Source organism: Stomoxys calcitrans, chromosome 5 (assembly GCF_963082655.1).
Source record: "Stomoxys calcitrans chromosome 5, idStoCalc2.1, whole genome shotgun sequence".
NCBI lineage: Eukaryota > Metazoa > Arthropoda > Insecta > Diptera > Muscidae > Stomoxys > Stomoxys calcitrans.
This window is the reverse complement of record NC_081556.1, coordinates 155,782,125-156,070,482: the sequence shown is the minus strand read 5'-3', so window position 1 is coordinate 156,070,482 and position 288,358 is coordinate 155,782,125. Positions and strand designations below refer to the sequence as shown.

The 288,358-nt window shown below is 37.3% G+C and overlaps 8 protein-coding genes and 2 long non-coding RNA genes across 24 annotated transcripts in view; 4 read left to right on the top strand and 6 right to left on the bottom strand.

The window, feature by feature from the left end:
* Positions 1–77,007: 77,007 nt before the first annotated feature.
* LOC106081948 (protein vestigial) lies at positions 77,008–131,351 on the bottom strand. Its single transcript, XM_013244226.2, has 8 exons — positions 130,875–131,351; positions 123,955–124,945; positions 100,745–101,183; positions 97,918–98,187; positions 80,950–81,041; positions 80,690–80,877; positions 80,484–80,557; positions 77,008–77,181 (listed from the first exon to the last, which is right to left on the bottom strand). Exons 2-8 carry the CDS (start codon positions 124,048–124,050, stop codon positions 77,132–77,134), a joined length of 1,209 nt encoding a protein of 402 aa, XP_013099680.2. The 5' UTR covers positions 124,051–124,945; positions 130,875–131,351; the 3' UTR covers positions 77,008–77,131.
* A 14,144-nt stretch (positions 131,352–145,495) lies between these two features.
* Positions 145,496–148,455, bottom strand: LOC106081950 (aspartate--tRNA ligase, cytoplasmic). The gene is made up of 6 exons (XM_013244232.2): positions 148,340–148,455; positions 147,708–147,841; positions 147,322–147,644; positions 146,846–147,252; positions 146,161–146,778; positions 145,496–146,102 (listed from the first exon to the last, which is right to left on the bottom strand). Exons 2-6 carry the CDS (start codon positions 147,819–147,821, stop codon positions 145,939–145,941), a joined length of 1,626 nt encoding a protein of 541 aa, XP_013099686.2. The 5' UTR covers positions 147,822–147,841; positions 148,340–148,455; the 3' UTR covers positions 145,496–145,938.
* A 1,596-nt stretch (positions 148,456–150,051) lies between these two features.
* Positions 150,052–166,374, top strand: LOC106081941 (protein lifeguard 1). Of its 4 annotated transcripts, XM_013244216.2 has the most exons (6): positions 150,057–150,158; positions 150,962–151,034; positions 161,327–161,607; positions 162,049–162,383; positions 162,456–162,704; positions 164,803–166,374. In XM_013244216.2, the coding sequence occupies exons 3-6, from the start codon at positions 161,586–161,588 to the stop codon at positions 165,160–165,162; spliced, it is 966 nt and encodes a 321-aa protein (XP_013099670.1). In that variant the 5' UTR covers positions 150,057–150,158; positions 150,962–151,034; positions 161,327–161,585; the 3' UTR covers positions 165,163–166,374. The 4 variants fall into 4 exon arrangements, with proteins under 4 accessions (XP_013099669.1, XP_013099670.1, XP_013099672.1 ...); XM_013244215.2 differs by lacking the exons at positions 150,962–151,034; positions 161,327–161,607 and adding an exon at positions 151,093–151,197 and having other exon boundaries at positions 150,052–150,158; XM_013244218.2 differs by lacking the exon at positions 161,327–161,607.
* Positions 166,375–169,339: 2,965 nt separating this feature from the next.
* On the bottom strand, positions 169,340–173,959 carry LOC106081951 (beta-alanine transporter). Of its 2 annotated transcripts, none has more exons than XM_013244233.2 (4): positions 173,682–173,959; positions 173,294–173,600; positions 170,534–170,792; positions 169,340–170,463 (listed from the first exon to the last, which is right to left on the bottom strand). In XM_013244233.2, the coding sequence occupies exons 1-4, from the start codon at positions 173,792–173,794 to the stop codon at positions 169,379–169,381; spliced, it is 1,764 nt and encodes a 587-aa protein (XP_013099687.2). In that variant the 5' UTR covers positions 173,795–173,959; the 3' UTR covers positions 169,340–169,378. The 2 variants fall into 2 exon arrangements, with proteins under 2 accessions (XP_013099687.2, XP_013099688.2); XM_013244234.2 differs by having other exon boundaries at positions 173,294–173,605; positions 173,682–173,770.
* Positions 173,960–174,247: 288 nt separating this feature from the next.
* LOC106096131 (uncharacterized) lies at positions 174,248–184,351 on the top strand. Its single transcript, XM_059369328.1, has 3 exons — positions 174,248–174,438; positions 182,561–183,021; positions 183,119–184,351. Exons 2-3 carry the CDS (start codon positions 182,774–182,776, stop codon positions 184,161–184,163), a joined length of 1,293 nt encoding a protein of 430 aa, XP_059225311.1. The 5' UTR covers positions 174,248–174,438; positions 182,561–182,773; the 3' UTR covers positions 184,164–184,351.
* On the bottom strand, positions 184,347–186,154 carry LOC106096132 (NSFL1 cofactor p47). The gene is made up of 6 exons (XM_013263721.2): positions 185,924–186,154; positions 185,701–185,849; positions 185,223–185,642; positions 185,023–185,154; positions 184,748–184,957; positions 184,347–184,689 (listed from the first exon to the last, which is right to left on the bottom strand). The coding sequence occupies exons 1-6, from the start codon at positions 186,020–186,022 to the stop codon at positions 184,557–184,559; spliced, it is 1,143 nt and encodes a 380-aa protein (XP_013119175.2). The 5' UTR covers positions 186,023–186,154; the 3' UTR covers positions 184,347–184,556.
* Positions 186,155–191,227: 5,073 nt separating this feature from the next.
* LOC106096105 (aldehyde dehydrogenase, dimeric NADP-preferring) lies at positions 191,228–272,923 on the bottom strand. 10 transcript variants are annotated; one of them, XM_059368733.1, is made up of 12 exons: positions 253,082–253,170; positions 252,911–253,003; positions 247,162–247,230; positions 229,909–229,946; positions 229,446–229,504; positions 206,194–206,596; positions 205,740–206,134; positions 204,769–204,966; positions 199,250–199,365; positions 192,265–192,400; positions 192,035–192,185; positions 191,228–191,469 (listed from the first exon to the last, which is right to left on the bottom strand). In XM_059368733.1, the coding sequence occupies exons 1-12, from the start codon at positions 253,098–253,100 to the stop codon at positions 191,455–191,457; spliced, it is 1,692 nt and encodes a 563-aa protein (XP_059224716.1). In that variant the 5' UTR covers positions 253,101–253,170; the 3' UTR covers positions 191,228–191,454. The 10 variants fall into 10 exon arrangements, with proteins under 10 accessions (XP_059224716.1, XP_059224715.1, XP_059224714.1 ...); XM_059368732.1 differs by lacking the exons at positions 191,228–191,469; positions 199,250–199,365 and adding exons at positions 191,476–191,962; positions 201,820–201,935 and having other exon boundaries at positions 253,082–253,171; XM_059368731.1 differs by lacking the exons at positions 191,228–191,469; positions 199,250–199,365 and adding exons at positions 191,476–191,962; positions 198,887–199,002 and having other exon boundaries at positions 253,082–253,171.
* LOC106095510 (uncharacterized) lies at positions 209,637–210,271 on the top strand. The gene is made up of 3 exons (XR_001222748.2): positions 209,637–209,718; positions 209,791–209,874; positions 209,932–210,271. It is a non-coding gene; the product is annotated as an uncharacterized LOC106095510 (long non-coding RNA).
* LOC106096100 (uncharacterized) lies at positions 266,157–266,869 on the top strand. Its single transcript, XR_001222852.2, has 3 exons — positions 266,157–266,346; positions 266,408–266,481; positions 266,655–266,869. It is a non-coding gene; the product is annotated as an uncharacterized LOC106096100 (long non-coding RNA).
* Positions 272,924–283,959: 11,036 nt separating the features above from the next.
* The window catches only part of LOC106096133 (protein wech), a 15,840-nt gene continuing 11,441 nt past the window's right edge, over positions 283,960–288,358 (bottom strand). Inside the window, exons 2-5 of one of the 2 annotated variants that reach the window (XM_013263722.2) lie at positions 287,519–287,783; positions 285,543–287,427; positions 284,840–284,992; positions 283,960–284,744 (exon numbers count right to left, since the gene is read on the bottom strand). In XM_013263722.2, the coding sequence (XP_013119176.1) occupies positions 284,574–284,744; positions 284,840–284,992; positions 285,543–287,427; positions 287,519–287,706 (2,397 nt within the window). In that variant the 5' untranslated portion in view covers positions 287,707–287,783 and the 3' untranslated portion in view covers positions 283,960–284,573. The remainder of the gene's footprint in view (positions 284,745–284,839; positions 284,993–285,542; positions 287,428–287,518; positions 287,784–288,358) is intronic. The other variant, XM_013263723.2, reaches the window with a different exon arrangement.

Below are 288,358 nucleotides of genomic sequence, written 5' to 3'. Positions count from 1 at the left end.
TTGATTCAATAATTTTAATTTAATTGAAACTAAACTTTTTTCAATTACGATCGTGATTGAAAAATTTTACAATTTCAATTAAAAAATTAATTGTTTCAATAATTTTTTTAATTGAATCTGAATTTTTCTTCAATTGCGATCGTGATTGAAATTTTTAAAATTTTCAAATAAAAAATTAATTGATTCAATAATTTTTTTAATCTATTCTTAAAAAATTTTATATATAAAATGTGATTGAAAATTATATTTTTTTAATTAAACATATCTCATGAAAACAGCTGATTTTACAGGAGGAAACAGCTGTTTTCTTTGAGTTGGCGAACGAATCGAGAGAAAAAAAAATGTTAGTGGCCTAGGCAATAAGTTTTGTCAATAGTTTTTTAATGGAATCGGAAAGCTTTTAGAGCCGACAGCATTGTTAACACTGTCCGTTTTTGAAAAAGTCTTGCCGCTGAAAATTTTGATGAATACTATTTATAAATAGAAAATAAAACTCCCTACCAAACAGTTTTTTGATGACCTTTTTATACCCTCCACCATAGGATGGGGGTATACAAATTTCGTCATTCCGTTTATAACACCCCGAAATATGAGTCTAAGACCTCATAAAGTTTATATATTCTTGATCGTCATGACATTTTAAGTCCATCGAGCCATGTCCGTCCGTCCGTCCGTTTGTCTATCGAAAGCACGCTAACATTTAAAGGAGTAAAGCTAGGCGCTTGAAATTTTGCACAAATACTTCTTACTAGTGTAGGTCAGTTGGGATTGTAAAGGGGCCAAATCGGTTTATGTTTTGATATAGCTGCCATATAAACCGATCTTAGGTCTTGACTTCTTGAGCCCCTAGAGGGCGCAATTCTTATCCGATTTAACTGAAATTTTGCACGTGGTGTTTTGGTATTACTTCCAACAGCTGCGCCAAATATGGTTAAAATCGTTCCATGTTTTGATATAGCAGCCATATAAACCGATATTGGGTCTTGAATTCTTGAACCTCTAGAGGGCGCAATTCTCGTCTGATTTCACTGAAATTTTGGACGTGGTGTTTTAGTATCACTTCCAATAACTGCGTTAAGTATGATATGGTATAGCTGTCATATAAACCGACTTCTTGAGGCTCTATGGGCTCAAGAAGTCAAGATCCAAGATCGCAATTTTCATCGGTTTGGGCTGAAATTTTGCAAGAGGTGTTTTGTTATGACTTTCAATAAATCAAATCGGTACATTACCTGATATAGCTGCCACATAAACCGATCTGGGATCCTGACTTCTTGAGCCTCTAGAGGGCGCAATTCTCATCCGATTTAACTGAAATTTTGTACAACGTCTTCTCTCATGACCTTCAAAATACGTGTCTAATATGGTCTGATTCGATGAATAGCTTGATACAACTCCCATATAAACCGATCTCCCGATTTTTCTTCTTGATCCCCTACAAGGCGCAATTCTTATCCGAATGAACTGAAATACTACACAATGTTCAGCATTCATTTATGGTCCGAATCGGACTATAACTTGATAAAGCTCCAATAGCTTAACAGTTCTTATTCAATATTCTTTGTTTGCCTAAAAAGAGATACTGCGCATAGAACTCGACAAATACGATCCATGGCGGAGGGTATATAAGATTAGGCCACCTGAACTTAGCACGCTCTCGCTTGTTTATTCTCTGTTATTATCCACTCTATTAAATTTAAAATTTTTCGCAAGAAGGGACTTAAAATTAAATTATTTTATATAAATATTCGTTTCCATAACAATTTGCACTTAGATTTTATTTGCCTAGCTTTAATGAAGGAAATAAACCCCTTTATTTGGGTATCCTTTGGCCGAATAGTGGTTCAATGGAAGGTGGTTGGATAAGACGTTTATTAGAAGGAACGAAAGCTTTCTTTTGATGTCTTTCAGTTGAGTGAGTGTATAAACCATAGAATTTTATTTTGCCGTAATAAACATTCCAATGGGTCCACCAACTTAATTTCTTTTCCTTTCCGGTCTGAGAACCCGTTTTCTTTTTTTATGTCCTTTTCATTAAGAGGTCTTAGACGTTAATTTTGTTTGTTTTACTAGTAGAAGGTTTGTTTCTTTTTTTTCCCGAAGTAATGGAAATGGAAGGGCAAGTGTGAGTGAGTGTGTGTAAGAGAATAACATTTTAGTTTTGGTCCTTATGCTTATCCTTATTTGTATAGTACAATAGTGACTTAAGTTCCTTACAAGTGCAGTTAAACGTGCCAGGCCGTCTTTAAATTTAACAAAGTCCTGAACCTGGCAGTAGAGGAGCAGAGCACACAAACAATGTATGCAATCAAGATAAAAATGTCCTGTGGTATGTTTATTACACCGAAAGGGGTATTAAACCCAAAGGCAGACGGTGTGGGCAAGGTAGAATTCATTCAGTTTTTATACCTTAGTTAGATTTTTTGGTGGTGTTGAAGTTGTATGGTGTCCTTTTTGAATGTGGTTGCATGCTAAGTGTGGACATGCCATTTGTGAAACTCGTATTCCCAAGGTGTAGAGGCGAGTGTGTGTGTGCGAGAGAGGGAGAGAGTGTAAGATGCAGATAAAACCCCTTTACAGTTTGTTCTCATGTAAACGCTCTAAAGGACTTGTAATCTTATCTTGCGCTAAACATCACTGGTTTTAACTCCCTAGAATATGATTTATTGTCAAGTCTGTGACATAAAGCCATACTCTTGTCATCGAGCCAAGAGTTAGCCCTTTTTTTGACCATTTAATTATCAAAGTGTGCGGTTATCTAACATTCATTTGACCATCTGATAGATGTCATCGCTAATTAAAATGTTTTATGATAAGAGGCGAAGAGTGGAATAAATACCAATTTCGTAGGTTATTAATAAAAATGTTATGTTCATATCGTAAATATGTTTGACATCTAATGCATATTTTTCCACAAGATAAAGTGGGTACTCCATAAGTTTACAACACTTGGCATTCTTTAGGCTTATAGGGTAGCAGATGCCTTTCTCTTAAGAATTTCATTGGCACCTTCGTATATTTCCATTCAATGAAGTTTGACATTGATCCTTTCGATTCTACTAAGAATTTACACATATTCAATTTTTTTCGATCACTTTGAAGAAATCATTTTCGACGAGTTCTAATTTCGAATGAAATTTAATGAGGGATTGAGTTTATATAGGAGTTATATCTATGTATGGACTTTTGATTTGGTTTGGGTTTGGCATTTAGCCTTGCCAAATGATCGAGATTATCCCGACTTTTTGTGGCTGTCCCGACTCTCGACTATTGGAGAACAAGTAGAAGAGTGCTAAGTTCGGCCGGGCCGAATCTTGGGAACCCACCACCATGGATTCTGATAAAAATTTATACAAAATCTCATTTTTCAAGTTCTTTGCCTGTTAGGGCAAGATCATTAAATTTTACAATTTTTGTTTGTTTCTCTTTTGAGACGAGCTCAATGAACGGAGAGACAAATGGAAAAGGAAAGCCAAAGATGGGACGCGTTTCGTCATTGGTTAGAAGATTTTTCAACCATATTAGGTGTGATGGCTTCAAGGGCCGTGCGTTGGTATGTTGTATTTGAATCGTAATAATAGCGAAAACGTATCTATGACACAATTACCACATTAACCATGCTCCACAACCCTGCTTATTAGCTGTACTTTTCCCAATGCATGTATTTTTGTGTAATGACAGACATTGTGTCTGCGGCAAATTACACTTCTTCCGTACTACACATGATTTTGTTCATCTGTTGGAAATTGTATTGATGGCTTCGAACGCTAAGACAACGGCAATAGTTCTCGCTGTTGCTCCTTGAGCCCAGGTTCGAATTTATACAAAATAAATCTAGTTGAAGGACATTTTTTATTCTACATACCAAACTTCTGTCAAACCAGCAAAAATTAAAGCTACTAGAAACCGAATAAGCATGATCCGGAGACCGGTTTATATGGGAGCTATATCAGGTTATAAACCAATTAGGACTGCACTTGACACAGTTTTAGGAAGTCATAACAGAACACTACATGCAAAATTTCAGCCAAATCGGACGAAAATTGGGGCTTCCAAGGGCTCAAGAATTCAAATCGGGAGATCGGTGCATATGGGAGCTATATCAGGCTATAGACCGATTTGAATCGTACTTGACACAGTTATTGGAAGTTATAACAGACCACTTAATGCTAAATTTCAGCCAAATCGGACAAAAATTGCGACTTGTAAGGGCTCAAGAAGTCAAATCGGTAGATCGGTTTATATGGGAGCTATATCAGGTTATAGACCAATTTGAACCGTACTATGCACAGTTATTGGAAGTTAAACCAAACCATTACATGCAAAATTTCAACCAAATCGGACAAAAATTGCGGCTTGTAAGGGCTCAAGAAGTCATGTCGAGAGATCGGTTTATATGGGAGCTATATCAGGTAATAGACCGATTTGGACTGTACTAGGCACAGTTTTTGGAAGTCATAACAAACCACTACATGCAAAATTTCAGCCAAATCGGACAAAAATTGGGGCTTCCAAGGCCTCAAGAATTCAAATCGGGAGATCGGTTCATATGGGAGCTATATCAGGCTATAGACCGATTTGAACCGTACTTGACACAGTTATTGGAAGTTATAACACTAAATGCAAAATTTCAGCCAAATCGGACAAAAATTGCTGCTTCCAGGGGCTTAAGAAGTCAAATCGGGAGATCGGTTTATATGGGAGCTACAGCTAAATCTGAACCGATATTGCCCATTTGTAATACCCAATGATCTACATCAATATTAAGTATCTGTGCAAAACTTAAAGCGGCTAGCTCTACGCGTTCGACCTCTATCATGATTTCGACTGACAGACGGACGGACGGCCATGGCTAAATCCACTCAGAACGTCGAGAGGATCAATAATATATACTCTATGGGGTCTTTGATGAATATTTCGAGGTGTTACAAACGGAAGGACTAGATTAGTATACTCCCATCCTATGGTATTAAGTATAAAAATATGGGAAAATCCCGACTTTTGCAGTCCACATAAATATGTTGGCGCATTCTTATTCATAGTTGTACAATAAATTATAAAAATTTAAAGCAGTCAAATAAGATTCATCTGTCCATCCATATGTCTATCTGCTATCCTTCCGTCTTCCTGTCTGTTTGCTCTTAGGACACTACTTGTTCCACAAATAATGCTATCCAATAATGAAGTTTAAAATGATGAGTTGTATTAGCTGCTTCTACATCAGTGCCATGTATGGGACACATAGGATCAACTTTCGATATTATCCTCATATATACGATTCCTCCGAGGTTACCCCATCAGAGCACAAAGGCAAATATACTGTCTCCGTTTTGAGTAGACATAGGTTCAGTCCATTAGCGACGACAACCCAGCTTTTTGGGGGGAGCTAAACCTCTTTGAATAGAAGAAATAAAAGAAGAAATTTTTGTAAAAATTCTGGAGGAGGGGGGGGGGGGGGGGGGGGCGGGTTTAAAAATTTTCTGGGTTGTGCTTAGCCTACCCTTTTGTCTATGGTCAATGGTCTAAGACCTGTAAAGTATATATATTCATAATAGTAATGGTATATTAAGTGGATTTAGAGATGCCTGTCCGTCCGTCTGTTTGTCGAAAGCGTGCTAACTTTAGGAGTAAGGCTAGGCACTTGAAATTCTGCACAAATGTAAGTCGGTTTGGATTTTAAATGACCCAAATTTGTTCATTTTAGATATGGTTCCATATTAACCGATCTTCTTATTAGACTTTTTAAGCTGGAAGAGAGCGCAATAAATACCTGATTGAATGACATTTTTATACCCTCCACCATAAGATGGGGGGTATACTAATTTCGTCATTCTGTTTGTAACTACTCGAAATATTCGTCTGAGACCCCATAAAGTATATATATTCTTGATCGTCGTGAAATTTTATGTCGATCTAGCCATGTCCGTCCGTCTGTCCGTCCGTCCGTCCGTCCGTCTGTCTGTCGAAAGCACGCTAACTTCCGAAGGAGTAAAGCCAGGCGCTTGAAATTTTGCACAAATACTTCTTATTAGTGTAGGTCGGTTGGTATTGTAAATGGGCCATATCGGTCCATGTTTTGATATAGCTGCCATATAAACCGATCTTGGGTCTTGACTTCTTGAGCCTCTAGAGAGCGCAATTCTTATCCGATTGGGATGAAATTTTGCACGACGTGTTTTTTTATGACATCCACCAACTGTGATAAGTATGGTTCAAATCGGTCCATAACCTGATATAGCTGCCATATAAACCGATCTTGGGTCTTGACTTCTTGAGCCTCTAGAGTGCGCAATTCTTATCCGATTGGAATGAAATTTTGCACGACTTGTTTTGTTATGACATCCAACAACTGTGCCAAATATGGTTCAAATCGGTCCATAACCTGATATAGCTGTCATATAAACCGACCTTGGGTCTTGACTTCTTGAGCCTCTAGAGGGCGCAATTCTTATCCAATTTGAATGAATTTTGGCACGTAGTATTTTGTTATGATATCCAACAACTGTGCCAAATATGGTTCAAATCGGTTCATAACCTGATATAGCTGCCATATAAACCGATCTGGGATCTTGACCTCTTGAGCCTCTAGAGGTCGCAATTATTATCCGATTTGCCTGAAATTTTGGACGACGGATTCTTTCATGACCATTAACATACGTGTTTATTATGGTCTGAATCGGTTTATAGCCTGATATAGCTCCCATATAAATCGATCTCTCTATTTAACTTCTTGAGCCCACAAAGGGCGCAATTCTTATTCGAATTGGCTGACATTTTACACAGGTCTCCAACATATAATTTAATTGTGGTCCAAACCGGACCATATCTTGATATCGCTCTAATAGCAGAGCAAATCTTTTCTTATATCCTTTTTTTGCCTAAGAAGAGATGCCGGGAAAAGAACTCGACATATGCGATCCATGGTGGAGGGTATATAAGATTCGGCCCGGCCGAACTTAGCACGCTTTTACTTGTTCACATTGTTTTTATACCCTCCACCATAGGATGGGGTTATACTAATTTCGTCATTTTGTTTGTAACTCCTCGAAATATTCATCTCCGACCCCATAAAGAATATATATTCTTGATCGTCGTGACATTTTAGGTCGACCTAGCCATGTCCGTCCGTCCGTCCTTCCGTCTGTCTGTCTGTCGAAAGCACGCTAACTTTTCGAAGGAATAAAGTTTGCCGCTTGAAATTTTGCACAAGTGGGTTATATCGGTCCATGTTTTGATGACTTTTGAAGTTTTATTATGACTTTTAACAACTGTGTCGAGCAGGAAGTTTACAAAGCAAAACCAACAAATTTGAATGAACTAAAGCAATCCATTCGAGCAACAATTGCGGCTATTCCTGTCTCAACTCTCCAAGCAGTAATGAATAACTTTTTGCTAAGATGCCGCACATGCATCAACGAGCAGGGGGGGCATTTAAATTCCATTATTTTTAAAACAAATTAAACTATATTTAATAAAATTGAACGAGCTTTAACATGAATAAAAGAAATATGTATTCCATACACCGAAAAAAAATTATTTGAGTTTCTTAATGTAGCAATATTCATCAGCCACCCTGTATAACCAATATGTAATCAACTAATTTGCTTACGACAATTTGTTTAAAGAACTTGTCGAAAAAATACGATCCATGGAGAAAGGAATATAAGATTCGGCCAGGCTGAAATTTACACGTTCTTTCTTTTTTTCGTTAATAAAAACCGAATTTTGATTCGGTTTTGCTTCTGTAGTTGTTTTTTTTTGTTTTGTTTTGAGAATCCCGACTAATTCCGACTTATAAGATTGAGTTTCCCGGCTTCCTGCTCTGAGGAAGGGCAAGCCTAATAGCATTTGGTATGAATGTATGTATGTAAAGTCACATTTTGAGGCTTTCAGGCATATAAAACTGTTTTATGAAGACATTATCAGTGAAATGCCGGCATAGGAAATGGAAGGGTATGCTAATCGCGTTATTCCGTGTCCGATTGTTTTGCCATTATAAGCCAACATTACACAAACGCTCATTAAAATCCGGATAGCGTTCTTGCAAATAAAGTTGTCCGTGATAAGGCTCTACTTATAGATGACCGTTGTACAGAAGTTTAGCTTTGTGGAAGGGTATCGTGTTTATGTTCTCTTCGAGGTCTTAAAACAGGCCGTGCCATGTGCTAGTGGGCTTTGTGAACCAAAACAATTATAATTTTGACATTTTCTGTAAACCAGGTCACAGATGCGCTTTGAATGCAAATCTACAAAAAAAAACCTACAATAGCTGCCATTAAAATTCCCAACATTCTTGGAGAGTCTTTGCAATTGATTTTGTCATAATTCAAACAAGTCTTTGCTGAAACATACATATGTATGTACATATACATATACACGAATAATCCCGTATGTGTGTGTATATGTTTGCACAGGAATATCTTGAAGTATGTGAGTGTATTTTCAGAGTATCCATGAAGTCACTAAAATGTAGTTAACATTTTCTATGCCATATATGATGATGATGCATCCGATCTATTTGCACCCTCCCTCTACCCCCTACACACAAGCTACCGCCCCACAAAACCCATCGTGGAAATGACAAAAAAGTCAGCCATTTAACAGCAGCAGCAGCTCAAACAATGAGACGACATACAGCCTGCCATTGCAACCGACTCAAAGGCATTGCCATACTTTCGACGAAGCTGAGCAGAGCAGTGCAAAGCCGAGATATTTACAAACTTCTTTTAGAAGACAACAGCAACTAGAACAACAACAACAAAGCGACCACAAAAAAAAAAGAAAAATGAAGTGTGGAAAACCATTTCAAAAAATTATGCTCCAAAGTAGCGGCATTACAAAGAAAATGCCTCTAGCACAGCCATCTATGGGGGGCTGTGGTAAAAAAAAGTGAAAAAAGGAAGAGAGAAAAAATTTGCTCAAAGAGTTTTATTTTGTTTTTTTTTTTGCCATGGAATGACAACAAGGCGAAGGAGGTGTAATTGGCAAGAGATGGCAAGAAAAAGTAAGGCGGTATAGGCACTTACAATATACTCGTAGTTTATTCAAAAAAAGTTATAAGGCAACCAATTGGAACTTTGACTTTGAGTGGGTTATGTAAAAAGAAGGAAAAGAGTTTTACAAATGTTGCGCTACATCCCTGTAACGTTTCGATTACGCAACTATTTACCGAAATATTTGTGTTTTTTGTTTACCGTTGAGCATTGTACAGTTAAGAGATAGAATCATTAGCACTACCACAAAAATCTACTTCCAAACGAAACTTCCATGATTGGCAAATGTCATAATGTCAAATGTCAAAATGGTTTTAGAAATAAATAAACTTTGTTTTACATCATAATATAAACGTTTCAAATGTGTTTTACGTTCATCATTATAACACTGTTTTTTTTTTTTTTTGGTTATGTGTGGACCATCGGATCAAATTAAACATCGTTTCAAGATTTTACAGCTGAGTTAACAAGCATTTGACATTTAGAGTTATTGTAAAATCAAAACAAAAATGAAAAATTTGTACTCAGCTGTTAACATGACCTCACCTTATAAGTGTATCCTATACTATTAGGGAGTAGCCACTTCAACAGCCCAGTACCATGGCATAACCACCAGGCAGTGTACTGTAAACAGCTGAGTATAATTTTTTTCTCGCGAAGTGCACTATCTGTCAACGAGTTTTAGTTGTGTGTGTGTATTATAGTTAAGAACCAAAACACACATAAACAACGAAAAATGGTGCGAACTAGTTACATACACAAAATCAGAGTTGCACCCATCACAGATCTTGGCAGATAATGCAATCAATATTTTGTTGTTAGGCAACTGTCACTACCAGTGAATAAATATATCTTGCCCAGTACAGCAATTCTGTAACTTATAACGAACATAATTTTGGTAAATATGTTGCAAAAAAATCGTTTGCACTAACGCTTATGTTAAACCCCGTATACACTGTTCTTTAAATCCGGACTTAAAGGCTCGATCATCTGTTTTCCCTTTATAAAATCAGCTGACGAGAGCCTTAAATCCAGATTTAATGAGCAGTGTAAACGGGGTTTTATTCTCGGATTCCTCGTTAGCAGAAATCGTTATCTATTTTGTTTTTCCGGCAACTCTGCCAAAAAAAAACTAAAAATACAAAGAGGTAATCGACAAAAATTATAAAAAATTCTTCTTTTAGCCTGAAATTCGTTTTTTATTCATTGAAAAACATCACAACTTTAATTAAAACGTACACAATCATTTAGGAAAAGTGCTATCAATACCAATTTATTCGCATAAAACTTTTGCGGACTTTTTTATATTAAGAAACACACGCGAAATGTTTAAAGAATAAACAAGAGAAAAATACTATAAAGACATCTAAAATATGTATCTTCATTTATTTCGTTAAATAAACACCAATTATTGTCCGTCGCTTAGTTAACGAATTTCTATTCGAAAATCAGCTGATTTTAACGATGTCGATTATAAGAGTGACAACTGAATTAAAGCTGACAAACTATCGATATTCGCAACATTCGATATTTTCGATACCATCGCCTATAATTCAAACGAAAATGAGAAGTAAAAATCAGGAGATCGATTTATACAGAAGCAATATCAATACGCAGACCAAATACAACCAAGGTTCATAAAGTCAGTTGGAAGTCATAAGGGAAATCATTGTACAAAATGCCTAATCGGATGAAAATTGCGCCCTCTTTAGGGCCAATGTATCTAAAAGGATACATTCAGTGTCGGATTGCCCACTTTTGTTTAGTTTTGCAAAAAATGTAACTTTTGCGATAGTATTCATCGGAAAAATATCAATCGATAATCAGTTAAAAAATTAAATATCGATAGTGCCATCGATATTTTGCCAGCTCAATACTGAATACCAAATTCGTTTACTTTTCTGTTATTGCAATTTAAATAAACAATTTTCGTTTAAGCACTCTACTGAATTCCACTACAGGTGACAAAAAAATCCAATTTCAGAGTTGTATTCCGAACGTCCAATGGTATGTTTAGATTTCAAAGTTTGTTCACATTTTGTTTCTTTGTCACATTTTTAAATCAAATTTGAAATAGGGGCTCAAGAAGCCTATTCGGGAGATCGGGTTTTATGGGAGCCGTATCAGGCTATAGATCGATTAAGACCATATTGGACACGTTTGTTGAATGTCATGGGAGAAGCTGTTGTACAAAATTTCAGCCAAATCGGATAAGAATTGCGCCCTCTAGAAGTAAAGACCCCAGATCGGTTTATAAGACAGCTATATCAGGTTATGTATCGATTTGAACCACATTTATCGCAGTTATTAAAAGTTATTTCAAAATACTTCATGCTAAATTTAAGCCAAATCGGATAAGAATTGCGCTCTCCAGGGGTTCAAGAAGTCAAGATCCAAAATAGGTTTAAATGGCAGCTATATCAGATTAGGAACCGATTGTTGGAAGTCATAACAACCAACTTCATGTAAAATTTTAGCCAAATCGGATGAGAAATGCGCCCTCTATTGGCCCAAGAAATCAAGATCCAAGATCAGTATATATGGCGGCTATATCAGGATATGGACCGATTTCAACCATACTTAGCACAGTTGGTCAAAATCATAACAAAACACTTCATGCAAAATTTCAGGCAAATCTAGTGGCTCAAGAAGTCAAGACCCAAGATCAGTTTATAAAGCTGCTGTACCAGGTTATGAACCAATTTCAACCATACATAGCACAGTTGTTGGAAGTGATACCATACGGTTTATATGGCAGCTATATCAAAACATGGACCGATTTGGCCCATTTACAATCCCAACCGACCTACACTAATAAGAAGTATTTATGAAAAATTTCAAGCGAAAGTTAGCGTGCTTTCGACAGACAGACGGACGGACGGACATTGCTATTTCGACTTAAAATGTTACGACGATCAAGAATATATATTTTTTATGGGGTCTTAGACGCATATTTCGAGTTGTTACAAACTGAATGAATCCTATGGTGAAGAGTATAAAAATTATATTATATTATTAAAAATTATAATTATATTTTAATTCATGCGCCTATCAGAACCGCATTACTTATGGAGATTTTTTGGCCTTATTTGTACACTTCGGACCAAAGTTTAGCGAAATCGAACAAAAATTGAGGCTTCAAGGACTCAATAAGTCAAATCGGAGGATCGGTTTATATGGGGGCTTTTTCTATTTATGGACACGTCTTGGTAATAGATGTTTTTTTTTTTATTTCCCAGAGTGTCCAATGCACTGCTCTTGGCCCTCTTCCCCGCCAGGACAAAGCCTGGGATGATCATCAATTCTGTCTAAATCCCATAGTCCCCAAGGCTTATGAAGCAGTGAGCACAAAAGTGTGAAACTTCTCACATCCACCACTGTAGGATGCTACCAATTCGTTGGGTCTATCTCAAGAATTCCTGGGACTCCTTTTTTGTGGTGAGTCCTCGCATCGAATCGCATTGCATGGCATCTCAAATACAAGTTCTCTTAATATAGACTTAATAGTTAAATTCACACACTCGCATAATGGCGAATGGCAATTTCCACATGGAGTCCATTTCAAAGGAATTACAGCTTTAGAATTCGGTGCTGTGGTGAGTGATAGTTGCAAATGCAACTTAAACCACTTGCAGTTTATGGACAATGGAACTGCCACAGCCACGGTGAAGTAGTAACAACTGGCAGAGAGAACAATAAATGCATGGCAATGCCTATGGAAGAATGAAGTTGCTGCGAACTGCAGACGGATGGATGCATGGGTACGGGAATGGAGTGGAAGATGCCTGCATGCTGGTATGCATGCATTTCTATTGCCATAGCTGAGGCAACTTTTTCTGGTAGCTGTGCTATTGTCAACTAATGAGGTGAGTATTGCTGGTAGGTCGATTGAATGCCACCCAAAATTACCACCAAAGATCACCTTCAGCTGGAGTGGAGAAAGAAACTGAGGGCTTTTGGTGAGACATTATTGCGATATGACAAAAACTTTTTTTTTTGTTTTGGTTCGAATTTAAATTTTGAGTGGCGGCAAGTGTGTTCACTGTTCTCTTTTTGCCACAAAATATGTGGCCACGTTTAGTTGAAGATTCGTTTCCAATTTGAGTCACCATTGCCAGACCATGCATCAAGGCTTGCTAATGGGGCCGTTGCTTCAGCTGGGACTTTAGCCAAGAAAACAAAAAAAAACATCTTGTCTGGTTTTACATTGAGGATGCATTTCGAAAATTCAAAGCAGGCCAGTAGCAATTAAGATAAGACATTAACACGCTGATTGTGTCCTGTCCACAAATCGTCGATTGACGCATTTAAAGATTTTCTCTCAGGTGGTCATCCATCGTTGCTCTTAGTGTCTTAGTAGCCATTGCCTTTCCTTTTTTCGCTTCATTTGTGTGTTTATGCTGCTGCTGCTGCTGCTGCTGGTTCATCTTTTCCACAATTTATGGGAATTTTTTGGTTTAAGCCATCATCCCAGCCATCCACTCGTGGCCGGCATTAAAAAGAAACCGACAACGACTACGACGACAGGTGACTTTAACCATTTTAGTCAAGTATTTTAAAATATGGAACACACACTCCGCAATTATTCAATTATGTATTTCAAATTGCTGCAGCTAGGGGATAGCATCGCATCGTGCACTTCCAATGACTTTTCTATGCGGCGAACTAAATTCATTTAATTTTAATTCAATTTTCCACATTCGCTTAATCAACCAGCTAACCAACGAACCGACAACTCATTAATTTTCCCAAATTAAAGTCACCGTTTTAAAAGCGACAGCGCCATGTTTGAAGTGCCAAGCATAAGTCATATCGTGTAGCTAGTATTGGGAATACTAACGGGGCGTCCATACGCTCCACCATTGTCCATGTGCGGTAGGTGTGTGTTTGTTTTATGGTCTAAATAAAACTATTTAAGCCAAACTCTCAAAGTGTAGTAACCATTCAATATCTGCAAGTCCATGGATTATGACAGTGTTTTGAGTACTCCTAAATTAAGGTTAAACTTGAGTTGCACAGTTAACATTTGTCTGAATTTGATTGTTTTGTAAAATCTGAACGACATATGATTTAAAGGTAAAATGTCGCCGAAATTAGATATTCCTAAAACAAGTAAAAGCGGGCTAAGTTCGGCCGGGCCGAATCTTGGGAACCCACCACCATGTATTCTGTAAAAAAAATTTATACAAAATAAATTTAGTTGAAGGGCATATTTTTATTCTGCATAACAAACTTTTGTCAAACCAGCAGAAATTAAAGCTTCTAGGAACCGAACAAGGATGATCGAGAGACCGGTTTACATGGGAGCTATATCAGGTTGTGGACTTATTTGGACCGTATTTGGCACAGTTGTTGGAAATCGTAACAGAACGCTGCATGCAAATTTTCAGCAAATTAGGACAAACATTGCGTCTTGTAAGGCCTCAAGAAGTCAAATCGGGCGATCGGTTTATATGATGGCTAAATCAGGTTATTGACCAATTTGAACCGTAGTAGGCAAAGATGTTGGAGGTCATAACAAAACACTACTTACTCAATTTTAGCCAAATCGGACAAAAATTGTGGCTTGTAGGGGTTCAAGGAGTCAAATCGGGAGATCGGTTTATATGGGAGCTATATCAGGTTATAGACCGATTTAGACTGTACTAGACACAGTTAATAGAAGTCATAACAGAGCACCACATGCAAAATTTCAGCCGAATCGGACAAAAATTGTTTCGAGGGGCTTAGGGAGTCAAATTGGAAGATTGGTTTTTATGGGAGCTATACTAAATCAGAGGAGGCCACCGTAGCGCAGAGGTTAGCATGTCCGTCTATAACGCTGAACGCCTGGATTCGAATCCAGGCGAGACCATCAGAAAAAAATTTCAGCGGTGGTTTCCCCTCCTAATGCTGGCAACATTAGTGAGGTACTATGCCATGTAAAACTTTTCTCCAAGAAGATGACCCCTTATCATTGAGCTTAAAAACTTGAATCGGACTGCACTCATTGATATGTAAGAAGTTTGCCCCTGTTCCTTAGTGGAATGTTCATGGGCAAAATTTGCATTTGCATACTAAATCTGAACCGAGATGGCCCATTTGCAATCCCCAACGACCTACATCGATATTAAGTATCTGTGCAAAATTTCAAGCGGCTAGCTTTGCGAGTTCGACCGCTATCGTGATTTAGAAAGACGGACGGACATGGCTAGATCAACTCAGAGCGTCGAGACGATCAAGAATATATATTTTTTATGGGGTCTTAGACGAATATGGTGGTGAGTATAAAAACATGTATAGATTAGTTTTTCATTGAATATTTCAATTAAATCTGATTTAAAAAGATTTTTGAAAGATTCGTCACAATTTAATTTTTATTGAAGATTTTGTCGAAATTGGATTTAGCTCTGAAACTTTTTTATCTTAGTTAAAAAATTTCCAACTTTTTGAGGAAAAACTTCCTTTGGTGAAAGATATTTTACTTGATATTAAGGATTTTTTTATCTTAATTGGTAGTTTAATAGATACTTAACTTTGTGCCTCTTTATTAGAGACACAAATCATGTAGTGAAGGTTAGTTAATAGAGTAAGGGGAATGGTTATGTTGTATCTGAGTAGAAGACACAGAATTGCCTTCCAAATAGGATCGTCTTTTAATGTTAAAGAAAAGATTTTTTCAAAAAATAGTAATTGGACACTCACCTGTGAAGTAAAATGATAATCAATGAACGATTGAAATTCGTAATGGATGGTTTTGTCTGTAAGTATATAGCAGCTTAAATTTTAAGATAGTATCTTTTATTTTGAGGCAATTTTTTTTCTGTGCAGGAATATACAGGGTGCTGACAAGAAGTGTTACCAATTCAACCGACCTCATTTTTCTGTATGCAATTATTTTTAGTGAACCAAAAATGTGTGAAAGTGATATTTATTTCAGAATCCATTTACTTTTGCTCGATATGATCACCTTTTGCCTTGACTATTGCTCTGAATCAGATTACATAGTTATATTATGTAATCTGCCGCTATTTTGGCCTATTCCAGTGCAGTCACTTTCTTCAGTACATCTATATTATCATATTTACTCCTTACCTTTCACTTTAAAATGCCCTAAAAAGTCAATCGGATTGGCTCGTGATGAACATGAACTTTAGCCACTCTTGGCATACACGTGCTTTATGTGACGGTGGCGAGCCTTTTTGGTACGACCATGGTCTACGAACGTAATATTTCCGTAAACACGATAGTATTGGGAGGTAACGAATTGTACAGTAGGGAAAGTTTTCTCACGTTGTTCGGAAATTCGTCAGCATCGTGATAACGCTGCAACTTCTTTACCCTATCGAGTCTAACTTTTGCTTTTATGTTAAATGGTGTAGGGCTTTACCTGGAACTCGTTTTTTTACCCTCCACCATAGGATAGGGGTATACTAATTTCGTCATTCTGTTTGTAACTCTTTGAAATATTTGTCTCAGATCCTGTAAAGTATATATATTCTTGATCGTCATGACATTTTATATCGACATGGCTAGGTCCGTCCGTCCGTCGGTCCATCTGTCTGTCGAAAGCACGCTAATTTTCGAAGAAGTAAAGCTAGCCGCTTAAAATTTTGCACAAATACTTCTTATAGGTGTTGGTAGGTTGGGATTGTAAATGGACCATATCGGTCCATGTTTTGATATAGCTGCCATATAAACCGATTTGGGGTCTTGACTTCTTCAGCCTCTAGAGGACGCAATTCCGATCCCAATCGGCTGAAATTTTGCACGACGTGTTTCGTCATGACTTCCAATAACTGTACCAAGTATGGTTGAAATCGATCCATAACCTGATATAGCTGGCATATAAACCGATCTTGAATCTTGACTTCTTAAGCCACTAAAGAGCGAAATTCTTATGCGATTTGGCTGAAATTTTGCAAGAAGTGTTTTGTTATGACTTCCAACAACTGTGCCAAATATGATTTGAATTGGTCCATAACCTGATATATTTGAGCTTCATAACAATTTTGTTGAAAATTATATGACCAAAGACTAAAGACCAAACACTGTGGCCAAACTCATTCGCTTTATAATTTTTTTTTTCATATGTGTGGCAGGCACATCCTAAAAACGTTGAAAAAGTTCAATTTTTTTCCTCAAATGTTTTTGTTGTTTTCATGTGGCTTTGGGTAGATTCAGCAGCTAATGGTGAAGTAAGTTCTTTGCCGGCAAAGGCAAGTGAATGGATGGATGACTAAATGGCTGTCTGTATGTTTGGTTCATTGGTTGGCTTGATGGTCGCTCGGCCGGTCGGTTGGGTGAATCGAAGACCACTATATGCTGCTGCTGTTTTGTTGCAGCAAAACAGAAGCATTTGTGGAATGTAAAAACTTGGTTCCCATGACTCTACAGCCATTCGAAAATGTTCAAAAGACACCGAACCGATCCAAAACGATCTGCACTTTGTAGTGTTTTGATGTTGTTATATTGTTGTTGTTATTGTTGCTAGTGTTGTAGTTTTTGATTCTGTTCTCCTTAACTCCCCTCCCCCAGGCAACCTCTTTGGTCCACATTGGTGGGTTTTCATTTTGCTTTTGGGATATTACTCTGTTGTTGTTGTTGTTTCTGTTACTGCGATTATTGGGAGTTGTTGGCGATTCTTGGACAAAAAGTTGTTGATGTTTTGTTGTTGGGCCTTTAAAGAGCGAGTGAGCGCTGTTGTAGTTGTTGTTGCCTTTCGCAAGTTGTCTCTTAACTACGACGAGTCTGAATGAGGCAAGTGGGGTTGTGTGTTTCAAGTTGCGCCTTGCTTTGAGGAGGAAGCCTCCACTTGGTGGAGCTTTGTGGTGTGTTTAGGTTCCGCGATATCTCCTGCAATGAAATGTATTGGGCGAATTTTCTGTTTGTTCTGTTTTTTGTTTTTATTGTTTTTCATCGTTTTATCAGCGATTCAAAGCATCTACGTGCACAAATGTAGTTGGCTTTTTTTGGTAAGTAAGGGCGGCTCGGCTTATTTGCCGATGTTGTGCGATGGCGATGTCGATGACGACGCCGATGACGTCGATACAGCCGATGATGATGATGGGGATGTGGATGCTGGGAGTTGTTGTCGTGTCTGCCTGTCTACCCGTTTGTGTTGTTTTGTTCCTTTGCCGGCGTAAATGAAGCTCAATCGGATCCGATAGATGATAAACAGAACAACAATAACAATAATGCCAAACAAAATAAGTTTCTTTTGAATATTCGCATGTTTTCCCCTCTCGATTCGGCGTTTTTTACATTTGTGGGTTTTGCCAACTATTCGCAATGTGGTTTAATTGTCAAACTTCATTTTATTGGTAAAATTATTAAAAACAAATTGTTATTTTTGTAGATTATATGGGTTTTGTATAATGGTTGGTACTATATTCGACTTTTCACGTGAACAACTGTCAAACAAGTAAAACGTGCTAAGTTTGGCCGGGCCGAATCTTCGGAACCCACCACCATGGATTCTGCTAAAATATGGGAGCTATATCTGGTTATAGACAAATTTGGACCGTACTTGGCGCAGTTGTTGAGAGTCATAACAAAATACTATGTGCAAAGTTTCAGCCAAATCCGAATAAAATTGAGGCTTCCATGGGCTCAAGAAGTCAAATCGGGAGATCGGTTTATATGGGAGCTATATTCGGTTCTTGAACGATTTGAACCGTAGTTAGCACAGTTATTGGAAGTCATAATGGAACACTATGCGCAAACATTTAGCAAAATCGGATGACAATTGTGGCTTCCGGGGGCTCAGTAAGTCAAATCGGGAGATCGGTTTATATGGGAGCTATATCAGGTTCTTGGCCGATTTGAACCGTACTTTGCACAGTTATTGAAAATCATAACAGAACACTATGTGCAAAACTTTAGCCAAATCGGACAAAAACTGAGGCTCCCAGGAGCTCAAGAAGTCAAATCGGGAGATCAGTTTATATGGGAGCTATATCTAAATCTGAACTGATATGGCCCATTAGCAATCCCCAACGACCTACATCAATATAAATATCTGTGCAAAATTTCTAGCGACTAGCTTCACGCTTTCGACCGCTATCGTGATTTCGGCAGACGGACGGACGGACATGGCTAGATCGACTCAGGATGTTGAGACGAACAAGAATATATATACTATGTGGGGTCCTAGATCAATATTCGAGGTATTACAAACGGAACTGCTAGACTACTACTATAACAATTAAACTACATGGTTATAAATAAAATTACTTTACAGAGTTGTACTTCAAGGTATACACACTTATGTCTATCCCGACGAAGGTATGAGAGATCTAATCACTATACCCTGTACAAAAAATCCCATCCTGTCAGTGTAATTGAGTTTAACCCTAAGAGGTTCATTTGCAAGGTCAATCATATCTTAGAGGATCACTGAATTCCGATTAACTTGGTCATAATTGTTATGTCAGAACACTCTGCTTAAAGAAGTTGACATTCGTGCGGCATTACGTGATCTTCAAGCAGACCTATCTTTCGATATTCATAAGTACTAGTCTCATATGTCAACTTGGTCTTAAAATGGCTGCACTCAACCAAATTTGTTATTCAAAACAGCAAAAAGATTTGATAAAACAGCAGTCTTTGTGTGCTGGGAAAGCAGATATTGATGCTCTTTCAGTCAGCTAAAGTTCAGTGGTGATAATTAACATCTATTGAAACACACATTTACAGTACTTTATTTTTTCTTCTAACATTCCCTTCATAATTAAGCAGCAATCATTTTCGGCAAACAACAGACTTTTCAGCAGTAAGCCTGCTGCTCTGAAATTGCATAACTACTGCTGTAAGAGCAGAACTACTGCTACAATAGCAACAAAATAAACTACAAATATTCAGCTCAAAGTGTTTGCTATTTTCAACAAATTTTTTGCTATGAGTGCAGCTTGCTACTAATTTTTTGTCAATTAAATTAATAAAAAATATGTTTCACCCAAAAAAACTCAGAAAATGGTAGCAATTGGCAACCCCTATTTTCTATCAGACCTGTTCCAATTTCCATGAAAAATTGCAAATACAAATCGTAATAAATTCGTGCGATGCATAGGTTGATTCTCCGGTTTTCATGTGATTTTCATTTCATTTACCATAGCAGAAATAAGTCAAATGTTTTGCCTAATTGCATACGCCATGCGTATATGTGTGTCAATTACTTTTCGGACTCGGCTGTAAAAAGGTGGTCCAATATCATTAATCTTAAAATTGAATCGGACAGCACTCAGTGATTTGTGAAAAATTTGCCCCAGTTCCATAATGGAATGTTCATGGGCAAATTTGCATTTACTATAATGTGATATGCAGCAAGTCATCGTAGAAAACAATTTTAACAAGTAAAAAGGCGTTAAGTTCGGCCGGGCAGAACTTTGGATACCCACTACCTTGCGTATTTATGTAAACCACCTTTTGTCACAATCCGGTGAAAAATTCATAGCTTATGCCCCATAGCGGCTATATCGAAAAATCTTCTGATTTGGACCAAATACTAATAAGTACAAATCATTGTTCAATTGTGTATAACAAAACAATGATGTTTTTAGTAGATATATCTAAAAATAAACTGATCGAAACCATATACGAACGGATGTCGAAAAGCCTTACATAAGTCACTGTGTCAAATTTCAGTGAAATCGGATTATAAATGCGCCTTTTATGGGCTCAAGACCCTTAATCGAAATATCGGTCTATATAGCAGCTATATCCAAATCTGGACCGATTTGAGCCAAGTTGCAGAAATATGCCGAAGAGCCTAACACAACTCACTGTCCTAAATTTTGTCGAAATCGGACAATAAATGCGCCTTTTATGGGTTCAAGACCCTACATCGAGATATCGGTCTATAGACTAGCTATATCCAAATCCGGACCGATTTGAGCCAAGTTGCAGAAATATGTCGAAGAGCCTAACACAACTCACTGTCCCAAATTTCGGCGACATCGGACAATAAATGCGCCTTTAATGGGCTCAAAACCTTAAATCGAGAAATCGGTCTATAGACTAGCTATATCCAAATCCGGACCGATCAGTGCCATATTGCAGAAGTATATCGAGGGGCTTAACTTAACTCACTGTCCCAAATTTCGGCGAACTCGGACAATAAATGCGCCTTTTATGGGCCCAAAAACTCAAATAGAGAGATCGGTCTATATGACAGCTATATGCAAATCTTGATCGATTGCAGAAGTATGTCGAGGAGCTTAACTTAACTCACTGCCCCAAATTTCGGTGACATCGGACAATAAATTCGCCTTTTATGGGCCAAAACCTAAAATCAAGAGATCGGTCTATAGGCTAGCTATATCCAAATCTGGACCGATCTTGGCCAAATTAAGGAAAGATGTCGAGTGGCCCAACACAACTCACTGTGCCAAATTTCAGCAAAATCGGACAATAAATTCACCTTTTAAGGGTCCAAAGCCTTAAATCGAGAGATCGGTCTATATGGCAGCTATATCCAAATCTAGACCAATCTCCGCCAAATTAAAGAAAGATGTCGAGTTGCCTAACACAACTCACTGTGCCAAATTTCTGCAAAATCGGATAACAAATGTGGCTTTTATGGGCTTAAGACCCTAAATCGGCGGATCGGTCTATACGAGCGTTATATCAAGATATAGTCCGATATAGACCATTTTCGAACTTAACCTGCTTATAGACAAAAAAGAATCTGTGCCAAGTTTCAGCTCAATATCTCTATTTTTAAAGACCATAGCATGATTTTAATAGACAGATGGACGGACATGGCTAGATCGTCTCAGATGTTTACTTTATAGGGTCGGAAATGGATATTTCGATGTGTTGCAAACGAAATGAACAAAAGGAATACACCCCCATCTATCGGTGGTGGGTATAAAAAGGATTTCATGATCATAATGAAATCAGTGCCTTTATACTCAATTCACAGAGGCAACTCTGATCGATTTGAAACAGTGAAATTTTTGCAATTTCCGATTACCGGAATATGAATTTGAGTTGAATTTCTTGAGATTGCGGTTATCGGTAGCTGTATAATTTTTTGTGACCTTTTGAAACTTCTTAAAAGAATTGTGTTAAACACAATTCTTACTTATTTAATTTGTCTTATTTTCAAGGGATTTTGGTTTCTCCATTCAATAGAACCATTTTCAAACCACTGTATTTGTGCGGTTGTGTGTGTGTGAATGCAAAAGTTTTTAAAAGATGATGTTCGAAAAGATGTTGTTTTGTACCTGAGAAATTCTAAAAAATAGCGACTTGTTTCGCGCCTTTCAACAATTTTTCCACCAAATCAAGGGATCAACACAAATTCACACAAACACAGGCGCATCCTCCAACTTAAAGGTACTTAACTGTCTACCTTTAAGTCGTCGTAAACAAAATGGAACGCACCATTCAACAGCAATTCTCCCAAGAGTTGCTTTGCCCAAAGTCAGCCTCCTGTTGAAAGGAGTTTATCTTGTTTTTAAGATTCTTGTAAACATTTTTCCTTTGAGTGTGTCTTTATTTTCGTTGGTCTCATGCTCCCCATCCTCTCCCCCTCCTTTTCGCATACAAATGAAGAACGGAAAATGTTTTTATTGGGAAAATAATTTTTATGAAAATTTGATAATTTACATAGCTTTTGGGTTTTGTTCAAAGCATTACTATCGGTCCCTTCCACAATTCACCTTTCTTCGAAGGGGGCGGGGAGGTGGGGTAACGCATATTTGTCCTCATCGTTAACATATTTTCCTGTTTCCGGTTTCCTTTCTAAGGCCAAGGTGCGGAGGAAAATATTGTTTGATGCGAATTTTCCTTGCCTATGGCCTCCATCGCCATTGCCATAGTCTAGGTTTCCGTGGCATTTGCCATTTTGAAGTACGTACCACGTAGTATTTGGAAATCATTTTCATTATTGCAATTTGTCGCCCCCGTCGTTTATTGTTTGGCTGCTGTTTTTTTTATCGTTTTCACATTCAATTTCCAGAAGGCTGACTTCTTGCTGATGAGTTCTTCCTTCTTCTTCATCTTTAGCTTTGAGTGCTGTAAGTAATAAAGAAGCCCGCTGCAAGTGTGGTAGAGTGCTTTCCACAGCTGGCAGCCAATACCAAACACCATTGCTTGGTGTTTGTCTTCGTTATGATTTGTTTGGAGCAACTTGGAGTTTCAGAGTCTGGCAGGCATCATCCTTTTGTTTAAATGTCTGCTGCCATATTTTTCCACTTTTGCTTTTAAGTGGTTAAGTTGGTTTTCAATGGCTCCATGGCGTGCCTTGTGCTTCCTGCCTGCTACTGTCTAGCTGACTGACTTCCTTTCATGCTTGGCTTGAATGGGGATGTGGTACTCCATTGGTTGTTGGTGGTGGTTACCAAGGAAGCGGGCATTGTGTCAATATTGTTATAATGAATTTGTTAATAAAAAATATTTTTCTTGGAAAATTATGTGGAAATTCAGTGAATGGAAAACAATAAGGTCGTGTCTGCGAGACTTCTTCGTGTGCGTTTGTGAGTTCCTGCTAAGGAAAGTGATTGGGTCTTTGAAAGGTTCATTTATCTCTTTGAATCTTTTCTTTTCGACTCCATTCAAGGAGTTAATTGTATGAGCTTTGGAAAAGAGGAAAATCTTCAATTTGAAGGCTCTTTTGAATGCATTCAATTAAATTTAGTTTCTTACTTAAAATAGTTCCATGTTATCGACGGGTTGTTCTTTGTGGATACTTTATTGTTGCAGGCTATAATGGAGTTTTTTTGAAAATGTTTTCTGTAAAGTTTTTTTGAGTGGTTACTTTTTACTAAAATAATGGTAATGGAAGTATATTTGCCAAAAGTCGCTCCCAATTCAGTATGGATACAGAAAATTTGCTTACACAAAGGTAATTAAAGCTTCGGTTAATTTTATCATAGGATTAATGAAGCCCTACAGTGAAATGAAGCAAAGAAAGTATTTGTGGCAACACGGATTTAGATGTTTGTCATGAGACTAAAAGCGTTCCGAAATTTATTCCAATTCGCCTTTCTTTTGTTTAGCTGACCCCTTTCATTAACATGTGAACTTTAACATAGCTGGTGAGGGCGCATTAGCATCACTATCCACAATGAGGTTCTTCGTCCCTGCATAAGTGGCTTCCACCCAGAACTGGCTGCTACTATAACATCAGCGTTAAGCGACGGATAAAGATAAATACTTGTATTACTCCTTGCTAGATTGCAGTAGTAAAATAGTTTAAATCCAGAAATTCTTAGTCCACAGACGACGCCTCTATTCTCCTTTGCTTCCTAGATAAGATCAATGTCAAATCCTGCGCCATCAGGAGGACTTTCTGAGGCGCCAAAGCGGCTTTACAATGGCGGAGATTTATCTGTAGAAACCTGACCATGGTAATTGTTCAAATTCTCCACTGTTGTTGCATCAACCTCATCGTCTGTGTCCCACTATTGTCATGATAAAGTTCTGGCGCATCCAGGTGGCGTTAGGAAAGCAGTGTACCACTCTTTCTCAGGTCGCTGGACACTTGGAGTGTGGCCGAGTCGAGCTTGGATGCTTCCCCAGCATCCGCTCAAATTCTCCACCATTGTTACATCAATCTTATCGCCTGAGTCCGACTATAGTCATGATAAACTTCTGGCGCATCCAGGTGGCGTTAAGATAGCAGTGACACCACTCTTTCTCAGGGCCCTTCGGTTTCCCTACTTTACCGCTAGTGTGCATCTTGGTCAAGCTGAATGCCCCATCCATACAGTGTCGGAACTTTATTGAGGGATTTCCCGTCTCCGACAGGCCATAAGCGATACGGATAATAGTTCCTCATACAATCCCATCGCTTCTATACCCTATAGCCTCATCATATACAATCCATAGCACACAACTCCCTTAGACTAGGTATGGTCTTCGACTCTTCCGGAGTTTAGTACGAATACATGTCTCCGGATGCCACCGTAGCGCAGAGGTTAGCTTGTCTGTCTATGACGCTGAACGCCTGGGTTCGAACCCTGGCGAGACCATTAGAAAAAAATTTTCAGTGGTGGTTTTCCCCTCCTAATGCTGGCAACATTTGTAAGGTCCTATGTCATGTAAAACTTCTCTTCAAAGAAGTGTCGCACTGCGGCACGCCGTTCGGACTCGGCTATAAAAAGGAGACCTCTTATCATTGAGCTTAAACTTGAATTGGACTGCACTCATTGATATGCGAGAAGTTTCCCTCTGTTCCTTAGTGGAATGTTCATGGGCAAAATTTGCATTTTGCATTTACATGTCTCCGGTTCCCATTAGCCTTATCCAAAGTGTTCTAGAGGCAACGGTATATATTGGCTGAGCATTGACCTTGAAAAGATATTAGTTTACATCAGCCCCTTTACCAGCCTGCATCGTCACAATCTGGAGGAGTTACTGTTAATTCTATAAGAACGTCAGAGTATATTGATGGCAGTCCATCGACTATCACATTTCACATATTCATAGGTATGCAGCCCACTTCATTTCCCTTTTAGAATCATGCTGTCCAATGCGACATAAGCTATGGTACTTGGATCTACAATAGTATTGTTCACTTTAGTCCTCCTGGGGATGGGATGTTCATCAGGTGTCCGCAGTATATTAACTGACTGCTGCATATGTATAGAAATTATCAAGGACGGTGTTATCAAATTGTTAACCAGCAGATGAATCACAAATGTTCGTAAATCAACAACATTTTTTTGTGAATGAAACGTTTTGTACTGTTCACAGCCGTTCAAATTCTGACAACGTCTATCCATCCCATGGCTATGTAAACGCCTTAACACATTTTGCCCTTCCTTACTGGTTTTTTTTTTATCAGTGTTGCAAATTTGCCCATGAACATTGCATTAAGGAACAGTAGTAGAAAACTTCTCACATATTAATAAGTGCAGTCCGATTCAAGTTTAAGCTCTATGCTCTGTGGGGAGAAGTTTTAACATGGCTGCTAGTACCTTACTGGGGAGGCATGCTTCTCACGTATCAATGAAAGCTTACCGATTCAAATTTAAGTTCAATGATAGGGGGCCTCCTTTCTATAGCCGAGTCCAAACAGCGTACCGCAGATCGACACCTCTTTGTTGAGAAGTTTTTTTTTTGCCCCTGTTCTCTAATGAAATGTTCCTGGGGAAATTTGCATTTGCATTGCTAGTACCTCACAAATACCGCTCATGTAAGGAGGGGATAACCACCACTAGCAAATTTTTCCAACGTCATAAAGTCAAATGTGGACATGCTTACTGGCCGGTGACCCCTTACCTAACAGTGTAAGGTTGCGGAATTAAGTTGTGGACCATCCTGTTCAGCCTGTTCAGCTTCTATTCCCTGAGCTCAGTTAATCAAGAATCCGAGCCTCTCAATAAATTTGAGAGCAAGTCGCCTTTATGTTTTTCACCTCTTCGAGCGACCTTCGAGCGAAGACGATATTAGACCGGTCTTGATCTCAATACATGGACCAGATGTCTTTGTTACAGACCTATGCAGATCAGACACATGTCGGTTAGTGAAGCCTGGTGCAATCACTCTGGTCTAGGTTTCAGTAGCAGACAACAGGCTACGGCGTGATATCACCACCGAAGCTGTAGGGTCTTTGAAATCCATTATAAGTCTACTCGCAGGTTTTCGATCCGCCCACAGGAAACAGACACACACCTCCAACTGTTTTGTAGATGATACCGATGTAGCTAACCTGAGCGTCTTTAAAATTTCCGTGTAAAATAAAAACCTATTTAGAGGTGTTAGATCTACTTTCCAATATAGTCCCAGAAAAGAGCAATTTTACTTCTTAAGATCAAGGAATGCCCACGGATAGTGGATACTTTAATACAGCTGTCGTCTAAACCAATCCCCGACTTGATTTCAGCATAATTTTCGCGGAAGTTCAAGCCAGCTGTGTTCATTTGCACAGCTTTTATTGCCGTTAAATTTTAAAGCTTAAAACCTAAATAAGGTTGATTACTTTGTTCTCTATTAAATCTGCTACTATAGGATCCTTGTCATTTTTATACCACAAGACAACCTCTCAGCATAAGTAGCTATAGTTCTAATTGTTTAAGGCATATGTTATGCCATCTCTTAGGATTAGTGGACCTTTATAAATATGCAACACAGATTTTAATCCAAATTCATGCTAGAGATCCACAATACAGATTCGCAGAAATTACTCCTGGTATGGATGAGTTCCAGCTTGATCTCAAAAAAAAAAAAATAAAAAAAAACAAGCGGATATGCGTGAGTTTATTTGCTTAACGATCTCATTGTTGTTGCGAGGCAACATGTATTTAAAATAATTTAAGTATCAATAGACAGATGGACGGACAGGATGACAGACAGACAGACGGTTAGTGTTTTTTTTTTAATCGATTAATGTTCGGTTTCATTTGTGCACAATTATTATGTTGAGCATATGTACAACAAATGTGTAAGTAATACAAGTTACTACAAATATGCACCAATAGTAGTACACTGAGCAAAATTGTTTGTTTAGCTCATTGTAAGAAGAAGTCTAGATATTGTGTATGCTGTTTACTTGAAATCATTAAAAGCGTTTTACTCCTATACTTTTAAGTATTGTACATAGCGTAGAACAAATTTAATTATTTTGTGAATTACTATGCATTATCTTGTTTTGCTATTATTTAGCACTAATTTGTACTATTTTGCAGACTATTGCGAATTATTAGGTATAAGGTTTCAGTAATAAATCTCATTTAATTTGTTCTTATTCTTCAAATTTCGTTTACTCAACAACTGCAGGCAAGAATAGCATACAACTCCATATCCTCTATTTCAATACTCCTCATATAAACCGAAACTTACCATTTTTTTATTTCCCTTCTCCTTTTTGAGCTACCTCCATTCTCACCGCTCTTCTTATTCCTTTGTGTATAAAGAATAATAAGCTGCTAACCCCGCTTTATAAAGTCCACAAATCCACACAGGGAATTCCACCTTTGACGTCACTCATGCTTACATCGCCAACACTCAATCCACTCACCCACGATCTACTCCTAGGAGGAATCGCCCTATCTTGCAGGCAACTATAGGAAGTATTTATGAAATTTTCAGGCTACCTTCTACTGTTTACCTTCTGATAACATCAGAAAATGTCTGCTGTTTTAGCAAAAAATAAATTTTTTCGCATTTTCATCAGATTTTCTTTTACATCAAACATTTTTGCTGTTTCTACTAAATCTCTGGGTGTAAGTTAGCATGTCTGCAGTAACGCTAAACGTTGGGATTTTAATCCTGGTTATCACCCTACTAACACCACAAAGAGTTGTCGCCTTAAAGCACGCCGTTCGGACTGTCTCTTAAAAATTAGATCCCTCTGTAGTGAGCAATAACTTGAATCGAACTACACTCAGTGAAACATGATAAGTCTTCTTGGCCATTACGGATAATAAGAAATGGGATTCTACCGGGTAAATTTCCAATGCGTGGGTATTTATCGGACATTTACCAAATAAATACCGTCTTTGGGTATTTATAAATTTTCACATATTTTAGTAACTGAAAACATTTTGCACCATTTTTTGTAATTTCTTTTTCTGTATATAAAACTAACTTTCTGATTTCATAAAATCGGATTATCTTCTATATATAAAAGAGCTCCGTGACTAACTGACTGATCAACGCCCAGCCCAAACGACTAAAGATAATATTATGAAACTTGGCACGAATGTGGGTTTTGGGTCATAGGCGCGTGATAAGACGAGGTTTTGTGATATTTGTACTTTAGTACGAAGTGGTGAATGATTGTCCACCGCGTACAGGAATGGCTAGGGGGGTTAACTGGGGATCAAATAAAAGAGCGTGTCGAAAAAAAGGTTTGGTGAAAACAATTTACCAAAATGGTCCCAGAAGTAGGGGAAATAGTACGATTAGTGCCGCAATTGGTACCATTTGTAGCCTTCTTTAGGGATTGAGCTAGAGGTACACTATGGCAATCTAAGTCAGGTGACAAAATGCGTTTTTTGAAAATGCTACATTTAGGTACCAAAAAAAGTACCAAATATGTACGCAATGAGTGAACATTGAGTAGGGCTAACGGATAGAGCTAGAATTTTGAAATTCTGCTTAAAGAATCATGCTGCGTAAAAATGGGATTGTGGGATGTGGAGAGTTGTTTTCGAAACGACAGAAAACGTACGTTCAGTACCGCATTTGAAACAATTTGGTACTTTCTTTGCGGATAGAACAAGGGTGACTAAATTATTTATTAAAAAAATCGTACATGTAGGTACCACAAAGGGCGAAAAAGTACGAAATAGCTTATCTTCGTCCACAGCAAGCGACCATAGCTAGAAATTATGATCGAGATCTTGGAAAAATTTAATATTCGGTAACAAATCGTACCAGAAGTGAAAGAGAACATACTATAGTGCTGTAATTGGTTCAATCTTTACTGATTGAGCTAAAGCTGTCATAATGAGGACACAGTTACATCTTGACAGTATATATTGAGCAACTAGGAGGTTTTCTTGAAATTCGTCTATTTAGGTACTAAAACGTACAAAATTGTACTTTCTATACGAACTGAGCTAGAGCTTTGAAATTTGGGATACAGGTACACCTTGAGTGTGTATTCGGCCGACTTGAAAACCGTTTTGAAATTCATTGAAGTACATAAAAGAATAAAATTGTACTTTCTTTACAGATTAAGCTACAGCTTAAAATCGGGATGCAGTTACTCCTTGGCAGTATATATTAGGGAATAAGGAGATTTTTTTTAATTCTAACATTTAGATACTTAAACTAACAAATTTATACCTTCTTTACGGATTCGGAAGAAGATCTGAAATTTGGAATGCAGGCACAACTTGGCTTTATATATCGGGCGACTAGCATATTTTTTTGATATGTACTTAACATTTAGGTACCAAAATGGTACTTTCTTAAAGGATTAAGCTAGAAGTCTGAAATTTTCAATACAACTACACATTGAGAGTTTAAACCGAGCGACTAGACAACTTTTTTGAAATTAGTTCCTCTAGGTTGCTGCATATTGGGCACTGGACGTGTTTTCTAAAACTCGTACCTTTAGGTAATAGATAGTACAAAATAGGACATTATATTGGGTTGCCGAAAAAGTAATTGCGGATTTTTTAAAAGAAAGTAAATGCATTTTTAATAAAACTTAGAATGAACTTTAATCAAATATACTTTTTTTACACTTTTTACTAAAGCAAGCTAAAAGTAACAGCTGATAACTGACAGAAGAAAGAATGCAATTACAGAGTCACTAACTATGAAAAAATTTGTCAACGCCGACTATATGGAAGTCCGCAATTATTTTTTGGGCAACCAATAATTTATCAATGGCACAAGAGTTTTCTAAAATGCGTACCTTTAGGTAATAAATAATACGAAATAAGACATAATTTATCTTATTCCACAATGACACACATGGCATCTTAAACAAAAGAGTAGAAAAAGACGTACGGAAAAAGGTACATTTTGTACGACTTAAAGTACTATTGGGTACGGATTGAGCTAGAGCCTGCAAATTTGAAATACGGAATGGGCGACTAGAAAGTTTTTTCGTACATTCAGGTAATAAAACCTACAAAATGGTACTTTATTTGCCGACAGTTACACCTTGACAGTAGATATTGGGCGACTTATGGTTTTCTTGAAATTCATAAATTTGGGCACTAAAATTTAAAAAATTTTACTTGCTTTACGGATTAGGCTAAAGCTCTTAAAATTGCGATACAGTTACACCTTGACATTGGCCGTACCATCCGGTCAGCGAAGCGATCGGGCGTATACTAGTAGTTCTATATAGATGCTATATAGACCGATTTCCCGACTTAAACTGTTAAGGCAATAAATTGCTAATTTTTCTTCCGATTTCGCTAAAATATACCACAGTGAGTTCTGGTAGACCCTTACCCACTCGTATGAGATGTGGTCCAGATCGGACTATACTTAGATATAGCTGCAATATAGACCGAACGCCTTATCTCCCTGTTTAGAGTATTAAGGCCATAAAATTCCATTTATTATCCTATTTCGATTTGACAAAGAGAGTTCTGGAAAACCCCTTCCCATTCCTGTCATATATGGTCCAGATGGGCTCATATTTGGATATAGCTGTCGTATAGACCGATCTACCCATATAGAGTGTTGAGGCTGTAAAATGAGCATTTTTCATACGATTTCGATGAAATTTGGAGCAGTAAGTTTTAGATGACCTCTAAACCTTGTTGTTGATTTTTTTCAGATCGGACCATATTTGAATATATCTGCCATATAGATCGATCTCCTAATATAGTGTATTGAGCCCTTAAGAGGAGAATTTTTATTCGATTTCGATTAAGTTTGGCACAGTGAATTTTGGTAGACCCCTACCCATTCCCGTGAGATGTGGTACAGATATGACCATTTTTGGCTTAATTTGCCATATGGACCGATCTCTCGATATAGGGTTTTAAGGCCATAAAATATCTATTTCGATGAGATTTGCAGCAGTGAGTTCTGACCCTTACCATTTTCTTTCCTTTCAAATGTGGTCCAGATTAAACCACATTTGGTTACAGCGGCCTTATAAACCGATCTCCCGATGTAGAGTGTTTAGCCCATAAAAGGAGCATTTTTCATTCGATTTCGATGAAATCTGGCACAGTGATTTTTGTGTGGATGAAAAATGACCAATTTATTGCCTCAGGGCTTAAAGTCAAGAGATCGCTCTATATAGAAGCTATGTATAACTATAGTCCGATTTTATGAAATCAGAAAGATTAGGTTTACATACAAAGAATACGAAATCCTCAAAAATTGTTAATAAATTGCAAAATTTTAAATACTCAGCTTTTGGGTATGGAAATGCAAATTTGCCCATGAATATTCCATTAAGGAACAGGGGCAAACTTCTCACATATCAATGAGTGCAGTCCGATTCAAGTTTAAGCTCAATTTTTGTTTGTTTCTCTTTCGAGACGAGCTCAATGATCGGAGATGCAAATGGAAAAGGAAAGCCAAAGATAGCAACACACACCAACCACTATGGGAAGGGTTTCGTCTTTGGTTAGAAGACTTTTCAACCATATTAGGTGTGATGGCTTCAAGGGCCGTGCGTTGGTATGTTGATACAATTACCACATGAACCACACTCGACAACCCTGTCCATTAGCTGTACTTTTCCTAATGCATGTATTTTTGTGTAAAGACAGACATTCTTTCTGTGACAAATTACACTTCTTCCATACTACACATGATTTTGTGCGTCTGTTCAATGATAAGGGACCTCCTTTTTATAGCCGAGTATGGACGGCGTGCCGCAGTGCGACACCTCTTTTGAGGAGAAGTTTTTACATGGCATAGTACTTTACGAATGTCGCCAGCATTAGGAGGGGATAACCACCGCTGAAAATTTTATGATGGTCTCGCCAGGATTTGAACCCAGGCGCTCAGTGTCATGGGCGGACATGCTAACCTCTGCGCTATGGTGGCCTCCGAGGATCGGATAACAAATGACCATAATATTCCCGTTTGACTCTACTTTGACATCTTTACAACAAAGTCAAAGATTAGCGATTTTCCTAATCTGGCCCAGACATGGAGGCGATCGCACTTTCTTCAAAAGCCAGACAAAGCAGATTTTGTCAAAGAATTGCTGGTAATCCTGATGACTCATTTAATGTTTTAAGTGTCATGAAATGAAAAAGTAGAATTCAAATTGTAAGTATTGTTAATGAATAATTTTTAAATTTTTTTCAGTGCATTTCATTTTCTCTCTCGTCTGCTTACATTGAATTTAAATAATAACCAAACTGGAGGTAAATTTTGTTTACAGAACACGTACTCCAGTGGAGACACAATGTTCTCGTTGGCAAACGTGGTTTTTTTAACATGGGCGTTGTACGCCAAAGAGTCTTTAATGAAGTTCAGTTTATCTAGGCCCAATGTGGCAAGGGGAGGCAAGCAAGGTGGAAAGAGCCGGAGCACCAAACAAGCTGGTGGCTATATGAGAGACTGCATTGCATATAGCCTTGAAACTTGTTGCAACTCCATGTTTTCAATATGTAGTGCTAGAGCGGCTGGTTGTGCTGCTGATGCAACTGCTGCAGTTGTCGATGTCGTCGATATTGGTATGGCCATAACATCTGCTGTGGCATCTTCATTCAACCATTTACAAGGTATTTAGATTGTGTTCCGAGTTAACCGAAACTGAAACCAGTTGAGGCTGAAGAGGACATTTAAACTGGGTCTGGGTTTGCCGTTTAGCCAAAGCCGTTGCTGGTCTTTTGGCAGTGTTGCTTCAGCTACACCATTTGGGGTTGTCTTCTTCAGCCAGCCAGCCAGCCATCCAATCCATTGTGGTGGTTATGAGCCACTCTGGCGATAATTTGAACGTTTGTACGTTTGTCATTTTCCATCCATGCCGATGTCAGGAGTAGATCAATCAAAAGTTTCCCTACCTCACAAAAGCATTTAAGTGAAGCTCAAAGAAAGTCCACCAAATCAAGAGACCAGCAACGACAACGGCCACTTTCAAAGATGACGATGACGAATTAAAAGCAAGCGGCTTCTAGCTTTTTGGATATTTTCTCCTTTTTTTCTTCCTTTTTGTGCTCCTTTGTAGGCAGACAAATCGTTAGGCTTTTTGAGCAAATCAAGGAAGAAAAACAAACAAAAACTGGCAACAATAAAACCAAGAAACGCCGCCAAACACCACATTGCAGTTTGAAGGCAATAATGACCAATCGGAAGAATCTTAAATGCATCTTTACGTTTGAGCACGTTCATCCGGTCTAAAGATTTGAGCAAAGGCAAAACACAAAAGACAAGAAACAAAACGGCCACAGAAGGGACTTACGCACTAAAAGTAAAGCTGCCTGGTCGGTGAATGCAAAAACTCAGTTTTAGTCTCATTTTCACCTCTTCTGCTTCTGCTCTTTTGCAAAAAAGAAAAGAAGCAACACCAGAATGCACCAGGCCTCGCTGTGTTGATGTCTGATGCTACTAGGACGGCGACAATTCATTGCAGTTTGAGGCCTAAATGAAAGAGTTTTCCCAATGAGCAACCACAACGGCGGAGGCAACGATAAGAAAAACTGAAATTAATTTGAAAATATTTCTTGTTCGGCATTTGGTGGGGTTTTGTTTGTTGTGATGGCCCAGAGCCGCCTTTGAGAGGCCAAAACACCGCTAAGATGTCGTCAGGTAGACAGGCAGGCCAGCCAGCGACCAGTCTTTTCAATGTCCATAAGAATTTTGTCTACTGCTCGTTGGCCAAATTGTGCGACCTGGCACTGGCAGTGGCACAACCAATGCCACTGCCATTTGCCATTGCAGCTGACTGAATGACTGTCTGACTGATGTGTGTTGAAGGCTTTTGGAACGAAGGCTGGCCACCATCCTCGAAAGATGAAGAACAATCATCAACACCGATTCCCCTACTTCTGCTCAAGCGAAAAAAAAAAAAAAAAATGTTGACATGTGATTCACCATATTTTACGCTTTTCTTCCAATCAGCAGCCAACGAGCGAGTGGGCTCGTAAAACTATGATGATTATAATGGGAACTTTGACTTAAGCCATGCTAGCGATTCCCCAGCTCTTCTCATAGGCATCCTTTCTAATTGTCCGCAAGTACTTACCAATGGCTGGGCTTCCCTAGAGGCAGGGGCAGGGTAAAAGTGCAATCGCTAATCAGCGGTAAACTTAAAAGTCCATGGAGAACATGAGGTTAAATGTTTCTTCTTCATTTTCCTTCGCGTATGTCAGAGTAGCAGTAGAGAAGCACTGCAAAGCGCAGCATTGTGATGTTGTCGATCGTGATCTGTGAGAAAATACATAAAAATATGTTTTCCGCACTGTGCATCCCGCAGCAATTGTACACGAACACACTGGCACATAATGCAAGGCCAAAGTGGAAAGTGCAACAAGCATAGGCATAGGCATAGGTATTTCTTTGCCAGTAGTCAAAGCAGGAATGGAAGTCCAAGTAGTTCCTTGGAATCATTGAAGACTTGGCAATGGGGATAGCCCATCTCCATTTTGTGAGCATCATTAGGAGTGGCATATGAGGCTAGAGTGGTGTGTAGTGATCCAGTAAGTAGGCAAAATGGCTGGATTGAAATCTCGACGAGTGCATCACAAAATATTTTCCTTGATCGAAGGATTCCGGCAGGAATTTCGAGTCAATGAAGCAAGACTTCAAAACAAGGACATTAAATTTCAGTTGCCATATATTAAAGGATACAACTTGAAAACATGCTACCCATGCCATACCTAAAACACCACGTCGAGTGCGACTGGATTCTTCCTAGAGCCACTAATACTGGAATAGCGTTTACTGAAAAATATTTTGTCCTAATTTTAAGATTCGAGCCAAAGTTTGGCAAACTTAATTTGAAGATCGGTGCGGCAAGTGATAGCATTTGTAGGGCATGGCGGGAAGATGATGAGACGTTGGAGCATTTCCTATGTCATTGCCCGGATTTCGCTGCTAACAGATACCGGCACATAGGTGGTTACACAATAACAGACGTGAACCAACTTAGGGGCGTGGCAATGAAAACAATTAAGGATTTTGTAAGTAGCACTGAATTCCTAACTTAGAATTTCTTTTTCGAGGCTACATTTTTAGTATTTAGAGCGCACAACAAGCGTATTACGGGCTTATATGTATGTTCATAGTGGCATGGGGCGGATGAATATCCGAACTCTCTTTATAGCCTATAGACCCAATGATAAGTATACCGATCGACTCAGAATCACTTTCTGATTCGATTTAGCTCTGTCGTCTGTCTGTCTGTCCGACCGTCTGTCTGTCCGTCTGTCCATGTTAATTTGTGTACAAAGTACAAGTCGCAGTTTTCATCCGACAGACATGTTTTTCGGCCTAGAGAAAAAGTCTATTGAAATTGGAAAAAATCGGTTCAGATCTGGATATAGCTCCCACATATATATGTTCGTCCGATTTTCAGTAATAATGCAATAAAATGGTCATTTGTTAACCGATTTTTTCGAAATTTGGCAGAAAGGATTTTTTTGACGACTGTCGACATTACTGGTGAATTTCATGGAAATCGGTTCAGATTTAGATATAGTTGCCATATGTATATATCGCCCGATTTTCACTACTAGAGCCACTGCAAACATATTTATTGACCAATCTAGCCAAAAACATTTCACAACGCTTTTCTCGATGACTACCACAATATACGTAGCGTTTGGTCAAAATCGGTTCAGATTTTGATATAGCTCCCATATATATGTTCGTCCGATTTCCAGTAATATTGCAATAAAATTGTCTTTTGTTTACCGATTTTCTCGATATTCGGCAGAAGGGATTTTCTCTTGACTCTCAATATCACTGGTGAATTTCATGGAAATCGGTTCAGATTTAGATACAGCTCTGATATATATATTGTATATATAGCCCGATTTTAACTTCTAGAGTCACAGCAAGAGCATTTATTGTTCCATCTTGCCAACAATTTGCAAAACGCTTTCCTCGACTATTGCCACAGTATCTGAGGAGTTTGCTCGAAATCGGTTCAGATTTAGATATAGCTCTCATATATCTCTCTCATATATATGTTCGTCTGATTTTGAGAAATATTGCAAAAAAGTAATCATTTGTTATCCGATTCTGTCGAAATTCAGCAGGAAGGATTTTCTTATGACTCTCAATATTACTCGTGAATTTCATAGAAATCGGCCCAGATTTAGATATAGCTGTCATATATGTATATCGCCCGATTTTCACTTTAAAAGCCACTGCAAGAGAATCTATTGACAAATCTTGCCAAAATTTTACACAACGCTTTCCTCGACTTCTACCTCATTATCTAAGAAGTTTACTCGGAATCGGTTCAGAATTAGATATAGCTCCCATATGGATATAGCTGACTTTCGTCAGATTTTGGGTAATTTGCCATAATGTTGTCCTTTGTCAACCGTAGTTTTTACAGTTTGAACATATTTGCTCGCCGAATCCATCAAAATTGGTCCAGAATTGGATATAGCCCATTCTGTACTTATAGGGTAGGTGTAGGGTATTATACAGTCGGCACCGCCCTACTTTTGCCTTTCCTTACAGGTTTTAGGTTAAGATGCTAAGTTTAAAAAAGGATTTTTCAAAAAAAAATGTAATTGGAAAGTCAACTATGAAGTAAAATAAGAATCAATCAGCGATCAAAATTTGAACCGTATGGCCATGTCTGTTAGTAAATTGGAAATTAAATTTAAAGATAGCATCTTTATTTTAAAGTTTTGGTTCTTTGGCTCGTTTTCGTTGCTAAAATCCTAGGAATAAGAAAAAATCTTAAATATTGGGCCAAATTTTTTTTTCAGTGTAGTTTTGCCACTTATCTTATAGGTGACTCTGTGGTCAGTGTCAGTGCCCAGAAGAAGGCAATAGTTCGTTATCAGCATCACTGCATGACGGGACACTGAATCTAGGAACGACGTGGTTCATCGAAGGCTCGTCATTACGGACTTTATGGTAAAGGAAGTCTTGAGGTGCTTCCAGTTATTTCTGTCTAGAATATTTTCGGTGTTACCACTCTGTCTGCTATATTCACGGCGTGCCTAGGATTTGCTTATACTCTGAAATCCTGACAGGAGGCAAGGGTGGTGGGTATACTCAAGCCCGGAAAAGCAGGCTATGTGACCCCAAAGGCCTATAGACCCTTATGTACTTTCTACTCAAAACCATGTAGCGTATAGTGGGTACCATGACAAAGAGTAGAACATCCGGCGGATTATTCAGATACAAACAGCATTTCGGTGCACACGGTCTTGCCAAGATGTACACTTTGTGGGTGTGCATTAGCATCGAAGGACTTTTAGTAATGCGAGGGCCCACACATTCATCCAATCCTTTGACCCGTACCGGGTTGACCTGGTCATCAGGGACTGAATAAACTACAAGCTAATGAGTTGGTGGATAAGTTGTAGCACTCATGACAGAGGTATAAGGGACAAAGTAGCACAACTAGATGCGCCATAGGGGGCCACCTATGGGTGACCACCATAAATAGTCTACTACGGATCCTGACTGTTACACAGATGATATTATAGTGCTTCTAAGGCAATTTTGGAGCCATTTTTAGAGGCCACCGAGGCGCTGAGGTTAGCATGTCCGTCTATGATACTGAACGCCCGGGTTTGAATCCTGGCGAGAACATCTAGAAAACACTGAATCAGCTAAAGGGTCTGGGAGATAGCAATCGACCGGACTAGCCCTAGAGGTCTGAATGTAAACACTGAGAAGACTGAGATCTGCTTGTTTACATGGAAGACGAAGGTAGCCCAATTTGAGGTTCCATGTTTCCTCCAAAGAACGACTTCGATATTCAACAAGGGTAATGCGAATCATCCAGAATTTTTTAATAAATTTCTATTTTAACGAGTTTTCATGATTTATTTTTCGGACATAAACGACTCCAAAAATGACAAACCATCACTTGTTAGAAAGACGCTCTTCTCACGTGTAAACATATGCAGATTTACTCTATAATGTAAAACCGTTGCCATTACATTGTTACAAAGCTGTAAAAACTCAAGACCAGTGGGATTTGGGTTAAATACTTGGTATTGATCTTGGACAGGAAATTGAACTGAAAGTGCTGCAACCAGGAGCATACTGAGAGGGCTCACAAATATGTGGCACTATGAAAGCGAACCGTAAGTTTGAACTAGGGGCTGAACTTGATGGTTGTTCACTGACTCTATAGGAGCGTGAATAGACCAATACTAACTTAGGCCTCAGTTGTTAGGTGGACGGCGATGGACAAAAAATGGAATATAAGAATATTAAAACGGGTTCAGAGATTATGGAGCAATGGAACTACTTTAGATATCCGATCTATAGGCATATAGATTATGTGTGAGGTAGCCAACTCGGCTACGAGACTTAAGGCGAGGTGGCATTGGATAGAGAATAGATATACCTTCGTGGTATAATTTAGTCAATGGGAAAACTGGACGAAATGAAAGGGGGTTTCGGATCGGATATCTGAGACAACATATGAGGTATAGTGCAAGGCACTGCTGCAAGTGGGCAAGACTTTGAGTGACAGAACCCAGGTATTGACACCTGGGAGTTCATGCTGTATGGAAGGGCCAAAGCTGGAGGGTAGAGGAGGCCTGGGGGTAACGAAGATCCGTTTCCGACTATCTGACCTTTGTACGTCCTGCAGGCAGAGACTCAGACCATCAAGTAATGCGTCAGATGGTATGGACGATAAGCTCACGAACAGTCTACTAAACTAAATTTCCCACGAACATTTCATTAAGGAACATGGAATACTTCTCTCATATCAATGAGTGCAGCCCGATTAATTTTTAAGCTCAATGATAAGGGGCCTCCATTTTTATGCCGAGTCCGAAGGGTGTACCGCATAGCAACACCACTTGGTAGAGAAGTTTTAACATGGCAGTATACCTCATATGGCTGGATACCACACTTGGCAGGATACCTCACATGGCAGCATAGCCAGCGTTGGTAAGGGGATAACTGAAACGCTGAAAAATTTTCTAATGCTTGCGTTGTGTATGAACCCACGCGCTCGGCGTCATGCGCGGACGTGCTAACCTTTGAGCCACAGTGGTTATAAATAGTCTTGGAGCGTATAAATGAGATTAAGGTTTGTCTAACACGCCAAAGCGGAGTAAGGGTGAATGAAAGGTCAGACGCATTTGCCATAGTGCTTAAAGGACTGCAATTAATATTCTTGCAGAATATGAAGTCTTTCGAGGCGACACAGTCCTAGTTAAGGGCATGAGCAAAGTACATGAGCAAAGCACATTAGAAAATTGAAACGGTTAATAGGAGGACAAAGTCCCCTATCGGGAGACCCGGATCGTAAGGCGTTTCCTCAGGCTATTATTGAGAGTAAGCAGGAAGGAGTTATGTAAGTATGGCTTTCCGTATCATTACGGGTAACATAGAAATACGGGCGGCCTTATGCAGAATAGGTGCGGTAAGTGACAGCGTGTGTAGGACATGTGGGGAAGATGATGAGTCGTTGGAACATTTTCCATGTCAATGCTTTGCTTTCGCAGCAAACACACTTCGGAACTTAGGTGGTAAAACAATACCAGACTTGACTTATGCGGCATTGAATGGAGAACAATTGGGGATTTTGTAAGATGCATTCCTGACGTAGATTTCTTAGGGGATACGTCTAAGAGCGCTTAACAAGCCGATTACTAACTATATCTTAATCTAAACCGATTTTGACGAAATTTAGCAGAGGCTTTCAGATGGGTAAATAAACACTCTATACCTAATTTCATGCGAATTTGTTAAAAAAAATTAGTGTCTGCGTCCTTATAAATGTACATCAGGCCAAGTATTTATAACAGACAAGTGTCTGTTATATATACTTGGCCGAACGTACGTAACTCGCAAAATTTGAAAATAACGGTTTTTTTATTCAGATCTCGATATGAATCTTGAGCGACTTTTACTAAAATTCTTACAATTAGTCGGCCCAAAGCGTCTTACATATGGCATATGACTGGGCAAGACCCAGAGGTCTCAATGTTAACCCAGAGAAAACTGAAATATACCTGTTTACGAGGAAGACGAAGCTGGGCCAATTTAACGCAACACGTTTCCTCAATAAGACGATTTCGATATCTGACAAGGTCAAATACTTAGGTGTGATCTTGGACAGGAAACTGAATTGGAAGTGTCACATTCAGGAGCGTACTGAGAAGGCTCACAAATGTCGGGCACTATGTAGGCGGGCCTGAATCCGAGGATAGTCCACTGGCTCTACAGGAGCGTGATTATATCAATATTTACTTACGCCTCATTAGTTTGGTGGACTGCTATGGAAAAAAAGTGCAACATAAGGACCATACAACGGGTTCAGAGAAAATGTTGTCTTGGCATAGGCGGAGCGATGGGGACCACGCCCACTAGAGCACTGGAGACTATTCTAGATATCCGACCCATTGACATACAGAAATCTGTATGATCGATGATTTGTACACTGAACAAAAGTAAAAATTTGCTATTTTTGTTTAAAACTTTATCACGGTCTATGCAAATTTTCTTGTTTTATGAAAATTTGCTGGACAAAAGAAGTAACTCATAAGAAATGTCGTCGGACATTGCAAATACAATGCAAATTTTGCCCAGGAATATTCCACTGAGGAACAGGGGCAAACTTCTCACATATCAATGAGTGCAGTCTGATTCAAGTTTAAGCTCAATGATAAGGGGCCTTCTTGTTATAAACGACTCCGAACGGCGCGGCACCTCTTTGGAGAGAAGTTTGACATGGCATAGTACCTCACAAATGTTGCCATCATAAGAAGAGGAAAACCACCGTTGGAAACCACCGCGAGAATTCGAACCCAGGCGTTCAGCGTTATAGGCGGACATGCCAACCTCTGCGCTAGGGAGGGTTCCAACAGGATTACTATAGCAACAACTTCCTGATTCCATTTAGTATTTTTCGTACCTCTGTTTTTCTTCCTATTGATATATTTTTGTGATTAAGGTACAAATCGTTGTGTCGTCCGATTTGGCCCATGGGCGAATAAACGGTTCAGATTAAGATATAACTTTCATATATGCAATTTTAGTCAGACCTTTATAAAATTAAGCATCAGGTGTTTGGTTCGAAGTACCCATCTCTCTTTGCCTGTCCATATATTTGTGTGATTAGTGTACAGGTAGTTGTTAGCATTTCCAACTTACATTTGTTTTTGGTACAGCTACAGCTAGGTAGAAAAGTAGGCTTCCTAGGATCCCGTTCATTTTTTTTTCTACTAAGGTATGAAAATATCTTCAAACTGTATCGTCTAATTAAGATTCTTATAATACATTCCCAAATTCATTATATTAAATTGACCTTCTTCCAATTATCTTGACTGAAGTTAACGTTAAGTCCTTTGCCCTTCGATTAAAATAAATTAAAATTCTCTTTCGATTAATTAAAATTCAAAGTAAATTTTGATCCCAACATATACTCGTAGAAACATACATACATATACAATAATTTCAGTATCAAATATTAAAGATTATTGTGTGCGTGTGCCACCCTTGTCGCATGTCCTTTAGGCATTATTTAACAACATCGTGGCCAACTTTAATACACACTTACACATACATACACACATAAATGTCCTTCGTTGTAGTTGCAATAAAGAAAAGCAAGGAATTTTTATGACAACTCCAAGTAGACGGCCATTTAATTATGATAAAACTTTAATGATAACCATGTCAGACAAGGCAACTGTTCACCGCAATCGAGAAGGTGGGGGTGGTAGTGGTTGTCTGTAACGTCAACCCGCCTATGCCACTAGGGCAAGGTAACCTTTGCGATTTTCAGTTTTTTTTTTGTTTTGGTAATAAAGCCACGGTTGTAGAACACACAATGGTCATGCCAGGGTATTAAATTTATTGCCTCATGGAGCAGGGCCATACGAAAAGGGTGAATGCCTATGTAAAAGCTGTTAGTAACGATTCACGACCGCAAGTAGGGTGCACTCAATTGTATGCTTTTGACCACCAGTATTCGGGGGGATGTTTGTTTGTTGCTAAAGAAAGGCTTTCGCCGTCGTATTTACGTCATACGAGTGGCCATTGCCAAATTTACTTTACTCGTCCGCAAGAAGAGGAAGGATAGATGGATGAATGATAACAACAACGTTTTCAATTAAAACTGTTTACAACAAAGACAATGCTGTTGATGGCAACGATGTTAGGAAAATGACTGACTCTTCTGTCGATGCGGTCTGACCAGGTGAAAATGAATTCAAGATTTGCTGCAAGTCCAACCCTTGCAAAAAGATGTCCGCTTTCTTGTTGGGGCCAAAATGCTGTTGGACTCAACTGCCTGAGATATTGTTGAACCGGTTTGTGTTGTTCGTGCTTTGCTGCTGCTTCAGCTGTGGCAATAAACAATCGTACACCACAACAAAACAAGTCCAGTTTATTTAAGTCAAAAGGGCGGAGACTGCAACTCAAACAAGAAAGCATGCGGACAGGTTCACACAGCATTGCTCTCGCATACCCCCTCTGGCAAACACATACTCTCACTACTCATATTTGTGTTGAGTAGCTCTTACTCTTACAGAGCTATTTGGTGTGTAGTATGGCTGTCTCTTTTGCTCTTAGGTGGGTGGTGTAAATGTAATCTTACCACCATTACTCACACTCTCTCACTCTCACTCTTGCTCATTCTACATTTAGTCTTTAGGGGGTTGTGTGGAGGAAATTTAACTCCAGGACTTTTGTTGCTTTTTGTTGTTATTGTTTGTGGTGGTAAGTTTTTGATAAGTTGTTGGTAATGAAGGCAGCTCAGCTTGGGTTGCGTAGTATTGTCGTTATCGGTATCCCCCTGTTTGCAGACATGAGTAGTGCAATTGTTTGTTGTCCAATTCATTCATACACACTTACATATCATGATTTGATAGGAAAAAGTGTGATTTTATACCTTTTTTGTTCCTCCATGAAAATGTCTGAGCATTATTTTGTTGCTTTTATGGCCATTGTATAGAGGCAGTCACAATACTCCTCCCTATCCTCAATCAATTCAAGTTGACCAGCCATCTAGACAGGTTGCAAGTTAATAGTGCTGAAGCATTTGAGAATAAAGTTGAAAGGGCCCTCTGGAAAACTAAAGAGCGGGAATATTTGCAATTTTTCGGAATTTACCTTAAAGAATTTTAGATTAATTAATTATTTTTAATAGCTATATCTATATTCCCTGTTTACCTGTTATCACGTGACGATATTTAGACATGATTTTAAGTTTTACGGTGATAAATAACCACACTAAAACAAAATATCGAAAATTCAAAATGTCAATTTTTCCATGAACATTGATATTAAGGACTGTTTCAAGACAAAGCTCAATGGTTAGAATCCCGATTTTTATAGCTAAGTTCGAACGACACGCCACAGTGCGATACCTCTTTGGAGAGTAGTTTTTAAATGGCATAGTATTCGCAAATGTAGCCAGAATTAGGAGGCGATACCCACTGTTGAAAAAATGTTTCCTACTTTTTGGTCAGGATTCGAACCCAGGCTTTCAGCGTCATAGGCTGCGCTACGGTGGCTATTATCGCGAAATAAAATTGATTATCCATAAAGTAAAATCGGAAGTGCGGCATATATGAATGGTTAATAGGGCAATCCCAAAAACCTACCAGACTTGACATATAGATGGTGATGGGAGTTTGAAACGATACTACGTTCAAAGTTGAATATAGAACTTCTAATGAAACCAGTTCAAGATGTTAGATCCTAGCCCGAAATACGTAAGCAAATTACATATTTAAATGGAATTTATAGTTGAAACATCCAGATCCACGTATAGAATTTTCCCGATTTTCGCTTATAATGTAGTAGTTATTACAATTTTCAACCGATTTTCACAAAATTTGGTATGGAATGTTTTAATACCCATCTGAAAGCTTATATGGGCAGCACAACAATAAGGTGATGTTAGTTCTGGGCATTAATTGAGTACAAAAGAAGCATGTATGTGTATTACAGGAGAAACATTGAGCAGCAACCACAAGAATCTCATAAAAATGTTTTAATACCCATCTGAAAGCTCTGAAAGCTTTACATGGGCAGCACAACAATAAGGCCACTGTAGCGCAGAGGTTAGCATGTCTGCCTATGAGGCTGAACGCCTGGGTTCGAATCCTGGTAGGGACATGAGAAAATTTTTCAGCGGTAGTTATTCCTTCCTTATGCTGGCGACATTAGTGGGGTAGTTTGCTATGTAAAAACTTTTTTCCAAAAAGGTGTCGCTCTGCGGTACGCCGATCGGACTCGGCTATAAAAAGGAGGTCCCTTATCATTGAGCTTAAAATTGAATCGGACAGCACTCATTGATTTGTGAGAAGTTTGCCCCTGTTCCTTAATGGAATGTTCATGGGCAAATTTGCATTTTAATTGCACAATAATAAGGTGAGGTTAGTTCTGGGCATTGTGATAAGAGGAATTAAAAGAGTACAAAGGATGCATGTATATTTATTACAGGAGGAGCATTGAGTAGCACCCACAAGGATGTCATATATATATATATGTATCAATAATCCTGAAAACCCACATACGATTTAGATTCGAATGCATTATGCTGCGGGATTCATCCCGCCCTGACGATGTATTTAAGGAAACTTTTTAAGAGGTACATATGTAAGATCTGCCACATCCTAGATGAACTGCGGCACTAAGACGAGACAACAAAGCAGATCCCTTCTGATCTTAATATCAGCAGGTTTGTTCTCGGCTTTTTAGATCTGTAGATCGCACATCGCAATCTGAAGATCACAAAATTATTGATGCTTTTGCTCATAATCAAGACGATAGTGGTTATAGGAGCTACATTGCAGTTTTTATACCCTCCACCATAGGCTGGGGGTATACTAATTTCGTCATTTTGTTTGTAACTCCTCGAAATATTTGTCTAACTCCCCATAAAGTATATATATTCTTGATCGTCATTATATTTTAAGTCGATCAAACCATGACCGTCCGTTCGTCTGTCTGTCCGTCAGTCTGTCTGTCGAAAGCACGCTAACTTTCGAAAGAGTAAAGCTATCTGCTTAAAATTTTGCACAAATACTTCTTACAAGTGTAAGTCGGTTGGGATTGTAAATGGGCCATATTGGACCATGTTTTGATATAGCTGCCATATATACCCATCTGGGATCTTGAATTCTTGAGCCACAGAAGGACGCAATTCTTATCCGATTTGGCTGACATTTTGCATGAGATTTTTTGTTATAGTTTCTAACAACTGTGTCAATTATGGTTCAAATAGGTCCTTAACCTGACATAGCAGGGGTCTTGACTTCTTGAGCCTCTAGAGGGCGCAAATCCTATCAGATTTGGCTGAAATATTGCATGACGTGTTTTGTTACAACTTCCATCAACTGTCGTATTCAAATTGGTACATAACCTGATATAGTTGCCATATAAACCGATCTGGGGTCTTGATTTCTTGAGCCACTAGAGGGCACAATTCTTGTCCGATTTGGCTGAAATTTTGCAAGTGGTGTTTTATTATCATTTGCAGCAACTGTGTTGAGTATGGCTGAAATCGGTCCATAACCTGATATAGCTGCCATATAAACTTCTTGAGCCACTAGAGGGCACAATTCTTGTCCGATTTGGCTGACTTTTTGCAAGTGGTGTTTTATTATCATTTGCAGCAACTGTGTTGAGTATGGTTGAAAACGGTCCATAATCTGAAATAACTGTCATATAAACCGATCTGTGATCTTAACTTCTTGAGCCTCCAGAGGGCATAATTATTATCCGACTTGGTTCAAATTTTGTACAACGGCTTCTCCCACGACCTTAAACATACGTATCATATATAAACCGATCTCCCTATTTTACATCTTGAGCCCTTAAAGGGTGGAGGTTATATAAGATTCGGTCCGGCCGAACTTGGTACGATTTTACTTGTTACCAAAATTCATAGCATATAAAAGAGATATGTGAAAAATTTCACAATTATTGATTAACAAATACGATCTCTACTTCAATTGCAGAAAACGACAAACAGACAATCAGTACAGAGAGGATATGCGGACAGACGGACATGGCTAAACCGAATCAAGAAGAAATGCTGAGTCGAACCGGGCACTGCTTCACATCCGTAGTAGTGGTATCGTTTCCGCATTTGCAAAAAAAATCTCCTTTATAGCGTGGGACAGTCTACTGCCTTAATTTCGGTTAGTTCTTTTTTGTTTGCGCCGCATACAACTAAAGAGAAGTTCGATGTTTGTCTACACCGAAATTGGCTTTATTGGAATTGGCTGCCGTAGAGCGAAGGCGTACTCGGGTTATTTTTTGTAAAGATCTTCTCATTCTTTCTTTGTCCTAATGCTCCTCAACAGAGATAAGTTGTGATTAATTTTAAGGCCAAATCTTTCGATATGATTTCAACATACTTACTAGTTAAGAAAGTCCGGCCCTGTCTTTGTGTCTAGTAGTTCCATTGTTGTTGTTGTCATCGCAATCACAATAGCCGCCATCATTATGAGGTCCAAAAAAAATGAATGTGTTCGAGATTGCAGCAGTAGCTGTGTTCTCTGCTCTATCAGGCTGTCTGTCTGGCGGTTTATGTTTGCCTTCAATACACAGAAATCTCTTTCATTCGTTGCAACTGATCACTCATTGGCAATGAATGTTTTTCGTAGGGGCAAGAAGAAGAAGGTAGCGGGAAGAGAATGCCGGCCGGTATCTTCATCTGAAATTCACACATTTTCAACTGCATTCCAATATTCATTTCATATTTATAGAGGAGAGTTCGTTCGTTCGTTCGTTTATTTGTTCGTACACTTGATTTTGTAATTGGCACTTTATATTATTTTAATTAAATATCATTCGTTCAATACAAGTATGAGTGTGTGTGTGTGTGTGTGTTTCTACCGCCTTGCGAACATAAGCCCGAGTTATGCCACCAACATCAGAATGTTGTATGTAAGATAGAGCGTGTGTGTGTGTGTGTGTTTGCACTGTGGCCGTAGTTAGTCTACTCTATTTATTACACATATCTCTCATATCGCATATCACACATCACATATCCCACATTGCAACCGATGCCGATGACAAGGTAGACCTCCTGCCTGTGGCTTATGCTGCTCCTCTATAACATGGTGTTATTGCAGTTGTTCTTGTTGTTGTTATTGTCATCATATCCACCATATGAGCATTGCGTTGAAATGGAATGAATGAACGAATGAATGAAGTTTGGGCTGAAACATTTGCACAGCATTCCTCAATGAAGGAAATACATTTGTAAAAATTATTATTAATTTGAATAATGAAATACCTTGTATCTTGTATTTTATATATGGCAGTTCATTTGTGTATGCCTCTTTGTGTGTGTGTGTGTGTGTGTGTATGTGTATAGTATGTAGCAAAAGAGAGAGTTGTTTATGTTTTTTTTCTTTGCAATTTTACTTAATTTATCATTTTTATCATGTGTGACAAGTGACAACACTTAAGAATGCCAATCGATTGTTCATATGACACTTTGAAATGTTATATGCAGGTCAATAGTAAATGGTTGTATTTTTGCTGGATATTCAGCATTTATTTTACACAAATTCAGTGAAAATGTATGTACATCAGCTTTTGATATTTAAAGGTTTATAGAATTTGAGATTTGAAATAATTAGTGATAAGTAACGACCCTGATAGGGTTTACATTGACAAAAACAATCTCTGATATAAACGAATGCAAACTTTTCCAGGGAGTGGGATGAAATAAGGCTTAGACTATCAAAGAAGAATTAGTAGAAAAATAGTAAAAAATAAAATTTTTCCGAGTGAAAAAAGAGTTTGTTGTTGTTGTAGCCACATTTTCATATCTGTAGGTAGCAATCCTCATCAAGCTCCGCAGGTGAGCAAGCTCGTTCCGGTCCATAGGACCTATCGCCTCGGCAACATTAAGGCCATTTGTTATTTAAAGGCACCAATATCTGGCCTTGTCATATCGAGTATCATAGGCAAGCTGTATTAAAGCGAAAGCCGTACCGTTCGGACTCTCACTGAGACTCTTCATGGCTGCAGTATTTCCCGATTTTTCGGCGGAGATGGAGGGTATATAAGATTCGGCCCGGCCGAACTTAGCACCCTTCTTATTATCATAAAGAGGCGTTGTTGAAAATATTGACAGCATGCAGAGATGATTTTGGGAACATGCGTTGTCATTTTGGCGTAATGACCATTATGATTATCCTCTCTACAAAGTATGGATACCATACCAAACATAATTTTAAATGACTCTTTAAACATTGTTTGTGCATAGGCGTCTATGGTGCAATGTGGCAAGGTGTTTTATAGGATAGGAGCATATCCAAACTGGCCTATATGTTTGTGCATAAAAATTTAAATTTGCCCATGACCATTCCATTAAAGAACAAGGGCCAACTACCCAAATATCAATGAGTGTTGCCGATTAAAGTTTTAACCTCAACGATAAAGGGTCTCCTTTTCATAGCCGAGTCCGAACGGTGTGCCGCAGTGTAAAAACTTTTTGGGGAGAAGTTTTTACATGGCTGTCATATAATTTTTATACCCTCCACCATAGGATGGGGGGTATACTAATTTCGTCATTCTGTTTGTAACTACTCGAAATATTCGTCTGAGATCCCATAAAGTATATATATTCTTGATCGTCGCGACATTTTATGTCGATCTAGCCAAGTCCGTCCGTCCGTCCGTCCGTCTGTCTGTCGAAAACACGCTAACTTCCAAAGGAGTAAAGCTAGCCGCTTGAAATTTTGCACAAATACTTCTTATTAGTGTAGGTCGGTTGGTATTGTAAATGGGCCATATCGGTCCATGTTTTGATATAGCTGCCATATAAACCGATCTTGGATCTTGGCTTCTTGAGCCTCTAGAGTGCGCAATTCTTATCCGATTGGAATGAAATTTTGCACGACGAGTTTTGTTATGATATACAACAATTGTGCCAAGTATGTTTCAAATCGGTTAATAACCTGATATAGCTGTCATATAAACAGATCTGGGGATTTGACTTCTTGAGCTTCTAGAGGGCGCAATTCCTATCCGATTTGGCTGAAATTTTGCATGACGTATTTTATTCTTACTTTCAACAACTGTGTCAAATAAGGTTCAAATCGGTTCATAACCTGATATAGCTGCCATATAAACCGATCAGGGATCTTGTTTCAATTGGCATAGTTCCTTAAAAATGTCACTGACATTTTTTTTTGATGTTCACGCCAGGATTCGAACCTAGGCGTTCAGCGTCAAAGGCGGACATGATGACCTCTACGCTACGGCGGTTTGTACATACACCTAAAAAAAATTGATACCGTATGGTACCAACGGTATTGATGGTAAAGCAACACCGTCAATTAATACCAAAACAATACCGTATGGTATTTATAACGCTTCATATCATTCACACCATACGGCATTGTTCCGGTAATCATTAATACCGTTGGTATCAAATTTTCGCTCGGTGTACCGGAAGAGCATTGAACAGCACCTATATAAGTGTACTCCATATTTAAGTGTATGCCAATAACACTGTGCGCCTTGCGTCGATATGTAGAAGCTTATGCTGTCGCCAGTGGCAACGATCACGTTCTGTGTATCAATCGGAGAAGAACACCCAAATGAGAAAAATCGTCTATTTCTTATCAAAAAACTTGCTGTAGTAAATGTGCCCAGCACAGCGCCAAATTATGACTCCCGTTAGAGTATTCAGAGATCTCTTGACGAAAGCAAACATTTTATCTATTCTTTTCCGATTAAAACCAGGCCAGACATCCGGTATCCATTTATAAATATTCAGACGACCTCGCTTTCGCACTGGCTCTGCATTCTATTAGGTTGAGGATTTCGACAAGTGGAATGCATGAGAAGTTGACTACCAGTCCACACCCCATGTCCAAGTATCTTTTAAGATATTGCTCCATTTTATCACTTATCAAGAAATGTACTCTGGAACTTTAAGCTGTATTATGTCATGAGCATATAGTTTATTTAGGGATTATACGTCCACATAACACAGAGTTTAATATGTCTTATATTGAATCTTGGCGAGAACATCAGAAAAAAATGTCAGTGGTGGTTATCACTTTACAAATGCTGGTGATATTTGTAAAATGTTCAGTCGTGTAAAAATTCGCTCTGCGGCGAGTTGTTGAGCTAAAAATTTAAATCAGACGGCACTGATTAATAGAAACATTATCTCCGCTGGTTCTTAATTCTTAAATTCCTTATTGGAATTCAAGGATCCCAGCGCCGCCATATTGTCCACATAAATCCTGGGTACAGAGTATTATTACTTTGTGCATTGATTTGGAGCGCCAACATTGCATTGGAAGAGCATGGCCCATTGTTAAGTATACCGATCGGATTGGATTTTTTTATACCCTACACTACTACTGTGGTACAGGGTATTATAACTTAGTGCATTTGTTTGTAACACCAAGAAGGATGAGAGATAGACCCATTGATAAGTATACCGATCGACTTAGAATCACTTTCTGATTCGATTTGGCCATGTCCGTCTGTCTGTCTATCTGTGTGTCCGTCTGTCCATGTTAACTTGTGTACAAAGTACAGGTTGCGATTTTCATCCGATCATCTTTTAATTTGGCCCAAGCAATGTCTTGGGCCTAGAGACGAAGCGTTTTGAAATTGGAAAAAATCGGATCAGATTTGGATAAATCTCCCTTATATATGTTCGTCCGATTTGCAGTAATAATGCAATAAAATGGTTATTTGTTAACCGATTCTCATGAAGTTTGGCAGGAAAGATTTTATCTGACTCTCGAAATTTTTGGTCAATTTCATGGAAATCGGTTCAGATTTAGATATAGCTCTCATATATATATATCGCCCGATTTTAACCTCTAGAGTCACAGCAAGCGTATTAATTGACCAATGTTGCCAAAATTTTGCACAACGCTTTCCGTGATGACTACCACAATATCTGAGAAGTTTGCTCTAAATCGATTCAGATTTAGATATAGCTCCCATATATATGTTCTCCCGATTTTGAGAAAAATTGCAATAAAGGCCTTCTTTGTTAACCGATTCTCTCGTAATTTGGCAGGAGGGATTTTCTTAACACTTCCTACATTACTGGTAATTTCATAGAAATCGGTTTAGATTTAGATATAGCTGCCATATAAGTATATCGCCCGATATTCACTTCTAGAGCCACTGCAAACACATTTATGGACCAATCTTGCAAAAGTTTTGTATAAAGATTTCCTTGTCAACTACCACAATATTTGAGAAATTTGCCCGAAATCGATTTAGATTTAGATATAGCTTCCATATATATGTTCGTCCGATTTTGAAAAAAATTGCAATAAAATGTTCATTTGTTAACCGATTCTCTCGTAATTTGGTAGGAGGGATTTTCTTACCACTTACGACATTACTGGTGAATGTCATAGATCGGTTCATCGGTTCAGATTTAGATATATCTCTCATATATATGTTCGTACGATTTTGAGAAATATTGAAAAAAAGTGCTCATTTGATAACTCATTCTCTCGAAATTTGACAGGAAGGGTTTTCTTACGACTCCTAATGTTACTGGTCAATTTCCTGGAAATCGGTCTAGATTAAGATATATCTGGCACGATTTTCACTTCTAGAACCACTACAAGCGCATTTAGTGACCAATCTTGCACAACGCTTCCCTCAACGACAATATCTGAGAAGTTTGCTCGAAATCTGTTCAGATTTTGATATAGCTCCCATGTATATGTTCGTCAGATTTTGGGTAATTTGCAATAATGTTATCATTTGTCAAGCGTAGTAATTACAGTTTGATCATATTTGCTCGAAATTTTATACGGATTGTTTAATAACCCATTTGAAAACATCTGCTGCGATCCATCAAGATTGGTTTAGAATTGGATGTAGCTCCCATATTGTACTTAAAGGGTAGGTGTAGGGTATTATACAGTCGGCACCGCACCACTTTTGCCCTTCCTTATTGGTTTCTGACTCGATTTGTCTGCCTGTCCATGATTTTGATTAAGCCCCCTATTATTTGATATGCGGTTAATTGCTGCAGAAGTTACAATTTTAGACTGATTTATATAAATTTGCATGCGATGTTGTATAATATATCTCAATAAGTGTGAAAAAGTATAACCTGATTTAGATATAGCTTATATAAATTATTAAAACTATCGAAAATATCTAATGTTGCGATTATCGATAGTTCGTCTGATCTACTGACGATATTTCGATACGACTATTGATATTTCGTTTATCGATATTTTGATTATAGGTATTTGGATATTTCGATTATCCATTGACGATATTTAAATTTTCGACTATCTATGTTTCGGTTATTAAAATTTTAATATTCTGATTATTATCGATATGTCGTTTATCAATATTTCGATTATCGATATTTCGATTATTGTTATTTCGCTCATCGATATTTCGAATCGATAATTTCGATATGAGAGATATCCCCCTCCTAATGCTGGCCACTTTTTTGAGGTATAAGGCCATTTACTCCTCCTCAAAGAGCAATCGCCCTGCCGCACTCTATTCAGACTGGGCTATAAAGAGGAGCTCCCTTGTCTTTAACCTTAAACTGGAAGCGGACAGCAATCGTGCATGTGAGAAGTTTTCCCCCTGTTACTTAATGGAATGGTCTTGGGTAAGTTTACGTTTGCATGAAAGATGTCTAAGCCGATTCCGGCTTAAATGTAATCAAACCTTTATCTCACATCCCACACCTCCAGCGACAAGGGAACGGTTAACTGTTAACAAAATATTTTCTTTTGTTTTTCCAAAATTTAGTTCATTAGAAATATCTTATGACTTCCCCTTCTTTGCATATATTCTCTCCAAAATATACCTCTCACCTTAAAATTAACAATTTATTTGGTGGTTTGCTTCCTTTTGGGGGCCCTTATCAACTTCAAAGCCTCCCAGTTATTCTTAGCAGCGTTGAGGCAAAACAAATTCCAGTTAAAACTTAATCAGTTCAGTTTAAGAGGACTGAACATCAAAGACGAACAAAAGCTCAAGCCAAAACTCCAAACGCACCTAATGGACGATGGAAGCCATCAGGAAATAAAAAAAATCTACAGGCACTTGGAAACATTAACTAGGAAGGAAATAAGGGAAGAAAATCCCATGAAAAGGACAGACAAGCTTCTTCAAGTCCAAGTTTCCTCAACTTAAGCAAAGGAATTTGGGGTGTTTGGGGGGAGGGGGACAGTTGAAGCATACAAATAAAACTGAAATTAAGGCATTTTTACTTAAAGTCATGAAAATGACAACATTTTCACTTGAACGAAAATTAAATTACTTTTCAGTCAAAAGAACGGCAAGTGAGACACCCACACACACACACACACACACGGAAAGTGAAAGTAAAGAAATTAATTGAAATTTCACTGAAGCAAAAATTTGAATAAGACATTTTCACATACTTAATATTTATTCATATATGGTAAATGTAAATATGTTTGCGATTACATATGGAGGTCATACGAACCTTAGCATATGTATGTACAAACATTTGAATAGCAGCAACAAAACATTCCCGGAAATGTCACACAGTGTGTATTTCGATGCTCTACATGTAAAATAGGAACCACCTACTTTTTCGATTGATGCGAACATTATAATAAATACGTTTTCAAAACAAACACATCATTATGATAATCAACAGTACATGGAGTTTGAGTGTGAACACAGCCTAGGGCCAGTGAATTGGAATGGTTTTATAGAATGTAAGTAAAAAAATCTTTGAACACATGATATAAATACTAAAAATTAAATATTTTTACCTTGATCGAAGGATTTTGGTAATAGTGTGAGCCAAAGAAGCGAGTCATCAAAATAAATATGCTATCATTAAATTAAAATTGTTAAACGGGCACCATGTTGTTTTAACTTTAAATGTTTGAACCAAAGATAAGAAGCTTAACTTTAAGATGCATAATTTTTCGACTTTTTAAGGAAATGTTTCGTTTAGTAAAATATTTTTTACTTGATATTAAGGATTTTTATACCCACCACCATAGGATAGGGGGTATATTCGTTTAGTCAATCCGTTTACAAAACATTGAAATATCAATTTCCGACCTTACAAAGTTATATATTTCGGATCGTCGTTAAATTCTAAGACAATTTAACGATGTCCGTGTGTCTGTCCGTCTATCCACCTGTCGGTCCGTCTGTTGTAATCACTCTACAGCCTTAAAGAATTTAAATATTGAGTTGAAATTTGGCATAGATACGTCTTTTTGATGCACGCTGGTTAAGTTCTTGAACGGGGAAAATCGGACCATATTTGGATATAGCTGCTATATAGACCGATTTTCCGATAAAGGGTCTAATGCCCATAAATGCTTTATTATTTATCCGATTTTGCTGAAATTTGAAACAGTGAGTAGTTTTAAGCCTGACCCAAATATGGTCCGTATCGGACTATATTTAGATATAGTTGCCATATAGACCGTGCCATATATAAAAAGTAATGCCCATAAAGGCATTACTTTTTAACCGATTTCGCTAAAATTTTAAACAGTAAGTAGTATAAGGCCTCCCAGCATCTGACCTGAATATGGACAAAATCGGACTATATTTAGATATATCTGCCATATAGACCGATCTCACGATAAAGGGTCTGAATCCCATAAAAGCATTTTTTTAACCGATTTTGCTGAAATTTGAAACAGTGAGTTGCTTTGAGCCTCCCGATATCTAAGCTTAGTATGGTTCGGATCGAACTATATTTAGATATATCTGTCATACAGACCGATCTCCTGATAAAGAGTATGAAGCCCATAATAGCTTTATTTATTACCCGATTTCGCTGAAATTTTAAACAGTAAGTAGCTTTAGGCCTTCCGACATCTGACCTGAATATGGACTAACTCGGACTATATTTAGATATAGCTGCCATATAGACCGATCTCCCGATAAAGGGTCTGAAGCCCATAAAAGCTTTATTTATTACCAGATTTCGCTGAAATTTGAAACAGTAAGTAGTTTTAGGCCAACCGCCATCTGACCCAAATAGGCTAAAGATCGAACTGTATTTAGATATAGCTGTCATATAGACCGATATGCCGCTTAAGGATCTGAAGCTCATAAAAGCTTTATTTATTACCCGATTTTGTTCAAATTTGACATACAAAATTCAATAGTGACTTATATATTTATTAGACCACTCAATGTCCTTGCCGAATTTGGGTGCAGAAGTTATCCAATTTTCGCCGGATTGTGACGAAAAGAGGGTTTACATATATACCCGAGGTGGTGGGTATCCAAAGTTCGGCCCGGCCGAACTTAATGCCTTTTTACTTGTTTTCTTTTATTTGTGGCCTTTTCAAACACCATATTTTGACAACTTCAATATTCATGTAGCCTTTCCACTTTTTGCTTTGGACAAGTAACGTTAGCTTTGTGAACCGTTAGCTTTGTGGACACTTATTGCGGTCTAAGAACATCTCAAAAAATCACAATAAATTTTGTTACAATTGCCATGTAAATTTTTGCTTTCTCATTTCAATGACCCTGGAAAACTATTGGGTGAGGGAAATAAAAGGAAACCCTACTCGTACCAACATAAACTTCTCACCCATAGATGCATCTACATTTGCAGCAACATTGTGAGAACCTTTAAGAAACGGGGGGCGAAACACAGCGTAGCCAAAGTAAGAAGCGCACAAAAAAGTGATGGTGTATCCTCCCAAATCAGAGACAAATAAATCACACAAAACGCCATCCAACAGACAGGCAGGCCACTCAAACAGCCAGGCTGGCAAACAGACAAACGACACACATTCGACAACCCAACACAGAACATAGCGCCAAAAAAATCTCAATTCCAATCCCAATCTCAATACGAATTCAAATTTAAATTCAAATCGAAATGCAATGAACTGCAAGAAAATGATGAATTGCTCTTTTAACGCTACTACTGATCGTGAGTTGTACGCCTTGGTGCTTTCCAAACAACGGGGTCCGTTGCGTCCTCGTCCTGCTAGGCTGAGTGCATGCATGCAACAAGTCTTAATGAAGAGGAAAGAAAAGAAATGACAAGCCGCCTTGCAAGTTGCTCTCCCCATGTGTCCGTCGGACGGTGGCACCATCAGCATTGGCAGCACCACTCTGACATGTGGTCCAAATGTGTTTAATTTTTGTCAAAAAAATTATAAATTGATTTTTTATATGAGTAAGTAATAGATTTGTCTCCTCGTTGTTTGTTTTTGGTTTTCGCCTCGGCGAAGAGGAAGAGAAGGCGGACACTATTGAAGAATTAATTTTTAAAGGACATTGCACTGAGACGTTAGTTTCACTTGAGTGGCGGTTGTGGTTTTATGCAATTCACACAGTTCATTGTTGAAATACGGAATTGTGTTGAGCTGTATCGTTTTCAGGCAGCAGGGAGAAGGTATAAGAGAAGGAAGCAAATTGAGACATAAAAGAAGAAGATTTAAACTTGGGTTTAATTGATCAAAGTCCTAGCAAAGTAGGTTTACTCTTTTTTCTTTTTGGCAGAGCAGTAAAATATCTCCCACTGGACTAACTATAGCCAAAAGTGGCAAAAGTCAAGCAGGCGCCGTTAGCCTGGGTTCAAATCGCGGTGAGAACATGAGTCAAATTTGTATAGTTATCCCCTTACTATTAGCTCGCCTCGGTAACCGAGTTGGCAGCATGCTCCGATTATCAGTGCGGAGGTAGTGGGTTCGATTTAAACTAGCGGCCTGGTCTGTCCCAACTGTTGTTCCCAACGGACTAAAATAGTGTAGATGAGTTTGTTAGAAAGTAGACTGTCACTCTAACCTAACCTACTGATGCTGGAGACACTTGAGAGGTACTCAGTCATGAAAAACCATCTACGAAGACAGCTCAAGCTGTAATTACACGGTGAAACATGTCAATGAGCTGCCAATTTCTGTATTCATAAGACATGTTTTACGCACGTCAAACACGATTAGAGCGTGCTCTTACATACGCATTCTCATATGCATTATACGTTTTTATAGACATGTGTCTACATGTATGTTAGATGAAATAGCTATTTTATACCCTCCTCTATAGGATGGGGGTATATAAATTTCATTTTTCTGTTTGTTATTCCTCGAAATATTCGTCTATGACCTCATAAAGTATATAAATTCATAGCCATGACCGTTCGTCCGTCTGCCCGTCAATCCGTCCGTCCGTGTGTCTGTCCGTCCGTCCGTCTGTTTTTCGAAAACACGCTAACTTTCGAAGGAGTTAGACCATATAGCAGGCATATAAACCGATCTTGGATCTTTTTGAGCCACTTGAGGGCGCAGTTCTTATCCGACTTGGGTGAAATTTTATATGAGGTATTTTGTTATGATTTCCAACAACTGTGCTAAGTATGGTTCAAATCGGCCCAAAACCTGATATAGCTGTCATTTAACCGATCTGGGGTCTTGATTTCTTGAGCCTCTAGAGAGCGGAATTCCCATCCGATTTGGCTGAAATTTTGCACGACTTGTTTTGTTTTGTCTTCCAACAACTGTGCTAAGTATGGTTTAAATCGGTCCATTACCTGATATAGCTGCCATATAAACCGAGCTGGAGTCTGGAGTTCGCAATTCCTAAACCGATCTGGGGTATTGACTTCTTGAGCCTCTAGAGGGCGCAATTCCTATCCGATTTGGCTGAAACAACGTTTCTTGTTTTGCCTTCCAACAACTATGCTAAGTGTGTTTTAAATCGGTCCATAACCTGATATAGCTGCCATATTAACCGATCTTGAATCTTGACTTCTTGAGCCACCAGAGAGCACAATTCTTATTCGATTTGGCTGAAATTTTGTATGAGGTGTTTTGTTATGACTTTTAAAAACTGTGCTTAGTATGGCGCAAATCGGTGCAGAAACTGATATAGCCGCTATATAAACCGATCTGGGCTCTTGACTTCTTGAGCCTTTAGGGGGCGCAATTATTATCCGATTTGGCTGAAATTTTGTACGACGGCTTCTCCCATGACGTTCAACATACGTGTAAAATATGTTATGAAGCGGTCTATTGCTTGATACAGCTCCCATATAACCCGATCTGCCCATTTTACTTCTTGAGCCGCTAAAGAGCGTAATTCTTATTCAAATTGGCTAAAATTTTAACCAACGACTTCCACTATGGACTCTAAAATTCAACTTAATTATGGTCCGAATTATACAATATTTGATATTTATCCAATAACATCTCAATCCTTTTCTTTTATCTTTTGTTTGCCTACAAAGAGATATCGAGAAAAGAACTCGACAAATGCGATCCATGGCAGCTATATCAGAAGCCATCTAAAAAATCTAGAATGGAGGATGTTCTAACATCGGATTTTCGTTTGTGGCACTTTACCTCACCTTAAAATATTGGCTTAAATGTGTACCAAGTTTTGGCTTATTTGTTATCTATTCGTTAATACCTTTCGTTTGATGTCCATGTTGCCTGGACATTGAGGATGATTCCCATTAAGGATGATTTTGGACCCTAGGGTGTTCCACGGGCCTTTGCCCCAAAAACGAATTACAGATTCGTGTTCCTGGGGTCAACCCTATAAAGTGCATTTTTCCCCGTCTGGATTTCATGTTTACATATAGTTTCGATTTGATTACTTAATCTTCGTTTCCTTCAATCTTCATAAACTTCAAGCTATGTAAAGGGTGAATTTTTAGCTATTACGGCAACACTGGTTTAAATATCAGCTTGATCTATAATTGATCCATGAATCGTTTTATTATTAAAATTTATTATCAAAGTGCGTGCTCTATAAAGAAAGTTCATCGCTCGCTTCTTCCATTTTATTGTCAGTTTAATCGAGCCTATGAAGCGGCTATTCGGGCTATTGTGACTAAATTTCCCACCAAATTTACATTGTTGGACATTAAACCACCATCACGCTTACGTACAGTGCGAACTGAAGAAAATATCGCAGCTGTATCGGTAGCAGTGTTAATGATGACCATCAATTATCGATTTATCGCAGTTCGCAGCTATTGGGCCTCTGTTACTCAACAACATGGAAAATTTTGTGGAAGAATTTAGTTGTGAAGCATTTCAAAATACAGCTGGTGCAAGAACTGAAGCCGAACGACCTGAAGCCTGAATGGGCTCTTGGAAAGTTGACCGAAAAATTGTGTTCAGCGACGAAGCTCATTGGGTACGTAAATAAGCAGAATTGTTGATTTTGGAGTGGAGATCAACGAGAAGCTACAAATGCATCCAGAAAAATTCACAGTTTGGTGCGGTTTATAGGTTGGTGGCGTCATTGGCACGTACTTCTTCAAAAATGATACGAATCGTAACGTAACTGTGAATGAATGGTGAGCGCTATCGTGAGATGATATCCAACATTTTTTTTTTATCCAAAATGCAAGGTGAACATTTTTTTTCACGTTCGGGATCGGTCAAATGGCCGCCTAGATCGTGCGATTTAACTCTTTTAGACTATTTTTTGTGGGGCTATGTTAAAGCTCATGTTTACACAGGCAAGCCCGCTTCAATTGACGAGTTGGAAGACAACATTGAAGCTTTCATTCGTGAGATACCGGCCTAAATGTAGGAAAGAGTATGTCAAAATTGAACTAAACGCATGGACCATTTCAGGTGCAGTCACGGTCAATATTTTCATGAAAAATCTTCAAACATTAAATTATATGAACCGCAGTATCGATTCAAATAAAAATTTCATACATATTTCCGAATTTAATTTTTTTTTTTGAAAAACTTTCCTATGGCTCTTAGATTTTGAGCCATAGGAAAGAAATTTATTTGATTTTAGTTTATTTACATCAAATGAGCCATCTAAAGTTATTGTTCTATTATTTCATGTGGTCATCTTCATATGATCATCTCATTCGCCAAAGTTGTCCGTGCTTCTTTTGCCTTGACTTTTTGCTGCCCAAGTAGGTACACTGAGCAAACCCCAGACTGGTATGACCATCATCAATAGCATGCTCCCTCCTCCCATTATCAATTTTTTAGCTGGTGAAAAACGGAATCTTGGTGGTCCACATATGGGTGCTAAGCCACGGTTCGGTATTTTAGTCCTGACTTCATTTTTCGGCTTATGCCATAGCGAACCGATAGACAATTTTTTGTTTAGCAAATCCATGTTTATAGGTAGATTCCTCCTATTCCCTGTGTTTAGTCAAATGCCAAAGTTATGATGAAAACTAAATGTTTTCCAATGACATGTTTTGCAGTGGCGTAATGAGCATTTTGGAAAAAATATTTACATATTTCAAGAAATAAACACATTAACAATATTTAAGGAACAAAAGTACAGACATACTAAGTTCAGCCGGAACGAACCTTGTAGAGCCACCATCACCAGTTTTGTAAAAATTATACACAAATGAACTCAACTAAGCTCAACTCAGGGCATAGATGAACTTCTCCTACCAAATTTCTGCCAAATGGAAATCATAATAAAACACTACACTACACTACGCAAAACTTCAGCAATGTCGGATATCATATGCAGCCTCTAGGAGATCAATAAGAACTATTTAAGCGGCTAGCTTTACCCATTCGATCGCTTTCGTAATTTCGACAGACGGACGAACGGTCATGGTTAGATCGACTTAGAACATAAACAGGATTAAGAATTTTTATTTGTATTATATGAGCTCCCAGATGAATATTTCGAAGCCTTACAAACGGAATCATTAGATTAAGGTGATGGGTACAACACTTATAGATGATAAATCGGAAGATCGGTTGGGATGGGCCTTTGAAATTTGTGTTGTGCTTTCTTGCACACGGCAGTCATTTGTCGGTTGCTCTCAACATCCTCCACCATAGGATCGGGGTATACTAATTTCGTCATTATGTTTGTAACTCCTCGAAATATTCCTTTCAGACCCCATAAAGTATATATATTCTTGATCATCATGACATTTTATGTCGATTTAGGCATGTCCGTCCGTCCGTCTGTCTGTCTGTGCACAAATACTTCTTATTAGTGATCGTTTGGGATTGTAAATGGGCCATATCGGTCCATGTTTTGATATAGTTTTGATATAAACCGATCTATATAGTTTTGATATAAATCGATCTGAGCCACTAGAGGGCGCAATTCTCACCCGATTTGGCTGAAATTTAGCATGAGGTGTTTTGTTGTCATTTCAAATAACTGTGCTAAGTGTGGTTCAAATCGGTCCATAACCTGATATAGCTGTCATATAAACCGATCAGGGGTCTTGACTTTTTCAGCCTCTAGAGGGCGCAGTTGTTATCCGATTTGGCTGACATTTAGCTTGAGGTGTTTTGTTATGACTTCTTACAACTGTTGCAAAGTATGGTTCAAATCGGTCCATAACCTGATAAAGCTGCCATATAAACCGATCTGGGGACTTGACATCCTGAGCCTCTAGAGAGCGCAATTCCTGTCCAATTGGGCTGAAATTTTGCAAGAATTGTTTTGTTATGACAACTAACAACTGGGCTCTTGACTTTTTCAGCCTCTAGAGGGCGCAATTCCTATCCGATTTGGCTGAAATTTCGCAAGAAGGATTTTTTTATGACTTCTTACAACTGTTGCTAAGTATGGTTTAAATCGATCCATAATCTGATATAGCTGCCATATAAACCGATCTTGGATCTTGACTTTTTCAGCCTCTAGAGGGCGCAGTTCTTATCCGATTTGGCTGAAATTTAGCATGTGGTGTTTGGTTATGACTTCTAACAACTGTTGCTAAGTATGGTTCAAATCGGTCCATAACCTTATATAGCTGCCACATAAACCGATCTGGGGTCTAGACTTCTTCAGCCTCTAGAGGGCGCAATTCTTATCCGATTTGGCTGAAATTTCGCATGAGGTGTTTAGTTATGACTTCTAACAACTGTTGCTAAGTATGGTTCAAATCGGTCCATAACCTGATATAGCTGCCATATAAACCGATCTAGCGTCTTGACTTGTTCAGCCTCTAGAGGGCGCAGTTCTTATCCGATTTGGCCGAAATTTTGCATGAGATGTTTTGTTATGACTTCTAACAACTGTTGCTAAGTATGGTTCAAATCGGTCCATAACCTGATATAGCTGCCATATAAACCGATCTAGCGTCTTGACTTGTTCAGCCTCTAGAGGGCGCAGTTCTTATCCGATTTGGCTGAAATTTAGCATGAGGTGTTTTGTTCTGACTTCCAGCAGTTGTGCCAAATATGGTTTTAATTGGTTCATAACCTGATATAACTGCCATATTAACCGATCTGGGATCTTAACGTTTGGACCTCTAGAGGTCGATTTTATTTGAAATTTTGTACAACGATTTTTCTCATGACCTTCAACATTCGTGTCAATTATGGTCTGAAACGGTCTATAGCCTCATACAGCTGCCATATAAACCAATCTCCCTATTTTACTTCTTGAGCCCCTAGAGCAATTTTTATTCGAAATGACTGAAATTTTCACAACGACTTCTACATTCAGTTTAATTATGGTCCGGATCATAAGTTAATATAGCTCCAATATCATAACAATTTTTTCTTTTATCATATGTTTGCCTTAAAAGAGGTAACGGGAAAAGAACTAAACAGATGCGATCCATGGTGGAGGGTATATAAGATTCGGCCCGGCCGAACTTAACACACTTTTACTTGTTATCATTAGATATACCTAAATAAAATTTTTTCTTGGCTTATTTTACGAGAAAATATAATACCACAGGAGACTTTTTGAAAAATTTTTTATTTCTTATTATTCTGTACAGTCAATGTTAACCCAAAGTTAAAAAATATAATTAATCCAGCCCAAAATATAGAGGTCTACAATATATTTATGAGTATTTTATAGAATGGAAGAACACATTTAAATCCTTATAAGAAAGTGGATAAAATATAACATGTTAATAATAAATGACTACATGAAAAGAAATGTTTTTTTTTTTTTGATAATTACCTCTTTTAACAAATTTAAGTCTTTGCCACAACATTATGAAAACAATGTCATATCTCAGAAGTGGAAACCACAGAATTCCATTGATTTAATTGTCCTCAAACTCTTCCAAGCTCACTCAAAACTAATGGAACGACAAATTAATAATGTAACCATTAATTAATTACACGGCCTCCCTGCCAACCACCATAGAAAAGGTCTATCTATTCAATCTGCCATAGAACTTTGGCCCTATCAGTCTGCCTGTCTATCTCGTCTGTCTATCTAACATTATTGATGCTCTCAATGAGTGTGCGTGCGTGCGTGCGTGTGTGTGACAATATCCATTTCTTAATCCATTAAGATCCAAATAATGTCATAAAAATTTACGATTGTGGAAAATGAGCTGCTAATAGGCAATCGGGGGTTCACCGCCACTGTCATCACCCAAAAGCCCCATTGACATTTAAGATTTTCCACCACTCGCCTATGCATTGAAAGTCCCACCATGTAAAGACGCGATGCGACGCGTGACACGGCAGCTAGTTAGAGGGGCAGACTGGGGGCTGACTGTGTGGCAGACAAACACCTTTGCGGCCATAAACAATCGGAAATTGTTTATTTAGAAAAACAAAAAGCCAAAACCATAAACTAATGTTGTTGCGTTACTGCAACCAACAAACGAGCCCAAAATAAACAAAACAAACGTTTGGCCTGTTGAGTGTGAATCAAAAAGAATCACACTAGACAAGGCAGGCAACAGTGGTTGAATGTGATACATTTCCGACCCCATAAAGTATAGATGTATATTCTTGATCGTCGTAAAATTCTAAGAAGATCCAGCCATATCCGTCTGTTTGTTTCAAATCAAGCTACAGTTTTTAATCAGTAAGGAAAGGCAAAAGTCAGGCTAAAGTCTATTTGGGATGAAATATACATGGGGGACTTATATCTAAATCTAAGCCGAATTGTATTAAATTTTGCCCACGTATTAAGATGTCTAATAAAACACCGCGTACTGCATCTTATTTGGATAGGACTAAAAATTGTGCCTACTATAGCCTTAAAAGTCCAAATTAGATGAAACATATATATGGAGGTATATCTAAATATGAACTGATTTTTATGAAATTTTACAAACATATGAAAACGCCACCGTATCGCAGAGGTTAGCATGTCCGCCTTTGACACTGAACGCCTGGGTTCGAATCCTGGCGAGACCATCAGAAAAAAATTTTCAACTGTGGTTTTCCCCCCCTTATGCTGGCAACATTTGTGAGGTACTATGCCATGTAAAACGTCTCTCCAAAGAGTAGTCGCACTGCGGCACGTCGTTCGGATTCGGCTATAAAAAGGAGGCCCCTTAGCATTGAGCTCAAAACTTGAATCAGACTGCACTCATTGATATGTGAGAAGGTTGCTCCGGTTCCTGAGTGGAATGTTAATGAGCAAAATTTGCAATTTGCATAGATCCAAACGTATCCGAATAGAGCTTCAGTATGAGCGATCTCCCGGTTCAAGGTCTTGTGTCCATTTAAAGCGAATTTATAAACCAATTTCGTTGAAATTCGATTGAATGCTCTCTATGACATTTTGATACTGATTTGTTTATTCACTCATTCATGGGTATTTAAAACCACTGTGCCTGGGAATGAGCTCGAGCGTTGAGGAAGCTATTTTCAATTTCTATGGAATGTTAAAATACGTTCAAAATTAAACTAAAAGTGTTCCTCTGTTCGCTCATATTGGGCATACCAAGTAGGGGACGGGGGCTGCTACTGCTGTTGTTCTCACTGTTGCTGTTACTCTTTTGTTGTAAATCAGCCACCCAGCCAAACAGTCAGCAAGTCAGCAATCCAACAAAGTGTGACAATAGATACTAAAAATATCGGGGCAACCTCATCATCATAAAATCGAATGCATTTTTACTTTTATTTTTATGTATTTTTAAAATACCCAAGAAAAACAACAATGCCAGGCAACGGAGGCATTAAGGCCGCCGATGCTGCTACTGCTGCCCATGCACAGGAATTTCGGTTGCAGCATTCTCGATATTATTGAGAATCAATCTGACAAATTTATGTAAGTGGACGATGGCAATAAGCAGACAAGGCAGCAGCTTCTCCCAAACTCGGCATAACATCACATGCAGCAGATGATGCAGCCAGCGTGTTCCCAACCAAACTGGTAATGCATCAATTACCTTTGCTGGTCCTTGGGCACCCACCCACCCCTCTATCACTGGTAGAGCATTTTGTTTGACACATTTCCAATATCCCCTCCCAAATAAAACAGACAAAAAAAATTGAAAAAGTAGCAGCAGTGCTCTCGTCTCCTTTTAATTTTATGCGCCGAGTCATGGGCCGTGACATTACAACACATTTGGTTATCAAAACATAAAACTTCATGAATTTCATTTGAAGGCAGTCATAAATTTGTGCTTATCTACCGCGAAACGTCGACAACATTGTCATTGTCATTGCCGATGACAAAACATAACAAAATAAAGCAACTACAACAAAAAAGTCCCTACTTTTGCAATTGAAGTAGTCTGAAAATAAAAGAAAAACACCAAGCAGCAGTAGTAGCAAAAAGTCTTCAATTTATTCATCTTTGCCACTGTGTCAAGACAGTGGCATAAAAAAGTCGGAAGCATATTTTTATTTGAGTTGTCGTCATCCTTTAGCTACTAACAACAACATCTGTCATTTGTGTGCTTGTTGTTGTACACCATGCCAAGTCAGCTACTGCCAAGTCCAGCTAGTCCTCTGACTACTTCCAGAGTAGATCGCTGTGGTGTGGACAACGGCACACAAACTTGAACAGATAAACTGCAAATTTGCTCACCACCACCATCACCATCATTGTAGTCATCACTCCACAATGCCCAAGATCGAAGGCGAACAGCCTGAGGAGGAGCAGAACTTATTAAAAAGCGATAAACTCAGTCATTTGCGAATTGTTGAACACCTTGACGATGGACGACCAAGGCAACGGGGCCACAGCAACTATCGACCAAAACGCAAAGCACATTTATCGTTCACTTCCCAGTGCAGGATATAAAAAGGTACGCACACACACACACACACACACACACAGCGCACCGGTGACACAACATAACAAGTGCAACAGACACCGTGAGCGAAAAAAGCTTACAAGTTTTGCAAACCTTTCGGGCAGATTCCCAGCTATATTCAAGAACAGTGGGACCTAAATAAACATAACATACATAAACATACTTAGATTAGTGTTAGGCCGGGGTACTCATAGAAAAAAAAAATCATGTTAACTAATCGGAACAATTATGTATGGTGAGGATAAATTTTCTGTTTTCTGGTACACTTTTAAGGTAATGTATAGATGATATGGCAATATTACGCAATAAACAGCAATAAGAGTGTTTTCATTGAACGTCGTTCGTTTGCAAGTAAGAGAGTGCGTGGGGTAGCAAATAACTGGTGGTGGTTTTGTATACCCTCCACCATAGAATGGGGGTATACTAATTTCGTCATTCTGTTTGTAACACCTCGAAATATGCGTCTGAGACCCCATTAGGTATATATATTCTTAATCGTCATGTCATTTTAAGTCGATCAAGCCATGTCCGTCCGTCCATCTGTCTGTCGAAGCACGCTTACTTTCGAAACAGTAAAGCTAGTAGCTTGAAATTTTGCACAAATTCTTTTAATAAGTGTAGGTCAGTTGGGATTGTTAATTGGCCAATTCGGTCCATGTTTTGATATAGCTACCACATAAACCGATCTTGGATCTTGACTTCTTTAGCCTCTAGAGAGCCCAATTCTTATCCGATTGGAATGAAGTTTTGCAGGACGTATTTTATTATGACTTTCAACAACTGTGCCAAATAAGGTTTAAATAGATTCATAACCTGGTATACCAGTCATATAAACCGATATGGGATCTCGACTTCTTGAGCCCATAGAGCACGTAATTCTCGTCCGATTTGGCCGAACATTTTCATGAGGTGTTTAGTTATGACTTCCAATAACTGTGCTAAGTATGGCGCCAATCGGTACATAACCTGATATAGCTGCCATATTAACCGATCTGGAATTTTGACTTCTTGAGCCTCTAGAAGGCGCAATTCTCATCCGATTTGACTGAAATTTTGAAGTAGTGTTTTGGTATTACTTCCAACCAACAAATCGGTCCATGTTTTGATATAGGTGCTATATAAACCGATCTTGGGTCTTGAGTTCTTGAGCCTCTAGAGGGCGCAATTCTCGTCCGATTTGACTGAAATTTTGCACTTGGTGTTTTGGTTTCACTTCCAACAACTGTGTTAAGTATGATTCAAATAAGTTCATAACTTCGTATACCTGTCATATAAACCGATCGTGGATCTTGACTTCTTGAGCCCATAAAGCGCATAATTCTCATCCGATTTGGCTGAAATTTAGCATGAGGAGTTTTGTTATTACTTCCAATAATACGAAATTCGTAGTGTTTTGGTATCACTTCCAATAACTGCGCTAAATATGGTTCAAATCGGTTCATTTTTGATATAGCTACCATATAAACCGATCTTGGATCTTGACTTCTTGAGCCTCTAGAGGGCGCAATTCTCGTCCGATTTGACTGAAATTTTGCACTTGGTGTTTTGGTATCACTTCCAACAATTGTGTTAAGTATGATTCAAATAAGTTCATACCTTCGTATACCTGTCATATAAACCGATCTTGGATCTTGACTTCTTGAGCCCATAGAGCGCATAATTCTCATCCGATTTGGCTGAAATTTTGCATGAGGAGTTTTGTTATTACTTCCAATAATTGTGCGCAGTATGGCGCAAATCGGTAGATAACCTTATATAGCTGCCATATAAACCGATCTGGGATCTTGACTTCTTGAGCCTCTAGAGAGCGCAATTATCATCCCATTTGGAAGAAATTTTGTACAACGTCTTCTCTCATGACCTTTAACATATATAGCTCCCATATAACATATATGATATAGCTCCCATATAAACCGATTTCCCGATTTTGCTTCTTGAGCCCCTACAAGACCCAATTCTTATCCGAATGAACTGAAATTTACACAATGACTTCTACAATTTTCAGGATTCATTTATGGTTCGAATCGGACTATAACTTGATATAGCTCCAATAGCACAACAGTTCTTATTCAATATTCTTTCATTGTCTAAGAAGAGATCCCGCGTAAAGAACTCGACAAATGCAATCCATGGTGGAGGCTATATAAGATTCGGTCAGGCCGAAATTACCACGCTCTTATTTGTTTCTTACTATTCTGCTAATTTTTACTGGTACATTGGTTCTGGTTAAGTACGCGAAAACACCTAATATTACACAGCAATTGATAAACAAGAACCAGCTGATTATATATCATCATCTGTTTGAATTAATTGGGACGATAAGTCACTTAAAACCAAAAGGGTTAAGTATTGTCAGGTCAAACTTTTTCGGGCCATTTTAATAAGGCATAAAAAGGTGACGAAGAGTGCTTATATTTTGCAATATGTTCGAAATATATCAAAGATGGGTGGAACGATTTAGGTAAATTTAAGTTTTTTTCTTAGTTGTAACCCAAAAACACAAGTCCCATATCTAACTTTGGGGTCCAGTTTCTAGAGAGCACGCCCCTTCCCAAAACCCCCCTCCCCCCAAAGTGTCAGAAAGACCATTCAGCATAATATTCGACTATACGGGTGTAGAGTACGAATTCGATGGACAAAATTAGGGGCCAAGTGAAAGTGGAACCACCGCATGCCAAAAACACTCGAAACGAGCATATGCACCTAGCGGTACAATGACAGACTTTAACGGAACATTTCGAGCATTGATTGGGTGTGCGGGATCTCTACTGACACTTCAGATTCGTAATTAATATGCCGTACCGGTTGATCTACATATATACCCGTCTGTGGGGCTGTGGAGTGGGGCGTTTCCCATAGGTAATTGACCTCAAACTTAAATATGAAGAAATCGCATAAATCGCTGTACACAGCTCTATTTCTTGAATATATCGCAAAATATACGGACCCTTCCTCTTTTTTTAGACCATATTAAAAGGGCCCAAAAAAAGTGTGACCCAACAAATTCGGTCAATATGGTAGTTATATTTGAATATAGTCTGATCTGAGTCTGGTCGGATGACGGGAGGCTTAATACAAGTCACTCTGTCAAGTTCCAGCGCAATCGGGTAATAAATGCAGCTTTCATGGGCTTAAGACCCTAAATCGGCAGATCAGTCTATAAGGCAGCTATATCTAAATATAGTCCGATCTGAACCATATCTGAGTCCGATGTCGGAAGGATTAAAGTAACTCACTATTTAAAATTTTAGCAAAATCGGAAAATAATTTCGTCTCTTGTAGGTTTTAGACCCTCAATTGGCAGATCGGTCTATAGGCACCCATATCTGAATTTAGTCCAATCTGAACCATATTTGAGCAAGATGTCGGGAGGCTTAAAACAACTCACTGCTTCTAACTTTATTGAAATCGGATAATAAATGCGCTTTTTACGGGCTTAAGACCCTAAACCGGAGTATCGGTCTATATGGCAGTTATATATAAATATAGTCCAATATGGGCTGTCTTCGGTTTGAATATTGGGGTCCCTGGTACAACTCCATCTTTCAAATTTCAGCGAAATCGGACATAAAAAATACGGCTTGTACGGGCTTAAGACCCTTAATCGCCATATCGGTCTATATGGCAGCTATATCCAAATAAAGTCCGATTTGACCCATTCAAGAACTTTATCAGCGTATAGAAGAAATACGAGTGTGTACAAAATTTCAACTCAATATCTCAATTTTTAAAAACTGTAGCGTGATTACAATTGACGGACACGCGGATGGACGGACAGACACACGTACATCGTTAAAGTGTCGTAGAATACTTTGTATGGTCGGAAATGGATATCTGGGTGTGTTGCAAACGGAATGACGAAATGACCAAACTAAAATGTGTTGCAAACGAAATGTGTAAAGGACCACCACCGTAATCCTATGGTAGTAGGGGGCTAAGCACCCCGTAGAAAAAATGTAGCCCCCAGAATTTTTAAAACGCCATTGTTTTCACCAAAATCTGCTAAGGGTTTTAGCATCTCCGCCCCCAAAAAAAGATGAGATGAATTGAACGAAGTAATAGGAGGTCAGAATGGCGCAGTGGTCAGCATGTCTATGACGCCGAACGCCTAAGTTCGAATCCTGGGAAGGAGAGCAAAAAAAAAATTCAACGGTAGTTAGCTCCTCGTAATGATGGCGATATTTGTGAGGTATACTAGCAGTCATGTAAAAACTTCTCCTCAACGAGATGTCGCCCTGCGGCACGCATCTCAAACTCGGCTCTAAAAAGGAGAACCACTATCATTGAGCTTAAACATGAAGCGGACAGCACTCATTGATATGTACATAAGAAGTTTGCCTCGCGTTCCTTTATGGAATGTTCTTGGGCAAATTTGCAATGGGGTTTTCCCCTCAGTAATGTTGGCAACATTTGTGAGATCATCAGCCATGTTAAACTTCTCCACTAAGTGATGTCACTCACTTGTAAACTCGTAACGAGCTTTATGCTCCACGGAGAGTTTTATTTGTTCAGCCTTTACTGTAAGCCTTTGACATACCTTTTTTCCGAAACATGCCTCAGTACATGATGCTACAACAAAAACCCATTGAATGAGTTCTTGCTTTTTTATGCACTCTCTCCATCTCTCACCACACACAACCATGCGTACATGCATCCATCAATAGTTACGGTGTTGCTTCGGTAGCCATAGCCTCAAAGCCATGTTGCTTGAAAAAATATTGAATTCTCATGTTCAAATGGGAATAAGAAAAAGCTGAAGAATTGTTCTTCCCTTGCCCTCTTCCCAAAACATACCTTGGCAAGTTGCCAAGGGTTTTGCCATGGCACATCAGTCAGCCAGCCAGCCAGCCAGCCACACATGCCTCTTTTGGCCAGCGATTGCAGGCAAAGCAATAAATTCACCAGAATTCGCAAAGCGATCAATGGACATTGATGACATTGGCAGGGGATGGATGCAGCCTGATATGAACGACGTCCTGCATGTGCCCCATGTCCGTTACTGCCAGGGGTTACCTAGGCAGTTCTATTGTTAGGATGGATGCATGCTTGACATCATCGTTGTCATTTTTCGACTCTATGAATTTTAATTGTATGACCTGGATTCACCGTCCTTTTGTATACTCGGAATTGGAAATATTTCACATGGTGTGACATTTACATAATCGAGGAATGGGAAGAGGAGGAAGTAACAGAAGCTCCTTGAAAAAAAAGGAATTCTCCACTCTACCATGTATGTAGTCTAAATGAAAATGCAATACGATGTGGGAACAAGGTTGTCAATGACGACTTGGTTTTAATTTAAGTTTTAGAATTTCTAACATGAATACTTTTAAAGCCTGTGGGAGTAGCGAATAGGGACGGTTTAGGATTTCAGCAAAGCTTTTCCCTGCAATAGACGCTAAAAATTATCTTGGATGTCAACAGCCCCAAGACTTTGGCCCCATCCTGACTGTGGAGGTAACAAATGGATCCAACGCAATGTCTGTTGTTTCGAACCAAATCGAGAGTTTCTTTTTTACCATGCAGTCTTGCCATGCTATTTGGAATTCACCCGGGAACATAGGTTGGCATGTCCGTCTATGACCCTGAACGCTTGAGTTCAAATGCTGGCGGTAACATTAGAAATGATTTTTAGCTGTGGTTGTTTCTGAGTTAGCTGAGTTGGTACAAGTTTGAGGGTCGTGGGTTCGATTCCCATTAGAGGCTTTGATAAGAAAGAAGTCTCCACGCTGTACAATAAGGGATGTTCGTGTTGTGCAACTTTGGCTTGCTCTGAATGATTGTATTACAATTGTATTATTTGAGTGTGTAACAAAGATTCAACACCTTATCATAGGTGCTCGGTTTCCCTTTGACATTTTTCGAGTGTATGTTCTTATATAGGCCGTGAATGAAATGACTGTCAATATTTAGCACCACACAAAAACTAAATCTCTTTATTCAGTTCTTAACTAAGCTAATATATTAAATCCATCCCATATGGCCACGTATCGAACTGCCAATGGACCATTATGCTTCCGTCTGTCTGTCTGTCTATCATAAACTTGGAGATTGTTTAATTCATGAGTTTAAATGGAAAATCTCAACAGTTTATGAAAAACGATCACTGCCACTGCATTTGGATTGTTATGACGTTTTTTCTTTGCTTCTTTCTCTGTTGCTTACTGAAATACTTGAGCTTTTGTTCTGTTTCAACAGTAAAACGATGCTTGTTTGTTTGTCTGTCCATCCGTTAGTTTGTCATCTTTACCTGGGATAAAAAATGAAGGTGGCCAACATGGAACTGAGTAACGAACTTCCACCACCAGGACAGCTCACAGTGGCGCAATCATATCAAGATGTCGTTAAGCTGGAAATGGGAACGCCAGCGGACTGAATGTATGGAGCTAATAACTACTGTTAGTTAATCGGGAATTGACAACTTTGACTATAGGGGGTCGTATTAAAATTTTGGTTGAAAATAATGTTTGAGTAAAGAAAGGCGTTAAATGTTTAGAAAATGCTTATGTTTGAAAAATAAGAGAAATCGAATATTTATTCATAATAAAATTTAATTTTTGTGAAATTGTAGATTGAATTAAATTTCTAAGCAATTGAGAAAGAAAAACGACCAATTTTACTGCGAGAACTAAAGGAGCTAAATTGGTTTGGAGTTTGGGGAGCCGCCATTGAGGCATTGCTCTGCCGCTACTGTGGTATCACAACAGACTGCTATTATGACCCAACAAAACCCTAAATGCAGGCACCGATTTTTCAAAAAAATCTAAATTTTTACAAAATTTTCTTAAAATCAAATTTTTTCAAAAATTTTTTTTAATCAGGTTTTGTCAAAATTTTCTTTAATTAAAATTTTGTCAAAATTTTCTAGAAATTTATATTTTAAGAATTTTTCAAAGAAATCCAAATATTACCTTTTTAACCCATTTTAGGCAGATGTTGCGTTTTCGCATCAGTGACTTGGCGAACGTTTACATGTATGTATTGACTGTTTGTTACTAATTTATGTCTGGTACTATGTTCGCTGCTGACCGTTGAAAACCCATTTTTTTCTCAATTGCTTTTTTGAAACACTACACAAATGCAAATTTTACCCATGAACATTCCACTAAGGAACAGGGGCAAACTTCTCACATATCAATGAGTGCAGTCCAATTCAAGTTTAAGCTCAATGATAAGGGGCCTCCTTTTTATGGCCGAGTCTGAACGGCGTGCCGCAGTGCGACACCTCTTTGGAGAAAAGTCTTATATGGCATTAAGAGTGGAAAACCACCGCTGAAAATTATTTCTGATGGTTTCTCCAGGATTCGAACCCAGGCGTTCAGCGTCATAGGCGGACATGCTAACCTCTGCACTACGCAAATAACAATGATAATACAACAATTTGTTTTTTTAATTTTACCATAAGTAATGAGGGTATGTCATACTGAATGAAATCAGCAAATTTTTTCTAAAAAAATTATTCGGCGAAAATATTGCGAAAAGCGAATATAATACCAGCCTTTATATTAAACGAAAATACAATTTTTACGGAGTGCTTGACTTTACGGAATTATATGAAAGTAATAATTTTTTCAAAAAGTTGCCGGTGGTATTTTTTTAAAATTTTTCGTAAAATAAGTCAAAGAACATTTTTTTCAGGAAAAATTTAAAAATTTTAAATTTCACAAATGTTTGTCTTGGGCAGTGCTGCCAGATGTTTTTCGCAAACAATCGTCAAAATTGAGAAGAAAAATCATCAAAATAGTCAAAATTTTTCGAAAAAATCCTCGCTCTCCTAATAAGTCTTAATCTATTTAATAGTGCGATTTTCGAAAGATGGAAGCCAACTAGAATGTTTATCAATATTGAAGGTTCGATAATATTGAAGGTCGTTTATTTTATTTTTAATATTTTTCAATAAAAACCTAGATATGTAATTTAATGATAACGAGGATATAATTTTTATTGTAAAAACAAAACAAGCTATAACAAACAAGTAAAAGCGTGCTAAGTTCGGCCGGGCCGAATCTTATATACCCTCCACCATGGATCGCATTTGTCGAGTTCTTTTCCCGGCATCTCTTCTTAGGCAAAACAGGATATAAGAAATGATTTGCACTGCTATTAGAGCGATATCAAGATATGGTCCGGTTTGGACCACAATTAAATTATATGTTGGAGACCTGTGTAAAATGTCAGCCAATTCGAATAACAATTGCGCTCTTTGTGAGCTCAAAAAGTAAAATAGAGAGATCGATTTATATGGGAGCCGCATCGGGCTATGGACCGATTCAGACCAAGTATGTTGATGTTGATGGTCATGAAAGAATCCGTCGTACAAAATTTCAGGGAAATCGGATAATAATTGCGACCTCTAGAGGCTCAAGAAGTCAAGATCCCAGATCGGTTTATATGGCAGCTATATCAGGTTATGAACCGACTTGTACTTTATTTGACATAGTTGTTGAAAGCAACAATAAAAAACGTCTTGCTAAATTTCAGCCAAATCGGATAGGAACAGCGCCCTCAAGAAGCAAAAGAAGTCAAGCCCCAGATCTGTTGAACCGATTTGAACCATATTTGGCACAGTTGTTAGATATCATAACAAAATACTACGTGCCAAAATGCATTCAAATCGGATAGGAATTGCGCCCTCTAGAGGGTCAAGAAGTCAAGACCCAAGATCGGTTTATATGACAGCTATATCAGATTATGGACCGATTTGAACCATACTTTGCACAGTTGTTGGATATAATAACGAAACACGTCGTGCAAAATTTCATTTCAATCGGATAAGAATTGCGCCTTCTAGAGGCTCAAGAAGTCAAGACCCAAGATCGGTTTATATGGCAGCTATATCAAAACATGGACCGATATAGCCCATTTACAATACCAACCGACCTACACTAATAAGAAGTATTTGTGCAAAATTTCAAGCGGCTAGCTTTACTCCTTCGGAAGTTAGCGTGCTTTCGACAGACAGACGGACGGACGGACGGACATGGCTAGATCGACATAAAATGTCACGACGATCAAGAATATATATACTTTATGGGGTCTCAGACGAATATTTCGAGTAGTTACAATTAGAATGACGAAATTAGTATACCCCCCATCTTATGGTGGAGGGTATAAAAAATAAAAAGCGCCATCTATCATGTAATTCCCGAAACAAAGAACCATTTTTTTTAGATCGTTTTTATCTTTCATTAACAATATAATTATGAAACGTGTAGGAATATGGAGTTTGCAAACTTTAAACTTTCTGGAAATGTGATTGAAATTATCACGCCGTCCACATAGAATTGTTGTCCCCCCATAATCATGGTATGATTTCAAACTTTATATCTGACAATCTTGTTTACAGTTTCCATTAATTATGCATCCATCTCTGGAAGGAAAGGAGTAACAAATGTTGCAGTTGTATTGCACATCCCAATGTCTGGCAACTGAAATGGAAGGAAAAATACAAAGAAAAGCAGCAGCAGCACCAACAGTGACTGCAGCAACAGCAGTAATACAACAGAGATAATAAATAATCAGTCGAGCATCAGGCGCCTGCGCTAATGATGCCTAACAAAAAACAATCAAAGGGGGAATTAGAGTTGTGCCCCAGCTGATTTGAACCGATAAGGCGACGAAGAACGAAGTTCTTCTTCCCCTACCTACCCCCCTTGGGTGCTGCTCATAACTGATAGAATAAAGATGATCAGCAGTGAATGGTGATATAATTTATAGTGAATGCTTGGCTACTTGGAGGTAGCTGCTGTTTTCTTACCTTGCGATTTAAGAAATAAAAGCAAACATGCGTTGTTTTAATATTTCGCTGAAATAAAACTCAATTTGCTTGTAATTTTCAATATTGGCTTGAATTAATTTTTTTATTTAATTTTTAGATTTTATTATTTTTTTTCTGTCTTTTGTTTAAATTTGTTTTAAAACTAGTTGGTTGTTTGTGTGTGTTTTGTTTTTATAATTTGTTGGTTTGTTTGTTTTTGAGTTTATTTTTGTTATTAATTTTTTTAACTTAAGGTTGTATGCTTGCACTCTGACATTCATCCATTGTCGTCTTTTGCTCACATCGTGGTCTGGGTTACATTTCATAAAAGTCATCATAACTAGGCTACTTCATACATACTCGTACATATACATATCTAAAGAGATTTAAATTCTGTAAGACTACAACTATATATTCAATACAGGGTTTTTTCGTGTGTATGTGTTTTCTGGACATATTTTCCATTTTCTGTTTTTGTTTTTCATAATAAAAATTAAATTAAACTTTACGTAATTATGTCAACATTGTCGTCTCTCTCTCCGTTTTTTTTTTGTTTTATTTAAATTTTTTATATACCTACATGTGTGTTTGTGAATTTTTTTCAATAATTTCTTGGTTTATGATTTTTGCTCGATCCTTTGCCTCATGTGTTGTTAACCTTAAGCTATTATCATGGTTGGACTCAGCTTCGAGGGTTGTGTCAGATGAACTTTGTTGTATTCTAACAAAATCGTTTTTAAACTTAAGTTAAACATAGAATTCTTGTTGCACATTGTCTTGTTTTTCTTTTAGTTTCTTTTTTTTTTTTTTTGGGGAGTTTCGCTTAAGTAAAAATACGTTACATTTGCTTAAGTACAATCATTTGAAATACTTGTTGTTGTTGTTTGGAACCAGCGAAAATTTGTTGCCTAGGTTAAATTCCAAACATCTTTAAGGTAATACCTTGCCTCGATCATAGCTCGTTACAATATCGAACTGGAGGTTGGCACTATGACTTGGCATGTTTTAGAACCAGTAAAGATCTTTTGAGGATTCTTGCACTTGCGCTTCTAAACCTAAAAAGAGAGATACATATGTTAAGGTTATTTTATAAAAAAATGTAAATTAAATTAAATAATAATCGCCTGTCATAAATCTCATGGTCATTAAGTCGACTCCACTTGGTACAAAAAACAATTAAACTGATTGGAAAATATTTAAAACATATTTGGCGAGAATGATAGTGGGAGGATATTTTAAATGACGACTTAGTAGATAGAAGATATGACAGAGATTCAAATCGTGAAATTGCTTTATATGGCGAGGTGTTACAAACGGAATGACAAGATTATATATATATATATATATGCTAGCTGACCCAGGTCCGCTCCGTTGCGCCTTCTTTTACTTTATATGGGACAAAAGTCGACAATTAAAGATCTTTTAGTGAAATACCATGCTACGAAAATAGTATACCGCTTGACTAACAGTTTAACAATATAAGTGCCTTTATCTGAATCCCATAAGATTGGTCTACAAATTTTAGTTTGGATGTAAGGTGTACTCCATTCTTAAAATACTTCATTTTAGCCCGATATTCTCATGATGTCTGATTCAGTGGTGTTTTAGGGGGTAAGGTGGTCCCCCAGATACTTGGCCCTGAAAAAATGTCAGCACCGTGCTCTTCTCTCAAATACAATTTATTTAAACCCTATATTGCCATTGGCTTAAGAGGAGTTTATAGGATGAGGCGTCCCCCAAACACATGGCCCCAAAATAGGTTATCAAATTCGTTTTCTAATCTCAAATACCTTTCATTTGAGCCACATATTGGCATGGTCGAAAATTTTGTTCCCTTTGGGGGTGTTTTGGGAAAGGGGTGATGCCCTAAATACATGGTCCTACATTTGGATATCTTATTCGTATTCTACTCCCTAAAAATTGCTGTTTGTGGGGTATTTTGGGAAAGGGGTAGACCCCCAGAAAATTGGGTCCGAAAATGGGTATCAATTCTTGCTCTACCCCCCAATACCTTTCATTTAAGCCCCACATTGACATGGTCGGTAAATATGCACGATTAAGGGGTGTTTTGGGGAGTGGGGTGGCCCCCAAACACTAAGTCCGGAAAATATATCAGCAACGTGCTCCATTCTCATATATCTATATATCGTTTATTTAAACCCCATATTGCTCTCAAAATTGGATTCGTTTTCTAATCTCATTTAAACTCCTTATTGCAACAGTCAGCAAATATGTCCGGATTGGGGTAAAAGCTATGAATATTTAGTTCCACTCTCTTTAAGATCCAAATTGTCTTGGTGAGCAAATACGTCCTAGGTTGCCTAAAAAGTAATTGCGAATTTTTTAAAAGAAAGTAAATGCATTTTTAATAAAACTTAGAATGAACTTTAATCAAATATCTAATTGCCATTTTGTTCGATAACCTTTTGCCATCTTCCTGGCAAATTTAGTATTCCACGCTCATAGAACTTCTGGCCTTTATCTGCAAAAAACTGAACCAAGTGCGATTTTATAGCCTCATCATTGCCGAAAGTGTTACCATTTAAGGAGTTCTGCAAAGATCGAAATAAATGGCAGTCTGATGGTGCAAGGTCAGGGCTATATGGTGGATGCATCAAAAGTTCCCAGCCAAGCTCACTCAGTTTTTGGCGAGTGACCAAAGACGTGTGCGGTGTAGCATTGTCCTGGTGGAATATGACACCTTTACGATTGACCAATTCTGGTCGCTTCTCCTTGATGGCTGTATTCAATTTGTCCAATTGTTGACAGTAAACATCCGAATTAATCGTTTGGTTCCTTGGAAGCAGCTCAAAATATGCCACATCCTTCCAATCCTACCAAACAGACAGCATAACCTTCTTTTGGTGGATATCAGCCTTTGAAGTGGTTTGAGCTGGTTCACCATGCTTGGACCATGATCGATTTCGACTAACGTTGTTGTAAACAATCCATTTTTTATCTCCAGTTATGATTCGTTTTAAAAACGGATCGAATTCATTGCGTTTAAGGTGCATATCACAAGCGTTGATTCGGTTTGTTAAATGAATTTCTTTCAATACATGTGGTACCCATATTAAAATTGACGCCAAACAAACAAATGTAAACAAAATTTCGCGCACAAGCTAAAAGTAACAGCTGATAACTGACAGAAGAAAGAATGCAATTACAGAGTCACAAGCCGTTGAAAAAATTTGTCAACGCCGATTGTATTACTACTGGTTGCCCAAAAAGTAATTGCGGATTTTTTAAAAGAAAGTAAATGCATTTTTAATAAAACTTAGAATGAACTTTAATCAAATATACTTTTTTTACACAATTTTCTAAAGCAAGCTAAAAGTAACAGCTTATAACTGACAGTAGAAAGAATGCAATTACAGAGTCACAAGCTGTGAAAAAATTTGTCAACGCCGACTATATGAAAAATCCGCAATTACTTTTTGGGCAACCCAATATATTACCGACAATTACTTTTTGGGCAACCCAATATATACTTTATGGGGCCTTTGACGAATATTTCGAGGAGTTATAAACAGAATGACGAAATTAGTATACCCCCATCCTATGGTGGAGGGTATAAAAATCAGAAGATCGATTTATATAGAAGCAATATCAATGCGCAGACCATATAAATTAAGTCAGTTGAAAGTCGTGAGAGAAAGCATTGTACAAAATGTTAACCTAATCGGATGAAAATAGCGCCCTCTATAGGCGCAATCCATCTTAGAAGATACATTTAGTGCCGCAACGCTTATTTTTATCTAATTATGCAAACAACTTTTCTTTTCCGATAGCATCCATCGGAAAAATATCAATCGATATTCAGTCAAGATATGAAATATCGATAGTGCCACCGATATTTTGCCAGCTCTAGTTTGAAGTTCATAAGTCGCATTCTTTATAAACCCAATAAAAGCTGAAAATTTTAAGAGGCAATTTTATTGAACCTCTCGCTACCCATATAAAATACGATTAACATTGCACAGTGGTTTCAAATTGAATAATCCTAGAAATAATTCGTTCACATTTAAACGATTCTCAAAATTCATGGATGAGTAATAGAAGGTAGGGGCTTTGCTTAAGGTGTGTATTCGATTTAGAACCATTGGCGCATCGGTACCGCAGCCATATGGGGATATTGTTGATTCCATGGTAGTGAGCGCATTCAAAGTTTGGTCCAAACCAACTTAATGTCATTTTACTTGCAACTTTTCTTTTTGTAATTCTTTAAAATCAGTTTTAAATATGTTGAGCATTTGCATGTGTTTAAGCTGTTACTTAATATGGTGTTACCATGGCATTTATAGCACAAAAAAAACAATATGATTTCCATGACAAAGTAGTAGTAGTGAAAACTTACCGGCCATTGTGGGGTAACTGGAGTAAGCGGCAGCACTTTCTAGCGCATGTGCCGTTTGTTGGTCATGATGCAGTCTGTGGACAGAAATCAAAAAGAAAAAAACAAGCGAATAGTTATTAGAAAAAAGTAGAACAAACCACATACATTGAGACCAGTAAAAACAGCAAAAGATTTAAAATCATAAGAGAAGAACAAATGATTGTTACCTTGAACTATGGCCATATTGCTGAGGCAGACGCAAAAGACTACCATACTGGGCCATATTGTGATGATAGGCATGAGCATGGGCCGCATGGGCATGAGCGGCATGGGCATAGGTGCCATAATGGGCCGCTGCATGGGGTACCCAGGGGTCCGTGGCATAGCCACCCTCCGACGAATACAAATCACTCATCTGTGGAAGCAAAGCAAAGTTAAACATTTTTTAATGTAATTTTTTTTTTAAATTTTTCTCTCTGAACCTTACCTGAGGATGTGTGGTGGCTGTTACAGGATGCACATAATTACTGTTCCAAAATGAAGGTGGGAAGTTTCGCGTGGACATAGGAGTTGTGGTATCTATAAAACAAAGCCAAAACAAATGAAGACATACGTTATTGCTTAGTTGCTAATAAGGACTCTTTTTTTTCAATATGGCAAATGAGTGAGTCATCATGTTCATTGGAGACATATAATAAACGCCTGATTAAGAACTAATGCCTTGAAACTGTTGTAGCATTGCATTTCATGGTTGTCGTTATGGCTTGTTGCACCAACACAACGCCAAATATCCTCAACACCATCATCATCATCAGCACCACCAAGTTACCATTCGATCAAAATCCCCAAATGAATGCCGCCATGCAACAAAAACGAAGCACACTAAGGCCAAGCGAAACGTAGCGAATTCATGAAAATTTGCCAACATGTGAAAAGTGTGCCTTTACTAACGAGTACTTAAGAATGTTTCTTCATCATTGCCATTTCTGGCGAAACGAAGAAGGGGAACCCCACATCGCAGCATTCAGCAAAAACCAGGCCCAAGAACTCCATTGAAAATGAAAAGAAAGTGCTTGGCATGGCAGTGCATTAATGGAATGCGTTTAAGGGCACACACTACAGTTGTTGCCACCAACCAAAGCCCTCATGGAATATTCTGCAGCCCCACCCGCTCTTGCCCCCTTATGGGAGCCAGCAAACCCGATTGCACTCCCTGACTGATGGCGGTATCTCCAAAAAGTATTGCGCAGACAAACAGCAAAAGAACACATATTCGTACGTTTTGTCCATGCCCAAACTACAACATGAGGAGCATTCAAGATTTTGATGACAACATTCCAGGGCAACTTGTTTTCATACAGATTTCGATGTGATGTTTATGCATGTGCTGCAGTGTAGTGTATGTTCTGTTCTGTTCTTTTGCTATTGTTGATTGCGGTTGCTGCAACAGCTGCTGTTGCTATTTAGGAGAATGAAGCACTCAGAATGGGTTGCCACTAACATCCATTCACCCGTCCTTTTTGTTCATTGCTTACGAATTTAAAAATTGAAGTTTAAGTTACTGTCTCCCTTCTCATTTGTCGCCTATAAGCAAAAGATATTCATCTTAAAGCTGTTGTTAAATGACAATAATCGCAGGAATTTTCATAGACACCAAATCGAATCTTCTATTTCTTAAGTTTAAAATTCAGTTTTTCAACTCCTCATCACAAACTCTTCCTAAACCGTGGTGTGATCTTCCAACACAAAATCCCCTGAAGTACTCTAAGTATCTTCATCATATGAAGTGTATCCTTAAATAATTAAAGATGATAGGATCCTTGTGTCACCTGTGGTGGTCCCTTTGGTAACCATCCCTGATTTCTATTTGAGATGTTTATCTAATAACAGTGACCTTTTGTCACTATTGCACCATAGAGCATACAGCCGAAATGAAATGGACAACCTATTTAGAGAATCGATATTGAGACATCAGCAGCTTGGGATGCCGCATCAGCGCACGACATCGCTACACATGTTTCTGGGAGTAATTGATGGTAAATGTCCCTGATTACACAGAAGGAGTGGTGGCTACTGGTGGTGATACCTGGTACCTGCCTTGTCCTGGTAGTATTAGCGTGGGCTTCGTGTGAGACCATTACCAGCATAACTAGCCCAGCTACCGTTTTGTGTGCACCTTTATCTGGTTGCTTGGTGGTTGTTTGTGCCAAGAAAAGTAAGAGTCAGTTTTTTTGTTATTGCTCGCTGACTAACTTCCCAGGCTAAGAAGCTAGGAACATATAGATCTGCTTTACTCACATTCATTGAAACAAGGGCTACAACTACTACTTTGCACGTTCGCATACTTTGCGCCCTTGTATCTGTGTTATTTATGTTAAGTGTGTGTGCGTGACACTCTTGTGGGTAAATGAGTGCAAACAGATAGCTAGAGAGTGGAGGTAGATTGGTCGTTATAACTTCTGGTTGATGGTGATGAAGGTGGTGTTGGTGGTTGTTTGGTATAGACCATGCCTGCCTTTCTTTCTGTTGCCTCCTTCAGGCGGTTGTTGGGCTGTTCGCATTTTCTTAATGAAAATTCTTGAACGTCATTCTTCAATGATAAAAACAGACGGACAGACAAAGAGACAGACATATTTCGTACGTGAATAATAAATGAGCGTTTTATTGAATGCTTCTTGGGGCTTTTGTGTGTGGTACGCAATTGAAGCAGCTGGCCCAGTGGCGAAATGTGAAATGCGGACAATTGTTTATCATCGTCAACATGAAGCTTAATTTATTGGTATCGTCGAGGGCTGCTTGCGAGGTCACTTGTTCTTTTCTCTTCTTATTATTTCTCCCAGTTTTTTGCCTTTGAATATAGATTTGAATATTCATACGTGTTTTGTTCGCTTGTCTTAGTTGCATCTTTGATGTTATTTGGCATTTAATTAAGGACAATGAAAAAAATTCAATTTAAATTAAGACCTTGTTGAATTTAATTCTTTTTCCGGGCCTACAAAGCCATCTCCTCAAGGAACTAGGGTAAACTGAGTAGGTTAATGCACAAATGGATCACAAAATGCATTTGTGGGCCTAGAGACTGAGATCCGTTTCCCATTGCCAGACCATAATAGGGTTTTGCTGGCGGTGATCCAGGCGTTTGGGGAATTCGTGAGGTGGTATGGTTTTACTGCGAGGACGCCGAGTGTGAACTGAAGTATTAGAAGCAGATTAAAGCCTTCTCTGAGGATGCCATGATCTGCATAGTTTGGATGCTGGGCCATCATAACGGTATCATAACGGGATATAACGCGGATTAGGTGATAGTTAAAACCTAAGGTATGGCGAGAAGTTAATTGAAGGGCATTAGCTTAGTAAAGCAGAAAATGGTGATGCAAATTCCGTGCAATGAACGGATATGCTATGGGCAGCGACACTGTAAGGAAGTAAGAAGGAGATTAGAACAGCTTTCGGTATCATTACGGGTTAGGCGAGGCCCAGCGCACCTAGAGGTTAATTGAGCATTAAAGAGCATGAGCATAGTAAAGCAGAAAATGGTGATGCAAATTTTGCGCGTATAGTTACGACACTCTCCTAAATGACATGAACGGATATGCTATGGGCGGCGACACTGTAACGTAGTAAGGAGAAGATCAGAACAGCTTTCGGTATTATTACGGGTTAAGGCGATCCCCGGAGACTTACCACCGCGTAGAGGTTAATTGAAGAGTGATGAAGTGATGAGTGATGAAGTGATGAAGTGATGCACATTCAGATCATATAATTAGTGAGTACGACTCTCTCCTAGATGCCATGAATGGGATTGCTATGAGCAGCGGGATATTTTCCACAGAGGATATGAGCTACCACCGTAGCTCAGACTTTACCATGTCCGCCTATAACTCTGAACTCCTGCGTTCGAATCCTAGTAAGAACATCAGAAAAATTTATCTGCTGTGTTTATCTCCACCTTATGCTGGCGACATTTCATAAAAGTCACCTATAAACTTTTCTCCAAAGAGATGTCGCACTGCGGCACGCCGTTCGGACTCTGCTATAAAAAGGAGGTCCCTTAACATTAAGGTTTAACTTGAATCGGACAGCATTCATTAATATGTGAGAAGTTTGCACCTATTTTTTAATGAAATGTTCATTGGCAACATTTGTTTTGACTTCTTTTCCTTCCATAAGGTCAAGTATGCCCTTAAGTTGAGAGTTAGTTAGGCTGTGATTGAGACCTCTAACCAACCTTTCAGAGGATGATAAGCGAAGGTAGGGGAAAGCCACTGAAACTACAGCTAAAGCGGAACAGAGAAGATAAGGATCTGAGGTTGGGGTAAGGCTGTGGTTGAGACCTCGGACCAACCTTTCAGAGGATGATTAGCGAAGGTTGGGGAAAGCCTCTGAAACTACAGCTAAAGCGGAACAGAGAAGATAAAGAGCTGGGGTCTCTATTAACTACCTATCGGAAGGTTTGTTTTCTTTGCTCCGTACAAAATCAAAAATGGCTGAACCGATTTTCTAGAAATGTAAACAGAACAGAGAGATGAGAACTTCTACAAATTACAAGTTCAGAGCAAAGGCCGCATTGGCTATTCCAGCGGCAAACCTGCTGGTGCCAATACCATCCACCCATCCAAGAGAAAGAAGGCAACGGACGCGAATGTTTCCACACTTGCCAACTCAGCGATACTTGATTGTTCCGAAAGTAACAGGTACTCATTCGACGACAGTACAGTTAGTCTTAGGGAGGATTACAATGTGACATCAAAGGGAAAAAAGGAAGAGTAACCCAACAGGCATTGGAAAACGCCGTGTTACAAGCTCAGAGCTGTTGTCATACGGAGCAGATAAAAGAGCGCATTGTTCCTGCACCTTCATTATAATAACAGCAATATAATAATACTGATGGCTGGCATCAGCTTTTTAGACAAGGCAGAATTAGGCAAGCAAGGATTTAGCCCACTATTACTTTCCAGCTGGGTTACTCTGCCTGAAATTCTGAGGTAACTCATATTGGGTCTATTGTTCCGGTAGAAGAAAGGCAACTCTGCGCTGAATCTGGGTGCTTTAAGGGTTTTATCACCGGTCCAATCTTACCAAAGAACGGAATATTGGAGATCTTCAGAGTCCAAAATAGCATCATTCATCGGATTGGCACATTGTAAAATAGGATCCAACCTCTGAAGTACATTGAAGTAGAAATGGTATCGCATGAGCGTTTGTATCACTAGTTCGATTGTTAGGCTGTTATCACACACCAAGAATCGGGTGATTAATTTCATTCAGATTAATCTCCATCACTGTGTAGCGGCCACCAATAACCTTATCCTTGGCTTTGATTCACGAGCCGTATGAACAGCTTAATCTAGCATTCAATTAAAACAAACTAAAGATTTAAAGTCTTGGTTATTTTAATGACAACCTACATTACCGACTATATCAGTAAACCCAAACATTTCAAATTTCGAGAAATGTTTATCACTCCTCAACTCACCCCAGTGAAGAATACCTCGATACTCTAAACTCACCATCCATACCAATAAGAGCATTTTTTTTCTTCTTATAAATTCAAGTAAAAAAATGCGAATTTACCCATGAAAATTCCATTAAGGAACAGGGGCAAACTTCTCACATACCAATGAGTGCAGTCCGATTCAAGTTTAAGCTCAAAGATAAGGGGCCTCCTTGTTATAGGCGAGTCCGAACGGCGTGCCGCAGTACGACACCTCTTTTGAGGAGAAGTTTTTACATGGCATAGTACTTCACAAATGTCGCCAGCATTAGGAGCGGATAACCACCGCTGAAAATTGTATAAAGGTCTCGCCAGGATTCGAACCCAGGCGTTCAGTGTCATAGGCGAACATACTAACCTATGCGCTACGGTGGCCTCGAGCACAATATGCAGTTGTATGTTTGCCTGTTGGGACTGAATAGTGATGTAGGGGATAAAATCTTAAATTCCCCTGCGAAACCTTATTCAATTTTCACACCCCAGGCAAACTTAGCTTCTTAACGAAAAGTGTGTGTCAATAAGTTAATCGTGAAAAACATACTGAATTTAAGAAAAAAAGAAAGAACTCTCAGACCATTAGAATTACACTTATAGTGACAAATCAAAGTGTTTAGCCTACGAAATCCCTTTAATATTCTGCGACTTTTAAAAATCCTCAAAATCTTCTTTTCTTCAGATATCAGCACAACATTCCTTTCCATACACCTGTCCTAATGTGTTGTTCCCCCTTAAGCTTTAGCAAATCTCCTCAATAGCTAGTCGCTATTAGAAACCAATCGATTAGTAGCTAGCTGTTGTTGTTGTTGCAACAAGTTGTTATGTACGTGCCTCAAATCAAGAACATTTTTTGGTTGGACTTTTAGATTTTATGCAAGCCAGAGAGGAGGAATGGTGAATAAAAGCATGACCATGTTTGCAACAGTTGCGCACAAATTGTTGGCAAATGCCCTGAGAAGAATTGAAAATTAGAAATTGATTTTTTATGATCACTTACACGACTTATTTGCATTTTATTGCTAAATTTGCCACAGAGGCAACAAGCAGCTACAGCGAGCGAATGGGGGAAGAATGCAAATGGTACAATTAACAAAATGAACATTGACAACAACATCAACAAATGGCATTTTTAGTTACGTGGCTTTGGCGGCTGCATTTGGGGATTTCTGTGTTGGCGGAAGAGTAGAAGGAGGAGCAGGAGGAGGCGGGATGGGGCTGTTTGCCTCTACCATGGGGCATGGGTGTTGACACAACATCAGCAAATGGCTTTTTCTTAAAGGCTTTTCGTCTTCATCTCTTAGCTTTTGCTGCGTTTTTCCTTGGGGTTTTTTGTCGTTGGTTGTTACATTGGCATTTGGTTGTAAAATGTCGCCGGAATTCTAAACGCTTGCCAGTTTGCTCCGTTCATATGCCAATGGCGAATACCATCACATGCCACTTGGATTCATGGCGGTTTTTAAATGCATTCATTACTCAATTAGCTACTGAGCGAGCGAGCTAGCGACTGGCCGAACAACCGACCCATCGACCGACTGATCGTGGCCATATCCCCCAAAAACCCCTTTTGGGGGAGGATGGGCGAGGTGTTCAGCAGCAGCAGCAGCAACAGTTCTATCTTCATGCACATGTGCCCCGGTGAAATTTCATGAAATCAAAAAAAAAATTATTCTGCTTTTCTACTCGCCCTGCCGTGGTTCGCCGCAAAATTGTGACCAGATTCGAAAATTTAAGACAAAAACGAAAACTGTGGACAGCAACAGCTAACCAACTAACCAACCAGCCAGCCATCCAACCAAGAAGAATGAAGAAGAATAAAATGAAAACAATTTAAAAGCAATCACATTTGTTATTTGGCTAAAAATATCTTGGCAAGATGATCATGATGATGATGAAAAAGCAGCAACAAAGGTATTTTCGTGTCGTTTCATTTCATTACGCTGGTCTGCGAGTTGAGTTTGTCCTACTCGACGTTGTCATCATATTGGCCATTGCTATTGTCCCTTGATTGCAATTGCTATGGCAAATGCACCTTAACTCAACTCAAAGCAATGCCATACATTCAACCGCACTCTCTCTCTCTCTCTCTCTCTCTCTCTCTCTGTCTCTGACTTAACTTAACTTTATGGGACTACAATTCACCATTTGCTCGATACGATACGAAGCGAAGAAGAAGCAACAATTTAATTAGATGCCGCTTTGATATACTCACTCGTAAATGCAAATTCCTTAAATTGCACGACTTTTTTTTTGCACAGCGCACTCTTCACTGTTTCTGTTTTTAGTCGATCGAACACATTCCATTCTATTTTTGTTCATTTAACCGACAAAAATACAAAATACTGTCTGCCTTTTTTCGCTTGCTGGGTTGCAATAAAGGAGAATATTTTGAATATTTTCGAGGTTTTGCATGGGCCAAGGAGGCATTCTCTCAATTGTGTTGATCGATGGCATGTGAAAATATTTTTTCACCATCAAATTATGAAAATTCCATCATAATTCAAAATTTTCTTCTAATAAAAATATTATCACGTCAAGTATTGTAAACTGCCAAAGGACAGAAATGTTCACTTTAGGGCAAATATTAAGCAAATAGTCCTTGTTGATTAAAGGTTTAGTGAGACTTCCAAATTGAACTCACTTCCACAATCCCCAGTGTCTGTTTGTCAATTGATGGGTGTTCTTCTATTTTAGGAATCAAACGGGAACATCAACATCGCATTATGTTTGACAGGCCTGAACTTTTGATACTCACCGCCTCGGATATACACATATTTTAAAAACCTTTCGTCGTAATGCAGTGAAAATGCATCATTTATGAACCCATAGCAGCTATATCTAAATATAGTCCGATCTCCACCCTATTAAAGAAGGCTATGTAAGGGTCTAACACAACCAATTGTATCACATTGATCTGTTAAAAAAATTCACCATTTATGGCCCTAAGAACTTCAATCGGGAGATCGGTATATACATATGACAGCTAAATTCAAATAAAGACCGATCTATATCATATTGAATACGAATATTGAGACTTCTAAAACGTGATTTTATTGTCCCAAAAACTTAAATCGGGAAATCGGTACATATGGCAATTGCACCCAAGAGATCGGTATATGTATATGACAGCTAAATCCAAATAAAGACTGATCTAAATCATATTGAATACGAATCGAGGCTCCTAAAACTTGATTTTATTGTCCCATAAACTTAAATCGGGGGATCGGTACATATGGCAACTGTGCCCAAATATGGCCCGATATTGATCATACTCGGTACGTATGTCGAGGGACCTAAGGCAAGTCAAATGCAAATTTTGCCCATGAACATTCCACTAAGAGACAGCGGCAAAACTCTTACATATCAATGAGTGCTGTCCGATTCAAGTGTAAGCTCAATGATAAGGGGCCTCCTTTTCATAGCTGAGTCCAAACGGCGACACCTCTTTGGAGAGAAGTTTTACATGGCATAGTACCTCACAAATGTTGCCAGCATTAGGAGGGGAAAACCACCGCTGAAAAATTTTTTGTGATGGTCTCGCCAGGATTCGAACCCAGGCGTTCAGCATCATAGACAGACATGCTAACCTCTGCGCTACGGTGGCCTCCGCCTTAGGCAACTCATTGTGCATAATTTCAGCAAAATCTGGTTAAGAAATTCACTCTGAATGTGTCTAAAACCTTTAATCGGGAGGTGGGTATATATGGCAGCTATATACAAATCTGGACACTATCTCATTGTACCTAATTTAAGCAAATTCGTTTAATAAATTCACCTTTTATGGGTCTAAAATCATAAATGGGGAGATCGGTATATATGGTAGCTATGTCCAAATCTGGATCAATCTGGGCCATGAACAGAGATGTCGGGAAGCCTAATTCAACTTGCTATACCAAATTTCAGTAAAATTGGACGACAAACACGCTTGTTATGGGTTCAAGACTTTAAATTGAGAGATGGGTCTATATGGTAGTTATGTCGAAATAAAGACTGAACTTAACCATACACGGTACAAATGTCGAGGGGCCTAAGGCAACTCATCCCTGGTAACAGAAGTTACATAGACTTCTATACGGATGGTTCCAAACTAAACGACCAGATGGGCTTTGGGGTGTACTAGAACTGGTCAATTCAAAGAGGTTACCCGACCACTGCAGTGTGTAACAAGCAGAGATCCTTGCAATTAAGGAAGTAGTGGAATGGCTAAGATATAATTTCATTACGACGATTGGCATAAATATCTTCTCAGAAAGCCAGGCAGCCATTAAATCCCTGGATAACGTATTTCTGAACACAAAAACCGCCCTTGGCTGTCGCAGATCTCTCAACAAGATGGCTGAACAGTTCAACAGTTCAACCTGTTCTGGGTGCCAGGCCACAGAAATATTCCAGGGAATTCTAAAGCAGACGAGCTTGCGAGACTAAGAACTACCTTACACATTCCAGGGATACTGGAATCTGTGGGTATGCCTCTAGCGACATGTAAGCTAAGTATTCAGGACCAGGCCCGAAGGACAACAAATGATAGATGGTCACAAAGAGGGGGCTGTGAGCATTCCAAAAATCTGTGTAAACTTGAAGTGGCCTACTGTTTTGCTGTCATTGGCTAGAACAGACGTCTCAGTCATTGTGTCCGTCATGATGGGTCACTGTCTAATCGGAAAACATGCTGACAGACTGAAGGTTGCCAGCAACGACTTTTGCAGAAACTGTGAGGACATCGAAGAAGAAGAGACTATAGAACCCCTTCTGTGTGTGTCCCGCACTAGCATTTCTATTAGAACCCGTCTGATTTAACAGATGTGAACATTCGCAAACGTTCCTACCATTGAATCACCCAGATGGCTTTTTAAAGCATCTTCCTTCTTCTGTACCTGTGGTATCACAATGGACGAAAACGTCTAAGAGAGTCTGATGGCAGACAGCCACTTAACCCTAACATAAGGCAACTCATTGTGCCTAATTTCAGCAAATTCCGTTAATAAATTCACCTTTTATGAGTCTAAAACCTTAAATCAAGAGATCGGTATATATAGCAGCTATATTCAAATCTGGTCCGATCGGATCAGTGTTGAACAGAGATGTCGAAGAGCCCAAAACAACTTGCTGTACCAAATTTCTGAGAAATCGGACAATAAATGCGCCTATTATGGGTCCAAGACCTTAAATCGAAAAATCGGTCTAAATGACAGCTATATCCAAATCTGCACCAATCTCGGCCAAATAAAATAAGAATATCGAGAGGCCTATCATAACTTACTGTCCCAAATTGTCTCAAGACCCGAGAGATCGATCTATATTGCGGCTATATCTAAATATGAACCGATCTGGGCCGTATTAAACGAGGATGTCGAGAGGTCTAACACAACTCACTGTCCCAAATATCAGCAAAATCGGATACAAATTTTTTTTGATTTATTGCGACTAAGGCCTTAAATCGGCAGATCGGTCTATATGTGGGCTATATCAAGATATAGTCCGACATAGACCATCTTCGAACTTAATCTGTGCGAAGTTGCAGCTGAAAATCTCTATTTTTAAAAACAATAACTATACTTAGTATTGTTCAAATCGGTCTATAACCTGGTATAGCTGCCATATAAATCGATCTTGAATCTTGACTTCTTGAGCCACTAGAGAGCGCAATTCTTATCCGATTTGGCTGAAATTTTGCAAGAAGTGGTTTGTTATAACCTCCAACAACTGTATCAAATATGGTTTTAGTTGGTCCATAACCTGATACAGCTGCCATACAAACCGATCTGGGATCTTGACTTCTTGAGCCTCTAGAGGTTGCAATTATTGTCCGATTTGGTTGAAATTTTGTACAACGACTTCTCTCATGACCTTCAATATACGTGTCAATTATGGTCTGAATCGGTCTATAGCCTGATATAGCTGCCATATAAACCGATCTCCCTATTTTACTCCTTGAGCCCTTAAGGGCGCAATTTTAATTCGAATTGGCTTAAATTTTACACAACGACTCCAACATTCCAACATTCAATTCAATTATGGTCCGAATCGGAAGATAACTTGATATTATAGCTCCAATATCATAGCAATTCTTTTCTTTTAACATATGTTTGCCGAAAAAGAGATACCGGGAAAAGAACTCGACAAATGCGATCCATGGTGGAGGGTATATAAGATTTGGCCAGGCCAAACTTAGCACGCTTTTACTTGTTATATTTATTTTGGATGTCTATCATGGCTAGTCAATGAATTATATTAACGTTTTATCTCCCAAAGGGAGAGTGAGTCGAGCCAATGACCATGAGAATGAATAGAAGAAATTGAAGGATTTAATTGATTACTGTGAAGAAATTGCTTGTCAACAGATGGATTGATCACCAACAACACACCTTTGACATACATTTCTGCTGTGGCTAATGCTTTCATCAGTACTCTAGTGTTGCTCTCTATCTACCATCTGTCTTTTCTTTGGGTCTGAAAAGACGCATATTTGAAAAACGAATTCACTTTTCAATAATACACAAATTAATTAGTTATATAATTCAACTTAAATGAACTGAAAAATTATCATATTATGGGGCATTTATTTCTCATCCTCCTCATGTATCTCTAATTTCATATTCACTGCCAACAAACGCTGTCATTATTAAGTTGTTTATCTTTCTCAAAAAGCACAAATCACTCTACAGGTCTCTCTCTCTTCTCCAGATGCAAAGTCAGAAAGATGAAGATGTCTCTTTGCCACTTGTTTTGAAAAGAGCATAAAAAACCTAACGACGGGTACTTTATCATCTCAAAGATCAAAAGTGTTTTCGCTGTCATGTAAATGTCATGAACAGATTTTCTTGATGGTATATTTGCAGCTGATGGCTGTGGTGTGATGATGCTGTGTATGTGTGTGTGTGTGTGTGTGTGTGTGTGTGTGTGTGTGTGTGTGTGTGTGTGTGTGTGTGTGTGTGGTTATGTTAAATCCCCTGCTTATGATAATGAAAGAAGAAATTACACATATCATTTGCTCATTAACAATTGGGAGTATTTTGCAGCCATCCTCCCCATTTTGGAAAGATACAATTCATTTCATTCCCCAATTGTGGCTGCGTTGTTGACTTTGTTTGTTGTTGTTGGTGCTTCTATAATTTTGATTTCTTAGAAAAGTTGCAACATGACACGAAACATGAGTTCGCACAGCACCAACACCGTTCTTCACCACAATGCCATGCTCAGTGGCATTGGAGTTAGCACCCATCATACAACACCTAATGCCTTGGCTTCGAGCTTGTCAACGTCACCATTGCCGCCATCAATGACAGCTACCGCCACAGGAGACTCATTGAAAATAAAATCTTGAAAAAGCAGCCTTTAAATGGGGCACGTTGGGTTTTTCTTTTTTTCTTTCGCTTGAATGTCTGATTCACACGATTCCTATCAACCTCCATCTAGAGACACCAACGATTTATAAATGCAGCATGGCTTTCCTTGCAGAGACGCCAAAGATCAAAATACAATGTTTTCGGTTGTTGTTGTGGTTATTTTTTTCTTGTTTGTTTTTTAATAAGGTCTTTTACACATGTTAGCCTAACTGAATCTGTTGTAATAATGTCAAAATTTTGACAAATGATATTTTTATTAGATTGTGTTGTTGTTGAATGTTAATAGAAACTTGTCATCATATTGACAGTTGATGTTTCCCTTTGTTCAGGCTACAACTAAAACATATCATAGTTGTAAAAGAGAGCAGTGGAAAAGAGGAAAGACCGAGAGAGTCATGTGGCAAAAATTTTTAATGATTCAGTTCTTTTGGTGGATTTAAAAATCAAAGAGAGATGTATCGAAATCGAAAAGTGGAGAAGAGAAAGAGCGGGAATGTGACCTGTCTACGCCTTTCAATTATGTAGGTCTTATATGGATTTTATACTAAGACTGAAAGGGAGAGGTATATCAAGACGTTTATATGATATGTAAAATTGCGGCACATTTCATATAACATGTAAAACGCGCTTGACTTATGCACAAGAAACTGGCTATTTATTGAAAACACAAAATCCCCCCCATACGAGGGTTGCTCTTTATATTTCGGGATTGGACAACCCTTGTGTTGCAATCTGCCAACTGACAGCTCTATCATAAAGCTTAACATTTTGAGGTTATACGTATTCAGAATGTTTTGACATACGAGCGCTATTTGTGTTCTTTACAGTAACTTAAATGATTCATCTCGCCCAAAAAATGGAACTGAATCGTGAACATTTTCGTGTGATGATTTTTTACAACTTTCGACGTGGATTAACTCAACAACAGTGCATCGATGAACTTAATTCAATTTTTGGCAATGATGCTCCATCAACGACCAGTGGTATGGTGAATTCAATCGAGGTCATAGTTCACTCTAAGACGAATTTCGTTAAAGTTGTCCAAAATCAGTTGCTGTTTCAAAAACCATTGATGCTGAACGCCAACTCATATTGCAAAACCGTCATGTGACCTATCGTGAGATTGAGACAACCTTAGACATTAGTGGAACCAGCATAAATTCAATATTACATGAATATTTGACCGTCAAAAACTTTTTTTTCGCGTTTTATCTCACACAATCTGTCAATAGTTCAATAAAAGGCTTGTGTCGACTGGTCAAAAGAAATGATCCTAAAATACGAGCGCGGTGCTTCGAAACACGTCTATGACATCGTGACGGATGAAGAATCGTGGATTTACGCGTATGAGCCTGAAAGAAAACAGCAGTCGACTGTATGGGTGTTCAAGATGAGCCAAATCCTACAAAAGTTGCTCGCGCACGAAGCATTCCCAAGCAAATGATCGCATGTTTTTTTTTGTAAAAACTGAACATGTCGCAATCGTACCACTAGAACAACGCAGAACAGCCAATTCTAAGTGGTACACAACCATTTGTTTGCCAGTTGTCTTTCAAGAAATCAGGATCACTCTTCACTACGACAATGCGAGTTCTTACAGGTCGGCTCAAACAATTGCATTTTTGAGTACTGCAAACATCGATTTAATGAGTCATCCGCCGTATAGTCCTGACTTGGCAGGTAAAAAATAAAATGAGACGTCAAGTTTTTGGACACCTGAAGAAGCGGTTGATTCGATCAGAATGCATGTTTTGGAGATACCTCAATCAGAGTGGCAAAAGTGCTTCGACAATTGGTTCAAACGCATGCAAACGTGTATAGATCTTAAGGGGAATATTTTGAAAAACAATAAAGCGATTTTCGATTATTAATATTTGTTTTTTTCCTCTAATCCCAAAATATAAAAGACAACCCTCGCACAAATATACCAGATGGAAACACCTGAAATCAAATCAACCATGTACTTATCAGCAAACTCTTTCTGGATTGGCTAATGAATGTAGGAACTAGAGGTGGTTAGTGATCACCCTACGTCCACGCCCAGCCGTCATTAATTAGACTCAAACCAAAAACACACAACTCAACCTCTTACACCTAAAAGACCCCGAAACCGCGTGTGATAACTAGACCACATTAACTGAGAAGCTACAAAATTAACACCCATACATGGGCCAACATAACAGTTTCATGTACGAAGACGGCCACCTCTACCATAGGCACTGCTAGACGATCCCCAAACTAGAGAAGAAATAGAACACCTTCGCAACAATCTATAGTACAAATGCAAATTTGCCCATAAACATTCCATGTGGAACGGGGGCAAACTTCTCACATTTCAATGAGTGCTGTCCGATTCAAGTTTAAGCTCAACGATAAGAGGCCTTCTTTTTATAGCCAAGTCTGAACAGAGCGACACCTCTTTGGGGAGAACATTCTGTTACGGAAAAAATCAGGTGTAACAAAACCCGTGTAACAAAACCCGAGAAAATAGACTTCGTTGGGTCATATCCTACGTCTACCGAGTGATGATATAGCGAGAAATGTCCTAGACTGGAACTCACAAGGCCAGCGAAAAAGGTCCGCTGTACCAAAAGACAGTCGGAGTCAACCCACTTATCGTGGGATCAAGCTAAGGCTTTGGTCAATGATAGAATTAGATGGATGATGCCCTTTGTTCGCACTGAACTTTTTGAACTATTGCCCATATTTTTTATTATCCAGGTAATAACCCGATTTAAACCATAATTGACACATATGTTGAAAGCTGAATGGCAAAACAAAGCCTGATACACGCCTGGGGTTCAATTCTATTTCTATGAAAACAGAAAATTAAAGTTTTTTTTACGTTTTTATAGCATTTCTGATTCTTGTTTTGGGTAAACACAAAAATAAAAAGACATTTTCCAGTTTTTTGCCTGTTAGGGCGAAGATCATTATATTGGGTTGCATTCTTTCTTCTGTCAGTTATCAGATGTTCCTTTTAGCTTGCTTTAGAAAAAAAATTTAAAAAAAGTATATTTGATTAAAGTTCATTCTGAGTTTTATTAAAAATGCATTTACTTTCTTTTAAAAAATCCGCAATTACTCTTTGGGCAACCCAATATTTTACAATTTTTGTTTGTTTCTCCTTCGAGACGAGCTCAATGATCGGAAATTTTCATTGCAAGTGGAGAAGGAAAGCCAGAGATCGCTTCACACAACAAACACTGTGGGACGCGTTTCGTAATTTGGTTACAATTACTCATCAGCCATATTAGGTGTGAAGACTTCAAGGGCCGTACGTTGGTATGTTGTAATTGTATCGAATTTATTGCTAAAACGCTTCAATGATACAAACACCACATTAACCACGCAATTTAAACGGTTTCTACTAATGGTTCAATCCAACTATATTTTCTTTATCACTTTTATTTCATAGGAATTTTGTCTTTTGAAAAATTTTGCATTGGATTTTTTATAGAGGAAAAATCTCAAAAAAGCATTGTCAAAATGTTGCTTTTAGGAAAAATTCAATCACCATTTTGTCTATAAAGAAATTTTTATCGAATTTTTGTAGAAAATTTAATCGTAGTTTGATTTTTTGGAAAACTTTTATCGACATGTTTTCTTTAAAAAATTTAATCGAACTTTTTCAATTGAGATTATTTCAAACAAATTTGTACTTTTGAAGAAATTTGTTTAAGAGGACCTACATCAAAAGTTTTCTTTGAAATTTTAAAAAAAAGGACTGCAAAAACAATTTGAAAAAATATTTAAAGTAATTTTGAAAAATATTTTATCGTAAGAGAATTTTTCATTGAAAAATTTTCTTTAGAGAAAATTTCATTCAAACTTTCGTTTTCTCTGAAAATATCATTCGATATTTTTCTTCAGCAAACCTTTAGCTAAATGATTTTGTTATATGCCGTCTACGCTCTAAATCAATGTTGTCTCAGAAAGTGACTTTATTAGGATTATTTATAAAATTTGAAAGCATCTACCTTTAAAGAAAAAAAAACGATTTTTTTAAAATCTCAAAAACTTAAACCGGTTTTTAGCAAAAATGTAATTTCTAGAAAACTTCGAAACCCGGTTTGGAATAAAACCGGTTTATTAATCACCCTAGTTTTTATCCAATAATTGTTTGCCAATTATTTTTGTATGAACCATATGTGACCAAGGAGGCGTATGATGTATGACACATATGGGCAGACTTATCAAATAGTAATCATACGCACCCATATCTTATAGTTTTAATAAATGAATAATGAATCAAATGATTGTTGCTGTATCAGAAGTTCTCTCCAAATCGTTGATGTTTTGAATATTAAAGCGATATAATTTAAAAACAAAAGTTGTCGAAAAAGTAGTCGAAAAAAGCTGTCGGATTTGGAAATAGCCCTCAAACAGAAATCTTTTTTCTATTTGTTGACTTGTATAATAAATATACTTCCCAGTTTCTCAATATTTGGATGAGTTATACAAAGCATTCTCGGTTGGACCTAATTTGTGCTTTATTTGATATGTGATTTATTTTGAAAAGATTTTTTTTTTTTTTTTTTTGGAAGTGAACCATCGTACGGTCCTTTTGTATTTACAACGTGGAATATCTTAATTGTTTGAACACAGTTTGAAAACTCACCTTTACTACTATTGAGAGCTCTGGAGAAATGTTCGTCCACCACACTCGCTGTATCACCGGAATAGTTTGTAAATACGACGCAGGTTGCTGATAAATACTGTGCTCTCCCTTGACCGGCGTTCAGATTGGCCGCAGAATCCAGGGGCATGTCTTTGGGCCCAGGACCACCGCCGCCACCTCCACTCGGATGCATTGAATGATGACGCGGAGAATCGGGACCCGAGGAACAAGATGACTCATTATGATGATGGTGGCCACCAACTAAGCGTGCTGTAAAATAGCAAAAGAAAACAAATTATTAACCAAGAATGTTGGTTGGTCGTTCTTGCTACCAAGTGTTGGTGCTTTTTGTTTGGTAATAAAATAAACCCAATGTGGCAATAGACGAACGAACGCATTTTAGAATTTCATACATTTTTTTTTGTTCATTTAAAACAATTTATGAATTATTTGTTGTTCGTCACCATAATTTGCTGATGTTGATGTGTTGGGCTGTTGTTATTGCGTGCTTTTTTTACGCGCTCATTCCTTCTCAACATTGTGTTATCTCAAATTTAATAAATATCACCAAAGAATTTGTTTGGAATGTGTTCGGGCATACCATTGCTGCCACTGTCACTGCCTCCGCCGCATGGAGACAATCTCGCAACACTCTCAGACAAACATGGGCCAGACTTACTTATAGTAAATGATGTTTTGGCTTAGCAGCTTCTATAGTGTATGTGTCTGTGTGTAGTATTTGTGTCCATGTGTTTTTTTTTTCTTTTTTGTAGAATGTCAACGGCAGTCAGCAAGTCGACTGCCAGTATCTGGCGTAGATTTAAAACAAAAATGTCTCCGCTACCGAACTATCTAAAAAATTTGCAAATTAATTAGTGACGCGCGCGCTTTTCGTGCGAAGGAGTTAAATAAGCATCGCATACATGCACACACACACACACACACACTAAACAGAGAAACACAGTGAATCCAACAACAACATCACATTGTGCTTAGCAATAACAGATCTCTTTACATGAATATGGCCAACAAAGAGTACGAAACGAGGTGGGGAGACTAATTAACACATCTCTAATCGGTGTTATCGAAATATTTTAATGGAGTTACGAATAAAAGTTTATTTTGTTTAAATTTTCGGAATAAAAAAAGTTAGCCGAGCCAAAACAAAATTAAGCTTCAGAAATCTATAATTTTTCACCAAGACATAAATTGACTTTTGGCCCGGAATCTCAGTCAAATGGGATAAAAGTTAAGATGCCTTGGTGGACCCGAAGCCTTTTGGATTAAGGGCGTGGATTAGGAACACGCATGTAACACCGTGGAACAGTGAAACAGTAGGTAAGACGACGAAAATCTCATGGGGTGATTGGGATCGTGAAAAGTCAAGGCTATTACTGAAAGGAAGTAAGCAGGAGGTCAGTATAATTTACGGTACCATAACGGGACACATAGGATTACGAGCTCACTTGTGTAAAATCGGTGCTGCAAGTGATGGCATGTGGAGAAGATAATGAGACGTTGGAGTATTTCCTATGTCATTTCGCGGACCAACATAATGCCAATGCCAAACATAAACCTATTTATTATTTTTCTTTTTCGAGGTAACTTTTTGGTATTTAGAGTGCACACCAAGCCGATTACTGACTTAAGTGAATATTCATATTGACAAGGGGCGGATTAATATCCGTAGCGACTTTTCAATCTAACCTAAGAGGCCAAGGGGGTGTGAAGTCAAATTAAACTGATATTTGACTCTCATTCATTGCTTCATATGACAAGTCATATAAGTCTCCACTGGTCTCCTGGCCATTTCCAAATGCGAACAATATCGATTACTTGGTATCCAATTGTAACTCTTCACAGCTTTCTATGGCTATCATCCACGGGCATTTCTTTAATCACAACTTGACAAAATGCTATTCATTTATAACTGGAACTGCTTGAGAGCGATGGAGTGCTGGTGCCACAGCCTAATGCCACCAGTGAGGCCTCTGTTGTTGTTGTTGTTGTCTTTGTTGTAAGAAAATGCTAAACGTTTAGATGGACTCGACACCATATTAAAGCAAACGACATTCCAAGCATTTTAAACAAGTACGGACAGTTACGCTGACGCAGCTGCTGCAGCACTGAACCATGGCTAAGCAGCATGTTGGTGAATTTAGACGACACACTCCGACTCACTCGCCAACGCATATTCAGTGTTTCGAGTACTGTGTGTGTGTGTATGTGGTAAACCATACGCGCCACATGCCCACTCTTGGGCCCCATATGAATGACCATTTGACCAAGACCAACTCAAACCGAGCAGAAAAAAACGCACGAAAAACCCGCAACGCACGCATTCTGAATGATTGAGTGAAACATTGATTTACAAGCGAACAAAAATTAAATCATATTTGACTGATTGCGAAAAAGAAACGAATTCCAAGATTTATCTTTTGTTTTGGTCTCGCTGTCAATTTATCACTGCAAAGTGTTGCGATTTTACGGATCTTGCTTTTTTGATTTTGGCATGGTGCTGGCTGATATCATTGGAGGGTAGGAAATTTAAAAAAAGATGAGGATTTAAGCAAGTATTCCTTTTTTGTAAGTTTTAAAACGGGATGCCTAAAGTAAATATGGTACTCAACAAACGGGGTGGATAACAATTTATCTCTCTTTTTAACCTTCAACCAGAGGGGGGAAGAAGATAAAATCCTAGAATTTAGACAACAACTCCTTGTGGCCATATTAATAATAACGATGTAAATATAGATAGGTAGCAGGTATTATCTCTCTTATCTTCTCAATGTAACACTCAATCAAAATCAGTTGATATTTTACCTACCTTCAGCCTCATTACGCGCCACCGCTCCCAGATCTTCTTCTTTGGTATGTGTTCTACTGCTGTGCAGCGTATTGCCAAGATTTGTTGGACCCATGAGACTCGCTCCCGTCGCGCCGCCATGCACCACCGATCCAGCCAGATTTGAACCTAGAACGCCTCCAACACCACCGCCACCTCCAACGCTGGGCCCTCCTCCACCACCCCCTGCACCGGCACTTCCACTACTACCCGCACTTAAGGGTAAATTTGCACTTAAACTAGATGAGGAGGAGGCATGATTGGCCGTTTGTGCTGCAGCCGCCGCAGCAGCCACTGCGGCTGCCGCTGCATTAGCACTCACCGAGGGCGGTAGTATGGGACTGCAGGGTGAATGTGAACTTCCCGATGCGCTGGACGAGGCCAACTGCACACCCGACGATGAGTACAAATCTTGATTGAACTGTAAAAAAGAGAAACAACAAAAATAATCTTAACAATTTTTGCCAGCCAAAAAAGTTCATTAACTTTTGCTATTATTGTGGTTGTGGTATTTGGATCGATTATTGGTTGCTTGAATGTGCTTTTTGTTTGGTTTTCTTTCCCCCCATTCTTAATTGCTTATGACACTTTTAAGTTAATTTATGAAAATGGGGAAAAAATATCTATAGAGCATGTCAAACCATAATATTTATGGGTCTGTTTCGCAGTCTGCCCCGCACGTCCGCTCTTAACTCGTATGGAAGGCAGGCATTAAGTAAACTTTGGGTCTGTAGAATGCCTTAAAAACAAAGAAAATCATATTCAAGAGTTGCATATGGTGGTATACAGTGCGTGTCATTACAAATGGATTTGGTTTTTACTTTAAATAAAGTGAAACTGATTGAAAACTACGATATGATATTAAATACCTGCATATTCAAAGCCCACTTTCTCTTATAGAGTTATGTAGTTTACGAACGACCTAGTTTAATTGAACAGGTCACTGGAATGAACTAACTGAACTAATTGGCATCAGTTGAATCTTTTCATTCGCAAATCTGTTATCACTTTTTATGTATCATTGGTATTTCATTATATGTGTCAAAATTGTCAATTTACATGCGATTCATCATTTTTGCTATCACACCTAATCACCTAAAAATGTAGCAACACACAGTGCGAGAAAATCAAAAAGAACTAGTAAAAAATATGCCGTGTGAGAAGGGTAGAGATTACTCTTTGAAATTTGAAATGGTTAGATCTGAGGTTGTAACGAGATCGTGTGCAAAATTTCAAGGCCCTATGTTGTCCGAGCACCTTTTGGCAAGCCCCTAAATTAGGTCACCTCGTTATTTCGAAAACTTGTTCGGGCTGCCAAATCTTCATTTATGGTCTGATTTTCAAAATTTGCAAATTTTTTCACGAATCCCAATGCATAAAAATGAAAATCAAACTAAAAATGCCGTCGCAAATTGCAAAGCACGAAGCAGATTGGTCAAAATTGCACAAAAAAATTTAAAGCCTCATTTCCCCGAAACCTGTAGAGATATTGTAGAACCCAAGCAGACTGTTTTGTAGGGATTTGCGAACACTATCCAGTAAAAACATGCTGAAAATCAGACCATAAATGAAGATTTGGCAGCCCAAACAATTTTTCGACATACGGAGGTGACCAACTTTAGGGGCCAGACAGCCTAGGGACTGACAATTTTGCACACGATTTCGTTATCACCTCAGCTGTAACCATTTTAAATTTTAAAGATATATCTCTACCCGTTCTCACACAGCATATTTTTACCAGCTTTATTTTTTCATTCTTCTCCCACTGTGCAAGAGCTCATATTTTAACGAGTAAAAATTATTATAAAAGGTGATTTTTTTGAGGTTAGGATTTTCATGCATTAGTATTTGACAGATCACGTGGGATTTCAGACATGGTGTCAAAGAGAAAGATGCTCAGTATGCTTTGACATTTCATCATGAATAGACTTACTAACGAGCAACGCTTGCAAATCATTGAATTTTATTACCAAAATCAGTGTTCGGTTCGAAATGTGTTCAAATTTTGACAAATTTTGTTCAGCGATGAGGCTCATTTCTGGTTGAATGGCTACGTAAATAAGCAAAAATGCCGCATTTGGAGTGAAGAGCAACCAGAAGCCGTTCAAGAACTGCCCATGCATCCCGAAAAATGCACTGTTTGGTGTGGTTTGTACGCTGGTGGAATCATTGGACCGTATTTTTTCAAAGATGCTGTTGGACGCAACGTTACGGTGAATGAACACATTTCGAACCGAACACTGATTTTGGTAATAAAATTCAATGATTTGCAAGCGTTGCTCGTTAGTAAGTCTATTCATGATGAAATGTCAAAGCATACTGAGCATCTTTCTCTTTGACACCATGTCTGAAATCCCACGTGATCTGTCAAATACTAATGCATGAAAATCCTAACCTCAAAAAAATCACCCTGTAGTTGCGAGAAAGTTTGCCAAACCATAAATTTGTGAAAACACGAAACGACTAACAGCAAAAACAGCTGATTTCTTTATGTTTTATCTGAAGAAAAAAAAAACATGTGCTATTTTGAAATGAGATTGTCTTATGTTAGTTTCATTTGTATCGCACTATGCGTGCAACTTTAACAATAGCAAAATTGTTCATGTCATAAGACAATAACATATAGTGTGAAAGAGCCTTAAACTAAGTACTAACTAGAGTCTGGATTTTTATGCAAAATCGAAATTTTGACATCCATTAATTTCCAAATGCCGAGGTATTTGTGAAAAAAAAAATAATAGTTTTGTAAACATATAACGACCTCAGAACTTCGATTCTAGAATATAAGTGTACAATATATCACCGCATATCCCAAATATTTTATGGCAAAATTCCGATTTTGCATAAAAATCCGGACTCTAGTAATAACATAACGTAATTTTATTCACTCTTTTTCCGCTGTTTTGTTGACAATCAAACAGCTGATGGAGTGTTGCCACATCAAAGGTTGGCAACAGTGTGATTGTGACACTATTGCCAGTTGCAATATTCGCTACCCACCAAAATAAGATCATGCAAAATGGTATTCTACAAGCCGTGAAAAGAGCGGCCAATCGTCAAACAGCTTTTTGAACTCTTCAACTCCATCGCTCTATTTTTTTGGATAAGAGAGGTTAAGTGCGTACAATTATTCGGAAATAATTCATAATATAAATACACAAACGTAAAATCGTCATTTTCGTCGTAGAAGGACACACAATCAAAAATGTGTTGACAATATTATAAAACAAACCAGTAAGGAAAGACAAAAGTCGGGCTGAGCCGACTATATAATACCCTACACCTCCCCCTCAATTATAAATTCGGGCAATATATAAATATATATATATATATATATTAGAGCTATATCTTAATCGGAACCGATTTTGTTGAAATTTAGCAGATATGTTAAGATCAGCAACAAAACAATCCATGCCAAATTTTATGCAGATCGGTTGCAAATTGTAGTTACTACGATCATTTAAGTGCAAATCGGGAGATACATATATATAGAAGCTATATCTAAATCTGAACCGATTTCGATGAAATTTTGAAGATATGTTAAGATCAGCAAAAAACAATCGGTGCCAAATTTTGTGCAGATCGGTTGAAAATTGTAGTTACTACGGCCATTTAAGTGCAAATCGGGCGAAACTTATATATGAGAGCTATATTTAAATCTAAACCGATTCTGACTTAGTTCGGCACATATATTAATATCAGTATCAAAACAATTCGTACCAAATTTTGTGCAGATCGGTTGAAAATTGTAGCTGCTACGGCAATTTAAGTGCAAATCGGGCGATACATATACATGGGAGCTATATCTAAATCTGAGCCGATTTTACCAAAATCAATAGCGTTCATCCTTGGGCCAGAAAAGTGATATTTGCAAATTTTCGTGATGATTGGACAACAAATACGACCTGCACTTTGATTACAAGAATACATGGACTCACAGACGGACGGACGGACGGACGGACAGATCAACGGACGGGCATGGCTAAATCGAATCAGAAAGTGATTCTAAGTCGATCGGTATACTTATTAATGGGTCTAGCTCTTCTCCTTCTTAGCGTTGCAAACAAAAGCACAAACTTATAATACCCTGTACCAAAGTGGTGGTGTAGGGTATAAAAATAAAATCATGGTTGCCACCCTGTACGTTTCAGTTATAGATTTTCTTTAAGGTAACAGCTAAGTTGGCATATAGGAAAGTTAAATGAATGAAGATGAAAAGAGTTTTTTAATTAAAACACTGCTCTCTAAACACTTGGAATGGGATTTAGACACCTATATTTGCAATATCCAGGATTTTTTCGAAATTTTTATTTCGTATAAAAATTAAATTCGCAGAATATTTTATGAAAACGCAATTTTTGGAGGAAACTTTATTTTGTTGATTTTTAACGAATGTTAGGTTAGGTAGACAATCATGACATTAATCTTCTCCTTACACTCCACAACAATGCTTGTCTTATTGTTTTGGTGTTATTGCCTTAATGGTCATTTCTCTATACTTAAAGTTTTTCACACTCGACAAGATCCGTCTGCAGAACCATGTCTCGCACTCCATCTCAAGTGTTCCTACACACGAAAAAATAAAACGTTTGCAACATTTTTCCAAGAAACAAATCGGTTGGGGAAGTAATATTCTAGTTTTGCGCTACCTTATTTTGGTTGTTACATTTTGTTGTTGGATTTATTTTTTGTCCAGCTAAAACCAATATAGGGTTTGTTTTGTTTCTATTTAACAAAATAGAAAGCAAAATAAAACCCTTTATTAAGTTTTAGGCAAAATGTGGTTGCGATTAATGCATTGGACAGGCTACAGAGATCACCATTTCGAAACTTACCAAGCTCCGTCATCAGTCTGCTTTGCCCCAAAAAAATTATATGCTTCCACCACTCACTAATTAGTGAGATGTGCAATGGTAGAAGCATGCCTTCTTGAGACGAACATCATATTAGAGCTCCTTTCTTCGAGCGCAGTAAGAGAACATCCACCATCAACAACACACACAATGCCAAAAACCTGTGAAAGTATTATTTTTGTAATAAGTGTGCAACATTTGCCGCCACCGTTTAACTTAAGTCATGAATCTGACACATTATGATGTCAAAGTTACTTCGGTTACGGTAAAACTATGATGTAATTCGCCTGTTCTAAATGATGGTTCTTTTCGGCAAAAATTCAAAATTACTTTTAAGCCAAAAATGCTTCGTTTACAGCAAACGATGATTTGTTACACGAAAAGATGACTCTTTTTGGTTTGGTTATTGTATCTTTTCCAATTGGCAAAAACATTGACATCTTTAGGCCCTAGAACCCACAATCGTTGCTCGATTTTGCTAACATTTCTCATGGAGTATTTTGTTATGACTTTCAACATCCATAGTAAGTATTGTCCAAGCCGGTCTATAACCTGATATAATTCCAATATAAACCTTTCTCCAGATTTGACTTCTTGATCCTCTGGAGACCGCAATTATTGCTCGAATGTGCACGTTGTCTTTTGTTTTGACTTCCAATATCCATGGCAAATATTGCCCAAGTCAGTTTACAGCCATAAGAATCGATCTCCCGATTAGCCGCCTACGACCCCTAGAAGTTAAAATTAGGTACGTAAAGTACAAATATGACATCCAATTTTTTTGTAAAATTTTTAATAGGTACCTACACCCCGTGTGTCGTAGGGTATCAAAAGGTCGGCTTCGCCCATCTTTTAACCCGTCCTTACTTGCCTTTCATGTAAACATGCCGGTTTAAGTCTTACCTGGATTAATGTTATGGTCGGGTCCTGTCGTATGCTATCTCCAAGACCTTTTCGGCCTTTCTGCACAGCTGATTCGGATTAATGACCCTCAGTTTAAATTCAACCTAGCAGGGCAATTATGATGGCAACCCATAATAATATTGATAAAATTTCCCCTGTTATGTGCCCTTTTATCAATATAGCTGGGGATTCACAATTTATCCACTGGTTACTTATCTATGCCTTATTCAGTCTCTTAGGATACGGTCGACGCAGATAGTAGTTTAATGGCATAGGTCCTTATATTGTTAAATGCCGCTTCCAAGTCAATGCAGACCGCCAGAAGTGCATCTTGGTCTAGAAGGACTTTTTGTATCATAGGAACAACCTAGTGGAGGCCATCGTAGCGCAGTGGTTAGCATGTCCGCCTATGACGCTGAACGCCAGGGTTCGAATCCTGGCGAAACCATCAGAAAAAAGTTTTCAGCGATGGTTTTCCCCTCCTAATGCTGGCAACATTTGGTACTATGCCATGTTAACCTTCTCTCCAAAGAGGTGTCGCACTGCCGCATGCCGTTCCGACTCGGCTATCAAAAAGGAGGCCACTTATCATTGAGATTAAACTAAAATCGGACTGCACTCATTGATATGTGAGAAGTTTGCCCCTGTTCAAACCTAGTGCAGAGCGGGCTCCACACAGCCGCTATAGTTACTTGGAATGCGATTATAATGTCAGATTTGTATTATACTCTAAATGAAGGATAAGATTTTCACTTTGGCGCCATATTGCCATGATGGATCTATATGTACTTTATTTTGGGGGAGACTTCAATTTTATAGCCAAGTCCGAATGACGAGTGGTCATATTTAAGGTTAACATCCTTAAATAATTAATTTTAAGTTGCAAGTACAGATCTATCATCCATTCAAGAAAAGAACACCAAACCCAACAGAATTTCCGTTTCTCTGCTCAACATCCATTTTCCCTTAATGGACCATTTAAACTGACACTCACTGTAGTTAAGTGAACACATAAAATATATTAGCAATAGATTTTGAATGTGTCCACATTTAAACAAAAGTATTAACATTAACCCCTTACTCTAGGGTCGCCTTGCCGAGTTTGAGGTCATGTTTATCATGTCATTAGGTGTAGAGACCAAAGCGTCCCCTCCGTGTCGCCTCATTATCGGTGTCAAATGCATATGTTTAGGAAAATTTATGAGACCTGGGTGTTGCATGCTTGCTTTCTTTCCTTCCTTCCTGCTGGCTGGCTGCCCGTCCGTCTGTCTTTGTGGGATTGCCACTTTCTTGCTGCCTCCTCACGGAATGTTAATGTTTATCAAGAATACTTCATTTCAACTCGAGCATAACACTCAAGGCATCATTTAATTTTTGGAAAATTGTCAGTCTTCCATTTTCTGGTGGGCTACTAAAATTAACACCTTCCACAACTAAGTGCAGGAACATGGGAAAAGCACTATAATGGGTTAACCCATAATGATCACCTAATTCGAGATTTATAGTTGCCACTCAACACTTTGGGTATTGTCACCTCATTGATTTATGTTGGAACAGCGTGTACGCCCGTTCAACTCCCACCCATTCCCATAAGTTTCCATCATAGAGGTGCTCCTTGTCGTGACACTTTTTGTTTACTTTTGGAAAGTAAACGTTTCGGAAAGTGGAGTGAAATTATTTCGTTCTAGTGATGATAATGACTTTTGATTATTTTGTTTTTCATAAAGGGGTGTATGACAAAGTCTGCTTTCTTACAGATAATTAGATTGTTTAGCAGTGTCTTCTGCAGCAGCAGGCAACTTCTTAGTCTCAAGTGCAACAGCATGGGCATGTTAGAGGATACAAGGGAGATATTTACAAATTCTATTGTGCCAAGTCATAGTTTGAAATGAAGATGTTTTTTCAGCAGTCATTTTCATAACAAATCTATAATGGCTTTACAAAAGCTTCTGACATTTTAATTATCCTTATGGAATGGTAAGGCTACAGGATATTTAAAGAAATTGTTGAATGTAAAAGAAACTCAATCCACAAGTCAATGTTGTATTGGGAATGTGAGTAATGGTCGGGCCGAATTTTATATACCTCCACCATAGATCGCATTTGTCGAGTTCTTTTCCCGATATCTCCTTTTAGGCAAACAAAGGATAAAGGAAAATAATTGATTTAATATTGGAGCTATATCAAGTTATAGTCCGATTCGGACCACAATTGAATTGAATGTTGGAAACCATAGTACAAGTACAAGTACATAGTACATTGTGTAAAATTTCAGCCAATTTGAGTAAGAACTGCGCTCTTTAGGGGCTCAAGAAGAAAAATAGAGAGATCGGTTTATATTGGAGCTGTATCAGGCTATTGACCGATTCGAACCATAAGTTGAAGGTCATGAGAGAAGCCGTTGAACAAAATTTCAGCCAAATCAGATAATAATTACGCCCTCTGGAGGCTCAAGGAGTCAAGATCCCAGATCGGTTTATATGACAGCTATGTCAGGTTATGGATCGATTTGAACCATATTTGACACAGTTGTTAAAAGTCTTAAAATAACATCTCATGCAAAATTTCAGCCAAATCGAATAAGAACTGCGCCCTTTAGTGCCTCAAGAAGTCAAGATTCAAGATCGGTTATATGGCAGCTATATCAGGTTATGGGCTGATTTAAATCATACGCAAAACAGTTGTTGGAAGTCACATCGAAACACGTTGTGTAAAATTTTAGACGCTCAAGAAGTCAAGACTCCAGATAGATTTATATGACAGCTATATCAGGTCATCAACCGATTTCAACCATATTCAGTACAGTTTCTGGATGTCATAATAAAACTCCGCATGGAAAATTAGAAGCGTGTCCTCTAGTGGCACAAGAAGACAAGATCCACGAACGGTTTATATGGCAGCTATATCAAAACATGGACCGATATAACCCATTTACAATCCCAACCGACCTACACCAATAAAAAGTATTTGTGCACAATTTTAAGCGGCTAGCTTTACTCCTTCGAAAGGTAGCGAGCTTTCGACAAACAGACGGACGGACGGACAGAATGACGAAATTAGTATACCTATGGTGGAGGGTATAAAAATGTAAAACCAATTGCCAAATGGAAATCTGGTGATTACGTTCTGAGAAATCGAAGGTTTTCCTTTACAAAGCAAAAGAAAAAATTCAAGCAAGTTTTTCAATGAAAACAAGTCAGTGAAAATTCCTTTTTTTAGCCATAATCGGATTCTTTGCGGTAAAGTTGTTCCAAATTTTGTCAGCTAGACAAATCATGAATCAAAATGCAACTCTTAGCAGAAAGCCGGTCTCGGCTAAAATTCCAATAAATATATAAAAGTCTCATATCTCTCATCATCGCATTAATACCTCAGTTCTAACTATTCAAACTTTCAAAGTGTTGTCTCAGTCCGTCCTCAAATCTCAACCCGTCATAAAATGACGGATTTTTTCCCCATTTTTTCACGACCTCAACTCGTCCTCAAATGACGGATTTTTTTCCTAGTTTTTTCAAGACCATCCCTCTGTGTGCGGAAGCCCACATAGCGCAGAGGTAAACATGTCCGCTTATGACGCTGAACGCCTGGGTTTGAATCCTGGCGAGAACATTAGAAAAAAATTCCAGCAATGATGGCGACATTTGTGAGGTACAATGCCATGTAAAAACTTTTCCCTAAAAAGGTGTCGCACTGCGCACGTCGTTCGGACTCGGCTACCAGTGATAGCCGGACAGCACTCAGTGTTGAGTTTGCTCTTGTTCCTTAACGGAATGTTCATGAGTAAATTTTGCATTTAGATCCCACTGTATGTCGTTTGTTTTACTTTTGTCAGTACCGATAAAATACAGAATCGTAACCTTGAAATAGAATCATGGCTACCTACATCCAGTAGTTTTTGAACTTTTGCAACAGAGTTGGATTAGTTGGAGCCTTGAATATTTACTCTTCGTTTACTGCCAGACCCATTTTAGGAAAGACCTCTTCAAATTTTTTAAAGGTTGCAGCAATTACTCGCTTTGACCAAACCATATGGTCTATATCATCAGCAGGCGAGTCTGTTTGAACACCTTGAGGAGGTTTTCTCTAATTGATTGACAGTTAATTCAGGAAGTTTTACTTATTTTTCAGGGCTATCAAAGTCGGACATGGCTTTGAACATATGGAGCTGTGGAAAACTGCCATGTGGTCAACAAATAGATTCACTGGGTCCATCTATTTCTCTTTGGTTTTTTCTAGAATCTGGAAAAGTTTGATGTTTGAGGTCAATGATGGATTTTACATTACAAAATCATGCATGACTAATGTCTTTATCATTTACAAGAGTTGTTGGCACATTGACAACACGCGGTGTCGGTTTTGTAAACGCACGTTGGCTTTTTGGTTTATAAAGTCAAGTAAATAAAATCATCCAAGGCGGATTTAAAAAGATGGTCTCACGCAAACAGCTGCTAACAGCCTGCCAGGTTTGACGGTATCAAGATGTCAGATTTTTGTTTGCATTCTCTTTGTTGTTATCTCCTTTCTCGCATATTCTCTGCTCATGTACGCACACGTATACACACACGTACACAAATTTGTTTGTGTGTGTTGGCAAAACGTCGATCAGCTTGATGACAAGATGGCGGATTGTAGCATATGATTTGTGGTTGTTATACAAATCATCTATACACAACATAAAATTTTAAATTTATCCAAGATTCGATCCTGGTCCCTCAGCAAGGAACGCAGAACAGCTTTTGCTTCTTCAAAAATGGCAGGTAATAGTTATTACACAGCTGTGCACCACCAGGGGGGAAAAATCGAAAAAATCTAGTACCTACCTACCCTATAAGTACAATGTGGGAGCTATATCCAATTCCAATTTGAACCAATTTGGATGGACCTCGGCGGATGTTTCCAGATGGGTTATTAAACAATCCTTCTCAAATTTCGAGCAATATATTCAAACTGTAATAACTACGGTTGACAAATGACAACATTATTGCAATATTTCGCAAAATCGGACGAACATATATATGGGAGCTATATCTAATTCTAAACCGATTTCGAGCAAACTTCTCAGATTGGTCAAAAATTCGCTGGCAGTAGCCATATCTAAATCTAAATCTGAACTGATTTCCATGAAATTCACTTGTAATGTTGAAAGTCATAAGAAAATCCTTCCTGCCAAATTTCGAGAGAATCGGTTAACAAATGAGTACTCTATTGCAATATTTCTCAAAATCGGATGAACATATATATGGGAGCTATATCAAAATCCAAATCCAAATCGAAATTTTGGCAAGATGGGTCAATAAATGCGCTTGCTGGGGCTCTAGGAGTGAAAATAGGGCGACATATATATATATATATATATATGAGAGCTATATCTAAATCTGAACCGATTTCCATGAAATTTACCAGTAATGTCAAGAGTCAAAAGAAAATCCTTTCTGCCAAATTTCGAAAGAATCGGTTAACAAATGACCATTTTTTTGCAATATTACTGCAAATCGGACGAACATACAAAAGGGAGCTATATCCAAATCTCAACCTATTTTTTGTATCAGTCATAGAGTAAATCGTTGTGCAAATTTTTGAGAAGATCGATTGATAAATGCGTTAGCAAAGGCCTTAAAAGTAAAAATTGAGAGATGCATATATATGGGAGCTGAACAAATTTCTATGAAATTCATCAGTCAGAAGGGTTATAAGTGAAACTTTCATGGCAAATTGTGTGAAGATCGGTTAACAAACTACTTAATTATTGTGTATTATACAAAATCGGATGTAAATATATATGGGTGCTATATCTAAATCTGAACCGATTTCTATTAAATTCAATAACAATACCGGGAGTCATAAGGAAATCCATTGTGCCGAATCGGTTAACAAATGACCAAATTATTACAATTCTCTCTCAAATCGGATGAACATATTTTTATCGAAAAATATTAGAGAAGTTCTTGGGCAAAATTTCCTGAGAATCGGTTTAAAAATGACGATAAAATGGCAATTTTATTCCAATTCGGACGAACATATATATATATATATATATATATATATATATATATACAAGGTGGCTGATGAATATTGCTACAATGATGAATATTGCTACATTTTTTTTTCGGTGTATGGAATACATTTTTCTTTTATTCATGTTAAATTAAATTATTAAATTAATTATTAAATTATTATTAATTAAATTAATTAATTAATTAATTAAATTAATTATTAAATTATTATTATTAAATAGAAAAAAAGTTATTACATTTTTTTTTGGTAGCGGCTTTCATCAGCCACCCTGTATATATATAGGAGAGCTATATCGAAATCTGAACCGATGTGTTTCAATTTCTATTGGTTTCGTCTCTAGGCCCAAGAAAAGACTAGTGACAAATTTGAAGACGATCGGATGAACACTGCGAACTATACTTTTTACACAAATTAACATGGACAAACAGAACCAACCTAGGGGCGTGGCATGGAGAACAATTGAGAATTTTGTAAGTAGCACGGACTTCCTAACTTAGATATTCTTTTTCGATGTTACTTTTTTAGTATTTAGAGCGCATAACAAGCCTATTAATGGCTTAGGTGTATGTCCATAGCGGCATGGGGCGGATTAAAATCCGTACTCTCTTTTCAACCTAACCTAACATGGACAGACAGACAGACGGACATAGCTAAATCGAATCAGAAAGTGATTCTGAGTCGATCGGTATACTTATCAATGGATCTATCTCTCTTCCTCCTGGGTGTTACAAACAAAGAGACGCCCGAGAAAAGAAAATGGCGCCGTTCGATCCAGTATTTAAAGGGCTAACTTCAACCATTTTGTTAGAAACTATTGTCGCTGTTAATAATTAATAAACTGATAAAGTAGAGAGTGGCATGTGATGTACATTAGATTAGGGCAAGTTTGCTCCAAATAAAGCTAGTTATTCATATTGTAAGTCCAACAAAAAAAAAACACAACTTATCATTGAAAATATTGTTGAGTTTAAAAATTTCCCTTAAACATAATCTTACCAAGATATTCAAATATTTTCTTTCATTTTAAGCCCACAAACATATATCTACCTCTGCCTCTGTTCAGTCTTTGATAAACTCCCTCTCACTTCCTTAGGCTCCCTGCTATAAGATCTTTCTCAAATAAAGCGAAACCTACTTCGAATGTGTGAAGTTTAGTCGGTCAAACTTTCAAAGAAGATACGCATCAATTCCCGGCTATGTCAATAGCCAGAGTGGTTCCAAAAGTAGCAAAGAAATCTTGGCCAAAACACTGCAAGATGCGTATGTTACGAGTTTGCCAAAAACAAAAACAAACTCTGTCTCTTGATTTATGCCGTGTGATTTTGTTTGTGACTGGTAGAACATTATCGAAATATCAATTCACCTAATAACTTGGCAAAATACTTTTGGCCATTTTCAAAGCGAAACCTTTGAACAAAAACAAAGCAAAAAGCTTTAACGCATACGAAGGTGGAGGAAGATGGACAGACAAACCAAACAAGAGATGAAACCAAAAAAGAAAATCTCAATGCGATCGATTGACCAACTATTGTAGTAGAAAAAACAAAACACAAAGAATTCCTTTTGTTGTTTAAATGGTTTTCGCCTTCTTTTGAGCAAAAATCAGACACAAAACATTCTGTCTGCCGAAGACTCAAAGTCTCGGCATCCCACAACAAGAGCAACCAAAAAGCCAAGGGGTAACCGCAGCATAGTTGGTCAGTTGCCCATGCACCCCCTCCCACACTCGTTCCTCTAAATGAAATGCGGGTCTCTCTACTCTTTGGTGGTTTTACAAATAATTGTTGTCCCCGTTTGGTAGGAAGGTAGGTTCGTAGCTGAGGCACTCAGTGGAAGGTGACATGATGGTAGGTAGGTTCGATTTCGTTACGTTGTCGGCATCTGGGCTACTGCACTTTTTTCTTTGGCCTGCATTGAAGATTTGCAGGCCATACTCTGCCTCATTGTCATCATCATTATGCTCCACCACCACAAGCCCCACAATTGAGCTTTGGGGCTTTCGTACCGATCGTGTCTTGCGATAAGACGAAACATTGATTATGTGCTTAAAACAACTGACAGATCAGAAAAGGATCGCAGCAAATCGTTTGTTTATGTTCGTTTGCTGATTGCCGCTGCAGACAAAGCTATTTGTCCTTTACACAGCGACATGAGCATCTATCCCCCTGCCGCCCAAAATGTTCATGTGAAAGTTTGTAATTTCCTTAATGCCTTTCAGATAGAGCATGGGAAAATTGGTGCTCAGTGGATTGGTGCTCAAATTTCATAAAAGTTAACAAAAATATTTTTAACAGTTGTATTCTAAATAGTTTATAGTGTACTTAGATATGTATATTAAGCGAAAATTTTCTCAATTTTGAAAATTTTGAACCTTAGTAGTCTGATAAAAATAAAAAAAAAATACTAGAACAAATAAGAGAGTGCTAAGTTCGGCCGGACCGAATCTTATATTCCCTCCACCATGGATTGCATTTGTCGAGTTCTATGCGCGGTATCTCTTTTTAGGCAAACAAAGAATATTGAATAAGAACTGTTATGCTATTGGAGCTATATCAAGTCATAGTCCGATTCGAACCATGTCATTGTGTAATATTTCAGTTCATTCAGATGAGAATTACACCTTGGAGGGGCTCAAGAAGCAAAATCGGGAGATAGGTTTATATGGGAGCTGTATCAAGCTATTGATCGATTCAGATACATATGTTGAAGGTCATAAGAGAAGCCGTTGTACAAAATTTCTGCCAAATCGGATGAGAATTGCGCCCTCTAGAGGCTCAAGAAGTCAAGATCCCAGATCGGTTTATATGGCAGCTATATCGGGTTATGTACCGATTTGCCCCATACTTGTCACATTTATTGAAACAGATAACAGAACACCTCATGCAAAATTTCAGCCAAATCGTTTGAGAATTGGGCGCTCTATTGGCTCAAGAAGTCAAGATCCAAGGTCGGTTTATATGACAGCTGTACCAGATTATGAACCGATTTGAATCATACTTAACACAGTATGAGGGAGGGGCTCAAGTAGCAAAATCGGGAGATAGGTTTATATGGGAGTTGTATCAAGCTATTGGTCGATTCAGACCCTATTAGATGCATATGTTGAAGGTCATGAGAGAAGCCGTTGTACAAAATTTCTGCCAAATCTGAAGAGAATTGCGCCCTCTAGAGGCTCAAGAAGTCAAGATCCCAGATCGGTTTATATGCCTGCTATATCGGGTTATGTAGCGATTTGCGTCATACTTGGCACAGTTATTGAAACAGTTAACAAAACACCTCATGCTAAATTTCAGTCAAATCGCTTGAGAATTGCACCCCTAGAGGCTCCAGAAGTCAATACCCAAGATCGGTTTATATGGCTGCTATATCAAAACATTGACCGATTTGGCCCATTTACAATCCCAACATGACTTCACTAACAAAAGTATTTGTGCAAAATTTCAAGCGGCTAGCTTTACTCATTTGAAAGTTAGCGAGCTTTCGACAGACAGACGGACGGACGGACTTGGCTAGATCGACTTAAAATGGGGTCTCAGACGCATATTTCGAGATGTTACAAACAGAACGACGAAATTAGCATACCCCCATCCTATGGTGGAGGGTATAAACATATCCATGAATCTCCAATACAGACCATTAAGATTTCTTATACTGGAGAGCCACTCCGGTTGAGTAATATTGACACTCCCTCACAAAGTGATATATTTAGAATTGATCGTATAGCTCATTAGCATATCATAGTATCGAGTTGCGACAGTAGTAAATCGCATTCAGTCCCCTTTTGATCCCTTCTTCGACGTTCCTTCACCAACTTTGGTTCTGGTTAAGAATCAAGCCCAAGTACTTGGCCTACGGAGAGAGCTGCAGGTCCATCCCATCCAGGACAGTTCCCCGAAAATCATCCAGCTTCCTCCGTCCTCCTGGGAAAGAGTACCAGCTCAATAATTCTAGGGCTTATGTCAAGGACGTTGGCCCTCGCCCATCCCTGAAAGAGACCCGTAATATTGGGTTGCCCAAAAAGTAATTGCGGATTTTTTAATAGCAAGTAAATGCATTTTAATAAAACTTAGAATGAACTTTAATCAAATATACTTTTTTTACACTTTTTTTCTAAAGCAAGCTAAAAGTAACAGCTGATAACAGACAGAAGAAAGAGTGCAATTACAGAGTCACAAGCTGTGAAAAAATTTGTCAAAGCCGACTATATGAAAAATCCGCAATTACTTTTTGGGCAACCCAATAGTAAAGAGATGACTACGTCATCCGGTTATGCAATGACCTTCACCCTCTTGAAAAACCTCAGAATCCCATTGATAACCAGTAGCCACAATAGAAGGCATAAAACCGATCCTTGCTGAGTTCGTCTGATCACTATTTTCCCTATCGAATCCTCTGCCAATGATGCGTTGCTAATCCGGCCTTTCAGCGTCGTATCAACTCAATTTAAAATCGAGGGGGACCTCATGTCGGCCAGAGCGTCATGTATGGACTCTTATTTCATGCTAATGAAAGCCTCTTCTACAGCCAGTATGGCCGCTAAATGAAATCGCCCACACCCACATTCTCCTGGATGTAGCCAACCACTGTATTTAAGACACTGTCAATCGACGTCGGGATGCCACCGTGGCGCAGAGGTTCCCATGGCCGCCTTTGACGCCGAACACCAGGGTTCAAACCCCAGCGTGAACAACAGCAAAATTTACAGCGGCGTTTATCGTCTTACTAATGCTGGCTACATTTGTGAGGTATCCCTCCATGACAATACCATTCGAAATAGTTGGAAAGTTTAACATAAGATAGGCTCTTTCAAAATTTCGTAGGCGCACATGAAAATTTTGATTTTTGCCACCTGTGTCCTCTGTACGCGCCATTGTGCTTCGTTCGGACTCAGCATAAAATGGAGGTCCCTTATCACTTTAATCGAACTGCACTCATTGATATGAGAGAAGTAGGCCCTGTTTCTTAATGAAATTTTCACGTGGAATTTAGTTTAAGTTAGTCAAACGGCCGACCCTTTGTGTACGTGTGCTGATAGCCGCATACCAGTGAAGGGTCAAGATGATTTCTAATATATGTGATTGGCGTGTAGTCCCTGAGTAGAGAATGCCTCGGTTTTTGTCGCTTTCGGGATAAAAAGCACCCGATCCTGCAACCACCCAGTTGGCAATAGTCCAGCAAAAACAGCTACTAGAAATCTTCTCAAGGTAGTTGTAGGGCAAGCGGTCCTAGCCTTCGCAACATATCAGGCAGTGCGCCGTCCGGATTCGGAACACCGCCCAGACTATCTTCCTCTCCATTATCATGTACTTAACCATGGACAGTGAATCGGCACTGTGTTGTATAGGATTGACATCGATACCATGCAGGTTTATGGAAACACCGGCCATGTCCGAGCACCTGGGAAGTGAGTAGCAGCTAGTAGCTCGAGAGTGTCAGAGCTGAACTCCATCCATAGTTCTTCTTCTTTTTATAGAATGTTTACAAGTATTTTCAATCCTTGGACAGCACTCTGCGGAACCTGTAGGACCCATTCACTCCCTCTATTGACACATGAGACCTTTTTGAAGGATTCACGTCCCTCTTGTACTTGTTTAAGGACTTTCTATACAAGTCCCAGTCCGCACGAAGCTTGGTTTCATTATAGAGCATCCTCGTAGTCTGTCTAAGTCTCCTCAAGCCCCCGTTTCACTAAACAGACAACTACCCGTAAACAAAATCACCTCAAAGTAATTGTATGTATGGTCCCAAAAGTACTCCACCTCGCACACTCCCCAATCCCTTAAAAAAATCATAGAGATTCGTCAAAGTTATGTTAATCGCCTTTGGCCTATTATGCGTCTAAAAAGTCGGAATTACTTATGGACCTATCTGGGAGGAATTTGGTGTGCTTGTTGGAAGGTAAATTGCAAATTTTGCCCATGAACATTCCACTAAGGAACAGGGGCAAAACTTCTCACATATCAATGAGTGCAGTCCGATTCAAGTTTAAAGCTCAATGATAAGGGGTCTTCTTTTAATAGCCGAGTCCCAACGTCGTACCGCAGAGCAACACCTCTTTAGAGAGAAGTTTTACATGGCATAGTATTTAACAAATGTTGCCAGAATTAGGAGGGGAAAACCACCGCTGACATTTTTTTTTCTGATGATCTCGCCAGGATTGGAACCCAGGCTTTCAGCGTCATTGGCAGACATGTCAACCTCTGTGCTACGGTGGCCTGTTGGAAGGTATAAGGGTATTTACTTTACATACATAATTTCAGCCTTATCGAATAAAAAACTAAGCTTCCAGAGGCTCAAGAAGTCCGAATGGCGGATCGTTTTATATGGCTCCATATGCGATTTAAGCCCATAATACGTAACTGTGTAAAATTCAAAATTCATTCAATTCGAACGCTATCGAAATGATTTCGAAAGACGGATAGACGAACATGGGTGAATCGACTTTGAATATGAAGACAATGGACCGTCATTCCGTTTGTAAAACTTCGGCTGGTCTAACACCCCATAAAGTATACATATTTTTGTATACTTTATGAGGTGTTAGACCAATGTTTCGAAGTTTTACAAACGGAATGACGATGTTAGCATACCTCCATCTCATTGTAAAAGGTTTTATAAATTACTTTCCTGAAAAGTGATTACCATGGGCTATTTTAGATATCGAACATAGGGGTAACACACTATACCTATGACTTCTTTTAATCAGTTAATTATTAAAAATTATTTCTGGACCCAAAATATAAGTAGCAACCCACGTGAAAATTATTTTCTTGAATACGTTGTGTTTCCTTGCTAGGTCGTTTAATATGGGAACCACTCTTGTGCTTTGAGGTGTAACAAAAAACGAGACAAGATACAAATCCATCTCGATACAAAATCTGCCATAACGGGCATGGTTCTTATAAGGTTTTGGCTCAATACTATACCCTACAAACCTACCTCCTAGCGACTTATATGTGTTTCAAAATCTTCTCTGCCCCTTCAACTCATAGCCAGTTCATAACATCCCACTCACAACGACGTCATTGTCCAAGTGACAAATTTTCAATTATGTTCCACATTGTCTTCACTGTCTTCAAATCGGTTGCTTGGTAAAAGCCAAATCAATAAATGTTCACTGAATCTTTTTGCTATTTTTTGTTGTTGTAGTTTAGTCGTATTTTATACGTTCGATTTCATTTGGACAAAGAGTGTTAAGCGGGAAAGACTCTGTTCCAATTCTGACTCACACATGTCGAATTTGAATTGTTGGACTTGGATGAAATGGCTGGCTGGCTGGCTGGCTGGTTGGCTAGCTGGATGGTTGATCAAAAGCGAAAGGCAGCGTCCAACCTAATGGCGGCGAAGACAATAAATTACCAAAACATGATACCAACAAACGACAACGTTTTGTTACTTTGTGCGCTTTTTTGTTTCTTCGCTTTGCTTTCTGCAGTCCAGCCGGGCCAAAACAAGCAAGAGCAATTTTAAAATTTCCTCAGAGGCCTGTTCGGCAAGTTGTTCGAATTGTTGCTGCTGCCAAGACTGATGATGATGGTGCTGGTGGTGGTTGTGTTGGTGGATGCTTCTGTTGGCCTCAGGAGGCTGTGCAGGCTTTTATCATCATCATTGTCCAAAAAGGCGAGGGTATATGCTTATGCAAAGGCTACTACTACTGCGACTACTCTATCCCAATGTGGCCATTTGATCTTGGACTTTGCCAAGAAATGTCAATTCTTAGTTAATACTGCGGCCTTGTATAATTGGGGCCTTTTGGACACAGGAATCCCTTTGTATTTATGCGACACTTTTTTTCGCCACACAAAAGGTCTCGACCCAATGATAACGCATTCAAACAAAAGAAAAACCCAAAATCGAACACCGAATAGGATTCCCTTCCCGTGGACTCTCTTGTTGATACACATCCCATCATTTCTACATTGGGATTGACATACAAATATGGTTATCGTGGGAAATTTTCAGCAGGACAAGTCTAAAAGGTAACCTTTTGCATTCCAAATGCAAAAAAAAAACACAAAGTGTCGATTTTTTTGTTTGGTATTGATAAGTTGCTGTGTCCAGACAGACAACGGGATTGGAGGATTCTATGAGTTTGGTGTTCATCACTCATACCTCAATGATATGAGAGATACTCAAGGGACTGCAACTAATTTTATCTTAAGAACTGTCGAAAATCTACTGTGATTTGTATACATGCGCTCAGATTTTGAACCGATCTGGATCGTACTGGAAAACCGGGATAAGCATTGGACCTATTATGGTGTAGGGCTTTCCACCATTCAAATACAGTTGAAAAGTGAGTTGTGTTAGAAGAAAGTTACCATGCAGCATTTTTCACTTAGCTGCCAAAACTAGTTTTGCACTCATTTTGCACTCAAAACTAGTTTTGCACTCAAAGACACAGCTATCAAATTCTACTTCCTGGCACAGAATTGGCTCTTAAATGTAATACTCAGTCACAACTTTTTGCTTTTTCTGTGAAAGTATGAGTAAGAAAATCCGTTTTCATCTTTTCCGAACAAAATAGTGCAGCGTGTGTATGTGTTTGATAAATGTAGCAAAATTTATAAAAAAAAGATGATGCTTTTCCAAATATTGTTGGTCGTTCAACAAAATTCGCACTTAAACGATTGGCCGTTAAGAGAATAATTATATAGAAAATTGGGAAAAAGTTCACCTGTTTTAAGGTTTTTTGTACAAATATCATATTCGCATTTAAAAACCAGTAAGGAAGGGCAAAAGTCGGGAGGTGCCGACTATATAATTCCCTACACCTATAAGTACAATGTGGGAGCCAATTCTGAACCAATTTTAATGAACCTCGGAGAGCAAATATGTTCAAACTGTAATAACTACGGTTGACAAATTACAACATTATTGCAAAGTGCCCAAAATCTGACGAACATATATATAGGAGCTATATCTAATTCTGAACCGATGTCGAGCAAACTTCTCAGATAATGTGGAAGTCGTCGAGGAAAGCGTTGCGCAAAATTTTGCCAAGATTGGTTAATTAATGCGCTTGCAGTAGCTCTTGGGGTGAAAATCTGGCGATATATATATATGACAGCTATATCTAAATCTGGGTCGATTTCTATAAAATTCTCCAGTTATATGGAGAGTCATAAGAAAATCCCTCCTGAAAAATTTCGAAAGAATACGTTTAAAACTGAACACTTTCTTGCAATATTTCTCAAAATCGGACGAACATAAAAATGGGCGCTATACCTAAATCTGAACCGATTTCAGCAAACTTCTCAGATACTGTGGCAGTCATCGGGGAAAGCGTTTTGCAAAATATTGGCAAGATGGGTCAATAAACGCGGTCGATAGGACGACGAAAATCCTATGAAGAAATCCAGATTGTGAGAAGACGAGGCTATTGCTGAAGGGAAGTAAGCAGGAAGTCAGTATAGTTTTCGGCATCATAACAGGACACATGGGACAATGAGCTCATTTATGCAAAATCAGTGTATGTGTAGGGCATGTGCGGAAGATGATGAGACGTTGGAGCATGTGTCTCGGCTTTAGCGGCTTATGGAAAACAATTAGAAATTTTGTAAAAAGCTTGGAATTTCTGACTTAGATTTTCTTTTTCGAGGTTACTTTTTATACCCTCCACCATAGGATGGGGGTATAATAATTTCATCATTATGTTTGTAACACCTCGAAATATGCGTCTAAGACCCCATAAAGTATATACATTCTTGATCGTCATGACATTTTAAGTCGATCTAACCATGTCCGTCCGTCTGTCTTTCGATAGCTCCCTAACTTTTGAAGGAGTAAAGCTAGGCGCTTGAAATTTTACACAAATTGCAAATTGCAAATTTTACCCATGAACATTCCACTAAGTTCGATTCAAGTTTTAAGCTCAATGATAAGGGGCTTCCTTTTTTATAGCCGAGTCCGAACGGCGTGCCGCAGTGCAACACCTCTTTGAAGAGAAGTTTTACATGGCATAGTACCTCACAAATGTTGCGAGCATTAGGATGGGGAAACCACTGCTGAAAATAGTTTTCTGATGGTCAGGATTCAGAGGTGGACATGCTAACCTCTGCGCTACGGTGGCCTCCACAAAATACTTACACCAATACTTCTTACATATGTAGGTCGGTTGAGATTATAAAACGCCGTATAAAGCGATCTTGGGTCTTGACTTCATGAGCCTCTAGAGGGCGCAATTCTTATCCGATTTGACTGAAATCTTGCACGTGGTGTTATACTTCCATCAACTGTGCCAAGTATGATTCAAATCGGTTCATAACCTGATATAGCTGCTATATAAACCGATCTTGGGTCTTGACTTCTTGAGCCTCTAGAGGGCGCGATTCTCATCCGATTTGGCTAACATTTTGCACAGATCGTTTTGATATGACTTCCAACATCTACCTATTAGACTTCTTGAGCTTCTAGAGAGAGCAATTCTTATCCGCTTTAGCTGATTTTTTTTTTTCGTATGACTTTCAACGACTGTGCCAAGTTTGTTAAATCGGTTGATAACCTGATATAGCTGCCATATAAACCGATCTGTTTATTTGACAATCTGAGCCACTGGAGGGCGCAAATTTTACTCAATTTGCCTGAAATTTTTGAGGTGGTATTTGTCTATGACTTCTCAACAGCCATGATCAGTACGGTCCATATCGGTCAATAACTTGATGTTGGTTATATATATATATATATATATTGAAAAAGTCATTCAAAGAACTTGAGAAATGCAATCCATGGTGGAGGGTATATAAGATTCGACCAGGCTGAACTTAACACGCTTTTACTTATTAGCATTTAAACCGCACAACAAGCCGATTACTGACTTTGTTGTAGCCTAACCTAATCAACTGTCCATTGCAATAACACATTAGCGGCGGACCTCCATTGGAAAACGAAGCAAAGACCCTCATACTGGTAATCTGAGCTCACTGCTAATTCAGCTGCCGGTATGATCACAGTATATGATATGTTTAGAATGGCATATTGTGATTGAAATATAAGTCAAAACATACTCACAATCGGGGCGAGCTTTGGAAAGACGGTAGACGAGATGCGTATGGTGAAGCTCATTCTTCAAAATCCATCAGAGGAAAAATCTAAGACAATGTTGCGAAGTGCAGAAAACTATTATTGACGACCATCAAATCACTGTCTAGAACATGCATATGCTACACAAATATTTTTCGGAAATGTTGGACATGCAGCATTTTGTGGCGAGATATGTTTCAAAATTGAAAATCGATCCATAAATTTGTCTTATATCTGAATATCTTTTATGAATTGCTATTTTAATCCTCAACTGAGCTGTTTTTTTTTTTCACAGAATATTGGAGTCATGAAGAACAAATACGAGGTGCGTTTCTAACTTAGGGTGATTCAATTGTAAATATATTTTCTACTTAAATATATTTTTAATTTCACACTTACCCTTTCATATTGGTAAAACGAGCGACTTGGTCCAGCACGGCCATATAAATATGGATAATAAGCACCGTACATTACTTCAGGGCAGGATACTGCCATTGTAGGCTCACAAAATGTGGCTTAAAATTCTGATATTAGAGATCAGATCAGATGTTGCCAAAAGTCAAGAAAGATGGACCACAAAGATGCTTTACAAATTCTTTCAGCAAAAAGCGTATATACAGTTTGTCAATATCGAGTTTAGTTAAATGTTTCCAAATCTTAGGGATTTTCTTTCTCCAAGACTCCCAAGCATTTAATGTTTTTGTTTACAACGAATGCTTTTGTAAAAGCCGCCTCCTCGGCTTTAAGTGGTTACTTTTGCCACAGCTTTTTATTTTTTCTTTTTTCACTCAATTAAATTCTTAAAGAAAATCCTTCCATTGCGGAATCTTATATTTACATACAAGGCTTTGAAGGTGGTAATTTACGAGTTTCTTTCGGTTTGCTACCTACTCATTTATTTTCTTGTAATTATTTTCTTTTTTTTTTTGTTTCAATTTCAATTAATTTTAAAACCAGCACAGAGATGTACAAGTATTTGTATTTTTTTTTAATTTCACTTTAATTGATGCATTTTTTTCTCATGCACTTGTACATACGAGAAGATGTAGTACGAAAGACTCAAGTGTCTGTGTTTCTTCGCTTTTGTTTGTGTGTGTTGAGATGTTTTTAACAATTGCATGTAATTGTTGTTGTTGCTCTATCAAATCAGTTGTAATGGAATTCAATTATGACGTGCAGCATGTGATGATGGTTTCGTTGACTGAGTATTGCTGGTTCCTTTCTCATTCACACACAGACACACACACTCACAATTTTAACTGAGACTCATTGCCGTTCACCGCACTCAGTTTGTTAGTTATAATCACAGATCAGATATTTCTCTTTTGCACATGCATTTATTTAAACATTTCCGATGATTTCATTGCATTTAAAAATAATTAATTTTATTCTGCAAATAGAGAGGAAGAGAGGGAGAGAGAACAAAAGAAAAAGATGTTACAATTTGTTTGAACACGAATAGCTGTAATACAAAGATAAACGTTTTTGAATTTAAAATTAAATGTTTAAAATATTTTGTTTTTGATTCAGACGATTTTTGGTCGGCTAATGTTCCATCCTAATTAAATTTAAGTTATGCAAATATTTTTAACTCATTTCAATTGGAATTAAATCGTGCATACAGCAGCTAAAAACGCTTAATTAATCGATACTAAACTTTTATTGCAGGGAAACTATGAAAATATGGTATTGAACTTAGAATTGATTTCTATTAAATTTTTAAAATAAATAGGCATATGTTTATTTTTGAGAACAAAGGAGTTTGGAAAAGTTCTTTAAAACAATTTTTATGCCCACCATCGAAAGACGAGTTGCTCGTATCACATCAAAATATCAACTTTCGATTATATGTACAACGTTTGTATTGTCACAATAAATGCAAAACAACCTAAACTATCTTTGGCTTTCCTTTTCCATATGCAATCTCCGATCTTTGAGCTCGTCTCGAAAGAGAAACAAACAAAAATAGTAAAATTTAATGATCTTCGCCCCAACAGGCAAAAAACTTGAAAAATTAAAAAAATGTGGCAGAGCCCGGCCGGGATTCGAACCTGGGCACACGGAGCAACAGCGAGAGCCGTTGCCGTTGTCTAGCGTTAGAAGCCATCAATACAACTTCCAATAGATGGACAAAATCATGTGTTCTACGGAAGAAGTGTAATTGCCACAGACAAAATGTCTGACATTACACAAAAATACATGCATTGGGAAAAGTACAGCTAATAGACAGGGTTGTTGAGCGTGGTTAATGTGGTAATTGTATCATAGATGAGTTTTCGCTATTAATAAGATTCAAATACAACATACCAACGCACGGCACACGGCACATCTAATATGGTTGAAAAGTCCTTTAACCAAAGACGAAACGCGTCCCATAGTGGTTGGTGTGTATTGCTATCTTTGGCTTTCCTTGTCCATTTGCAATTCCCCGATCATTGAGCTCGTCTCGAAAGAGAAACAAACAAAATACCTACAAACCATTGTAAGTCGATCTAGCCATGTCCATCCGTCCGCCCGTCTGTGGAAACCACGATAACGATCGAAAGATATCCACTTCCAATCTTGCACATATACTTCTGATCAATGTAGTTCGTTGGGAATTACCAATCGGCCTTATAAAAAAAGGCCCCATATAAACCTATCCGCCGATTTGATTAAATGAGCTCCTATAACCCTCAATTTTTGCCAGATTTGGTTGAAATTTGGTATGTAAAGTGCGTTTATACCTTCCAACACCAACTGAAAATTATGCCCAAATAGGATCATAAATAAATATAACTTTTATATAATTCAATATCAGGATTTGATTTCTTGAGTCTCATTCTCATTTTTTCTGATTTAATTGAAATTTGATGAGTAGATTTCACTCATACCCCTTATACTGTACTTGCATTTTACAGTACGTACTCATACTGTAAAATGCAATATTTTCGACAAACAATCCATTAAAAACATAGTGAGACTTCTCTTATAATGGGAGCTGTCCGACTAAAATTTTAGCTCAATTATATGGAAGCTTATTTTTATAGACGGGTCAGAACGGTGTGCCGCTGGACAACACACTTCGTAAAAGAAATTTTAACACAACGACAACTTCTCCAAATTTGTCACTAGCGGGACGTTTCAAATATATCAATTATGGATATCCAGATGCATATTCTTACCATATTCTTATGTATTGGCCTGTTGAGATCTATTTTGCCTCGATTTCGAAATTTTGAATAGTGAATTTGAATTGGTCTCCTGGAAAATGCAGCTCAAACGGACCATACCTACATATGACAGCCATATAGAGACCGATCTCCCGATTACACTTTTTCAGGTCATCTGAGCCATTTTCACAGAATTTTGGTGTATTAGAAAAACATCTAAACTCATTCAAAATATCGTTCATTATAAAGCAGACATTATATTATATTGACCAATCTTCCTATCAAACTTTTTGGCCCCATATTTTTGACCCGATTTCGTGGAAATTTCGAAAACATTTTTTCATTAAAGCCTTTGATGCAAAATGCAAATTTTACCCATGAACATTCCACGAGGGAACTGGGGCAAACTTCTCACATGTCAATGAGTGCAGTCCGATTCATGTTTAAGTTCAATGACATTATGACCCATTTCAAATACTATCTTTAACCGATTCAGTTTAAATCTAAAAAACCCTCACAGTCTTCAAAACCCACGCGAGATGAAGTTCATTTTGGTCGACATGTGAGTAGAACTGCATTATTTAGATAACTTCTGATTGAACAGAGGTACATATTTGGAATTGTTGGTGTAAATATAGTTCAGTAGACTAAAATTGCATGTGTGTGGGTCTGTGTTGGGGTTTCTAAAGTTCAATCTGGTCCAAGTTAATGCGCTTCGGTCTTCTGCGCTTTTTTTCAGTGTTTCACACTAATGTTAAGAGATGTATTCCTCCCCCCACTTGATCTTTTCATGCTACCACGATGTTCTCCTTTAATGCATATAGGTCCATATAGTTACAGTGAAGGAGGCAACGTGGCGCAGAAGTTAGATTGTATGCCTATGACACTTAGCGCCTGGGTTCATTTTATGGCGAGAACATTAAGAAATTAATCTGGGGCGATTTGAGAGTTCAACCTTTATGATTTGCACTTCACAGAAATAAATAGGGGTCTACCAGAACACACTGTGCCAAATCTCATCGCAATAAATGAGGTCTACCAAAACACTCTGTGCCAAATTTTATCGAATTCGGGTAATAAATGGATCTTTTATTGCCTCCATACCCTATATCGGTAGATCGGGTGGTCGGTCTAAGGGCAGCTATATCCAAATATAGTCCGATCTGAACCAAACTTCACAGAAATGAATAGGGGTCTACCAACACTCTGTGCCAAATTTTATCGAATTCGGGTAATAAATGGATCTTTTATTGCCTCCATACCCTATATCGGTAGATCGGGTGGTCGGTCTAAGGGCAGCTATATCCAAATATAGTCCGATTTGAACCAAACTTCACAGAAATGAATAGGGGTCTACCAGAACTCACTGTGCCAAATTTCATCGAAGTCGGATGAAATATTACCAATTTGTTGCCTCAAGATTTTAAGTCTGGAGATCGGTCTATATAGCGGCTATATACAACTAAAATCCGATTTTATGAGATCAGGAGGTCAGGTTTACATACAAAGAATACGAAATCATTAAAAATTATTTGGAAAATTTTTTTATACCAAAGATATCTACAAAATTATAAATACGCAAAAAAGGTATTTATTGGGTAATTGCCCGGTAGAAACCCATCTCTATTTATGTATGCTGCTCAGTGATGCCAACAATTTACCAGCAAAAAGATTAAAAAAATTGTGAAAGTGGTAAAAAACAGTAAAATCTTGCGTAAAAAAGCACCATGTTGTCATCCCTAGTGCTCCTTAGAACCTGTATTCCATCCATCCCATGACGAGCAGCTGTTTTATGAAAACCAGCTGTTTAATTCAAATAAGTAGCAAAAGAAACTAAAAGCTGATCTTACTCTTCTGTACATTTTTACAAGCACATTTTTATGGGAAAGTGCGCGAACAGAGCTAATGTTTTAAGAGCATTTAGACTAAAGGTTATTATACATCATAAATGGGTAACAACACACAACCGCATCTAAATTCCTATGCCCCCGACGGGCATAGGACAGTGTACCTTCGTTCAGTGAACCCATTGTTGTTATTTTACGTTATCGTTTTTTCACTGCCACTCATACAAACACAATGATGTATTTTCAACTGCGTTAGTGTACCCCTCACTGGTGTACAAACACATTCAATAGATATGATGTTCACAACGGTCGATGCATGCAACAACAACGCGTATCACAAAATCAACCACAACAATATTTTCGACAACGCATGTGATGGGTGATGAGTTCATATCCTGGCGAGAACATTAGAAAACTTTCCGGCGGTGGGCTTTCCTTTCCAATGCTAGCGATATTTCTGGCATACAATCCATGTCGCCCTGCGGCTCGTCATTCGGACTCGGCTGGAAAAAGGAGGTTCCTTATCATTGAGCTTAAAACTTAGATCGATGTGTGAGAAGTTTGTCCCCTATTCCTTGTGTTCGTGGGGAAAATAAGCATTGTCAAGTACGACCCGTATCTGTTTTATATGACTCCCATATAAAGCGATCATCTAATTCTTGTGACTCTGCATAGTCCAATTCTTATCAGACTTGGTTAAAGGATTGCATGTGATATTCTGTCAAAACTTGTTATATCGAATCGAAAAAAAAATTTAATTAAAATCGAATTTAAATCTCATATGGAATCGTATTTGACTTTGCTAGAATTTGGGACAAATATTATTTTCCTACTAGGCTGAAATATTGCAGGCGCATTTTATTTTTGGTTGCCAATATACTTTGGGAGGATAGGAATTTATTCCTATTGGCTTTATTTTAGAACAATAACAGTCCTCACACGTGAGTACCATACTCGGCATGGCTATTGGAAATCATAACAGAAGTCATCGTGTGAATATATCAGATCAAATCAGACAATACACGGAACGAACAGTGAAAGTCATAACAGAAGCCATTTTCAGCCAAAGATGTCTTTAAGAAGTAAACGTGCCTCGATGTGGGCCCCTTACAATTCCAACCCAGTTAGATTTCAAAATCGAGTTAAAAGTTGAAATCGTTTAAAAATGGAAATGTATTTAGATACCAATTTAAAGTCAATTTTTGTTCCACTTTGAAGTGGAATACGAAGTGGAAATCGCATTAATGAAGAAAAGAAATTTATCGATATATTGCATTTCATTTCATTGCCGCCACCAATTTGGCGAAAATTTTATACCGATTTTTTCAAAATTCCATAAATTGATTTTTACGAAAGACGATGTCGAAAAACCCCCTTTTTCCAAAAGTGTAAAAGTCAACTTTCAATCAAAGGAAGTTTATGAGTCAAAAACTTGACTTTTGCATCTATGTTAAAAGTCGGAAATCGACTTTTCGTCCTAACTATAGATTAGAAGTGGAGCGTTTAAAATGTGTATGTATACCAGGAAAAAAGTTCAAACAAGTAAAAACGTGCTAAGTTGGACCATGCCGAATCAATCACCATGAATTTTACTTAAAATTTACACAACTGAACTTAGGTGAAGGACAAATTTCTACTTTACGTACCAAATTTATGCCTGATCGGAAAAAAAACTAAACTTTTAGGGGCCGTAGAAAACTAAACATGAAATCGGTCTACATGGGAGCTATATCAGGTTGTGAACCTATTTTGACCATACTTTACACTGATGTTGAAAGTCGTAAAAAACTCTTATTGCAAAATCGGACAGAAATTGCGGCTTCCAGGGGCTCAAGAAGTCTAATCAAAGGACTACGAGCTACATCCAAATCTGAGCCGATGTGGCCCATTTGCATTCCCCAACGACCTACGTCAATAAGAAGTATCTGTACGAAATTTAATGCGGTCTTTCGACCGATATCTTCTACCGTGATTTCGACAGACAGAGGAACGGACGGACGGATGGATTGACAAGATTGACTTAGATAAAGAATATATATGCTTTATGGGGTAGCAGATCAATATTTCGAGGTGTTAAAAGCAGAATGACTAGAATGGTGAAAACCCACCCATCCTCTACCGATGAAGAAACCCCGTTATTTGTTAGAAATGTTTTATTTCATTCCGTCCTCTGGGTTTGCCTATTTTGTTACGGGCATTTAGTGAAGATTTCTTGTTGTTACTTTTTTGCAATTCTTTAAAAATATGTTGTAGACAACCGTCGCTCTTAAGGAAATAAATCAATTCAGATGCGAATAGATATTTTATATGCAAAACCTACCGTTTGACTGCCGTACTGTTGATGTTGACTGCTAATCCCAGAATTAAGGTTGAATTTTCGATGTTTTGTTTATAATTGTTGCTGTTATTTAAATATGCATTTTTAGCATATAATGAATCACTTCTTCCATTCTTCAAAGAATGGCAAAAACTTCAGGAATTTCTTCAAATATTCACTAAACATATAATTAAAATTCTCACGTGAATTTTTTAGATTTTTTTCTTTACCCCGTTTCACACACACACACAATTTGGACATACAACCGATTTAGATTTATTTGGACGTGTGCGTGTGTATGCAAGCAAACAATCAGAAGCGGCACAGAGTGTATTTTTCTTTATTTGTTGTTGTTTTTTAACCATTCAAATGTTGCGGATATCAAGGAATGCGAAAACGTCTCTGGGCCTTTTGTATAGAAGAGGCTTTTTTAGGAGTATGTGTTGGTTGCTTTGACGTAATGTGTTTGTATACATACATATGCAGTCTTTTTTTTCAATTCAGCATTTTTTCAAAATAAACATTTTTCTTTCATTTTTTATTTAATCAGAAATTATATTGAGACCTTGGTTTTTTTAGATTTTTCTTTTATTTTAATTTCTGTTGTTTTCATTTCACAATTAATTTTCTTCTCTGTTCAATGCAGCAATTCGCAATAATAATTCACTAATTAAGACGACTAACAAAATCACCGTCCGTTCTTAAGAGACGTGCGCATTCGCCGTATTTAAACAAGCAACTGCCTTATAGTATGGCACACAAATATTTACGGAACTCGCTACTGCAAGACCAGATGCGATCCCCCCCTTGGTCGAATGGGCCAACAAGAGCTGCACAGAACATATGCTTCAACAACTTGATACTCAACGAAAGCCTAACGCCAAAGTGAGATAGCTAGAGTCTAATATTGTGTATTAACTTCTGATTGGCTGGGGGCAACTTTTGCCTTTGTATAAGTTTTGTGTGTTCTTTGTGTATGTGTTGTGTTTATTTTAAAACTCCACCCTCTGCTCAATGCTTGTGATGGTGTTGGCTGCTCTCTTTGTCCCTCGTACGCCTTGTAAAGGCACATTTAATTACTTCCTTTTATTATATGTCCTCTCTCACTCATTCGCTGGGCGAACGCTTGGCTCGCTCTTTTTCCTGTTTTCTCACACAACTACAACAACAATAAGCACTAAATTAAAATGGTGCGACTTTAATTTCCGTTGCATATTCTCCGTTAGAGAGATTGCTTAGCTGTCGTTGTTGTTGGTGCTTCGTATTTTTGTCTTTTTTGCTTTCCATCCATAGTCTGCATTTATGCTCTACTGTTGCATGATAAATGTGTTGTTTTTTTTGTAATTTTTCTGGGTGTTTTTGTTGTTGTTTTTGCTTTTCTTTTGCTGACTCGCTTACATGTGGTGGCCGCCAATGTATATTTTCATTTTACATTTAGGACTTTTCCTATTGTTTTCCATGCAAATAAGCTGAGAAACAATGTGTGGTGTATGTCTGCATGCCGTTGTTGTTTCTGTTCTTTTTTTGTTTTTTGCTATACTCTGGCTTTGTCGTAGGTTTTTTGCTGTTCGTCTTCTTCATCTTTGTATTTGCGGTTGTATTTGGTATTTAAAGTGTCTATAAGCCGACTGCTCATTAACTAATGGATTACATTTCAAAAAAATTCTCCTATGGGAACTTTCATGGAAAAAGAAGGCATTCACTATAAGTCATACAAATAGACAGCCATTGAAACACATTTATGTACATGTGTATGTATGTACATGCGTTCACCCATATGCACTGAAGTTTAGTATGAGCCTAGGTGTGTATACTCGTAGGCATATGATTTATTGGGATGGTTTAATGAAAATAGACCTTGAAGATGTAAATCATATGAGACAACATACACACAGACGCACCTAAAAATAAAAGTTTTATGTACCTATTATAACAATATTGTCGTTGATTTTTTAGCTTTTGATTTACAACACAAGATTTCAATGGTGATACGGAAAAATACTTTTAAGGCACTGCCAAAACAGGGATATGTACATGGGGCTTGGGCTCTGTGAATGCGTATACCAAGTGGTCCGGACGATGATATGGAACGTATTGTTCGTTCGAAGCCAAAAAATTCGCTTGCAAAAATATCAGAACAATTTTAGTCAAATCTAGGTGAATATGATCTCGAGCTGGAAGATGTTCGAAAAATCACGGAACGATTTTAAAGGTCAAAATAAAAGAGCGCAAACAAACAAACCAAATCTCATTAAAATAATTTTTATTTCGTTTTTTTTTTCAGTTGTGTGTGTCAAATATTCTTCTATTATAAAGGGTGATTTTTTTGAGGTTAGGATTTTCATGCATTAGTATTTGACAGATCACGTGGGATTTCAGACATGGTGTCAAAGAGAAAGATGCTCAGTATGCTTTGACATTTCATCATGAATAGACTTAATAACGAGCAACGCTTGCAAATCATTGAATTTTATTACCAAAATCAGTGTTCGGTTCGAAATGTGTTCATTCACCGTAACGTTGCGTCCAACAGCATCTTTGAAAAAATACGATCCAATGATTCCACCAGCGTACAAACCACACCAAACAGTGCATTTTTCGGGATGCATGGGCAGTTCTTGAACGGCTTCTGGTTGCTCTTCACTCAAAATGCGGCAATTTTGCTTATTTACGTAGCCATTCAACCAGAAATGAGCCTCATCGCTGAACGGTGAATGAACACATTTCGAACCGAACACTGATTTTGGTAATAAAATTCAATGATTTGCAAGCGTTGCTCGTTAGTAAGTCTATTCATGATGAAATGTCAAAGCATACTGAGCATCTTTCTCTTTGACACCATGTCTGAAATCCCACATGATCTGTCAAATACTAATGCATGAAAATCCTAACCTAAAAAAAATCACCCTTTATAAAAATGAAATTGTTGCGCTTTGTTTGTTTTTTAGTATGTTTGTCTGTTCCGTATAGACTCAAAAATGGCTGAACCGATTCTTATGAAATTTTCACAGATGATAGAGTTTGGTCCCCCGGTGAAAATAGGGTACTAAATTTTGTGATATCCGAAGGGGGCGGACATAATTTTCAAAAACCCCAGTTCACGCAGATGCGTGCACTGATTTAAGCGAAGTTTTGTATGCCACCTCATGGTACCCCAAAACACGAAATTGGTATAAAATTTTTTAGGTCAAATAACCTGGGGAACGCCCCATCCCAAAACACACCCGGACGGACATGTTTACTGATTGGGACAATATGGGTATCAAATGAAAGATATTTAAGAGTATAGTACGAACTAAGTATATAAATTTCGCCCAAAGTGGTCGGGGGGGTACTCCACCGAACCCCCAAGAGGACTCTTTCCGCACTTTGGGCAATATGGGTATCAAATGAAAGGTATTTAAAAGTAGAGTACAAAACTGATATAAAAATGTATTCCTTGTTGTCTGAGGGGCCTCCCCACAAATAAAAATTTGTTCATTGGTGTCTGAGGGTATTTGGGAGTTGACTACGAATCTGATATACATATTTGGGATAAAGTCTGGGACCGTACCACCCACTGAATACCCTTCAATAGTACGTTTGATTCGAACGAGATAGTATGTGAATTAAAAGGAAGGCCTATGTCAGTAGAGTTCTAATCTTATGTTTATATAAGGATTCAAGAATCAGGGTCACGTCCTGCCCTTCAGCAGGTCATGTATATCGGAACAATAAAGGACTGAAATAAATTGTCTTTTTGGTCTTAGCGTCGCGGGAGCGACCCTCTCCTCCCAATAAAAACAACACAAAACTGTCATGTAGAATGACAGAGAATTTATTGTACTCAAATAAAAGGATGTGTCAGAGTTCAATCCCCCTCCTCCCTAGCCAAAAAAAGGAATTAAAAATAATATGAAGGCCGATCAGGTTAGAATAGGACAGCATTAAAAGGTCTTTGGTAGTAGAGTACACTTTATACCCTCAAATTGGAATAGACACAGGAGGACCTACGGATCTTTAAAAATGTGGTAACCCAAGTGGTAGCTTTGAAATATGATTTTAATAACCAAAACCAAAAAATTCAAGTAGTGTGGATCTGAACGAGACCTGTTGCACTGAACATCTTGATAGCCACCTTCAAAATGAATGATATTATAGGGCCAATCAAAAGCGTGGTCTAGCACGATGCTGATATTATTTCAGGGTCCGCCCCCTAAACTACCTTTGCCTCCTATGGCAATAAATAATAGGTGTTGGATAGTAGAAAACAAATTTGATATCCAATTTTGAGACTGAGTGTTTAGGGGTCGTCTCACCCTATAAACTCCCCCTAAACCAATGGCTATTGGAGCTCAAATAAAAGAAATTCGAGAGTTGAACACGATGCTGATATTATTCTGGGCTAAGTGCGTGGGTGGCCGTCCCACCTAAACTCTCCCTAAATCACACATATATATCGAGTATAGCAATATGTAGGTCAAATTTTTGGGAGTAGAGTATGAATCTGATATCGACTTTCCACTCTCGGGGCAAAGGGTTTGGCTACTCCAACCTACCACCAAAACCAAGAGAATGAAGAAGATCTAACATCCAAACTATAATGGGCGGACTCCCCCCTTAACTTATTTTCAAAAACTCCAGATCTCATCCCAAATGGATGAGGCAATTTAGAATTTAGTTTGTTTAAAATATCTCAAAAACAGAAATTAGGTAACCTTATTTTAGGAAGGGATACCTATAGGGGCCGCGCCATCTCCAAAACCCGCAAAATGGAAATTCAAACCAATGATGATAATATGGTGCTCAACTTAAAGGTATTTGAGACTAGAGAACGAATCTGATTCCAAAAATACCCCCATACCGGACTTATTTTCCGATGGAAATTCAAACCAATGATGACAATATGGGGCTAAAATTAAAGGTATTTGAGACTAGAGAACGAATCTGGTATATAACGTTCTACCTCACATCCAAATATACCCCCTTACTGGACTTATTTACCGACCATAGCAATATAAAGCTCAAATGAGAGTTATGTAGGAGAAGTGCACCAATATGATATCTACATTGGGCCGAAATATCTGAAATGCCGTACCAGTACCTCCAGACAGAACCTTTTTTACTGACCGTGCCAGTATTGGTCTCAGATAAAATAAGAGAGTGAGAAAAAGGGCAGCGAAGCGGGCCCTGTCCAACTAGTAATTACTAAAAACAATTTTATTGACATCTTGAGCAACCTCGATTTCTTTGTTCAAAAATTAATTTCATGTATATACTTTGATTCCCAGAACCATGTGTGTAAACACACCAACACACTAATAATGATTTTGGACCACAGAAGTTTTATGATATAGATGAGTATCGTCCTTATTATATTATTTAATAATATTTTATGATAGCGACAAACTAAATTTTTGTTTAGCCTTGTACCAAACAAAACTTTTGGGGCCATGGCAAGACTATATACGTAGCGCCGTCATGTCCTAATATTTTCCTTTGGCCGGTATTAAATTAATACCAAACGGTATTAAATATAATGTGCATGTCTGGGAAAAGTAAATTTTTTCTTTCAGTGTACGTTTTAAACAGCCAAAGAAATCAATTAACCGATGAGTGCAATTCTTATCCGATTTGTCTGGAATTTCGAATGATTTTTTTTGTACCAAAACATTCGAAATTCCATTCATTCATATGTTATATTTATTTTTTTTACCAAAGTTATAATAAAATAAAACTTTAGTATTTCTTCCTGAAGGTGTTCAAATAGAAAAAAACTGTAAATTTTATACAAGATAAGCTAAATTCAGTTATGGGCTATTTAGAACAATTCTTGGCATATATGTTAAAAGTCGTAATAGAACGCAGTACGACAAATCTTGGTCAAATTGGACTGCAATTGCACAATCTCGTGTTTGTGCACAGATAAAAATAATTTTGAAAAACCACAACTTTGGTCGAAAAAACAACTACGAAATTTGTTAATTTTCCTGCAACAATTTATTTTGAATCTCAACGAACCAAAGTACAAATTTGTTGTGGAAAGGCACACTTTGCAAGCCAACATATAACAACAATATATCCATAACAAGGCAAAAACCCATCGAACCAGCCAACACATATGCTTTGCTTCGGGTGGTGGTGTTTTTGTTTTCTTTGTTCGGCTCGCGCTGCTTTGTCTCGTTCTTTTTACTGCTGCTCTCAGGGTTTCCTCTGTCACTCTCTACTATTACCCTTAAAAACAAATTTTAATAATTTTGGCGCCCCAGAGTATTGAACTCGTGGATCTCATGTTTGGTAGTCTTGCACGCATCCTCTAGACTACCGACGTCATCTTCTTTATGATGAAATAAATCAATAAGTACTGCTGCACAGTAATAAGTGTCTCAATTAATTAAATCAAAAAAAAAAAAACATAAAAAACAATGTAAAAAATGTTTTTTCTGAATACGAAATTCATATTTTTTATGAAGAATTTTCTAAAATAAGTTTAATAAAAAAAAAAATAATTTTTTTGGCCGACCCGCGGACTCGAACATGGATTTCACAAATGGCATGGGAGTTTTGTGCTCTACATGGTAGTACGCCTATTTTAACAACTACCTCAATTAAAGAATTTGTTGAAAGTCAAAAAAATTTCAATAATTTTGTCTGTCAAGTCTTGTTGAGAATTTAAAGTTTCACATACAAATTTGGTAGTTGGTTTTTTATAAGAGTTTTTTTTTTTTGTGTGCGGAAAGCTTTATTCGTTGGCAGGATACCGAAACTTGACAGTGTTCAAGAATATATGTATCATGTGCTTGAAGAGTGAAATCACTTAAAAGTTACTCACACATGGGCACCACACGGACTGGAACTTTGAGTTCCGATCACGAGAAGCTTAGCTGGGAGCCACGGGGCGCGTCCACAGGTAGCAAATAGTGGAATGCTCCCTACGGAGTAACTGTTATTGCAGTCGTGGTCAATCAGCGGTGAATCTCAGTGGGAGGCCGGATAGCACCGGCTCTTACTTAAATATTCTCAGCCATATTCACAAAACTTAATGAAGCTTTTAAATAAACATGTTTCAAAGCTACTTTTTATACCAAAATAGAATAGGCGCATTGATAAATTATATACACTCATAGAAAAAAGTTTGCTGAAAATAGCAAACACTGTCTGCTGAATATTAGTAGTTAATTTTGCTGCTATTGTAGTAGTAGTCCTACTATTACAACAGTAGTTCTGCAGAGCAGAAGAATTACTGCTGAAAAGTCTGTTGTTTGCTGCTTAATTATGAAGGGGATGTTAGAAGAAAATATAAAATACAAATGTAAATGTGTGTCTCAGTGGATGTTTATAATCACCACTGTATACTTGTATAATTTTCATAACTTTTTTTCTTTTAGGTTAGGTTTAAGTGGCAGTCTGCCTTCAAATTGACTTAGACGTTTTCGTCCATTGTGATACCACATTAACAGAAGAAGGACGATGGCTTCTAGTTCCTACCGTTGAACCATCCAGATCACTTTAAAAGCCCCAATAACTTCCGAATGTAAACATCCGCTTAATCAGACTGGTTATCAAAGAAATGTATCCTTTAATTTAGATGCAAAAGGTCATCCCAATCAGGTACTAGTAGAGCAATAACAAAAACTGATAGCGAGCTCAGCCACATTTCGAAACGTAAACCAATGGATGGATCAGGAAGCTTCTTTACAGTAGTAATATTCCACAAATTAAAATCAACAAAATTTCTAAAAAAAAAATGTCTAAAGTAATCAAAACAAGTAACAGACAAACATAAAAAATAGCAAAACAATTTTTTCAACAGATTTTTGTACTTAAAACAGCAGATTTTGTTTGCTTATTTAGCTTTTCGAAATGTTTGCTAATACAGCAGACCTATGTTTACTGAAACAGCTGTCATATCTGCTTTCCCATTCTCAGCAGACAAAAACTGCTGTTTTAGCAAACTTTTTTGCTGTTTTGAGCAACAAATTTGGTTGAGAGTACAGATAAAAAATCTGTTCTCAATGGCATGCAGTTTGCATCGTTTGCATTTTCTAAATATGCATTATTTCCTTTCCCGTGAATGAAAATATGGCGTAATGCACGTATATAGGGTTTCGGCAGTCGTTGCTTCCAATAAGTGTTTTTTTTTTCTTTTATTTATTTTTCTTCTTTTTGCTGTCAATTTGAATTTTTTTAATTTTACGACACCTATATGCCATAATGCCAAGCTTTTGATGTAAAAATTTGAGAGCACAAAAATTTCTCTCTTATTTCTATGCTCTTTTCGAGCATTGAGCTTTGTTTTTGAGCGTTGCATTGAAAAATGCAACTCTGCAAACAAATAACAGAAAGCAACGAGCTAGGTTAGGTTAGGTTGAAAAGAGGGTGCAGATATTAATCCGCCACATGCCACTATGGACATACATCTAAGCCAGTAATCGGCATGTTATTCACTCTAAAAACTATAAAGTAACCTCTAAAAAGAAAATTTTAAGTTAGGAATTCTGTGCTACTTACAAAATCCTTTATTGTTTTCAATACCACTCCCCTAAGTTAGTTCATATCTGGTATCGTGTCTCCACCTAAGTGCCGGTATCTGTTAGATGCGAAAGCCGGGCAATGACAAAGGAAAAGCTCCAACGTCTCATCATCTTCCCCCCATGCCCTACACATGCTATCACTTGCCGCACCGTTTTTACATAAGTGCTCGTAGTCCTATGTGTCCCGTTATGATACCAATAGCTATACTGACTCCCTTTTTGCTTCCTTTCAGTAATTGCCTCGTCTTCTCACCATGTGGATCCCTCCATAGGATTTTCGCCGTCCTACCGACCGCTTCGCTGTTCCACAAGGTTGCATGCGCTTTCTTCGCCCATTTCCTTAACTCAAACTTCGTCGAGCCGAAAGGCTTCGTTTATTGACGGCAGTCCTCTGGCCTTCACAGCCAAATCGTCTGCCCTTTCATTACCCCTTACTCCGTTATGGCCCGGCACCAAACGATGCGGATTTTCCCATCCTCAAAGAAGGCGTTAATCTCCTTCTTACACTGCAAGACTGTTCGTCACCTTACCGTCCTGGTTGTTATTGCCCTTATGACAATTTTACAGTCGGTAAGGATGTTCACACTCGACGTCCTCGCGTAAGCTCCACATCACACACTCCGTGATCGTCCGGATCCCCGCCTGCAGGACTGTATTAAGGTCAGGCAGTCTAAAACTTATCTCAGTCCCTGGGTTCTCAATGTAAACCCCCATGGCCACTTTGCTTTGATCCATCCTTATAACATGATCTTCCAGATGGCAATACTAGGGTTCCATCATGCAAGACTGTGCCGATGGCAGCAGTGTCTCGCACTCGGCTTCTAGTTTCATCGGATTATAAACCTCTTCCCTTCCTTCCAGGTTTCCTAACGTCGCCTCGATTATACCGTGATGGTATGAGCTGCTCCCATCCTCAATCCATTCTCCCATCGCCTTAAGTCTCATAGCGGCAGTGGCTGCCTCACACTTAATCTGTATGTCAATAAATCGAATATCTAGAATAATCTCCAGTGCCCCAATGGGCGTGGTCCTCATCCGCCTATGCCAAGACAAAGTGTTCTCTGACCTGTTGTATGGTCCTTATGCTGCACTTTTCTCCATAGCAGTCCACCAAACTACTGAGGCGTAAGTATTGGTCTAATCACGCTCCAACAATTTTTTAATTTTGGCGCCTTAAAACACTACCTTACGTATGACAAGACAGAATGACGCTCCAGTCTAGCGGATTCTTTTAACGCTCTTCGCGTTAAATGCTTTATACTTTAACAAGATATATTCATTTACAGGTTGTGGCAGTTGCCCAACAACAAAATATTGAGTGCACTTTCTGTCAAAATCAGTGATTAGTACCAACTCTGATTTTGTGTATGTTACGCCATGTTCGTGCCATTTTCATTATTTGTGTTGTATAGTTCTTAATTATAATACTCACACAACCAAAATTCGTTGACAGATAGTGCACTCGCGAGAAAAAATTTTAGTCAGCTGTTTACGGTACACTACCTGGTAATTATGTCATGATAACAACCCATGATAAACAACGACGAATACACATTTACTGCTGCTCGACTGGGCAGAAGTAAATGTGTACTTATGAAAATGTTCAAATATGTTTGATACACTAATTTCAATTTTGATACCCAAACAAAATATCATTCGACACACGCTTTTATGCTGTGTGTCGAATGGTAACAAATGACGTTAAGTGTGGTGAATAATTATGACGTTAAGTGTGGTGAATAATCTTTGAGTAGCCCAGGGGCTAGTAAGATATTTGACAGCACAGCAAATTTGACGTTTCATTGAGCAAAGTCCCATGTCAGTCAACAATAATGGACAAAAGTAAAGTTTTTTGTTTGTAGTTTATTGAAAAGATGGCGCCGCCGTTTAGTGATTCTTCTATAGCGGCGTCAATAGTTTGTTTACCTCTGGCATGGGTTCCGTTCATTATTTTTAAAAAATTAAATTTTATCTCACCTGTGTAAAAAACAACCCCATTTTTACATCTCACCATAGGAGATTGCTATCATTCGGCACACGCTCTTAATGACATTTTCCATCTGCAGATTTAACATCCTAAATGATATTAATGGGGCCTATCCACTTTATGTTTTCGCAAGTGACCTAACCTTCTATTAGTGAATCCTGTTTTGAATCTTTTTATGGATAAAACGTTGCTGACAGGTGTAGCGTTAAGTGTAGTTTTTAATTTGGGGAATGGCCAAACCTCCCTCCCCCTCCCCTCTCTCCGCCGCCTGATGTGGATAGGGGAAGATGTAGGCATCACAGTAAGGTCAAGAAAATCAACAGGAAGAGAGAAGGGAATTGTGTGCGTTCTAGAAGCTGAAGTCTAAGTAAGATTAACAAACAAAATCAAACGACAGATGGTGATAATCAAAGAGCGTAAGAAAAAAGAAGAGTGGGTTTCTGCTTTATCTTCCCCATACCGTAAAATAACTCGCGTTAAAGACACAACCTTTTCCATGTATTCCAATTGGATTCACCAATTGTATTCCAATTGGATTCACATTGAGGGTTGCAACATTTTCGGGTTTTTCTGTTTTAATTCGGGCATTCGTTCGAACATTTTTTCGTATTTTGCTTCGTTTCGTTGCAACCGAAAGTTGGAATAAAAGGAAAAACGAAATGTCGTAAGCAATTCAAACATGTTGTGTCTTTAAACTTTGTCACCCGTCATCCCGAATTGGGCTATAATGCCAACTCTTCTTCTTTCTTACGCTCTTTGGTGATAATGGCACAGCGGTGAATGATATTCCTCCTACACCCCCACACGTACTACCGTTTTTAACAAGAAGTTTGAGTATGATGCTGAGAATGTTGGTGCTTTTATGGTATATGTGGATACTGTAAATGATGACAGGGTTGCAGACCTTTGAATATACTCTCCGACTTTACATTTGGATTTTGTTGGTGACGGATCTGTTTGGGGTCCTGATTGTTATTTCATTCGTTTAGTGTTGTTACAGTTTCACCTAAGCGTATTTTCGTTTTACTGATCGTGAGGCTATAGTTTAATGTATTTTTTTAAAGGGTGGACGTTTGTCTATTTATGTACTGTTACGTGGATATCAAGTGATTAGTTGACACCCTGGAGTTTGGACATTTTATATCGTGATCCTTAACAAAGAAACTGGATACCCTATCATTTATGTTTTAATTTATTAACTGGATGCCCTGACGGTATGACAGTCAGTTGACGCAGCAGGATGAGACTTACATATCTCCCATTGGATCTGCTTAACCTGATAATGGTGTATGTACCATTAGGACTATAATGTATCGATTTAATGGACTTACGGGTTTGGCAGGAGATTTCAATGCAAAGGCTGCATAATGGGGTAAGTCTTCTTCTGATGGCAATGGTGAATTCCTCAATGAGGTTGTAAGACATTCGTAATTTATGTGTACTAATGTTGGCAGCCCCACTTTTAGCGTTAACGAAAACCAGAAATCGCCATTAGACGTTACTCCGATAAATGACATGAATTGCAGATTTTTTTGGAGAACGCAGAGAACAAAACCCACGAAAAGGAATCATTTGCCGTTTAATGTGGAACTGCCCGTATGTGCAAAGGAATGCAAGCTAAGTCATCTTTTCTGGAGTTATTTCACTGGCAAGGTTTAAACAGTTATAGAAAGAAACACATCCTCGAACGCGTATACCCAAACCATGGTGGTACGCAGAGTGCTCTAGACTTTTTAGTTCCAAAATTCCTTTTTGTGCTGAAAGAAGCACTGAGACTTAAGACTGATTTAAAACAATGTAAAAAATTAATTTCAAATTCAATTACTTATACAGTCTGAACGTTTTAATCTATATTTACAAATAAGGTTCAAAACAAAATTCGAAGCTTTTTTTGTTTTGTAGGAACTAGCAAAAGGAACTAGTTCCTTTTGTGGAACGAAACTAAAAGGAGCGATCACTAAAAGGAACTAAAATGCCCACCTCTAGGCTAATGGTAAATCACATTATTTTGAAATATTTCCCAGCGTTATTTGGAAAACTATGTTAAATGACCTGGAACATGCCAGAATAAAAACTCTTAATCGTATTATGAGTCGTCACAGCTTCCGCAAGGCTACATTGCCCAGAATGGAAGTGTTAGATTCAGACAATCTTGGGCAGTGTGATATTCCAGAGCATATAATTTTTCTATGCGATAAGTAAGGTTGGTTCGACGTGAATTCCCTGAGTTATAGGCATGTACAACCCTTCATGAATTCATAACTCTGCATGATTTTGAAGAACTGGCCTTGATCTGCGCCTTCTTGGAGGATATTGGCGTTGATTTTTAGTAGACACTCCGCCAGGGTTGTCTAACTTTTTCCATTATACGGAGGTCAGCAGATTTATTGCAAATTAACTTGGATATAAAACCAAATCATGGTATTTCACAAATTCTATCATTTTTTGTGGTCGTTTCAATATTTATTTACAAATTTTTTTGCTGCGGCACTGCCGAAACACTATTCCCCGGCACTGGATAGTTGTGAGCACAACACAGGCTGGAACATTGAGGTCCAATCTGTGTGGTGTTCATTGCTGTCACGAAAAGCTTAGCTGCGAGCTACCGGGCGTGCCCTCTGGTTGCGAATAGAGGAATGCTCCATACAGAGTAGCTGCAACAGCAGTCATGGATAATCATCGGATAATCAGTGAGAGACGGGGCGGCACGCGCTCTTGCACGAATACGGAATGCCTATGATACTCGATATGACAAGGCGAGTTATTGCCGCATTTAAATTACCAATGGCCACCTTGTTCCCGCGGCGATCTTTACTTTGGACCGAAATCGCTTGCTCACCTACAGGAGCTTGACGCGGATCGCCACCTCCAAATGAAAATGTGGCTACACCAACAACCGGCATCAATTGCCATACATAATAGAATTTTTTTTGGTTGCGTTGTCAGACAACCACTCAACTGAACGGTGGTTGCTTTCTATAATCGACCCATTATATATCCTCCACCATGGATCACATTTGTCAGGTTCTTTGCCCAGTATCTCTTTATAGGTAAACAAAGGATAATGGATAAAAATTGCCATGTTATTGGAGCCATATTAGGTTATGAATCGATCCGCACCATACTTTGTTTGGATGTTGTGGCCGAATGAGAATTGCGCGCTACAGGAGCTCAAGAAATAATATCGGGAGATTGGTTTACATAAAAGTTATATCGGATTATAGACCGATTCAGACCAAATGGCACGCATGCTAAAGGTCGTAGGAGAAGTCGGCAAATCGGATTAGAATTGCGCCCTCTATAGGCTCAAGAAGTATAATCGGTAGATCATTTTATATGGGAGCTATTTAAGCTTATAAACCGATTTGGACCATACTTGGCATAGTTATTGGAAGTCGAAACAAAATATTGCATGCACATTTTTTGCCAAATGGGATAATAATTGCGCTCTCTAGAGGCTAAAGAAATCGGTTTATATGGCAGCTATATCAATTTATTATCCGATTTTGACCTTACTTGGCATTGTTATTGGAAGTCATAATAAAACCCTTCATATAAAATTTCAGCTAAATCGGATAAGAATTGTCTATAGGCTCTAGAAATCAAGATCCAAGATCGGTTTATATTGCAGCTATATCAAAATATGGACCGATATGGCCCATTTACAATCCCAATCAACCTACACCGATAAGAAGTATGTGTGCAAAATTTCAAGTGACTATCTATACTCCTTCAAAAGTTAGCGTGCATTCCACAGACAGACGGACGGAAACGGCTAGATCGTCATGTCATGGTGATCAAGGATATATATACTTTATGGGGTCCTAGACCAATATTTCGTTGTGTTACAAACGAAATGGCGAAGTTAGTATACCCCTATCCTATGGTGGAGGGTATAAAAAAACAATGGGCTCTCGCGGGTAAAATGGTAATTTTTTTTCAGACATTTGAAAATGTAGAACATAATTCACTGAATTAACCAAAGAAAAAATAGCACATTTTGTGCGACAGCCCCATGTGAACATCATGATATTTAATGTAGCATTGGAAAAGATTTGCATGGATCCGAATCGGTTATCCTATCCCATTTCATTACACCCCATCAATTTTACGAAAAAAAAAAATTTTATGTGTTTTGAATATGCAATAAAAATATACGATTTTATTGATTGAAAAAATAATTATAGAGTTCCAAAATGTATCCAATTTAGCTTTTTTCTTTTTTGGGCTAAAAGTATAAATCAGCCTTGTGGTATGATCCGAAAGGATTTTGTGTTCATATAGAAAAGTCGTGGTGATTTGTTGTTAAACAACGAAAATATAATTAAATTTAAGATAAAAGTTTCGCATATAACATTTAAGTAAATCAATGAATAGAGGAAAAAAGCAATGAAGTTTATGAATGAATCAAATCAAATATTTAAGAACTAAAAAAAAAAACAAAGTAAAATGGAAACTAAGAAACGTCGAAAAGTAACATACATTAAAGAAACTGGGCCTTTACTAAAGCTTAAAGCTTGTACGTCCTATGTGTATGTATGTAAAAATGCGTTTGATTTGAATTGGCTTAAGGCGTCAATCTCTTGGGGTCACGGGGGAACATGGAGGTCTTGCGGATATTGTCAAGGCCCAAATACAACATGACTACACGTTCCATGCCAATACCACCGCCAGCATGTGGGGGACAGCCAAAACGGAAGGATTCAATGTAGGCAGCGATTTTAGTAATATCTGAAATAGCGTTAGAGCGATTAAATTCATTCAACATGGATTTCAAAGCTGCACTTACCAATTCCATGGTGTTTTGCTCTTTCTGTTAGGAATTCTGGATCGTGTATTCTCTGGGCTCCCGACAATATTTCTTCACCTCTCATAAACATATCGTAAGAATTGGAATAGATGGGGTTATTGGGATCGGGCATGGTATAGAACGGCCGAATGGCCAAGGGGAATTTATCCAAAATGTAAAAGTCAGTGTCATATTTGGCCTTAACCAAACGACCCAATAGCTTTTCATTAGGCGTCGAAAGATCCTCCTCATCGCCAGTCTCAACACCTGCTTCCCTAAGCATGGCTACACCTTCGGAAAATTGCAGAATTAAAGGAGGCTCCAAGAATTTAAATGGTTCCACTTTGTACTGTTGTCCAACAGCTTCAATTTCGCGACTGTAGCGATCACGTAATCCCTTGAAAATATCGGTAAAGGTATTCCCAATAGTGTGTAACACTTCATGGTAGTGATATTTGAAAGACATCTCCAAATCAAGGCCAACGAATTCGGTTAAATGCCTATGAGTGTTGGAATCCTCGGCACGAAACACAGCACCCACCGTAAACACTTTGTCAAAGTCAGCAGCAATGGCCATTTGTTTGTACAGTTGAGGGGATTGTGCCAAGTAAGCAGAATCTAAGAAAAATCATTGATTATAGGTTAAACGGGGTTATCATTTTTATACTAAACCACCAACAAATACCTTTGAAATAGCTGACTGTGAAGACATTGGCACCGCCCTCACTGGCGGCGGATATGATTTTCGGTGTATGGATTTCTGTGAAGCCCTTGTCGGTAAGTATGTCACGGAATAAACGGCAAACACCGGCTTCCAAACGGAAGATGGCTTGATTGGCTGGCGTTCTTAAATCCAGAACACGATTGTCCAAACGTGTGTCCTGGTTAACACGAATATTAAGGCCCTCGGTGTCATCAGGATTGTCAGGACGCGATGCATCTTCGATTTGCAAAGGCAGCTGGGCCTTGGCTTGTGACACTACAAACAGTTGTTTAATGGACAGTTCAAGATTTTGCTCTGTACAAGACTCGATTTTGCTGGGAACACTCACGGCCTCAGCTTCAATATCGATAATGCTTTCCTTGTTCAAGCTAAAATGTAAGTAGAGAATTTATTAAACATTGGCTCAATTTACTAATCGAGGAAAAACGTTAACCTACTTTCCTGCAAACTTGACCATTTGTTTCGAAACATTGTCTCCCACTGCCAATATACATTGGACCGTACTGCTTTGCTGGCGTAAAACCAAGAAACACTGCTTGCCCTTTGCTCTGCATGTGTGTACACGACCACGCACCCACACAGGACCTTTACCCATATGACTACTTAGTTCAGTAACAGCAACAAATTTCCTTTCGTCGTGTTTTTCCTTAGAATTGATGATACCACACATGCCATAACGGCCTGCGGAACAATCTTCAGCAGAGTCTCCAGCATTATCGCCATTCTCCCCCTTTCCAGCAGCCGCCTTATGTTCGGCTTTCTACGAGAAAACAATGTATTTGGTAAAACGGGCTGTAAGTTTGGTGCAATCTCACATACATACCTTGGCAGCTTTCAAAGCTTCCTTGGCCTGTTTCTTGGCTGCTTTTTTTGAGGGACCCTCCGCACCTTCGCCGGTGTTCGCATTTGGATTTGCTGTTTCGTTTTCTTTCACCATTGTGATAAGACTTGCTTTATCTGCAAAAAAACCCAAAATAAATTAGAAAAAATACCAAATATGATAATAAAAACCCCATAATATCCGGTTTTATTGCACCTATTGCAATTATAAATAAATAAAAAGCAACACACAAAGAGAGGGGGAGAATTGATAAGAAACAAACTGACGGCCGCAAGAGATAAGAGAATCGTTTTATGGCTCTCTTACATGCAACGTACAGACTATTGCATCATGTGAACATTTCTTTCGTTTTGTATTCCAAAAACATTTGTAATTCCAACTAAATAAAAAGGTTTGCAAATCTGATGAACTTAAAACCAGCACAATGAAACAAAATAAAACATATTTAAAATTAATCTCATTCAAAGTATGTCAGTGTTGTTACATCTCCCGGTCGCCACATGTTTTAATTTAAAGCAATTCATTTTCGTGTTTCTCTGTGAGCGTCACCATAAGTTTAAACGTTATCTCGACACATTTGGGAAAACTGTGGCAATTTGTATACATTTTTTTACCTTTGGATGAACTTTATCTTTATAATTTTGGCCGAAAAACCTTAATTTCTCGGCTTTTCAACGGATGAATAATGGTTGTGGCCTGTGGGTTGTCGTGTCACGGAAGAAGAAGAAATAGCCGGTAGTGCCAGATTGTATAGAAAACCTCAAAACACGGATTTAAACTTTAATTAGACACCTAAACGCAACATGAATTTTATACGTACACCGTATTGGGCTTTATGATAATTTATGGGCCGCTTACATTTAAAAGCTGGTACTATGTTCTCTCTTCGCGATTATATTTTTTAGATAATTGATTGTTAAGCAATAAAACTTGCTGATTTCATTCAGTAGGAGGTGTTTTATTTACCCACTATGCTGATTTTCTTGCTTCAGGTGGAGTTACATACTATGAACGCGGATTAAAAATGCAACTCAGCAAACAAATTCCACAAAAGCGAAGCGCAAAAGTTGAAACATTTTCAGCTTGATGATTGAACTCGTGCATTATTTTGTATTGCCATACGTGAAGTAGTCTTTTTAGGCGTCAAAGTTTAAAATTCTTCAAATATTGCGCATCGCTTTTGTGGGATATGTTTGCAGAGTTAGATTTTTATTGTGTATTAATGATATGAAAAAAATTTTAAATACGTCCCAATGAAACTTTTTATAACATATATGAAACACGTTTCACAAATTTTAAACAATTAAAGGTGGTCTCATTTGTACAATAACCACAAATCATATGGTGCAATCCGCAATTTTGCCATCAAGCTTAAAGATGGTTTGCCAACAAACACAAAGAAATTTGTGTGCGTGTGTGCATACGTGTGCCTACATGAGCAGAGATTATGCGAGAAAGAAGATAACAAAAAAGAGAATGCAAACACAAATTTGACTACATAATAACGTCAAACCTGGACGGCTGTTAACAGCTGTTTCCGTGAGACCATCTCGTTAAAACCACTTTGAATGTAAACCATGGCGAAACAATAAAAGGTGGTATCATTTGTACAACAACCACAAATCATATGGTGCAATCCGGCATCTTGGCATCAAGCTGATTGTAGTGTGGCCAACACACGCGAAGAAATTTGTGTGCGTGTGTATATACATGTGTGTACATGAGCAGAGAATATGCGAAAAAGAAGATAACAACAAAGAGAATGCAAACAAAAATTTTTCATCTAAATACCGTCAAACCTGGCCCGCTGTTAACCAAAGAGCGTAAGAAAGAAGAAGAGCTGGCGTTAGAGCCCAATTCGGGATGACGAGTGACAAAGTTTAAAGACACAACATGATTGAATTGCTTACGATATTTCACTTTTCCTTTTATTCCAACTTTCGGTTGCAAGGAAACAAAGCAAAATACGAAAAAATGTTCGAACGAATGCCCGAATCAAAACAAAATATCCCGAAAATGTTGCAACCTTTAATGTGAATCCAATTGGAATATATCGAACAGCGTTAAAGACAACGCGAGTTATGTTACTGTATGGGGAAAACAAAGCAGAAACCCTCTTTTCTATTACCCCTTGAATGTAAATGTGCTTTTAATAGTACACAAAATTGAACGATAAGTGTGCAAAAATTGTATGGTGCCGCCGTTTTGAATGTTTCGATCGACGAGCCCCCGATTAAGATTTTGGACAAGCCACCGACGAAAAGCTTCGGCTTCGTACTCTGCTGCTCTCGAGAAATCGAGAAATCCAAAACAAAAAGTTAAGTTAGCTCAAAACCAGCAAAAACCGAAATAAAAAACAACAGAATAAAAAGAATATCAGAAAAAGTATTAATATTAATATTGTCAAGCAGAAAGTGTTAATTTATTCGAAAGGTAATCTTTACAGGATATTGTAAATATTTTCATAATCGACGTCGTAGGTACGAATTTCAAAACCACTTTTTGCAATGCAATTTTCTTTTTCCACGAACCCAAAAAGAAAAAGTGCACCGCTTGTGACTCACCATATCGCAGTGAAAAGGCTTCAATGGAAGCATTGTTTTTGTATTTGCTAAATAAACGATTTAGTGTGAAGGTGGTAAGGTTTCAGAAGTCTCAAAATTTACTTATTTCATGGGATGACGACATCAACATTGGCTACAGTTTAAATCTAGAACACCTTTGCTCTCACAATTCATCTACACTCCCACCTTTGCATGGTGTTGCCTTGACATCCCCACGGGGAACGGAAGTGGGTTGATCCTTACATTCTAAGAGGGATAAGAAGTGGACATCTAATTGCTGATACTGAACAATGTGTTAATGGACATAGTTTAACACTTAACATACGTTCATATTCACGCACCGTTCTTATTCATTGTAGTGTTTGCGTCAAGTTTGTCTTGTTTACCTTATCTTATCTGTGAGAGTTATGAAAACAATCTATGGCCAATACCCGTATAATAGTTCCTATTTGGGGTTTGTGGTTAGCTATTTGATGGATGGATGAATGGGTATGAGTGTGTGTGCGTTTAACGTTGACATATAAGTAATTGAATAAAAAGGCGATAATTATTCACAAGATTTAGATATAATATTTACTTATTCAGCTAGGCATATGATGTCTATTTAATTTGTGTATTACTCAAGACATTTTAATCTATAAAGATCTAAATTTTTTTATTCCTTTTTTGCAGGTATTTTCCATAAAAATTGTCCTTTATTGGTGCAAACAAATTACACTTAAGGCCCGCACATAAACGATGGCTGGTGAGTTCTTTAAAAGCTGAATTTAATCAGAGGTTTTGTCTTTCTTTCAAATTTTCAGCCTAGTTTTTGAACTATTTAAGTGGTAGTGAAGAAGTTTTCCCTTCGAAAGTTTATTGAAATCTTATCAAAATGTCTTGGCAAGGCGGCGGACCGTACTATCAAGGTGTCTAATTTGTTTTTCTTCTCATTCCTTGCCCTTTTTCTGCTAATGAACTAACCGAACTCTTCACAGTAATCATTTCAGAGCATGTTGCTATTCCCTCTTTCATCTCTACTAACACTATGTATTACTAGAAATCCCTGACGTAATTAGTACACAGACAAACATTCTAGCATTCTTGTTTACGTTAACCATGTAGGGCTTCCATTAACAAAAAGCTGTTCGAGTTGTTGTTTTTCTTTTCGTATTGTTTTTTGACACTAAAGTAAAACCATTCAGGTTGGTATTGCACACCCACAAAATGTTTTTCTTGCACTTAAATTAGAAAAAAAACACTTAGATGTGAAAAAAGTGTACAATTTACTAAGACAACAAACAAATGATGAAAACTAAAGTGGTAAAGTTGATATAAGTGTGCTCCATTGTAACACTTCAAAATACACCTCAATTCTAAGAGTCATACTTAAATGTTTACACCCGTATTCACAAAACCTAAAACAGCTTAATAGTAGGTTCAATTGACTATTCTATATAGAAAAATCTGTCAAATAAGCCTACCTTAATGCTACTTTAAGTTTAATTAATATAGGGCATTAATATGAAAACCAAAGAGACTGGAAGCCAACGATGACATCTTCAGTTCCACAACTTTAACTACATTAGAATTTATCAAAGATATTAAGATGTAAAAGAGCGAAATATAAGTTCTAGAATTCTTAAGAATATTAATATGGGAAACTTGAATTAAAAAGCAGGCCAAAGTGTTATAAAGATTAGCTAGCCCACCTATGAACCTATCTTAAAAATTAGTGTTCAAATTTTGGCGACATTATTAAAAAAAAAGCTATAGGTGGTCATGTAAAACTTTCATAAAAAAAGATGCTTTCAGGCATGTAAGGCTTCAAAAGAAGATCCCTTGTCACTGAACTCTCTTTGCTTTTGGAGATGGCAGTAAGTTGATTCCACATACAGATTAAGTGGGCGAAACCTCTTTTCGGGTCAGCTATCCAAATATATCCGAAACCGGTGGGAATTTGTATAAAGTTAAGTAATTGCAAATTTTGCCCATGAACATTCTACTAAGGAACAGGGGCAAATTTCTCACATATCAATGAGTGCAGTCCGATTCAATGATAAGAGGCCTCCTTTTTTAGCCGAGTTCGAACGGCGTGGCGCAGTGCGACACCTCTTTGGAGAGAAGTTTTACATGGCATAGTACCTCACAAATGTTGCCAGCATTAGGAGGGGAAAACCACCGCTGAAAATTTTTTCTGATGGTCTCGCCAGGATTTGAACCCATGCGTTCAGCGTCATAGGCCGACATGCTAACCTCTGCGTTACGGTGGCCTCCAAAAGTTAAAGTTATGTACTAATGTTCAAACACCGTGCAAATATCGACAACACGGCTTCACACAACCAACATTCCGACGATGATCCAGGAAAATAATTGCGTTCGATAAACTATACTACACCGATTAAGTAGAATTGAGGGGACTTCATCTTCTTTGGTGTGTCGAAGTGGTTAACTTTATGAGGTGCAATGGACGGAATATGGCCCCGTGGAACAGTATTCACGTGGTTGTTGATGTTGTAACAGTGTGTTATACACTGGCAGCCCTTGCCGATGAAGAACTCCATCGGGTCAATCCGGTACGTACAACCGGCTGTCATGGGATTGCTGATTCACGCGGTAGTTTGTTATTGTTGTAGCCACATTTTCATGTGGAGATTGCGATCCTCGTAAATCTTCTGCAAATGGGCAAGCTCGTTCCGGTCCGGACCGATCGCCGCAGGAATATGGTTGCAATTGGATATTTAACCAATAACTCGCCTTGTCATATCGAGCATCATAGGCACTCAGTATTTGTGCAAGAGCCGGTACCGCCCGACCTCTCATTGAGATTCTCCGCTCCATACCGCTGCTTGTCCGCGAATGCTTTTGCAGCTACTCCATATGGAGTATTCAACTATCCGCAATCTGTGAACGATAGCTCGCAGCTACGCCTTTCGAGACAACAAGGAATACTACACAGATCGGACCTCAATGTTCGAGCCTGTGTGGTGATCACAGCTATCCAGTGCCCTAAGTAGTTTGTCTAGCGCTATCGCTACAGCATCCTAGTGAATGTTATTGGACCTACCTGAAACGCTGAACTTAGAAGTCTAGATCATGAAGCCATGACGTCATTGACCTTCACATTCAGCTGATTTGGTATTATATCTAAATCAACTTTTAGACACAAAATAAACGCAGATGACATCTACGCATGGGTTGAAGCCATGATAGCACAATCGTGCGCACACGAGGTCTGATCAAAAAATTACCGTTATTTCCAAATTTCGTTGTTGTAGCAGTGTGTTGTACACTGAGGCGGCAGCCACTGCCGCCGAAGAAGGACTTCATCTGGTCAATCCGGTACGTACAACCGGCTGCCATGGGATTGATAGTCGTGTTTTGGTGTGTCTTCGATTTTTAACTATTCGAAACAATGGATCAAAGAGCGCGACTAAGAAGCATTTCAAGGATTGGAAAAAAACGGAATAAATTGGAAAAACTAATCGAGGGGGATTACTATGTAGGGGACAAGATAGTTAATGATAAATTAATAAATACTTTTCGAAAAAATTTAAAATTACGGTTATTTTTTGATCAGACCTCGTATACTTTGTTGGGTCTTAGATCATTACTTCGATGAATTACAAACGGAAGCGGATCTAGACAACATTCATGCAGACACAGTAGCTGATGGCAATCCCATGGCAGCCGGTTGTACATACCGGATTGACCCGATGGAATCCTCCATCGGCAAGGGCTGCCGTCTCGGTGTAAAACACACTGCTACAACAACAACAACAACAACAAACGGAAGCGGATCTAGACAACATTCATGCAGACACAGTAGCTGATGCTGTAAATAGCTACCGGGGAATGTAGTCCTCGGAAAACCACCGCCTCCCATTGCACCTGAAGAAATTGACATCCCCCGGAAAACCAGAGTGGTTCTGGCTCAGATGCAGTCGCCTCAACTCCCACAGAGCAAGAATTGATACCGACGAGCTCATTAACTTGAGATATCAATAGCTCACAATAACAAATTTAAAAAACGAGCCCAATTTCTATCTAATCCAAAGCAAGACTATTTGTGAGTCAGAAAAATAAATAAATAAGAAATTGATACGAACTGAAATGGATATTTATTTATCCAATCTTATGGACTTTTTTAAAATGTTATCGGCTTCATAACTCTCAATGAAGCCACAGTCTCTGTCGTCAACTCGAAATGTATCAATAATGAATAAACTGAGAAAAGAACCCTTTAGAGAAAAAATAAACAAGCAAACCATGAACGATATCTGCGCCCAATGGGGAGTCACGGAAAAAACATTTCCTCTACAACAAGTTTATTTTCTTAAGTACAGTACGGTTTATTTATCTTTGCTCTAAAGTTTGTATAAAGATACAATTTTGTGTATGTACATATGTGTGCATGCGTCTCCATACCTATGATATGGAAACTTCTATAAAAATTAGAGCAAAATATCTCTCATTTCTAGCATCACGATCTTTCATTGCATCATTCACAAATTGCCCACACATACAGTTGTGTTTATAATAATAGCAGTGTGATCCTCTAAAAAACGATTTTTTGTAAATATATTTAAAATTATTTTTTCACTCAGTTCTCTAAATGATGACAATTCAGTTCTCTAAATGATGACAATTTTTTATTTTCAAGTTTTTTGCCTGTTAGTGCGAAAATCATTAAATTTTATAATTTTTGTTTGTTTATCTTTCGAGACGAGCTCAATGATCGGAGATTTTCTTTGCAAATGGAAAGCTAGAGATTGCAACACACACCAACCACTATGGGACGCGTATCGTCTTTGGTAAGAAGACTTTTCAACCATATTAGGTATGATGGTTTCAAAGGTCGTTCGTTTGTATGTTGTATTTGAATCGTATTTATTGCGAAAACGCCTCTATAATACAGTTACCACATGAACCTCGCTGGACAAGCTATTAGTTATACCTTTTCCCAATACATGTGCTTTTGTGCAATGACAGCTTTTTTTTCTGTGACGATTACACTACTTCCGTGGTACACATGATTCTGTGCATCTGTTTGAAGTTGTATTGATGGCTTCCAACGCTAGATAACGGCAACGGCTCTCGCTACTGCTCCGTGTGCCCAGGTTCGAATTCCGGCCGGAGTCTGCCGATTGTTTATTTTCAAATTTTTTTGCCTGTAATGGCAAAAATCATTAAATTTTACATTTTTTTTTTTGTTTCTCTTTCGAGACTAGCGTAATGATCAGAGATTTTCCTTGCAAAAACGAAACGCGCCTCAAAGTGGTTGGTGTGTGTTGCAATCTCTGACTTTCCTTTTCCATTTGCAAAGAAAATCTCCGATCATTGCGCTCATCTCGAAAGAGAAACAAACAAAAATTAAAAAAATCCGAAGAAACGTCGCAAAAAGTATGAAATAAACTGGGTTTATTTGCATTTTGAATCATATTGACCTTTACTCGGACTCGGCTATAAAAATGAGGCCCCTTATCATTGAGCTTAAACTTGAATCAGACTGCATTCATTGATATGTGAGAAATATGCCCCTGTTCCTTATTGGAATGGTCATGAGAAAAATTTGTAAAAAAAAAATTTTCATTGCATATCGAGCATCATAGTCACTAAGTATTTGTGCAACAGACGGCGCCACCCAACCTCTCACTGAGACTCTGCGCGCTATACCGCTTATTGTCCGAAACTGCCGTTGCAGCTACTCCGTATGGAACATTCCACTATCCGCAACCTGTGGACGCGCGCACAAAACCTACTAATGTCTATTTTTTTGTCGATTGCCATTATAATGAACCCCTCCAATTAATTTGTTTTCGTTTGGGAGGTTGTAGTAATTTTAATGCAAGAAATGAATACGTGGTTTAAAGAGGAAAGGGCCCCAACACCCCGCCCAACTAGTGCTAGCGAAAGAATGATCCCGCAGTCCTAAGTCTCTTTAAATTATATGAAGCACAAATCTCAAGTTTTCAGAATAGGCATCCCGAAATTTATTCGTGAACATTTAAGAACTTTAATTAGGTATACAATAACTTAGTTTGTATTAATTTTGTATTATTTGTACTTAGGTATGTATGTAAGCTATGAAATAAATTTTTTCCCCAATTAGGCTTTGATATTACAAAATAAATTGAGTTGAAATTGAAAATTATGTATTGGGCAGGCGTCTGTCTAGACCCTGTTTCATCAAATTTGCAACACATCGAAATATCCATTTCTGACCCTTTAAAGTATATATATTCTTGATCCGCATAGAAATCTAAGACGATCTAGCCATGTCCGTCCGTCTGTCTGTTGAAATCACGCTACAGTTAAAAAGTTTAAAAATGAAGATATTGAGCTGAAACTTTGCACAGATTCTTATTTTTTGTCCATAAGCAGGTTAAGTTCGAAGATGGGCTATATCGGACTATATCTTGATATAGCCCCCATATATACCGATCCGCCGATTTAGGGTCTTAGGCCCATAAAAGCCACATTTAATATTCGATTTTGCTGAAATTTGGGACAGTGAGTTGTGTTAGGCCCTTCGACATCCTTCTTCAATTTGGCCCCGATCGGTCCAGATTTGGATATACCTGCCATATAGACCGATCTCTCGACTTAGGGTCTTAGGCTCATAAAAGCCACATTTAATATTCGATGTTGCTGAAATTTGTGGCAGTGAGTTGTATTAGGCCCTTCGTCATCCTTCCTCAATTTGGCTCAGATCGGTCCAGATTTAGATATAGCTTCCATATAAAACAATCTCTCGATTTATGGTATTGCGCTCATAACAGGCGCATTTACAGTTCGATTTTGCCAAAATTTGGGACCGTGAGTTGTGTTAGGCCCTTCGTCAACCTTCTTCAATTTGGCTCAGATCGGTCCAGATTTAGATATAGCTGTCATATAGACCGATCTCTCGATTTCAGGTTTTGGGCCCATAAAAGACGCATTTATTGTCCAATGTCGCCGAAATTTGGGACAGTGAGTTAAGTTAAGCCCCTCGATATACTTCTGCAATATGGCACAGATCGGCCCAGATTTGGATATTGCTGTCATATAGACCGATCTCTTGATTTAAGGTTTTGGGGCCATAAAAGGAGCATTTATTGTCCGATTTCGCCGAAATTTGGGATAGTGAATTGTGTTAGACTCTTCGACATTTTCCTGCAACTTGGATATAGCTGCCATATTGACCTATCTCTCGATTTAAAGTCTTGGCCCTATAAAGGCGCATTTATAATCCGATTTCACTGAAATTTGACACAGTGACTTATGTTAGGCTTTTCGACATCCGTGTCGTATATGATTCAGATCGGTTTATTTTTAGGTATAGCTACTTAAAGGACCAATAGTTTGTTATACACAATTGAAAAATGACATATTTCGATATAGCTGATATGGGGCATAAGGTATGCATTTTTCACCAGATTTTGACGAATGGTGGTTTACATATATATACCCGAGGTGGTGGATATCCAAAGTTCGGACCGGCCGAACTTAACGCCTTTTTACTTGTTTTAGTTTTCGTAGTTTTGGGTTAATCCTCTCCTTTCTTTGGAACAGTGCTCTCTAAGTCCCACTATTACAGAAATTAATATTAAAAATTTAATGATAATAATGAGCGTTGTTGCCACATTTCTAAATTAAATTTATTCATACTCCTACTTTTTTGAACAAGGCGATTCAAAGACCAAAAAAGAAAAATATCAAAGGCATTATTATGTGCTTATATTTGTAATTTTACTTCTTACATAACGCCAATAGAATATCATTTAATTTGATGTTGGTGTACAAACAAATTTCACTCCTATTATTATGAACACAGCTGTATGTATATTTCGAGATATTATTCACATCTTTCTAATTAAAAGCATAATTTAGTTACTCTCTTGTTTTCGTTTGTGTTATTTTTCTTCGCATATTAGCTAATACTAATTAATTATCATTTAACGCAAATGTCGTGACATGCACACAGGTAGCCCTTTTAAAACGTGAATTTATCGTGTTCTTTGTTTTATTCTCCATAAGTTTACCAAATTGGTAAAAATTTATGGTTATTTCTCCTCTAAAGACAGCATGCACTAGAAACGAGTTTAATGCTTGCCTTTCAAAAAAAACGTAACTTCAGCTTTACAGATACGATATATCTTGTGTTCAGTTATAAACATCTTAAAACTCTCTGAATGTCGTCATTCTCAATTAACTCTTACTCTCAAATGGGGTTTTCATAATAAATAACAAAACTTCGCTCTCATTGATCCATTTTTATATGTAATGTCTCTAAACATACCATAGGTCAAGAACATTTTTATATCGCATTTTTTATAACTATTCAAAATGTTAAACAAAAGAAACTCAAAAGAACATGAAAATAAAAAAAATCCCCAAATACCCAATGGAATTTATAATTAATCATACCAGACTCATTCACATGGCGAACGAAATATTATCAGGTGGCTCATGTTTATCAATATCTTCTCTTCAAAATATGAAATCGGCATTTGTTTTCCTTATTCGTATTTCCCGTCTGACTGGAACGGTACAAAATGTGTTACTCGTAATATATTTTTTTGTAGTTGTTTTTATGAATATGCCTACAGTCTGGTTCATAATTTATGCAAACAACTCATGGCTATGCAGAAACATCCAATAAAGTAATGTTTTAGTAGCTCTTTTGAAGAGAATGTTGTCAGAGTAGGAGAGAAAGGAACTATATAAGAGAAACTATTAATGAAACTAATTGTGGTATGTATTTGATTTGTATGATTAGAAAAAAATTAGAAAAAATTGAAAATTGAATGCCTCGATAATAAGTGAAACATCGCATCAATATTCAACAAAAATTTCGATAAAACAAGTAAGAGCGTGCGAAGCTAGGCCGGGCCGAATCTTATATATCCTTCACCATGGATCGCATTTGTCGAGTTCAATGCGCATTTGTCGAGTTCTTTTTAGGCAAACAAAGAATATTGAATATGAACTCTTATGCTATTGGAGCTATTGGAAAAAGGAAAAAAGTGTAAAAAAAGTATATTTGATTAAAGTTCATTCTAAGTTCTATTAAAAATGCATTTACTTTCTTTTAAAAAGTCCGCAATTACTTTTTGGGCAACCCAATATATCAAGTTATAGTCCTATTCGGACTATAAAAGAATGCTGAACATTGTAGAAGTCATTGTGTAATATTTCAGTTCATTCAGATAAGAATTGCGCCTTCTAGGAGCTCAAGAAGCAAAATCGGGAGATCGGTTTATATGGGAGCTGTATCAAGCTATTGATCGATTTAGACCATAGTAGACACGTATGTTGAAGGTCATGAGAGAAGCCGTTGTACACAATTTCTGCCAAATCGGATTAGAATTGCGCCCTCTAGCGGCTCATGAAGTCAAGAACCCTGATCGGTTTATTTGTCAGCTATACCAGGTTATGTACCGATTTGCGCCGTACTTAGCACAGTTATTGGAAGTCATAACAAAACACCTCATGCAAAATTTCAGCCAAATCGGATGAGAATTGCGCGCTCTATTGGCTCAAGAAGTCAAGATCCAAGATCGGTTTATATGGCAGCTATATCAATACATGGACCGATTTGGTCCATTTACAATCCCAACCGACCTACACTAATAAAAAGTATTTGCGCAAAATTTCAAGCGGCTAGTTTTACTCCTTCGAAAGTTAGAGTGCTTTCGACAGACGAACGGACGGACATGGCTAGGTCGACTTAAAATAACATGATGATCAAGAATATATATACTTTTTGGGGTCTCAGACGCATATTTCGAGATGTTACAAACAGACTGACGAAATTAGTATACCCCCATCCTATGGTGGAGGGTATAAAAATCGGTTTCAATCACGAAATTAATTGATACAATTAATTTTTTAATTGAAACTGCTTCAATCATGAAAATGATAATATCAATCACCGTTTTTAAAAAAGGTGATTAAAAAAGATTTCAAATAAAAATGCATCTTCAATTAAAACAAGAAAAAGCGTGCTAAATTCGGCCGGGCCGAATCTTACATACCCTCCACCATGGACCGCATTTGTCGAGCTCTTTTCCCGGTGTCTCTTTTAAGGCAAACAAAGTATATAAGAAAAGAATTGCTATGTTATTGGAACTATATCAAGTTATCGTTCAATTCGGACCATAATTAAATTGAATATTGGAGGCCATAGTAGAAGTCATTGTCTAAAATTTCAGCCAAATGTAGTAAGTATTGCGCCCTTTAGGGGCTGAAGAAGAAATCGATTTATATGGGAGCTGTATTAGGCGATAAACCGATTCAGACAATATTCGACACGTATGTTGAAGGTCATGAGAGAAGTCGTTGTACAAGTCGTCAGTCAAATTGGATAATAATTGCGCCCTCTAGTGGCAGTCAAGACCCCAGATCGGTTTATATGGCAGCTCTATCAGATTTGTGACCGATTTGAACCATACTTAGCTCAGATGTTGGAAGTCATAACAAAACACGTCATGCAAAATTTCAGCCAAATCGGAAATGAATTGCGTCTTCTAGTGGCTCAAGAAGTCAAAATTCGCGATGGTTTTATATGCCAGCTATATCAAAACATGGACCGATATATACACTTATAAGAAGTATTTGTGCAAAATTTCAAGCGGATAGCTTTACTTCTTCGAAAGTTAGCATGCTTTCGACAGACAGACGGACGGACGGACAGGGCTAGATCGACTTAAAATATCGTGACGATCAAGAATATATATACTTTATGGGGTCTTAGGCGAATATTTCGAGGAGTTACAAACAGAATGACGAAATTAAATAGTATACCACCATCCTATGGTGGAGGATATAAAAAGCGTAGCTGAGACATGAAAAAATGTTGCCTTTTTCTTTCTATTCAATGTTGACTAAAAAATATGCCTGTTTTTATATTATTATTTCTTTTACTTCTTTTCATTAGCTATTGTTTCAAAATAACTGAGTTACTTAGGTATTTGTATGTTTTAGTGTATCTATAAGGAATGCTAAACAATTTTTAACTCTACTGTAAACACCATACACTAAGAATTTTTATAAAACATCGCCTTTCAATTTCAGCCACAACACTGGTATAGTAGATACGCATTACGTCCATGTTCCAGTGTACATATGTGCTAAAACAAACTGATATATTATCGTTATCTACCGACGATAACAGCGCCAAAGTTCTGTTTCCAATTGAGTGAAAATACTCCTACTGGAAAACGGTGGATTTGTTTTTATGTGATAACTAAGCACCACCTCTAGTCGCAACAATTGTCAGTTTAGTCAAAGTTTAAGGCAGTCTAATTTAAAAGTAGTATTCCTGTTGGAAAATATGTATCAATCTGTAAATCAAGGTGAAGAAAAGTTTCTTTGGTAGTAGTCAAGCGTATTCTGTTCTATTTATTTTTCTGAATGAATAGTTCTTAGTTCTATCAACTATGTATGTAGTTGCTTGCCAGCAAAACAAAATATAATTGCCTGTCAGTGAAACAGATTTTTTATATGGGGACAAACAAAACAGTTGTATGTCTCTATACAAAATTTGTATAGTGTTATCGGCAGGCTGATATATATGTACATGAATGTCAATTATTTCAATCCATATTCTAAGAATGTATCTTGAGTCATAGGTAATGCCAGTACTCTAAAGCTTGATGATTGGACATTTTTATTTGTAGCAGCATGATTAAGCTCATGAACACCTTACTAAACGTATTTAATTATTGTATAGAAGTAGTTTACTGATTATTATAATGGTATTTCTATAAAATCATTAATTAATGTAATTTTAATAGATCCCAATCAGCAATATTATGGTGGCGGATACCCCCAAGGCGGTGGTTACCCCCCACCTCAAGGGGGCTATCCTCAAGGAGGCTACCCTCCACCAGGTGGTTATCCACCACCAGGAGGTGGCTACCCACCACCAGGTGGCTATCCACCCCAGGGAGGCTATGGTGGCTCTGAAGGCTATCCCCCCGCTGGTTTCGTACCGCAACCAGGTTTTGTTCCACCACCACAGAACGAATATGGTGGCGGTTATGAAGATCCTGAAGGTCCTAAGAATTTCTCATTTGACGATCAAAGTGTGCGCAAAGGATTTATACGCAAAGTCTATATGATCTTAATGGTAGGTCTTACATATTCACCAGATGTGTGTAGGAAATTTGTCACTTATTATTATTTTGCCTTTCTTTTACAGCTACAATTGTTGGTTACCTTTGGCTTTGTAGCCTTGTTTGCTTTGCATAAACCATCAAAAGAGTTTGCTATGCGTAACCCGGCCCTATTCTGGATAGCTTTGGCTGTTCTCTTAGTGACAATGATCTCTATGGCATGTTGTGAAGGAGTGCGTCGAAAGACACCCATGAATTTTATATTCCTGGGATTATTTACACTGGCAGAGTCATTCTTATTAGCAATGTCAGCCAGTCGATTTGCACCAATAGAGGTAAGTATCACTGATATTCTATTTTAAAAAGAAATCAATATGCTTTTTGATTAAACAATACAAGAGCTCAACCATAAATTTAATCTCCACGAAAATCAAATTTAAAAGAACAATAGGGAAAATGTTTCGATGCCAGAAAATGCATTGCCAAAAACAACAAACAGTGAATATCGCTGAGAATGGGTAGAGATGGGCGATGGGTAAATACCCAAAAGGTATTTACCCAGTAAATTGGGTAAATAGCCAATAAATACATTTTTTGGGTATTTATAATTTTGCAGATATCTTGGGTATATAAACATTTTTCAAAAAATTGTTGATGATTTCGTATATAAACCTTTTTTAAGAGCTATAGAAAAGTTTTTTTCAAAAAAAAAAAAAATATAACGCATAAAATTCAGATTCAAATAGTCCATCCGCTTAGTCAAATTTTGGCATACTCTTTCCATCATTTCGGCCGGTATCTCACTAATGAATGCCTCAATGCTGTCTTCCAATGCGTCAATTCAATCGGGCTTGTCTGTGTAAACATGAGCTTTAACATAGCCCCACAAAAAATAGTCTAAAAGTGTTAAATCGCACGATCTAGGCGGCCAATTGACCGGTCCCGAACGTGAAATGAAATGTTCACCGAACTCGCCTCTCAATAAGTCCATTGTTACGTGTGCTGTGTGGCATGTGGCACAGTTTTCAAGTCAAGTTCAAAGTCGAGCTGTTGCATTTTGGGCGAAAAAAGTTCGATATCATCTCACGATAGTGATCACTATCACAGTAAGGATTCGCATCAGCTTGAAAGAAGTACTGTCCAATGATACCACCAGCCCATAAACCGCACCAAACTGTGACTTTTTCTGGATGCATTGGTAGCTCTTACAATGCATCTAGCTTATCTTCACTTCGAAGAAATCGACAATTCTGCTCATTTACGTGCCCATTGAGCGAAAAATTAGCTTCGTCGCTAAATGAAAGAAGCGCGCGATGAACTTTCTTAACAGAGTACGCATTTTGATAATAAAAATCAATAATTTGCAAGCATTGTTCATTTGTAAGACGATTCATGGTTTAATTATAGACCAAACTGAAGATGTTTGACAGTGTTTAAACTAGGTAATCGCTAAAAATTCACCCTTTATATGTTTTCCTCGATCTTCACATGCAGATATTTTGATTTGAATATTGTGAAGACTTATGTCTTCACGTCCAAGTTCTAGTTTTTTCCAAGAGGAAGTAAGAGCTTTTGGTCATTTGTGAAGAGAGTGAAGGGCAATTCATGAGCTATCCCCACCCTCATTAAAGATGACAAGATATAAACTGAACCGGTTGAGAAGGCTAACCTGTTTGCGGGAAATTCTTCGCTGCCGGAAAGCGATCAACCACCTACTGTTATTGAAGATGTATCTAGTTCTATGCCTCAGGTATATTTTCGAACATGTGGAGGCAAAATGGTTCTTGCGCATCTCGACGTAAATAAATCCCCGGGCTCGGATGCCATTTCATCACTTGTTCTATGCATATGTTCTTACATTACATTACATTCTGAAAACAGACGTTTTTATTCAAAAAGATACATCAAAATTGGAGACCTATATGAAATCTTATTTCCTGACATTTAAAAACAAAAATAAAAGTAGTTCGTTTGAAAAATACTTGTGTTCCTGTTTCGTAACGCTTAAAATAAAAGTTCATGCACTGACTGGTATCTAAAAACTCAACTTAATGCAATCATGTTGTTTCAAAGCATAACACCATTATTTTATAAAAATCGATACCAACATGGAAATGATTCTACCAGAGAGAAATAGTGATGTCAATCCGACCTATTATGAGGTAGGTAAGGTGAAGCCGGTATTACTTACATGAAAAAGCAAAAAATATTGGGACTTTTAGAACAAATTTAACAATTTTTTTTAACTGAAATCAATGCTATCACTTCTTAAGCTACCATTAGGTATAAATTTATTCGGAAATTTCTGATTTAAATGTTTTTAATAAACGTGGTAAATTTTCGCGCAACTGTCCATATGTTATGTTATACGATATGTCAGACATTTAAAAAGTCCACAGTTAAGTAACTATTTTGTTTTCCTATCTCCTACAGATATTGATGGCCGTTGGTATAACAGCTGCAGTATGTCTAGCATTGACACTGTTCGCTTTCCAAACCAAATACGATTTTACCATGTGCGGCGGAGTGCTACTAGTTTGCATGGTTGTCTTTGTTATATTTGGTATTGTGGCTATATTCTTACCGGGGAAAATAATGACGCTTGTTTATTCCTCGATTGGTGCACTGCTCTTCTCAGTTTATTTGGTTTACGATACGCAGCTTATGATGGGAGGCAATCACAAATATTCAATTAGTCCCGAGGAATATATTTTCGCAGCTCTAAATCTCTATTTGGATGTAGTTAATATCTTCATGTACATTTTAGCCATAATTGGCGCATCGAGGGACTAGGACTAAATGTTTATAAGATCTAAGGGAGGAGTGTACAACTAAGCATTACACCAACATACGATAATATGATAAACCAAAACCAATAAGAGATCAACTCGTTGCTTGATAATAATCTATTAACATAATAATATACACAACAAAATCGAAATGAAATTTAAGAAAAAACAAAAACAAAATTAACTAAATTTACTTACGTATATAGTATGTGCGTGTAATTGTTAACATACGTTATTTCTTCATCTTAATTTGTTTTTTTTTGTGTCTTAACGATTATCTTTGGTTTACAAGTATCTATGTTATATATATCTCTTTAATATTCATAAAAACCGCTGTAAAGATTTCCAAACCATACACATTGAAAAATCACTGTAAAGTTGATCAACTTATGATATTAAACACTACCTTTCCCTCTAAAACCGTTTGAATGGATTCCCCTGAAACAACTTAAACTTTAATCGGTATACTAATTCCATAGTATGTGAATTTAGTCATAGAGTTTAGTATATCCATGAATAGTTGTCAAAGTATTCTTCAGTCCCTACTTTCCAAACTTTCCTTTGAAAAGTCTGTCTAATGTCAAATTAGGACAGCACGAAAAAAGCCATTTCCTTAAACAAATTATAGGCCAAAGCATAATACGGAGTTATAAATGTGTATATCGACCCATCATTATTGTTGTTGATGTAGTGAATAAATATAAGTATTCTTTTAATATATCTTTTGTTATTATTTTTTTAGTTTTTCTCTTATCCTATACCAAAAACAGAAGGGGGAAAAACAAAACATAAAACCCTGATTAGTCTTAAAGTTTAATTATTAAAAATGAATTTACTTACAACAAATTTGTGTATTATTGCCTCAAAGATTATTTACTTTTATTTAACTTAAAAAAGGATTAACCCGCTCACATATATAAAGAGATATTGTTGGTTAATCCACGAAAACAATAAGTTTTGACATACAAAGAACGCTTTTAATTTTTCAAACCAAAAAAAGATCTACAACTTTTCAAATATCGATTATATATGCGTTTCAATTTCTTCGACAATTTAAAAACAGTATATAAATACCTAAAATTAATATGTAAGAGCACAGAGAGCGACATCCTCTGCTATTATATAACAAAAAGCGATTAACGCCTTAAGATACGATTGAGACAAATAAAGTAAAATTAAAGTCAATAAATTGATTGTTAAGGATTGGAACACAAAATTTTAAGTATTTTTTTTTATACCCTACACCACTACTGTGATACAGGGTATTATAATATTATAGTGAATTAGTTTGTTACACCCAAAAGGAAGAGAGATAGACCCATTGATAAGTATACCGATCGACTCAGAATCACTTTCTTATTCGATTTAGCTATGTCCGTCTGTCCATGTTAATCTGTGTACAAACTACAGGTCACAATTTTCATCCAATCGTCTTCAAATTTGGTATGGGCATGTTTTTCGGCCTAGAGACGAAGCCTATTGAAATTGGAAAAAATCGGTTCAGATTTGGATATTGCTTCCATATATATGTTCGTCCGATTTGCAGTAATAATGCAATAAAACAGTCATTTATTAACAGATTCTCTCGAAATTTGGCAGGAAGGATCTTCCTATGACTCTCTATATTACCATTAAATTTCATAGAAATCGCCTCAGATTTGGATATAGCTCCCATATATATGTATTCGTCAGATTTCCAGTAATTACAGCAGTAAAATGGGCATTTGTTGACCGATTCTCTTGGATTTTGTTAAGAAGGATTTCCTTATGATTCTCACTATTATTGGTGAGTTTCATAGAAATCGGTTCAGATTTGCATATATCTCCCATATATATGTTCGTCCGATTTGCAGTAATACAGCAATAAAATGGTCATTTGTTAACCGATTCTCTCGAAATTTGGAGGGACGGATTTTCTTATGACTCCCGACATTACAAGTGAATTTCATAGAAATTGGTTCAGATTTGGATATAGCTCCCATATATATAATCGTCCGATTTGCAGTAATAATGCAATAAGATGGTCATTTGTCAACCGATTCTCTTGAAATTTTCTCTTGTCTCTCGACATTACTGCTGAATCATTGAAATCGGTTAATGAAAATCGGTTAAGATTTATATATAGCTCTTATATATATATATATATATATATATATATATATATATATATATATATATATATATATATATATATATATATATATATAAGAGCTATATATAAATCTTAACCGATATGTAATATATATATATATATATATAGCCCGATTTTCACTCCTAGAGCCACTGCAAGCGCATTTATTGACCAATCTTTAAAAAACTTTGTACAACACTTTTCTCGTCAACAACCACAACATTTAAGAAGTTTGTTATTTAGTTGTATCCACAAGATGATGATTTGGATGGTCTCTGCGATAATAGCCCATAAGGTATTGCTTAGACAGCATGTAGTTATGTCTTCCCACTGGTATGATCTTTGTCTCCTGATAGAGGTGGTCCACATGAGAACTGAGGAGACAGCCCGTCGCAGTTCGAAGGGCGGCATTCTGACAGATCTGAATATTATTCCACTGCGTGTCACAAAGTTGCCGAGAACACACTGGCGCTACATAACTTACCACAGACCGGCCAATTGCTTTGTACGTGGTTAACAAGGTTTCTGGTGCTGCCAGCAAGTGACTTAATGACCTTGTTTTTACTTTTGACTTTATCGCAAATTGCTGTGGTATGTGGGGAGAATGTATAAGAGCTGTCAAATGCGACGCCAAGTATTTTGGGACACTTGGTGGTCGAAATCATTTCTCCATAGACCATCACAGTCTGCTCAGTATATACCTCAAGCGTATTTAAAGTGAACAATTTGGCTGAAGATTTGGTGGCAGATATCTTCAGATGTAATGCAGCGAAGCAAGTTCGTTGAGGTAGACGTTTAACCTATTGCAGATGTCAACAATGGGTGGGGGGCCTGATGCCATGATCGTACATGATCCCAGATTGGTAACCTATATTCGCCATAGTTGCAGGCTGTGGGCAACATAATTTATAAATATCTTTTTTTTAATTCTTAGCCCGTTTCACTTTGGGTTAAAAAAAAATGTTTTTATCCATTTTTTCTTCTAAATATTTGGGCAAAAAATTATATACTTCTTGTTTTAAATGAACACGAGAATGTTATTGGAAAGTATAAGCAGATACCACCCAACCGGCAGAGACGTTTCATTGAATGGTAAGTTCAAATCATCAATTCATTATTTCCGCTTCTCCATCCATAGTAACTTTTTTTACCAAACAAAAAAAGCCAGTGCCAATTAGCCCAAGAGTTCGACAATTGACTCGTATGTAAATTTGGTTGTTGTAACCAGATTTTCATGTGGAGGTGGCGCCAGGCTCGTTCCGTCCCAAAGGACCTATCGCCGCGGAGACAAGGTGGCCATTGGTTATTTACAAAATACAACAAATTTTGCCCATGAACATTCTACTAAGGAACAGGGGCAAACTTCTCACATATCAATGAGTGCAGTCCGATTCAAGTTTAAGCTCAATGATGAGGGGCCTCCCTTTATAGCCGAGTCCGAACGGCGTGCCATAGTGCGACACCTCTTTGGAGAGAAGTTTTACATGACATAATACCTCACAAATGTTGCCAGCATTAGAAGGGGAAAACCACCGCTGAAAATTTTTTCTGATGGTCTCGCCAGGATTCGAACCCAGGCGTTTAGCGTCATAGGTGGACATGCTAACCTCTGCCTAGGGTGGTTATTTAAAAGCGCCAATAACTCGCCTTGTCATATCGCGCATCATAGGCACTCTGTATTTGTGCAAAAGCCGGTACCACCCGATCTCTCACTGAGACTCTCCACTCGATACCGCTGATTGTTCGCGACTGCAAATACAGCTACTTCGTATGGATCATTTCACTATCCGCAACCTGTGACAGCAATGAACACCACATAGATCGGAACTCAATGTTCCAGCTTGTGGGTGCTCACAGCTATCCCATGCCAGGATGTAAATTTGGTAATCTTTTCAAGCAAATTCGTAAAGCTTTTTATGTTGGCGTGTCTGGCCACATTTGTGAGACCTAAAGCCTACATGGCTTACAAAGAGGTCGTTCCGAGGTCATAGGTTTTTTTGTAAGGTTTAACGCATTTCCATCCTCCCCCCACATAAACACACACATTGGGTAGTTTTTTTCTATTTGAATTTTTTATTTAATGTTTTTGCTAATTCCTACGAGTTATTATTTCCGATTTACAAATGCTACACAGCAAATGTGGATGAGAGCTGTTGCAATTATTTCTACTGTTTGTACATCTGCTGACATTGCTTTTTGGCTGACTGTCACTGCAACAGTTGGACAAGAAACTTAAGGGTATCCTCTCACTATCCTCAATAGTTTGTGGTAAGTTCTTGCCTCGAGTTTCAGGCAAAAACAGACTAAGCACACCACCGCCAATCAAAAGGCTACCCATAATTATCAACGGCAGCACCAGCATTTGTTGGCCCATATGATTTATAATGGGTATGACGATAGGTCCGATCATGGCAATTACCGAGCTAAAGCTCATACCCAAACCTCGAACAACGGTGGGATATATTTCAGACGCCAGTAATGGGAGCACAACAAACGCTGATGATATTCCCATTTTTCCAATACAATACAATATCAGCATGACATTTGGGTCCTCACTGTATACCGAAGTGGTGACACAAGCAATGCCGCCCGTCAACATGGAAATGCATAAAATCGAACGTCGACCGCAGTAACTTAGGCCTGGCCACAGAATTATATAGGTGGGAAGTTCCACCACACCAGCTAAGAAGAAATTCCATATCTCATCGCCTCCTAAGGCAGGGGCATAATAGCTTAGACCGACATAGACGCTGGTGTTTGCAAACCATATCAGGGTTATGATCATTGTTTTGCGCAGCATATTTTTTGTTCGAAATAAATCCAGGATGCCATGGGATACCGCCGATTGATTTGGCCCTTGAGCACTAAGAAAGCGTTGCTCCACCAGACTAATGAAGTTGGGAACAACCCGAATACCATTAACCCGGGCCATAACTTTCAAAATTTTTGCTGCTTTGCGGGGTTGATTTACAGCCATTAACCACCTGGGAGATTCGGGCAAAACAAAGAAGCACGAAAACAGCAGCAACAGGGGAAGGGAAACAGCCAATGACAAATATCTCCAATCGCGAACAATATAAACAACGCCGGCCAGCAAGACCAGACCACAGGAGTAGGCTATATTGGATACAATGGTGCAAAAAACCCTTTTTTCAGGTCCCACCATTTCAATTGCTGAAAACGAAACGAAAAAAGAATGTCAATTTAGATGGACGAGTAGAGTTTAACTACAATGGTAACTTGCCTAGAACATAAGGACTCGCTAGAATGGCAGGAACAGTGAGTCCCACAACGAAGCGTAATCCAAGCCACATTTCAAAATTCCATGCAAAAGCACTTGCGGCGCATGCCACTATTTCCAACAGAAGATACGCATAAAAGCTGGGCCGTCTGCCCCACATGTCTTGTAAGTAACCAAATACATAATTGCCCAGCAGGCCTCCAATGCCAAAAACCACCAATGCTAAAGTGACCAAATAGCTTTTGTCACAAACCAAATTCCACTAAAAAAAAAAAAACATTAAAATATCACAATAATGTATGTAACAATAAGTTTGCTAACAGGTATAGCAACCTGGTTACACTTGCTAAACACAGAGGTCTTGAAGTCAATATTCAAAAACAAAGACCATGCTACTAAACCATAATAACAATATGTATTGGGTTGCCCAAAAAGTAATTGCGGATTTTTCATATAGTCGGCGTTGACAAATTTTTTCACAGCTTGTGACTCTGTAATTGCATTCTTTCTTCTGTCAGTTATCAGCTGTTACTTTTAGCTTGCTTTAGAAAAAAAGTGTAAAAAAGTATATTTGATTAAAGTTCATTCTAAGTTTTATTAAAAATGCATTTACTTTCTTTTAAAAAATCCGCAATTACTTTTTGTGCAACCCAATAAATGCATTTTTAATAAAACTTAGAATGAACTTTAATCAAATATACTTTTTTACACTTTTTTTCTAAAGCAAGCTAAAAATAACAGCTGATAACTGACAGAAGAAATAATGCAATTACAGAGTCACAAGCTGTGAAAAAATTTGTCAACGCCGACTATATGAAATTAGTCAAAGCCCGAGCTGCATTTGGACACCTCTATAAAATCTGGCGAACCCCACAACTATCCCTACACACGAAACTTCGAATGTTCAACGCTTGTGTAAAAACAACTTTGCTCTATGGAAGCGAAACATGGCTCACAATAGAGGCTATAACTCAAAGCATTCAGACACAGATATGTCGGGTTTTTTGGCAAAACACTATCACCGACGAAGAACTTTGGAGAAGAACCAACGAAGTACCACATCGCAAAAAGAAAATGAAAATGGATAGGCCACCATCACCACCACTTCGCAAACCAAATGAAATTATTACTCGATATAGCCTAGAGTGGAACCCACAAGGTAGCCGAAAACGTGGACGACCGAAGAACACCTGGCACCGTACGAAACTACTAGATTCCCGGCAATCCCATGGCAATCGGTTGTACGTACCGGATTGACCCGATGATCGGCTCAGTGTACAACACACTGCCACAACAACAACTAAATCCCCGGCACAGGATAGCTGTAAGCACCACACAGGCTGGAACATTGAGGTCCGATCTGTGTGGTGTTCATTGCTGTCACGAGAAGCTTAGCTGCGAGCTACCGCGAGCGTTCACAGGTTGAGGATAGTGGAATGCTCCATACGGAGTAGCTGCAACGGCAGTCGCAGATAATCAGCGGTATTGAAAAGGAGGCCCCTCATCATTGAGCTTAAAACTTGAATCGGACTGCACTCATTGATATGTGAGAAGTTTACCCCTGTTCCTTAGTGGAATGTTCATGGACAAAATTTGCATTTTGCAGAAGATCGAGGCGCTTGGAACGCTGTTCTACGTTCGGCTAGTGGAACAAATGTTCTGTCATAGCCAATTAAAGTAAAGTAAGATTTTCCAGTTATGCATGATTACCCTGTTTCCATATTTGTTAACTTTGTTGTAATGTTCAGCAGTTGGACAAATGGTACGTCCTGGAAGTTTAGTTTTATTATTTACTCCGAAATTTTCAGATCTTGGTGCCGAATTCAGCGTATGTCCAAACTTTACTGGGGCGTTCTATAGATTTCACCACACATTTCGACCTTAAAGGGAAAGCAATGAGCACCACACAGTTTGGATCTTTGAGATGCGATTTGTGCGATGTTCATCGTTATCATGAGTAGATCAGTTGAGAGATCCCGGATGCGTCCAAAGGTTGTGGATAGTGGGGAGGTCTCTAGAAAGCTTGCTCACCTATGGAGCTTGACGAGGATAGCTACCTCCACTTGCAAATATGTGGTTACAAGAATAATCTCAACGTTGTTGAATTTAAGCCCTCAATTGCTGCCCACATAAATCCTAAGATTCGAGGATGCACTATTCTTCCCCAGGATTTCCAATGCGCTAATCGTTATAACAGACCTTTTCCTGGAAGTAGACTCCATCTCCATTTTGGAGCCATCCGTCGTCTTTTCTAGCCTGAGCATCTATCGTATCGCCATAAAATCGCAACTATCACTGTCCAACTTTATGACGAGTATCTTTAGTGGCCTCGAATCGTGAGCTAGGTATAGATGTTTTGTGTACTACAGAACATTCATTTGAAGGAGTGGAATGCACATAGTGCCTTACAGCTCCTTTCTCCTGTATTCCCTTTCCACTATAGCTTCGACTCGAGAACTGCAAACGACTGGATATGATAATCTATCACAACGGTAGCCTCGTATGAGAAACAAGGCGTTGTGACTGTGGTTACTGTGTGATCCCATTCAGAGATGGCTTAGTCTTCAAGCGGTTCACTACTTGATAGTCTCCTTCCGACCTCAGTTAATTAGAGCGCAACTTGTCACATTGAATGGAATTGGAAATATGAGTACGTAGTTTGACTTAGTCGATGTTAGTGCGCACTATTTTCGCTTGTTCAAACGCCTTTTATGTTTAACCAAATGCAATTCCTTTAATATTATTCTCCAATTTTTCTCTTACCTCCGTTACAACAGTTGTTGGATACTGAGAACGATCATAATGCCAGCCATGCTGGCACGGTATCAAACGAGAGCCCTTGGGACTACCAATATGCCACACCTTATCGCGCTGCAATTCCAAAGGTGTACGATATTCCAAATAGCGTACTATATCCGAATAGTTTCTAACGTACATATCGCATTGCACATAGTTCTGCTCTTTAATGGGTATGCTCAGGTTCATAACCAATTCCGTATAGTCCTGCACCCATGGCTCCAGTTCTGGGGTGCGACACCAATGTTTGGGAGTAGCTGCAATAAACAATTGACTAAACTATGTTGGTTTTATTAACGAAGCCTCCCAAAGCAACACACAAAGCCAAGCAATTTGGCAGCAAATCCTTGCTCACCTATAGGCATGGAAGGCGCAGGGTAGTGCTGCTGGCAGGAGGACAGCACATATAATTATTTTCTGATATAAACCAAAGGATCCAACCTCCATAAGTACTTTATCGAAATCCATTTTTCCACCACGCTATCACGGCCAATCTAAAGCACCGCACAGTAACGGACCAACTAAATTCAATTTCACTTGATTGGGATGCTGCTGGTGAGGCATATGCGCAAAATTGAATTGAATTTGAAGACTTTGCTAATTGAAAACAAAGGAAACTTTATGTTGCTGCTGCTGCTGCCACTGCCTGCTACAACTGCTCTTGCCTTGTTCCATTCACAACACTTGTGAGTCGATCTTGATTTGCTTACAAAAAGTTAAATTGATCATAATTGTATTAGTGGTACAAGTGTTTAATTAATTGCCTGCTGCCTACCACTGGCTCTGAAGGTCTTCGCAATAGGCGGTCCGCCACTATGGGACACAACGACTATGAGAACAGACACAAGCAAAGAGCAGTACAAAAAGGCACAAATGAACATTTCTAATGGTAATTTTTCATTCATTACAACGTTCAATTTCGAAAAGCACATCATTCGTATTCGCATTCGATTCGTTGCAAGCCAAAGTGTTGCATGTAGTTCCGTTGATTTACCGGCTGCTTGGAGAGATACCAAAGGAAAAAAATGACAATTGACAACTTGAAACGTTTGCATATTTTAAACAATCACCTCACCTATTGAACATCTACGAAGGACTACAAGTGTTGTGGGGTATAAATTTTATATCAGACAAAGAGTGGATTTTTTGAAGCCTTGACGCAGAGAAAAGGATGTACATCCTGGCAGACAGATAGTCTAAGAAACTGGTTAAACAAGTTTTGTCACAAACTTTCTGGGAGGCGAAGGATATTGACTTGGTGCCTGTGCTTGTCAAGGCGATAATATTATGGATGCTGGCTGAAAAATGGCGAGAATAGGCCGAACATAAACCTCAGGGATTGAGTCTCACTATATCCCCATGGTGCATAAAGTTCTAGAATACGAACTTCTAGGACGTAACGGGTCATAACCTTGCTTTCGCAGTATGTGTGAAATATCTGGAAGCCATCATTTAAGAAAACTGAATAAAAATTTGCATCACTCATAGAGATCACTAATACCAGTCAATCCCATGGCAGCCGGTTGTACGTACCGGATTGACCTGATGAATTCCTCCATCGGCAAGGGCTGCCGCCTCAGTGCTGGACAAACACAATACTATTATACATTCTTGTGTACGTTCACAAGAACTTGGGTCCGCCGTAGCTCAGATATTAGCATATCCGCCAGTTGACGCTGAACGGCTGGGTTCAAATCCCGCCGAGTAAATCAGAAAAATTTTCACCGGTGGTTATCCCCACCAACTTTTCTATTAAGTTCTGTTGTTGTGGTAGCAGCGTGTTTACACTGAGGCGGCAGCCCTTGCCGATGAAGGAATCCATCGGTACAATCCGGTACGTACAACCGGCTGCCATGGGATTGTTTGTTGTTCTGCGGTAGGCCGTTCGGACTTGGCAATAAAAAGGAGATCCTTTTTCCTTGAGCTTGTATCAGATAGCCCTCATATGAGAGAAATATCGGCGCTGTCCCCTTATTGAATGTTGACCGGGGGAAAAAATATTTTCAACTAGTTACCACACGAATGTAGTGTCAACATTTCATAACCTTTCTTTGTCCACTAAAAGAAATAAATATTGGCTTTTTGTTTCCGTGATAACAACAAATTGTTACAAAGCGAAAAATTAAAGTTGTGTTGTGTATATATTTAGACCAATCACTACAATATGGGACTCAAATATAATATATTTAGGATGAGAAAACTTATTGTCTGATCAAGTGTTAGGGCGACCACCACCAACCTCCAAAACACCCCTAAATCGGATATATTTACCGACCATGGCAATATGGGACTCAAATGAAAGGAGTTTGCGAGTAGAATACGCATCTGATATCCAAATGGTGAACCAAGACTCTGAAGGTCCACCCCTTCCCCAAAACAGGACTATCTACTGACCATGACTAGGGCTAAAAAAAAGGTATTTGAGTGTAGAATATGAATCTGATATCCAAATGTGGGACCAAATGTTTAAAAGAAGAGGTTATTGGTACATTTGTGATCTGCTTAACAGCCGATTTTTTGCTGGAGTAAAAATTGATCAAAGAATCTTGTAAAAAAAATAGAATTAGGGCACATGGCTTATGGTTGATTGAAAGTGTTACAAGCTATTTCTGTTCCAGAACATCCAGATGACGACGCTGGTTATGAAAGCAGCGTTAGCAGTAAGAAAATTTAAAGAGGGACACAAAAGGGATTTTAAAGGCTGGTCATTTAAAGGGGACTTAACGAACTTATTTTTAAATTTAATTCAAATTATTAACATAAAAATTAAATTTAATTAAAAAAATCAATTGAATTGAACTAAAGTTAACGCAGATAATGATTCTTTTCAAAAATTGCTCATGTATTAAACTTTGACAACTTTTTTTTTATAGAAATGAACAGAAATTTAAAATTTTTTTAAATCAATGAAATTTTTATAAAGTATAATTCTAAAGAAAATAAATTTTAACATATTCTAAGAAAAAAATTCCAAACAGCTTTACAAATTCTCTTTAGATAAACAATTTAATTCCTCGCCAGACTAACAGGCTCGAAGTCATATATTTGTTCTAAATCTGATGTTTTCTTTTTTTACATATTTATTTTCCCAATATTTCGATATTTACCGACAACTGTGCTCTAGGATGATGACTTTTTTACAACCTCATATCCCTGTATCACATTTTGATGAGTTTTTATTGAAGACTAGCTGAAACGGGCCCGCTCCGCCGCCCCTTCTTTTACTTTATATGGAAAAAATTATCATTTAAATATGTATTTTTGACAATTAAAGAGCTTTTATCATGCTACGAAAATAGTAAATGTAGTTCGCTTGATTAACAGTATAATCCTTTATCTGAATTCTTTATGATCTTTATTGGTCTATGAATTCGTTCGGAGGGTTTAGGGTCATTAACGTTTGGGTGTTTGGTATACGCTATTGTTCAAAAGTCTTTATTTCAGCCCGATATTGTCATGATGTCCGATTTCGGGGTGTTTTCGGGGGTGAGATGGTCCCCTAGACACTTGGCCCTGAAAAAAATATGAGCATCGCACAGCACAACAACAGCTTTGCATGCCATCACCGCACACATTTGCTGTGACTTCAATCAGCCCAGGCCATGTGGCATTGGATCTATCGAAGGCATTCGACATGGTCAGCCCTGCCAAATTATTCGAGGACATCGCCAACACGTCCCTCAAGCCAGGCTTGAAACGCTGGGTCGCGAATTATCGGTGTGGTCGCCAGTCATTTGTGGAATTTAGGGATAAGATGTCAAAGCACCGTAGAGGGAAACAGGGAGTTCCCCAAGGTGGTGTGATATCTCCGGCACTGTTTAACCCCCATTCCACCCCGTCCAGACGGCATAGAGATCGTATCATATGCGATTGATGACATCTGCGATATGTTGAACGTCTACCTCAACGAACTTGCCTTATATTTCGCTGCAAGAAATCTGAAGATATCCGCCACCAAATCTTTAGCCACCATCAAGTGTCCCAAACCGACCATCAAGTGTCCCAAAATACTTGGCGTCACATTTGACAGCTCTTACACATTCTCCCCACATGCCATAGTAATCTGCGATAAAGTCAAAAGTAGAAACAAGTCCTCCTTGCTAGCAGCACTTGGGGTGCAGACAAAGAAACCTTGTTGACCACGTACAAAGCAATTGGCCGGTCTGTGGTAAGTTATGTAGCGCCAATGTGGTCTCGTCAACTTTGTGACACGCAGTGGAATAATATTCAGATCTGTCAGAATGCAGCCCTCCGAACTGCGACGGAATGTATCCTCAGTTCCCATGTGGACCACCTCCATCAGGAGACAAAGACGCTACAAGAGAGAACCTCTAGATCAAGCGGCACATCAAGCAGGTCTAAACAACATTCATGCAGGCACGGTAACAGATGCGGTAAATGGCTACCGGGTGAATGTAGCCCGGCAAACCAGAGAAGTTCTGGCTCAATTACGTTCCAGCAGATGCAGCCGCCTCAACTCCTACAGAGCAAGGATTGATGCCGACGTGCAAGATGTATGTCCCGATTGCTACCAGAGACCGCACGATACACGGGACCTGCTTAACTGCCCGGCCAGACCCACTCGACTGAGACCCAGATCCCTGTGGACGCACCCCATCTTAGTCGTAGAGTTCATGGGTCTTAACACTCAACAGAATCAAGCGGACGAAACATAGAACGAAATAAACTGCTACAACAACAACATCAGCATCGTGCTCAAATATTTTTAAACCCAATATTGCCATTGGTTTAAGAGGAGTTTATGGGATGAGGTTTCCTCAAACACTTGGCCCCAAAATTCGTACTCTTTGGGGAGTGTTTTGGAGATGGGGCAGTGCCTCAAATACATTTGGATATCAGATTCGTTTTCTACTCCCAAATACCTTTATTTATGCTCCATATTGCGATGGTCAGTAAATAATTGATGTTTGTGGGGTGTTTTGGGGAAGGGGTAGACCCCCAGAAAATTGATCCCGAAAGTGGGTATCAATCTTATGCTCTTCTCCCCAAAACATTTCATTTGAGTCCTACATTGACATGAGCTGTAAATATGTTTGATTTAGGTGTGTTTTGAGGAGTGGGGTGGTTCCCCAAACACTTAGTCCTGAAAATATATCAGCATCATTCTCTACTCTCAAATATCATTTATTTGAAACCCATATTGGCATTGGTCACAAAATTAGATGTCAAATTCGGTTTCTTAACTCAAATACCTGTCATTTAACCCCTTATTGCAACAGTCTGCAAATATGTCCGGTTTGGGGTATGGGCCCTAAAAACTATCAATATCCAGATCCAATCCCTTTAATACCCAAATTGTCATGGTGAGCAAATACGTCCCATTTGGAGGTTGTTATGGGGTGAACGTCCCCTTAGCAGTTGGTCCCGAATTTTAATATCAGATTCGTGGTCTACTCCCAAATACATTTCATATGAGACCCATATTGCCATAGTCGCAAACATGACCGGTTTGGGAAGTGTTTTGGGGGTTGGGGTGGTCGTTCAGTAACTGCCCTGAAAATATATATCGAATTAGTGTTCTACTCTAAAATAACTCTTATTACAGCACCATATTGGAATAGTCAGCAAAAACGTCCTATATGGATGGGGTGACCCCATAGACACTTTTTCCCGAATATTGATATCAGATTCCCGAGCCCCATATTGCTATGGTCGTAAATATATCCTTCTTTGGGGGTGTTTTAAGGAGGGGCTCCCCCCAAACACTTGGCCACACATTTGGATATCAGATTCGTATTCTACACTCAAATACCTTTTATTTAAGCCCCAGTCATGGTCAGTAAATAGTCCTGTTTTGGGGAAGGGGTGGACCCCCAGAGTCTTGGTTCACCATTTGGATATCAGATTCGTATTCTACTCGCAAACTCTTTTCATTTGAGTCCCATATTGTCGTGGTCGGTAAATATATCCGATTTGGGGTGATGGTCGCCCTAACACTTGATCAGACAATACGTTTTCTCATCCTAAATACATTTTATTTGAGTCCCATATTGTCATGATTGGTCTAAATATGTATTTGGTAGTTTTTAGGGTGGGCGGCCCCCCTAGGTACCCCATCAGAAATTTGGATACCTAATTTTTTATTTTTGGTGTACTATACGAGAGCACACAAAATTTCGCCACCCATCACCGAGATATTACGTTTCTGAAAATTAGGGTAAAGGGGAGGTTAGATTAGATAAAATTTTATGTATAAAGATGATTTAAAGAAACACCGTGGTGAACAATTTTGTTTTTAACGAAATTTTAATAACTAACAGTGGTAAATTCTTCTTTTTTTCTTGTTTTATGTAAAAAAACTTATACACTGTCTGAGTAAGATCATCGGCTGTGTCGAAATATTGAACAAATAAATAATTCGAACAATTAAATAAACAATATCATCAGTTTTTTATTAATATATAACCTCGAGCCAGACAAAGTGACGAAAAAATAATAAAAGGTCTACTATACCCCCAACCAGCGTTACCGTTGGAAATTTTCAAATAGTGGCACAAAAAGTGTTATTTGTAAAATAAAGTGGCTTTTTTTGAAAAGTGACACATTTTTTTTTAGTTTTTATTAAAAAAAAAAAAAAAAACAAAAGCAAAAGCATACATCTGCTTTTACATAAATAACATAAAAAACTTATTTAAATTGGTCCATAATTTGGCACCATATTTTTCATACAAAAAAAAATAGGACGTGTATAACAATAACAAACAATTCAGTTCTTTCAGAAATAACATAAAAGGGTGCATAAAAGATAAGTTCGGTCAATCCGAATCATAGATTCCCACCACCGTAACTCAAACCTAGATTTTAGGTCGACACTTTTTGTAATCAAAAACCCAAATTCAAATTTGGACGGACGAACGGACTTCGCAAAATCGATCTACGATCTGCAGAACATGTATTTGTAGGTTTTAGAATAAATGTTTAGACTATTTGCGGTGGTGGGTATTTAAATACTTAAGTGATATATTTCACAAACATCAACAACCTTTTTTATTTTGTCCCGTTATTCTCGCTAAGCTCAAACATTTAAATTTTTCAAAAAAATTAAACATTTATATGCGATTTGTTGGACGACAAACAATAGATAATCGCTACATAGTTGTATTTTTGAGCAAGTGGCACAAATACAAGATATATTCATTTACAGGTAGTGGCAGTTGCCCAACAACAAAATATTGAGTGCACTATCTGTCAAAATCAGTGATTAGGGCAACTCTGATTTTGTGTATGTTACTAGTTCGCCCTATTTTTCGTTGTTTGTGTGTGTTATGGTTCTTAACTATAACACACACACATAACCAAAACTCGTTGAAAGATAGTGCACTTCCTGAGAAAAATTGTATCCATAGGTTACGGTACACTACCTGGTAATTATTTCATGATGAAAACGCCAATTTTTCTCCTTTTTTCGAAGCCTGGGATCATTAAATAATAAATGTTTATATTTTTCATAATACCATTGCGGTATAATCGAGGCGACGATAGGAAACCTGGAAGGAAGGGAAGAGGTTTCCGATCGGATACCAGAGATTAACCTGGAAATCGAGTGCGAGACACTGCTGCCATCGCCACAGTCTTGGATTGACGGAACCCTAGTATTGTCATCTGGAAGATCATGTTACACGAATAGATCAAAGCTAGAGAACTGAGTGGGCCTGGGGGTTTACATTGAGAACCAAGTGACTGAGATCTGTTTTAGACTGCCTGTGTGGTGCTAACGCGAGGACCTCGAGTGTGAACATCATTACCGACAGTAAAATTGCCATAAGGGCAATAACAACCAGAACGGTAAGGTCACGAACAGTCTTGCAATGTAAGAAGGAGATACACGCCTTCAATTAGGATGGCAAAATCCGCATCGTTTAGGTGCCGGCCCTTAACGGAGTAAGGGGAAATGGAAGGGCAGATTATTTGACGCGGCCAGAGGACTGCCGTCAATAAATTTGGTTAACCCGAAGCCTTCCGGGTCGACGCAGTCCGAGTTAAGGGAGTGGGCAACGAATGCGCATGCAACACTGTGGAACATCGAAGCGGTTGATAGGACGGCGAAAATCCTATGGGGGGATTCAGCTCATGAGAAGACGAGGCTATTGCTGAAAGGAAGCAAAAGGAGGTCAGTATAGCTATTGCTATCATAACGAGACACGTGGGACTACAGGCTCACTTATGTAAAATTGGTGCGGCAAGTGATAGCATGTGTAGGGCATGCGGAGAAGATGATGAGACGTTGGAGTATTTCCTTTGTCATTGCCCGGTTTTCGCTTCTAACAGATACCGGCACTTAGATGGAGACACAATACCAGACATGAACCAACTTAGAAGAGTGGTATTAAAAACAATTAAGGATTTTGTAATTCTTCCAAATAATTGGCTTATGAAGTTAATAACCACATTAATTGAATTTTTGTGCTTATCATTCAAATTGCAAAATTAATAATCAATAAGACAAATTCCTTTATAGCAATTTTTTAAATTGAATATACTATTTTTTAATTGACATAGGGATGAAATTTAAGATCTTAATGGAGATCTTAATGCAGAAATTCGTATAACAGCTGTAAATTTGCGAGCCAAATGCCGGGGAGAAAGCACAACTGACAGCCTCACTCTTTCTATATTATTTGGAGTTCTGACGGTCCATTTAATTCCATTTCTGGGTTAAGCGACACTTCTCCACTCCCGAAATGAAACGAGAGAATTGAATTACGGGCAGAATCGAGTCTGTGAGAAGGGATTCCAAGGCACGTTTCGTATACGCAAGGTGGAGTTACATACTATGCTCGCTCATTAAAAATTAAACTCTGCACATAAATCCCACAAAAGCAACGCGCAATAGTTAAATGGTTTTTAACTTTTATTTGTTTCGCCATGAATTAAAACATAATACTTTTATGAAATTTGGTTTCATAGGTAATATCTGGTACTATGTTTGTTTTGCACCGTTGAAAACCTATATTTCGCGATTACTTTTTTGAAACGCTATACATTGTACTTACGGGATTGACTCGATGGAGTTCTTCATCGGCAAGGGCTGCCGGCTCAGTGAATAATACACTGCTACAACAACAACCAGCCTTATAAAGAGAATGTCCTACTGAATGAAATCGGAAATTTTTTTTGCTTCAAAATCTATTATCTAAAAAAGTAATCATGAAAAAATTTCGTACCACCCTATAGATGGCAAAATCTTTGCCAAATGTTTTTTTGATTTTTTAGTGTTTCACACAACGTTACATTTCTACTAATCACACATTTGACGGCTCACACAACACAGCTGACTTTATGACCAAATCAAAGACCTAAAATCTCTGGACCAAATTCTGGAGTGAAGTTTCAGTTATCAATTTCAGAAGTCTATAAAATTAGCTCTTGCCACACGCTTCCCAAATCAGTTGGAGTCCTTAACACATTGAATTTCATCTATGAAACATGAGAAAGTATCAACAGCTATTGTTGTTAGTTATATCGTGCGTAAGCGTTATAATCCTTTTAATGTACAAGTCGGAAAACAATCATTTAAAAGGAGTCCTGCAAGTTATCAATTTCTTCTCGAGAAATGATGCGGCTATAATGAAGAGAATTGAAAGCAATTCTTCAATGTATTTGCGTGATTTTACGTACCCCCTTGCGGTGTGGCAAACTATTGGCACCAACTTTCATTCATATTCGGCTTATTGGTAAGGCATCGAATTGGAGACGTGAGAGCTCCTTGTGTAGTTTGTTGAAAACGCTTTTATATATGTCTTTGTCTGTATTTTCAACGCTAACCTGCAGGAGAAGAAATGAACTTGTCTCGGGAGGAGATGCAATGGCCATTGTTGTGGGGCGAAAAGGCGCTGTTTTGAATTTTAAGTGCTCATTCAATTTTAAAGGTAGCCCCAACATTCAAGGCAAATTTCGTTTTCAACGTGTCGACAAAGACGGAGAAGACGACAACTCAGAATTTACCCGTTATTACTTCTATTGCAAGGTGACCAGGGATTTTGGAACGCCAGAAACTGTAATTTTCATAGACTCAAGTGCACCCAAGAGTGGCGGGAATTCTCTAAAACTTAGGATGCTCAAACTCGTAGATAAAGGAATGCAAAAGCTGGCCGTTCATCCCCTCACAATATGTGTCAATCTTCATAGCAGGGAATTCTTCAATATGACTTCGTTGGAAAAACAGCCCCAGGAGCTCCTACAGTTTTTCGTTCATCATTATATAATGGGTGTGGAAGATTTTATTGCTTATAGCGGCGATGACATACCGTTTTCCCTACATCCATTCCTGTCACACTTTAATATAAGAGTACATTCCATGCCCTTCAACTTTCCATTTTCTTCCGCTAACTCGACGGACAGGATACGCAGTATTATCGAAATGGACTGTATTTTAAGAAATATCAATAGGGCAACTCATTCTATTTTGCTGGATGCAAATGAGTTTTTCTACCCGAATACAAATTTGGATGACGAGAAATCGTTATTGCATTCTTTGAGAAGTTATGATAATGGCGTGAACCAATTTGATGTAAAAACATTTGCCATATGCAAAGACCAAAGGCACAAATATTTAATAGAAAACACATTGTTCGATCCGGAACTGAAGAATTCACATGGCGTGTCCTTGTATAGACCACAAGATAATGTACTGCCCCTAAATGGGGAGGAGCCATCGCGCAGCATTACTCTGCCAGTGCTGAAATGCCTTGTACATCGTTATGTTAATTGTGTACATGTAGGCAAAGATGGATTGCACGATTGGCGAAATACTCTGCGAGAGGATTTCATGCAACATATACAGAGACTGAAGGAAGAAATACAGCTATTAATTTAGGCACTATTATGTATGTTATTAATTAAGATCATTTATTAGTCTTCCCTTAAATTAGTTTCGATTTTCTTAACACAGAAGGCGCGTTATTGCTTACACTTGCAGTGACACAACTCAAACGAAATTACCAATGTTATCGAATTAGAAATTTCTATTAAACTTTATAAAAAATAAAACAAACGACAATCTGAGTTTTAAAGCATTTTTTTTTCTTGAATTTAACAGAAAGAAAATAAACCTAAGTTAGTAATGCATACACTAAAATTTCATATAAAAATTTGTGGAGATGGAATTCGTTTGGTTGGTGAAAATCCTTTCCTTTAAACAATACGTGCATTTGTCGAAAGTAGTTGGCTTCAAATTTTTGGTTTGCTTTTCACCAAGAGAATGAGAGATTTATTTCAATCTCTGCATTAGTGCCGCGTTCTTCAAACCAGCAGAATCAATTGATGCTGACAAATCGGTAAGTTCTCTAGTGGGGAACGAAGAAACCAGAATAAAATTACGGTTCCCGTATTCTGGACGAGCTCTAAAAGAACATTTCAAAAAATTACAACAGAATCTGAAATTGCTTCTGCAATGCTTACGTTTGTATGTAATCCTGTATGTCAGACACAGTGTGTGTTAAATTAAACTGAGCCGCTAAACGAGTGCCATCAGCCAGTCGTACTTGAATCGTAGTGACTGGTGCTGAGGTGTCCACTTTAAGTTTATCCTTGGCTGCTTCGTCGTTTGGCTTTGCATCTGAGCTTGAGGTTGAGGCGGCTGCAGTATCTTCAGTAACGTTGGGCGTTGGACTAAAATGAAAAAAAACTGCTTTAGAAACTTCACATTTAACGTCAACAACTTTTGTATTTGTTACCTTCCCAAAGAATGTCCTGCCCCCTTGAATGTTTTTACAGTTGTAGGTTTCTTCTTGTAATCCTCATGTCGATGATCTTCCACATCAACATTCACCAGCCAACCCATTTCTAATAGCTCATTTGGTATTTCCCTGTACAGAACAAAAAACAAAACCATAGCATTAGTCAAAGATTTCCATTTCTATATGTTTACACTTACCCCCTCATGACGGTTTCCAAAAATTCTTTGTTTTGGGGATCATCATATAAACGTAGCTCCCCATCATCAATGGAGAATCCTTGACTCCACAGTTTCAATACTACCACAGGCTTTGTTTTGGTTTCTCCGTCTTTGTTGGCGGGCGTAACCACCGAATGGTCATTATCGGTCATACCCAGACGAATGCCCTGACCCCAACTTACAGCAGAGGACGTGCTTGGTGCCGGATTTTCCATATTTGCACCACTTTCTTGGGCCATGCGAAACATGTCGGTTAATTGCTCACGGAAATTCTTCCGTTTTGGGGGCCCAAGTACTTGTTGACCGGATCGGTCAGAACCGCCGGCATAAAAAGCTTGCCCTTCCTCATCGTCATTTTGTGCGCTGGTGCGTTTGGACATGTCACCTAAAGTTGCAAACCTTTAGGAGGCAAACATATGGATGGTATACGGAACATTTCTATATTTCAATAAAATACTTAGGCTTGGTATTCTGTCTTCCAAATGAATCACTGCCTGAAGAGGAGCCTGCTCCCGACTTGGAGGCTTCATTGGCAGGTGCCGAAGTTTCAGAGTTGTCGCCATCGCCCTCTCCCTGATTATGGGCCAAAAATTTTGACAAAGCTCCCTAACCAGAAAATGATTAAAAATTAAAAAAAAGAAAAACCAAACCATTCCTATAAAGCCCAACCAACTACGCACCTCCAATGAACTGCTTCTCGAAAGAAAGAATTGTGCTTCACTCTCTTCACAGCCAGTAATTGCAATGAATTGAGCGATCAATTCGTCGTTGTCGGCCATTACACGCTGCTATTGTTCCTTGATTGGATGATTGGAAAACAGGACAATCCGGGCAAAACTGTTTTTCGCAAAGATAATGATTTTACAAAAAATAAAATCATGAAGGATCTAAAATCGACATTCGACTTATCGATTAATCGACTTTTTGTATAAAATAGTCGATGTCGAATTTTCAGCGCGTTTTACACGATGCGTCATGTACGTATTTACCTTGCATACGTGTTGCTTAAGCTGTCATTTCACGATCAGACATGTCATTTGTAATTTAAAAATAGCAACTCTGACAGTTGTACACATCGTGTTCTACGTACGAAAAATTCAATATGATCAAAGGATATTGGAATAAATATGCAACTTTTTCGATTAAATCGAGCTTTTATTTAATCGAATTTATATGTATACGCCGTTACATACCGTCGAATTTATATGTCCATACGTTTCTTATATTTTTATTATAAACTATAGATTTCTTATGGATGAATTTTCACTCTGTCAAACAAATGGCAACTGCGTACAGTGCCAATCCCATGACAGCTTGTTGTACGCACCAGATTGACCCGATAGATTCATCATTGGCAAGGGCTGCCGCCTCAGTGTACGAGTTCGTCATGGGAGAGGCACATCCCGGAGTGCCTTCTCCGCAAGCTTCAGGTCCGTGCCGGGATTGAAAAGAACTACGGACCCTGGTTCTGTTTGGTTGGCCAGAACTGCTTCCATCATGGGAATAAGTTACAAGGTACTGTGGGAAAAAAGACAGCAGTGGGACACAAGCGTCGTCGTCGTCGTCGCCATCTGCGTCCACGTAGTCGGACTATGTGACCCCCGACCTCTCCCAGCTTCAATATTGCCAGGCCAGTGCCGGAAAGTGTATCATTTTTGCAATTGAATTGCAACGGTCTCAGTGGCTACATCGACAAGATTGTGGATTTTATGAGTCGGAAGATTCAGGAGACAAAGCTGACCAACACCAGCAGCTTGCAACGTTGTCAGCGATACAATGTGCTACGTAAGGATCGCTTAAGGAATGGAAGTGGGGGATTGGCCTTCGTGATATACCATTCCGTGCAATATAGATCCCTGCACCTGGCGCTAGTGACCCCTACATGGGGTGCATGGGGATAGCAGTCAGGTCCGGTACTGCCGAGATAGAGCTATACAACGTGTACATACACTCGGTTGGTAGCTGTGTCCCAATTAATGGGCAAGCTTACAACTCCGACATAAGTGTGTTACTGTCTGGCTATAATCGTCTCGTTCTAGAGAACTTTAATGCGCATCAAATCTCATGGCATTCTGCCCTAGGTAACGACCAGCTTGGCATAGCTTTGGCAGAGCAGATTGAAGGCTCAACGTTTGCACATTGAATGAGGATGCCCCCAGTAGGATTACGAGGAGGTGTAGCAGCTCGTCAGGCATTTCGATTGCATCCCCTGATCTCCTGAGTGACGTATCCTGACAAGCCGTCATCTCTTTGGGATCAGACAACCTCCCTTTAATTCTCACCATCGGCCGACCACCCGACTTTATAACCTCTAAGCGCCGGACGTTTATTAATTAGAAGAAGGCCGATTGGGCTTCAGAGAGTACACCAATCGCCGGTCGAATACCCCAAGTGAAGACCAATTTCCCGGCGCAGGAAGTGGTACGCACAAACGAGCGTGATGGGATTTGTTGTACGGAACCCACTAAACCCAGAATCAGCAAATAAACAGGCTAGTCAACGACCATAGGCGGAATTTGTAGCTGAAACACTTGTGGTTTACTGTTATGTCACTCTCAAAACCCGGTAGACGGGATGGCAGGACCTCAGTCGCTGTTGGGGACATTACCGTGACTGACCCGAAGAGATGCGACAGGTTGTTCAACCGTCAATTTATTGTGCATCCCGAGAGTGACAGGGCAAGGAAAGGAGCCATCGCGGTATCTGTGGTCTGCGATCCGATGGACAGCCATCACAATTTACCGTGGGCGATGTTACGAATGTCATCTGTGGCTTCAATCAGCCCAGGCCATGTGATTCGACACGGTCAGCCATGCCAAACTATTTGAGGACATCGCCAACACCTCCAGCCAGTCCTGAAACGCTGGGTCGCAAATTATCTGTGTGGTCGCCAGACATTTGTAAAATTTATGATAAGAAGTCGAAGCACCGAAGAATTAAACTGGGAGTTCCTCAAGGCGGGGTGATATATCCGGCACTGTTTAACCTCTACCTATCCTCCGTTCCATATTTGTTTTGGTTTCTTTTGCCATAATGTTGCCATTAACAAATAAAAATTAATATGGCAGGCATCAATTTATCAGCAGCTTACGTGCATGTGTACACGCAAACAAGATATATTCAGTTACTGGTAGTGGCAGTTGCCCAAAAACAAAATATTGAGTACACTATCTGTCAAAATCAGTTATTAGTGCAACTCTGATGTTGAGTATGTTACTAGTTCGCGCCATTTTTCGTTATTTGTGTGCTATCGTTGGCAGATAGTGCACTTCGCGAGAAAAAATTGTACTCAGCTGCTTACGGTACACTACTTGTTAATTGTGTCATGCACACAAATATGTGTGGACCGTTCTCAAATTCATATATGCGTTGTAATTTGAACCAAAACCCACCCTTCGTAATTAATAAATAATGAAACACAAAACAACAAAAAGAGACAAATACAACATTTGTTTGTACAAATATTTAGATTTTGTAGTATTTTACACATTTTTTCCACAAACCTTATTATTTCGAACAGATTGATTGAGTTGCTTGTTGTGAAAGAAATATTTTTTTCTATCGAGTATATTTATTTATATTTAAAAAACACTTTCTTATTTATGCATTCACAAGCACTTTATTTTTTTTTTTTCCACCCAGAGTAAATACATGTGAGCAACATCGCTAACACTAACAAACACTCAGTTACAATTAGAAGTTTGGCGATCGCGTTTATTTTGCTCGGCGACTGTGGTTATGCTCTCCATGGACGTCCCGAAATGTAAATTTTCCCTAGATGAAAAACTAGTTATGACGAAACGAACACATTTCGTTTGTTTTTTATATGGAGTTCCAACGCGAAAATCGAATATAGCACCGGCCTCAAGGCGGATTTAATAAGGTGGTCTCCCGCGAGCAGCTGTTAATAGCCGGCCAGATTTGACAGTATTAAGATGTTTGATTTTTGTTTCGTTTCTCTTTGTTGTTGTCTTCTTTCTCGCATATTCTCTGCTCATATATGCACACGTATGCACACAAGCACATAAATGTCATTACCTGTGTTGGTGTGTTGATTTGTGGTTGTTGAATGAGACCACCTTTAATTGTTTCGCTATGTACCGACCTTTAGTTTGTATGGAGAAAAATGCTATTCCCATTTAGCTAAGCAGCTGATCTTATTGCCGCTTACTATCGCCGTTTATTAAAACATATGGTGACATCATTCAATCTGAAAGACAAAACTAAAAGAGGAATACAACGTTTTGGAATACAATTTAATTTTTTTTAGGCGCCAACAACTCGCCTTGTCATATCGAGCATCAGAGGCACTGCCGGCCGGCCTCTCACTGAGACTCTCCGCTCGATGATTGTACGCGACTGCCGTCGCAGCTACTCCGTATGGAGGATTCCACTATCCGCAACCTGTGGACGCCCGGTGTCTTCACACCTTTTAAGGTTATGGTATTGAGTATCTACAGAACGCAATTCATTTTCGGATTTGTATGACAAGACTTAGTGTAATGACTTCCAAACTCTATGATCCGAATCCGTCGATAATCTGATATTGCCTTCATATCATACGATCCGTTATTTTAAGTACATGGAGAACACCATGGCGAAACAATTAAAGGTGGTCTCATTTGTACAACAACCACAAATCATATGGCGCAATCCGCCATCAAGCTTATCGTCGTTTTGTCAACACACGCAAACAAATTTGTGTGCGTATATGAGCAGAGAATATGCGAGAAAGAAGATAACAACAAAGAAAATGCAAACAAAAATGCAAATCAAACCCGGCCGTCTGTTAACAGCTGTTCGCGTGAGACCACCTTTTTAAATCCGCCGTGGGAGCACACAATTGTTATAAGAGCTTGTTGAAATTTGGCATATTGAGTTCTGTTGCACCCTCCAGCATCCATGATAAGTATGAATCAGTTAATTAACTAATAAGGCTGGTCTAAATTCGCTTTTCGTTCTATTTTTCGCTGGTTACTTTTTTAGATAATAGATTTTGAAGCAAAAAAACTTGCTGATTTCATTCAGTATCTCTCATTACTTATGTTAAAATTTTAATAAAATTAAATTTATTTATGCAGTATCAGTCAACAACAGTATCAGTCAACATTAGTGATTGGTGCAACTCCAATTTTCTGTACGTTACTAGTTCGCTCCATTTTTCGTTGTTTGTGTGTATCATGGTTCTTAACTACAATACACACACACACTACCAAAACAAGTTGAAAGATAGTGAATTTCGCGAGAAAAAACTGTATTCAGCTGTTTACGGTACACTACCTGGTAATTATGTCATGATACCAGCCAAGATATATTAATTTACAGGTAGTGGCAGTTGCCCAACAACAAAATATAGAGTGTACTATCTGCCAAAATCAGTGATTAGTGCAACTCTGATTTTGAGTATGTTACTAGTTCGCGCCATTATTTGTTGTTTGTGTTTGTAATGGTTCTTAACTAGAATGCACACACACAACCAAAACTCGTTGAAAATAGTGCACTTCGCGAGAAAAACTGTACTCAGCTGCATAAATACTACCTAGTATTTATGTCATGGTGCCAACCATAAAACGTTACAAATGTCGCCAGCACTAGTGATGGGATAAGCCGCTATGAATACTTTTGCTGATATTCTCGTCAGTTTACCAACCCAGACAAGTAATGAATAGTACCAGCTTTATGGCTGGTACCATGATCGTTTTTCGCGACATTTCTTCGTGGTTACTTTTTTTTGAATATTAGAATTAGAAGAAAAAATTGCTGATTTCATTCAGCAGGACATTCTCTCATTACAAGATGAAAAATCCTCATAAAAGTGTTATGTTTTCATTGAGATTTTTGTAGTGATTCAAATAAGTAAATGTGAAAAATATGTGTTTTCAACTGTCGAAAACGAATGTAGTACCAGCCTTTACTTACCATATTTTTCTTCAATTGCCCTTGGATTAATTGGCCACTTTTAAACGCTTAGCCATACATACATATATCTTTTCAAATTCTTTATTTAGTACAAAAATACTAGTTCATAGGCGTAATAATAAAAAAACATACATACATTACAACATTTTATGTGTGGAGAAAACAAAACCTCAATAAAGCAACAAATAATAATTAAATAATAATAATAATTTACAAAGCAGTTAACAGTTCTTTATCAAACCAGTTCCATTAACATCTAAGAATTTATGTAACAAAACTCGAATTGTATGAATTACTTGTTATCATTCTGTAAGAAATAATAGAAACAAAATTTGGATCAGAAACAATGCTGCAACAATTGTTCAACACGAGAGCTCTACAATCAACGGACAAGCATTTGTGAACATACAGCAAAGAATACCATGTTAAATTTAATGTCCCCGATTAAGTGATGACCAGACATTATATATGTAAGTGGTAAGTTCTTTTTTGGGGGGGTTTAAAACTAAAACTAATAGTAGTATTAGATAAAATGTTGTTTTCAAAGTGGTGGGGGTGGGAAAGGGGAGCTAGATATACTATATAGAGGTACCCAACATGCCATGTGCTACAGTATGCGATAGAGAGATAGTTATTTGCCGCCAGACATACAAAAACTTATGATCTATATGTGGTTTAGAATGCCGCCTCCACTAGACACACGCACACAAACTGTGGCAGTTCTTATTAAGGTGGTGGTGGTGGTAGTTGATTTAAATTTTGGTGCAGTTTGATGTTTCTTAACGCGACAACAGTTTGCCCTTTAATGTTTTCCAAAGTGAATGATTTGTCATGAGATTTGCATGATTGCTATTGAGACGCAGTCTATTTACCTGCATATAGTGATTCACCAGGAATGTCAAACCAATGCCCAAGCCAAAGACGAAAATGTGTGACAGATACAGATTTGGCAGAGGGCGGCGTTTGCGCAACAAGAAACTCAAAATGCTCGCTTTACGTTCCGAGTAGGGAGGGTAACGTCCACTGAAAACAAAGTAGAGAATTGATCTTCGTTAAAAAATACCCATACAAATATTACAGCGAGCAGCAAATATAAACTTACGAGGATAGCTTTTCACCTAAAGCTTTGAGGTTTTTACCCAGACATGATTTCCTATGGACAAATGTGTCGAAGGTATATTTACCATGATAGCTGCCCATACCACTGAATCCAACTCCTCCGAAGGGCAGTGTGTCGACTAAATAAAAAATCAAATACATGAATAAAATTGCTAAAGTTGATATAAGATAAGTCTAAAGAAGCTTGGAAGTTTCGAAACAGAGCGGGGCTTAGTTTAAAGAAAAGAATAAATTGTTTTGAATGCCAGTTGCCAATTGAAAGCTTATTCTGTAGTGGTTGTCTTTTTATTAATGCAGACGATGCTTGTGAGACCTTCAGCCAATAAAAACTAGTCTATGATATAAATTTTAAATAGACAGTATTCATTTATATGGGAGGGATCTACCCTCTGTTCCTTAATGGGATTTGTTGCCACTCGTAAGTTAGCGATTCTAACAAAACCAAGGTGAGATGGCGTAATGCATATCTTTTGGTGGAGTAAGGGGAAATGACAGGGTAAACGACTTGGATTAAAGAGCTAAAGAACTGATGATTCATTTTGTCATTCCGTCTGCAACACATCGAAATATCCATTTCCGACCCTATTATAAATATATATTCTTGACCAGCGTTAAAATCTAAGACCATCTACCCATGTTCGTCCGTCTGAAATCACGCTACAGTCTTTAAAAATAGCGATATTGAGCTGAAACTTTGCACAGAGGCTTTTGTTGTCCATTAGCAGGTTGAGCTAGAAGATGGGCTATATGGGACTATTCCCTAAGGTCTTAGGCCCATAAAATGCGCATTTATTATCCGATGTCGCCGAAATTTGGGACAGTAAGTTGTGTTAGCCACCTCGACATCCTTCTGCAATATGGCACCGATCAGTTCAGATTTGGATACAGCTGCCATATAGACCGATCTCTCGACATAAGGTCTTAGGCCCATAAAATGCGCATTTATTGTCCGATTTCGTCAAAATTTGGGGCAGTGAGTTATGGTAGGCCCTTCAATATTCTTCTTCAATTTGATCGGGCGAACGTCACGCCTTTTTTACTTTTTTAATTTTTTCCTTTCGTAAATTTTTTGTTTCTAACCACGATATTTTTATTTAAGCTGCCATTACACGATCAGACATGTCATATGCAATTCCAAAAAATAGCAACTCTGAAAGTTGTACACATCGTGTGATACGAACGAAAAATTTCATGTAAAAAATGGATTTGGAAATAAATATGCAACTATTTCGATTAAATCGAGCTTTTATTTCATCGAATATAGATGTAGACACATGTCAAGAAAAAAGTACAATTCATATGAAAATACATGCTGATTAGAGCGCGCTCTATTCGTTTATGACGTACATAAGACAAGTATTATGAACACAGAAAGTGACTGCTCACATGACATGTTTGATCGTGTAATTGCATGGCGAAACAATAAAAGGTGGTCTCATTTGTACAACAACCACAAAGCATATGGTGCAATTCGCCATCTTATCATCAAGCTGATCGACGTTTTGCCAACACACACAAAGAAATATGTGTGCGTACATGAGCAGAAAATATGCGAGAAAGAAAATAACAACGAAGGGAATGCAAACAAAAATCTGAGATCTTAATACCGTCAAGCCTGGGCGGCTGTTAACTGCTGTTCGCATGAGGCCACATTTTTAAATTCGCCTCGGTGTAATTGGAGCTTTAATAAAATTAAATAAATCGTTGATCAAAATTTGATCGAAATTTATATACTACAAAAGATCATGTAATTTGGCATGAATAAGGTAAAGCCCAGGATTCACTGAATAAGGTTAAGCCAAGCGATCAGCCGATATACTTTTTTTTTAATATTTGGCAGTACTTGGCATTGAGGATGTCAACTTGTTCTCTTTTAACATTCATTCTTTGTTTACGTTTTCTCCTATATGATGACATTTTCAATCGTCAGATTTGACATCCTTAATGATGTTTATGGGGCCTATCCACTTTGTGTTTTTGCATGTGACCTAACCTTCTATTAGTGAATCCTGGGTAAAGCCAAGCGATCAGCCGACATAAAATTTTTGACAGTCCTTGGCATTGAGGATGTCAAATTGTTCTCTTTTTACATTCATTCTTTCTCCCAATTGATGACATTTTCAATTGGCAGATTTAACATCCTTAATGATGTTCAGGGGGCCTATCCCCTTTTTGATTTGCAAGTGACCTATCCTTCTATTAGTGAATCCTGGTAATTTAGTTGATAAATTTTTATTTTTCATATAATTGAATTGAGAAGTTTCATGTTTGAGAGCAGTACTTATTGTAATGTTATTGAATAGCCTCTTATAGGACTTTAAAATTACAAAATTCAGAAAAAATAAAAAAAAGTTCTATATGGCTGAAAGTCTCACAAATGTCGTCAGATTTAATGAGGAAATAACCTCCGCTGCAAAAAATGTTCTGTCGTTTTTGTCAGGATTCAAAATTGGAATTATTTGTTAAAATCGTTACAGTGAATTTGACAGTTCTGTTTCGAAATTAGAAAACTACTATTGTATAAGAATCAACAAAAAGAAATTTTTTTATTAAAATTTTGTTTAGTACGATAGATAATAAAAATTATGTCCGATATTTTATTAGTATCTTGGTAGCCATTCACACATGATGATTTTCGATATTAAGATTGAAAATTATATATACCTTTTTAATGTAAAGTTAGATAGTTAAATACATTTATTGGCGTGTAAATGGCTTCCGAAGATGATAATAATTTTGGAAAAAAAAATAATAAAATTACTAAATGGCAATATAGAATGCATAATTATAACATGTGTATGTTAAGCACTAGACTTGTGTTAATAGCATAAAAATAATTTGAAATTATTTTAAATAAAAAACAATAAGTTTAATGCAATATATAAGCACATACTACATATACGTTAGTTAATAGCAATAAGGCAATAATTTGGTTATGCGACCGTGTCATAAGAATTCCACACAAAATGAAAAAAAAGAAAAATATTCCATATTTTCACAATATATATATGTATACATATTTATATTAGTCCTAACAAATGTAACAATTATAGTAGGATGCGTGTTATTCAGCCTAAAATAAAGGTTGACCCGTACGTCTTTTGCTTTTAGACCTAATTCGATCTTTCACATCTTCAATGACATGTCGTGTCAAATATTCAGTAGAAGGTTTGCGGTTTACGAATTTATGTCGATAATTCAATTGTGAGAATGAGAAGTAAACTTAAGGCCAGGTTATGCTCTTGTAAATGTAGAACAAATGTATCGTAAATGTAAAGAGGTAATTATGCTTATTACCAAACGTAGCATATGACATTTCAAACAAAACATTTTTTTTTAACAAGAAAAGACTTGAAGAGATCTGACGTTGAAGAACTTCTGGCATACCTCAAGCGCAGGCCGGAGAAGACGGCCCTCCACGCAGTGATGCTTGAAGTTAATACGTCTCTCCAACTGACGTCGATATCGATGCCTCAGATATTCTTTCGAACACGTGGAGTAAGCTCGTCCACTACGCAACCTTTTCAACCTTGCTTACTGTGCGGGTGTTTTCCCGGCGCCTTGGATGTTGCGAATGTTCAGCCCATCCCCAAAAAAGGTGGGTCGAACAACCCTGCGAATTACCGGCCAATTGCGATATCCTCCGCCCTCTCCAAGGTTTTGGAGAGTATGGTTAACCATCATCTTGTCAGGTACTTAGAGTCCAATGGCCTTCTTAACGACATACAGTATGGGTTCCCCAGAAATCGCTCCACGGGAGACCTAATGGCATTTTTGTCGGAACGATGGAGTCGCTCTATCCACCATTTTGGCGAGAGTAAAGTCGTGGCTGTGGATATCTCCAAGGCATTTGATAGGTCGCACTTTTATCAAAGCTTGTCCCTTTTGGAGTCGGTAATAACTTCGTTCGATTTATATCGAGCTTTCTCAGAGATCGCACTATACGAGTTGTTGTAGATGGGTTCTCATCAGATGAGTATACATTGACCACAGGTGTGCCACAAGGCTCTGTCCTTTCCCCTTCCCTTTGTCTTATTTTTATTGACGATCAATTGGGTCAGACTTCGAATCCAGCCTACTCATTTGCCGATAACAGTAGTCCGTGTCATTCATATTCATTCGACCATAGGCCCAGTCCTCAAGAAATTGTGGACAGGAGGCGCATTATGGATGAGATGCTCTCCCAGGATTTGTTGGCGATTTCCGAGTGGGGTAGAATGAACAGAGTAGACTTTAACGCACAAAAGAGCCAGTGCTGTTTCTTGTCTCACAAACGATTCACTGACCCACATCAATCGTCGATATCTATCGACGGTATAGATATTGAACAGTCAGATGCTCTTGATGTTCTGGGCATGAAGATACAATGTGATGTCCGTTGGTCAAAACACGTATTCGAAGTGTCGAAAGAAGCATTCAAGTGTTTGGGCTTTCTTAAGCGGTGCAAGAAATATTTCACCTCTTCTGATCTTCTCAATATCTATACTAGCTACATCAGGCCGAGGATGGAGTATAACTCTCATATATGGGCAGGAGGTCCAAAATCATCCTTAGAGCTACTTGACCGGGTTCAATGGAAAGCGATGGTGTTGATTGGGAACAATAGTGTATTCAACTCTATTGCTTCTCTTGAACATCGTCGGAATGTGGGTAGCGTTGTATTGCTCTATCGTTATTTTCACGGCGTGTGTTCTAGGGATATTCATCTCCTTATCCCTGACGTTAGTATGTTCACCAGGAATACAAGACTTGCCAGGAACTCACACCCGTTTGTAATTGATTGGCCAGTCGACCGAACCATGCATTACCGAGAAAATTCATTTTTCGCCCGAACCATTCGTATGTAGAATCGACTTCCGGCTAATGTCTTTCCCACCAACATTGACGTTCAGAAATTTAAGACTAATATCAATAAACACTACACCCTCTTTCCCCCCTCCAACCCTCAACTTTCCTAATTTCCAATGCAATGTACTGCATATATAGGTGAACATCCCCTGCGTGTTGGTTGCGTGAAAAAAAAACGACAGTCACCGCCCTTCTGGAATCTATGGATGCGGGGGGCAGCCTAAGGAGACAGAGATTGGGACTATTTTGCGATACACACAAACTTTCAGGGAGAGCTATGTGGCATAAAGATAGACGCGAAAGAAATTCTGAGAAGGGATTTACAGTTTTCGACATCAGTTGTTGTTGATGATGTTGCAGACACATTTGTATGTGAAGGTAGCTATTCTTTTCAAGCTCGCTCCGGTCACCGATCGCCGCGGTAACGTTATAGCCATTGGTTATTAAAGATCGCCTTGTCACATTGAGTATCACTGGCACACAGTATTTAAGCAAGAGTCGTTGCCGCCTGACCTCTCACGGAGACTCTCACATACTGCTGATTGTCCGCGACTTCAATTGCAGCTACTCCATATATTGTACAAAGCCTTTCACTTATCACAACCTGTGGACTCGTCCGGTAGCTCTCAGCTGAGCTTCTCGTTATGACGATGAACATCAAACAAATTCATCATCGCGTGCCGGGTCGAAATCGGTATGTGTATATGGCGGCCCTCAAGGCGGTGGGCTCTAGTACAGTGAGGTGAGTGTGTGGAATCACTGAACAGACCTCAGTTTCACGACATAAAAATAACATGGACTGGCGGATACGACAGCGAATTGGCGAACAGCGAATTGAAATAAGTCTCACTTTTTTCACAACAGGTCAGACTGGCCACCTTCTCATGGAGGACTACCCAATTAACCTTTATTATTAACAATAAATTGTCATAAATGATACAGAGAAATAGAACAGGAGTATAGCAGTTTTCTAAACATTCATTTTTATATCCTCTACCATAGGATGGGGGTATACTACTTTCGTCATCTGTATGTTTGTAACACCTCGAAATATGCGCCTGAGACCCCATAAAGTATATGTCGCCTAGTTTCCGTTTACGGTCGACAGACGTTCGGTAATCGTTTGCATGCGTTTTCATTAAGCAAAACAAAACAGCTGACACGTTTTCCTACATTTGCGGTATGTTTACGAGAGCATAACCAGGCCTTTATTGGAGTAAACAGTTTTATTTCATATATTGATACGAAAGTTATTATCTTCCACAAGGGATGGATATAAAAAGACTTACAAAAGTAGTATACGAAGAGATTAGTCTACCATACAATTGTTTTCGTCATTTAAACTAGTTTGTGTTCAACGAGTTAAACTGTTACGATATTATTGTTGAATTTTATGTAACTTCAGAAGTTTTTTTCAAAAAGTTTTTTTTGTAAAATTTTTAAATTTTAAATTAAATTAAAATGCTTACAACAGTTGTCGATGGACTTGTTAGGCATATATTTATGAATGTTTGAACTTACTGAACGTAAATGTCAATGTAGAACAAAGAATGTCTAATGAAAAACAAAATACTTCTCCGGAAAACTAAATACTTTGCTCACAGGATGTTATTAAGAATTATCTAATGACACGATCGCAATGACACGATTCTACTTCTCAACTGGTTTTTTGTGGGGAAGGGGGACATTTTTCTTTTCTAGCTTTAAACACTCTTTTTTTTTTCTTACAAATGACTACAATTCAATAAGGATTTTACCTGAGAAATGACTTAAAATATCATTACTGCAAAAACCTCCACTAGAAGTGTGGGTTTTAAACAATTCGATAGTTTTCTTTGATTTACTCAAAACGTATAGGGCCAAAGGTTTTTCTCTATAGTAGTAGTATACAAAGGAATTTGTTAAGTTAGTTAGAATAACAATAATAAATAGATATATGAAATTTCCCCAAGAAAACGTAGGATTTTTGGTGATGTGTTGTATAATGAAAACATTGTAAACATTTGAGAGAACGTTATAAGCTGCCATTTTGCTGGTCTATATTATTAGTTAAGGTGTACGTACGCTTATCATACAAAAAACATACTTCATGCAGTGTTTTTAACATTCTTTCAATATACCTGAGATGTGCATTATGGTATCGTTACTGCAAAATCCACCACTCGTAGTATTATCTTTAAATTGTTTAACAACTTTCTGCGAATTGGCGAACACATAAATCGCTAACGGCTTTTCCCTGATTAAAAGTAAAAGATATCATAATGAAACATGCCAAACCATTAAATTAAATACAATTTAATTTTTATAGCCGCCTTGTGTTTTTACTAAACTACCATATAAATATGAATATGTAATGTATGTACGAATGTAGATGTTTGTGTATGAGAGTTGTATTTGTGCGAAAAATAAAAACCTTATGAAAATGAATCCAAAAGACATATTGTCGCTGACATTGACTGTAACACAAACTTTACAAAATAGGACAAAGATAGAAAATAAAAAGAGATTTCATAGCATTAATGTCGAATTTTATTAACGCATTTGGCGCTCGCTCTGTTTGTAGGATTGTCTCATAACTGATCGATAGATACATATTGTTCCTACGGATTGCCTTCTGGAATCTATGCGTTGCTCAATGATGCCAAAATGGTGAAGTATACTAATCACCATCCTAAGAGATTTAGTCGTTGTGGTTTTTGTAACCACATATTTGCATATGGAGTGAACCTCGTCAAGCTCCCAAAAGTTAGCAATGTCGCAATGGCCATTGTTCCTACGGATTGCCTGCTCAATGATGTCCAGATGGCGAAGTAGACTAATCAGCATCCGGTTATACAGATGGAATGGTACATTTGTTAAGCTGAGAATTCAGCGATAGCTACCAGCCTAAGGGATTTAGTCGCTGTGGTTTTTATAACCACATATTTGCATATGGTGTGATCCTCGTCAAGTGAGCAAGGTCGCAATGGCCATTGGTTATTTATTGGTGCCTATAACTCCGCGAGTGCTCTGACATGTACTTTTCCAACTTTGATTGGTGTATTGGAGAGCCCTCTACCCTTTCTTTCAACTAGCTCTTCAATAGATTTTATAGCATACCAGCAGGGGCTAAATTCTCTTTCTATGAAAATATGAAAAGAAAAAAATATATTCGTTTTCAAATGAAAAGATGCTTACGAAATGTCTCTTTGTTTTGTGTTTACCCAAAATAGGAATCAGATATGCTGTGAAAACAAAAACAAACTTTTCATTTTGTGTTTTTAAAGAAAGAGAATTGAGTCCCTGCTGGTATGCTATAAAATCTACTGAAGAGGTAGTTGGAAGGTAGCATACCGGAGTTCCATTTTTGAAAGATTTAGAACCTGCTTCTTGTACATAGCATGCTATTGCAATCTTGAGTCTTTTGAAACTTCAGACCTTCAGACCATCGACCTCAAATAGAAGATAGCCATAAAAAAAAATCAAAATTTAAGCGTTGTGAAAGTTCGCAAGCATTTCCTTCGAAGTAGGTAACGGAAAGTGATATAGCTCGTCGAATTACGTTAATATTGTATTTGTGTGTTGTACACTGAGGCGGCAGCCCTTGCCGATGGGGGATTTCATCGGGTCAATCTGGTACGTACAACCGGCTGCCTTGGGATTGAAATTGATTGAGCAGTGTGTTGCGTCCTATCGTTCGTCTGCTTGATTCTGTTGAATATCCCTATCAAAGGACTCTGCGACTAAGGTGGAATGCTTCCAGAGGGATCTGCATCTGAGTCAAGTGGGTCTTGCTGGGCAATTAAAAAGTTGACACATCCTGTACGTTGGAATCAATCTTTGCTCTGTAGGAGTTAAGGCGGCTGCATCAGCCGTATCCTCATGATGCCAGAACTAATCTGGTTTGACGAGCGAGGTAAATTTCTTCAGATGCAATCGTTCTCCGAGGACAACATTCACCCGGTAGCATTTTACCGCATCTGCTACCATGTTTGCATGTATGATGTCTAGACCCGCTTGATTTAGAGGTTCTCTCCATAGCGCTGAACCTCTCGCTCTATATCATATGGATCCGCCTTGAGGCTTCTGGGCGGTGGATATCTATCCACAAGACTGTGATTTGGATTGTTCCTGCGACAACAGCCCAAAAGGTATTGCTTAGACAGCATGCAGTTATAGCTTCGCATGGGATCTTTGTCTCCTAATTAAGGTAGTCCATGTGAGAACGGCGTGTCACATAGCTGATGAGATCACACTGGCGCTGCATAACTTACCACAGACCGGCTAATCACTCAATGATTAGAGTTTAGTAAACGGTTGAATGTAACGCAGCGTGCAAGTTGTCAGCATAGTTTATGCGCTTTGTACCATAGCTGGCTTAAGTTTTCGATATTGCACATTGAAAATGTAATGTTTGTAGGTTTACTCCTTCACATAAAAATATATTACCAAAACCATTTATTACATCTAAGATCTACAATAAGAAGCCTCCACCAAACACAAATGAAATTATTTTATAAAAACACAAATGTACACCAGATACCGGACACAAATTTTGCAGTTGAATTTTTAATATATAAATTTGTTTGCCATCGTTTTGAGATCCTCTTAAATGAAGGGTGTGGGGGGTAGGGTAGGATAGGGAAAGGAAAAGGTAGGTATTTTATTGGTGTAAAGCGAAGAGGATCATTTTTAAATTCCAAATTCTTACCAGTGTAATGCATGATTGTGTCATTGAGTAACATGCCTCCGGATCGTGTACTATTTATGAATAAATTCTGTATTTCGGGTTCCGTCGTGAAAATGTACATGGCCAGCGGACTTTCTCTAATTTTGTTTTAGTATTTTTTTTTTAAATTAAGGTGGATGACGATACATAAACGTTAAAAGACAAAATTACACACGATGCAATAGTGTTCAGGAGGACAACCAACATGTTTTTGATAAATAAAATAAAAAATTAAAAAAAATAATAAATATGATTTTATGAATAAAGAACAAAGGACTACCTACAATAAAAAAATAAAGAAAATTATATAAAAACACAACAGTAGCGAATCCAGGGACAAATACATTCGAATTGATTAAATGGTGTGTGTATGGAGAAGAACAATTATAATGAAATTCATTCATGACGTCTAGCTAGTTCTGAGCAGTATTTTCTGGAAATTTCAACATATACCCTTATTCCGTTATATTTTTGTTTTACTATCGTTTATTAAAAGATTTGGTCATCAAGAGGAAGAACGCAACATATTTATTCACTGATTAAACGCCCTGAAGTGAAAAAATCGCTTAGGATTGTAATGAAATGACATTTATGAACTCCGAGAAACATTTATTTAAAATTAAAATGGCTTATTTTGTTTGTTTTGTTTATATTTAAATATTTCAAATTAGTGTCAGTGCTGCCAACGTTAAAGTATGAAGCATTTAGCGGGAAGAGCGTTTTATTTATCCATAAAACCCGTTTACCCTTAAATCCGGATTTAATGAGCGGTTTAAGCCAGCGAATTCGCTAAACTGGTAAATAAAACATAGCAACTATAAACTTGGAAAACGGAATGAGGGTCATTGTTCTCAATTTGAACTGATTATAAGTGTGTACGTGTACTCATAAATTTGTGCACATTTGCACAAATTGTTACTGAAAGTCATTCGCCTACTTTATTTGCCAGCAGAAGGAGCAGGAGAGTGCATGAGAGCAAGCTAAATTTTAAGAGTTTGGTAACTGACAGCTTGCAAAATTCTGCAAATGCAAATTTGCCCATGAACATTCCATTAAGGAACTGGGGCAAACTTCTCACAAATCAATGTGTGCTGTCCGATTCAATTTTAAGCTCAATGATAAGGGAACTCCTTTTTATAGCCGCGTCCGAACGGCGTGTCGCAGAGCGACACTCCTTGGAGGAGAAGTATTACATGGCAAAGTAGCTCACAAATGTCGCCAGCATTAGGAGGGGATAACCACCGCCGAAAATTTTTCTTATATTCCTGCCAGGATTCGAACCCAGACGTTCAGCGGCATAGGCGGACATGCTAACCTCTGCGCTAGGGTGGCCTCCTTGCAAATTTCTACGGGACAATTTTTTCCCAGCAGAAATTTGCAGCATCGAACAGCAATTTTTATCACGACAGCTGTTTAATTCAAATAAATAGCTGTATATATGAAAGGCTATTCTTACTCTCCTGCTAATTTTTACTGGGAAAGTACGCGAACACACCTTATATTATTATTAAAATTATTTGGTTGCAATTCAATAAACTTTAAGTGTTGAAAATATCTACATAATCATTGTAACTACTCTTTAATTAGACTTTTATGCACTGCAATGAATGATGTTTATGAATTCGAATATTAAAAATAATTATTTAATACGATAGCGACACTAATTTTAAACTTTTTAACGAAAAAATTAAATCAGTATATAACTATACAGGTTTTCAGTTGGCCTTTTAATTCTTTGTTTTCGTTTAAAATTTTTCAAAACAGCTATAGTTTGTACATGACATTATCTGAGAATCTAAACTCCAACTAAATTATATTTTTGTAAAGAACATAATGACCTTTTGTATCAAAGCTAATAAATGCAGGTCTGTTCCGGTTTTTGAAAACGCAAAACGAAAGATTTTCTTAGCTTTATATCATGAAAACATTGACATATCTATGTTGAATTACATACTATAATCAAATTTCTATATGGTAAGAAGAACCCTGAAGTGCTAACAAACCATAAACGTAAAAGACAAAAGAAAATGTAGGCCAAACATTTTTTTCGTTTTACGATTTTGAAAACCGGAACAGGCCTGATTATCTAGTATTTCATAATAGACGAACAAAATATTTCAAATATAAGTAATAGTTGCTATTAGCACTGATCCCTGCCCTTTGAAACTAGTGCAACAAAAAATGGTATTTTTGTATGAACTCAAAGAAAAATTCTGAGTATAACAAGAAAAAACGTCTGGAAATTTATTTTCTTACGGCAAATTGAGGGTAGTTTTCCACTCATTAACATATTGCTGTATAGACAAACATTTGTTTTTGCTAGAACTGCAGCTGATGTTCTCTGCAGAATTAGCAGATGTGAGGTGTTCAATCTGGCAACACATTTTTCCAAAATGGTCACTTGGTTAATGCATAGTTTGGTTTGTCATTTCATAATGAATAGACTTATAGTCGCAAAACGGCCTCAAGTGCAGAAAAAAAAACTCTTATAGGAAAAATGGACTCTTGACTAGCATTCAATCGAGACTGCCGCGGCGGCCACTTGGTGGAAAATTACTTTAAAATTATTGTATTTAAAAGATTCGTCTAAAATCAAGCGACATAACACAAACTGTATATATTTCCTAAAAAATATAAAATTTCCTACCAATTTTTTTAAATTAAATCACTAGTGCGGTTTGTGAATTCGCGAAAGCCTTCCTTCTACAATAAAATTTTGTATTAAATCTTCCTAATTTAATTTTATGTCCCTAATTTCCAGCAAATTCTCAGCTTTTCTTAGGGCTCATGATAGATGATGATCATACATTCGTATATCCCTGATTACTGAGATAAAAATGCAGTAAAATTATTTTCCAACTAGTGTTTTAGGTATCATGATGATTGAATGAGTTTTGTGATCCTTATTTTGTTTTTAAACATTTGGCCTACCTCGAATTGATGAATTTGATTGCCTCATAGGCACTTTCAACGCTGACAATAGGCAAGATGGGACCAAAAATTTCAGATTGCATCACAGGATCATCGGGCTTAACATCTACAATAATTGTGGGTTCGATAAAGAGCTCATTGGCATTAGAATTGCCACCAACTGCAATTGTGCCATGTTTCATCATGCCCATGAGGCGACTGTTAAAGAAAAAAAAAGAAACTCAATAAAATCGAATATTAACAAGATAAACATAATTCGAGATTAAGAAAATTTGTAAAAAAAAAATATTTGAAAAGCAATTTAAGGGTTGACAACGTGCTGGTTAAAGTTAATTGTGGTGAATTGGAGCCACTAAGAATACCGAAAATATATTAAGAGTATAATATAACAGCATATAAAAAGAGAATAATATAAAGAGTATAATATAACAAACTAATTCAGCTGAGCTAGGCCGCGATTTGAACCCTGCACGTTCGAGCAGCAATGGAAGATTGTTTACGTCTTAGCATTCAAAGCTATCAACACAAGTGTATGAACAAGAAATCCATCACTACAACAAAAACATGCATTGGAAAAGAGACAGTTATTGAGACAAAGTGTCGAACTTGGTTGGTGTTGTGTTCATTTCATAGAGGTACTTTCGCAAGTTCTTCAAGATAAATACAAACTACCAATATGCGACCTTTAAAGTCCCTCACACGTTAAGGCTTCTTATGTTGACCACGAAATGCGCCAAATCATGGTTGGTGTGGTGTATCTGCTATGGTTTTCATTTTCCCATTGCATAAAAATTTTCGAATAATATAAGCTAATCTCGAAGGAAGGAATGAACACAACCTTTTTATTAAAAATGGACTAACTTAATTTTCATTATAAAATTTTCATTATAAAAATTTCATTATAAAATGTTAATAAGTTTTTACGTTAAAATTTTTCAAAATATTCATATGCGATTCCATGAATTACTTACTCAAAATTGGTTTTGTTTATAATACGGCTGAGATCGGGACTATCTTTAATATTATCACCATACCATTCTTTAAGAATTTGTTTAGCTTCTTTGATGAACTCAACTTCGGTTTCTTTGGAACATAGCACATAATCGGGGGCAATGCAGGTTTGACCGCAATTCATTAATTTGCCCCATAAAATACGCTTGACAGCTGTATTCAATTCGACAGATTTGTCAACATAACAAGGACTCTTGCCTCCCAACTCCAAGGTACATGGTGTCAGATATTTGTTGGCTGCCGCATGGACAATTTGGCCCACACGCGTTGATCCCGTATAGAAAATATAATCGAAGCGTTGCTTTAACAATTCTGATGTCTCTTGAGCTCCACCACAAATGATGGGATAACATTCCTAAAGAAAAAAATCCATTATTAATATAGATTCGATAAAATTTTCCAAATCTTTCTTACATTGTCAATATACTTTGGCAGGGTTTCCTGTATAAATTTCGCACAGTTGGCTGCTACTTCACTGGGTTTGATGACAACACAATTGCCAGCAGCTATGGCCGATGCCACTGGCACCAACAAAAGCTGCAATGGATAATTCCAGGCTCCAATAACCAAGACTACGCCATAGGGATCTTTGTAGATTTGTACATCATCCAATACGTTGACCATAGATTTGGATGGCAGCTCAGGTTTAACCCATTCGTCGATGTTGTAGAGTATATTTTTGACATCGTTTTTCAAAAATTCTGTTTCAGCAACCAAACTTTCCTGTTTGGGCCTCCTTAAATCAGCGTCCAAGGCATTGATCATATCATTTTCATGCTCCTCATACATGCGCAAAAGATTTTCGAGTTGTTTCTTTCTGTAAATATGAAAAGAAGAAAAATATAGTAGAAGTTGTTTCAAGACAAAAAACAAATTGTAATAATTTTATAAGTAACAATCATTTAAAACAATCTTCCAAAATAAAATCCCATCGTAAAAAACCCTACTACTATGAAAATTTTTAAGAATAAAGATGAAGTACCACAACAACATCACAGTTATACCTGATGTTGGCTGCAGAGACGTTAAAGCCGACACAGCACAAAAGCTCAACGTGTTAAATCTGCAAGCACAACGATATATTTGGAAACCCCATCTTCTTTAAAAACACTATCTATCCGTTTCATAAAAAAACCGATTGAATTGTCGACAGAGATAACTGCAGTCGGTGGTAAGTAACACTTAGATTAAATAGAAAAGAGGGGTAATAGTAGTAATATGCAAAAAATGAGCTAAGAGAGATGCAGCAGACTGGTGGTTTTTGAGTAAGAATATCCTCAGGTAGAGATACAAAAGGTCCTCTGGTAACTGATTTGGTATATGCTGTTAATAGAGAAAAAATGTCTACCTTCCAACGTGTACAAAATATTATCGATTACATTGTATGAGAGATTGAACATTGTTGTTGTAGCAGTGGGTTGTACACTGAAATTATTGTTGTTTTTGTTGTAGCAGTGCGTTATACACTGAGACGGCAGCGCTTGCCGATGAAGAACTCCATCGGGTCAATCCGGTACGTAAAACCGGCTGCCATGGGATTGCTGAGATTCTTGTTATTCTTAAGTGTGGATTTAGACCTGAAAATAACACCTTTGATAGAGCAAGTGTTTGGAATCTCGAAAAGAATGTTACTAATGCTTTCTATATTCGATTGGTTTTGGTTAAAATCTCCAAAATAAATTTCTATACATAAAATAAGAGCGCAATTGGCTGACTGATCTGGGCCCAGTCTTAACGGCTAAAGCTAGAAATGATGAAATGAGATTTTGCACGAACGTTGGTCTTGGGTCTTAGGGGCGAGGTAAGAAAGGATTAAACGAAATTCGTACGTTAAGGTACGAAAGTGTACGAACAAGTTGAACAGAACAAATAGTAGGTGCTTAAGAAAGAATGCAATGACATACTATGAGAGCAGTCAAGAGAGTACACAGATAGGAAAAAAATGTATCAAAATCATGCGCCAACGCTGCCATTATCATACACGGGCGTTGTTGGAAATATTGTCAACAAGCGTGAATGATTTTGTGAACAAGCGTTGTTGATTCATGCAATGACCGTTGTGGACATCATCCCTTTCAAATGTGTATGTATACCAACCTTAAGTTTAAATGACTCTTAAAACCTTGTATGTGTATAGCCGGCCGTGGTGCAATGTGGTAATGTGCGTTTCTAAACACACAATGAGATTGATGGAACACAGGTTCGATACTCATCGGCACACAAAATCTTTTTGTGATGTTTAAATAAACTGTGCATTAGAATTTGCCATAATGTTCAACATAACTGTTGTTGATTTATAAATATTTGTTGTTGATCTAATAACATCTGTGTGTTGATTCACTTTTATGAATGAATGTGGCCACTTTGTCAACGCCGTGCTTGATTTTTTCTATGGGTGTATGAGAGTATGATAACCATTAGATATGCTAGGCGTTAGGCATGCTAAAAGAGATCTCTGTTACTGTGCGTGTGTTGAATATGGGGCCAGTAGATGAGAGTGGAAGAAGTAGCAGTTGAATTCATAGACTATAGATCTCATACAGATGAACATTTCCTCTCCCAAAACGATTAGAAATCTGACGTTATTTTTTTGTCAATAGGGAAAAGATTTCCTTCTTTAAAAACTATTAAAAACAAATTAAAATAAACAAAAAGAAGCTAATAACAAATTTAAAACGCGTTTTGTAAAAATAATTGTATGTTTAAAAGCGAAAAAAAGGACCAGATTGCTAAATCATTTTAATTTTCCGGAGATCGGTCTACATAGCGGCTATATATAACTAATATCCGATTTATATACAAAAAATACGAAATCATCAAAAATTCTTTGGAAATTGTTTATACCCAAGATATTTGCAAAATTATAAAAACCTAGCTACCGGGGTATTTACCCAATTTACCGGGTAAATACCTTTGGGGTATTTACGCATTGCCTATTTCTAGTAAGAGTTACTTGTGGGAGGGTTTTAAGATGTTCGTGGCTTAGGCTCTAGGTGTTTGACGTGGAGGTCAGTCGATTGCTTAAGCTTCGGCTAAAGTCTACAACTATGACGTGCGCGGCGTTTGCATTTATAATTTATCAAGAAGGTCTTTTACAATAACGTGGATGTGTGTAAGAGTCGAAGTTGAAACAAAAAATACATCCAGTTATGAACAATTCTGCTCAGTCACGATATTTTATTAAACGATATAGTTGGAGGATAATTTAAAGAAATACTAGCTTAAAGAAGATTTTTTTTACCAGGAAGAGAGTGTGCAATATTTTTGTTTACATCAAGTGGTGGGGTAATGTCTTTTTTCTTATAAAAAGATCAAATTAATTTTGTTGGTTGGGTTGTACGTACATATTGCCACACTTACTCAATAACGGCCACGGTGGCCGCCTCGTTGGAGCTCACTTAAATTTAGCTTTGACTGTCACCTTAAATTCAAAACTGACTATATAAGTAGCAGCAGGGGGTGGCGAAGCGGATCGGGGGTATCCTTGTATTACATATGAGTTTGAATTTCAAATTTGCCACTATTTGACATGAAATTTAAGATTTTTTATTAGCAATTCATTACCTTTATATATTTTTAGTTGACAAACAAACACAAAAACTAACACCTGTATTCAGAAAACTTAATGTAGATTTGAAATAGATTTATTTGACAGATGTTTATTATAGAACTGTCAAATAAACCTATTTTAAGATTTCATTAAGTTTTGTGAATACGGCCGTAAATAATAAATATTTTTGTTAAAATAATACTTTGTTTAATTAATATTGTTGTTGTTTTCACCAAGTTAAGATTGGCTTTGTTTACAAAAAAACAACAACAAAAGAAATGCTCATAGTGTTTGTTTTTTTTTACTTTTTCTGAACAATAGAAAAGCTGGTAGTTTGTTTGTATCCCTCTTTTAAATATGTGTTTCGACGTGTGGTTTAATAACATAAGGTGTGGATTATATTTTTTTTGTTTTCAAAAGTAACGTGAGAAAATGCATAAATTAACCAAATATTGTTACAGTTAGCCTGTGCTCTTGACGACATGCTACCAAAGAAGAAGGGAGTTGGCAAAATACTTCCGAATTTTGTCATAACAGCTTTAGGAGTAAGGGTTTGAGGTGAGACACTAATGCGCGAACATTAATTAATGGTTTTTTTAAAGCCCCCAGCTAAATGTAGAAAATGAAAAGCAAACACCTTAATTCAATAGTTGGTTAAGTCGACTGCGAATGTTAACTGGAATGAAGACATGAAAACAAATTAAGAGAAGAATTGTACCATAATATTTATACAGGACGCAGAGGAACACATCAGATGTTGTGAAGGAGTTAGTTTTTGGTATGTGAATTATGCAAATTATTTTCTGGCCTGCCGTTAAAATGGTTGCATTACAATGGACAGAAATACCACTCTGGCCTAATCTATCCCTTTACGATACATCACAAAGATTGACTGGCGAAATTTTCAAAAAAATTTGTTTCAGAAACCTGGACTTATCCAAATATAGCGTACATCGACTCAGCCTCAGTTATTTAGGTGTTTCTTTTTTAATTGGTAAATTTCCTTTGCCAATTTAGCGAAAATAATTCGAAAAGAAGTTTTAATGAGTGGATAAGCACCGCTACGCAAAAACGTTTTCTGATGTTGAAGCTAGGATTTGAAACAGACGTTCGGCGATGGGGGAAAAAAATAAATGGAAATAAGTCTGTCATTTTGGAACGGATAGAAATATCTTACATGGTTATAGCTAAGGTGTTATCCAGTTTATATGGATAATTCCAGAGCCCTAGATGTCCCAGGGGCCCATTGGTGGGCCATGAAAGTTCGTCACCTCGGCCCTACAAAATTTTGTTTGGACTGTCAAAAGCGCATGTATGTTTCTATTTTCAAAAATTTTTGCTGGAAAGCGCTTAAAAAGCCATACAAAAAAACAGGCCTGAATGTGCGGATTACCTTTTATAGTGTCCAAGAAATTTGACTCTTATTTTGTAGCTTGTGAAAGCATTTCTGAACCGATTTAAAATGTTTTAACTGATTTAGAAAACTAATATGCTAGTTACAAATCAAAAAATGTGAAAAAGTGAATTTTTGGATTTTTTTCGTAAAAAAGGTAATTTCATTGTTTCGTCTCTATATAGAAAACTTGGCCCAGCACTATCAATTTTGCTTGCTGTACACAAGAAGAAGACTTAATGTAGATGCGTTTTGAGTGTAATTTTTATAAATTGTGTTAACTCTAATAGGATATTTGTGAAGTACAATATTGGCATTTTTTAACAAAAAAAAAAAATGGGAAAACACTTCGAGTTCTCTAAACGCAAAGCTGAGACCCCCAATTTTATAACATATTTTCATTGCCCCAAGTAATAACTAATTGCATGCAAAACATTTTTTGTGCCATCCAAGGATTGAGGTCTCTACGGATATTTTACTAAAAAATGCCAATTTTGCAAATATATTTTCCTAGTGTGGGGATTTTGGGTGTTTTCGTCAAGAAAGGTGGACAAAATTTTTACTCATTTTTTTAAAAAGGTATTCATCTACAAATTTGCGAAAAATTGGGGCAAAATTTTTAGTAGTTTTGGTTTTATGATATTTTCAATTTGAATTATATTTTTGAAAATCGGACCATAAATGCTCTTTTGATAGCTCGAACAAAATTTTGTAGGGTCGAGGTGGCCAACTTTAAAGGATCACCAAAGGACCCCTGCATATAAACTGGATAACACCTCAGCTATAACCATGTAAAATTTCATGAAGATATCTCTATGGTATTTTTTTCACTTTTTCAACTTTTTTCCCATCCCACTATGCGTTGTAGGCAGACATTCTAAATTCTGTCCTACGGTGGCCTCCCATTCCTAAAATCGCATTAGGTGCTCAACAAGTTTTACTGTTAATCTTCCTCCAACTTGATTTACCTATACAACGATTATCGCAATTGCTCTCAAAAACCAATTCATCATTATTGCATTTTACAATATAACAAATTTACTACATAACTTAGTATGACAATAAGGCATAGCTTAGATCAAGATGACAACTAAATTAAAGATTTTTGGAATTTGAAAACAAAGCGAACAAAAATCCAAACGGTATATTTTTTATGTACTATGAACATACTTGAGGCTAAAGCATCTTGCCAGCGGCTAGCCTCACGCTTTGTTTTTTTTTTTTTAATAACTATCGGCAACGCAGATCAGTGAAGCTAACTGACCGCTGTTCTCGGTCCGCGTGCCAGCCAGTTATTCATTCTACCACATGGGTAAGAGCAAGGTCAAATCTACTATGGCAAGAAGTAGACGGAGTGAGAGAAAGAGAGATAAATTGCCATAATAACAATACTTAATCAATTAACACTTTGGTGAATATTACAAAAGTATCTACAGATGAATTGAATCCATCATCACGAATGAAGTTCAGTTCGCACATTTTGTACAAATTCTTCAACTTACAGACCATGCAGGAGGTTGAAGTTCTTATTAACCTTTTGAATCCATGGAAAGTTGATAAAATGTGATTTGCATTTATTAGGTGGCGATGTGACATAATGTTAAAATTAAATGCTTTTGTTTTATCTGATATTGAATGCGCACGGACCATCGGACATGAAAAGAATTATTTAAATTTCTAAGCGTATAAAATAATTTTTCTGCATTTTTTTGATTTTTTTTCTGATTTGTTCTTGCAACCTTGTAAGCTGGACAGACATATTTCCGTCTTAGAATCGAATGCGTTTCTTAAGATGAAAGAGAGTAAGAAGAAATAAAAAGAAAAAAAAAAACATAATAACTTTTGTTATCCGCATCTATTTAAAACAACCCGGAATATAATGGCTGTTATTGATGATGATGATTTGTTCTTCTTTGCAATCATTCTGTCTGCCATATGCAATTCTAGCTGACCTAAAACAAAAAACATATCTTGTTGTGAATGATGACGTTGGTAAAACCGTGAGACTAAAGTCCGCATATTCGTACAACAAATTATGATTGGCAAACAGTTTTTGCATGGTAGTAATTGATGTCTTGTGGCTTCACTCAATGTTCTTCTTCATGGCAGGAAGTACAAAAAATTACTTAACAACAGATGTTAAGGCTATATACATAGAGATCAAACACTTATTCTGAGTGTGCACAGAAAAGTGTTCAAAAAAGTTTTAAAAAAATGTTCAAACATAAATGTTAACGCTAATGTTACCATTTTTAAATGAACTTTTTTTAAGTATATTTGAAACAAACTATTTTTTATTAAATTTTCATAAAATTTTATATATTAACAACATGATTTTTATTTCATGTTTATTTCAAGATATATTCATTTACAGGTAGTCGCAGTCGCCCAACAACAAAATATTGAGTACACTATTTGTGAATCAGTGATTATTGCAACTCTGAATTTGTGTATGTTACTAGATCCCGTCATTTTTCGTTGTTTGTGTGTTTTATGGTTCTTAATTATAATACACAAACACAACCAAAATTGGAAAAAATCGTACTCAGCTGTTTACGGTACACTACCTGGTAATTATGTCATAAGTTTATTTGAAAGATTTCCTTTATAGAACTGCCAAATAAACCTATTTTACGGCTTCTTGTTTTTGGTGACTAAGGTCGTAAGTTTATTGTTTTGTTTTGCACTTTTTTTTACAAAAATTTTATAGACATGAATTTTGTCAAAATTTTCTTTTCATTCAAATTTTTTTTTTTTATTAAAATCACATGTGAGAAACATTTTCTATGAAAATCAAATTTTAATAAAAATTCTATGGTTAGGCTTGGCTAATTTTTTATGTTACTAATATTTTAACTAGCTATTTCACATAGAGTGACGATATCAATATACCGCCATCCACTGACGGTGGGTATAATAAACTACGTAAATAGTGTAAATTTTCAGCACAATTCATGTTGGTGGGTACGTATAGTATGAGAAAACATTAGGGTGTACATTAATTTACTTTTTTGGATTATTCAGTTAATCGTGATTTTAAATTTTTGTTGTATCGATTAATAAAAAAAAAAAAAACATAAGGGGTTGCCTATAATAAAACGAAAGGGTATATATTTTGAGATCGTACCCTCCCAAATGTGTACTCGTAAGTATTTAAAAATTTTTATATCGGTTATTTCTTTGACAGTAGACCTACCAACTCCAGCACATATTGCCTGAAAAGTGTAAGCCAAACATTTTGATTGTGTTCGCTGATTAGATAACCATTACGACTTCTTGAAAAATCTATGTGATTACTAGAAAACTTTTAAGCCATGTTTGCCAGTTTATCTTCTTGTTGATCGAATGATCAAATCAATTTGCTGGAATTTTTTGTACATATAGGCAAAAGGAAAATTGATCTTCCAATTAAAATTCTTAAATAGCTAGAGCAAACAATTCTCATCACAATCGAATGAATTTTTGCAGAAACAAAAAAATGAGACTCGGTTTCAATCACGAAATTGATTGATCGAATAATTTTTTAATTGGAACTGCTTTAATCACAAAAATGATAATATCATCATTTTTGAAAAAAAAAATTATGGAGGCCACTGTGGCGCAAAGGTTAACATGTCCGCCTGTGATGTCGGATGCCCGCTTTGAAATCCCGGCGAGAACATCAGAATAAAATGTTACAGCGGTGGTTATTCCCTCCTAATGATGACGAAATTTTCTAGGTACTAGGCCATGTATACAAAGGAGGTCCCTTAATATTGAGCTTAAACTCACTCACTCATTGATATTTCAGAAGTATGTTCCCTGTTCCTTAAGGGAATGTTCGTGCACAAACCTTCGTTTGCAAGAAATTGTACAGTCGAACTCTTATAACGTAGCAGTTGGGAATGATATACTACGTTATAGAAAAACAAAAATAAGGTTTAATTTGATCAAAATGCAAAAAAAAAATAAACATGTGTATATGAATATTGAGGCATCTAAACTTCTGAAATTTTCTAGACACAGATAAAGTACCTGCTATTTGGATTGCGGTTCTGTCTTTTTGCGCGTGCGGAAGTTTTAGCAACTCATTGCGGCAATTATTACGCCCTCTCATTGCATGATAATCATCCAGAAGATTTGTTTATATTTCGCCTTAGTTAACTTTTCGCGATTGCTTTTATTTTAATACCTGTCGCGTGTAGGACTTGTATTGAGTTATGTTATTCGATGTTTTGTTTAAAGTGGAAAACTTCCAAAACATCAAACAGAATTCTCACTTGGTTTGTATAACGAATGGTATTTAGTATGCCTGAGAACAGACTAATCTTGATATGAACTCCAAACGCATAACGCGAAACACGTTAAAAAGCTCGTCTGCGATCATTATTTTCATCTAGATGGTCCGCGGAAGATTATTTGGCAATCGAAAGTGTTTGCAGGGACAAAGCATTGTTTGGTTTTTACGTGGAACTCATGGTACAATTAAGAGGTAGGGTCAGTAGCACAACAACAATCTACCCCCAACGAAAATTCTTTGAGTGGCGAATGCCGTAAATTGAAATTATTTCTAAAACCGATTTGACATTTCAATTTACGGCATTTGCCACTCAAGGTAGTTTCGTTGGGGGTACATTTTTGTTGTTGTGCTATGAAGCTACCTCTTAATTGTACCATGGTACTTTACAGCAATTTTTATTTTGTGGATATCTGCGTTGGTAATCAATTTGAAAGAGTTTTGTGTTTGTGCGAACTTCAATAAAATAAGTTTTCCATAAATTCGTTATAGAGAGATAAGTTTGTGTGATAATTTAAACATGCGCTTTAAATAAAATTCGTTACAGAGAAATATTCGTTATAGAAAAATTCGATACAGAGAGGTTCAACTGCATATTCAAACCAAAAAGGATTGACATTTTTGCTATTTTCAATGAATTTTTTTATTGATTAAATTAAGGAAGGTTTTTGAAATTATAGAAATTAAAGGAATTTTTTAGACTTTTAAAAAAGTTCTTATTTCAAAATTAATCCCTCAAAGATGGTCTTGTTTACAAAAAATTGTTTGTAAGAAATAGCTCTCTAAAATGGGAAAATTATTTAAAGGTGGAACCAATTTTTTAAGTTGGAATAAGATCATACCCATGTTTTATTTTAACTTAATTTTTATATACTTATAAATATTTTTGCATCAATTATATGTTATTTGGAAAAAAAAAACAAACATTTAATTCACATTTTTAAATGGAAATTAATTCAGATTTATAAAAACAATAATGGTATCAACTATTTTTTTATTTAAATAAAAACATTGTTTTCAATTACATTTTTAATTGAACATTTTTTAATTCCATTATATTCTGTGTATTGAGTTCTTATGCATTTTCAACAACTTCTAACGTTTAGTCGAGTGTATACCCTAGAAATCGCTACAACTTTAACGAATTTCTATGCTAATATCAAGAAATTCGAATGGAATTTAAAAAATTCAAAATCTTATGTGAACTTTAAATAGGTTCATAAATGTTAAGGTATGAAAGTGGTTAGGTAGCGAGGTAATTTGTGATAAAACGAATTTGGTTGTGGGGGCATAATATTGATTTATTTTTTACACTAGTCTTTAATCATTTTAACAAAAACCTGTGTATAGATAAATATCAAAAATATTAAAGTACGAGCGACGAGTCTTGAGAGCCATACCTTTCAGTTTTAGTTGAAACATTGTACTTCAAGTCAAACAAGGTCTGGCGATATATACAAATACGTACGTGTTATAGGACCATTTTTTATAGAATGTCCAGTTTGGCTTAGAGAACTCGCAATTTATGTGCAATTATATTCTCACTTCGGCTTTGCTTATAAAAAGTCAAATTACCGAGAACTTGGTGAACAGCTACTTATGATTTTTGGGCAGTTGCCCATCTTTGTCAGTGAATGTACTGCCTATCAATTTAAAAAAACAATCATACAATAGCCAATTTTGAGGAATAAAAAAAAGAATTTTGAAGTGAAATATTTTTGTATGAATACACAAATCCCAAAACAAATGTTTATATTTTGTTTCACACTTTGTCAATACACAGAAACCTTTTTGTGGTTATTGCATTTTGTGGTCGCCCTGGTGTTTTTAGTCACTTTTAAACATTTGTTTATTCACACTTCTGCATGAGTGTAGCTACCATTGAAAATTATTTAGCCTTTTTTGTTGTTTTTTGAAAACTGGTGTGTTTAAGGGAGTGATCTTAATATATTCCTATTGAAAAATGCAAAGCAAATAAACAAACAAAACCCATATACGGGTATCGTTCGTTTGCTACAGAAGCTGATTTGAACTTGAAAATTATCGACATTGAAACCAGTTCCCATTCGATCAAAATTCTAATAAACGAGAAGATTTTATTTTTAAATGTTTATATAAATTGTGCACATTTTGTTTCTATTAATCCTTAGAGGCATAGTAAAGACGGTAATATTGTGTTGGTAGCACTTTGTTGTTGGCCATAAGCTTAAATAAACACGTTTCTTTCTCGAAAAAAAATCTCATATTTTTTGTTTAGATTTTACACAAAATTTTCCGGTTTTCTGTGCTATTTAGTGACACAGAATACACATTTTATATCCATCATTCTTTGTATATACCATCAAATTACTCTATGCAACGAATCGCTTTGTTTGAGGTGTGCTATTTTGATGTAAATGTAAGATAATAAAAAGTCCAATGCCTTTTTATGTCCACTACCATAGAATATGGAAAATTTTCCCGTGGATGGATCAAAAAATACCTTAATGCATACAAAATGCAAACGGCATTACAAAATAAAACTGAATGACTTAGGCAATATTTCCTGCACTTTAGGTAGTGCGAATTAATTTTAATTAAAAAAAATTGCACCCCCAAACGGTTATATAGTCCGATCATGGCAATATGGGTCTTAAATAAAAATTATTGAAGAGTAGCGTACTAATCTGAAATGTTTCAGGTTTATGGTGGGCGCATAGTGCTTCCTGGTGGACAAACGTGCAAACATCAAACATAAAATTTATTATAAAAATTTTTACAAATGGTTTAAAGAACAGTGAAAAAAGGAAGAATACAAAAAAAAATATTTTAAAGGCCCTTTTTGGCTAATTGGTGTTTATTCTGTAAAAAAAAATAAAATTGATGTTGATTAATACGACAAAGTAGATTAAGATCTTAAGAAAACATTATTGACAAAAAATATACATAAACATGTGGTTTTTGCCGTTATTTTTAAGTTAAAGGCAAAAATAAAGCAATAAACTTAAAAATTTTTTTTATATTTTTTTGACAGAATGTATATTGTTCAGTATTCTTCTGGGATGTCTCCCGAATCAAAAAAAGTAAATCTAGAGCGCAAGGCCGCGCCTCTAAAAATCCCTTTCTAAATAGAGAAATAATGGCAATAGGTAGCTTAAAAGAAAGGTATTGAAGAGTAGAGTACGAATCTGACATAAAAAGGTATGAAGGGCATCTCACTTCCAAAGCCTAACAATACTCATCCGATAATTAAATATGCCTTCAAAAGTTCTGGCAGTAGCACCAACCTCAAAATCACTGAAATTGATATACATTAAGTTGGTTCAATTTTTACCGTAATCTACGACAAATACTAATAAGGCTTACTCACAAAACTTGGAATTTTAAATACAAAAAAAAGAAAGTTTGATGAACTTTAGACAATATACTGAGTTTTGTGTCAAAAGCCGTAAGCTTGGTTTTTTGGGATAAAATCTTAGAATTCGTCATACATTACAATTTTGACATTTTTTAACACATCTGAAAGCTCTATTACACGACATGTAGTTGTCTTATGACATGGCAAATTTAGCACATGTTGAGTTGTACATGTACAAACAAAATTAACATATGACAAGTAAAAAGGCGTTAAGTTCGGCCGGGACGAACCTTGAATACCCACCACCTCGGGTATATATATAAACCACCTTTCGTCATAATCCGGTGCAAAATGCATAATTTATGCCCCCATAGCAGCTTTATTGAAATATGGTCCGATTTGGACCACATTTGACACGGATAAGTACAAGCTTTTGTTCAATTTTGTAAAAAAAAATATTGGTCTTTTTGGTAGCCATATCCAAATATAGACCGATCTGAACCATATAAAACACGGACGTCGAAAATCCTAACATAAGTTACTGTGTCAAATTTCAAATCGAATTATAAATGTGCCTTTTATGGGGCCAAGACTTTAAATCGACAGATCGGTCTATATGGCAGCTATATCCAAATCTGAAACGATCTGTGCCAAATTGAAGAGGGCTATTAAGGGCCTAAAACAACACACTGTCCCAAATTCCGGCGAAATCGGACAATAAATGCGCCTTTTATGGGCTCAAAACCTTAAATCGAGAGATCGGTCTATATGGCAGCTATATCCAAATCTAGACCGATCTGGGCCAAATTGAGGAAAGTTGTCGAAATCCCAAATTTAGGCGATGTCGGACAATAAATATGCCTTTTATGGGCCTAAGACCCTAAATCGGCGGATCGGTCTATATCAAGATATAGCCCATCTTCGAACATTACCTGCTTAAGGACAACAATCTGTGCAAAGTTTCAGCTCAATATCTCTATTTTTAAAGACTGTAGCGTGATTTCAACAGACAGATCTTCTTAGATTTTTTACGCTGATCAATTATTTCAGGAAATGGATATTTCGATGTGTTGCAAACGGAATGACAAAGTGAAAATACCCCCATCCTTCGGTGGTGGTTATTAAAATCACTTTTCAAATAGCACATGTAATTATTTTCGATTAGAGCGAGCGTTATCTATAAAAAAATTCTGCTTGCAGAGTTTTGTTCTCAATGGCATGTTGTTTTGTTTGCTTGTATTTTCTTAATATCCATTACTTCCTTTCCCGTGAAGGAAACTATGGTGTAATGCACGTATATATATAGGGTTTCGCCAGTCTTAGCTTCCTTTCTTTTTTATCTTTCCTTCTTTCATTTCTTTCTTTTTGTTCTAAATTTGATTTATTAAATTTTTTGGGCAGAGCTGCTTGCTTTGAATGGAATTGAGAACAATTCCAATGTGATATTCATATGTGCGTTCCAGTATCTAGGGGTCGCAACACACCAATGCGCATCTTAGGTTAGGTTAGAGTGGAACCCATTAATGTGAAAACTATTTTCAAATACGGATTTTTTGAAATTGACAAAAATTCTTTGAACATATTTTTCTGCCTTTAAGACTAGTACTGACTCCGATTTTTCGCCCGAACAATTGTCAAAACGCACTATACAAAAATGGTGACGAAGAAAATGCGAACCCATTCCGTAGAAAACGTACTGAGTTCTTTGAACAAAAATTTCGCTTCAATTATGCCAAAGAATAGAGTCCTTTGGATATTGCAATAATTTAATAGGCGTTTTCGCTGCGAATGTACTGGACTTTAACAAAACAAAACACTTAAAATCACTTTCAAAAAATCGCACATGAAGAATTTCTCCGCAATCGGGACATGCTGAAATTTTTTTTAAATGCGTGCGATTTTTGCGAATATTTTTATTAGGCGCGGCTTTTTTCAAAAAAAAAAAAAATTGGAAATATTTAAAAAAACCGCCTGATTTAGAAAAAAAAAAAACATTGGCAGCGGCGCTTTTTGCTATCTTAAACAAATTTAAAAATAGTTTCGAAAAATCGCACCATTATTGAAAATACTTTTTATCTGCGGCACTTTTTGCTTTTTCAAAAAATTTAAAAACACTTTCAAAAGATCGCGCGATTTTTGAAAAAATGTGTCGACATAGGTGATTTTCTCTAAAAACAAAAAATTTAAAATTTCAAAAATTTGTGCCATTTTTAATTTTAGGCCTGCGGTTTTTTTTCCTTACACAGAAACTGATTACCATAGAATAAAAGTACACTTGCCTTTGCCTACTGCTTCTTTTTTTCGCAAACTCTTCTTCCATCCTTGGTTACAATCTTGAATAAAATTACAACCCAAATTGTTCTTTACATTTACACCCCAAATGTGCAATGTAAACAACCACAAAATATTTGGGGAGATTATGCACTTTTTGGTGTCTATTTGCATGTTGGTGTTTGGGGACATATTGCATTATGAACATAAACCCCAATTTCTAAACCGCAGTTAAATCTCAATTTAATATTCGGGCGCATATTGCATTTGGATTTGGGGTGCATTTGCATACTTTGGCGAGGGATTTTTTTGGGTCTTTTTTCACAATGAACCCCAGACTCTGGGCCTTTTTACATTTTCATTTTGGGGCGCAATTATTTGGGACCCATTGCCATGGTACCGTTCCGAGGATATCCGACTTCTTATTCCTGACGTTGTGATGTTTAAGAAATAAAATATTTGGGAGATTGGCCAGTTGGCCGGGCCATGTATTACGAAGAAATTTCATTTTTCGCCCGATCCATTCGTATGTGAAATCTTCTTTAGGCTAACATATTTTCGATCAATGTGGACGTTCAGAAATTTAAGACGATTATCAATAAACACTACTCCCTATTTCCCCCATCCAATCCTTAACTTACCTAATACCAACGTACCCATTGCCATGGTACCGTTCCGAGGATATCCGACTTCTTATTCCTGACGTTGTGATGTTTAAGAAATAAAATATTTGGGAGATTGGCCAGTTGGCCGGGCCATGTATTACGAAGAAATTTCATTTTTCGCCCGATCCATTCGTATGTGAAATCTTCTTTAGGCTAACATATTTTCGATCAATGTGGACGTTCAGAAATTTAAGACGATTATCAATAAACACTACTCCCTATTTCCCCCATCCAATCCTTAACTTACCTAATACCAACGTACTGTACTGCATATAATAGGAGACATCCGGTACGTGTTGGTTACAAAAAAAAATATTTAACCACCTATTTATTTAGATGTATACGATATTCCGGGAGGTAAGAAGTCGCAGTGGGGCGGCTCCTCCTCGGCAATATGGGGCTCAAAGTTATTTCAGAGTAGAGTGTGAATCTGCCATCCAGATTTGGATAACATGCCAACGAACATTCCATTCCATAAACTTCTCACATATCAATGAATGCTGTCCAATTCAATTTTAAGCTCAATGTTAAGCAACCACCTTCTTATAGCAGATACCGAACGTCGATATTTCTTTGGGGAGAAGTTTTTTACACGGCATATTACCTCACAAAGTCTTCAGCATTACGAGGGAATAATCACCGCCTCAGTTAAGGATATTTGTAAATTAGAAGGATTACAGCTATGGAACAGACACTTGAAAATATGAGTCCAAAATAGGTGCCACAATATGGACATTTCACTTTAAGACGTCAGTGTATGAGATCCCGTTCAAGAAAATATATGTAGATCTCAAACAAAAGGAATTTATAGGGTGAATTGAACCTTCACATTTTTCCAATATGGTAGATATTTATAAAAAGGTTTGGGGGGAGTATATTTCAATTTTGCAAAGCACACTTGGACTATTGCAGAAGGAAAGGACCAATGGAAGCTTGAAATCAATCTGCTCGCTACGTAGAGAATAAGTAATAGATTTTAGATTAAGAAGAATTATACATAGTTTTTTGAAATTTGTATAATAAGGCGCGAGAAACGGACACAGTGTCTAGCTAGTCTCTAATGGAAATGAGTTTTAACTTGCTGCAATTTACAGTCTTCACCTCATTTTCTATAGAATTTCACCTACATATATATTATTTCACAAATTAAAATTTTTCTAACTACGCTTTGGCAAAACCAATGGAGATAGTAACAGGCCTAATATTTTATTTTGTGTTTTAGTCTCCCTTTAAGGAGAAATAAAAGCCTTATTCAAATAATTCAATTTTCCAGAAGCTGTTCAGCCCAAACATATTTAAAATGTTTTTTTATAATTCATCCTCTGCCTTAAACATTTACGCAAATGTTTATCGTGCTTCGTAGCTTAGGTATTCAAAAAGTCACTTGCACGTCAAAAAATTAAGCTTTAGCGTTGCGTTTAATGTTGATCTCTTCGACACTGTATACATTTTTAATTATTTTTAATTTTTTTCAAAGAACACAGTGAGAGAGAGAGGAAGTGCGGGAGGAAGATAATATGTAGTTTCCTGACCTTGGTTCAGTTTCATCTGCCACTAGGCCCTTGTTACAGAAAGTGCTGTTTTCAGGGTCACATCATATTAATTCGGAAATAAGACAAAATTAAAATTTTCATACCCTCGAACAATTCAAATCTTCCAGTTTTAATAATTGAAGTACTACTGTTGTTGATTACTCCATCGTTGTTGCTGCTGCAAGAATTGCAACATCATAATTTTTTAAGGGTCAGTCCATCAGCCAGCCATCTAGTCCAAGTCGATGGACTAGATGAATGGCTGACCGGGTGAGTGGCTGGCACAGGTTAGCTTAATTTGAGCTGAATTTAAATACTATAATATAATTGTAAATCACGTAGATGCCATAATTGCACTATCTCACCGGACAACAGAAGTTTATAGTTATAATAATCACGTTTGTACATTTTTTATAACTTTGGATTGCAAAATGGCAACATTTATTATACCAACCGGCGCAAATGATGGTGGCATTTGTTTTTGGTTGTTTCTATGCGGTGGGGGGCCTAATGACGCGGTTAATACACCGAGACGCCGTATGGCAATCTCTCACATTGTTGGTCAAGAATAGTTCACAGTAGACAGCCAATATTTAAAAAATAAAGCGAAATACCTGCTATGTGTACAGGCAGGTAGTGTAATTAAATTTACAATACAGTATAAAAAAACAAACAAAGTGTTCGGTGCATATCATCAATTACCCACATGATTTTAGTTAATTGGCTATTATCTCCAAAGGTCCAATACCGGTTATATTAGCACAGAATGTTATTGATATTTATCATCATGACTATAAAATAACAGAATTTTTAATATAATTTAAATGTTAATGATCGTATATTTTTATTTCGTTGCCTTAGATGGGACAGCTTTGAGTGAGGTCAGGCAGAATGTCATTTCTTCACTTGACCTTGAAGTATGTGAGTATGTTTTGTGATGTTTTATTTTTAGCAGACTCTTTGTTCTCCGAAGAATCAAGAAATTTAGTCCATTGTAAAATCAGAGGATTTTGTACGAAAAGTTTACCCATACGAGCAGTAGTCGTTTTAGCAGTCGAGTTGAAAACGAAATCCATCAAACAAAATATGTTATTCTCAGTTCTTTTGTACATTTTAATACCCTCTACCATAGGATGGGGGTATACTTATTTCTTCATTCCGTTTGTAACACTTCGAAATATGCGTCTAAGACTCCATAAAGTATATATATTCTTGATCGACACGACATTGTATGTCGATATAGCCATGTCCGTCCGTCTGAATGTCGGAAGCACGCTAACTTTCGAAGGAGTAAAGCGAGGCGCTTGAAATTTTACACGAATCTTATAAGGGTTGATCGGTTGGGATTATAAATGGGCAAACTCGGTCCATGTTTTGATTTAGCTGCCATATAAACCAATCTTAGGACTCGACTTTCCAAATTTGCTGTAATTTTCGTATGGTCTTAATCGGTTGATAACCTGATAGAGCTGCTATATAAACCGATCTTCCAATTTAACACTCTGAGTCACTGGAGGTAGGGCTGGCAAACTATCGATAATCGCAACATTCGATATGTTAATAATAAATATCGATACTATCGTTAATTTCCCTTCACCTATATTTCAAACGAAAATGAGAAGTACAAATCTGGAGACCGATTTGTATAGAAGCAATATCAATGCACAGACAAATAAAACCAAAGTTAATAAAGTCATTTGGGAAATCATTGTACAAAATGTTAGCCTAATCGGATGAAAATTGCGCCCTCTATAGGCGCAATGTATCTTAAAGGATGCATTCAGTGTCGAATTAGTTATTTTTGTTTAGTTTTGCAAAACATTTAACTTTGCGGAAAATATCAATCGTTATTCAGTCAAAAATTAAATATCGATAGTGCCATCGAAATTTTCCCAGCTCTAACTGGAGGGCGCAATTTTTACTCGATTTGGTTGAAATTTTGGAGGTGGTATTTTTCTATGACTTCTAGTAGCCACGACAAGTCCATATCTGTCAATAAAATGATGTAGCTCATATATATATATATATATATATATATATATATATATATATATATATATATATATATATATATATATATATATATATATATATATATATATATATATATATATTGAAAAAGTTATTCAAAGAACTTGACAAATGCGATCGATGGTGGAGGGTATAATCGGCCCGACCGAGCTTAGCATGTTTTTACTTGTTTAAGCTATATATGAATCGAAGTAGTTAAGCTCATTTGAAAAGACAAAGGTTAAGAGGGTTTAACAGTTTGAACAAACTCAAAGTCTATGTTGATATAACAACACCCACTTCCGTTCTAACTTTTAATATCATTGCCGAGTATGCACCGATTCGGTTTATATACTTATATATCCCACATATAAACCAATCCCCGAATTTGACTCCTAGAGCTCAAGAAGTCCCCCAATTTCTACCTGAATTGGCTGAAATCTGACACAAAGATTTTTGCTATGACTTCCAGCGGCCGTGCCGCATATGATCCGAATCGGTCTATATACTATATATATACCCCTTAAATTCCGATGCCCCGATATGACTACTTGAGACTGTAACCAATTCCCGATTTGATTGTTCTAAAATAATTCAAATACGAACTGACTTAATAAAGGCAAATTTTTAGGGGAATTCATGATGGTTGGTACCCAACATTCCGTCCGGCCGAACTTAGCACGTTTTTTCTTGCACTCAGAGAAATTTGTTAATAAAAATAGCAAAATTGATTGCTGTAACAGTACAAAGTCTGCTGAAAATGGGCAGCAGTATTTTTTTTGCAAAAACAGCAAACATTTTCTGATATTTTCAAATGGTAAATAAAACTAAAATAAAAAATTAATTCCTAAAATAAGCAAACAAATTGATGCATTTGATAGATAGCAAATGCCTCAATTTGTGTTGGTAAATTGTAAGCCAAGCGTTCTTCACGCAGTTAAAGAAGAGAATAACGGTGAAATGGCAATTTTGGACTTTTTGATGTTATTATAAGGGTGGGTCAGTTTGTATTGACCAACCAAACACATCAAGCTATTTTTAAAATCGTAATCTATAATAATATATCCTCTATAAATAGTTGAAACAACTGAATATACGATGACAGCCAATATTTTTTTCCTAGGTTCAATTATGATATATGGGGATATAGGGATATTGTTTTGGCAAGCATTGTTGTCCACAACTTCAACATAACAAATCTTCTAAAATATTGAATACATAATACCGACGAATTACATATGCTACGATGGCAAACCAACTATTCTGCTATCAGGGCAGATAAAGTTTGTTGTTTTAACAAACTTTTCTGTCATAAATTTAAGAAAAATATTTATTTTTTTTATTTTCAGCAGACTATTCTACGAGTGTAGTGCTGTAGTGCTCACTCATAATTAATTTAATAGTTTATTTCTTACGCCTTCTTCTCAACTTTTTTAAAACGCTTTTCAAATGTTCCACCCCCAAAATACCTCCCAAATCAGACATTTCTACCGACGTAGGCAATATGGGAGTCAAATAAAAGTTATTTGGGAGTAATGAACGAAATTGCGAAATTGTCAAATTGCCACCATGACCCCATAATTCTCTCCAAACCACTAAAATTCAAGCAAAGCATGGCAATATGGGGCTTAAAAGAAAGGTATTTTGAAGTAGAGCGAAATACTTGGGTTGCCGTACTATCCTCAAAATACCTACACACGTATTGCCCAGCCATGGCTATTTTGGGCTCAAATAAAATTAATTAGAATGCGAAAGAAGATGCAGTACAACAATTTTTCTTAAAGGATCCGATCTCTATAACTAATGCCCATTATAGAAGTTTAAGATTTTCAATTGCTGTTTTTTCTTTTGCTCCTGTTCGATTATTTGGAGGGGAGAATTTTTTTGTCTTTTCTGGCACAAAAATTATGGTGTTCTATAATAACTAAAAGTATTTTCGAGATGAGGTTTGTGTAATAAAAATTTAGATTAAGTTTCAAGATTCTAAAAACACATCACACAATTTTTACAATCCTTTTTTTACTATTATCTTTTCGAAAAATATATGCTATGTAGTATGTATATAGGCAATATTATGTATTTAAGTGTTAATAATCGATAAAAAAAAAACTTTAAAATCCTTGATTATATTAACACATTTTATTTTCATTACTATTTTCGTTTATATTGATGTTAATTAAATAAATTTTAACATTGGACTTGCATTAAAAAGAACGAAATGAAACCTTAAACTACAAAAGTTGCACACTTCAATATTTTACTATATTCGAATCGAAATTGAAAGTGAAATGAAGAATAACCCACATTTGTATGCATGCACAATATACGCTAATGTGAGCGTGAACAACTGTTGTTGTATCTCAAATTACGTATAGTAACCTGTCATATTGTGTATGTGTATGTAAAATTTACACCCAAATAGAAAATAGTTTTTTTTTTTTTATCAAGATCTACGATGACACTGGGTTTTAGAATTTATTTACATGTTATTACAAACGCACACTTTTTTAAAATGTTATTCTTTGAACAAAAGCATTGGATTTAAGAGGTCTAGAGCCGGTCAGTTCTCAGTACGAAATCCCAAAAAAATTTTGGAGTGAAAAAGCCTAAGACTTGGTTTAGTTCCGGATTTATATGGGTAAAGGCTTTCCATCTTGGGGAGGCGATTTTTCATTGATCTAAATAATTTTGCAGATGTATCTCTAGGAGTTCTCCTCAAATACATGGTCAAGAGAAAATAGTTTTGAAAGGAGACGCGATGACACTAAAGGATGTGGATCAGTGTTCCTTCGAGGAGGCATATACATGTTAGTGTGTCCACCCTACTTTCTTCTTATATTTCTTTATCTTGATGTGGGGACACACATTTTTTTTCATCTCACCAACAATTCTTTTCTTTCCAAAACTGCTGGCCTACGAGCGAACTCTCCCTTTGGTGCGCTTCCCATTTAACCTAGCCCTATGATACAATTAGAAGTAGCGTTATTAGCACAATAACAAAAATCTAACCCAACGAAACTACCTTGTTTAGCAAATTGCACAGATTTTGAAGCAAGGGACAAAAAGTGAAAACACATGTATCGGCACCCTGTAAGTTTACATCAAAAAGTAACTAAATAAGAGTGGTGAAGTTCTGCCTACTGGATGTTTTTCTAATTATTCGGCTTACGATAACTTGTACTTTTATTTTAAGGGTATAATTAATTCGCAATATTATTGACAAGACTGCCAGCAATATTATTTAACATTTAACCCTCAACCGACCTACAAAAGATGTCGTTTTGGTCATTTTTTTAAAGCGTACAAAACTCACTTCAAATTAATTCGTTTAAGGAGGGCGATGTCAAGTCAAAAATGTTCCTCACCAAATTTGACCACAAGTCAATAAACAACAAAAATGCTTAATATCGTGAAAACCTCGATATCAACTTTGTTAAAAATTACAAAATTATTTTCAACTTTTTTGCTTAAATTTCTACCGCATTTTTTTCGAGTTTGTGCATGAAAGTGAAATGAAACTTCAATTTAGACAAATGGTCCCAAAAGAATACATATTCTACATCAAATTTCATTAGAAGTTTTAAAATAGACTATAAATGTAGATGCAAAAAATTTTAAGAAAATTAAAATATACATTTGCACATTTTATGCAAAAATTATTATTTTTAAATTTAGCCAAAATCTCCTACAATATTCCACTTTGGGAGAAGCGTCTCAAAGGAAGAAATATTTCCCATCAAATTCTACTATGAGTCACCAAAGAAATGAAATCGGTCAATACATTATAATTCAATATAAATACCGTTAACAATATATGTATGTATGAGAAACAAGGGCCACAAATTTTGGTAAAATTGTTATTTTTCTGATTTCATTGCACAGTGTCTCCAAAATCTTCAATATAAGAGAATGATGTCAATGAAAGAAATCCAAATGAAATTTTACTAGGAGTTCCCGAAGAAAAAAAGATTGTAGGTGTTACAAATGTTAGTAAAATATTACAGTGAATTTGATTATAGCAAAAACATGCATTGATACTTTTTAGAGTATTTTACAACTTTAATAAATCATCGTTCATCATCCTCCTAATCTGAAGTTTTAGAGGCGAATCTGGCACTGATTTCTGGCTTTCCGTTTAAGTTTTGGGCAATCTCCAAATGGCTTCTAAGGGCATATGTAATCTAATGGGTTGTTCACATTTGAAGGTTTTGTGTAAATTCGAAAACTCGAAACCACTGTACGTCTCTAATCAAACATCTGTTTAAAATGAAATCAAAAAGTGCTAGAATATAATTTTTATTTAAATATTTGTTCACCAAAAGGGGGGGAAAGGTGGAAGCGATGAAGCACGTTTGCCTTTGTTTTCGAACTTGTTTCGTTGAGCAGAGCGGCTCAACCCCTAACCTAGAAAATGTCTATGTTTGTTTCCAAATTGTATGTTTACGCATGAATGGGAACATTGGAGGCGATTAACCGGGAAGCGTTTTGTTGCACATCTCTCTTTGTGTGCGTGTGTGTAAACTACTTTTGTCTGCCGGTGTAGTATCAGCTACCGATCGACCGGCTGAATGACTGGCTGCTTGGCCGTTGTAAAAAGTCTGGTTTATTCGCTTACTTGGATAGTTCACTTACCTGAAGCTTACGTCTCGTGTTTTTCCATTGGCAAAAGCTGTGCGGCATCTTTGCAATATCTGTTATTGTTGGTGGTGTTGTAAATTCATTATTCAAGATGTTGTTTTTGTTGTTGTTGGTGTTATTGGAGATTTGAGTTTCAGTTGTATTTTAATGTATAGTCGAGTTAGCATTACGCCAAGATAGATAGATGGACATATCAACGGGAGTCAGTGTATAAAACAACACCGTACCAAAAAAGAAAGAAACCAGAAAAAAATAACGAGATTGTGAGATAGGAGTTATGAAACGGCAAAAAAACAGTGAAGCTTAGCATAACAGATGGAAAAAGTGACAGGAAAACTGTATTTTGATAGACTACACAAGGTGACTTTTTAGGCCAACAAGTGATTGACTTTTAAATGGGCATGCATGGTTATGTGTGTGTGTGTATGTATGAATGCAAAAAAACAAAACTACTTACATCGTCGTAACTGGTCATTTTGTCCACTGGCTCGGTATCTGAAAGGTTGCACAAGTACAAAAAGGATACGTGGTTAGCTACTGGCGTTTGTTTTTTCTAGATTTTTCTTCTTTTATTATTTATTTATTTTTTTTTTTAACTTTTTTTTTTCGTTTATTCAATTAATGGAAATTCTCACAAAATAATTAAACTTTTGGGTTTTTCGTTCATTCACACTCTGCTGCTGCAAGCAGATTCGGTTTCAATGTTTTCCCAAAGCAACCAACGGCTTGAATGCTAATTTGGAATGCATATATAGAGGAAACAGTAGCCTTATATCATCTGTTTCTTCTGCTGTCGTTGCTGTTGCTGCTCTGTGTTCAATAAGACATTTTTCGTTAGTTAGCCGATTCTGTACGTTCTATGAGAACAAGAAGAAGCTGACGACGAGGGCGAATTTGACCAACCGACCCACACAAAGAGGTCTACAAAAAGTTAATCTTTGCTTTATTTTTCAATGATACACCACAACTCACAACACGGAACACTTTGTTAAATTACCATTAATGAATGAGACAACAGATAAAAAACCAACAACAAACAAAATAAACCCCCAAAAACCAAAAATTTAGAAGTATGTATGTAGGTATCGTTGTATTTTCTTTCGACTTGTATATTCGGCGTTTTATACGAATGTATGTTTATATTTAATGTACGGCGCGGACGCGAGATGTGAGGGGTTGATTGTGGATTGCTTGTATTGTTCCGCTAACACGTTTTTATAAGACGAGCGCTAAATGTAAACTGATTTTTTCGAAATATTCTTCAGAAGTATGGATGAAGGGGCTCCATTCAATCGCATGATGATGTTTAATAACGAACGGCTGACTCTCCATATAACTTTTTTTTGAAGCACAACGTAAATCAGCTGTTCAATTCATGAGCAGAGAGCGGCCAGATAAGTCTTTGGCTGAGAAGAGCAGATGGTACGAATGTCAAAAAGGCAAAACAGTTGTGTTGTATTTTCAACAGAGTTGTATGAAAATGTAGTGCCACACAATGCTAAACGGTTTCGTGAATTTGAAAACAGCCAAAGCAACTAACTAAATAGAGTACAGCATACTCTACGGCGCTTTTTTAAAGTCATAATTACAGATAACAGTATTTAAACAATGAATAAATTGCTGGCTGCCCAGAACTGCCCGAAATCTTGAGAAGGTTTTATGGGGGTCTAAAGTTCGGGTAGATGGCAGGCCATTCTGCCGTACATTCGAGGAAACCTGTTGTTCCAAGTGGTTTTGGGAAAAAGTAGGTGAATTTACTAGGGCACTTGGCACTTGGGTTGGGTATTACAAGTTCGATCTAACACTCCTTTTTTGGTTATGGAGAATCGAGGCAGCGCCATTGTATGTTTATGACGATTAGTTTTATTAAGATTAATCTTCATCACCTCCTAGTGGCTTTTTCTTTATTTAAACAAAAACAAGATAGACGTGGCGTTGATCCAAGAACCGTAAATCAACGAAGGTAAAATTGTGGGGTTTGAGGACGGCAAATATGAATTGAGTTTTAAGAGAGGTTGCGTCAGTGCGAGTATGGATTTGGCATGCTTTATTTTGAATAAGTTCTGTACAAGGGATTAGACCGTAGTATCGGTTCCATGCGGCGGTAAGGAACTTGTTATTTCATCCACATACTTTCTGCACTATAATCAGCAGATGCCACCTCCATTGGCACTGAGAGACTTCATTCAAGGCTATAGAACCAGGAATATGAATTGGGCTGTATCGCTTACGCTCACCTCGTTCTTTAGGTAAGTTCAGAGAACAACATTAGAGGAGAAAGAGTTCTGGAATGGTTTAAGTCTCTATAGTAGAAAAAATGGCGCCACTTTCGAGATATCTACTAGAAAGGAGATTCTTGATCTTACATATGGCGAATATGGCGAAGACACTTTTTACTTATGACAGTGTCCGCTGGGCTCAGACATGACGGCATTGTATAGGATTTGTCTATATAACCCTATCTTGGAGGAGGGTTAAGGTGGTTGTTTTTACCGAAGGCATAGAAGCTACAATATACGAATAATCAGGTTTAGCCTTAAACAGCAGTTACCATGTTTCCTTACTTTTTTAGTTCAATATTATTCGTAGTAATTGTTGTCCCTATTATTATTTTCACCACCACTCCCAAAATAGTTTTCAACCTACACTCACTATTGTAATTTGGGTGGTATCCTTACATGGAAACTATATATATCCAAATTAACACCGATTTTAACAATATTTAGCTGAGGTTTTCAAATTGGTAATATAAACAATGGATACCAAGTTTCGTGCAAATTGGTTAAAAATTGTGGACACTGCGTCTTTATATATGAAAATCAGTCGATTTGTGCATATGGGATGCAAATTGCAAATTTTGCACATGAACATTCCACTAAAAAACAGGGGCAAACTTCTCACATATCAATGAGTGCAGTCCGATTCAAGTTAAATTTTACTTCTTATTGGCGTAGAGCGGTTGGGATTGTAAATGGGCTATATTGGTCCATGTTTTGATATAGCTGCCATATAAACCGATCTAGGATCTTGACTTCTTGAGCCACTAGAGCGTATAATTCTTATCCGATTTGGCTGAAATTTTGCACGACGTGTAAAGTTATGACTTCTAACAACTGTGTTAAGTATGGTTTGAATCGGTATAAACCGATCTTGAATTTTGACTTCTTGAGCCACTAGAGGGCGCAATTCTAATCCGATTTGGCTGAAATTTTGCATGACATGTTTTGTTATGACTTCTAACAACTGTGCCAAATATGGTTTAAATCGATCCATAACTTAATTTAGCTGCCACATAAACCGATTTGGGATTTTGACTTCTTGAGCCTCCAGAGGGCGTAATTATTATCCGATTTTGCTGAAATTTTGTACAACGGTTTCTCCCATGACCCTCAACATACGTGTCATATATGGTCCGATTCGGTCTATAGCCTGATACATCTCCCGTATAAACCGATCTCCCTATTTTACTTCTTGAGCCCACCTTAAGGGGCCCCCTTTTAGGACCATCAATTTATGGTCTGAATGGGACCATAACTTGATATAGCTCCAACATTATAGCAGTTCTTTTCTTTTATCCTTTGTTTGCCTAAAAAGAGATATCGGAAAAAGAACTCGATAAATGCGATCTAAGGTGGAGGGTATATAAGATTCGGTCCGGCTGAACTTAGCACGCTTTTTTTTACTTGTTTTATTTTGCAAAATTAGTGTAGAGGAAAGTAGTTTAACATTTTTGAATTTTAACATTCTTGCAGCATGCAACCTACATGAACAAAGATTTTTAATATTAAGGATAGTCATGATTTTGAAAAGATGTCTGTCATCAAGCTCTAGAAACATATTCGAGATGAACTTTGATCTAGGTTGCATTTCCCCTTCTAACATCATGAACTCAAATATTTAACTCTCATTCAAAAAAATAACGACTGATTTTTTTGAACGTTTAAATTTATGTCCATAATAAACATTTGATTTATATGGACTTTTGCTTTTTCCAGTTTTTATTTCGCACTCTTCTTTATTCTCTTCTTTCTAAAGCGATGATTATCTTCTGATATTGTGCTGCATTGCACGAAACCGGATTGCGATATTTGTATTCAAATTAACTTCCTGACAAGATGTATTTCATTTTAAGTTCAAATCACAACGGACTTTGATCAATTAACCCATATTCCTAATGCAACAAGACAATGTGATAATACTCGTTTAAAGACAATGAAGTTTCAAATTTATTTGTATTTATCTCGGCTTATTTCTTTTTTTCTAAACAACAAATCAAATTCTCATAATTCTATAATACCCACATTGCTACCATAAGTCCCAAGACTATTGTTATATGAAAGAAATAGTAGACAATCTAATCGTGGTGATTGCCGTTGCTCTAGGCGTTATCTGTACTTTAATCTCTGTGAACTTTGAAAATGGTTCAATGTGCCTGTCGTACTTGTAAAATTAAAAATTAAAGAGAGATATTATAAATGCCCTTTTGGCTTACTGAAATATTTTATATGAAAAGAGGGTGACTATGGTGTTTTTAAAGTCTGGTTTTGGTTTCAAAAATGCGAACAGAATCAAAGATTAGATTTTTATACGGGTTTAAAGCAGCTAAAAATGTTTGAGGAATGTTTTTTTGGTTGAAAATTTAAATCTAATATCGCGAAAGCCTAGCTTCAAACCATGGGGAGAATACAAAACAAGATCCCAGATCGGTTTAAATGGCAGCTATATCAGGTTATGGACCGATTTGAACCACTCTTGGCGCAGTTGTTGGAAGTCACAACGAAACACGTCGTGCAAAATTTCATACATATCGGATAGGAATTGCGACCTCAAGAGGCTCAAGAAGTCAAGACCCCAGATCGGTTTACATGACAGCTATATAAGGTTATGAACCAACAACCACAGTTGTTGGAAATCATAACAAAACACCTCATGCAAAATTTCAGCCATATCGGATAAAAATTACGCCCTGTAGTGGCTCAAGAAGTCAAGATCCAAGATCGGTTTATATGGCAGCTATATCAAAACATGAACCGATATGGTCCATTTACAATCACAACCGACCTACACCCATAAGAAGTATTTGTGCAAAATTTCAAGCGGCTAGCTTTACTCCTTCAAAAGTTAGCGTGCTTCCGACAGACAGATGGACGGACATGGCTAGATCGACATAAAATGTCATGACGATCAAGAATATAAATATTTTATGGGGTCTGAGACGAATATTTCGCGGAGTTACAAACAGAACGACGAAATTAGTATACCCCCAACCTATGGTGGAGGGTATAAAAAATGTTCGACGGTGTTTATCCTCTCCTGCTTTCGCACGGGTAGGTCTTAAATCAACACTCTTTCGACTTGTTTGCCTTTGCTGTGTGATTTTGGTCTATAATTTAGCCATGAATCGTCTTACAAACGAACAACGTTTGCAAATTATTGAATTTTATCATAAAAATGCGTGCTCGATTAAGAAAGTCCATCGCGCGCTTCTTCCATTGAGCGACGAAGCTCATTTTTGGCCCAATGGGTAGATATATAAGCAGAAATTTCGATTTTGGAGTGAAGATCAGCCAGAAGCTTTGCAAGAGCTACCAATGCATCCCGAAAAAGTCACAGTTTGGTGCGGTTTATGGGCTGGTGGCATCGTTGGACCGTACTTCTTCAAAGATGATACAAATCGTAACTAAACTGTGAATGGTGAGTGCTAACGTGAGATGAAGAAGACGGTGCCACATGGCACACAGCACGCTTAACAAAGGCTTATTGAGAAGCGAGTTCGGTGAAAATTTTATTTCACGTTTGGGACCGGTCACTTGCCCCCCTAGATCGTGCGATTTAACGCCTTTAGACAATTTTTTGTGGAGCTATTAAAGCTCATAAAGACAAGCCCGCTTCAATTGACGCATTGGAAGACAACATTGAAGCATTTATTCGTGAGATACCGGTCGAAATGTTGGAAAGAGTATGCTAAAATTGGACTAAGCGGATGGACCATTTGAGGCGCAGTCACGGTCAACATTTGTATGAAATAATCTTAAAACATTAAATTGTATGAGCCGTACTATCGATACAAATAAAGTTTTCATGAATTTTTCTGAAATTTATGTTTTTTTTTTTTGAAAAACTTTCCTATAGCTCTTAAAAAATCACCCTTTATTTGATGTGAGAGTTGGCAGGCATAATTTAAGCAGCTAGGGTCAAATCAGAGAAGAATATATAATAATGAATCCACATATTTTGTGAGTAATGAATGTCATATGGGTGCTTCACACAAAATATTATCACTTCTGTAAAATAGGGCAAAAATCAAGACGGCTATGGGGCCGCCAATCGGTGATCAGTGATGTAACGGCTTTAACAAACTGAATTTCAGCCAAATCGAAGAGAAAGTGGAACTTCCAAGGGCTCGAGAAGTCAAATCTGAAAATGTTTTTAGTTGGGAGACTATAAAAACTGATTATTAATCTTCTGTCTACTTTATGTACCAAATTTCAAGGATTTGAGGGTCCATTTGTACCCCAGCCTTGTGTATAATTGGACGGTTTGCATATACCGCCGTAATCGCCTTCAAAAGACTTCTAGCTGGGGCTTCTTCATCCATTCTGACAACATGACCTAGTCAACGCAACCGTTGTATTTGGTCCATATATTTTACGTAGGATTTTTCTCTCAAACACTCAAAGTACTGACTCACATGCTTTCGCAAGCACCCATGCATCAGAGCCATACAACAGCACGGGTAGTATCAGTGTCTTGTATACTATAATTTTCGTCTGTCGAGAGGTGGCTTTGCTTCTCAGCTGCTTTCTTAATCCATTGTAGCATCTGGAAGCGAATATTATCCTTCATTTTATTTAAAAACTGGCGTAATTTTTTGCTGACTATCTCATAGTTGAAGTTCCCAACTTTCTCCATTCTCTTTATCTGCTCGTGTTTCCGGGGCTTTGTGAGAGTTGATATCACTTTGTCGTATCTCTATTTACTACCAAACCCACTTTCGTTGATTCTCTTTCTTTTAAAGGCTGCAATTTCTTCTTTCGGTGACAACAACAACTACACCATATCAATGCGCGCTCTATGGAACGTGATACAAAATCTATATTTTAATGCCCGACACACAGTGGAAGAAAATCGAAAAAAAAAATAGTAAAAAATATGCCTTGTGAGATTTTTGAACACTATCCAGCAAAAACAGAATTTTGTAAATCGGACCACATATGAAGATTGCCCAAACAATTTTTAGAAGTACCGACGTGATCAACATAAGGGGCGTGCCAAAAGGCGTCCGCACAATATATGGCCTTGAAATTTTGCACACGATCTCGCTAACACCTCAGCTTTTATCATTCCAAAGAATGGTACCCGTTCTTACAGGCATATTTTCCACTATTCTTTTTTCTTCGATTTTTTTTGCGGATGGAGGCGCACATGCGGAAATTTATGGAATGACAACGCGAAATGCGGTAAAAACGCAACATACAGAACAATTCTACAGTAAATTGTAACACATAGTGTATGGAGAGATATCGAGAGAAGAGTAAAGAGAGAAAAAGGTTTATTCCAAAAGAAGAAGAAAAATAGGGAAAGACGCATGTATGAGTAAATAGGGGCACTCGAGACCCAAAATTAATTCCCAAATGTAACTAAAGACTTAAGCATCTGTTCCCAGATTAGGGGTGGCTACATGTGCGATCCCACTTAACCTATGCGGTTGGGGCACTGGGCCAACAACCCGCACCCGAAAAACTTGAAGGATTACTCTGAAAACAAAATAATAGTGAAAACAGGCACCACTAACGTTGAAGGCTCACACAAACGAAAAAAGGACCATGATATGCAGATCTACACCTGGAACGTCTGGACACTTCATAAAGAAGATGGAGTATTCCCACTGGCGGATGTATTGGAGTATTACAAGGCAGATATAACCGTCTTACGGAAAGCGTGATGGACGTACTATACTATAGCTGCCATGACACGAGCCATGAATATGGCAGTGGATTTGTGGATGGTCGGAGACTGAAACGCCTTGTCTGCAGATTTACTCCTGTGGATGAGAGGCTAACCACAATCTCCATAAAAGCCAAATTTTTCAAGTTCAACCTTATTTGTGCCCATGTTTCGACAGAAGACAAGGGCAACCAGACGAAGGATATTTTCTACGAGCGCCTAGAGAGAGAGAATACGACTGCTGCCCTGCCCACGATATTAAACTCGTTCTGAGAGATTTTAATGCGAAGATAGAAAAGGAAGACATATTTGGCCCAGCAGTTGGAAAATGTAGCCTCCGGAAGATAACGTTCGATAATGGGTTGAGGCTAATAGATTTCGCCACTGCAAAAAACATAGTAGTAAGCAGCCACATAATCCCCAGATCAAGAAGTAAGGAAACAAATTGATCACGGTAAGCAGAAATTCTACCAAAGAATCAAACATCAAACCGATGGCTTTGGTTCAGGCACATCCTCCTGCAGAGACAAATAAAGAAATCTGGTAACTGATGCAGATTGTGTGCTTCGGATATGGATACAGATGGCAGCGAAGAAAATATCGCAGAACCAATCCCTGATGATGGTATAGAATATTTACCTCCCAGTCAGAATGAGTTCCAAGTAGCAAAGACCTGACTGGACAATCAGATGGTTTGCCCGCTGAACTATTTTAGACCGGAGGCAACACACTGATAAGGCGTATGCATCAGCTCGTTTGTGCGATCTAGCTAGAAGAACGCATACCCGATGATTGGAAACGCAGCGTACTAAGTCCAGTACTCATGAAAAGAGACAATACAGATTAAGCAAGCAGTTTACAGACAAGCCCACTTCGCGATAGACAAAGGTTACACTATACAAGACAATGATACTATCAGCGTTGTTATATGGTTCCGAGGCATGGGTACTTGTGAAAGCAGACGAGGCAGTGGAGTGTTTGAGAAAGTGGAGTTTTTGAGAGAAAAATCCTTCGTAAAATGGACCAGTTTGCATTGATCGAGAGTATCGGCGTCCCAATGGTTAACGTATTAAAATACAAATGTTGTGTTGGCTAGATAATGTTGTCAAGATGAATGAAGAAGGTCCAGTGAAAAAGACTTTGAAGGCGAACACGCAAACCGGAACGACCAAAAGTCCAATGGCAAGACTAGGTGGTGCATGACATCTCGAAACTTGGTGTCAAAAAATCAGAAGGAGCGCAGAAGATCGAGGCACTTGGAAAGCTATCATAACTTTGGCTAATGGGACAAATATTCTGTCACAGCCAATTAAAGCAAAAAAGAAAAAAAAAATTCCTCGTAAGGCTAGAACTGACATCGACATTTCGACTTTTCGCCTGAACAGCTGTCGAAACGCATTATAAAACCAGTAAGGAAGGACAAAAGTCGGGCGGCGCCGACTTTATATTACCCTACACCTACCCTATAAGATTGATCAAAAATGTGCTTGCAGTGGCTTTTGGAATAAAAATGGGACGACTGCTATATTTAAATCTGGACCAATTTCTATGAAATTCACCAGTAATGTCTAAAGTTATAAGAAAATCCCTACTGCCAAATAACGAAATAATAGGTTAAAAAATGAGCAATTTATTGCAATATTTCTCACAATGAGACGAACATATATATGGGAGCTATATCTAATTCTGAACCGATTTGAAGCAAACTTCTCAGATATTGTGGTAGTTGAAGAAAAAAGCGTTATACAAAGTTTTGGCAAAATTGGTCAATAAAACTGTGACCTGTACTTTTTATACAAATTAACATGAACAGACGGACAGACGGATCGACAGACGGACATAGCTAAATCGAATCAGAAAGTGATTCCGAGTCGATAGGTATACTTATCAATGGGTCTATCTCTTTTCCTTTTGGGTGTTAGAAACTAATTCACTAAGTTATAATCCCCTGTACCACAGTATTGGTGTAGGGTACAAAAAAATGGTGACGAAGAAAATGCGAACACATTCCAAGAAAGTAGTACTGAGTGTACTAGTAGCGACATGTCACTGCGTCAGTATAAATTTCGCTTCAATTAATTGCAATGTAAATTAAGTGCTCACGGAATGGGCACCAATCAACTCTGCTTTTAACTGTTGTCTTTATTGTGTTTTATTATTTGACTTTTTGTGTTTCGGCAAAGAATGGAGTCCGTCGGATTTTGTAAAAACTTAACAGGCATTTTCGCTGCGATTGAAGTCAGTACTAGGCTCAAATATCTTTGGAACTATTCATTTAAACCGTATATTTATCTGAAATTTCACGTGCGTTCCCGCACCATTTTTCTGAGTGTAATGTAATAACGTCTGACGTGGTCTGGGCCGTTGCCTTGCTAACGACTTTAATCGAACTGGTATTTATTCGCGAGAAAATCGTTGATTCTTTATTTAAAGAGATAACATTTCACGATAATAATGTTTCTTCATTTGAAGTTGGTATGTTTTAGAGCACCCTCACAACATTAACCACATAACACTTCTGACTACATTAAAAGTCTTGATATAATCCTAAATTTTTGCTAAATTTGTTTAATTTTTTGTGTTTAAATCCATATGGAATTTGCAAATGATTTTTTTCACAACTCATTGCTATTAATTACACCAATTAATTGCAGACATAACTACAATATGACATTGACAGGGAATTTAAACAACTTAGACACAGACACGTCTGTCAATGATTTGAAATGCTGCAATTGTTGATATAAAAAAAAACTCACTACCGCAATTATTTTTTTGACCTAACTGACTTGTCTCTTTATTTTCGATAAAAAAAATTGTATCATAAACTTTAGACTTTGTTTTGAACAGGATTAAACAAGATAATCAACCACTAGGGGGCGGTTGGGGATTGATTTGTTTCGCAAAAAAAAAAACATAGCTCACTTTACACGAACACTAACCTGTTTGCTCTCAAGAACGTTTCAACTTGAACTAAATTTTAATGTTAAATTTCATTTGACTGCAACTCTCTATTCCACTCGGACATTGCCTGGAATTGTAGTGTAATCATCGCAAATAATGATACATATGTGAGTGAGCGTTTTGTTATCAGCAGTTCACTTTCTATGCATGTATGTATGTATATGCGATAGGGTTGTCATAGTGCGAGCGAGGGGGATATAGCGCTGTTTTAGGGCTTGCTAATCTTAGGAAACGATACATATGGGTTTGTCATTGACGTGAGTAACAACTTGTACCATATTGGCTGTCAAAGATGAATGTCGGCTAAACTTTGTTTAATATGTAACGTGTGTATATGTTATTGATCAGCATGACATTCTAAATCTATTTAGCAATGTCTGTAGGAAAACAGGCTTGCTTTTGATCAGTACGAAAATCCGAGATGGATCATGCGCGGAAAGAAAAAATTTTCTTGATATTACTGATTTTGTTATAACATTTATGAAAAAAATTTTTAACTTCGTCCCAATGAAACTTTTAATAACATGATTCATATCAATGAAATATAGCATAAAGGTCTGACTGTGATTTCGTAATTATAGAAAAAATGTTTCGTAAATGTAAAGAGGCAAAATTTTGCCCATGAACATTCCACTAAGAAACAGGCGCAAACTTCTCACATATTTATGAGGGCAGTCCGATTCAAGTTTAAGCTCAATGATAAGGGGCCTCCTTTTTATAGCCAAGTCCAAACGGCGTGCCGCAGTGCAACACCTCTTTGAAGAGAAGTTTTACATGGCATAGTATCAAACAAATGTTGCCAGCATTAGGAGGGGAAAACCACCGATGAAAATTTTTTCTGATGGTCTCGCCAGGCGGACATGCTAACCTCTGCGCTACGGTGGCCTCCAAAAATGTAAAGAGGCAATTATGCTTATTACAAAACGTATCATTTGACATTTCAAACCAAATAATATTATTAACAATAAAGACATAGATGTGAGGGCTGGACAGTCGATGGTCATCGCCACGTCTGACGGCAGGATTATCAACGCGGACTTTGGATGTAGTGTGTTCAGAAGGCGGGTGACAAGAGGAACGCTTCAGGGAGGAGATTTCTCGCCGATTCTTCGAAAACTAGTGATAAACAAAATCCTGTTGGACCTCAACAAGAATGGCGTGAAAATGATCGCATATGCGGACGACGTCGATACGATACACTCTGAGAAAAGTTATTACACAATGTGCTCATTTCAATACCGTACGGTATTGATAGTAAAGCAACACAGTATGGTACAAAAACAATACCGCGTGGTATGGATAAAACTTTTAATGATTAGTACCGTTTGATACTAGCCTTATTACCGAACTGATATTGGTTTTAATACCAATCTGTTATTGGTTTTAGCAGCAGACCGTTATTGGTTTTAGTACCAAACTGTTATTGATTGAAAATAATTTTAATCAAATTTTATTTTAATTATTTATTTTAATAATTACAAAAGATAATGTTACACCTTGACCAACCTCAATGTAGTTTTCTGAATTTTATGTGCTTTTTAACTTTCCTATAGCTCCTAAAAAATCATACTTTATAAAAGTCATTTCCTACCGTTGAACCATTCAGATCGCTTTACAAAGCCCAACAACTTGCGAATATGCATATCCTCTAAATCAGACAAGTTCTCAAAGAAATGAGAAACATAAACTGGAACTCCTTCTGACTACCGGTGCGAGATACGCACACAGCAGCAAAATAGCTAACATACAAACGTATTATCAGCGACCTCCTCGACACTTGTCTTCTAACTTTTACATTAAAGTCGTACTCTACCCCTAACTATCTTTAATTTAAGCCTTGTGTTTTACAGACCGGTATATATGCCCATTTCAATAGGTGTGAAGGTTTTTTTACTTGACCTCAAACTTCGATGAAGGTTATATAAAATGGGGTCCTTGTTTGGAGTAATGCCTAGTGACCTAGTACTTTCCCATGCCCCAGATCATTACTCTCAAATTGTTCCATAGGGTATTTGGAATAGTCTAAATTCGTCTTATATTTGATCCAAATTTGTCGTCCCCTGAATTAGATCCCATTCAAATCGGTGACTCATTTAGTAATGGGAGAGCCCAATATTTATCTGATATGGCAACAATATTGCATAGTACCTTCTGCACCAATAACCACTCTTACTATGGTATAAATCGGTCCATAAAGTACCATCTCAACTACAGATTAGTATATCTACGTTGTGTCGTAGAGCTACATTATTTATTAGAGAAGTTTGGTAAGGCTTAAGTCCTTACAAATATTGCCACCATTAGTGAGGGTATGTTCTTGCCAGGATTTGAACCCAGGTATTCAGCGTTGAGGTTGGACTCACTGAAACTCTGCGCAAAACACTGCCTTGCTCTAATAGAGCTCGCAGAAAAATAGATACTTGAATTGGTGTCTGAAGGAAGCGATTTTTTATGAAATTGTACATGTGAATGTCATGACTTCTAATATGCATTCGCAAAATTTGATCCGGACAACTTAACTAAACGATTCTAGGTGGCCAATACTTATTCTACCCGGCCAAACTTTATGTCTTTAAGCTCCCGGGTATAGCCACCTATACGAAAAATCATGGCGAAATAGTCGTTTACAGGACCATTCTTGGCTTATTCGATGGCCTGTAGGATTAAATCAAAATGGTAGAGTTGCTATGTTTAATTGCAATTAAGATGATTGATATAAATAAAGATCCGGACTTAAATAATCTTATCGTAGCTCAAGTGAAACTTTACAAGAATGAGATGACTAAGTTCGATTGCCCACGTATAATCTCCCTCTACTTTCTTGAATTTTAAATATCTTTCAATACAAAATTCAATATGTGTTTGTTTGTCGGTGTTGTTCCATAAAGACTCAAAAACGGCTGAACCGATTACCTTGAAATTTTCACAGATTGTGTAGGTTGGTTTGGAAAGAAACATAGGCCACATAATTTTTTGATATCGGGAGGGGGGCAGACCCTCCCCCTTACCCCAAAAGTGCTAACCAAAAATAAAACTGGACCGATATGGGATTCAAATGAAAGGTATTCAAGAGTAGATAACGAATCATAATAAAAGTTGGGTCCAAGTACCTGGGCGGTCGCCCCAGCCCCAAAACCACTTAAAATAGGTTTATTTGGCGATCATGACAATATGGGACTCAAATAAAAGGTAATCGGGAGTATATTACGATGTAGGAATAGGCTTTATAATTTATTGATAACGAAACCCCAAAAACACCACCCAATATCAAAAGTGGACCGATAAGGACAATATGGGTATCAAATGTAAAGTGTGTGGGAGTAGATAGCGAATCTGGAATATAAATTCATGTTGAAGTATATAGAAAATTTCGCATATTTTGTAGGTTGGTCTGGAAGGAAACATAGGTTATATAATTTTTCGGTATCGGAAGGGGGACAGACACTCTCCCTTATGCCAAAAACACAACTCAAAATCAAAATAGGACCAATGGGGACAATATGCAATAGGTATCAAAAGAAAGGCATTGGAGAGTGGAATACGAATATGGTATTAAAATTTGAGTCTAAGTACCGATCGGGCCGCCCCAACCCCAAAACTCCCCCAAACAGATATATTGGACGTTCATTTCAATATGAGGCTCAAATGAGAGGTATTCGGGTGTAGATTTCGAATCTGGCATACAAAATTCGATCGAAATATAGGGGGTCACGTCACTCCTCAAAAACGCCATTAGACCCATTATGACTATATGATATTTGGGTGAACAGATATTCTTAAAATTTTCACAGATTATGTACGTTTGTCTGGAAGGAAATATATGGTTTATTTAGATATCGGGTGGAGGTGGAGACCCTCCTCCTTATCCGATGTGATCCGATGGCCACAATAAGGGTATCAAATGAAAGGTATTGGAGACCAGAAAACGAATATGGTATTACAATTTGGGCCCAAGTACCTATCCCCAAAACTCCTCCAAACAGATATATTCGAAGTATATGACAATATTGGACTCAAATGAAAAGTATTAGACAGTAAATTGCTAATATGGCATAAAACATATCAAATGCCCCTCAATGGGCATATTAGCCAACCATGGCTATATGGCACTCAAATGAAAGGTATTAGGGAGTATATTACAAATATGACATTATAATTTGTGTTCAAGTCTAGGTGGCGCTTTTACTCCTAAAGATATGTCAAATGGGTTATTTTCCCACCCATGGGACTCAAATAAAAAGTATTTTAGAGTAGAAAACGAATTTGATATCCAATATTGGAGCCAAGTGTTTTGGGTACGCCCTAAAGCACCCCCTGAACTGAACTTCATTTCCATTGGGAATAAAGAATGAATTTGATATCTATTTTCAGTGGCATCCGCATTCAGGGCGAAGTGTCCCCACCCCAAAAAGATATTAGAGAGTTAAAGAAGGCGCATCGGAGTGGGCCCGGTTCGGCTAGTCATATAATAAGCTGAACACATTCTAAATTTCATAAAGATATTTAATTTTGTTATTGGATTAAATTCCAGCTTGGACCAATTTGTTTTTATTTTTATTTTGAATAGAAAACCAAACAAAAACCGTTTAAAGAGTCTCGACGCATGTGGTGCGCAAAAATGTATTGGGCAGGCTAAAATTGTTGGCTTCCCGCCTTTTTGAATGAGGATCATTTAGTTGAAAATGACATCCCTAGTACTGAAGTTCATTTGTATCACACGCGTATGTATTCGTATGTACATATGTACATGTTTGAGTGTTCCACAATATCTTTATTGTTATTCGGAGTTAAAAATACGTACAAATGGTTATCTCTATACACAAATCATAAGTACTTGCATATTGTATGTCATAGAATATTGTTAAGGGAGAACGAATACCGTATTGTTATTGTTATTGTTTTTTTTTTTTTTGTTTTAGAAAAGTATCTCAACCATACAAAAGTGCCCGCCGGGTGACACCTTTCCATACCAACACAACAACATATATATTTTGAATTCCTTCAAAACCAAAAGAAGGGAAACTGAATCAGAAACAATAAAAAAAGGAAAAAATTTTAATACATTTTGAATTCCATTCACAAAAGACAAAATGTTGCATATGTAGGGATTTGAGAATAAGTCAATAAAGTTCAAGGTGTCTCCAATGTTCTAAATATTTTGGGCTAGCTAATAAAAACAAAACGATATAAACAAAAAACAACATTTGGACTAATTCGACTATTTGCTGTTTTATACATATGCATGAGATATGTTTCCAAAAGATCGTTACTATTTCTAAACTTGCTTATTGTCATCTTTGCGCATCAATATCATAGTCGATTTCAAAATGTTCAATGTATAGTAAAATGTGTATGAAACTTTTTATGTTCAATGGCAACTAAGGCTACATCCGAACCTATATTTAAACCTAAAGTCAATGACATTTGCAATATTTTTTTTTTGTGAAATAGAAATTTTATATGCTACTTTGGACTAATTGCAAAGTTCAAGAACATAGAAAACTCTCGACTAACAGAAAGATATTTCAATAAATACCCTTGTATGGCTAAAACAAACAGGAAAAATTTTTGAAACTTGGTGTAAAAAGAAGTGCACAAGAACAATTATTGTTCAATCCCATGGCAGCCGGTTGTACGTACCGGATTGACCCGATGGAATCCTCCATCGGCAAGGGCTGCCGTCTCGGTGTACAACACACTGCTACAACAACAATTATTGTTTATATAACTATAAGTTATTTATATTGTTGCCATTTTCCACTTTAACGAGTGGAAAATGAGGGGAACATACAGGATGCACTAATAAGGTGAAATCATGCGAACAGCTGAGAAAATTTTTTTTTTAATTTTTGTATTGATTTTGCAGTACATCTAAATGTCAAAGGCTTGATATCACAGCTGTGATATATTTCTAAAATCTTAAAAACATGTTCTATTTGATCCGATATTCCACACATGAGCAACAAAACAGTGTTATTATGATGAAAATACAAATATAAAACACATTTGTAGAAGATAAGTTGTAAAATACAGTTTATTTTTAGAACCACTTTGACATTTCAATTTACGGCATTTGCCACGCAAGGTATTTTCGTTGGGGGTAAATTTTTGTTGTTGTACTAAAGACACTACCTCTTAATTGTACCATGGGAACATACTTAGATACCTATACATTTATCTGAAGCAGTAGTTAAACATGCCTAAAGCATGTTTTTATGCCCAACATATCTGCAAAATTATAAATACCCAGCCTTTGGGTATAAATGGGTAAATACCCGGATATTTACCCAATTTACCGGGTAAAAACCTTTTGGGTATTTACCCATCGCCCATCTCTAAGCATGCGTCGAATGAAGCCACAAGGACAGACTAATTGTTGGATTGACCCGATGAAGTCCTTCATCGGCAATGACTGCCGCTTCAGTGTACAACACCCGCTACAACAGCAACAACAACTATTTGTGCTATTGCACATTTGTTCCACATTGATTTATATGAAATCTAGTGGAAACGAAATAACGTTTGATATTGTTGAATTGTTTTTTGATTTGTTCCCCACAATAATGGGATTAAAAATTTTTATTTCACGACTTTGAAACTTAAAAGGAAATAATTAAATTCAATTATCGAAAATTAATCATTAGATTTAAAAATATTTAATTTTAAATATACTTCAAAACATGTTTAAAATTTTCGATTTTAATTTCTGCATCTATTCGTTATTAAAATTCCGACCTGCTGGTTAGACATAGCAGAAGAAAACATGATAATTCAAATTGGAATTGAATATTTAGCTTACCAAGGTCAATAATTTCCATGTGTCGTGAATTATCCGTATGGAACTCACGATTGTATTTATTGGCATCATCTGAAAATTTACAAAAGGCATTATAGTAGTAATAGAATGCACATAGTATTAAATATAGTATTTAGCACTTAGTTCTACCAATGATTATAATACCAGGTTAAAAAAGTAAAAAAGCTTTTACCCATTTAAGACAGGTGATGCGTTTTCGCATCAGTGACTTGGCAAACATTTACATGTACGCTGTCGGAAAAAAGCAATTTTAAATATTTTTAATTTTTTGATTGAAACATAAATTTGTTGTTTTCAAATGTTTATAAATTATAGTTATATCATTAATTCGGTTAATATTTTATGTAATAATGGACTTAAAATTGTGTTCTTACTTTACATTTTCTATTTATAATACAAACTATATGGCACATAAGGAATTTCAAGTGAGCAAATAAAGTAACACTTCTCTAATAAATATTATAAAAAATTAAATAACTTTAAAATTTAGTACAAAGTTGCTCCTCCTTTGTTATTTATGACTTCTCTCAATCTTTTCGGCATACTTAAAGCAAGGTTCTTCAAAGTATTTGATGGAAATGCCCTCCATTCACTTTGCATTTTTCCCAAAATTTTTGACAAAGATTTGATCTGGATTCCATCGGGATTTTGTTATCTAGGATAACCCAAAGATGGTAATTCTTATTTTTCAACGTTATTTTTTTCAAAATCTTTTTTTGCGACCTTACTCGTCTGCTTGGGGTCGTTGTCTTGTTGAAAAATGAACACCCCAAGCCCATTTCCTCCGCACTGCTATAAAGATTTTCTTCCAAAATATTTACATAGTGCTCTCCAGTAATTTTAGAGTAAATTTTTACGAGCCTACCAACTTCTGAAGAGGAAAAACATCACCACACCATGAGGCTACCTCCATCATGTTTTACAGTATGTATACGAATACAACAATCTTGCCCATGAACATTACACTAAGGAGTAGGGGCAAAATTCTCACATAGCAATGAGTGCATTCCGATTCAAGTTTTTAGCTCAATGATAAGGGGCCACCTTTTTATAGACGAGTCCGAACGGCGTGCCACAATGCGACACATCTTTGGAGAGAAGTTTTACTTGGCATAGTACCTCACAAATGTTGCCAGCATTAGGAGGGGAAAACCACCGCTGACATTTTTTTCTGATGGTCTTGCCTGGATTCGAACCCCGGCGTAGACAGACATGCTAACCTCTGCGCTACGGTGGCCTCCAAAACAGTATGTACAAGGTTTTTCCGTTTTAGCCTTTGTGTTGGTTCACACCACACTCTTTTCCAATTTTTGCAAGTTTTTAGTTTATATTTTGACTCGTCCGTCCAATTACTTTATTCCAAAGTCATTCAGGCATATTTACTTTTTTGCAAAAGCCAATCGTTTTTTTTCTATTTGCTGCTCGTAGGAGTGGTTTTTTCTTAGCGAAGGCAATTTTTAAACCCATTTTATTGAGTCTTCTTTGGACAGTTCGAGTCGAAAGCTTCTCTTTTATATCTCTGGCTGTCGTAAAAGAATTTCTCTTTGCTAGAATTGCAATATGATTATCCTCAAGCTTCATCGTCTTACGTTTTCTGCCACATAATCTTTTCAGACTTTTATTTGACTTCTGACCCCAGATTCATATATTTTGTACTTGGGCCGAACTTTGGATGCCGGGCCGAACTTTGGATACCCACCACCTCGGGTATATATGTAAATCTGGTGAAAAATGCATACCTTATGCCCCATAACAGCTATATCGAAATTCGTTCCGATTTGGACCAAATACTAATAAGTACAAGTCATTGTTTAATTGTGTATAACAAAATATTGGTCTTTTTAGTAGCTATATCTAAAAATAAACCGATCTGAACCATATGTCGATGTCGGTTCAAATCGGATGTTACCGGATGTCGAAAAGCCTAACATGAGTCACTGTGTCTAATTTCAGTGAAATCGGATTATAAATGCGCCTTTTATGGGGCCAAGACTTTAAATCGAGATATCAGTCTATATGGCAGCTATATCCAAATCTGGACCGATCTGACCAAATTGAAGACGGATATCGAAGGGCCTAACACAACTCACTTTCCCAAATTTTGGCGACATCGGACAATAAATGCGTCTTTTATGGCCCCAAAACCTTAAATAGGGAGATTGGTCTATATGGCAGCTATATCCAAATCTAAACCGATCTGAGCCAAATTGAAGAAAGATATCGAAGGGCCAAACACAACTCACTTTCCCAAATTTTGGCGACATCGGACAATAAATGAGTCTTTTATGGGCCCAAAACCTTAAATCGAGATATCAGTCTATATGGCAGCTATATCCAAATCTGGACCGATCTGAGCCAAATTGAAGAAGGATATCGAAGGCCCTAACACAACTCACTTTCCCAAATTTTGGCGACATCGGACAATAAATGCGTCTTTTATGGCCCCAAAACTTTAAATAGGGAGATTGGTCTATATGGCAGCTATATCCAAATCTGAACCGATCTGAGCCAAATTGAAGAAGGATATCGAAGGGCCTAACACAACTCACTTTCCCAAATTTTGGCGACATCGGACAATAAATGCGTCTTTTATGGGCCCAAAACCTTAAATCGAGAGATTGGTCTGTATGATAGCTATATCCAAATCTGGACCGATCTGAGCCAAATTGAAGAAGGATATCAAAGGGCCGGACACAACTCACTGTCCCAAATTTCGGCGACATCGGACAACAAATACGTCTTTTATGGGTCCATAACCTTAAATCGAGAGATCTGTCTATATGGCAGCTATATCCAAATCTGAACCGATCTGAGCCAAATTGAAGAAGAATGTCGAAGGGCCTAACAAAACACACTGTCCCAAATTTCAGCAAAATCGGATAGTAAATGTGGCTCTTATGGGCCCAAGACCCTAAATCGGCGGATCGGTCTATATGGCAGCTATATCCAAATGTGGACCGATCTTAGCCAAAATAAAGAAGGATGTCGAGGGGCCTAACAAAACTCACTGTCCCAAATTTCTACAAAATCGTATAATACATATGGCTTTTATGGGACTAAGACCCTAAATCGGCGGATCGGTTTATATGGCAGCTATATCCAAATATGGACCGATCTTAGCCCTCAGAAAGCTGACTTTTTTATCTGATTTCAATAAACTATTGAAAAGCTACATTATCCATTGAACCGTAAACACCTAAGTTGGATCAGGTTTTCTTCTACTTAGGCCTATTTTTATCTGCTTGAAACAAGTTATTTTGGTACGTACCTATATAAAATCAGAATTAATATCATAACATTGAACAATGAGAGATTAAAAAGTGATACAAAATATTAATATTAATGTTATATTTTAACTCAAACAATAATTTTCCAAAATCATGCTGACAAAAAAGTGTAAAAGTTGTCAAAACCTTTAACAAAACGTTTCAGCTAGTCGTTCTTTCAAGAGAACCAAACCTTCCAAATTTTCAGGTCTCCTCAAAAACGACACACTACTGTCCATTTTAATTTTCCCAATGCTACATACATATTGTTTTTGGGATTAAAAAAGTATCTTCACTAGGGAGCAACAGCCTCGTTTAACAAAAGACTAATACTAAGCTTGATATTACTGGATTGGATTTTCTTCCAATAGCTATACAAAGTTCGCATATGCACATATTTATATTGGCAAACAATTTAGATCAGCCCGCCGTTCTGCCAAGTAAACGAAAACTTTTCAAATTAAAAAGGTCCAATTAAAAACACAAAACTGGTAATAACTAGGAAATGACTCAATTGACACATACAAGGCATATTTATCAGGTGGCCGCATCAACCCAGCTGAGAGAATTTGATATTTCAACTCATTTTTGAATTCGCCGTACAAAAATATGAACTTCAAAATAAATAATTTATAAATTGTGTTTGCTTGTGTTATGGTTTATAAACTTAGAGTATATAATGGCACGCGTTTAGCAAACTCAGTTTCACTCAGGGAACTTAGGTCTATTGTGTCGGCCCCGAAAGATACAAAAAGCGCAGAAGAACACTGATTAAACTTACATCAGTACTATGCCACACATTAAAATGAAGGAGCCAACATGCATGACAAAACTGCCAGGAGTTCGGGAGAAGCTACTTCCAATATGCATGCTATATTAGTCAAGAATAACGAAAGGACTTTTGCATGAAGATAATTATAAATAGGAAAATAGATTTTGTGTAGCCATTATCGTGCACCTACTCTCGCAATTTCAGGGCAGTCTCACAATAGGCGCTCAACCGTCTATGACTCCTCTTCATCCCCACAAATCAAGCTTAAGTCCGCCATGTGAACAGCGCAAGGTCAAAGTCCTGACATTGAAATGGCTTTTCAGGACATTTAGTGGTGAGAGCGGCAACTCCATCACATCTAGCAGAGGTCCCCTGAACATACCAAGTTACCTACTATCTTGGCAGCATACCATATGCACCCTGAACAGCTGCACACCATGATAACAACGTCATCCTTGTAGCCAACAAACTTTTACTGTCCTTTTCAAATGACCTGAAAGTCCAAGAGCCAAAAAAGGGTACACAACCCCTCCTTGTGGTGATTGAGCTGTAATCACAATCTTCCTATTTGATCCATTTGTTAGCATTCACTTGGTAGCTATCTACGGCTACAATAACCTTATGAAAACTATTTAAATCTGTTTTCTTTGTGGTTTTGTGGCTTGTTGTAGCAACATTTTCATATAGCTCGTTCCGGTCCAAAGCACCGATCGCCGTCGGCCATTAGTTATTTAAAGGCGCCAATAACCCGACTTGTCACGTCGAGCATCATAGGAACTCAGTATTTATGCAGGAGTCGGTGCCGCCCGGCCTCTAACTGAGACTCTCCGCTCGATACCGCTGATTATACGCGACTGCCATTGCAGCTACTCTGTATGGAGCATTCCATTATCCGCAACCAGTGGAAGGAGCCCGGTAGCTCGCAGCTAAGCATCTTGTGACAGCAATGAACACCACACAGATCGGACCTCAATGTTCCAGCCAGTTTTGTGGGTAAAGCCTCTGGAGCTAATTGGTATTTTGAACATTTTTTAAATATGTGTTATCTTGACACTCAATTAATAAACTTCTTTCTTCATGCTCTGATTGGTCGAAACAAATTTGCCGAAAATTTTAAGTGTCAGGGCGAATTGAATTTTCTTTGACCTGTTTACAAATTTTGACATATCAAGTTCCCAAAAAAGATGTTTTGTTGTAGCAACTCTCCGATGCGGCCACCTTATTAAATGCGCCTTGGACTTATATTAATGAAAGCTTGTTTCGTTCAAGAAGTGTAGTCAGTCACTCAACAATCTCTTTCTAGTATTGGCATGGTGTAATTTTCACAAACAAGTGTGGCCGACTGGAGAAATACATCTTTTGTGAATGTCAATTGCAATGCGTACGTTACGTTACGTTACGTTACATGCGAAGGTTGCTTTTTACATTTGTAGCCTTGGCTGCAAATGAAAACCCTTAGAGGGTGATTTTTTTTTCGTTTTTAAAATGGTGAACGTAACTATTCGCGTGAAGTGAATAAAACGTGTAGTTTTTGCACATTACCCTGAAGGCGTTTCAAATCAAATACAATGTCTTGGCTAATGTATTAAAGTATCGTACCAACTATGGGCTACACAGTTACATGACGTAAAATTAATAATAAAACTAGTTTCAGTAATTCATCAATTATAGAGTAATTAAATCTGTAACTTACCCACATAGCCAGATGGTATTTCAAGCACTGTATGCTCCTTGGTTGCCGTTTCCTTGTTATTAGCCTCCATATTCTGGTTTAAAAAGTTACCAACTATAATTAAAAAAGTAATAATTTACATTATACAACTTTTTTACTTTGTACTCTGTACAAACGTCAAAAACTACCAACTTTTTAAGATATCTTGCATTTGCAATTTGATGTGTGTCGTAAAAGTGCACGGATTGAACTAAATAAGTGTTGGGGATAATGGCTCTTTCCCGCTTTGCACAAAGCCATTACATGGTAAAGAAACTAAAAGAAATATGGAGATTTGCTTTGTGCCCACCGACTTGGATGTACCCTTCTACATCGAAAAAAACATGTTTGTAATTGTTACAAGGGTTTTAAAGATAATGCATTTGTTTACCTTCAACGGTTAGAAAGGGCAATAGAATCTTTGATAATATGAACATTTACAGTTATAAAAATTCAGTCGATTAATTGTGGACTTACGACCCCAAATGCGAAAAGAAGTGGTCGAGAAATGGCCCCTTAGCTAGAATATATTTGAACCCACCGTAATTACCACTTACCAGAAATTATTTTTAAAACCCTTCACTTTATAATAAAGGCAAATTCTTGCGCATAATATTATTTAATCTTGGAAACCACACGTCTAAAACATCCGATACTTACATGGTCAATTACGTCTTCCAACTATTTAGCAACATTAAAAAAATATCAATTATACTCTAGCTAAAAAAGGGTGGTCTGTCTTGTATTGTTTGTGCTACAAGTGCCGAAGGATATTACAAAGTTGGCTCCACTCGACATGTGTTTTTAATTTAGAATGAAATACACATAAAAAAAAAGTTTTTTGATATTCCAAGTTTGTATGTCAGTGCCGTAATTATATGACCCCAAGGTCTGTATCAATCTAACACTCTGGTCATGTGTTTAAAACGTTGATATTAAAAAGTAACGCATATTTAATTTCCCCAATTGCTCCTTTAAGGAAGCACAACCTGAGCTATCGTTATGAGAAAACATCACCTGACATTCGTGTCCACATGTACACGTACAGTAAACTGACAGTAGAGTGAATCGACAACTTATTATAACACTTGCATATAGTATATTCAAATATTTATTCAACAACTGCATACAATTAACTAAGTGATCAAAAAACAAATACAATTGATGGGTATAAATAGCGCTTAACGTACAGTGCTTATCAAAAGTAGGAGACAATTAAAAGTCGCATAATGATGAAAACCTTGAAAATTATAAGAAATTCAAATCTTGTATTGCTATTTGATGCGTTAAGCTGGAGTTACATACCACGCGAAGCTCTTATGCGTGCTTAAGCAATCAGGTGCGCCTTCATGCGTTCTTTGGTTTGAGTTACATACCATGCGTCTTTTGCTGCGCATGAATTTCTAAAAGTCAGCTTATTTATGTCATTTCCAAAGTAAATTTCGATGGGAATTGGCAATGATGTGGTTTAGTATGATAATAATAAAAGAATTTCTCTAATTGAAGGAGTGCAAAACAATTTTAAACAGTAAGCATATTCAAATCATATATTTTGCGTCCTGAAACGCGTTTAAAGCTGAGAGTTGGTTAACTTATTATGTCAGGTGCGTGCCTTCATTTTTTGTATAAGTTTTTCTGACATGTACGCATAAGTGCTGCGCGAGGAATGTAACTCCCACATTAATTAAATTATATAGATAAAGAATTTGAACTTCGCACAGAGACTGGTTGATGGCGCTTGTGAATATAGATAAATATGAATTATCTAAGAACATGCCTCAAGCAGAATTCTGCTCTCAATGTCATGCAGTTTGCGTCGTTTGCATTTTTTAAATATTTATTATTTCCTTTTACGTGAAGGAAACTATGGCGTAATGCACGTATTAAAGGTTTCAGCAGTCTTAGCTTCCAATATGTGTATCTTTCATTCTTTTATTTCTTTTCTTTTCGATGTAAATTTGATTTATAAAATTTTTTCGGCAGAGCTGGGACTTAATTCTATTTCTATAAAAACACAAAATTTAAAGTTTTTGTTACATTTTCATTGCATTTTTGATTTTTGTTTTGGGTGAACACAAAAACAACAAGTAAGTGCGTCCTAAGTTCGTCCGGGCCGAATCTTATATACCCTCCATCATGTATCGCATTTGTCGAGTTCTTTGCGCGGTCTCACTTTTTAGGCAAACAGAGAATAATGAATAAGAACTGTTATGCTATTGGAGCTATATCAAGTTGTAGTCCGATTCGGTTCATAAACGAATTGAATGCTGAACATTGTGTAATATTTCAGTCCATTTCGATAAGGTGTGAGCATTGTAGGGGCTCAAGAAACAAAATCAGGAGATCGGTTTATATGGGAGCTGTATCAAGCTATAGATCGATTCAGACCATATTACACACCTATGTTAAAGGTCATGGGAGAAGCCGTTGTACAATTTCTCCCAAATCGGATGAGAATTGCGTCCTATAGAGGCTCAAGAAGTCAATATCCCAGATTGGTTTATAAAGGGTGATTTTTTTGAGGTTAGGATTTTCATGCATTAGTATTTGACAGATCACGTGGGATTTCAGACATGGTGTCAAAGAGAAAGATGCTCAGTATGCTTTGACATTTCATCATGAATAGACTTACTAACGAGCAACGCTTGCAAATCATTGAATTTTATTACCAAAATCAATGTTCGGTTCGAAATGTGTTCATTCACCGTAACGTTGCGTCCAACAGCATCTTTGAAAAAATACGGTCCAATGATTCCACCAGCGTACAAAGCACACCAAACAGTGCATTTTCGGGATGCATGGGCAGTTCTTGAACGGCTTCTGGTTGCTCTTCACTCCAAATGCGGCAATTTTGCTTATTTACGTAGCCATTCAACCAGAAATGAGCCTCATCGCTGAACAAAATTTGTCAAAATTTGAACACATTTCGAACCGAACACTGATTTTGATAATAAAATTCAATGATTTGCAAGCGTTGCTCGTTAGTAAGTCTATTCATGATGAAATGTCAAAGCATACTGAGCATCTTTCTCTTTGACACCATGTCTGAAATCCCACGTGATCTGTCAAATACTAATGCATGAAAATCCTAACCTCAAAAAAATCACCCTTTATATGGCAGCTATATCAGGTTATGTACCGATTTGCGCCATACTTAACACAGTTGTTGAAAGTGATATAAAAATACCACGTGCAAAATATCAGTCCAATCGGATAAGAATTGCGCCCTCTAGAGGCTGAATAAGTCAAGACCCAAGATCGGTTTATATGGCAGCTATATCAAAACAAGGACCGATTTGGCCCATTTACAATCCCAAACGACCTACACTAATAGAAAGTATTTGTGCAAAATTTCAAGAGCCTAGCTTTACTCCTACGAAAGTTAGCGTGCCATCGATAGACGGATAGACATGGCTATTTCGACTTAAGATGTCATGACGATCAAGAATTTATACACTTTATGGGGTCTTAGATGCATATTTCGAGGTGTTACAAACAGAATTACGGAATTAGTAAACCCCCATCCCATGGTGGAGGGTATAAAAAGACATTTTGACAGCCTGCTTTCATATAAAAATGAAAATATTTGTTTCATTTCATGTTTAAATGGAAAGAAAATTGAGCCCCTGCTTGCTTTGAAGGAAAATAAAATAATAACCGACATTTATAAGCGTGACATTTGCTGTTAAATTTATTTCTTTATTTCATTTTCTCAAATTAATATTAGCCAAGGCATGAGCATAGTCGAGCAATTTTTACTCGACTCCGATGTCGGGAAGATTGCTCGACTCCGACTCAAACTTAAATTATATGGACCGTACTATCAATTCAAATAAGGATTTCATGAATTTTTCGGAATTTTAGGTCTTTTTTGAAAAACTTTCCTATAGCTCTTAAAAAATCATCCTTCAGGTATATTTTTGTAAATGCCATATTTATATGTAATTATTAACTGATAAAATCTAATTCCCTTCAGCTACTAGATCTTTTTGTATTCTTTAAAAAAAAACCATTTATGGTCTGTGGATGACTGTAGCATTTATAAAAATTACAAGAAATTCTTAGTTACCTGAGATTTTATAAAACTTCAAATTATTTTGTAATACTTGTTTAGCACAATTATTGAATTAACTATTCGTAGTCTTTTTATTGACGTCTTTCTTTTTCAAGCACGAAATTTCTCTGAACCACCGCCCAGCATCTAAATATTTAGTAACATGAGTTTGGATACACTCTTGCTTATGTATGTGGGACAACTTCGAAGAAAGCAAGCTTCTTTATATGCTTTCGTTCAAAGCAACCTTCATTATACTAAAATTATAACCTACGAATATATTTTTGGGTTCTTCGAACACATAAGCCGTGCTAGTCGTGGCCGTTCTTTATTTAGTAATAAAATTTACATTTGATACTTTCAAGCGAGTTCGAAATGTGTTGTTTGCTTGAATTGCACCGCCGCTTACCTTTCAAAGGTCATTCCCAAATGATGGGTTTAATTGCTCTACGAGTTTTTGTGTGGCTTGATGACTTGAGAGTTAACACTCCGCGCTTTATCGTCGTTTTCGCATCGGTAAGCAAAAAATATTCTCCATTTAAATTGGGTGCTTGCTTTAGTAGTACTCTCTGTTTTATATCTCATCGTTAAACTTTTTGGAGCATTTCGTTTGCAGCGGCTGCCCCAAACAGTGCGGCATTTTGAAACACGTGATGTGGTCATTGAACGACTCATATTGCCAATTTTGTTGTTGTTGTGACATTGTCCCATCCCTATTTGATAGATCGCCACAAACATAGATATGTATGGTATGTACATTTGAAATACAAATACATGTCATCAAATTGGAACTTGCACTCGCACACAACAAATATCCAAACACAACTGTATTTGAATGTTTGTGTGTCAAGATTATGAACAGCAGCAGCATTGAGGAGTCATTGTCGTCTAAATCGTCTTGTAATCGTTGTGTGCAAAATTTGTAAATTTACATTGACTCAAAGCTATTTTATTGTAGAAGATACAGAAGAAATAATAGCGCACTATTGTCACGCACAAATATGCGATCAGTCTATATGGCAACTATATCCAAATATAGTCAAAATTCAAGAACCTAACAATGGTATGGAGAAAAAATTCGAGAATTCGAGCAATATTTCTGCTCAGTATCTTTATTTTTAAGCGTTGAAGCTCGATTAAAGCTGACAGACATCAAAAGTAACAAGTAAAAAGGCGTTAAGTTCGCCCGGGCCGAACTTTGGATACCCACAACCTAGGGTATATATGTTAACCACCTTTCGTAAAAATCCGGTGAAAAATGCATACCTTATGCCCCAAAGCAGCTATACCGAAATATGATCCGATTCGGACCAAATACTAATAAGTACAAGTCGTTGCTCAACTGTGTATAACAAAACATTGGTATTTTTAGTAGTCAAATTTCAGTGAAATCGGAAAATGCGACTTTTGTGGAGACAATACTTTAAATCGAGATATCAGTCTATAGGCAGATATATCTAAATCTGGACCGATTTGGGCCAAGTTGCAGAAAAATGTTGAAGACCCTAACACAACTCACTGTCCCAAATTTTCGCGATATCGGACAATAAATGCGACTTTTATGGCCCTACAATTTAAATCGAGAGATCGGTCTAAATGCAGCTATATCCAAATCTGGACCGATCTGAGCCAAATTGAGAATAATGTCATAGAGCCTAACACAACTCACTGTCCCAAATTTCGGCGACATTTTATGGGCCCAAAACCTTAAAGTGAGAGATCGGTCTATATGACAGCTATATGCAAATCTTCATCGATCCAGGCCAAATTGTAGAAATATGTCAGGGGGCTTAACTCAACTCACTGTCCCAAATTTCGGCGACATCGGACAATAAATTCGCCTTTTATGGGCCCAATGGCAGCTATATTCAAATCTGGACCGATCTGGGCCAAATTGAGGAAAGATGTCGAAGGGCCTAACACTACTCACTGTCCCAAATTTCGGAGACATCGGTGAATAAATGCGCCTTTTATGGGCCCAAAACCTTAAATCGAGGGATTGGTCTATGTGGCAGCTATGTTCAAATCTGAACCGGTCTGGGCCAAATTGAAGAAGGATGTCGAAGGGCCTAACACAACACTACTCACTGTCCCAAATTTAGGCAAAATCGAACAATAAATGCGCCTTTTATGGGCCCAAAGCCTTAAATCGAAAGATCGGTCTATATGGGTTCTATATCAAGATATAGTCCGATATAGCGCATCTTCGAACTTAACCTGCTTATGGACAAAAAAAGAATCTGTGCAAAGTTTCAGCTCAATATGTCTATTTTTAAAGACTGTAGCATAACAGACAGATGAACGGATATGGCTAGATCGTCTTAGATTTTACGCTGATCAAGAATATATATACTTTAAAGGGTCGGAAATGGATATTTCGATGTGTTGCAAACGGAATGACCAAATGAATATACCTCCATCCTTCGATGGGAGAACCAAGCAAAACCGCTTTCAAAAATTATCTTGAGAGTCCAAATTGGCAACATAAAGCAATAATTTATTTTTCATCCGATTTCGCTGAAATTTGAAACAGTGAGTAGGTTAAGGCCTGCCCACATCTGACCCAAATAAGGTCCATACCGGACTATATTTAAATATAGCTGCCATATATACCGATCTGCCGATAAATGGTCTGAAACCCATAAAAGCTGTATTTATTACCCGATTTCGCAGAAATTTGAAACACAGGGTTATTTTACGCCTCCTGATATCTGGCCTAAATATGGATCAAATCGGACTATATTTAGGTATAGCTGCCATATAGACCGATCTCCAGATGAAGGGTCTAAAACCCATTAAAACAGTGACTTATATTTATTAGACAACTCAAATTTCAGTATGTATTTTGAATATCTATTTATTTTTATGATTACCTATTTAAGTATTTGTCAGTTCGCCCTGTTTGATTAAATCGGATTATTTCGATAGAAACTTCAAGCTCGAGGCCAAGGGTTAATTAATTTTTTTTTAAATCGTTTTATTTAATACTACATTTCGTACTCTTTCATTGACAGATTTCATAAGCGTAGAGTTTAACTCTGTGCCGATTATCGACTTAACCCTTGCAACGGCATTGTCTTAATCAATGCTCAGATTCTGAAGGCCACCGTGGCACGCCAATAGCGCTAAACGCCTGGTTCGTATGTTAACAAGAACATAAAAAAACACTGGAGCACGACGTTCGAACTCGCCTGTAATAAGCTTAAATTTGAATCGGACAGCACTCATTAACATGTGAAAAGTTTGCTCCTGTTCCTTAATGGAATGTTCATGGGCAAATTTGCATTTACAGATTTTTGTTGAGTTAACACTTAGAACCTCATGAAAAGTTTGCAAAGATTAGAGCAAAATCGTGGGTATAACAGCCATAAAGGATATATATAGAAGCTCTTTTAAAATCTGATCAGATTTTAATGACATTTCGTACCCTTATATGAAAGTTAATTAAAACACGTCCTGCGAGATTTTGTAAAGATAGGGCTGAATCGCTGCTCCCACTGCCAAAATAGTTCGTATCGGGGGAAATTATACAGTCAACCAAATAAATTTACATAAACCTGTGTCCAGTAGATAAAACGGCTATACTCCCACCATTAATATATAGATAACTAATTTTTTTGCCACTGATCTTCAATGGAATATAAATCATTACATATATAACCGGTTTCCACAACGTTGAAATAATGAACATTTTCAAATATACCAAAAATTCTAAAAATTATCAGAAATGCATATGTACATCAAGAAGCATATCATTATTTTTTGAAAACTAACAAAAGTTGGACATGTCTTTCGTAATTCGTGGGTCCTCCTGATGCGGCTGTTGCTCCCAGTCATCACGCATTTAACCAGAATGTTGATGTCGATTTCGGGTATATCTATGAAATAATATTTTTTTCTTTCCAAGCTCTTTATTGAACTATTCGACACAAAAATGTTCTCTTTTGACCCATCGCTAAGCCCAACATTTTGTAATAAGATTGTCGACAACCCTAAGCATTATGTAGCCAACTCCAAACAATTCTTTATGTTGCTTTTGAAAGTATAGATTTTTTACATGGTACACAACCGGCCCTATACTGAACGTATAGGGCCCCTCACCCTTATTTTAAGAAACTCTAAATCTCCGAAAAACAAAAATTTGGTATACAAATTTCGGATTTGGTACCTAGGTGGGACGCCCCATCCCAAAACCTACCAAACACATATATAGACCAAACACAACAATATTGGACTCGGATGAAAAGTATTTAAGATTAGAAAACATATCTGTTATCCAATTGTTGGACCAAGTGTTTGGGGGACCACCCCAACCCCCAAAACACCCCTAAATCGCACATATTTACCATCCATATCAATATGGGACTCAAATGAAAGGTATTTGCGAGTAGAATACGAATCTGACATCCATATGGGAGACCAAGTTTCTGGGGTTCACACCTTCCCCGAAACACCTCCCAAACATGACTTATTTACTTACCATGACAATATGGGGCTCAAATAAAATGTATTTGAGTGTAGAATACGAATACAATATTCAAGTGTTTGGGGGGCCGCCTGTCTCCAAAAATACCTCCCAAAAAGACAAATTTACGACCATAGCAATATGGGGCTCAAATGAAAGGTCTTTGGGAGTAAAGCACGAATCTGATATCAATATTCGTGAAAAGTGTCTATGGCGCCACCCCTCCCCCATAACACCACTTAAAAAGGGCGTATTTGCAGATCATTGAAATATGGGGCTAAAATAAGAGGTCTTTAGAGTAGAACACGAATCTGACATATATTTTCAGAGCCAAGTCACTGAGTGGCCGCACCACCCCCCAACCCGGACATGTTTGCAGACTATGGGATTTGAGGCTCAAATGAAAGGTATTTGGTAGTAGACCACGAATCTCATATCAACATTTCGGACAAACTGTCTGGGGGACGACCCACCCCCATAACTACCCCCAAATAGGACGTATTTGCTCACCATGACAATTTGGCCCTTAAAGAGAGTGGAGTTCGACATGTTGTGACTGTTTTTAGGGCCCATACCCCAAACCGGACATATTTGCTGACTTTTGCAATAAAGGGTTTAAATGAAAGGTATTTGAGATTAGAAAACAAATTTGATACACAATTTCGAGGCCAATGGCAATATGGGGTTCAAATAAATGATATATAGATATACGAGTAGAGCACGATGCTTATATTTTGTTCAGGGCTAAATGTCTGTTTCCTAAATCGAACATACATATGTACCGATCATGGCAATATGAGGCTCAAATGAGAAATATTTGGGAGTAGAGCATGAAATTTATACCCACATGGGGGTCATAGGAATATTGGATTCAAATAAAGTCATTTAAGATCTAATAATATAATATGGGATTCAGATAAAGGCATTTATGTATGTTGTTATGCTATTAGTCATGCGATATACATAAACTAAACTAAATGCTCTTTAATTTTCGAAAATATATTTGTAGAGGATAGTTTTGTTCCATATAAAGGACATTTGACATTGTCCGTAAATAGTACTATACTATTTACGGACAATGTCAAATGCCATATAAATCTTGAATAGTACCTCAAAATAGCGAAAACGTACAAAGATGTGTGTTGTGTACGAAAACTTATTTAATTTACTTTTCTAGCCCAAAATAAGTGATATCTGAACTTTTGTTATACGTAATGGCTAAAAGAAAGAGATGTGATTCAACAAAGTGTAGAGTGTCATCTTAGGAAATTTTACATCATGATCAGTTTTAGCTGGGTTTTTGTTAAATAAACGTTGTGTACGTACATTTATTAGACTGTATACGGGAGCTAATCAAAACCTGAACCGGTGTTTATGAAGTTTTGCACACACACTTATTGAGACTTCAACTAAAACGCTTCATGCTAAATATTGTAAAGATGGGATCGAAATTACGGCTACTACATACATAAAAAACCATATATATGGGCTAGCTATACCAATATATATGGGAGCTATATCAATATTCGAAACGATGTTCATGAAGATTTGCACACTTATAAAGAATTCAATTAACACCTCGTGCAATTTTTTTTTTCAATTTTGGCTACTACAGCCATATAAGGCCAAAGCAGATAAAAGATATACATATTTGAAAGCTATATTTAAATCTGAATCGATTTTAATGAAAATCGTGAAGATCGGCCAAATATTGTGGCGACTACAACCATTAAAGGGCATATCGGATGAAAGATATATATGGAGCTATATCAAAATCTTAATCGATTTTTCCAAACCCAATAGCGTTCGTCCTTGTACCAAAAGAGTGACAGTCGGACAATATGTGCCTTGATCACAATAATACATGGACAGACGGACATGGCTCATACGTATAGAAAAGTGATTCTATGCCGATCGATATACTTATCAAAGGGTGCAACTCTAAGCGTTGCAAACACAATGCACAAAGTTATTATACTAATGTAGTGTAGAGTATAAAAACAATATCGTAATGTATGGATGATGCAAAATGTTGAATACCGTTAGGTATTGTAAAATATAATACCGACAGGTATTGATGACATATCTCCTTGGTTCTATCATATCTCCTTGGTTTTTTAATGGTCTTTAGTTTCATACTCACTCACTGAAAGTTTTATGGCCACTTTAACTTTAGTTTGTTTTTTAGCAAATTTTGATTTATAAATGGAGCTACTTTGCTTTATTTTATTTATTTCATTTCTTCGGAGCATTGTTATTGCCAATCATTAGTATTTTTTGAAGAGCTGCAATTGCCAGTCATAGTTTTGCAACCGACGGATATCTCTCTATGTACTCTCTAGTTGTGAGCCACTGTCACTGGCCGAATGTTTTAGTTTTTGGTAAACAATGCATGTGTGACACATTAAATGTTGTTTATAGGTTTACAACAACACCAAACCAATTAAATTCATAATACAATGGCACGCACGATTGGTTTTGCCGAAAAAAAAAAATGTTGAACGTCACGTATGATTTCATTGGCAATATCTTGCCATCTGTACTAAATCTTGCCTATAATCAATGTGAATTGGGGTAATGTAAGCCGCTTACCGGGTAATAGGTACAATACACATTATATAACTGGTAGTTTATTGGTTAAACTATATAACAATTACATTGACACACATACACACACACAAACCCTACTTACAATGACTTCACCCTTAATTTGCAACTTATGTGGTGGTTCTTGTCTTCTTCAAAGTATTAAAGGCAATAGCCCAGATTTGATAAACAGCGCTCGATAATCTCTAGAATAAACACTAAACGATCGAACACTTTTTTTTGGTAAGCCCAAGATAAGATTTAGATTTATTTTTAAAAATTTACTTTGCCGCGATGCGATTTTGTTTATCTTTAGCCCACAACTCTCTCGAGATTATGAATTGTGACTTGTTTTGTTTGGTTATCAATCAATATTAATTTTTTCACTCCAGAACGGGTTTACGCGCGGTGGGAGGCGATTATAAACAAATGTTACGATAACTGCTGCTGTTGCTTTTGCTGTTTCGGTTGCTTTCCTGACGATATCACAAGTTAAACTAATAAAGTTTGGTTTAGAGTCTAGGTATAGTGCTTTCGTCGTTTATTTGTTTATAACAACAGCAGCAGGAACAACAACAACAACAACAACAAAACATAACAATATACGAGCAAAGGTTTTAATGCGGCACCCGCTTAGCCTCTTCTGCGTGAATCTATGTATATTTGTATACGTATGCAAGCAAATATGCTCCAGGCCAATGTTTGGAGACGGAAAACAAACTCGTATGCTCACACATACATACGCACAGCCAGCTAGCTAACTGTCTCTACCATGTATTGGCTACAATCATGTTAAGGAGCTTCTCGACTCTCCCATTGCGTCTTCGATCAGTTTTAATTATTCCATTAATAAAGATCCCATATTCATAGCGCGTGCGCGCGCGTCGCTCATATTATACAGTGCTGCGAGCACAGGTTTCAGATGTGAAACAGTTGAATTTTTTATTAGTCAACAACTATTCAGGTTGATCAATCACCAGTAGGTTTTCCTTAAATCAGTTTTCGCAAAATGAGTTTTTTTTTTTCTTTCAAAAAATGGTATAAGTTTTTGAATTCAAATAAAAAATGTGTTTCTATAGTAGTCAAACTTTGGCGCTTTAGAAATTATCTCCACAAAATTTTCTCTAAAAACAAAATTTCAATGAAACTTTCGCAAAAATAAAATTTAAACAAACACTTTCTCAAAAGACAATAATTCAATGAAATTTTCTATAAAGACAAAATTTCAAAATTTGAAATTCAGATATATTATTTGAAATTAGGAAGTTCCATTTGATATTCAGATATTTTGTTTGAAATTCAGAATATTCAATTTAAAATTTATTCCTAAATTTATAGAGCAGACCAAAAGCTTTAGCCACTTTCGACTTAAAATATTGCATGTGTGAATTCCCTGGAACTATATTCCTAAATACTTTAAACAAGTGTTCCCACTTCTCATTTTTCCCACAAATAGCAACATTGAAATCATTACTTCCACTAAACGAAAACACACGATCCTAGTTTTCTCAGAGTTCAGAACCATTTCATTTATTCTTCAAAAGTCATGAATTGCTTGGCATCCTGTTTAATTTGAGCGCTCAAAATAACTTATTAGAATATGGATAAAAAAGACTCATATCATCAGCATACATTATCAGTTTTCTATGGAATTTCATATTTGCTAAGTCATTTAAATAAACTGTAAATATGAAAGGACCTAGCACACTGCCCGGAGGTACCCCATACTGAATATTCTCCATTCTACTACTGCATCCCTCTATCTGAACAAACAGTTTTTTGTTTCGAAGAATACTTTCTGAGTTTATGGGCATTTCCAACAGTTCCATAAATCCCTAGTTTTTGAAGTTTATAACTATCAAGTCAAAGGCCTTCAGAGAAAACTTAAGCTTCCCATCCGTACCCATTACCTAAACCTGCATATATTGTGTTGACCACATTGACTATTGCTTCCTACGTACCACTGCCTTTTTTAAATCCAAACTGAAATTTATATAAAACTTTTTCCAATAATTTATAAAATGACTATATCAAGGCGATTGCTCGAAAGCTGTCAATACTACATAAGCTTTTACCTTTCGGAAATAATAAAATTTTTGATGTATGAACTAAATTTGGTAAAACAATATCTCCGCATATTTTCAATATATTCGTTTTTGTATTATCATGACAAGGACTCTTATTTATTGGCAATTTTGAAACAAATTCTAAACGAGGCTTAATGTGGCAAACATATAAAACATCATTTCACATTTTCAGTATCTTCCTAATGTAATAATTAAAAACAAATGCAATCTATTTGGCCTGTTAAAGGTAAATTAGTCAATTCCTATATTGTACATTGAAGTTATAAAATTCTTTTCCATCTTGAAAGTAAACTCCGAACACTGTGTGATATTGAACCGGCCTAACAAATGTACCACAATCACATGCCAGATTACATGTAAGGTAAGCAACACCTTCCAACATTATGCAAATTCAAAGAGTACCAATAGCCTACATGCGTATGTGTGTTTTAAACTATACATGCTTAAATCAAAGTAAATAGGTTTATATACACACATACAAAATGATTCATTTACAGATGATACCTAATATTTCTCTCTCATTTTGTTTTATAGATTTTTTTATCGCCTTTGGCCTATCTTTTATACTCGCCATTATAGGATTGAGGTGTACTAATCTAGTCGTTGCGTTTACAGCACCTTGAGATAAGATCTATCTGCGAATCTGTAAATGTATACATAAGTATATTCACGATTGTTTTGATATTCCAAGTAATTTTAGCCATATTATGAACAATGGTTCTTTAACGAATAAATCTATTGGCTTGCGATTTTAGATAAATACTTATTGATCGGTTCATTTTGAAATATAAGTCCCATATAAACCGATGTACCATTTCGACTGTTTTAGCCCCCACAAGCTTTATTCAAAATAAGGCACATACATACTGAACCTATTTGTGTGCTTTTTGAGCAGATTCCAAAATGGTGGGTATCCAAGGTTCGGCACGGCCATACTTAACGCATTTTATTTGCTTATCGAGTATGGTACCATGTCAAAATGGACCAAGTCCATTTCATTTTATTATTAATAACTTTGAGTGAAAATAATGGTTACACATGTCATTATAAAATAAAGAACGTAAGTCAACAGCTCGACTTATTAAATATATTAGTTTCAGAGTTGCCTCTACGATGCACTAATAAGGTGAGGTAATGCCAAAATTTTTTCGTTTTTGTTTTTATTTTTGCAATAACTCTATTTTCTAAAATCTTAAAACGATGTTTTATTAAATCCCATATTCCACACATAAGCAACAAAACAGTGTTATAACGATGAAAATACAAATATGAAAGACATTTGAAGAAGATAAGTTGTAAAACAAAGTTTATGTAGTTTCGTTGGCGGTAGATTTTTGTTGTTGTGCTAATGAACCTATCTCTTAATTGTACCATGGTTGTATCCAAATCCCAAAAGAGAGTCAATGGTTTTTTAGATTTAAAAAATTTGTTTATTGTTCCACATTTTTTATGCCACTGCTGTAAGATAAAAGAAGCTTTCCCTTTGGCCAAGCATCAGATACAGTCACTATGTTATCCTACAATACAATTTCCGATATTACAGGCAGTGTGAATTTCACATTGTCTGAGTCGCTATTTTTTAAGAAGTACTCTAACCCTACACTAGACGGAACCGATTGAAAGTACAATATATCTGGTAATAGAAGGTACATATCGAATCTGAACTGTATATAACTAGGTCTGGGCGTATTAAGAAAGAAAAAAAACTGAATTAAAAAACCGCCCTTGATTGCAGCAACCATCAATGAGATGGCTAAACAGTTAAACATTTACCTGTTCCAAGATAATGTGTACATGAAAAGTCCTATCTCACTCATCCTGAACGCCTGATTGAAAAATCAAATACCATTCATTAGATGTTATCTTGGTATACGACTCTAAAATAACTTTCATTAATGTCATATATAATACTCATCAATCATTATGTCGGTTTAGGGGTAGGCCTGTGCTCTGACGTCTTATTAAAAATTCTTCAAAATATACCATAATACCCTTCATTAGAGTCTCATATTGTACATGATTGGTATGTGCATTTGGAGGGTTTTGGTGTGGGGCGCAACCCTAGACACTAAACCTCAAATGTATATGTCAACGTGGTTTTGTATTCGTTCTCCTCTTCGAGATCAACCGTTCGAGAGATCGAAATCAACTACATTTATTTTCATATACATTTTAAATACATTTTTTTGAAACAATAAGAGTTTTCCTATTGGTAGTATCAGTGTAGATATTTCATGCAGGCTTAAACTGCTGACTTAGTCAGTTTTGCCATGACCAATCAACATTCACTTTTAAGTACTCACATGGTTGTGGTATTGGGAATGTCAAGGTGGAAGAGAGTATAGAAATCTCTGTTTATTTTACAAATATTATTCCATGTATTTGTAAGGTGTTAAAAAATATAAGAGAATATTGTTGTGATTTTGAATTGCTATACCAAACGTTTTTAGAATTCCATTGTAAATGAACATAGATAACGTTTGGTTTACATTAATACGAAGTAATTTAACAGTACCTCCACCTTATGTCTGTTCTGTCTTTAAAAGTAATTTGCACCGTTGGCAGTTGCCCAACAACAAAATATTAAGTGCATTATCTGTCAAAATCAGTGGTTAGTGCAACTCTGATTTTGAGTATGTTACTAGTTGGCGCAATTTTTTGTTGTTTGTGTATATTATGGTTCTTAACTATAACACACACAGATAGTGTACTTCGCGAGGAAAAAATATACTCAGCTGTTTACGGTACACTACCTGGTCATTATGTCATGATTTAATCTGGATTGTATAAAATTAGTATTCGATCATGCAAGGGGATTCGTATAAGTTATATCAATTTTCACTATTCTCAAAAAGATGGTGCTTCAAATTCTATAGTTTTCTGTTTTTGTTATTGTAGCAACATTTTCATGTGGAGGTGGCGATCCTCGTTAAGCTCTTGTAGACGAGCAAGCTCGTTCCGGTCCAAAGGCCCGATCGCCGCGGGAACAAGGTGGCCATTGATTATTTTAAGGCACCAATAACTCGCCTTGTTATATCGATCATCTAGGCACTCTGTATTTTTACAAGAGCCGGTGCCGCCCGCCCTCTCACAGAGACTCTCCTCTTGATACCGCTGATTGTCCGCGACTGCAGTTGCAGCTAATCCTGAAGTTTACTGATGTATTCGTCTTATTGTGTTTTGCTCTTGCTTTTAAGAGTTGAATTTCCGTAATTTTTATTCGTATTTTTGGATGTCAGCTTTATTACTATTGTATAATTGGAAATTGTTTGTGTGATTGGTTATTATCCTAGTAAGCAAATACCATATATCCTTTTGGTATGCGCATCAGTGCGGTAATTGTAATATGCAACTGTGGTAAGTTGAGTTATTTTTTACTTTGATATGAGAAAATGTTCCATTCAAAGCTTGCTTTTCATCCACTTGAAACTGCTCTGCGATTATTTCGTTATAACCTAATATTCTAGAACACTTACAGAGCTTTCCACTTCCCGAATATTACCCAAAAACAAAATTCATTTATACCCGGTTGCACAAATTGTTAATGTGTATTATGAAAATGTTGGCTTTCTAGACGTTTCATTAAGCACTGGAGTCCAGTGACTGGACACTTTTTCCACATAGGTATATTCATGAATTTTAAATTATCCATTTATTTATTTGTTTATACATTTGTTTATTAAAGTGTATCCCATATTTTGAATAAATCAAACGTTTGCTATTACAATTTTATTTATTGCCTTGTCGCTAACGGAATATTTAATTTACAATCACGTTCTTCACTGCGTATATTTCTCATCAACAATTGAATGTAGAGTTGAATACAGTGATGCCAATAGTTTATCAACAAAAAGCGTAACAATAATTGTAAACAGGGTTAAAAAGAGTAAAATCTTGTGTACAATATCACTAACTTTTTTTTTAGAAATTTTTACAAAAGTACGGCCGTATTCAGAAAACTTAACGAAGCCTTAAAATAGATTTATTTGACAGTTCTATAAGGGAAATCTGTCAAATAATCTTATTCCAAAGCAATATAAAGTTTTGTGAAAACCGATGCTAATATATACTTTTACATAATTTGAACAAAAAATATTTACGATCGTGGGTTAAAATTTGAATAGTTCTTGGAGTAGTCCAAAAAATTACATCCAGGTTACCAAAAGGAGGGACAATTTCCAGCGTCAACTTGTCACAAAGTGATCACCCCACAATCACCTATTTCGTACTAACATTAAGTTTTTATACCCACCACCGAAGATGGGTATGATTTTGTCATTCCGTTTGCAACACATCGAAATATCCATTTCCGACCCTCTAAAGTATTTATATTCTTGATCAGCGTAAAAATCTAAGACGATCGAGCTATGTCCGTCTGTCCGTGAAATCAGCTGAAATTTTGCACAGACTCTTTTTTTGTCCATAAGCAGGTTAGGTTCAAAGATGGGCTATATCGGACTATATCTTGATATAGCCCCCATATAGACCGATCTGCAGAGTTAGGGTCTTAGGCCCATAAAAGCCACATTTATTATCCGATTTTGCTGAAATTTGGGACAGTGCGTTGTGTTAGACCCTTCGAGATTCTTCTTCAATTTGGCCCAGATTTGGATATAGCTGCCATATAGACCGGTTCGCCAATTTGGGGTCTTAGGCCCACAAAAGCCACATTTATTATTCGATTTTGCTGAAATTTGGGACAGTGTTTCTGTTTCTGCAAAATGGCACAGATCGTTCCAGATTTGGATATAGTTGCCATACAGACCGATCTCTCGATTTAGCGCTCATAAAAGTCGAATTTATTATCCGATTTCGCCGAAATTTGGGACAGTGAGTTGTGTTAGGCCCTTCGATATTTTTCTTCTGTAATTTGGCCCAGATCGGTCCAGAATTGGATATAGCTGCAATATGGACCGATCTCTCTATTTAAGGTTTTGGGCCAATAAAAGGCGCATTAATTATCCGATGTCGCCGAAATTTAGAACAGTGAGTTGTGTTAAACCCCTCAACATTCTGCAATATGGCACAGATCGGTTCAGATTTGGGTATAGCTGCTTATAAACCGATCTATCGATTTAAGGTTTTTGGGCCCATAAAAGGCGCATTTATTGTCCGATGTCGCCGACATTTGGGACAGTGAGTTAAGTTAGGCCCTTCGACATTCTTCTTTAATTTGACTCAGATCGGTCCAGTTTTGCATATAGCTGCCATATAGACCGATCTCTCGATTTAAGGTTTTGGGACCATAAAAGGCTCATTTATTTTCCGATTTCGCTTTTCGATATTTTCCTGCAACTTGGCCCAAATTGGTCCAGATTTGGATTTAGCTGCCATATAGACCGATATCTCGATTTAAAGTCTTGACCCCATAAAAGGCGCATTTATAATCCGATTTCACTGAAATTTGACACAGTTACTCATGTTAGGCTTTTCGAAATCTGAAGAAAATATTTACGATCGTGGATTTGAATTTGAATAGGTCTTGGAGTAGTCCGAAAAGGCCAAAAAATTACAAACAGTTTACCAAAAAGGAAAGACCATTTCCAACGTCAACTTATCACAAAGTGATCACCCCACAATCACATATTTCGTAGTAAGTTTTAAGTTTTTTTACTTACTTCCAATGTGAATTTTTATACCCTATACCACTACTGTGGTACAGAGTGTTATAACTTAGTGCATTTGTTTGTAACACTCACAAGGAAGAGAGCTAGACCCATAGATAAGTATACCAATCGACTCAGAATCACTTTCTGATTTGATTTAGTTATGTATGTCCGTCCGTCTGTCTGTCCGTGTTATTTTGTGTCCAAAGTACAGGTCGCAAGTTTCATTCGATCGTCTTCAAATTTGGCACGGAAATTTTTTTAGAGACTAAGCCAATTGAGATTGGTGAAAACGGTTAAGATTTATATATAGCTCCCATATATATATTCTCCCGATTTGGACTAATATAACAATTATATCGTCATTTGAGAACCAATTCTCACGAAAGTGGGCACTAGGAATTCTCATATAAGTCTCGACATTACTGGTGAATTTGATAGAAATCGGTTCAGTTTCAGATATAACTCTCACATATATCTATCGTCCGACTTTCACTTCTTAAACTACACCTACATTTATTAACCGGTTTTCTCAAAACTTTGCACTACGATTTCTTCAATGCAACCACAAAACCTGCGGATTTTGGTCGACATCGGTTCAGATTTGGATATAGCTCCCATATATATTTTCGTCCAATTTGAACCAATATTGCAATAGTGTGATCCGATTCACTTAAAATTTGGCACAACGTATTCCCTTATGACTCATAGAAATCGGTTCATATTCAGATACAGCTCCCATATATATGTATCAACCTATTTTCACTTTTAGAGCCTTTGTTAGCAAATTTCTTAACAGCTTTTCTCGAAATGTTGCACAATGTCTATTTCTGTAATTTTAACTATGTGCGCCGATTTTGAATAAAATCTGATAACATTTCGATATAACTTCCATATATATTTTCATCTGATTTTGCTCGCAAAATTTGTCACTAAGATTTCTCTTATGGCTCTTCTGACCACTGGTAAGTTTCATAGAAATCTGTTCAGATTTAGATATAGCTCCCATACATATGTATCTGCCGATTTTCACTTTTAAGGTCTTTGATGACGCTTTTATCCACCGATCTTCTCAAAATTTTACACCACTATTTCTTCAATATCTCCCACAACATATAGGAATTTTGGTTGAAATTCTATATTTCAAATTTTATCAAATTTTAATTTCGATGACATACCCATGTGGTGGCTTCGCCTGACTTTAGCCTGTCCTTACTTGTTTGATATACGCTGATGGTATAACTTTTCAGCTGTTTTGTTTTACACAACTTGGAACGTTTGTTTACAAATACTAACTTTTTGAACAACCAACCGGTTTAGATTTTTCCAAGCAAAAAATTATCAAAACAATGTGGATGGACATGATCATGACAATGATCTCGTCGAACTAACATGTCTCTTAGTATTTGTTGCTGCTGCCTTGAAACATACTTGTAACCGGTGTTTTAATTACTTAAAAATGTGTATTTGCTTAGAATTCACCACACAATAATACATTCAACTAAGGGGTTTTCTTAATTTATTGCAATTGCGCAAATCGAAAATGCCTTGAAGTCGGTAGTTGCAAAAAGTGATTCCAACAATATATTGAAATGTTTTAATAGATCTTTAGAAAAGTTTTTATATACATATATTATTTTACTTACTTATGCGAGGGTTGCCTTTTATACTACGGAATTAGAGAACAAAAACAAATATTAATCATCGAAAATCGCTTTATTGTTTTTCAAAATATTCCCCATTATGATCTATGCACTTTGCATGCGTTTGTACAACAATTGTCGAAGCACTTTTGCCACTCTGATTGAGGTTTCTCCAACGCAACCGCTTCTTCAGGTGTCGAAAAACGTTGACCTCTCATTTTATTTTTTGCGTACGGGAATAAAATGAAGTAATTCGGAGCCAAGTCAGGACTATACGGCGGATGACTCATCAAATCCATGTTTTGAGTGCTCAAAAATTCAGTTTTTTGAGCCGATGTGTGAAAGCTCGGATTGTCGTGGAGAAGAGTGATGTGTCTTCCGCAGTTGATTTTCCTGATTTCTTGGAAGACAACTGGCAAACAAATGGTTGTATGCCACTAAGAATTGACTGTTCTGCGTTGTTCTAGTGGTACGACTGGGACATGTCCAGTTTTTCCGCAAAAAACAGGCGATCGTTTGCTTGGAAGTGCTTTGTGTGCGAGCAACTTTTGTTGGATTTGGCTCATCTTGGAACACCCACATGGCGAAACAATTAAAGGTGGTCTACAACAACCACAAATCATATGGTGCAATCCGCCATTTTGGCATCAAGCTGATCGACGGTTTGCCAACACATAAAAAGAAATTTGTGTGCGTGTGTGCATACGTGGCGTACATGAGCAGAGAATATGCGAGAAAGAGGATGGCAACAAAGAATAAGCGAGAAAAGGGATGGCAACCGTCAAACCTTGCCGGCTGTTAACAGCTGTTCGCGTGAGACCACCTTGGAACACCCATATGGTCGACTGCTGTTTACTTTCGGGCTCATAAGCATAAATTCACGATCCATCACCTGTCACGATGTCGTAGACGTGTTTCGAAGCACTGCGATCGTATTTTTGGAGCATTTCTTTCGACCAATAGCCACGAGCCTTTTTTTGAGCAATTGACAAATTGTGTGGGATCCAACGCGAAAAAAATTTTTTAACGGTCAAATTTGCATGCAATATTGAATGTATGCTGGTCCTATTAATGCCTAAGGAAGTCTCAATCCTACGATAGTTCACATGACGATCTTGCGATCTCAAAACCTTCTAAATACGTATAACCTCAAAAGTGTCAAACTAACGTTAGAGCTGTTAGTTGGCAGATTGCAACACATGGGTTGTCCAATCCCGAAATAAAAAACGAAACCCTCGTAAAAGGCGCATTTACTGTCCGATTTTTTGGGACGGGGAGATTTGTTAGATCCCTCGAAATCCCCTTTCAATAAGGCCCAAATCGGTGCAGAAAATTTGGATATAGCTGTCATATATACCGAGCTCCCGATTTAAGGGTTTAGGCCCATGAATTTATTAACCGATTTGGCTAAAAGTTAGAACAATGAATTTTGTTAGGCCCTCGACATTCGCACTGAGCATGGGGCTATATTTGGATATAGCTGTCATAGTTCCCGATTTAAAATTGATCTGAAATTTGGCTCGAAAATGCGTCTGAGGCCCCATGAAGTATATATATTCTTGATCATCATGTCATTTTAAGTCGATCTAGCCATGTCCGTCCGTCTGTCTGTCTGAAAGCACGCTAACTTTCGAAGGAGTAAAGCTAGCCGCTTGAAATTTTGCACAAATACTTTTTATTAGTGAGGGTCGGTGGGTATTGTAAATGGGCCAAATCGGTCCATGTTGTGATATAGCTGCCATACAAACCGATTTTGGTTCTTGACTTCTTGAGCCTCTAGAAGGCGCAATTCTCGTCCGATTTGACTGAAACTTTGCACGTGATGTTTTGGTATTACTTTCAACAACTGTGCAAGGAAGATTTAAATCGGTCCATGTTTTGATATAGCAGCCATATAAACCGATCTTGGGTCTTGACTTCTTGAGCCTCTAGAGGGCGCAATTCTCGTCCGATTTGACTGAAATTTTGCACGTAATGTTTTGGCATCCCTTCCAACAACTGTTTTAAGTATGGTTCAAATCGGTTCATAATCTGGTATAGCTGTCATATAAACCGATCTTGGATCTTGACTTCTTGAGCCCCTAGAGCACGCAATTCTCATCCAATTTTGCTGAAATTTTGCATGAGGTGTTTTGTTATGACTTCCAATAACTGTGCTAAGTATGGCACAAATCGGTATATAAGCTGATGTAGCTGCTACACAAACCGATCTGGGATTTTGACTTCTTGAGCCTCTTGAGGGCGCAATCCTCATCCGATTTGGCAAAAAATTAGTACAACGGCTTCTCTCATGACCTTCAACATACATGTCAAATATGGTCTGAATCGATCAATAGCTTGATACGGCTCCCATATAATCCTCTCTCCCGATTTTGCTTCTTGAGCCCCTACGAGACACAATTCTTATGCGAATGAACTGAAATATTACACAGTGGCTTCTACAATGTTCAGCATTCATTTATGGTCCGAATCGGACTATAACTTGATATAGCTCCCATAGCATTACAGTTCTTATTCAATATTATTTGTTTGCCTAAAAAGAGATACCACGCATAGAACTCGACAAATGCGAGCCATGGTGGAGGATATATAAGATTCGGCCTGGCCGAACTTAGCACGCTTTTGCTTGCTTCTATTTGCATTGGTATGCGCAGCAGCAATAAGATTAAAAAGTTGTTGATTATAAATGAAAGTATTTAAATTTGAAAAAAGAAACAAATTGTAACCAAACTTTCAAACGTTTTTTGCCATGCTATTCTTTGAATAGAAAGCATTAAACAATGACCGAAAGCCGGACAACATCCTGCAATGGAGTCTCAATAAACTTTAAAATGCAAACGAACGAGTTGATGTTCTATTGGAATTTGGACACAATTCAGAAATTGAAAATTGTAATCAGCTGGTATTAATTTGCCTAGGGTGTTTCATAGGTTAAAAAGAACTGCCCTACCATTCCGAAAACTTACCATGGACACTTTCGAATATGAAGTTTCGGAAATAATGTAACATCAATGTGTTTTATACTATATGTGTATAATTTATTTATTAAACATTTATAAAATTATGTTTATTTTGTTGTTGTTGTTTCTGTTGATGATGATGCTAATATAATGAATTATGCTTGTTTATAAAATATATTTAGTATATGTATGTAAGTATGTAGTAGTTTATATGTATGTTGTTTTTGTTGTACACATGTTGATGAGAATGTGTATGTGCATGTGCACAAATACGCATACATAATACATACGAGTACATAAGAAAAAATTGTAGTGTTGCTTTGGAGGTTGGGGGGAGGGGTATAGGAGGTGGTGGTGGGAAAATGGGATAAATGCATATATGCATTATTTATAATTAATTCTTCAACTATGTATGTATGTATAAGTTATTCCTATCAATTAATTACTTTAATCAATTATTGTAGACATTTAAATGTGTGTACTCGTACAATGTTGGTTTGTTGTTGTTGTTGTTATTGTAGAAATTACAAATAGCTACGCTCATAGTATTACTTGACTGGATTTGACCATTGATTAGCTCTGTTGGTAATGCATGAATGTATGAATGAATTTGTGTCATGTATGGGGTTTGGGGGATGCATACAATAATAGGTTTGTATGTATGTTGAGATATTATGAATGAATGGTTTTCATGTTGTTTTAGCACAATTTCATTCGAGGGGGGATGTTTCGTTTTACTTAAAATTTAGTTATATGAATGTTTTGTTTTCTTTATATGAATATTTCTTTAAGCTTAAGTTTTTTGAGTTTACTTTATTTTCAATAAGAACCTCTAATAAGATTTTTAACACCTGATTAAGGGTTTGTTGTTGAATTGTTTTTGTTTTTTTTTTTTTGTAGTTTTTCAATGTATATATATGTATATATAATTTTTGTTTGAATAGTCTTTAAGTAGTTTAGAATTTTACTAAGAATACATTATTATTTATTTAATTTTTTTTTTATTTTCATTTTGTGTTTTTTTTTTTTTGAAAAATTCTCAATTCAATGTAGAAGAAGAACGCTTTAACAAAAAAGCTACAAGGGGGGAGAAATAAATGGTAAATTGTAAATTGTTTTCGGAGTGTTTTTCTTTTTTGTTTGTTGTTTTGAAGAATGCATTACTTTTTTTGCAATTGGTTTTTATTTTGAAATTGATTTTTTTTTTGTTGTTTTTGTTTTCAACTTAAATTGTTAATTTGTACTTTAAAGTTTTGTACTCAAAAATGTTGTTTATGATTAATTATTTGTTGTTGTTGTTGTTGTTTGCTGTGGTTTTTGTTTCCTTTACTAGAATTTAACTATATAATAATTATAATAATAATATATGAATGTTTTAGTGGAGTTTGTTGGTTGGGGAGTTTTTTGTTTTTGTTTTTCATTATATTTTATATAATTATAAAGGGGAAAAATTAAAATAATTTATTTAGTTGTATAATAATATGCTTTTCAACTTAAACATCTAATATTTTTGTATGTGTGTATGTATTTTCTCTTCGTTTTTTTTTCTTTGAAATTTTCTGTTTTATTCAAAATTGTATTTTGATATACATAATGTATGAATTATTTTAAGGTATTTAGTTTGAATTTCTTTAAAGATCCATTGATTAGATTGGGGTTATGTTTTTTTTTTTTTTTTTTTTTTGTTTTATTTTTGGGAGTTTTATATTTTCAACGTCATCGACTTTAAGACGACAGGTTCAAAATTGTTGGTTTTTTTTCTTTTCTTTAAATAGTTTTGTTTCAATATATATGTTGAATATATTTTGTTTTAAACCTATAGCTAAAAGATGATAGATGATGTTTTTATGCGCATTTCTGTTTTAGGTATCGAAAGGGGGGAATTCTATTGAATGAGCATTATGGCATTTATTTAGAAAACAAGCTCCTTTTTTAAGAAGTAAACCTAATGAAAAAAATCTCATAGTAGCTATTGACGTAATAATAATAAAAATAGTAATGATTAAAATGCTAAATGCATCTAATAATAATAAAAAATAATTTTTTAAAAATTTGTTTTTGATTTATAGCCTTTGGCAAACAAAATTAAAAACTAAATAGTATATTAAAAAAAAATAAAAGAAAAAACAAAATTAATAATAAATATGGCAAAAATTTGGGGATTTTTTCAGGGAAAACAAAAAAACACAAATCCTAGTTAAGACAAACAAGTTTAATAAACTAAGCAAAAAATTGGAATTGGTATGTTTCCCTGTTGAAACAAAAAAATTTTAATGAAGAAATCAATGTATTTAAATGTTATACCTGAGCATATATCTATATAATTGTGACACTGTGCTACAAATCGCCAAAAATAAAATACACCTTTATTAAATAATGAATGCATAAAATTATAACAACAATTATGTTTTTCAAATAAATCTGATAAATATAAGTAACGGAAAAAACTAAAGCCAAATTAAAAACATTTTCTCTCAAAATAAATAACAAATATTAATAATTAGACAAAAAGTTATAAACTGTAAGTCTGGTCTCAGAGACATAGTTTTGGTGCACATTATTCAAAAGATTACCATCGAAAGTCATATGAGAACTAATTTAACCACATTCTCGAAAGCCTTAGTAACTGTTTTGCCACTCTGCTCTCATTGTATCATTACCAGTCATTACAGACTGGTAATGATACAATGATAACAACCTTTCCAATCTACAAAGGGTCATTCAATGGCAATTTACTTACAGAAATTCATGAAAGACCTATCTTCCCTTTTTGATAACCTGAACTTATATACCAACAAAAGAGAATACTGAGACAAAGAGAGATATGCTTACAAAAAAATTCGACTTTCATTAGAAAACATTCCATATTAACACTTTTTAAACATCAAAGAAGCAGCGAAGTGTATTTATCCTATCGTTGATAATGCCCTGCCAAATTTTTAAAAATATGTACATATTTCCTAACCCAGTCCTCATATTCGAAATGCAAAAAAAATGTTTTCGCGTACTCAAAAATTTATGAAATTTTTACTGGAAGTCTTTCGCGTACTTAATTTAAAGCAGAGGAGAGCTAAAGAGAGTGTGAGAGCGAGTTTGGTAATTGAGAGCTTGCACTTTCTGCTTGAGATTTCTTCCCAGCAGCCAATTGCAACATTGAACAGCTGTTTTATGAAAATCAGCTGTTTAATTCAAAACAAAAGAAAAGCAAAAGAGAGAAAAATCTGTTCTGCAAATTTTTTTTCGGATGCTTTCATAAATTTGTAGACAATAATCAACTGTAAACGACTTCTGTAAATTTAGAGACTATATCTCTCATTATAATTTAATCGAAACCTTTCCGGGAAAATGATGCCGCTTTTCTTGTTAGTTGGGACGGCTGTTGGACTATGGATTTATTTATATCACTGTGGAGTGAACGTTGCCAAATGTGGCACCAAGTTTTCTTTAGTAACTGATGGTCTGAAGTGTAATGTAATAAACAGGCTGAAGCCTTCTTGCATATTAATGAGTGCTGCCTGATTCTACTTTAAACTCAATAATGAGGGACCTCTATGTAGTATCACTTTGCAACATCTCTTTATACATATGGATCTAAGGATATTAAAATATGAATCACATATTTTGATACCTATGTATATCCCGTGGCAGCCAGATGTACGTTCCGTATTGACCCGATGAAGTCCTTCAACGGCAAGGGCTGTCGCCTCGGTCTACAACATACTGCTACAACAACAACATGCAAATGTATATCCATATATTATAATTCTAGAATTTTCGTCATTTATTGTCAACAAATCTGACAAACTTATGCAAACCTTCTGCGGTGGGTACATGACATTTAAGCTGGTAGAACAAAATTTGTCCTTGTTTTTGATGAAAGTGAAGTGAAAAATAATTTGCGTACATAATAAATTGTTCCTACATAATAAGAAATGTTAATAAGAAATTTTTTTTATAAAAAAAAAAATAAATAAATTCATAATTTTTTATACTAACTCCCTTCCATTTGTTTAGGGGAATTTTTCCCAAATTTTATCGTCTCATTCTCCCTTTTCGAGGGGTCTAATACTGTTAAAATGGGTCTCACCGTTAGAGAAAACGTAAAATTTCATAGAAAACGTATGTTCTGATATTAACTGTAACTGACACGAGTGTTAAGGAATCTGTTCCAAATTTCTTAAATTGTTGGTATTAAATGGGGCTTTGAACATTCAATGCCTTCAATCGGAAAATAGGGCTATATATCTGGTCCATACTCTGTCCATGCAATGGACTTTTACGGCGTAAATTGGTAGTAAATGCGCTATTTAGGGCTCAAGACCTTAAACCTGGAGATTGATTTATACGGCACAGTTGTTCATTGAAATCAGGGCAAAAAAATTATGAAATAAAGCAATCATAATATGAGATGGGTATAAAGAGTGCTATATCAAGATATAGGACGTCTTTGAACTATGCGTATTATTTTAAAAGGCTGAAGAGTGATTTTAACAGACAGACGGAAGGAAATGGCTGAATCGTCAACTTATATTACGACGATCTTGGATATATACTTTGAAGAGTTGAAAATGTTTAATGTGATGTCTCGCAAATGGAATGACTTGGCGGTGGATGCAAAAACATAAACTTTTTGGCTTGTATAACATTTGGTAGGTTTTGATCAGGTTTGATAGGATTTTTCTTACATTTTGCTAGGAAATAATTTTCTTCAGTGGCAACACTGCATACAATGTATACATTTAGTAACGAGGCATTTTGAAGCACTTTACATATGTAGTTCAAATACAAAGCAACTAACATTTCGGAAGTCAGCCGTAATTTACCATCGGTTGTCGCCACGTATTTTAAGCCACCGTAGCGCAGAGGTTAGCATGTCCGCCTATGACGCTGAACGCCTGGGTTCGAATCCAGGCGAGACTATCAGAAAAAATTTTCAGCGGTGGTTTTCCCCTCCTAATGCTGGCAACATATGTGAGGTACCATGCCATGTAAAACTTCTCTCCAAATAGGTGTCGCACTGCGGCACGCCGTTCGGACTCTGCTATAAAAAGTAGCCCCCTTATCATTGCGATTAAAACTTGAATCGGACTGCCCTCATTGATATGTGAAAAATTTGCCCCTGTTCCTAGTGGAATGTTCATGGGCAAAATTTGTTTGTTGTCGCCACGTATTGTTGAAAATTTCTCTAGAGCTGTGTAGCGGCGTTTAGAAAAGAGAATTTAAATAGAATAATCTGTGACTATCCTTTCAGTTTGTCTTCATAATGGATTTTCTAAATTACATACATAGTTAAATGACCGGGGTATTTTATTAACGCTGTAGCACAGTCTAATTAAGGAAATATGAACAAAAATAAAAAAATATATATATGTATATGAAAAATACAAAAAAAAATATGTATTGTATATAAAAATAAATAATAATAATGATGATGTCGTAAAATGGTATTGTTTTCATGTATAAATATTTTGTGTTACAATATATAAAAATATTTATATAAGTTTCACAATCTTTTTTGTTTGTTTTTGTTTTATAAATTCAACACCAACATTCTCTCTCGCAGAGTTTTGATGAATGATTGGTTGGCGCATTAAATGCAACTTGCTTCGTTATGTGGAAGGACTTAAATTACAAATACAATATATTCGAATATATATATTCTTATTCTTTCTTTGCTCCATTGTATGTATGTGTTTTAGGTTTTTGTCAAAATACAATATACATATATGTATATTAATCATAATAATAATATTGTTATTACAATAAAGATCATTTTATTTTATTTTCGTTTCGAAAATTATTTTTGCTTTGCCTACAATTGTATTTATATTTGTTTCGGGTTTTTTGTTTTTAAATCAATGTATGCAGTATGTGTGTGTGTGTGTGTGTGTGGAGGGGGGGTATATGTATGTATGAATTATTAGACTACATAAATTACTTGAGTACTTTTAGATAATTTCCTTGCCATTTTTTATATCCATGCGGGGAATTTTAGTCAACGTTGTCGTCATCGTCATCATCATCATCATCATCGTCCTGCATTGAACTAACTAGCTCTAGTCACACTTGCTCTATATTTCAGCATAGTATCTATCATTGGAGAGTAACGCAAAAAGTAAATGATTTATTGAAATCATCCATAATCTTATAGGGGAAACTTAAGAAATTCTATTGAGTTGGTAACTCATCCGGGGTGTAATTCGCTAAATACATTTTTTTACTTGCAGTTGCTTTCAGTGGATTTGACCAGGAACCTTTTTTGTTGTGGTTTTTGTATAAATCTAAGCTAAAATATCCCAAGGCCTATATATGTATGTATGTATTTTGTTTTTGTGATTTTAATCCTGGTTTCAAACCATCATCTACGTTTTAAACATCTTTAATAGATGAGAGTTTTTGTTTTTTCTTTTTTTTTTGAGAAAAGGTATATATAGTCTAGCTCCTGCTGTTGCACACATACAAACATACATTTGAATCTCACTCACTGACATTTTGTTGCTTTCACTACAATTGTTTCATTCGTTCGCCCATCCGTTCGTTCAGTCCCTTCCTTTTCATGTTGCACTTAATTTCTGTTTGTTGTTGTTTTAATTCTCCCCCATCTTTATGCCCTGTTCGTAATTGTCATTATTATTAGATAATTTTTGTTGTTGTTGTTTTTTTTTAAGTTTTCTCTAAAACCATACATTATTTTGAAGTATTGCTCTTAATTATTTGTTTGTTGGTTGGTTTTTCTCTTTTAGTTTTTTTTTAATTATCTAAGGTTGTTGTTGTTTTTTTATATTATATATGTATATATAATATGTATAATACTAATGAACACATTTAATAAAATTTCTTTGAAAATTTTTTTGTTTATTTTCAATTTTAAGAGTTTTGTTTTTCCATATTTTGTTTGTTTTTTTTTCTCTTTTAGTTTTCTAGCTGTTGAGTAGTGTGTGTGTGTGTGTGTGTATGTGGTTTTTTGTGTCATTTTTTACTCGGTGTTATTTAGTCACTTTGGTAATCAGTCTTACTAAACAAAACAAAAAGAAAAATAATGAACGAAAAATCCTTTAGGGGGCGCTTCTTCCTCGCCTTTTCCCTTACTTTTTCTTGGGGGAAAAACAATCTCTAAATTAAATGGAAAAAATTAAAACGAATGATTTCCTTGAGCTCAGTCTCAACTTTTTTTGGAAAACAAAAATTGCTTAAATTAAAAATAAAAAAATAATAATAATAATAATAATAAGTAGGAAATAAACAATAGCCAAAATGAAATTGTTGCTTTCAAACATCGACTAACTTTCTGGCTGAAGAACTTGGTTTCTATGTGTAAATAAATCTCTCTTTTTGTTTCTTAATTAAAGTAGTTTTCGGTTTGTTTTTTAGCTTTTAAGCTTGACTTAACGGTGTATTTTATTTTCTGTTGAACTTTATTTATTTTTTAGTTTTTTTAGATTTTCTCTTTTTTTTAAGTTATAAAAGTCTGTTAGAAATTGAGTTTTTAACTTTTTCACTTTACAATAAATCAGTCTATTTGAAAAAAGAAATTAATCTTGGATTAATAGAATAATAAACAAATATATATATATATAAAAAAAATAAAAAAAAAATATTTATAAACTGAAATTTTTTGTTTGTTTTTTTTTTTTTTGTTGTATGAGAAACCTAAAGAATTTGGTGAAAAAATGAATGAAACTCTGTATGCTCTATGCTGTGAATAAATAACTCAAAAGGCTTGTAGTCTGGTGAAGGTGGAGGTGGTGGTCGTAGTAGTGGTAGTGGTTAGTGGTGGTCATGGTTTTTGTATGTAAACGGTATTTTTCAAAATGGAGTGTCTTCTTTTAAATCTGAATGTTTATGATAACTGATCCCTAAATAATACATACTTTCTCTATGTATATATATATGCATATGTATGTATATATACATATATATACATATATATATATAAATATTAACGAGGTAATCGTTGTAACTTAAATGCTAAAAAATGGTTTTGTTTTATAATCATTTGTTTAAAAAGATCGATGAGTTTTCTATTTCACAATTATTCGCAGTAGTACTATTACCCATATTCATGAATGCGGTGCATTTGCTTTTGCAATTGGTGGCGATGATGGAGATACTCCTTTCCTTGCTATTAGTTTCAATGCAAGTTATGTTGTTGCTGGTGGTGGTGGTTGTGGTGGTGCTGTTCATTATTGTAGAGGCCGCTGCTTTTGTACCTGATATCCATCCGCGCGACGGATAGGTCGATCGTTAGAAGACATGCACAAAACGTTTATAGGGATTTGATCCCTCTTTAGAGTCAGGCGAGAGTTCAATAAGGAATACAATCCGGCCATCTGGCATTAAGGCAACATCGCATGTGCGATCCTTTTCGTCCAGTGTTGGTGGCATTAACGGATTAAGTGAAGGTCTTATCTCAATCTGTGCAGAAAGCCGAAAAAAGAAAGAGAAAGTAAATTTAAACCATTTTCTTCAATATATATATGCATTCACAGCTTCCTGGGTGGCTAACTTACATCCCATAGATAATCCAAAGTTGGACTATAGACTACAATACGTTGATTCTTGGAATCTGCTACTATAATGCGACCATCATCGTCGCAACATATACCTGAAGGGCGATTAAATTCTTGGAAACCGGAACCTTCATGACCCTTGGCTGATAATATCTGTAAAATACATGGAAATTGTTTTATGAAAAGTTCAATTTCACCATTGCGTCCAAAAACACAGGGTACAAGTTTACCCAGCACAAACATTTTTCTTTACCAAAGTTTTTAGTTTAAGTTGAAATCATAGTCAGCAACAGCAGCAAATAGATAACAAAATGAATAGTACAATTACTTAATGGATTTGTCAAGCTTCGAGTCAAAATTAAAAACAAGCACATGTATCAAGAAAAATGTGTGTCTTATAACATTTTATAACACCAAACGACAGTCTTGCTCAGCCATAAGCCGAAAGACAAAATTTTCGTTTTATTTTAGTACTGTGTAGTGTAAATCACGATTAATCGTTTCTTATTATCTGTTATTGCATGTTATCGATAACTTACACGTACAAATTTGCACTGATATTCAATCCAGAACATCCGATTTGCACTGCATAGGACCAAAATATATCAGACACCAACTGTTTCGTCAAAAAATGTATTGTGCTAGCCATACTCTTACCCTGTATATGCTGGACTATTGTTTCTTTAATCATTTGAATACTTACATCATTTATGTCGGGATCGATCAAATACAAACAATGATTGTCAAAATCGGATACTATGATATTGCCGGTGGGTGTGTAGCACACACCACGCGGCGAGGCTATGCCCTTATTGGAACCATGATTATCAAATACAATTTGTCGTATAAATCTGCCCTCGGAATCGAATTGTTGCACACGATGATTGCGTGAATCGGTGACGACAATTTGCCGGCGAGAATTCACCGCCACATCCCAGGGGTATTGGAATTGTCCATACTCTTTGCCATAACTGCCAAACTTCAACAGGAAAGCGCCACTCGAGGTGAATATTTGAACACGATGGTTGTCTTTGTCCACCACAATAATGCGATTGTCAATGTCCACACATATGCCAGCAGGTAAATCGAATTCGCCATTGCCCACACCTTTGCGGCCAAATTTGAATTTCAACGAGCCATCAGGGTTAAAGACCTGCACACGATTGTTTCGTCGGTCCGAGACTAGAATGTGGCCCATTTTATCGACACACAAGCCCCATGGTCGACTAACTTGGCCATCCTCATGACCCTCGGTGGCAAACGATAGTGAGAGAGCATTAGAGTTACGAGCTTTGACAGGCTCAGTTGTTCCCGGAATTGCTGGTGTTGACCGAGGAGCGCCAAAATGTAGACCTGGAGAGCTGCGCATGACACTTAGCTCCCAATCTAGGCCAGGGTTGGGCATACTGCAAGCACTCCCTCCTCTCACCTGCATAACGGGCGACGGATTGCGGAAAGAATTGTCTCGCAAAAGAGGACGTCTCATATTGGCCGGCACAACAGCACCATTTGGCATGCCATTGCCGGGCATGGACAGCACCGTGCCCACAGACTCAACTGCCCCGGTGCCACCTACTATTGTGCCTCCGCTAATAGTCATAAGCGGCATGTTCTTTTCATCCACCAGCACAATGCCTCCCTGATTACGAATATCCTGCAGCAAGGTGTAGTCGGGAGCAGAAAAAGCAAATACCTCCTGTTTGGGCTGGAGGTCTTTGTAGATGGCAGCGAATTGTTCCAGCTGACGTTGACCATTTGTCACTTTCATGGCTATGTCAACGTGATCCATGCGTGCACCATTTTCAGCCACCTTGTGTAACATATCCGAAGTTTCTGCTAGACCAGCCAAGGCTGATTTCAATCCAGCCATTTGATCATGCAGCATGGCGAGACGACGTTGTCGTAGTTTCTCTACAAAATCCAAGAGAAAGCGTTCGCGATCCTCCAAGGCGATCAGAAACTGGCGGAATCCCTTGCGTATGTTGTCGCTGAGTTCTGCACAGTTGCGTTCCACGTGCCGTATAAAGGCCAAGGCTTTGTCAATGCTGCTCTTAATGCATTTCGTGCCCATGCGACTGCTTTCCAAGGCAGATTCGATTTTCTCACGCGATTCATCCACGAAACTCTGGATGGAGGAATAGCAATGCTCTTTGTGTTCGTGCAACGTGCAACATTGGCAGACAAGCTTCTTGCAGTACTCACACACATAACGCAAAAGCTCGTTGTGTTGGTCGCACAAATAATTAGGACTAGGCATGAGGGGCACACTGGTCGACATGCCGCCGGTGGGCGAGGTGCCAATGGGCGTGGGCAATGAGATGATTGAATGATTTGAAGATAATGGAGATTTGCGATGCTCTCTTAGGCAGTCGTTACACATGAACTCGTTGCATTCCAAGCAGCGAATCGATGCATTCACTTCGCACCAGCCGCAGCTAATGCTCGAGTTATTTGAGGATTCTGGAGACATTTTGGGAGGAGCTCTCATGGCCGCTGTACCAATGGGCGCCACACCAATGCTGAACTCGTTGGGGGCATCCAAAGAACTTAGCAGATTATTGAAGAAAAAGTCATTACGAGGTGGTGAGCTGAAAGCGCAAGGAATAACCAAAGTTTAATACGATTCTATTTTGTCGGTGGAATTTAAACATGGAGCACATAAGGTGTTTAGGTACTTACTCATTTCTAGGATTATTGGCCATAATTCCACCGTTGATATCCCAAGCAGGAAACGAGTCCAAAATACCGGCTAATAAACGTTCTGCCGTAGTTGCCTGATTGTTTTGATTTGCATTCGTTGCTGAATTATTGCTAGTTGCCGAGGCCATTTGTGCTGGTAACGAGTTGTTAGACAACAGTTCCATCATAAAATAATCGCTAACCGTTTAAATAGCTTCACGGCACTATTGTCGGACAAAATGAAGCCGCAATAAATTACTATACACTTGGTGTCAAAAAAAAATTGGAAACAAAAAAGAAACCAAAAAGTTACAAAAATCTGTAGTCTTTCGGCGCAGTAGGGCCAGTTTCTCTTTCCACAGGAGCAATCTCTTGAGACAATCGAGGATTGTTTAGGCCTTGGTCTGTTTTAAAAACTTGCAAAATAAGTTAGACTTGTAACGAGCGAAAAAGTCTTTAGACTCGTAGCGAGGACAAAGCAGCTTTCTAATATTCGTTTTTTTTTAAGGGCGTTTAGAACGCATGCGTTGAACGATCGACGAATACAGAAGAGAGAGTAAAACTTCTCTAGTGAGATGATGACGCCAAATGATACGGATTGCAACTGATTTGGAAAAGAAAAATGCGACACCTTAAGTATTGCTGCCAGAGGCTAGCTTAAGATGTTCACAAAAAAGAAGAAAGATCCTAATTCCGCTTATATCTTGCTGTTCTTGTTGTTGTTGTTGTTGTTTTCTATGCCTCAAACTTAGGTACTCAATTTTTGGATGAAGAACTACCCGCACACATAGGCTTATGGGATCGTTTACATGCCTGCGAGTGTGTATGTTTGCGTGTATC

Coding starts and splice junctions, on each gene's coding strand:
- LOC106081948 (XM_013244226.2), bottom strand. CDS start 124,050: ATGGCAGTATCCTGCCCTGAAGTAATGTACGGTGCTTATTATCCATAT. Junction 101,184..123,954: donor CGTTTTACCAATATGAAAGG/GTAAGTGTGAAA, acceptor TCTTTTTTACAG/TTCAATCAAGATTTGTACTC. Junction 98,188..100,744: donor GGCGCGTAATGAGGCTGAAG/GTAGGTAAAATA, acceptor GCTATTTTACAG/CACGCTTAGTTGGTGGCCAC.
- LOC106081950 (XM_013244232.2), bottom strand. CDS start 147,821: ATGGTGAAAGAAAACGAAACAGCAAATCCAAATGCGAACACCGGCGAA. Junction 146,779..146,845: donor CACAGTCAGCTATTTCAAAG/GTATTTGTTGGT, acceptor GATTTTTCTTAG/ATTCTGCTTACTTGGCACAA. Junction 146,103..146,160: donor AGCAAAACACCATGGAATTG/GTAAGTGCAGCT, acceptor ACGCTATTTCAG/ATATTACTAAAATCGCTGCC.
- LOC106081941 (XM_013244215.2), top strand. CDS start 151,164: ATGTCTTGGCAAGGCGGCGGACCGTACTATCAAG. Junction 162,384..162,455: donor AAGTCTATATGATCTTAATG/GTAGGTCTTACA, acceptor TTTCTTTTACAG/CTACAATTGTTGGTTACCTT. Junction 162,705..164,802: donor GTCGATTTGCACCAATAGAG/GTAAGTATCACT, acceptor TATCTCCTACAG/ATATTGATGGCCGTTGGTAT.
- LOC106081951 (XM_013244233.2), bottom strand. CDS start 173,794: ATGGATTTCGATAAAGTACTTATGGAGGTTGGATCCTTTGGTTTATAT. Junction 170,793..173,293: donor CAACAACTGTTGTAACGGAG/GTAAGAGAAAAA, acceptor TTTTTTTTTTAG/TGGAATTTGGTTTGTGACAA. Junction 170,464..170,533: donor AGCGAGTCCTTATGTTCTAG/GCAAGTTACCAT, acceptor TTTCGTTTTCAG/CAATTGAAATGGTGGGACCT.
- LOC106096131 (XM_059369328.1), top strand. CDS start 182,774: ATGAGAAAGTATCAACAGCTATTGTTGTTAGTTATATCGTGCGTAAGC. Junction 183,022..183,118: donor CATTCATATTCGGCTTATTG/GTAAGGCATCGA, acceptor GCTAACCTGCAG/GAGAAGAAATGAACTTGTCT.
- LOC106096132 (XM_013263721.2), bottom strand. CDS start 186,022: ATGGCCGACAACGACGAATTGATCGCTCAATTCATTGCAATTACTGGC. Junction 185,643..185,700: donor AGACAGAATACCAAGCCTAA/GTATTTTATTGA, acceptor TGCCTCCTAAAG/GTTTGCAACTTTAGGTGACA. Junction 184,958..185,022: donor GCAGGACATTCTTTGGGAAG/GTAACAAATACA, acceptor TTTTCATTTTAG/TCCAACGCCCAACGTTACTG.
- LOC106096105 (XM_059368732.1), bottom strand. Junction 247,231..252,910: donor AATACCATCTGGCTATGTGG/GTAAGTTACAGA, acceptor GTAAATTTTCAG/ATGATGCCAATAAATACAAT. Junction 204,967..205,739: donor ATAAACAAAACCAATTTTGA/GTAAGTAATTCA, acceptor TTTCTTTAACAG/TCGCCTCATGGGCATGATGA.